The sequence below is a fragment of the Pelmatolapia mariae genome, linkage group LG10_11, assembly GCF_036321145.2.
Source record: "Pelmatolapia mariae isolate MD_Pm_ZW linkage group LG10_11, Pm_UMD_F_2, whole genome shotgun sequence".
Classification (NCBI taxonomy): Eukaryota; Metazoa; Chordata; class Actinopteri; order Cichliformes; family Cichlidae; genus Pelmatolapia; species Pelmatolapia mariae.
Window position 1 is genome coordinate 47,097,796 of NC_086236.1, and position 262,621 is coordinate 47,360,416.

Sequence of the window (262,621 nt, forward strand, 5' to 3'; positions counted from 1 at the left end):
GTGTCTGACTTCTCAGCATTATTTGGGAATATTGCATTAACTGGTGTTTTGGTCATTACAGTAGGCTGGGCATGGAGACAGATGCATTCTGACAATATCTCCACTCCTTAACTGATATTATACAGACTGATGCACATACATCAGTCTGTGTATCAGTCTGGAAAAGCATTTCTCATGTTTCCAGATAGTGCTGCAAAACTCTTAACATATGAGCCCTTACAAAAACGTTCAGCAGTAGGAACAATGGACACACAATTAAAAGTATGCTTTTAACTCTCTGCTGTCTTCCCATAAAAACCAAACAAATATGCTGCAATAAAAGCTTAGGTTCCCATTCGTCCATCAGCACTGTGTCAGAGAAATTAATGACTCATGTTTGTCACACAAATGACTCAGAGTTTTGTCTGTGAGAACGTTGGCATCACATGCAGCTATCAACAAATCCTTGATTGTTGATACAGCACTTAAGCCTTTGCTTTTCATAGCCTCCATTGTCCCATAATTTACTCCTATTAAATAACACCTGAATGTATAGTAAGTTCCACAGCAGATCCTCAGCCACACTGCAGTCTCTCTTATTGATCACATCAATTAGCATCCCAGCTCCAGCCCCCTCTTCTCACATTGTTCATACTCACAAATACTTGTATCTGTTTTAATCACCGGACGCAGGCAATGAGCAAGGAGCAGCTGTGTTTCGTAGGCTGGCTGCTTTGTTGCACTGGTGCGTTGGGAGTGGCAAAAACTGGAGTCCTGCATACATTGCTCCTCCCTGCACTGTGACTTATGTTGGGGTACGCCACTCCTGTTCTTGTGGGCCAGTCACTCTTGAGAGCACTCAGAGCACCTTCTCTCTCTCTCTCTGTTCCTCTCTCTCTTGATTTGCTGCAACCACATTTCCTGCTTTAGATCAACATCCCTTCTTTAGAACCATCTCTCTCTTATTCTCAACGAGGCTCTAAAGATCAGCTCTAGAAGGTAAGAAACAAAACATTTCCTCACATGCATTTATTTTTTAACCTTTGAACACAACAGCTATTTAGACATGATCAAAGGGTTAATCAACACTGGCAAGTTAGTTTTACTGTACCGAGTGTGACGAGACACATTTGCTTCTATCCACTCCTCACCACCATAAGAACCTGTCCTTACAAGCAAGGGAGATAGCTCAAGTTATTTGACTCCCAGCGACACATGGCTGATTTTTTACTGAGTGGTTGTTAACAGAGTTGATATGACTTGTTGATTCACCTGGCTGAATTTTAAGTAAACTGCAGAACCAGTAATATCACATTGAGTATTTTATAGATATTGTGTAGTTTTGCAACTGCCAACTCAAAATCCTATAGGGACCATGCATTTCTATTCAGGTGACAGTAAAAAAAAATTCAAGTAACTGCACAATTAAGTTTTAGAAAAGGGAAAACTATTGACATATAAAATAAGGTGCAAGTCAAGTGCAATTAATGTATTCAGTAAGTCTTTGTATTACAAACCCAAAAGGCGGTTCATTTACAATAACAAACAATAAGTAACCGTGCTCTTTGCCTAATCTTGTTGTTTCTCCACTGTGTGACACTTTACAGCCAGCAAATCTGAGATGCACTGCAGTGTAAATATGTAATATGTCAAGCTTATTAATGCTACTAAAAACCACAAATAACAACTGTGCATGTTAAAAAAAAAAAAAAAAAAAAAAAGGTGACAAAGCAGTGGGAAAGAACTGAAACCAAAATTTACTTTACAGGGAGGAAGTGTTTGTCTCAGTGGTACTAAAATCACCCACAACCTTAAATACAGTTTAGTTTTTAAGCCCGGCTCATTGCAATGATAGCCCGTAAAGCCAGAGATGAGTGAGCTCACATTACCAGTGGCTCAAAAGACATATTGTTCCTTAACTGCAAATTAGTAGTATTATGCACTTATACGCATCATTACTTTATAGAATTATTTGTTTTATATTCCATCCTCAGACACACAGTCACTCATGCCTCCTTATGTTTGTTTTCATTGTGAGCTGCTTGGAGTGTAAGAACTTGTACTGTGTTTGTCTTGGCAGGTTGATTGGATATAATTTCATGTAGTAACAGAAACATACCTTGTAGTGAATGCAACATAGACACAGCAAAAACAGATTGGTTGCTATTTCTCTTCATTTGCTGGCTGACACTTTACTTTCTTTGTGTTGGAAACAGCTCCGGGAAATGTTAAGCACACGGTTATAAAGAAGAGACATTCAAAAGTGAAAGTCTAGGAAGTGTATTGCACACATAGCTTCGAAATGTCAAGCACCTTGCGGGCAACATGTATCAGAAACATTAAACTCGCTTGTTGCCATGTCAGCCAGTTGTGATCGCACCTTGTCGAGCACCTTTAGCCTGCTTGTTTCTATAGAAGTTGCTGTGGTAACTTTAGAGTTATTTATAGATTAACAAACACTGGTCTTGTCATTGTTGTTATTGCTTATAAAAGAGGAGTCAGATAGCCAATTTTATTCCTGGATTTATGAAGCTTAAATGGACAATAAACAGGAGAGACACAGAACTAGGGTTCCACCTAATCCGCAAAGTGGTTGTCAGTCTGGTGAGGACAGTTTTGACAAGGCTGAGGGAGAATTACCTAACGGCTGTATACTGACAAATGGCTGCAATAACAGTGATGCAATCACATGTGAACTTAACATGAGCAGAATAGTGTGGTGTGGCAGGTTCAGCAAATCTAAATAACATGATTATAACTGATTATTGGTTGAATAACAAAGGGTATTCATATCCACTGGCATATTCATCTGTTAGTAAACTTCATGAATGAAATGATGTTTTTGAATTTAATGAGTCCTTGCAAAGTGATGAATATAGATTGCTGATATATATTGCACAATGTTTATGAGAGTAGCTTTAAAGGTTTAAATTGTATGTAGCCCATCTATGCGCACATGAAAAAAAGCTGCATTTCATGTTGCATGCTTGTGTATGATGTGTAATCGTAGCCAAAAAACAAACAAAAAAACAACAACAAACAGAAATGTTTTTGTTTTGTTTTTTTTGCGTTTTAGCACTTTCTCCCTAAAAGATTTCTTCTGATTGAACAACCTCCCTCTGATTTGGATTTGGTTAAGTATCCGTTTGGCTTGCGAGCACTTACTCATCTGTAGCAGTCCTGGTCACTGCTCATCATGACTTTTTTAAACATCTGCACATCTTCACCTTGAAAGATGCTTTTAGTGAGAACCACACATCTTCTTTAACCCTATTTCTTGCCAACAGGAAATGGCTTCCAAACACAAGATGGGCTACAAGTGTCGGATAGCAGGAGTGATGCTTCTCCTCTTGACCAGCATCGCTGCCCTCATTGCTGTTGCTGTTATCCAGGACACTTGGAGGTTTTTAGAATACAGCAAAGAGGTGAGCACATACACGCATCAGCGCAATACTCCAGGATGCAAATATAAATATGCATACTGTTATAAAGACAACACAAAAACTGCACCGAAGGATCAGAGACGGGGGATTCCTCATCAGTCTTCTTGCTGATGAGTGGCGGTTCTGATGAAACACGTTTAACTTTGCGTGTACTGTTAATGGCATTCAAAACAAACAGGCATGTTGGCCGTATTGCTATTTCCCCTTCTCCTTTTAATTAGAACTGAAAGCTTTTTGAAACAAGGGCTAAAAAAAAGAGGAAAAAAAAACTCATTGTGATGAGTTTCAGGTGCCGTTTTGCGTGTTTGTCAGTTCTCTTTTTGTGTATGTTTTTTTTCATCAGGAGTGTGCCAGTGGTTTTTCACTTTTGCAGTTCTCACACTTCTCTAATTTGAGACTTTCTTTTCTGCTAAGGATACCATTACCCCACTATATCTTCATAAAGAAAATAGGCTTTTACTGCTGTTATGCAACATCTTTCACACAGAGGCCTGATGAAAGTCACGGTGGCTACTCTGTGCTTAATAGACAGCAACCTGCTAGGCTGATTGGAAAATGCTTGTGCAATAACATTTTTTTTCTTCCTTCTTCCTGTTAGTACGGCATAGTGATAGACGCTGGCTCATCTCGTTCCAATGTGTACCTGTATGAATGGCCAGGAGCGAAGGAGAACGAAACAGGAATAGTGACCGAGACATTAAACTGTAAAGTTGATGGTGAGTCACATATAACAAAAAGAGGAAATAACATTTTGACTAAACTTGACTAAACTGAAGATGTTTTAAATTGGAGACATTCTAGATACTACACACACACACACACACACACAAGAACTTTAGCTTGGATTTGTGTCCTCAGGTAATGCCATCTCCGACATGAAGGTTAACCCTGAGCTCGATGATAAGACAATGGCAGGATTTAGGAAATGCATGGACATCGTCACTAAAACCATTCCTCCAACAAAACACAACAGTACACGCCTGTTTCTCGGAGCTACAGCTGGGATGAGACTACTGCAGTAAGAAGCTTTTGATTACTTATATTATTATTGAAGTGTCAAAAGTGTTTTTTTATATTAATTAATTTTAGGATTTTCTTGACTAAAGAACTGCAAGACATAATGAAAATAAATACATTCTTAAAAAGTATAATATTTAGATCTGTGACTTTATGTGTGTGTGGTGTGAATTTTTAATGGGTTTAATGTATGATTTTTAAAGATGAGAATATCAAGACAGACATGCAGAAATGTTCTTAAAGTGATGTATTTAATACTTTCAAATATGTGCTGTGGATTGAGTTTAAGAACGTCCATTCAACTTCATTGGTGCTGAATTATGAATGCCGATTTTGCTGTGCAAGCATTCAAGACAAAAAGGGATGCCTGCTTCACAGTAAAGCTTTGTGTCTTATATTGCCCCCCTTTTGCCTGATGGATAATCCCCCTCCCTCTGGATGCCTGGGGAAGCCCCAGCAATAAAAACACATTCTCATGTTTAAAACTTAGGAATTTCGATCACATGGGTCAAACTCTGGGCCTGGGATCAAATATGGCTTTTCATACTTTCCAGCCCAAGGAAAGATGATGACAAAAGCAGACCTTCTACGTAGAAGTAGGGGACAGAGTATATTGTTGTTAAAGTATAACAAACATACAAAAAAAGGTTGATTAGTTTGCATGAAATGATTTACAGTCATGTGAAAAACGACATCCTCTTTAGCATAATTTAAAAAACAAAACAAAACATCTGTTCCAGATTCTAACATTATTTAAATAGATGAACACTCCTCATTGCTTCCAGGCACTGCGAATCAAATGCATCTGATTAACTGCTCATCAGCAAGTGTGAGCACATCGATAAAAGAAGATGTTTTGGCAGTTTATTGGTTTAGAGCATTTAGTTTTGTGTCAGCACGATGCCAAGCAGGAAAGACATCTTATTATAAAATCCACAATTGTACAGTGAGAACGATTATTCACAAGTGAGAAATTATTAAGACAGTTGCGAATCTTCTCAGGGGTGGACTTTCCAGCAAATGCACCCCAAACTCAGAGCGTGCAACGCTCAAAGAAACAGCAGAAAGACAAAAACAAAACAACCAAAAATAAATAAAAACCACACATAAAACAGAGTTAATGACAGAAACATTAAAAAAAAAAAAAAAGTTGAAGAAGCTTGGCTTGTTTGAAAGGTTTCCAGGAGAAAGCCTCTGCTCCAAAATATGTGCACATCTTAATGTTTTTAAAATGACATACTGATCTCATTTTAAAAAACAGAGCCAAGCCTTCTAGGCTACCATCATGACTTCTGGCTTAGATGAGTTTAAAATAAAAATAATAGCAAATAACAGCATCTAAAATAGCAAATACGTGTATTTGGCAAAATCTTTACCTGCTTCTTTAATGATAGTGAATCCATTTTTCAACGTCTGTTTCTAGTGTGATGTCTAATAGTTCTGTTTTCTGCTGTGCTGTTAAGAATGAAAGATGAACAGAGAGCCAATAATGTCCTGGCAAAACTCAGACAATACCTGAGTTCCCTCCCCTTCATGTTTCAAAATGCTTCAGTCATCACTGGGCAGGAAGAAGGGCTTTATGGCTGGATCACTGTCAACTACCTAATGGGAAACTTGGTAGAGGTATGACACAGCCTTCACCTGTCTGATCGATTGCCCAAAAAACAAGATAATTGCAGCTTCATAAATCTGCTATTGTATGTTTCATCATATATTAATCTTTGTTGTTTTTGCAGAAAAACATGTGGAACGCATACGTACGGCCGCAGGGAGCAAAGACTGTGGGCTCCATGGATCTTGGAGGAGCATCAACACAGATTGCCTTTGCGGTCCAGGATGATCTCAAGGGACCCGACTACCTGCGTGTCAAACTGTATGGTTACCCTTACAATGTCTACACACACAGTTTCCTCTGCTATGGCAAAAATGAAGCTGGGAAGTTGGTTCTGGAGAAAGTAGTCCAGGTGAATGACTTTTTCCTCTGTTTCTTTTGCGAGTACGCACAGAAAAAAAAAATAGTGTCTTTCACTGAACTCTCATATTCCCAAGGTACTACAAGAGTGGTGGTTCTTTCCTTAGATTGTTATGCGTTACTGTGTTATGGTTTAAGTGCAGTGGGAATGTCTGGCTCTTTGCACGCATGTGCACTGCGAAATCCATTAATGGCCAATTTGTGGAATGATTAGTGAACGCTGCTGTCCCTGAGCTGCTAACAGCCAAAGGATCCAGGGATGCATTATGTCATTAAGAATATTGATCGAACCGTGATTGTCGTCAAGCTAGTCTGGGAGAAATGCATCGTTTCTGGTAATTCATAGCTTCATTCTTGAAACTAATAGTGATTCTACAAGAAATATGCTGAATGTGCATCAGAGTGATGGTATGACAGCTTATCCTTATAGTTTCTGTTTACTTCAGACTTTGTATGCGGTGTTGTATAATTTAAAGAAATAAGCCCTACAGTGTGGAGATAATGTGCCTGTAAAGGCATAACGAATATCCATCCATTCATTTTTTTCCTCTTATCCAGTTCAGGGTTGGGGTCATTTTCTGTCCTATTTATTTATAGATTTTGCCTTCTTCTTAACAAATCGTCATCTTTTGACATATTTTTTTTGAATTTTTATTTTCCAGCAATCATCTAACCCCAAAAACATAACAAACCCCTGCTATCCTAAAGGTTTCAATACTACCAAAAAGGCTTCATCAATTTTTGAGTCACAGTGTACAAAGAAACCGCAAAACTATGACCCCAATCAAGAGTTGACCTTCTTTGGTGGTGGCGACTCAGACAGCTGTGGGAAAGTAGTGAAATCCATATTTGATTTCAAGACCTGCTCCTCGTCTCAGTGTTCCTTCAACGGGGTGGAGCAGCCACCAGTCACCGGAGATTTCCTGGTAACACGCAGTGCAAATATAACACATGAAAGCAAATAGATCACGATGCAAAACAACCTAGTGTGTGTGTTTCTGCTGGTCCGACCAGGCATACGCTGGATTCTTCTGGACTGCCATGGCTCTGCAGTTGAATGGCACATCACACATTAATCACTTCAACAACTCAGTTAGGAACTTCTGCCACAAAAACTGGGCAACGGTAAGTTTTCATACAGGTAGAAAATCAAGAAATTAAGGTGAGGAAGAACAGAAATCATGTTTTAGGAAGGAGAGAATGACAGAATTAATATGAAGGTAATTACACAAAATACGTTGTCATTTTCATTCATCAAGATTAGAACAGAAGGCACCACAGAAAGTAAACTACTCACCAGCTCTGACAATGCTGTGTGTCTACATGTTTTACTAGTAATATACACTGACTGGACACTCTGTTAGGTACACCTTTAATGAGTTGCACCCCTTTCAACCTTCAAAACTGTGGCATTTAAAGGAGGATCAATTGGTACTAAGGGGCCCGAAATATGCCAAGAAAATATCCTCAACACAACGTTAAACCATTAATACAAAGCAGCACGCTTTCAGGCTTTTTGCACCAAAGTGTGGCCCTATCATCTGAATGTCACAGCAGAAATCTAGGGTCATTAGACCAGGCAACATTTTTCCGCTCTTCTCTTGTCCTTTAGTGAGCCTGTGCTTTTGTATACCCTGGTTGTCTGGCACCCAGCAACCATGCCACAAGTGGTTATTTGAGTTACTGTTCCCTTTCCTCTAAGCAGTCTGGCCATTCTCAGATGACCTCTGAAATCAACAAGGCATTTTTCCCCAGAGAAATACCACTCACTGGATATTTTCTCTTTTTCAGAGTATTCTCTGTAAACCCTCGAGATGGTTGTGCGGAGAAACTCCCAGTAGGTCTGCAGTTTCTAAAAAACTCAGAGCACCCTCTCTCGGCACCAACACCAACGGCATGTTTGAAATCATCTTCCTGACCCTCGATTTTGTTGCTCAGTTTGAACTTCAATGCACTGAGTAGCTGCCATGTGACCAGTTAGGTATTTGTGCTGACTAGTTGAGGTATACCTAATAAAGTGGACTGTGAGTGTCTGCCACATCAGTTATTAAAAAAATGATCAGTTAGGTAACAAAGGCAATGTCAGGCCAAGAAAGTGATTTAGAGAGACATGCTTGTGCTAACCACAGCTGTAGAGTGCAGCTGTGCAAAAGAAACAAAGTTACTTCAGGATAAAGTTAATGAAATAAACTGCACTCCGTCTTTGTTACACAATATTTTCATGATCTTGATTAAATAATCGTTATCATTTCTCGCTGAAATGGGATTAAACTGAAATTAATACAATTAGCTTGTGTCATTACAATCACAGGCTAAACTCTGATCTTTGTTTCACCTTCTTTCAGCTGAACGCACAAAAGAACGTCAAATTCATCGAGACCCACTGTTACGCAGGTCATTACGTCTTTACTTTGCTGGCAGATGGATACAAATTCGACACTAACACCTGGAAAAACATTAACTTTCAACAACAGGTTGGTTAAACAGCAGCAAATAAGACAAATAGTATTCTTTTTATTTGTAAGTTTCACTACTGCCTTCTATGAGGCTAGTACATTACAATCCTCCCATTGTTCAAAGTTTATGGATGGCTTGTGCTCTAATTCTTCTTGAAATATAACTGTAAGATGTACTAATTTGGTGAGAGTTGTTTTGGAAATACAGGAAGCCATTTAACTGCCTTTGGCAGTCGTATGTGAATGAGGCCACCCACTTGAAACTGTTGTTGATGTCGTAGGAATAGTCTGCAATGAAAAAGCTAAAGAGCGGAAGGCATGCCATCAATTTGTCACAAAGAAACTCCCTCAGCAGAAGGGGATTCCTGGTCTTTGACACTCGGTATATTACTCATGATTCATAAAGGACGAACGATTACAGCCAATGTTTCCACACTGCAAAGAGCGTTCGGCCTTTTGCACTCAAGACAAGACTTTTTCTTAACAGCTGGCAATTCTCCCAATTTCCAACAATAGCGTTAGTGTGCAGTTTAGGATGTCTGGTGCTTGATAGGTTCTTACAAGACTTTGAGTTACGAGACAGCCTGTTCTTTTTCTTCTTCTTTGGGTGCTATGACTCATCTTTTGCCCTACAGCTGTAATTATACAATTTCATGATTTTCATTCCGCTGACATGCAAGGTGGTGTACTGGTGTTGGAAGCATGTGGTTTTAACAAATATAAAACATTCAAATTACGTGTTGTTTTCTTTCTTTTTCCTGTAGGTAAAGAAAACTAATATAGGCTGGAGTTTGGGCTACATGCTGAGTATGTCCAACATGATTCCTTCCGAAGTGAAGAAAATCCCTCCTATGTCAAACCCCGTCTTTGCCGGCCTCATCTTTCTATTTTCGGCGCTAACAATTATGACTGTTGTCTTAGTTTTCATCATTTTCATTCGCACCTGCTACTGAGAGCGTAGGTTACAGAGGGAATCGCCGGCTATTGAAAGGCCTGGGAACTGCTGTAATTCTACAAGAGGTTCGGAGAATCCTACAGTTGCATGTGCCAAGATGCCTGGACTGGACGTTAACAATCAAATGTGTTATTATTCAGGTTGAGACAAACTAGCTTTTAGTTTAAAAAACAAACAAACTGAAGAGCCTCAAAATCAATGCAGTACGTTGTGCTGGCATCTTTGAGTGTTTTAGCTTCAGATAAAATATGTAAAAGCAGCTTTAAAAAGCATTAGACCACTCTTCATTCTCTACCTCAGGGAATCTTACAAAAATTAATGTACTTTTTTTAATTTAGTTGACTGTGCTCAACAAAATAGTGATAGTGTTTGTCTAAATGGCACAAAAATATAATAGCATCCATCAGTCTCCATGTGCTTGTTCTTGTTGTGCAATTCCCAAAATGAGTCGAACGCCCGCTTTAGACCAGAGCACGAGTTACTGTTTCTTTCCCTGCATTTTACATGTTATAGCACTGAAAATGGTAGCAAATTGTTGTACTGTAGCTTTAATGTATTGTTTTATATTGTGTATGGTCTTGCCAAACTTTAAGCGCACAACGATAGCTTTTTTGAATTAACATTTCCCTAATAAATGATGCCATTGTCTCATTATTTTCATATCAGTTTAAAATAGTTTATTTACATACAACCTACTTAACTAATTTTGGTCATCACAGAAAGTCATTCAGTGCTACAGCAGTTCTACGTGCTTCTCTTGTTTTAACTAAGTGCATCATAGTCGTATATTGCTGCAGTGAGTTATAAAAGGCTTGCATTCTGAGCAAAGTATTGTTGGATAGTCATACACAAGTGGTTCATTCAGTTCTATAAATGGAGCAGTTTGAGAAAAGAAAAATTAAGCCCTGTTAGCAATGACAATCCATTAGTGGTGAAGCACATGGATGGATGGATGGATGGACTTGAAGCAGAGACACTGTTTTTACATCCTGCTGATTCAGCTGGTAGATGAAACTGGCAACTGTTACAAAGTAATATTTTGGTACTTTCCTCGTTATTTATTATTTCTTTATAAAGAAAAAAATGATGAATAAAAATAAAGATTTCATGACAGTAATTTGTTCACAGGGACAGCAAGTATGATGTATGACTAAACTGCATGAATAAAACTGTCTCTTGACATTTTGTTGTCATTGCACTGGAGAAAATGATGCATGATTGTCATTTGATGCAGACTGCTTGCACTGTTTCTGCTTTGGCAATAATGAGCTCTCTTGTCAGTACTGTATGTAATAAACTTCTCAACTAACTGCATCTTTTGGAGCTGTAGTTTCATAATCTCGCTTGGTGAAACTAAACGCTTAAACGTTTTTAATCCTTGACAGCAGTTAAAACCATTTTGCGTGTGTGAACTTACCTTGGTCACTTACTAAAATTGCACACCTGCACACCAATGGACTTTCAGTCCTTTCCTTCTACAGAAAACAATAGCGCACTCCAGTGGTAGTGTGTTGTTCCTGCAGAATATCCAGGACGAATACGGATTTGACTTCGTTTTTGTTATTTTTTTATTGAAAGTTTTATCTAAAAAGAAAAAAAAACAAAGAAACAAACAAAAAGACACATCTGAAGCTACAGGAATACCCACTGGTTCTACAGACACTCAAAAAAAAATCACAATTTTAAAGACATGGGAGGCATGTGACCAAGCAAATAAAAAAATAGCTAAGTTACTTCTGTTGCATCTTCTTGTACACACCTGTACAAAAAAAAGATCTTATAAATATTACTTTTGATTTTGAGTTCTCTACTCTCTTTCACTCCCTACCCCTGTTTATTTTAGAGCTTTCTATCCATTTGATTTTGGTCAAACCAATTTTGTTTTCTCCTGTGTCCATTCGTTTCCGGTGTCTCTCCTTAGCTTCCTTTCATTGGTGGAAAATCAAGGCGTGTGAGTCTTCGAGGGCGTGACCTCAGAACCAGTGCGAGCCAGTTAAAGTTCATCTTAATTGTTCTTCTGTTCTCAACCAATATTCTCCAGGCACAATAATGCACGTTTGTGTTTCTTTCATCTTTATTCTGGCTTAAAATGATCAATTACAGTCACTCTGGAGGTGCAAATATTCCACGGAGACCCAACATAAGACAACCTCAATCCCCAATACTGAAAAGTGTTTAGCAGCTCACACATAATCATCAAAAAGAGAAAAAAAACCCAAAAAGTAAAGGCAACATAAAAGTAATTCTCCTCATTTTTTAGGAGAATATATATAAGCTGAAATCATTTCGTTCAACAGGAATGCCCTTTCCTCTCACAGAGATCGACCTGCTCATATTTTCAGTGGCTTGTGTTTGGCAAGAACGAGACAAAACAGTGAGTTGGACTTAGATTATGCAAAACAATTAAATCTGTCATATTTTGGGAAGCATTCATCGCAAGCTATGTTGTCTTGGCGTTGTTATCTAAGGTCAGTCGATGAGGCCTCGGCAGGATGTCGTTGGGTGTCTAATAAAAAGTAGCTTTTTCACCAGGATCCCACAGGGTTTTAGATGCGGTGGTAGTTTGATCACATGACGCACAAAATATCTCGTCCGATTGAGGCAAATGTGCTAAAGGACCAACTGCATGCTCTCATTCACTGATCATTTCACACAGCAACAGCTTGACAAAAACCAAAAAGCAGATTCAAAGTGGAAAAAATTAAGAAAAAGCAACAGGAAGATCTCTTTACAACCTAGTTTCTTCATCTTTGGTATAAAATCTGCCACCCGCGGGCTGTATTTTTGTTCAACAGTTAAGAAAGACTCAAGAAACTGTCAACAGTTTTACTAAAACTATTGCTTTTTGCACATTTAAAAATCCTAGCTTTTTTTCTCTGCTTTTTCTCAAAGTCAGAAATATTCCTTTTTCTTTTTGCAATGAGACAAGCAAGCAGGCAAAGGAAAAACTTTTAAAAGCACCGCAATGAAAAAAATAAAAATACAAAAAAAGTGGTGGAGAAACTGAATTTCTTTCCCATGATTGAACTAAACTGCATTTCCAGGAAGCGGTGGGCTGACCGCTCCCACAAGTTGTAAAAGGATTTTTTTCCCTAGTCAACCAACATCACCTGCACTGTACCACATAATTTAAAATCACCTTCATACAAATACAACCTTTTTTTGTCTTATACAGATAGCTTTGTAGATTTCATTTCTGAGGCTCTCATAAACTCAAAGAACCCTTTAAAAAAATCATTCAACAACTCAGTCCTTTTTTTAAATAATTCAACACTTGGAAACTTTTTTTCCCCAAAGTTTGAGAAAATTAAGGCAATAAAGATTTACGAAAACACTGATATTCTAGAAAACTACTCAAATAATAAAAAGAATGAAAATAATGTAGCTTAATATCAAAGGAAGACAGCCCGTTTTTGTTCAAGACTTGGCTTCCTTCTATTTTTAATAAAAAAGTCTGAAAATCTACCTGCACATTCAAATGTTCATTTTTTTCTGTACAGTTGGTTGACTTTAGATTTCTCTTTATGTCCTCTTATCTGTTTTTTTTTTCCTTTGGAGGCAAAGTCCAGTCTCATGGTGAAAAATGAAAACTCAAAGTTGGAGACCGCCATTGATTTCATTGTCTTTGAGTTTAGCAAACCATCATTTGCTTTTTCTTCTGTCTTTTTCTTAGTTCAACCAGGTAAGAAAGATATTTTTTTTTCTTCGTTTTGTCTTTTATTTGGTGCCCGTGCACAGTGGAAGCATTCTCCCGTCAGTGATGTCCATGTCACCTCTGTTTTTGTTTTTTGTTTTGTCCCGTTTCCTTTTGATACTCTGCGTCTCCAGCGCCTTCGTGCAGTCCTCCTAAAGGCAATGCAGCAATGATTCCTACCAATCCTGTTATCTAAAAGAGACAGAAAAGTCAGTGAGCGAGGACGTGACTGAGGGAACCGTGAACAATGTTACCGTTTTTTTTTTTGTAAGTAGGCACAACAGTCTTTGTACAATCACTATGTGTAAAGGAAACCACCCGTCGGTTATCTAGGAGGCAGAAAAACAAGATAAACACCAGGAAAAAGATAAAAAGCCAGAAGGAGAATTTTGCAAACAAAGGTTGCCATGCATCTGTGACCAAAACAGAAAAAGCGCGGCATAATCTGGGAATTGTACTGCAGTCCTTTATAGCTGATGCTGTTCATTTTTCCAGATACAGTTAATGTACCAGTTAGGATGCACCAGCTGTACAAGACAATGTGAAAAAAATTACAGACTTGCAATCATTACACTTACTTAGTCTGCTGGTAAGAGTAGGCTGTGGCGTGATCTCCTGTGTTCTCCACAGGTAAAGGCTGCTGCCCACTGGCGTCCTGTGAGGAGGGGGCAGCTGTCTGTGGAGAGGGGTCTGTCACCACACCCTGAATAGGGGGGAAAAAGCCAGATATTAAGGAACGAAACAAAGCCTTGAAACTTTGGGCAATTATATTAAAGTAGGGACTCCTTTATGGCACATAGCAAAGGAATCCAAAGAGAAAAATTCAATTAGCATTTTTTTAAGGGTGACAGGTTGATCTGGTGCAGTCAGTTTTCAGTCTGTGACTTTATCTACTTGTGAACTTGTAAAACAGCTCCTCTGATCTTTGGGGAGGGTTTCGGTGTAAATTATTTCTCTCACTGAATTATACAGATTGCCAAAGGCTAAGCAAGACTAATATATCACAAAATATATATGTTTAATCAGCAGTTTTCATTTCAAATGAAAGTTTGCAGTTTGTTTTTGTCCTTACGTCCACTGTGATGGCCGAGGCAGGCACTGCAGTGTACTGGGGAATGTAGGTTCCTTGCATAGGAGCAGCCGCTGCAGCAGGCATGTACTACAGATAAAAGGGGAAGAACACAGACTGTGTCATTTGTCTTATGGTCATTTCACATTTTACACTGAAAACAGAAGCACCGGGGCAGTTTTCCTCTGCTCTAGCGCTTCTACTCTGAGAAAAACACTGAAACTGCAAGTGTACAATTATATTACACATATAACTCAAAGGATAAAACAAACACATGCACACACAGCACGATGAGCTGACTGGCCAAAGGGGAGACTTACAGTGCCTGTTGGGCCCAGAGACAGGTGGTTCATCTGCTGGGTTAGAGGAGCCATTACACTGGAGGGGTGAATAGACAAACTGGGCTCAATGGCAGCAGCTGGAGTGATCACAGCACCCTGGAGTAGAAATGGAAGGATACAAATCCAGTCAGCTTATAGCTAATAACTGTTATTTGGAGTCAAAAACACTCAGTGATATTTAATTCAGATGCAGGAATCAATATATGATCAGATGGTGGAGAGAGGAAATTGAATCGGAAGAAATGTGGAGATTAAAAAAAGAAAAAAATATGCTGAGTAAAGAGACAACAGCTTTAAGCAATTTGCAGGCAAACATAACTCAAAGAAAAGGGGGGAAAAAAGATTCAGAACAACTTTGACATGTTGGTTTAAAAAAAAAAAAAAAAAAAATCAGTGCTGAGACCTTAATGGCAAAATTGCTATCGCTAATATAACTGCCCTATAAAAAGCTACTGCAAGGAGGTGATTTGTTAAGGACAGAGAATAGAAACAGCTTTTTTTGTTTGTTTTGTACATAGCTAAAGTATAAGAAAGTAATTTAAAAAAATCTATTTACAATGTAATTTCATTTGTTTATTTTTGGACAGCCATTTTTATCCTGTTGCTAAGCTAGCAGTGTTTGTATTAGCTTGTTTTTTTCTGTATTTAAACGACAGCATGCTTACAAATATGCATCAATTTATTGTGTTTATTCTTTGGTTTTTGCTAAAACTACTTATTCAACATTGACAGAAAATAGTCATGTAATTGAAATATATGCTATCATATGCACATTAATATTATCCATATTAAATATGTCATTTTTTCCCATTAACATTTAATTCCTCATAACTACATGCTGCAAACATATTTTAAAATAAAAACAAGTATTCAGCAACACTCATCTCATTTGCTTCAATTATGCAAAAGATGTATTTACAGCCAGTGTTGGGAAGGTTACTTTTAAAATGTATTCCACTACAGATTACAAAATACCTGCCCCAAAATGTATTTTGTAATGTATTCCGTTGCGTTACTCAATGAGTAATGTATTCTGAATACTTTGGATTACTTAATATATTGTCATGCTTTTTACAACTACAGGAATGTACTGTTGCTGTGTGATTTATTACTATTACTGAAGGACACTCGCCATACCAACAGCAACTAGATTTTTAAATCTTAATATAAAATGAGTAACAGTAGGGTGGACATTAGGTAAAACTGCAATTTTTGCAACGATCTCGTATAGAAAACTATTCCGCGCGTAAATAAAATAGGTCCGCGGCTCCAAACCATATAAAGGGACCTCTGGCTAATATGTCGGTTCCGTGTCGGGCTCGTAGCCGAAAACTAGCTTTACTTTGTTTGCTAGCGAGAGACAGAGAGAGGCGTTGAAAGGCTGCTCCAACGGAACTTATTGTTTCGGAGGAAAACACAAACAAAGTGTACAGTCGAGTCTTAATAGCTTACTTACAACTGGGCTCATCAGGCACTCTTTTTGGCTGCAGTGGTTATTATTATATTTACATGCTTCCATCTCCCGTTTCTGGTAGGTCATTTGTTGAATGATAATTTTTAAAAATATTTCTTCACGTCATTATGCGACCACAAGTAGGGGTGACATGGGCCGCGAGATTGAGAGACAGGCATTAGAGCCTCTTAATGCGCGTTCCGTTTGGGTTTCCACCGGCGTGGAATTACCAAAAATAGAGAGGGCATAGCCTAACATATGAAACAGGAAAAGACCGCCGTATAATCCATTTATTTCAACAAAGTAACCGTATTCTGAATACCACCCTTTTAAACAGTAACTGTAACGGAATGCAGTTACTCATATTTTGTATTTTCAATACGTAACGCCGGTACATGTATTCCATTACTCCCCAACACTGTTTACAGCTTAAACACACAATTAAGAAAACATCTATAAACTACTGTATAAAGTATAATCTACTAAAGGGTTCTGATCACTCATTAACCTATCACAGTAAGATAGTGTAGTGTACAACATGTTTTAAAGCAATTACACATTGTAGTTTTTTAAGCTGAAGTAAAAAAAAATTGCAGCTAGAAGAAGTAGTTACATTTGATGACTGCAAATTGTGCGAGTTTGTACATGAGCAATACAACCAGTCAGCAGGCTTGGCAGCAAGGCTTGACAGAACCTGCTTGTGAATGGAGCAGAGACGCTTTTACTGTAAATCTCTTGAGTGTGAAGGGCTTTGAAGCAGTCTAACACCTTGATGCGCTGAGATCTACTTTTCCAGTACAGCTCTGCTACAACTTCAACAGCTCTGTAAAGATTTAATAGGAGACTGTGTGCTCTGGTTATTTGTGATGGATGTTTAACTACACTTCCCATGAGCACAGACAGCATCAGTGGTTATGTATTGGTGCTGCTCTTGAGAGCAGTCAGCACCTCTACAGCTTCAAGTTGAGACATAATGTTAGAAGAACACAAGTATTAAATTTAGGTATTTTAGGCACACGCCTGGCTGTATGGCAGATGACTTAACAGCTTTGAATCTGTAGGGTTTCTCTGGGAGGCTCACAACAACAAAACCACACATAAGCACATACAGTACACGCACTTTCAAATCAAGGAAAGTTCTAGATATCTGAAAGTGTTTGCTTTGAATGCATATACAGTCTGTCAGAGTTGTTCTGTCAGAGTTAAGAATCTGTAAGGTAAGATCCTTATGACTGCAGGCTTTACAGGAAAAAACATGCACGCGTGCACACACTGTGCAAACAAAGACTGTCAGAGCTGTTAAGAAAGGTGCAATGCTCTTCTTCCTGACTGCTGTCTTCATAGAGAGATCTGTTTGCAGAACACAGCAGCGTGGTTATCAGAAATGCTCTGTAAACACTTTCCTCAGTATTACAAGTGAATGAGACGAAAGCCTACACACACACACACACACACACACACACACACGAACAGATGCATCAACAGATCTGCCCTCAAACCTGCACAAAAGCTTTGGCTCATGCAGGTAAATTTACCAGCCAGAATCGTATTAACACCCGAGCTTTTCAACCATCTAAATAATACGTTTTCTCTTCTAATGAATTCTCATCCTTCTTTTCTCTTTCTTTCACTTCATCCAATCTCACAGCAGGTTTCCAGGCAGAAACAAAAAAATGAAACCCACAATGAGTAGCTGTCTGCTCTGATTTATAGCTCTACAAGTGATAAACTCTCCATCTCTGTATGGGTCTGCACCCGGGCACTATGTATTAGTATGTAATGAGTGCAGTTGTATGTTATGGTGTGCGTGTTTTTAATGCATCAGACGATTTTCCTGGGGTATGCGATAAATGAGCCCACATGACAGTTATCGTTTCCCTGAGGACAGGACTTAAAAAAAGAACAAAAACCCCATACAGAATCTACTTCAACTTTGAACTTGCCCTCTCTCCCTCTCCCCTGTCATTTTCCCATTAAAGAAGAGAAGCAGACTGACTGCCGCAGGCAGTACTGAAAGCGTCAAATACACAGTATTAGTGATAATGATACTTGTTTATTGAGAAAACCCCTAAATGCTGTTTTTATGATGGGTGCTCCATGTGCGTGAGAATGCAAAGAGTTTTGAATTGGCATTATTTGTTCTTTCTAAGGTGGTGTGCTACGAAGTGCAGATGTTTCTATTATTCTATAAGCTGATTTCCTGAGACCACACCCTCTTTATCACTGCTTTATCAGCACACAAAGTACACGGGATTTTCGGCGTAAAACCAGACAAGTACTCCTTGGTTCCCGGCTTTATACATGCACCCGCAGGCATGCATCTGTGACAGTTCTGCACACACGGGATCTCGCGGTTAGGAAACAAAAAAAAACGTGAGGTATAGAGCTCTATTTGCAAGCCCTGATATGTGTTGAATATTGTACACTGCCTTTGTCTCTTGCAGAGCTGAAATCCCAGTTCTTTAGATGTCTCATTACAGCCCTCCTCAATAAGCAGCATTGATTGTGTGTGTGTGTGATTTTTTTTTTTTTTTGGCGTGGTTTGGGTAATGCATTCATTTCCTGTAGGGGGATTTGTGAGTAATTATGCACAAAGACATCCTCTCACTAATTAAGATGTAAAGACAGGCAGTTCAAGTAATCTGGGCATCCCACCAAGGCGCAGAAATGCACAATCCTTAAGGCAGTGTGTGTACAGGTGTGTTTAATGTGCGTGTACATTAATCAGGCAGTGTATAGCTACACTGGTGTCTGTCAGTAATCACAGTTGTATGAGCCCTTTACTGCTCCTTTTTTTTTAATAAAGTAAAGCACATTTGGTTTTTAATTGAAATAACGTCAACCTCATCAGTAATTTTACAAATGATCATTTACAAATGCAATTCTTAATCATAAATAATTTATTATTTTAAAGTAACATTATAAAACCCCTACAAAACATGTAACCTAATGCAAATTTATCATATAAAATTCAAATTCCCCTCCTAAAATCCAGTTTTTTAAATTATGTTAGCACAGCTGAAAATGATTGTACTGATTACATAAGCAATACATTTACTTCTGTGTCTGAAACATAAGGGTTCCTGGTTTTGATTACACTCAACATGACTAAAAGCATAACTCAGTTTTCTTGTTTTCAGAAGTAAATGCTATTGCACGAGGCAAACTGAACAATCTGAAATTTCCGTGTTTATTTCAGCATTGTGTAGTATTCTCTGGTGACAGTACAAACTGGTTAGCTTGAGAAAAAGATCGTTCATAGATCCTCAACTGGTCACTGCATTAAATGGTTCCTGTAAAACACCAGCCTGCAGGTGATTTTTAGATGCTGGCCTTCTAGGAAGAGTTGTCCAAACAGCCATAACTGTGATCGGTCAATAAAAGTAGAAAATAAAGACACGGGAAAAAAAAACCCAAAACACAACACACAAATATTGGGCAGACGTAAGCAGTTTTCAGACATGAAATGATGCTGGAATAGTGTTTGACAGCATCTGCCAAGTGTGGTGGAGGAAATTTGATGGTTTGAGGCTTTGGTCGTGTTAAAGTGGGAGATTTGTACAGCATATAAAAGATCTTGAACAAGAGAAAGGAAAGCTTTCACTCTATTTTGTAGTGCCATACCCTGTGGATACAGCAGGACTGGAGTTGATTTCCAAAACAGCTCCGACATTCATAGGAACTACTCAGAAAAAGCAGTCAGCTGGTGTTTTGCCTATAATGGAGTGGCCAGCGCAGTCACTGGCTCTTAACTACTGATCTGTTATGGGAACAGAAAAATGGCCAGAGTGCCAAAGGGCTGCAAGGCTGCAAAACTGAGAAAGTACACAGTACAAAATTGTTCCATCAATCAAAAATATTTTTATCTAATGTCATTAATGTCTATTCCTTTTCACTGCAAATCTGTTAGATTAAGTTTTCATGAATTAAAATATCCTGGTTGACCCCAAACCTATGAGCAATAGCGTATGTGCATTTTTAATCCTGAGCCATGAAAACAGCACACAGCATTGATGTTTGTTCTCTCGTTCTAACCTTTTAATTAGACTCATTAATTTCTTTAGCGACCAAGTGTCTCACATTCCAATTTTGGTGCCACAAGCGTTTAAAAATCTCAAAGTAGATGATGGACTGTTAACCAGAGGAGGTGTGCGCATGTTCATCTAGCTAAAAGTGTCAATGAGTGCATACCATTTATCAAAGTTACCAGTCATTAACTGCGGTACAGCAGTGAGGAAGCCTCTGCTACCATAGGAACAGACTTAAGCTGCTGTGTCTCTCAGTCTCCCTCCCTGATGCTGCTTTAATTTGTCAAGCTCTTCAGTATCCAGGAAATACAATAACTACCCCTCATCTTTGTTGTCTAACAGGGAATTTGACTATACATAGACAAGGGTGGGGAACAGATGTGCACAGCCCAAACATGCTTTTGCAGCGGTTGTTTTCGTTTCTTTGTTCTCAATATATTCATTGTAATCCCTTCTTTCCTCTTTCCCTGCGCCTCCTTCTCGCCCCTGTCCTCCTTGTCAAATCCACCGTGTTTATTTATTTATTTTCTCTTTCTCCAAACCATCAATCTCTGCTCAAGCTCACCCTGTCTTTTCCCAAGTCTTAGGAAGTCATATCAAGTGGCCTGCCAAATAATTAGATGGGACATTTGTTTGAAAACACATTTACAGAAGGGTATTATCCCCGCTCAGAGACATAATTTTAATCAGACAAGACAACAGAATGTGTTTAAGATTTGCCAGACAGACATAAAGAGGAAGACAGAAGACAGGGAGAGAGAACAACAGAGGGGGAGCAACAAATTCTGAACACTAAAGGCTTTTGCCAACCACGGCGGATACGATTGCAGAAATTTGCACCGCCTTACGTACCTGCCCCGATAAACTCCTTCACCCCATGAATGACAGAACAAAATCATACAACCTTTTTTAGGTGTACAGACAAACCCCCTGAATGTAAGCACATTCATCTCTTACAGGCTACTTTAACATTTCTCAGATACACTATATTGACGAAGGTACTGGGGCACCATTAGTGCTGCAGGAGCTGCTTAACCATGGAAACTCATGCCACGAAGCTGGTGCACAGTTTTAGTTCTGATGTTAATGCCACAGGCATCAGCACCATGCTCAAATTCAGTGAGCTCTTAAGAACGAGCCAGCATCGACGGGACTAAAAACACCAGAATTGAAACATGAATATTTTTGTCCATATAGTGTATGATATAGAACTTTAAACTATTTTTGAACAAATGTTTAAGAGGAGATAGAAGTTAAGTTTTATCTGAAAGACTTTCAAGGTTACTGTAATATGAATCTCTTCTGCCTGCAATTTCATAATGCATCTGTCCTGCTACACTGAGAAGTAATCACCTTGTAAGCAGGACTAAGCTTAGACTATTCCACAATTTATATGATATAGCTTTCTAATTCCACTAATTCAATGCAGTACTTGTCAGATGACAAGATGAAGGCGCAGAGATTTTATATTTTATGCTACAATAGTCAGTGAATGTCAGAGAGACTGAGGCTTTGGACTGTGCTTAGAGCGAAGCCTGTGGAGGCTTAATAACATACAGCGGCTGTATATAGTCCCTGTATCAAAGGAAGGAAAAGCCCACAGTTTGTGTTAAGGTTATGTTTGTGTTTGCCAAGAGAAGAGAGAATTTGTAGGTAAGTGTGGGTTTATAGAGTATGTTGACTGTACACCTACACTCAGTCGATTCATGACTCTTCATGTAAATATACAGAATGTGTGGGTGTGTTTTAAAACGTTTTTGCACGTCAATCAAAGCTATGTGTATAAGAGACAAAATGTGAGTGTACACGTGTTTGGATAGCCAAGGATGGAAAAGAGCTCTAAATCCTTTAGACTGCTAAACACCAAGGGTTGGATTTTACATGACTGCATTATGCATCATGTACACAAAGATGCACTGCTGCTTTTGATATGCAAATTTTATGCATCACTATATGAAACTGAGCAGCAGTTACACATGTACATTGACTTATAGATAAATAATGTGCTTTAAACTAGCCTTCTGGAAACCTGTTTTTGTACATGCAGTTTCATTCAAAACCAGCAGGGAGCAACCTTTTATTACAGATTCTAAAGTGAGTTTCGCCAAGCTCTCTGAGGTCCTTTGAGAAGGCTCTTCACAGGCTGATTCAGCAGAGTGGGGCTGGGATTCAGGGTTACAGTTATTTTCCTTCTCTGACCTGGGTTTGGCTCTCAAGCACTTATTGGAAGAATTTCCTTTTATTACTTGGCTTTTCACAGTTTTCGTGATTCATACCAACTTGTTGGTGACCTGTTGTTATTACTAACATTTTCATTCCTGAATTATTAAATACTCATTTGATGAAGAAAAAGGCAGGGCACATTAAATACTGTTATAAAAGCATTTGCAGGCAGTCCTCGAGACCAATACAGCCTATGCTTTAAAAGCTTTTGTAGTTTTTCTCTCATAAATCCTGCCACTGACATTCACATGAGTAATGAAGCTATTAAACACACACACACACTGAAAGTTTTAAGACAAAAATACAGAAAAATTGACATGTTGTACACTCAGAGATGACAGGTGTATATTTATATATATATAAATAAAGGAGTGAGTGAAAAGGGTTAGAAAATAGAGAACAAGACTTTACAGAGCGAGGTTTAAAAACAAAGGAAATGTTGGTTTAAAAACTTACTGTAGGTTGCATAACATATTGTTGATGTGGCATCCAAGATGTACTCTGAACCTGAAGAAAGAGAAGGGAAGGGAAGGGAGAAGGAGAGGATGGACATGAGTAGGATGATGCAGAGGGGAGGTCAGGAAGAGATGAGACAGAAGGAAAGATCAAAAGCAAGATTGTTGTAAGTGGGTAAAGAATTGAGGAAGAGAGAACATGAAGAATGACAATTGGAAGACAGAATGACAGGAAGCGAGTGAAAATGAGAAAACCAAAGAAGAGAAGAAAGAAAATTAATCATTATCTCAAACCTTTACAAGCCAATTTCAGAGCCTCAGTCCCAGCGGCAGCACGTCTTAAAGAATATTACAGCAGTAACTAAGGGTCCACTATACAGAAAGTTATGTCGTAATTATAAAAGGATATGAAGACCACAGAGAGCAAAACAGTCTAACAATTACTGCTTCACAGTGAGGGTTTCATCATCAAAGCTTAAGTTGGCCACAAATCATACTTTCATCTTGTTCTCCTTCCGACCGCTCAACTCTAACAAACTGAAGGCAGAAATGAAGTCTCCGAGGGTCCCTTTGTCTCATGCATTATTGTTGTATGCATGCATCCTGTACCTGCATCTGTATGATCTCTTACCTACGTCTGTCAATGATGAGTTAAAGCAATGAAAGGTAATGTTTTTTCTTTCCCTATAAAGCATGATGCTTTAAGTCATGAGTCTTTGAATTTGGCTTTCTTATAGAGCTCTAGAGCTCCATCTTGTTTTTGGGTACAGCAGCTGCACTGCCAGCCAGCTCTGACATAACTTGATATGGTTTGTGTGTGGAAGAGAACGGGTGCGACACATGAGAGCTGAGAGTTAAAAGCAGCATTTGTGCTCAAGAATGGGAGATGGATGGGAGGAGCTCTGCAACATAAGCCTGCATTTTATCATTGCAGTCTTGTTGAATCTCATATCTGGCCAGCTAGCTATTAAGCTGGGAACCTTGTACTTTGTAATAGTGACATGGACATAACATAACAAAAGCAATTAATATTATGAGCAATTAGAAAAAAAAATCAGTGAACTTGTCAAACACTTAAGGACATTCCTTTACTGTCACATATTTATACACATTTACATTATATATTTATATAAAAGTCAATGAAAACAGGTATTTGGAGGTGGTTAGTTTGGGATAGTACTCATTACTATCACCAGTTACTGTTCTGTAAGTTTGTTTCTCAGGGCAGGTGGATCTTAACACTTTACTAATGATTAGGTAGCATTAGCAATTTATAGCCAGCAGCATGTGTTGTTTATATTTATTTAATTACAATTTTCAAGGAAATGCATCACTTCCTCCTGTATTTTGATTAGAGTGAAGATTTAAGATTGGGTGACCCCATGGGATTTTCTGGTTTTAAGTAGGCCACGGCACTCATCAAACTTCTGAGAGGTTAAACTCACCTGATATGTGGGGACAGGAGAGGCAGCAATGAAGGGTGTGATCGATGTCTGAGCAATCATCCGATTCGTGGAGATGCTGTATGGAGAAGAGTAGAACCTATGAAAGCACAAGACATATACATTTTAATTTTGACTGTCCACATCATCTAACTTCTAATAATCACCTGGGAGGGAACCAAACTCGTGTATTAACAATCCAGAGGTTTCTCTGCAGTTTTAGCTCACCCTACATAACCACATGTAATGCTGAAAATGAGGCTTCTGTCTCAGTTTGTTTTGAACTACCCAGTACACTTCAAGACAACACTGACAAAATGCATCAGACATCATCAAGGCTGTCATGGAGACAATAAATATTGCAGCTTCACTCTATGTAGCACAATCAAAGACATCTTAGAATGAGACTTGACACCGCACCAGACTACACATCATGTTACAAAGGAGTCTGCGCCACTGCTATGCATAATAATGAATTATTACCTTAATGTGTGAGTGGGTGAAATACTTCAGTATTGCTCTTTATGTTTCCACCTACGCACGCCCTACTTCCCATCGGTTGCATCTGTAACATCTGCATTTTATAATCTATTCACTTCTCCTACCTATACCTCTATTTGCCCTTCTCATTTTGATCTCCCCCCCCCCACCCATTTCACCCCCTCAGCCCTGCAGCAGTAGAATGCTGTGGCTCGCAGTGCTTTATTTATCATTGTGTACCTAGAGAGGACATGTTTCATCCGCCAAGCCGTGTTGCTGTGCCCGATCGATCCCAAAGTGTCTGTTGACTGAATAATGGAGCCAGTGAGGGGAGGGGAAACAGAGGGCCAGAGACAGAAAGCGAAGCCCTACCCTATCCATCTCTAACACAGCCATGATTGTATAAAAAAGGTACTTGCCACATATCAAGTATTTCTCAATCAGGGAAGAAAATTACCCGAATAAAAAGACCAACTCATTTTTAATTTACTTTGAAAAGGCAACTTCAAACTACTGTTAGGTCGCTCCATATTATTTCTTAAAATCCGCAGTGAGCACAACATATAGTAATAACCCATGCACGGAGATGACAATGGGGCTCAGCCAAAGACAGAAAAACCTAGAGGGACTGTGGTGGTAGTCGCCTGCGACACATGCACACATCTCATTTCAAGGGTGAAATGGGTTCCTGAGGTACCCACCTGTTCTGTTATTGCACATTCTGTTTCACATTACATTTGTTCAGTCAGTGACGGCATGAGCAGTTTTGAACCTCAACTGCGAGATGTAAACCGTCAGATATTTTTAAACTATTGCGGCTCAAGGCTTGTGCATGCAGCCGGTTCCCAACTGCCTGCGATAAGCTGCAGAGCGTGATTGTGCTTCTCACAGACATTCAGTCTCCCTGTTGGATTTTTATGCCCTACTTGGTGTGCCGAGGCCTAAGTAGTAGCTGTACATATATAATAGAGACACGCCAGTTATTTGTTCATTTATTTCTTTTAATACAACATGGCTCACTTCTGTTGAACCAGAAAAAGAAACGTAATTCGTGGCAGGTTTGGTTCTAATTCATCTGCGGCTCGATTGCGTGTTTTGTCTACTTCTAACCATGTGCAACAAGCAAACATTAGTCGTGTTGTTGCAAAGTGAAAATCAGTACAGCTTCAGAAAGAGCAAAGATCTACAGAAATGGCTAGTATAGATTTCATAGAAAATATATGTGCAAAAGGAAAAAGACTGTTCTGTGAACCCCAGTATTTTGTTTTCAGAATTGTAGCTCTATGGTATCAGAGGTATAGCCTATAATTGGTTCCAGAGTTATTTATGAGAAAACAATATGTACAGTTTGAGTTGAACAGGGATCGATACTAGGTCCTGAACTTTTCATTTTAATCATGAATGGTAATCAGAATTCAGAAAAAAATCTATATGTACATTTTGCTTATGATATCACTGTCCTGCTAATAAGTTACATACATTGTTGTTATTGTCAATGAATCAGTCAAATTTAAACAATGGTTTAATGTCAATGGAATAACTTTGAACATAGACAAAACAAAATATTTAAGAGATAGCAGTAAAAATGTTTAATAGCAGTTTGGTGTTATTACCGATGGAACAAAGAAATGGTGGATGAAATCAAATTTCTTGGTGTGATAATAAGGTTTGCAAATAGTCATAGACTGATTTTAAACTAACTCCAATTTATTAATGTTTTATTGCCCTTTTAACAACAATGTATTCAGAGATCTAACCAAGTAGTTTTACAGTTTACTATTTAATAATGATGGCTATTCTAAGCTACAACTCACTTTCAAAAATTTGTCCAATTTTTTTGCCTGAGATCAACTGCATATTCCAACTTTAGACTTGACATTATATTGCAAGGTTTAAATAAATGTAGATAAGCTGGAGTACAAACTGGAACTTGTTTGTCATGAATGAGAATCAGGAGAAAAAAAACCAATAATGCGGTGCTATGGATCCATCTTTTACTGTACAGTTAATAAATGACTTGCATTACAGATACTGTATTACTGTCACTGATGAATACAAATGAGGTGACAGGGCCAGGTTATTCAATGTGGTTTTCTGATTGTGTTTATTGTATTTTCATTAGACTGATGTGTATTGAGAGAGAGAAGCAGAAGGCAGAGGACAGACCCAAGGTTATTGATGTAGGCTATTAGCCCTGAGCAGCCAACTGTCAATGGGGACCCCGGCACTGCTATTTAAACAATGCACTAAACATGTAATTGCAAACAGGACATTATTACAGGACTAAATTTTAAAACCTCTGTGGATCCCTAGTGTGATCTAATGCCCTGTCAGGCGTTTACACTGAAAAATTACTGAGTGATTTAGTGGTAACCCCAGTGACTTTTCCTATAGATGGAACAGGGAAGGAAAAAGGGCAAGGAAAAAAGACAGACATATGACAAACCAAAAGGACAGGAGAAACACCTAATGGGAGCTAGTGGATTCAGAATAAGCAAAAGTGGTATAAGAGAAGACAAACTATAAGCCAAAGCTTTCCAACAATATGTATCGGGCACTGGTTGCTAAAAAACAAAACAAAACAAAAACAGTTGTCCTCAAGCTCACAGTGAAAAGCAAACCTGTAATTGATTCATACCTTTCCCCTCTCTCCTTGGACTGACTTTATTTCTGCCTTTGCCCTCCTCTTGACCCTACTCGGCCCTCCATTTTTATTCAACCCACTTCCCTCCCTGCTTTTTGCCTCTCTAATTAGCTGCATTAGCATTTCACAGTCATTTAGTGCTTCGCCGGAAGGAGCTACGATGACCTCGGAAGAGAGGTCGGAGAGGGCTTACACACAGCAAGCACACAGATGCTTGCGTGAGAGTGCCCATTTATGCATGCACGAATGAGCACACTCGCACCGAAAGACACCAAAGACGACTGAAAGCAAAGCAGCTGTTTGAAAACAGAATGAATGAGAAGAATTGAGCAATACAAAACAATGTGGACAGGGCAAGAAACAAGTCAAAAACAGTGAAAAGAAAAAGGACTGTATAATTTCAGATGAACTAGAAAAAAAAAAAGAAAGAGTGGCTTTAAGGTATGAAGTGGCGGACCAATCTGACAAAAGGAGAAGGAGAACAAGAGTGCAGAGCTGCAGGGAAGCATCTCCAGGGATCACATCACCAGCAGCATTCCTACCAGACAACACCAATCTCCAATTTCCCCCTGAAACAGGCAGGCACTCTGCTCTCCTCAACCAACTTGGGAGCACTGCAGATAGCCTCGGCTGACGAAAGTCTTACAGCGGCACTGCAACAACGCCCATTTTCCTGTCTGCAATCAAAACCTACAAGTCTGACAGCTTGTATGCATAGGTGCATAAATAAATGCTCCATCTTAGGTGTAAGAATAAGAGCGAACGCCAGATAGTACAGTGGCTTGCAAAAGTATTCGTCCCCCTTGAACTTTTCCACATTTTGTCACATTGCAGCCACAAACATGAATCAATTTTATTGGAATTCCACGTGAAAGACCAATACAAAGTGGTGTACACGTGAGAAGTGGAACGAAAATCATACATGATTCCAAACATTTTTTACAAATAAATAACTGCAAAGTGGGGTGTGCGTAATTATTCAGCCCCCTGAGTCAATACTTTGTAGAACCACCTTTTGCTGCAATTACAGCTGCCAGTCTTTTAGGGTATGTCTCGACCAGCTTTGCACATCTAGAGACTGAAATTCTTGCCCATTCTTCTTTGCAAAACAGCTCCAGCTCAGTCAGATTAGATGGACAGCATTTGTGAACAGCAGTTTTCAGATCCTGCCACAGATTCTTGATTGGATTTAGATCTGGACTTTGACTGGGCCATTCTAACACATGGATATGTTTTGTTTTAAACCATTCCATTGTTGCCCTGGCTTTATGTTTAGGGTCGTTGTCCTGCTGGAAGGTGAACCTCCGCCCCAGTCTCAAGTCTTTTGCAGACTCCAAGAGGTTTTCTTCCAAGATTGCCCTGTGTTTGGCTCCATCCATCTCCCCATCAACTCTGACCAGCTTCCCTGTCCCTGCTGAAGAGAAGCACCCCCAGAGCATGATGCTGCCACCACCATATTTGACAGTGGGGATGGTGTGTTCAGAGTGATGTGCAGTGTTAGTTTTCCACCACACATAGCGTTTTGCATTTTGGCCAAAAAGTTCCATTTTGGTCTCATCTGACCAGAGCACCTTCTTCCACATGTTTGCTGTGTCCCCCACATGGCTTGGGCAAACTGCAAACAGGACTTCTTATGGTTTTCTGTTAACAATGGCTTTCTTCTTGCCACTCTTCCATAAAGGCCAACTTTGTGCAGTGCACGACTAATAGTTGTCCTATGGACAGATTCCCCCACCTGAGCTGTAGATCTCTGCAGCTCGTCCAGAGTCACCATGGGCCTCTTGGCTGCATTTCTGATCAGCGCTCTCCTTGTTCGGCCTGTGAGTTTAGGTGGACGGCCTTGTCTTGGTAGGTTTACAGTTGTGCCATACTCCTTCCATTTCTGAATGATTGCTTGAACAGTGCTCCGTGGGATGTTCAAGGCTTGGGAAATCTTTTTGTAGCCTAAGCCTGCTTTAAATTTCTCAATAACTTTATCCCTGACCTGTCCGGTGTCTAAATCCAATCGAGAATCTGTGGCAAGATCTGAAAACTGCTGTTCACAAACGCTGTCCATCTAATCTGACTGAGCTGGAGCTGTTTTGCAAAGAAGAATGGGCAAGAATTTCAGTCGCTAGATGTGCAAAGCTGGTCGAGACATACCCTAAAAGACTGGCAGCTGTAATTGCAGCAAAAGGTGGTTCTACAAAGTATTGACTCAGGGGGCTGAATAATTACGCACACCCCACTTTTCAGTTATTTATTTGTTCAAAATGTTTGGAATCATGTATGATTTTCGTTCCACTTCTCACGTGTACACCACTTTGTATTGGTCTTTCACGTGGAATTCCAATAAAATTGATTCATGTTTGTGGCTGTAATGTGACAAAATGTGGAAAAGTTCAAGGGGGCCGAATACTTTTGCAAGCCACTGTATCAGTTCAGGTATATGGGTTAATGTGTGTTATGTGTGACCCTCTCGTTTGCATGCAGGTGCTCTTGTGCATATTTCTGCAGGTTGTTGCCATGTTTCAGTGCACTGATCTTAGGAGGATTTTATACTGTCACTCTTGAACAGGCTGCGTGTAACAATGTAAGTAAAAAGTCAAGTTTGGAGACACTCTTTAGATTGAGGTTGTTCGTGCGAGAGGTAAAAGAAAAAAAACTTTCTACATACCCATTCTGCATCGCTGTGGGGTCATACGTCAATGCCATACCACTCTGGAGAAAGAGAAACACATACACCGAAATGTTAAATACATGGCTTGCCTTTTTAACCAATTTGTGTTTGTGGTCTTTATCACATATACAGCTATACTCTATACAACTAAATAAACAATAAAGTATGATATAGCTATTGTACGTTATGTGTAATGAACAGAGAAAGCAAACTATACAAGAGCGTTGTACAAAAAACAACACAAAATTCAAAAGTGACTGGGATATAAGGACCTACTGAATGAACAATAGATAAGTAGTCTAAAGACTCCAAAATAAGCCAGCTAAAAGCTCTTATGTACAATAAAATTATTTGGAATAATTGCCTTTGAGCAAAAGAGCCACTTATAAGTGCACTCATTTTATTTAACATGCTCAACAAAATTAAACACATGAAGGTCAGTGAGGGACGATTGTTGCATGTGCTATATTACTATATAAAATAGGTGGGAACAAAATAAGTTCCCAGTTCAAATTGACTAAATTTTAGCAGACTAAAGACAGAGGAATGTTTTAGATTTTCTTTACCGTTTCTCCTTAAAGGTTTTTAAAAGTCAACTTTTATGGTATGAGTTCAACTCCACTATCTGGCCGGGGCTTTTCTGGGTTTACGTGGGTTCTCTCCGGGTACTCTAGCTACCTTCCACAGTCCACAGATATGCAATTATTGGGGTTAGGTTAATTGGTAATCCTAAACTGCTTCTATGAGTGCGACCCCGATAAGGATAAGTGGAAGAGAATGGATGGATAGAAGTTTTATGGTAGTTTATTTTCTTTTATGAAAATCAGTTCACGCTATACCATGTTTGATTATCCTTAGGAGCATTCAAATAAATAAGTATCTAGATGACAATGACCTAACTAAAAAAAAAAGAACTAATAACTTAAACAAGACATTAAGAAGTTGCACTGCCACCGAAGTGAAAGATATACAAACAAATCCATGCTAGTTGGCAACAGCCCAACTTAGGAGAAAGTTAGAGATTACTCAAAAGTCCATAAGAAGGCTGTCGTTCAGGAGGTAAGTGACATCTGCTTAGAAGGCCAGTTGTTTGATCCCAACCTTCTCTAGTCCAAGTTTAAGTGTTTTTGGGAAGTGCTCCCCATGTTCCTAACACAGATTTTATCTGTGTGTGTGCCTGAGAGAGTAAGAGATTTTTTCTACACAAACTTTGTCACAAAGAGTACCAATGTGTGTGTACTGTATGGATGAATGTGACTCTTTCAGTGGTAAATAAGATAATGTTATATAATAGTAATAACACACACACACAGAGTCCATTGTCAAAAAGTGCCAAAAGCACCCAAACTACTCATTGAAACAGCCCAAACTTTTCTTTTTGATCTATTTTTTGAGTTCGATAAAGGTTTTTTTCCCCAAAGCATTATATTAGTATATTTCTATATTCCCACTGTCCCTTCTTCCCTTCACAAAGTTGTTATTAAATAGTAACTAAATATGCTTAGCCAAGCATGTATCAGTGACACTAGCCCCTTTGTGGTTTCTGTCTGTGTCTCATTCCTTCTACCATGTTCAAATGATTGAGGCTGGGCTTCTCTTTGAGGTTTGAATAAGATCTGCTTCCACTTGACTACCTCTTGGCAATTTTGGACCAGACTTAAAACAACTGTTTGCTCCTAATCTTTTTTTCACTCTGTCACCACCCCACCACCACCACCATCTATCGGCCCTACACAAGTCATTTGTACTTATTCTACATTCTACACAAGGCTCTTCTCTCCAAATTGGCACATGAGTTGAAAGGGTGCCCTGATGCTGAACCCAGCTCAGTGTTTGGTTTTTCCACAAACACTGTTTTAGCCAAGCCTAGGCTGGGTAGGTAGGTATAGACTCCAGAAGTAACAAAAAGCACTGCTAGACATCAAATAGAAAAACTGATCAACTCCAGGGATTTGCATTCGCGCCAGCTCATTAACAAACATTTACTTCAAACAGGTAAAAACTACATAATACATACAAGAATTGCACTTTTCTCCTTAAAAGCAATGGCTACTGAGTTCTGGTTTCCTGTCACTCTCTTAAACTATGAACTATCTTTATTGTTTGCATCTTCTCCTCCAAGTTTCCTTCATCTAACAGCAAATCTCTTTCTGCGCTGCTACACAGCTGCATGCGTATCCCTTATCCATTTTCCAAAACAAATTCTGTAAGTGTGTGATTGCATGTGTAACGCACGTATTCACGTCACTGTACCAAGGCCAGACTTGTATCAGAATGAGTTGACTGAGATAAGTAGGCAGTGAAGCACCTCAAAGCATCTCCCTGGCCAGATGTCTCCATTAGCAGAAGTATTAGTTTATATTACTCAGCCTGGACTCTGAGGCCTGGCTCTGACAAATGCATAAACCTCTGAAGAGATGCTTCAGGGCCGAGCGGGGCTTGTCAAGACATGTGCCACAGACAAATGTGTGAGGTGTCTCACTGAAAGCAGTCATCACTTATTTCAAGTTCACACAGACATTGACAAGAGCGAAGTGCGTTAACGGAAAATGTTGCCCCCCCCCTCATAATTTCCCCTAGGGATCAATAAAGTATTCTGATTTGTTCGCAACCGAAATAGTCCTAAATAATTAGGAACATTTATGATTTTATTGATGATTTTATTTTATTATTATATTTTATATTTTATTATTATACATTTAACATTATACAATTAACTGTTAGTTTGTACATGTTACACTGCCAGATGACATCACCCATCCTTGCTTTGTTTCGTGAATAGCAAGGTGAAATTACAACACGTTCTCATCCCAACACGTAACGTCGGTATGTTAGGCGTTCAGGGGCATGACAGCCGTTTTGAATGAATCTATACATGTAAATGTGTTTTATGTTGTGTTCATGAATCACTTTGGAAAACACTACCTGATAGGCTTAAGGTTAAGGTTATGGTTAGAGGTAGACAGCTGGAGCACGTGTTACCACCGCGAGTGCCATTCTATTGGATTCAATTGAGAATCTGGAGGAAGTGGAAGGGTACCTTTCAGGTTACTATGAGACGCATTGGGACGTGACAAATTGTATGTTACGCGTTGGGAATGAGAATGCTCTGGAAATTAAGACATACAAAACCGGCACAGCTCCATAGTATTTTTATCTAGCAAATGAATGCCTGTATTTAAGCGAAATCTGAATAAAATGACATATCCACTTGACCCATTTCTGCAAAGCTGTGTGGATGTTAACCTGCATTGAAAAAAGGCTGTATGCACTTTAACTGCTCATTTTGCTACACTCTCCAAGCAATGACACTGCGTATGTGAAATCCACTGTGCAAAATGCCACATTTAAGTGTGAATACATTTAAGTTGAGCTTTTTAATACTGTGATTAAGTATTTACTGTGGCGGTTAAAGGCAGATGCATTTTTTGCAGGGATAATGTTTAACCTTAGTCCCAATTTTGCTCATTTCTGACTGTTTTATGAGTTATGTTTTATACTATTCAGTTGGAGTTTTTTTTTTGTTTGTTTTTTTTAAACTCCCATTCCTAGTTGATGGCACATTACAAAAATACCACCAAAATTGATGGTGTGGTGGTGCAGTGGTTAGCACTGTGGCATCACATTAAGAAGGTCCTGGGTTTGGGTCTGGGAGCCTGTTCTCCCTGCATGTTGTCCCTGTGTCTGTGTGGGTACTCTCCAAATACTGTGGCTCACTTCCACAGTTGGTAAAATGAAGTGTGCATGGTTGTTTATCTCTTTGTGTTAGCCCTGTGACAGACTGGTGACCTGTTTAGGGTGTGCCCAGCCTTTCGGCCAATGATAAGCCAGGCTATGACACACACGTTTGCTCTTATACAAAAAGACTAAAGCTGCAATCTGTGCCTGCTCCACACAGCCATGAGCAAAGGTCAAACACTGCAACATCTTGTTTTCATTGCGGCGCCTCTTGTTACAGTGCATAGTTTCAGCCTGGTTCCATTTCATTTCACTCCACCACCCTGCTCTTTCCCAACCTTCGTGTAACGAGAACACTGGGAAACTGTTAAAAACTGCACCGGGGTGTGTGGGTGGCAGCATTATTATTCACTTCCCCTTGTTCTGTAAATTAAAGCTTTGGTATTGACACTAAAAACTTTTGAACTCTCTGCATTGTGAAACAGTCAATCTGCTTTCAATCCTTTGCACAAGGTTTCATTTCTTCTGAAGATGACGGACAGGAGGTGGGAGTTTCAACAAAAGCAAAAACAACTTTGCAGTTGGGATCTTACAGAAACCTTATACTTTAAATTTAACAACCTTTTTGTGTGGCAGCTTTCATACTGTCAGCAGCATCTCTAACTGAACCTACAGTGCCTTACTAGAAATGAAAGTGGATAATGACCCCACGGAGAGGAGGGGGATCTGTCAAGCTATGATTTTAAATTCTGTGGTATGTTGAAAAAAAAAAAAAAAAAAAAAAAAAAGAAGTCAAAGGGAGCATCAGCCGCATATTGAAGATTATTAGAATAGATGATTTACAACTGTAACGTTTCCTAAAACATAATATGGACACCGCTGTGCATAATCACTCATTTCTTTGACTATTATAATAAAAGAAATGTTATCCTTCAGCTATAAAACTTAATTGAAAGAAGTTTAAATGATTTTTTTTGATAACTGAAAAACCCCACTTGTTTTTGTTAACTGTAATTTCTCTTTTTAAAGTCCTCTCAGTAGACTTGTGTTTTTTGTTTTTTTTTCTTTCACCATTCTAATTGAGAAAAGCAAGAGACTATATTTGACAGCTGGCCAAGAGAATATTTTATGAAGTCTCCCAGGGAGCTTTTTTTTGATGATTAAATATATTTTTAAGCCTCACCTCTCCTTCCCGTGTCCACGATCGTCCATTCTGGGGATATTTGACCTGGGTCTGTCTCTTCTTCTGGCCTCCATCAGCAAACTTGCACAGCAAAGGCTCTGAGGGAGCTATAGAGTGAGACAAGGACAAACACATTTATAGATTAATCACCTTATAAGTAGGAGAAAGTAAAACTATATGTTTTAGGTTAAATTTAAAAGATTACACTTAAAGACCAAGTGTTTCATGCTACGGCTTAAATAAACTAAAAATTAGTTGGGCCTGAAAGCAGCACTTCAACTCTTAGATTTATCTCAGCCACCCGTAATCCAAACATTTACACAACACTAGTTATCACCCCATCTCTTTTCAGCCTCTCCAACCATGCTTTCAAAACAACGCTGACGTAGGAACAAAGCCACAGGCTAATCAACAGTGCATGGTGTGCGAGGTTCAAACAGCAAACCAAACAGGCATACTTAATACGCTAAATAACTCCACATAGTTTGACCCATGGGTAACAGACTGCAATTGTAAGTCCTCCAAAGAAAATACTGTCCCTCACTGGACGAGAGAAAGAAGAAATGTTTGATTACAAATAAGATTAACTTACAGTGACCTTCCATGTTTAAGTTCACCAAACTTAAACTCAATATACCGTTTTATATACCCTCAAGGTTTGTGGAACAAAAGGAAGTTGTCAGATTGTGAGAGCATTATCCAAAGAAAAACTACAAGTCTGTGTTTACTATGATTTACTTTAAAGGCGTGTCTTTAAAAAATGTTAGAAAGCAAGCGAGAGTGGACAGTTACTTCATTTTCTGGGAAATGCTTCAGAAGCCACATGTCTTAACATTAAAACATATTACCATAACATGAACCAGGGCACTCAAATAAGATATCTGATGCCTTGTCTATTTAGAGGATAAACAGACGCTAATCTGTTTTATGGCAACTGTGATGCTAGGGCATATTTCTTAGACTTTCCAGCTGCAGTTTAACCAACTGCAGCCAAAAACATGTACCCTTCACAACCAGCATTTTGCTTCACATATTTGACTGATTAAAGAAATTTTCATGACTATTTACATTGTAGATTCTCATAGAAGGTATCAAAACTATGAATGAACACATATGGAGTTACGTAGTAAAAAAAAAACCCAAAATTGATTTTAGATTCTTCAAAATATCCATCCTTTGCTTTGATCACTGCTTTGCACACTCTTGGACTGTTGTTTCTCTTTACTTGGCTGATTGGTTCTTGCTATAATATGAATTCTAACATTCAAATAGGACTGTCAGCTGTGTACCAAGCTGACTTCTGCACAACACAACTGATGGTGCCAACCCCATTAAGAAGGCAAGAAATTCCACAAGTGAACCCTGATAAGGCACATCTGAAGTGAAAACCATTTCAGGTGACTACATCAAAAAAGTCATTGAGAGAAGTCCGACAGTTTCTTTGAGGAATCTACAACATAAAACAAATTTAGAGTTCTTTATTAAATTTTTTTTTGCTACATAATTCCATATATCTTGCTTCGTGTATTTAATGTCTTTAGTAAGTATCTACAATGTAGAAAGTAGTAAAAATAAAGAAACAACATTAAATGAGAAGGTGTGTCCAAACTTTTGACTGGTAGTGTATATATTTAAAATATTCCATGATTTAAAAGCCATTAAGCTTGTATTTACCCTAAAGGAGACAAAGATCAAACAAGAAAGACCCGCCAACAAATACAACTGAAGTAAAGTCCTGGCAAAGGGGCAAACCCATTACTGCTGTTCACAGACTCCAAGTATTTTTTAACCTTCGTTTAACTAGGAAGTAAAATTGACATTAACGCCATCTTTTTGTGAGACTGTCCAGGACTGACATAGGCAGATTTAACCTGGCATGTTTTGTTTTTTTCTCTCCCCAGTGGTGACCGAAATGAGCTCACCCACAGAAAATGTATACAAGCACAGAGGGTTGAACCCAGAGCTCTGGCTCTGAGGCAACAGTGCCCAAGCATTCACTCGTGGCAATAGATTCAAAAGTCTTAAAAATTTGCATATTATTAACGATTATGTTAATTCATCCAACTAAATCTAGGTAACTGAATGTATTTTTTTCCGAACTCTTGAAATATAGCTTTAAATATGTCCTTCAGTTAAATCCATCCATACATCAATTTTCTGCTGTTTATACAGGTGCTGCAGAGGCAGAAATTTAAGCAGAGATGCACAGGCTTTCCTCTTCCCAGAAACCTCCCCCAACTCTCCTGGGGGGAAACTGGAGCATTCCCAAGCCAAAGAGATACAATCTCTCCAGCGTATCCTGGCTCAACCCCAGGGCTTCCTCCCAGCTGGACCAGGAGTGGGCACTCCAACCTTTCTGATTGAGTACCACAGCATCACACTTATGCTTATTCTCATGCTAAGCACTTCTTATTTGGCTGTGAAGTGCTCCAGTGCAGTGAGGTATTTGCTTCATAAAGCCAACAGAACCACAATAAAAAAAAAGCAGAAATGAGATCCTAAGACCACCTAACCCAATACAGTCTCCACTATTGGCTGTCCTTAGACAATCTTAAAAAAAAATTAATCCAGAAGCACCTTTGACGTGGGCAAGTACCTAAAGGCTAAGGCCAGCCATCCGGCCAGAGTCTTGTGGTACTCCCAAGACCTGGCTCCAGAATGGGTATCCCAGTACCCAGAGGTTTTCTTCTTTGTAGGGGTCTGGCTCATCACCTAGGACCAATATGCCTTAAGAGACTCTACCGAGGGGATATTGCTCTTGAAAGCACTAGGAACTATTCTTCGAGGTTGCATCTCAACTTTATATCTGTTGTGTTGGCATACAGAGCAATTTTGTCACTGTCCAAACATTTCCACATACAACTGTAAATCTGTCACACAGCCACCGAGGCATATGTACTTTCTTTCTAGGATGCAAAAACTCTGAAGAGCTATACTGCTTCAGCAGAGGCAAACTGTTGGGACAAGTCTTCTATTTAGCTTGTAAAGACTACTCTAAACCCTGAAACTGAATAAGTCACACTTTTTTATGCACTCTTAACCCTGAACAAGCCGCATACTTTTATGCAATGCCTCTGATTTGTTACTTTAATACATCCACAAAGTGAGGTTTTAACTCACTGATGCATCTTTGAAGAGGCTATAAGCTGGCACTCTGAAATTACTGCCAAATAGGATAAAATGGCAAAGAAAGTCAAATCATCATCACTGTGTGTAGTATAGAAATTCTTTAAAGAAAAGCAAAACAACAAAAAACCAACTGCAAATTGCAATATCTTGAAGCTGGTACTGACTCACACATTATGAATGCCAGAATAAACTATGCAATTATCTTGCCTACTTCAAGAAAAATATTTCTTCATCTAAGTAAAGTGAAAAATGAGAAGAGGTATTCTCAGTGGAGAAAACCATTTAGAGCTTAAAGACTGAGATGAGAGTTCTTTAGAATGCCTGGGGCCATGACGGGCACTCTAAGGGTAATGGATATAAAGACACATTTCCATTTGATTATAACACATTTACGAGTACTTTTTCATTCAACTATGTTAACTTGATTTGTGTCCAACAGGTCACATGGCGTGGGCTTCTGTTATCATCCTTTGCTTTTCATCTTTCTGAATCAATCCGCTCTGCTTCATGCATTAAATGACCTTTACTTTTACTAAAATCACAGATAGTCACACGGATGCAACAATGGATGGACTGAAGATATTTGGGAAAAAAAGAAAAGTGGAAGACGTCAGTTCACCTACCACAGAAAGTTATTTATAATCAATTATGATCAAAAATAGTTTAAAAATATCACATTTATATTTTTGATTAGACATAATAGCTAATCAAAAATACAATCACAAATTATAAGTTATTTCTTATTAGACATGTGTCCTGTGATTTCTATTTTTTAATGTGAAAAGCTATCTACCATTAACACTGGCACTCAGTCACAATTTAAAAATAAAAGCTGCATTTGTTGTTTTCCTGCTCACAGCTGTGACAGACAGAAGGACATGCTATTGATGGCAGATAATTTGTCAAGTTTATATTTGTGATACTTTGTCTGTGTTCTATAAAGACAAAAGCTTCAGTTGATTGAAAATAATTATACATTAATTATGTGTGTTTTGAATCTTTCTTTTTATTTTCCAGCTTTAGCACAGTTTGTTTTCTGACACAACAGATGAAAACGAATTTCTTTTATTGTTAGAATTAGTAATTAAAAAGATAAGTACCTAAACATGAGAATGGAGAATTGTAAAGCATAGATGTCTTCACCCATAGATGTGACAGCTGGCTGCTAAAGGATGAAAAACAATCTTTTAATCTCAGAGTTTTTCTGGATTGGTTTTTCTTCATTAACTTTCTTGATATTCCTAACAGCAACATCCAGTAAGCAAAGCAGCAACATGACAACAAGATATTCCTGTGAGGTAACTACAGGAGTTGCAGTGACCTTATTTAGTTGTGTTTATTTTAAGGCCCTGAAAGCAGCACACATTTTATTCACACAGACTTAAAAATGTAAAACATTTTTTGCTGTCAGCTGTTTATATACCTGATCTTATGAAATGACTCAAACATTAAACACAGACCAGCTGCTGTGGGCCACTGTTTGCAAATGCATATGCATCAGTAAAGTTAGACCGATTTGGCTGCATCACTGCTATGGAACTGCTGCAGGGGTTGAATATATTAATCTGGGGAAACAAACTGGACAGTTTCAGAAGCAATTGTTTTTGGTTTTATAGATTTTTGTTCACTTTTGCCATCTCATTGGATACCTGGAGTTTAACCCTATTAAACCCCAGGTATCAATGATTTCATAATTCTGCCAAACAAACAAACAAAAATAATAAAGAACAACACTACCATAAAACACAAATGAGATTTACTGGAACTGTGGAAACTAAGCAAATCAAATTATGTCAAAAGCCTGGATTTATACTTTTATATTTATATTTTGCATTGATTGAAACTGTATGTGCAGTATATACAGGGTGTTTCTGGTAAGAGTCGAGTTTTGCCAGGAGGTAGGTAACACTGTGCCTGGTTAATGTAGCACAATCCATTGCCATTTCCTGATTACCGGACAGAAAGAGAGAGGAACACCAGAAGCAGCACTCAAACTTGGACAAACTGCTTCACACATGAATATCTATAGATTGACATCTGCTAAACAACGTAACAATAAAAAGATCCTAGTTATTTTTTCCAACATGTTTTTTAATTAGAAAAAAAATATCCCCATTGCGTCCAGTGGAGAGTCGATTTATGCCAAGCTGCTTGGCTTGTAATTTGCCCAAGGAACTTTTTATGATTTTATGGCTGTGTCAGTGTGTGCCTGCTTGAGTGAAGGAGCACAGAGCCAATAGCGTTCGTATCATCCTGTAGACAACTGTTGACAATTTTTACATCTCATTTAATTAAGCAAATGCTCAATCCTCTTTGCAACAGTGTCTACAAAATAAGGTGACATGAAACAGAAATGCAGATTTTTACTTTCCTACTTGTTATTTTAATAGGGAACAGAACATATGAATGTCCATCAGCACGTAATGATGCTGGAAGTTGGGAAAACTGCCAAACTCGCTATGCATATAACAAAAACATTATGTGACAATAAGTACAGATGTAAACTGTTCAAAATGTCAAGTTAAGTGGTCAGCATTAAACCATAACTTGGGATAAAATTATTTTCTGATTCTAAAATTCGTATAATTACGGCCATAATTAGAACCTGCAAAACAAAGCAATCGCAAAACTGCGACATGGGTAACTTGCAACTGGTGGGTTGCACAAGAGGTATATAAGGCAAAAAGCATTTTGCTTCCCAATAAAAACAAATAAATAAAATAAACCCAAAGTTCACCAAAACGATTAGGTCCACACCAACTCGGGTCAGAAGAATAAAGGGTGAGTTGTCAACATGTGTGACGTAGGTCACTGCTTATTAGGAGAAAAACAGCAAGCATACTGTGAAGCATGTCTTTAGAAATGTTATAGTTTGGGGTTGCTTTGCTGCCCGAGGAACCGGATAAATTGCTGTCACTGATTCAATTTTGAACCATGCATATCAAAGAGTACTTGAAGATAATGTTAGACTATCTGTCTGACAATTGCAGTCGAACCTAAAGTGGCCCTTTCAATAGCATAATGATCCTACGAACAGCTCAAACAGATAAAACGTAAGGTTGTGAAAAGGCATACTCCAAGCATGGACTTTCAAAATAAGCAGTACGTACAAGAAAAATCTCAAATATTTCACAACTGAAGGAATTTCAGAAAGCTCCTGCCTGAGCAAATGGCTACAAGAAAATATTATTAATTATTAATCTTATAAAGGGGGCAATACTGGCTTATGAGGGCCAGGGGATACTTACTGTTCCACAAGAGAATATTTATTCATTTAGTGTAAGTTATTAAAAAAGGCTGTCCATGGATGTACTGATGTATTTTTTTATTTATTTTTTTTAAATACGGTAAGCACAAATTTGTAAAACTGGTCTTGCAAAGCAAAATTTCAATGGAGCACCAAGTTAAAGGATTGTCACTGGCTATCTATTTGGAGGCAAATCAATGTCTTACCTCCAAAATATTACATGGGTCTCTTATCATTTCTAATCTGTAAGTGACTGTGGTAAGACACATACAGCAAATATAGCAAAATGAATGACTTATTGCCCCTACCAGTACTCATGTGTAGCACTAGAATATACAATATAAAAAAGCCAAAGAAATGTAAAATCAATGTATTATCAACACACTGCATAAAAAAAATTAAGGAAAATATGAAATTGTAATATTATAATGTACTAGTTTCAGGAGACGCCTGAATGAGCAGAATTATGATATCATGCATTTCTCCTGGGGAGGAAAAAATATGCACAATACACTTTGCAAATCATTTTATATTCATTCACAAGCATAACGTGACATGTCATAAATAGCGAAGATGATAATGACAATAATGAATGTTATTTATTCCAGGGAGGTGAATCTAGCCGCCACTCAGTCAGGGGTCAACAAGTGCAATACATCAAGAGACAAGATTACCTGTAGGAAAAGCAAATAAAAGTGGTGCACAACATTAATTATTCAGCTTGCTTTCACAGCTTCGTTTCCACAATCTGTTGTATTTCACAAGGGTGCTTTAAAAGAAAGGAGGACACTTTTAATTGCTAGTTTGACCCCTAATGTTCGCACTCCTCGCTCTATAAGACACAATGTGATGAATTTATGATGAATTTGGGTACAGCTGTGTCAGATCCTTTTGGGCATATCAAATTACCCAACGCTGTCATAAACAAATGTTTGGATATTTGGTTTAGATTGTTATCTTATTTAATTTTTTTTAACAGGACATGGGGGTGATGCAATAAAATGCAATTCAAATCCATTGATCAAAAAAAAAAAAAAGTAGTAATTGCTGAATTCAGGAGTAACTTGAAGCCCCTTAACCAAAACAACATCATTCTTTTTTCTTAAGGCTTTTTTCCTTGTAAGCATAGAGCAGGCAGATAGGAGAAATATAGTTTTGTGTGAGAAATCTCAGCTCAATTTCTTAAGTTTCAGGGGGAGGCATGAATGACTCTAATTAGAATTGTGTAGGAGCAGTTACTTGCCCCAGCAATTTAAGAAGCCACCGAGAACAATCCCTTGTAGCTGGTTAGTAGAGCTATCATTTAAATAACTACATGGTCAAATCCCTCCCTTACACTGTTACTACTACTACTAACAACAATAGTAATCAATTCATTTTCTTATGTTTATAAATTCAGGATTGCAGTGTAGCTGAAGCTGAGCTGTGGGCCGAGAGAGGGCATACGCACCGGACAGGTCACCAGACTTTGGAAGTAATACACTTTTGAGAGACAATGGGTCATACACACACACACACACACACACACACACACACGGCCAGTTCACCTAACACAAATATCTTTGGACTGTAGGAGGGAGCCAGATAACCTGGAAGAAACCCAACCATGTAAACTCCATAAAGAAAGGTCACAGCTGGCTAGTGGATTTGATCCCAGTACTTTCTTGGTTGGAGGCATGTTTTCTATATTTTTACTGTCCATCTTACGGGTTAAACTACAAAGGACAGATTAAAAAGGACAGAACCACCTACAATACATATTACACCTACAGGAGCTGCTCGTCCATTGAAACTATGAAGCTCCCTGCACACACTGGAGTTTTTTTTGTTTGTTGCTAATCTTGATGGCAGCTGTGGTGGTTTGAAGCACTGGTGACTTTCACACACTAAGCACCTCAGCACTTGGTAAGCGTGTAACTCTACGTGGTGTGCCACTTTGTGGCTAAGCTGCTGTAGTTCCTAAACACTTTAACATAGCACTTACACCACTTAAAATTGATTATGCAATAAGAGAAGAAATGTCACAATTTTATTGCAACAGTGTCATCCTCTTTCAGTACCACACTTATATTCAGTGACCCATTCTTTCAAAAATGCTTGTAAAAGCAGACTGCACTGGTAGAGGTTTGAGTCTGTAACCATGTGAAAGCAACTGAATTAAGAGCTAAAGCCCATTACTTTTATCCATACAGTGTACTATCAGTGAAAAAGTCATAGATCTTTTTTTAAATTTAAAGATATTTTACTATGAGCAGCATATCTGAGCAAAGTCAGTCTGTGACTTGTGTATATATATTCTTTCTCTAAACTGCCCCCCTGAAGTTGCTTTTGGATGAAATCACATGTTCTTAAGGATTATTTTGTGAAACTATATGAGGCATTCACAGAGTGAAGCTGCACAGAATGTTAAAACTTTTTTTTTTTTTAATTCAAGTATTTCCAATTACTCTCTGCAAATAGGGTTATCATTTTAACTACATAATTACACTAGGCCTGATCCTTTTATTACAGAGAAGACCATAGGACCTCAGTCCTTTTACTAAAAAGCTTGAATTTCCAGTGTTACTATCTGGACTTGACTTTGAGTTGGTTTTTAACTGCAACTGGATATTTTGTATGTGCAAAAAAAAAAATCTTTTAAACTGCAAGACAAGACTCGTGTGTTATTTTGAACAAAATTAACAAATTATTTGATTTGTCAACTTTTAGGGTTTCACATTTATCCTCTGTTTTTGCTTTATTGTCATTCTGAGGTGATTCTCACCTTCATCCCTCTGAACAATGTGCAAACTAAACTACTCAACAACCAAAACTAAAAGGACCCAGCCACCCACACACTGAGCTACTATGATTTGCGTGTTGTTGTGTCAGTGCATGTTTGTTTTACTAGAACTCAGTGTTACTAAGCAAGTACCTGCCAAGAGCTACATGATAAGGGAAAGTAATTACAGGGGACAGAGAAACATTACAGTGGTCAGAAGATACAAGTGCATGTTCACACTCACACACCGGGGATTTATTTGTACTCATTAGTTAAGACTTTCAGCAGCAATCACCATGCAATTGTTTGACTAGTTTTCTTCTGTTAAATACAACCATTGCAACATGTTATCCATCCAATGCAAAAACACATGACTAAAGGAAAAAAAATGGCAACAATGTCAGAAACATATAGTGCATGAATAAAAATAATAAAAATTAAAGCTGCAAGCAGCGATACGAGGGCCCTCGCACCCCAGCACGTCGAGTCACGCCCAACACCTACAAAAAGCACGTCAGATCTGATGTCACATTGATGGAATTCATACGTAGAAGCACCAGTTAAAATTTCATCTCATTCAATCATGATTATAGTCGTCCCACTAGGTTGCGCTCTAATCATTACTGACAAATGGCATAACAAACATTTCCGAGCTTGATTCTCATCATAACTGCAACTTTTTGGAAAGATTGGACATTGTGTTTTTGAGTGACAACAGATTACTGCTTTTTGGCGAGTGATTGAAAGTCCACGTGCCGCCATGACCACCCCGTTTCCCTGAACATAAAGAGCTTCGCAATTTAACATCACAAAGGTCTTTAGATTCCACATACTGGAGATTGGGTCAATATGATGAAATCCCTTGGAGGAGTTCGTCAAAGAACGGTACCTTAAAAGAGGTGAAAATGTCGCCAAAATTACACATTAATTTCAAAATGGCTGACTTCCTGTTGGATTTGGAATATTGCTCCAAGAGACTTTTTTGTACATCATGATATCTTCCATAACCTTACCAAGTTTCAGACTCATACATAAAACACAGAGCAGGGGCTGTTGTTTTGAAATTTTGTAGGGGGCGCTGTGGAGCCATTTTGCGCTATTCACGGAAAGTGATCACATAACAAGAAAGCCCTCATCACATTGGAGGTGTACACCAAATTTCAAGACTTCTTAAACTTTCCAAGCCCCTCAAAATCCACTTCATCTTTCATGGTGAACTGCGTTGCCACCAGGGTGCGCCGTTCAGTTTAAAGTCACAATTTCCTCACTGAAGCATCACGAGGGACAGATCGTGATATTCACCGCTTTTGAGGTGGCTACGATGTACCTGTGAAAATCAGTACAACAAAATGTAAGACATGACATTTCCTCTTCCCACTAGGTGGCGCTCTACGTATTCCTGACAATAGGCACATCAATCTGTTCAGGGCGGGTCTGACATCATCCCTGTAAAGTCTGGTACTGATCAGACTGGATTTCATTGAGTTATACTAATTTGTTTCTTCATGGCGGGACATCAATGTTCGCCATTCTGCAGGGGTCACACCCTCTGATGAAAAGTCACAGTTTTCACGGTAACCCAAGACCAACTCCTTAAGGCTTTCCTGAAGAAATTTGAGGCCGCAGATGTCATCGATCACAATACTGTACCCCGAAGTGTAAAACATGACATTTCCTGTTCCCACTAGGTGGCGCTGTCCCTGGTGTCAAATATGGCACTTTAAATATGTTCAGGGGTGGAGCCTTATCATATGTGTGCTCTTTGGTCCAGGTCGGACCATGTATGAGGGAATGAGAGACAATAACATTTTCATGGCGAGTCATCGAAATTCGCCGTGGCGCCACGGCCTCACAGTATCGCGAAAACTCAAAAGCTCCGCAATTTAACATGGCCCAGGTGTGTAGTTGACACTGACCAAAGATGAAGCTTATACAACCAAATCCCAAGGAGGAGTTCGAAAAAGTTCGAGGCATGGAAATGGCAAAATTAGAGCCAAAATGTGACATTCAATCCAAAATGGCGGACTTCCTGTTGGGTTTGCATCAATGGTCCCACTGACTTTTTTGTTCGTCTTGGCATGATACACATGTGTGCCAGATTTCATACATGTAGCTCAAACGATGTGTTCGTAGGGCTGCATTTAACAAGGCATAGGTGGCGCTACAGAGCCATTTCCCAATGCTCATATGTAAAACCATTAAAATACAAAATTTTTCACCAGACCTGGCATGTGTGCAAAATTTCAAGAGTTTTCGAGCATGTTAAAGCCCTCAAAAAGGCAATTCATTTCAATGAAAAATAATAATAATAATAATAATAATAATAATAATAATAAACAGAGCAGATACAATAGGGCCTTCGCACTCTCGGTGCTCGGGCCCTAATAATTACCTCTTAAACCTAATAACATAAGTCTTTCACATCACTGTATAGGCCAACTCTTCTGTGCAGAATTGTTTGAATTCAGCCACAGTGAAAAGTTTGAGTATGAACCGCCTGTTTAAGTTCATGCCACAGCATCTCAGTAGGATTTAATTCCAGCCTTTGACTAGACCACTCTAAAACCTTTATTTTGCCCCTTTTTTTTGAAAATCCATTCAGAGGTGAGCTTGCTGGTGTGTTTTGGATCAGCGTCCCTCCTATATAAGGGACGCTGTGCATGAGTTTCAGGATACAAACCAGACATTTTCTGCCACTCAGGGGCAGGGTCCAAGGTTTCTCCATTTTGGGATAAACCAACTGTGGTTTGCTGAAAACTCAAAGCCTTAGAAATGGCTTTGTTACCCTTTCCAGACTGATAGAAGTCAACCATTGTTTCTCGGGGGTTCTTTTTGTTGCTTTTTGAGATCTTTTAGCCACTTTGCCACACAAATTCTTTTTATGTGGTTTCTTGATTTAGCATAATTCATGTTTTAAGGGGTTTGTTTGCTGATCTGACATGTTTAAGTTTAAAAAAATATACAAAAGTATAAGACATGAAGCGCTTTTTCACAGCGCTGAATGTGCATGTCTGATTGCATCTGTATTTAGGTGAATGCAGTGGGGTTGAAAAAAAAAAAAGTCTTTTATTGATCTGAAATAAAGTTTTCAATCTGTGGCATTTTATGTTCAGCCAACAGGACTTGTTCATAGGTAAAAAGGTGGGTGGCTTGTACTGTGAACAGTGAATCACATACTGTTACCAGTTGCTGAAGCTGTGGGATATTGCAAACTGCGGTAGGGCACTAAAGAAACTGTTCAAACTCCAGCAGGGCAAACATACATTTATTTCAGCTCTGGCTAGAGGGACACATGGGAAGAAAAAGGAGGGAAAGAAAAGTATGAGGGAGGATGAAAGGTTATTCTCGATATACCTGGTTAGGTGCAGAAAAAATTATATTGATCTTAGCTTTGATGCTTCTAAGCCACGCACCAGTCTTTAGGCAAGTAGAAAGACTTAGCTTATGAAGACAATAAGGGGTCTATTATATGAGTGGGAACAAATCCTTCAAATGGGAAAAAATTTATTTAAAATAAAATCCAATCCATTAGCAAATATAGGAAGTCACTCAGTTGGAAAATGGGATCCAATCCCCAAATGTGGCTAAATGAAGAATCCACGAGAGGCTGAAATAAGAAGTATGTATTTGTAACACTGTTACCAAATTGCAAAAACAGCCAGGTAGGTCAAACAAGGTAGGCAAAAAAGTAAAGGAGGGTTCAATAAATGTTCAATAACACAAACCACCAAATGGATTCAAAATGAAAAGAGAAAAAAAAATAGAATAATAAGGGATGTTACCTCCACTGTCATAAACATTAACAGACATAGGGAACAAAATGTGAATGTATTCAACTTACTAATATGAAACAGCCTTTTAGTAACATAAGAATAAAATGTATTGAGGCTGAGATGTATTTAATGAGGCATTATGCAAAGATGGAAGCAAATATTTTGCCTCTTTACAGAATTTTCAGAACCTGATGGCATCATTGTTATTTGGTCTCCGTTTCAAAAGCAGCAATTTTTACACCCATACTTGTGTCTGAGTGTTAAATAGTGCCTTGAAAAAAAAAACATATGTAAGATTACAAGTCTCACAGTGCAGTACTTCCACACAATCTTTTTCTCAGTAAAGCATCATTCAGTTTTTCCTCTATTATCAGCAACATCAAATAAAATTCAGTTTCCATTTATGAAAGCATTGAGCCGCTTCACCAGTGAATAGGGACTTAATGCCTCATGATCTTACGAGACATTTAAGGCTCCATGCATTTTTAAAGCTCTCTGATTATTATAAAAACTACTGAATGATAACATGCCAACTCTGAGATTTGGATTTGGTTCATTCTTGTCCCGTTTGTCTTATCATTAAAGGAAGGCAGGACAAATAGAGCTATTAAAACTACAACAGTATACGCCATATCAAATAGTGCAAGAGGAAGACACACAGTGAACGATGAGATAAGGAGGAAAAAAAAAAAAGGGGGGGGGGGGGTGACCACTGAGTGAATAAGAAATGTCACTGGACCAGTACAAATAGTGAGCGATTAGGATGTGAATAGTGTGTTGACAGAGAAAAGACTTCCGCCGCTGAAACCAAAGGAAACCGTGTGTTTGAAGTCAACATTCAAATGGTCTTCAGATTTCTTTACATTTATTTATTTTTGTTAAGCACTGATTTTAAATTTGTCAACAAGTATTAAAGTTTAATCATGTCAAGCTTTAATATAAAGGGATAAGGAAGAAGAAGAAGTAGAAACAGAATTATGTTTTCACCTCACAGTAAGGGGACATAACATTATCAAATGTTAACATACAGCAAACACTCCTACTGTCTGTACTTAAATAACACCTTAGATGAGAATATCAAATTTGTGGCTGATGATTAGGGGTAAAGATGTTTACAGCTCAAAAAATACCTAAGGAATCTAATCTGTGAAGTAGTGATATCATTTAAATATTTTTTAAAATTTCACCTGCAAGCCACTTTGCAAACCACATCCACCTTTCATGCCATGTCCGTCTTAATCAATGTCATATCAGATGCCTGCTGTGCTTCTGATATTCTGTGCTGTGTCTTAATGGTGTGGTTCCCTACTGCACAATAACTGGGAGAGATCCTTGAGATCAACCACAAGTTTCAAACCAAGGATCCTCTTCCTGTGAGGTGATAGTGCTAAACACTACATCCCTGTGTGTTCTCTGGTAAAATAACAATGAACATCTTTTTGATCTGCAAACCCAGACTCTTTAAAATTCTAGATGAAATGTAAATAGAGCGAGACCAAAGTATAAACAAAAAAAATAGGAGTCAAAAATCTATGAACTTTATGGTAAAACGGGCTAACAGAAGTCCTGGTCATGTGATCAATGTAAGCATTCATTCTGAAGCTTAAGAGTTAAATATTACTGTTGGCTGTCTGTACCTCAGTCTAAGAAGCAGAGACTGGTATGAATTAGAGAAATGCAGGCAAAACTCCACAAACATCTTCGTTCAGTGGCATGCATGCATATTGTTGACTACACTGCACCAGCATAGATGGTTTAAGCTTTGATAACATTTTTTAAGGCAACAAGTATAAGTAATAAGCAGACAAACAACAAAACAAAGTACAAAGGCCTGCCATAATGTCACAGCAGCATCTTTGGAAATGTTACAGACTGTCAGTGACACAGAGAACCAGTGACATAAATCTATAAAATCTGGCTCTGGAGAGACACTTTTGTTCTTAAGTATTAAACGAATAAGCACAGTATGTGTGTCAAAGTCTTTTGTGGATGAGTACACAGGCGGACGGGTTCTCCCAATTTCAGCGGTGTGGGAGTGCAGTAAAATTTAAGCAGTCTATACACATCCAAAGACATGCGCGCACACACAGACAACAGATGTATAAAATGAGTAAACAGAGTAGATAACCCTGGCAACAACAAGCAATACATCTCTTTCAGCGTAGAGGTCAGTGACTTGGTGGACTTAGCAACTGTATTTGAATGCAAGACTTACACTGTAAACTAAGAGCTGACTATGAACTCAAAGTGTACAGTCACCTTGTAAAAGCTGATACGTTCCACTGCAGTATTCACTTTCCTTCTTGTCTTGGTGCTTTACTGCTTAGGAATTACACTCATTTTATACATTGTCCAATTACTTTTGAGCCCCTGTAAACAGGACTATCTCACAATTTTAAATACTTTAAAAATATTATTTTTAATATTGGATAAAACTGTATGAATAATACTTTTTAAAAAGATTTGCTAAACTGACCTATGATTGTTGATCACAAATATTTCAAAAGAAATTGATTCAAAACGTTGACATGCAGTGAATCAAAAATTACAATATCACCTACGAGATATTGGCTAGTTTGTATTTGATGTGATTAGAGTGATAAGGTATACACCCACTTTCTTCTCCCTAAAGAACCTTTTTTTGACTCTTACAGATATGTTGTTGACTTACAGACCTATCTAGCAGTGGACCAAGACGTTATTACACGTTCACCAACAGGGGACTGCTGAGCAAACAGAGGACATCTTCTCCTTCCCTTCTTGCACATGCCATAAATCACGCTAAAAATCACGCTGAAACCCTCTGGTAACGTTTTAATTTTGGCCAGGAGGAGACCGGCAGGTGTGTGAATGTTAAAGAGTATGCACAGCAGTGCCTCTGCAGGCTGGAGAAGCTGGATTTTAATGACCCGCTCATACGCATTGTTTATTCATACATATTTTGTTTGAATGGGTATCTGCCCCAGGGAGGCTATGAGACCCCAGAGCTGATATTTAACAGGCTGCTTACTAAGGGGAGACAGAATTTTTGTGCACGGTTAGATATTATCTTTTTGCAACAAAATATAAAGGATCAACTTCAGTCTATGGCTCAACTAATATTAAAATAAATGAGCTACACAGAATACAGACAAAAAATGAAGTCTTAAAATAAAAAAAAATGACAAGGAAAAGAAACTCAGGAGCAAAAAAACAAAACAGACGTACTGGCAGAAAAATTCTAACATACATTCACAGCTCATCAAGGAAAGAACTTAAAAGAAGTCAATTCAATTCATCCAAAAATGGTTGTCTAAATTGAGGCTAAAAACTTGGTGAACTTTATAGTAACATTGCATAAGAGAGAGGAACATAGGCATAGTTCCTGATGAAGTTAGCAATGCACTTAAGTTCAGTCCCAACCAATCGACTTAAAATGTACACTGTTTAGCTTTTAGCTGCTTTAACAAAAAAAAAAAAAAAATCTTCTCAGAGTAAAACTAAGTTGTGCGCTGCACACGCACCTGAAAATATTACAGGTTTAAGAAGGACTACAGACTTGGGTGTTATACTGGATTATTAATATGAGCAGCTCCTTTCACTTTGTGCATGATAGTTTTATCCTTAGTTAGCATGAAAATGCTTCATGTTACTCAAATATGCATCAATACACACTGAAGTATCATTAAATATATTGTAATTTGTCACATTAACTGTGGGCAAAAGTTAATAAATGTATAAATTATTAACATAATAATCCGTTGTGGGATTCCTCTTTGCAGCTTTGATTAAACGGACCGAGGCAACAATCTATAACAGTGATTACTTTGACAGTATATAATCTGAAAAAAGTGTTCTCAGCTTCGCCATGGAAACCAACTTGCGAAGTCTTGTGATTTTCACTGTATTAATTATTCTTATATGAAGAGCTATGATGTTATTTTTCTGTCAAAGATGGACAGAGGCTGCAGACAAAAGGAGGAATGGATACATCTTTAATTTGCTACAAAATTACACAACTATACCGCACAATACACAGTGCATGTGTGTGCTGTACTGCCAGAGTACAAATCCCTGTCTTTGAATTCCCTTTAGTACACCATACCTTATCTTTCTGTATCTTAATCTTGTCTCTGAGCTTTTTTCCCTTCAAATGCTGTGACATCCTCAGTCAAATCCTGATCATTTTCTTTCTCCTCTTTTTTCATGTCACCTATCTATCTATCTAGTGATATCCCTCCACCCCACCCTTTTCAAATGTCTTCAGCTCAGAGTTAAAAAGGCATCAAGATTTTGCTGTTTATTAAGGGAAAATGTGGAGACAGATTGTTTGCCTTGGGAGATGCCTGTCTGATGTTTGTACATGTGCCTCAGTCTGCATCTTGTTCAGAGAAAGAATTAATCACTCACATCTTCCTGCTAAATAAGCTCAAGGAGGTTCAACGAGTGGGGGAGAAAAAACAGGAGAGAGAGAGGATAATTAGAGAAGATGCTTTATCAGTTGCATTGACCCTGGGTTGGATGTAGACTGACATTGTAATACCAAAAGGTGGATACAGCTATAGCATGACTGCAACTGATCAAACCTGCCACAAATTCATGAAAAACTGCTGAAAAATTCAAATTCCATAACGCTGACTTTGATTTAAAAAAGTGACCACACAACTTTGTCAGCTTTCTGACAGTTCTTTTCTCAACAATACACATTGAAATTTTATCAAAGATGGATAACGTTCAGAGTCTACGGGCAGGATTTGTAATTCTGATTAAGTCTCAGAGTGACACCTACCAGTCATGCCTGGAGGGGTTTTCAAAAATTTCCCATTGAAATTTTGAATCACCACATCACACTTCTCTGTTGACTCCATCCTGGGATAAAGAAAAATAAAAGGAGGAACTTCAGGACAATTGCTACAAGATACAGAAGCTACAATTCTGCTTAGTTCAACATGCACAAAAGGTACTGAGGTTCTTTAAAAGTAATCCATCCAGATATAAGTGCAGTCTTGTAAGTGCCTTCTGGTTTATGCATCTTGGTTATCTATGAATGCCTGAGAAAAAGGCCTTAGGTAGGACTGTGCATGTCTGTGTGTTTGTGTGTCTGTTTTCTATGGGGTTTCCTCTCCTTTGTCCCAGTTTAAAAGCTCCATTCAGTCTGATCTGTTGTGTGTCATGTCCTCTTTGTCTGCCCCTATTCAGCTCTGCTCACCCAATCACAGCTCAATGACTAATTGCCTGCTTGGCAAGCAAAAGCCAGTGTGTCAGTCTGTGTGTGTGTGGAGAACAGCAAAACGGTGACGGTGACTAAAGAGTTAGAGGCTGTGTGTGTGTTCGGGATGTGAACACGCATGACGGTGTGGGTCGTGGGTTTTGTTCATGTAGCCAGTGACCCTGAATGTAGCTGACTTCATTCTAATCACTGACACACTCTAGGATGCAACTGAGAAGGCCCCCCTCCGTATACACATACATTCAAAGTGGGCCAAAGGTGCAGGAAAATGGATTGGTATCTGTACAGCTAAAATACCTTCAGCTGCAAATGGAAATGAATCAGCTCAGGATCACATTGTAATTATCTTAAAGAATGTGGATTATAGTAATTACATTAACAATTTTTTTTATTATGTGCCCAATATGTAATTATAGCAATCGGAATAAACATATGGTCGATAATTCACAAGTGATTTTTTTCCCCTCAGTGACCTTTAAGGCAGTGCAGTAATATCTAATATTTAAAAAAATAAAATAAAATAAAATCAAAGCTAGTAGTGGAAAGCATAATCTCAGTAACTCAAGAATCCCAAGTATCCTGCGGTACCTGGCAAAGCCAACTCCTCTGCTAAGGCCATTGGCATCCCTCAGTATCCGCGTGGAAATGACGTGACCAAAAGGCTTCAGCATGTTCTCCAACTCCTGCTCATCCATCGACACAGGCAGGTTAGATATGTAAAGATTGGTGGGGTCCTGCTCCTGTTGCTGTGAAGAGAGAGGGGTAGAGGGTGAACAATCAGTGTCAATTCAAACCAGAAAAGAGCAGATGCATCTGTTTTACAGTAATGTGCAAAGGACTTGAGCCACCTCTCGTTTCGTCATATTTTGCTTCCAAGGAGGCAGATGTTATTGTCGTTTTTTAAAGTGGTTTTGAGCAACAGGGATTTCTTGAGGGTCTTTCAAAGTTTCAGAAGTGGACAGTGGCTGTTTTTTCACAAATTTTCAGTCCAGTCCTTGTACTTCACCTTTTCTTAGGAATGTTTTTTAAGCCACTTAAAAATGACATATGAATGTTCAAGGATAAAGGAATCAAACTAAACAAGTGAGCCAGTGTTGTGTCTTCTGTCTACATGTAACAGGCAACTTGGCAAACAACCACTTTTAAATTGTATGTTTAGGCACTTATCTGGTAGCAGCCTGCTGCAATAAACATGGTGGTACCCTCTGTTTAGTGAAGTATATGAAAAATTGTAACAGTTTGAAGGGCATAAAACTGTATTTTTGCACCAACAAGGTGATTCCCAAAGAGCTATTACATGCAAATTTATCATCTACTAGCATGGTGTGCAATGTGTGCTCCAAAAAAAAAAAAAAAAAAAAAGTATCTGAGGAAACTGGACAATTGGAGGAAGTCATGTCCTTAAGAAATAGAAACAAAATTCAGGACCTTCAGGTAATCCATCTACTGTTCACTGAGGACTCATCAGAAATGGTGTCAGTGCAAGGAGCCATTTTTAAAGAAGAGAAACGAAGAGAAAAATCTGAGGTGTGCCAAATCATCACTCCACTGGACAGAAAGTCAGTGACAGGCCTTATGTCGTCAGTATGTTCAGAGGTGAGAGGGGTACAACGGTGAGTGTCTCCATTCCAGCTAGTGGTGTCGAGGGCTTGTCGAAAGTAATGGAATTATGAACACAGAAAGGTACAGCCAGATTTTGATACAGTACCATCTGGAAATTGGCAGTGGCTTCATTTTTTAGCAAAAAAATGATCTCAAACTTACTGCCGGTGCAGCAAGTTCAGATTTAAACACACACACACACACACACACACACACACACACACACACACACTCACACACTATCAGTCATGGATTGGCCTCTGCAGAGCCATACCAAATATTGACTTTCAAGCTTGTCACAATTTTGTCTTCTGTTTACAGATTTCAGTAAATCCCTACACCTATTTCCTATTTTCCTCAGAAAATATGAAATGAGAGGTGACTCAGGACTTAACTCTTAATTCTCTCAAACTTAAGCCAGTAAAATGGCTGCTCATTGATAGAGAAAATGGGTAAAAATATTATGTTACAGGAAAATAACCATTTCATCTATTCATTCATAATAATTTAGCTTCTTAAAATATGTGTTACAAATATAAAGTGATGGCAATGGAAAATAGATGTTGACTTAACACTGTTTTTTGTGTAAAAAGTTCAGAAGCTGACTATTTTGCTTCCCCCAAATCTGGTTTTCCAGCAATAAATGCATTAAATGTTAAGCTGTTTATTTCCATATTTATAACTGAACACTCCACTGCAACATATCTGTGAATTTAACTCTAGAGGAAGCATATCTTTGCGAACGGGAATAAAAATTTCATTGAAAAGGCAGAACATTCACTTCATGCTCAGACCCCTGAAGCAATAAGGAAACCCCCTCCAGATTCATAAATGTTAACAGAGATGTATTAAATTTTTCCAGGGGAATGAAGGAACCTCCTTCTTATGTGCTTCTCAGTTAGTTATACTAGTATACTTCAATTATTTTTTGCTCTGCTTGGCAGCACTCCACTGAAATGATCCTCCGCAGGAGACCAAAGCCTGTGTGTGTGGTGCTTACAAATTAAAATAGCATTGAATCTAGAAAATGGTCTGACAGAGTGGTATTTCAGATTTATTATTATTTATTTTTTTAAAAAAAAACAAAGGATTAAGTACAATACATGCATGGTCCATAGCAACATGATTTCAATTACTTCAGTATTTCACGAACATTATTAGACATTCCCCAAGAGTTTCTGTTGATGCTGTAAATGGTTCTGTGATGTTTCATAACTTACAACTGCTGTAATGTAATGCTTATGCAATGCTTATGTACATATTCACTTTAAGCTTGGTAATATTTGACTCATGACCACTATAAAACCTACAATTTCTGTTCTTGGCTTTTTCTAAACTAAAATGCATTTTGACACAATCAGCGAGGATAAGTGCCTCTAGAGTCTACAAGACATTTCATAACATAAATAATGTCACTACTCATTTATATGTAACATAATTCTGCTGTTATAATGCAAAAATAATAGTGTGTAGCGTGTAATATGCTGTAATTCAACAATTTTATTTCTGAAGCAACAGTTCACAGCAATAATATTCATCTTAAGGTGCTTTATACTGTAAAGGTAAAGATCCTACAATATAAACACTGACATATACTGTAAACACATGGTGAGTAAACACAAAAGTCCAGCAAGTTCATCAAGTAAAGATGGAGTTTGTCTCCCAAACCCTAATAGCTGAATGTTAGGGTAAGTTCTAAGAACCACAATTAGGCCTGTGGTCCAACAGTGAACATGGTACTAGGAGGTCTTTGAGACAGGATGGGGCATAACCATTCAGGCCTTGTAGGTGAAAGTAAATATCTTAAATTCAATTCTGGATTTAAACAGGGAACCAGCCCCTAGCCCTGCGACCTGTCCAGTGGTGTGCCCTGCTTCTCGACCTATGATAGCTGGGATAGGCTCCACATCCATGATAGGCAGTCATGGATATGGTTAATGTTTGTGTTGAAGGACACAAGCTTGACAAAAATAATTAGGTAGAAAGTAGAAGCAGAAAATTAAACATGTACATGCCTGGAGTTTAACTGATATTTGTAATCTGGCTTTACACTCTAGAGCGATAACTATATCACCTGAACTGCAGTGTTTTCTAATCATTGTACATAAGGGAAGCATAAGGTGAAAAGCATCTGTCCCAGCTTTAACAAAAGTACAAATCAAAGCTTTGCATTTGCTTAAGTGGTGTGTTCTAGTATCTGTAGTGAAATACTGCAACTAACTATACTAAATGTTTCACTCAGCTCAAGCAGGACAAGGACAGCAAAAACACTGTCGGAGACCGGGACAAGATCATTAGTAACCTTCATTAGTGCCGTTTCTGTGTTACAGTGTACAACAAACCTGACTAAGATTCTTCAAAGTGACCATTCCTCTGCAAATTACTGAAAAATCTGGAGAGCAAGTTAATAATGGCTACGATTATAACCCATAAAGACCAATTACAAATAAAGCTTTATTGTACAGCAAAGAAAACCAACAAGGAGGCATTCATTGCTCTTTGCAAAAATAATTACTAGTTATTTTTCTTATTTGACTAAATAATTTTCATCTACTGAATCAAGCAGCCATTTAACATTTAAGTTCTGTCAGTCTGAAACTCCCTATGTCAAAGTCAAGTGGCTTTTATTGTCATTTCAACCATGTACAGTGGTACAGTAGAGTGTGAAACGAGACAACGTTCCTCCAAGACCCTGGCGCTACATATGACATAACAAACACAGGACTATGTAAAGTGCAATGTGCAAAATTGCCCAAATAACCAAGACAAGACAGTGCAACACTAGACATAACAGGATGATACAGACAGAAGACAGTTCAATGGAAACATGAAAAATACTGAGTATTGTGCAAAACGTAACTTACTGTCTGAAGGTGTGCGCAAGATACTGGTAGTGACGTGTATGAAGGTGTGCGTGTGTGTCCCTATGTGGGGTTATATGGACATTTATCCATATCTGAGCTGCTGTCAAGGGATAACAGCAAAAGAAAATACTGCATAGTCAGTAAAACTCAAAAATAACCATTTGATTTGACTACCTGAGATAATTGAAGCATCATATTAACTTCAGGTAAAAAAATTTTAAAATACTTGAGGGCAGTAGGTTTTGTCACTTTGACTCAGAGTACATCACCAAGTAGGGCTGTGCGATATGACCAAAATCTTATATCCCGATATAAGACATCTATCGTCCGATAACGATATAAATCACAAAAATTTAACATTGTTTTTGTAAATTCTGTGAATCTCGGGCAGCTCGACTTGCGTGAAGTGTTTCCAGCTGGGCGTCATGTACCTGGAGTCGAGTGTTTTAACCGATGCATGAAACTATAGATTTTTAGACATAAGTTGTAACGGCTGCCGTTTTCTTTGTGAGTATTTATTACACAGCGTGCTGCGGGGAAAAGCCTGTTCTAACGTTTGAGTCTAAGGTTTTATTTTTTAGCACCTGACGGCTCTTTTTTGCTTCTCATCCGAAAATACTCTGCATACTCTTTCACGTGATTCAGTTTATTTTGAATAGTCTCAACAGGATCTTGAGCTTTATTGTGAAAGGTTTATGTGGAAAATAAACAAGCGGACACGTGACGCGATGGTTTTACCATCGTTGTTGCTAACGACAACGCATAAATACAGGCGCTTGTCGGTCCGTAGTGTGGTTATATTAAATATAAGAGAAAGAGAACTTCAAAAAATTAATATAACCACTACAGTGACCATCAAAACGATGAAAAAACATTGCCGTAAACAGTTTATTTTGCGACACCACGAAACAAACGATAGCGTAAAATTAAACAATAGACGTTTTTATATCGTCATCCGATATATATCGTTATATCGAACAGCCCTATCACCAAGGGGTCCTCCTTGTTTGAAAGAGACCAATGAATATAGCCAAAAAAGTCTGTTTCTATGTCCATACGGCCACCTGACCGTAGTTTTAAGACAGACTTGAAACACTGTGATCTCATCATGAAAACATTTTAATAAGGTCTGTCTTGAAAAGCAGAGAAACTACAATTTACACAGGTCTGAAGCGAGCACAAGACTTTGATGATTTCAGTGATGTAACTCTTTCAGGGAGATGACTCTGAAAGCAATGACAGATACTACAGCTGTAAAATTCTGCAGCTTTGATGTTGCTTCTTTCGTCTGTCACTGCTTTTATAAATGGGAGCGCACAGAAACATGCAAGCAAATGTAAAGGAGTATGTCCAAAGTCAGAGGCTCTGTGTGGGAAGACAACTGTGTCATCTTACATTGGACACTCAGCCAAAGGAAAACCCTTGCTGATGGAGAGATATATTCAGATGTTAGAAAGAAAGGTAAAATATTTCAGACTTCTTCACTGAAGTCGTTCTGCTTATTCTGAGTCACTGATTACATAGATTGCTTCGGTCACAGTCTGCCAAGCTTGGGTCTCCCACTTTCCAAGCATCTCTGGGGCATGCAAAGAAAAGACTTCAGTGGATAAAGAAAACATTTAGATTTAAAGACAGGCTCATCAGGTAGCTCTTTTATTGCATAAACACAAAGGTATTCACACACAAACACATGTACACACACCCAAACTGCTGACCTCTAAACTTTGGGGAGCCAGTGGCTATGATGTGCTGTGAGCATGGTTTGGGTCTACTGCAGAGAAATACAAAACTATTCTGAGACAGAATTGTTCTGAGAAATCTTCTTTACTAAGGTCACCATGAAGGCATACAATTCACATAATTTTCACATAATTTTCATGCTGATTAAACCATTCAATGACCCTTTGAGCCCCATCCTAGAAGAGACTATTTCAGTCATGAAAGAAATCTAAAACATATGATAACGGTGGTCACTAAAGCAAGTTTGTAATGATTTGCATCTACCTTCCCCCCACCCTTTTCTTGATGATGGTGGTGGGACGGTTCCCAAACCATTCCAAAGAAATTCCTTCTATAGCATAACAAAGCCACTGGGTCTTGGTGGCACAGTTTCCATTTTTCTTTCCTGTAATTTGTCACAGACACTGGAAGCACAGTAAGGACAGGGGTTGATGTCTTCATGCCCATTATAAACAAAAAGAATGAGTATGTTAATGCAGGCACCTGAGAACAGTTTTAAAGCAGGTTAAAAATGTTATCGCCACACAAAGATGATCTCAAGGACCTTTTATTATGATTCAAACAAACAACCATGTGTCTGACAATACCGTGAGCTTACTAGTAATGAAAATAACACAGAAAAATACATTTATGCTTCAACACAGAGCTTTGATTTTGAAGAAATAATCTACCGATAATACTGGCAGGCCAATATTGTTGGGTGATATTAGCTATTAGTCAAAATATTGGTGTGTGAATTTATAACAGGCGATAGATGAAAATTTAATAAAGATCAAACAGACATGAAAAAAAGAAATCCTCAAACATTTTATGTTGATGTTGCATAGTTTGTCCACCAGAAGGCACTCTGCAACTTCCCTTTTGGAATGCCATTTAAACAATCAAAGCTGATCCAATCAGAGTTCGGCAGAGCATAAATCATTAAATAAATAACTACACATAACTGAGAAATCTGGTTATGTTTCCTTTGTCTGAAAGGAAAAAAAATATTGGCTAATATATCAGTTTTCCAGATTTTTAAATCACCTAATATCGGTATCACATCGATCTTAAAAATCCTACATCAGTCAGGCTTTATTATTATTTGTCAATCAAAGCCTTAATATAACATGTCCAGTGGATTTATATAGCTATGTGAAAAACTGTTACAATACACAACCAGTTTTAAGGCTCTCTAAACTGTAAAAACCCAAGAGAAGATTCAGCAGTGAAACACTCTCTAAAGCTAATAAGGGAGAAAGCTACAAAACGGTATCGCTGCACATCCAAGTTACAGGAATCCACTAGAGAAATCGCAGAGGAAACTAAAACACAGCAGTTGCCATGTTAGACAGTTGAAAGTCTGAATTTCTGTCATTCAAACAAATAAGCTGCAGACTCTATGCTGTGCATTACTCTCTTACTGTGGTACCACTGACAGAATCCCTCTCCTGCTGCTTGCAAACCACTAAAAGATTAAATGGTAAACCAGAACATTTCCTAACCCTGTGGTCAGTTTGGTCATCAAAAGACAATGCGTCTTATACAATAACTTTCAGCAGTTTGCCAATTTCAGAAGAAAAAACTGGGTCAGCTGTTGTTTAGGCACACATTTTCCATATAGTTTGCAATTTCTTTAACAAGGGGAATGAATGCAGAAAAAACAAGAGGGAAGCCATAACCTCACTACTATTCTTCTACATTTATGTCTTTCATGCCTAAAAATTTTAGGCTCTCTTTCCATCATTCTTATTGGCTCCATCGGGGGAAATCTTGTGGAAGATGAGCATGAAAATCAATGGGGGCAATGTAATGTTTTACTGTCACAATTTAAATTTTACTACAATACCTCCTTTCAAAACAGATTTCTGCACAATCTGTGCATTTGCACTGCAAGTGGGATATGAGCTAAGGTGCTCTGGAGCACCCACACGTGAATGAACTCTACTTGACTTTGCTTAAAGTTGCTGTTTGCACAAAGTTACTTCACAGTGATCTCTCACTCTGCATGTTGCAAATGACTCACTTCTCTCTTCCTCTGTCCCCACGTCATTCTCTCTGTCTCACTCACTCTCTCTCGTTGTAACATCTGTCGCAAGCTGGAAGCTGCTTCACACCAACTGTGCCTCTCTCTGACTGGGTAGCCTGCCTGCCAGCTAGTCAGCCAGTGTTTTCAGCCCCATTAAACCTCATTGCTGCATTATTATAACAGGTCTATGCCTCTAATGCTCCTTCCTGGTTACACTGCAAGGCAAAGGCACCTGCTGAGGAGCTGGAGGGTAAAGCGAGGGCAAAGCAACGGTTAAATATCTGTGAGAAATGCCAGCTCAGTCTGCGTGTCAGTCTGCATGAGCTGAGACGGTACTCGAGCATCACTTTTCTCCGCAATTCAGCTCATATCTGAAATGCCAACACTTCACATCAGAACTAACACTTTATTACCTCCCACGACCCTTAAAGAAATGAGGAATTGAACATGGATGGAAGGAAAGATGAAGAAAAACATAGTGTAGACAGAGAAACGCTTTGAAAACAGACAGCTGACCACTTTCAACCAGAAGCAGGCTGATTTGAGAAAGCATTATGTGTTGAGTTTTCCTTTTTACCTACCCCTCTTTATTTAATCACACTCGTTTCCTCTTTTAATCCATCCATTCTTACTTCTCCTTCACCCACCTCCTTCCAATGCTCTAACTTCCTCCAATCTGTTCACCCTCCCCCTTTTCTCTCCTTTTTCCCCTACTTGCTATTTGCTCCTCCTCTCTGCTCAGATTAAAACCTAATCTCCTATAATGGTAGCCTTGCTGTCTAAAACACTATCTGAATGCTTAATTAATATTTAAAGGGCAGAAATTTCCCTCCTCTCCCTTCTCATTCTTTTCCTGTCCTCCTTCCACTTTTCTCTGCTTCTGTGTCATTTTCCTTCATCTCTCATGGCCAGCTCTCGCCGTCTGCATTTCTAACTTCTTTCATCTTGCTCTTCCTTAAGTTCTAATCTTTCATAATGATTGTCTGAGTGTCTAAATGCTCTCTAACGGCTTAATCAATACTTAATGAACATACCATAAATACTTTATGAACCCTAAACCCTGAAATCCCCAGGGTTTCATTAGCCATGGAGATATACACTTTTCTACATCTTCGACATGACTGGAAGCTCACTGAAATCAACACTGGATACTGATTACATCATCATTTAGTCTCTGGTCAGTACATATTATCGTAGCAATGGCAGCTGCTTCTAAGATACGTGTGTTTATATGTCTGTAACAGACAGATCATTAAAAAATTGTCTATGCAAGATGCCATTTTATCCAGCTGTAGCGATACATGGGATGTATCTTTTGTAGTAATTCTAACGCTTTCGATACGCCACCCACACATATTAAACTGCTTTGCACTTCCAACTACATGTCAATTTATTACTAATGGATGTGTGAGTATTTTGAGGGAATTGGGTTTGATATGCAATGGGGCACATGCCTTGATGCATGTTTAATCATCCAGGTAAGAAAATCCCAAAAAGTTGATTCTGGTCATCTGGGCGTAGCGTTTTCAGAGGGAGAAACGTTTCATTGCTCATCCAAGTGACTTCTCCCACTGAAAACGCTACGCCCAGATGACCAGAATCAACTTTCTGGGAGTGGGGCACATGCTTTCAGCTTCCACACACACACATTTTTCAATCAAAAATAAATAAATAAGATAAAAACGAGACAAATCCATGCACTCTGTAAATTCCAGTTTTCTGCTCTGGTTAATTGGCTACAAAAGGTCAATTAGCTTAGCTAACCTTTAAAGGATTGCAGTAACGTTCCAGCATCATTAAAACTGTAGTTCAAGGTTTTTCGAGTGATGACATATGAGAATATATTCAGAAGTAGAAAAGCTGTTTTCCACTCTGTGACTCTCTAGTGGCTGTGAAGTGGCAAAGAAACCCTGATGACTCAAAGAAATGGCATCACTCTTGACTAAGTGAGAGACTGACTATGTTTCAATGTTTAATTCAATTACAGGACAGTTTTTTTCATCCACAGGCTTCTAACACTGCATCTTCACACTCTGTGTGACTCATTTCAAGCATTAGGAGATGCCTTTCTAGATAATTGGAGCTACACACACACAAAGATCTCACAGTTACACATAAAGCCATTAATCCGTTTACCCATCTATCCATTAATTTACATGTTTACTTGTTTCCTTTTCCCTCTTTTCTTGGACTTCTCCCCTGTCCTGGCATTGCAATTTCAATATGGCTTCTTCCACTCTTCTCATGTTTTACTCACTCTGTCTCTACTGTGTATTAAAAGGCCAGTAATTCGTCACAAAGTGCAGTTCCTGCTGCACATCAGTGTGCAGGCTGCTCATCTGCCAGCCGCCCAGAGCTGGAATCAATCACCCAATCCTGAGACACTGAAACCATCAGGGAGGGTCAGACATAGAGGAGAAAGAGACACACAAGTACATGGAGAGGAAGACAGAAAGAGTGTAGGTGGACATGCAGACAGAAAAGCCTTGTGTGGATTAAGTAAAAATTTCCTCAACTGGATACAGACAAAAAGGTTTCATAAGTTGAGCAATTTAATTTCCCTTGGGTGTGATTTGAAATAAGAAAAACAGAAATCATGAGATAGGCGGATACATCAATAGACTAAACAAAACGCTGGTCCAGATGTAACGTTCCATCTGTCATATTGCTTTTTTTTTGTTGCTGTTTATTCTTCAAAGTGACCACACAAATGTAACTTATGAGTGTGGGCCTGATTCCTAGCAGCTGAGTAGAAGTGGTGTCATTTCCTGTGGTTATGTGGCTGTTGTTGCTTTCTGGCACGGCGCTGAATCTTTTTCATCCCAAGTTTCTCATCTTATGCGAAGCCAGCAGAAACAGGTGAGTGATCCCTGTTGGGATTAAGACTATGCTTTTAGCTGACTGGTAAAAAGTTTGAGGATCCTCCTTGAGAAGTTTTTAAAGAAAATATATAACAAATGTTACATTAATTCCTTATAGCTGATTGCTAGAACGCAAGGTAATAAGCCAACGGAAGATAGTACTATAACACAAAAATCCAAGCACAAGGATGATACACACAAACACCTCCACAGCTCACCCTGTGTGCACATTGTACACACACTTCTCTCTCTATTTAGTTCTCCCTTTCTTTCTCTTCTGTAGTACTGAATGCTGTAATCAACACTAATGGGACTCAGCTGTTGGCCAGTCTAATTACCTGGAATGCAGACAGATGATCACTGAAGCAGGCCTACACACACACACACACACACACACACAGTCAGGTTTCCATCACTTCAGAGGACATTACATTAACTTCATTTCCTAAAGACCGACTCTAACCTAAATCACAACCAATATCTTCCTTCGAGTCCTTATCCTAACTCAAACCTAAAATTAAACCTTAAGTCTTCACCCTAAAATGTAATGATTTGCCTAATGGGGCTTTGAGTTTATCCCCAAACACATGTCTTCACAATGTGATTGTGTAATTTGTCCCCACAGTATAATTAATACCACTGCACACAGACAGACACACACTGCAGTATTTTACTTTCATGCACCTGCCACTTTTTGTGTGTGTGTCTCTCTGCAGTCTTGGTTTTATGTGGTGTTTTGGCGGCATGTGCTTTTAGAGATTGCGTGTGGATGCATTTGCAAAAAGTCAGTAAGAAGCAAATACATTTAGCTTCTAACTGTTTATGCTTCTTCTCCTACTCAGGAAGTCCAAGTAAAAAGCCTGGCAGAGAAAATCATGTCGTTAAATTTACACAAAACCTCTTCACTCTTTATGCCTCAGTTTTATATTAACCGAACGATTCCAGTGATTTTCCCTAACTATATTTTCCCATTAACTTCACTTGTGCCATTTACCTCTAACCAACGACTGGACAAAGACAAACTTCTTGAAGGAGGTGAGAAACAAGGAGAAACAAAACTAAAGTAAAATAACCTTGAGTTAAAAAAAATAAAAATAAAAAAATAAAAAAAAGCTTTAAGTTTTTTTTCTGCCACGGTTGTGACAGAGCATCACCTAGTACTCTGAAAGCCTCACATAATGCAATATACAATAAAAAGATCAAGAATTTGTACCTTTTACAGTAGAAATAGGGCACACTGAAATGCTGTCAAGGACAAAACATTTCACAACAACAACAGAGCTTCCAGTCTCACGAGATAGAACAACAAAGATATTGTTAAGACTTAAATGTTCATAAAAACAGAGATTTTGAAACAAATCTTTTGTATGTCTGATGAATGTGTCTGTGTCATCCGAGGCCTCATCAGCCTGATGTCATACTGTCTGCCTGAGGAAAGAATGGGCTCGGGGGAAATCCTCAATCTAAATGATTAATACAACCTGGAACCAAGGCGAGGACTTGTCTGTCACTCTGCAGGTACACAGAGTATGTAACACCTTTGAGTATGTGGGGTAGGGAACGATGTGTGTGTGGTGGGTTGGGGTCAGCATTTGAAGGGCTGTTTAAAGCTACTTCAGAGGGATTTGTTAATGATTACAACTACATAGACAAACACACACCCAGAGGTGTCACACTGACTGCAAATGATCAAGGCAGAACTTACGGAGAGGAAGTGATGGGTAAACAAAAGAGATGAGCAAAAGGAAATTTTAAATAGATGACAGAATGATTATCACGTGACTGCAGAATGCATGTGAAATATACATGTTACCAGTTCTGGGCTGGACCCCTTTAACCTTTAGAACTGGTTTGAGGCACAGGGGCAACAAGGAGCTGGACACCTCAGAGATTTTGGTCCATATTAACATAGCATCACACCTGCTGCAGATCTGGCAGCTGCACATCCATGATGCAAATATCCCATTCCACTACATGCCAAAGGTCCTCTGCTGGTGACTGTGGAGCCCATTAAAGTACAGCGAACTCATTGTCATGTTCAAGAAACTAGTTTGAGATGGTTTGAGCTTTGTGAGCCTTATCCTTCTGGAAGCAGCCATCAGGAAATGGGTACACTAAAGGCATGGACATGGTCAGCAACAACATGCCCAGTGCTACTAAGGGGCTCAAACTGTTTCAAAAAACAAACAACCCCCACCCCAAAACCCCAAAACAAATCCCCCAAACTATTATACCACCTGCCAGGTGGTGGTTTAAGGACAGAGCCACGCTTTCAACTTTTTTATGCCAAATTCAGACCTTACCATCCAAATCTTGCAGCAATCGAGACTCATCAGATCGGGCGATGTTTTCCAATATTTTGTTGTTCAAAATGTAGCCTCATTTTCCTATTAGCTAACAGAACGCTGTGGTCTTCTCCTGCTGTAGCAGATGCTCTTCTGCAGGTATTGTCTGTTGCATTCTTATCAGTTCAAAGCAGTCATCCCATTCTGGCATCAACAAGGCATTTTTACCCAGAGAACTGATGTCCACTGGATATCTTCTCATTTTCAGAAGATTATCTGTAAACCCTTGCCAATTCAAAGTCACTTAAATCATCTTTTGTCCTCATTTTGATGCTATTTCAGGTAATCTTTTAGGAAGGATCAGATCCTGAGTGCTTATATTAAGTATAGTAATTATCATTCTTGAAATTATCAAATATCTAAACTACAACACAATGCTGATTTATTAACTGTGCCCCTACATTCTCTAATGAGCAAAACAAGTGTTTTGTGTTAACAAGCAACAATAACTAATTATAGCTACTGGAGTTTTCATCAGTTTTTTTTTTTCCTCTTTTTTTTTAAAAATAAAGTCAGCACTTTGCACAGGAGTGTTTAAGCTTTATAACACCCTGCAGTGTGTCAGTAAAATGCAGGGAAAAGTCACAAAGACAATCAAAGATTCAAAGCCTGCAGTCCTGGATACATGGTCTGCATCCTTCACAGTAACTCTGCTACTCTTAATACTACTTTAACAGATTAAAACAAAGTGGAGTTCAGCTCCTAAATTCACTCACACATTACCTCTTCCACCCCCACTCTCTCTATCTCTTACTTTCACTGAATTGTTCCTTGATTGTCTGTCTGTATTGGAGCATTTCATTAGACAAATGCAATAAACCAGAAGGCCTGCTGGATAGCTGGATTATCATTGAGGAAGCACTTTCTCGGATAAGGAAAGCGAAAATTAATAAAGAAAGTTTTCAGACAAACTTATTAAATGCATTTTTTTTCCTTTGTTCCCCCCCCCTTTCTTAAATGGTATGTAGCTTGTCAGACAAAGCACTAGAAAAAGAAGTGAAGAGCCACAGCCAGAGAGAAAAATTAAAAAGGAAACTACAAATTTTTTTTTTTTTTATTTTATTTTTTTTTTTTTAAAAAGGTCCTGAAAAATTCAAGTGAAGAGAAGATTTGTGCTCTTGGCAGTGATTAAAACACTCAGAAGCACTGGCTAAGTGCTTCTGAGTTCTGAATCAAACTCTGAAAGAAGATGAGAGTTATCCAACGATGTATGTTCCCCCCCCCCATTATTTCATGTTACATGTAAAAATGCCAAGATACATAAGTGTAAAGAAAGCTGCCATTTGAAAACTGGTGCAGGAAAAATACCATCTAATTCGTTTCATCTTCATGAAAACATTTTTTGAGAAAATGCATGAAAAATCAAAGTATAAATGCAGGATTTTAAGGCAAGAGCTACAACCGTATTCTCAACTTCATTGAATTGCCGTAAAAGTCAAAAAAATGTGGCTGTCATACCAGGGTATATAACACTTGTAGTGCTTTATGAAAGCAGCAGAAATTTTGACGAGCTGGTAGATTTGCTGTATAACGGTTAAGCTGTCTGTGTCCGCCCACACCTTCCGCTGGCCTTGGCTATAAAGTTCAAGAGGAGAGAAATACTGGTTTACACTTCAATAAAAGACCTTTTTCATCAACTCTGCTCTTCTGACTACATCTGTCTCGCTGTAATCCAACCATCAAGGTCAAGTATGTGTATGTGCGTGAGAATGACTTTGTGTGCTGCAAGCAGGCAAGTTTAATCTCAGGGCAATCAAAATAAAGGAAAATAGCATTAGTGCAACTTTCCTCCACAACTTTAAATTTTTAATTTTCCTAACTGTGATTCAATCAGAGTGGCCTGAATGAAAAGTGTTATTTGGGTCAAAGCACTAGCATCTAATCTAATAGTTGTACTTCCATCATTTCACTCTTAAACATTCACACCTACTTTCCTGCACAGATCATTTTTCTGTAAGAGGCCACTGAGCAGCTCTAATGGAGTTCTGGGGTTTCATTTTCTCAAGGACACTGTGCAGTTTAAGTTAGCTTAGCTCTTCAGTGCCAAACACACGTTAAGCTAAAATGCATACTTCTGACCTTATTTTTAATTCTCAGCATGTCTATTAACTTTTTAAAAACAGAAATACACTTATTAGACAACTGTCACCAAATGCATACTTCATTTTCACACAGTCTACACGAGTGACTGAGCAGCCACTAGAGGATTTTTTTGCCCCAATACAAACACACAAACATGTGTACACATTTGCCAGTTGTGTGTTTTGTGCTTTCACATGACACTATTTCATCCTGATCAATGCCTTTGTCCTACAGACCCAAAGCTTGAAAGCTGTGGCCTGTTGCCATGGTTATCTCTATTTGAAACCAGAGGGATTAACCTCTGTTTGGCTTGGGAGAGAGACAGGAAGATAGAAAAAAATGAGACAGAGGAGCAAAACGAGAGGGAAAAGGTGTAGGAAAAACAAGGAGGAGTGAGAAATCCAATGAGTAACGAAATAAGCCAAACTGACAATAATAAACAGAGGGCCAGAGACACAGCAGTGTCCATTAACCCCCCCAAAATGTGACGTGTTTTGTTTTTTTCCCCCCAAAGTTTTCTGCACTACAGGGAGTATCAATCAACAATCACACTGCTGTTGGGTTGTTTTGATTAAGTAAAAATAACTGAACAAACACTGGTACCATGAATTGTTTTTTTCCCCATATTGTTTTTTAAAGCACATGATTCGAACTGTTTTTTTGTTTTGTTTTGTTAATAGAAAGGACTGGTGTACCTGCAATACCAGTAACATAATCAGCACTATAATGTTGCAAGCAACAAAACATAAAAACAAATCTGTGACTGACTTTATTTACATCTGTAATACTGCCAACTTGATCCCCTTCTTAAATTTTTCTTTTGGCCCAGCTCTGTTGATTTTGGGCTACACAGAAACCACTGTCACACAGCACATTTCAAAACTAAATATTGGGATTCTCTCACTGAGATGTTGCCTTTTCATTGTCAGTTGTTATGCTTTGTTGTGAAAAGCAACAAAAGCCATAGATGTTACACGCACAGAAAAACATAGTACAGCAAATGATCCTCTTTCTCAACTTCAAGAGTGAGAGCTTGAACCAAGGGCTCTGGTTGCAGAGTGTCTGTGTTACAGACACTCAAAGCACATGTAGAGAAATTTAATGGAACTAATGTAACATGGGAGCACAAAAAAGAATTTCAGCTGTACCCGTTTTGCATCAGGAGATGGGCTTTTGAAGATGCAACTTCATTTGCAGTATGTGTTTTCAGTGTGTGTTGCTGAGGAGCTAGGATGAGAGAGTAGAGATTTTCTCGCCATCTTTTGATGTCAGGACGAGGGCACAGTGGGGCCAGCTGACAGCTTGTTGGGCCAAGGTTATTTACTTTTAGAAAGAGAAAACCAGCCTGAGTCAGCAAACACTAAAGGGCAGTCACACATACGCACATTCACACACACTCATGCGAAGACACATGCACATACAGATGAACATGAGCATGCCTATGTACGCGCATCCCACCCTTGCCGAACTACACACGCAGCACCAAGAGTTTAAATAGACTCATCACACGAACACCATTGAGAAAACAGCAGTCTAATTACCATCATATCCTCTACCAAGGACACCTCATGATGGCAGGCTCACACTCATCTATTCATTTTACATGTACAGACCACATCCTCCCCTCTAACAAAGCCATTATGCTTTAACAAGGGTTCTTAAACCCTCCCAGTCCAAACTGAGCATGTTTAGGGTCCTCCTGAGACAGAACCTTGTTAAAGCTGCGTCATTAGGAGCAGCCGCAACAACCTGGCCTGTCTTCTATTTCAGGGGCATTACCCCAAATTGTGCATGTATAGGATCTGATAACCAGGAATAAGCAGTGAAATAATTAATAATAACCCCACTACCAACACTCACTCCACACACACACACACACACACAAAGGAAAAACCAGAAGCAATTACATATGATTTATTATAATAGTATGCATAGCAGCAGAGAGCCAACCACCCTTATATTTAACATTCATAGGATCAGCCAGGAATTTTTACCCTCATGCTGAACTTTGGTTGCTAATGTCCAATTTCCTTTCTCTAGTCAGAATGTGAACGTTCCTGAAAAAGGACAGCCAGTGGCTGTCATTAGGATTCTCAAAGTTCTTGACATTATCAATCATTTTCATTTTTAGTTGCACCCTCAAATTAAGCCAGCCAAAGGTCATAATGATGGAGTCTGGTCATATGGCTCTTTTTATACTGAGCAACATTATATATGTCCTTACCAAGCATTAACTCAACTTGGCACATTTACAGAACTGATTATATCAGCTCTAATATAAACAAATTCATTGACATTTAATATATCAGTTTATCTGTACTAAAGTTCCACCTCTACAATCTATTTGTATTTTGTTTGTATTTGCATCCAATATAAATCTGAAGCATTTGGTGTGTATCTAGAAAAAGATCTTGAAATGAAACCTGGGGGACATCCCATGTTAAATTGCTAACTTTTTCAATAAATCTGAAACTAAAACTAGAGATACAATCAAACAGATGACAAGGCTCATATACAAATATGTACAATTTTGTTTCTATAGGACCTCATCAAGATAAATATCAAAGTCCTTCAGACAAAAATATTAGAAAAAAAAGTTAGCCTAAAGTAAGTATAAAAATATGGTTTTAAAAAGAGATGCATGCTATCGAAACACATTTTTGTAATACAAAATCTATAAATCAGATCTCAAATTATGAGGATTTTACCATAAAAATACAAACCTCCTTAAGGAGTTACAAATAGACCCTCAATCAATCAATTTTCCTGTAGACTCCTTGTGGAGCATAGGGCCGCAACAACACCACGCCAACGGACTCTGTTCTGGGCCGTTCTCTTCAGCTGGGTCCGCGTCATTCCGGCGGCCTTCACTTCGCTCTCGACAGATCTTCTCCACGTCTGTTTGGGTCTCCCCACACAAATAGACCCTGGATAATTAAAACTTCTGACATCTTGATTCTGTTGTTTTTGTTGCTATAGAGGTATGTGGTATCACTACACCAAGATCTAAAGAGCTCTCTAAGGCCTTCAAAAATAAGCTCTGTCTAGCTTTGAGTCTGGCAAGTGACCCTCCACCGCCCCACTCTTCTCTGGAACAGACTGTTTGATGCCTAAAGAAGTCTACAAGAACAGAAAAAGTTGGTCACACTAAACTGCAAGTAACTCGCAGAGTGCAGATCAAAGAACTTTTCAGTACAAGAATGTCAAACCGGCTGTGAAGTATGGCGGCGGAAATGTTATGCTGTTTGGGGTTGCTTCACTGCATCAGTACACAATCTGTAGTCTGATTCCGTTACACAAAACAGCTTAACTATTAAGCTTAAGTGGAACTTGAGTTTTTACTTGAATAATAATAAGAACATTAGTGCATCCTCAAACACATGGCGAAAAGAAGAAATAGATAATCATGGAATGACCTATTGCAATGGAAGGGATTTAAGAAAATAATTCTACAAAACAACTCCAAGCAATCATTCTGCTAAGTGGGCAATACTCTTTATCAATGTTTTTTCTCCAGTCAAAACTGGAGAAGATGACAATTGCTAAACAGCTGAAGTTTGCCTGAGGGATATGCAACGAGAGACGGATGATGCAGATGAAGAACAGTTTATGCAACAGGAGCGAAAACAGACTGCACAATAATAAATGTTGACTACGATGCACTTACCCCACACACACACACACCCCACACGTTTCCATATATACATACATATAGATCATTTTTTATTTCTATGAATACACACAGAATTACAAGTGCATTCATTATTATTAAATTTAGCTAATTTTCACTGTAGTGTTGTTTAATACACAACTTTCATCTCACTTTCAAACATGATGTTTTTCTCAACTGTCCTAACCAATGGCTTGAAAAGAGATACTAGTATATATTTGGAAAACTCTTTCAAATTAAGTGTAGGTCATAAATCATACGTATTTATAACACTGTCAACAGAAAGATTAAGATTGTTTTAGGAACTTGTTATATAATTGTTGCTAACAACCCCACTCACACTACAATTAGCGCCATACAATTCACTGCAATTTATTATGTATAGTTTAATTGGAACCTTGTATTACAAATGTGGTGGAGTAGCTATAACATATCTAAACCCTCCATGTGTGAAATTGCACATAGTAAATAATCATTAGAAAAATACAACAGGACCAAGAGCTGAGGTAATTAACGCAATACATCTCTAGCATACAAGTGCCATTATTTTCTCTGAAACCACAAATCCTTCATCTGAGTAAATGTTACAAGGACACCCAACTCAAATGTTATCGTCCCACTGAGTGGTCATTATCAGCTGTAATCAGTCTCAAAGATATCGCCACCAGGCATCCAGGTGACAGCAACTGGTAAGCACTGCAGGTGTCCAACTCAACAATCACCACAACTCTCTGTGCACCACCCTCTAAATCAATAAGCACAAATGACTTCAAGGATTTCAGTGAAGAGATTTTTCTAAATGAAGAGGCAGAATGGAGATACGTAATTGAAATGAATAAATACATAAAAAATAGATAAGTGAAGAATAGTCAGACTGCATGGCAGAGCGAGAGGAAAAGGCTTCATTGGTTTTCAGTGGGCATGTACAGACTCAGACGTACTAAAAGGTTACAGCATTTGATTTGTGATATTCCACTCTAAAGGCTCTCTCTCTGTCTGGAGGAGCAGTTTGGCTACTGCTGTCCACAAAGTTTGATCGATGGCTGAATTATGCCATCGGATTGCGAACCTAGCCGACTATGCTGTCTGCCCAATGACAAACAACGAACGTGCCTGGCCACCAATAACAATGAGAGATGTGAGGACCGAACAGCCAATCAAAAAATAGAAGCAATAGTGTCCCCATAAAAAGGGACCTTTCACACAGCCTCTCTCACTGCCATTAATATACTTCACTCATATGTATTCCACTGAGTGTGTGGGGGGAAAAAAAGATTGTAAATGCAGCGCCACCCTTTTCTTCCTCACACCCTCCTTTTCTGCTAGCCTTTTATTTCCTTCTTATACTTCCTCCCTCTCAGAGTTCAGGCTACCCACTCCACATATACTCCATCTCTCTCCATCCTCCCTTGCTACAGTTTGGGCTTCCCACTCCCTCCCTCCATCAATCTCTGCACGCACCCTCCCTCGCTCCAGCAGCCCACTCAAAGGCTAATTCCACAGAGGGAGAGAATGTGAGGATAGGCATTTTATAGTGTTTTCCAGTTATCTCCGTCCTTATAGAGCTGTTCTCAACCCAGCTCCATCAAACCAAGCACCACCCCCACTCTCTAGCTGCCTACTCCATCCCTCCTCTGTTCATGGCAATACTTCCCTCATTCGTCTTTGTTTTCCGTTCTCTCGCGGGTAATGCTGGGGTGATACCAAATCTGAAGGGTTTTTCTTAATGAGCCATTCAGTAGTTGAAAAGCATCTTACTCTAACAAAATGACTGAAAATTGCTTGAAATGTATTATGTAATTCCTCTAAAATAATATAATTTCACATGTTATTGCTGTAGCTGATTGCGTTGCATTGCTGAAATATGAGGCTATGAAGATGTAATGCTTTCATTCACCACCAAACAAATCGTGCATTTGCTTGGGAATCCATCCTTTACTGACTGTCTTCTTAAACATGACAAACTTCAAATTCATCCCCAACCTGTACTGATGTTAGCAAACATGATTCATATGGGCCTGATTCCATTTCCATGACGCTCTCTCTCTATTTTAGTTCTCTTTCAGAGTGACTCAGATTTACTACAATGTACTGTCTGCGTTTGTAAATCAGATGGCAATTATTTGCAAATCATCAGAGTCAGATAGTGCTTGTTTAGAGACAAGTGGCCTCCCACCTGTGGAATCGCTTTGGTCCACAAATACTTGCAATTGGTCACCAAATGTGAAAAAAAAAAATCAGTGCAATCAGTGGCCAACCAACAATTTATCCCAGTCAAAAGCACCTTGCTATTCTTTTTCTTGGCCATTACACCAGCTTCATAGTGCAGTGGTTTGTACATTTACACAACAGGCGATAGATCCCAAGTTTGAGAACAGGAGGAAACAAATCCCTAAGAAGGCTGTGTCAGGAAGAGCATGTGTTGTATGGAGCCACATCAAACATGTGGCTCCATCTGCTGTGAGGAAGGTAAGATGTCTGGGAAAAACAAAACAAAAACTGTGATTGAGCCACCAGCAACCATCTACACTTCACTCGTGATGTCAGGGATGCAGGGATCTGTGGAATTCATGTGATAGCTACTGCTGCCCACAGAGACTACAAAACATATAGCAAATTAAGAGTTATGAAACTAATAACTTAAATTAATAACCAGGGACTTTGATCTATACACTAGAGATGGACCGATCCGATATTAAGTATCGGTATCGGTCCGATACTGACGTAAATTCCTGGATCGGATATCGGCGAGAAATTAAAAAATGTAATCCGATCCATTAAATATCAAAAAAGCACCTCACAAAACTTGCGACACGACGTAACTCGGCTTGTAACCGTAGCACATCGAAGCAGTGTGCTCACGTGATAGAGCGGCTGTGTTTATTTGTAGCCTCGCTAGCAATCCAGCATTTCATCTCCGAGGAAGTTATCCCAGAGAGAAGTAAAGCAAGTGTGTAAGTTCATCTCTGAATGTTTGTAAAGCGTACCTACGTTAAGCTTAACAACCGATATATGGAGCCTCTCTCTCTCTCCCTCTCTTGCTGCTACTTCAATCATGAAACTGCTTAATGATCAGCTGATCGGCTTTTCTGTCGCGAGTCCGTCTCTCTTCTTTGTTTTTGGCCCACTTTGCACCAGAAAGAGGAAACCAGCGGCTGAACAACAGCAGCACGTTTAAGCTTGATAAGCTGTTGTTAGAATGTATTTAATATTACTTTCTAGACCAGGATCCTTTTCTACGTAGCTGACGGCTGGTAACTGTGCAGGGGCGGATCTAGCAAAGTTTAGCCAGGGGGGCCGATAGGGCATGAACAGGGAAAAGGGGGCACAAAGACATACTTATCTTTCTTATTCTCATTTAAAATGTCTAGCTTTTAATAAATAATTATCTGAATCTTACACCCAAAGTTTTAATTTGATGTAAAATGTATAGAAGTCCATTACTGTATATAGTAACTGTTAAGTCTAATATACCCTAGTAAGCTATAGTACTTTTTCCTTTGGGAAAGTACCATCTGTGCAGTTTGCAATTCTGTTGAAGAAAGATGTTGAATATATTTAATTATTCTTGAAAAATAATTTATTTCTGTGCATTTTTTTCACACTGAATCAAATTAAAGTTAATTACGTCGATTAAGCATCATGAGGTGGAGGGTGGGGGTGGTTCCCTTTTTTTTTTTTTTGCTGGGAGTTTGCAACCCTATTAGTTAGCAGAAATATTAAGCAACCTAAGTACTCTTTAAAATACCAGAATAGGAAGGATGGAGTAGGTTTAAGTTTATTAGATTGATCAGTGTTGCTGAACTATGAAATATTTTGGGTGCAGTGTATTTTTTACATACAGGTATAACAGAATAGCTTTAGTGTTGTTGTTTATTTAAACTTGAGTATGAACTTATACAAAATGCAGCAAGATATTAAAAAAAAACAGTTTTATTGATTAAAAAAACACACTATATCGGATTAATATCGGTATCGGCAGATATCCAAATTTATGATATCGGTATCGGACATAAAAAAGTGGTATCGTGCCATCTCTACTATACACACACGTATACGTATATATACACACACACACACGTATATACACACACGTATATACACACACGTATATACACACACGTATATACACACACGTATACACACGTATATACACATATATATACACACGTATATATACATATATATATACGTATACATACATATATATATACACATACACACATATATATATACATACACACATATATATATACATACACACATATATACACACACATATATATACACACACACATATATACACACATATATATACACATATATATATATATATATATACACACACACACACACACACACACACACACATATACACATACATACTCATATATAATGCCTCTTTTGCTAAATTGCCTCATCAAAAGACCTATGGAGGACTCAGTACAGAACAACCCATGACAGCATTTGTATTATCTAAGCCGCAGCATTTGGTATAAGCAGCAACAAGTTTGCCAAAAAAGAAACTAAGTATCCTCTGTTTTTATTGCCTGCTCTGCCATCTCAAAAAAGGCAAGCATTTTACTGATATTACTTTTGTTAATGAAGTATTTATGAGCCAGGGCCTTTCGAAAGAATGCTTTTTGGCTGCATATCGCATAAGCTCAATAACCTCAGGTTCTCTATCCTTTAGTGGTACTGTACACTGAGGAGGGAGAAAAAAATGTCACGAACGGATAATGAGTCACTTATGTTTTATTAACATCTTCAGTGTTTACCACTTTTTGTTATTTAACTAGAACATTGACATTATACAGATTTATAAAGGTCTCTACCAAAAACAGTATACATGTTCTCGTGTACGCTTTATGCTCATATACTAAAAGACTTCAGTTCTGTTTTCAGTACTCTAACATTTACTGTTGTGCAAGTAATCTTTTTTGATGGCATAATACACAACTTAGTAAAGCAGTAAAATGAAGAAACTGTTATGTGTCACTAGGAATTATCATGATTACTGTAATGATGAGAAATATTTTTTCATTAGCAATGCAACAGCGGCGCATTAATCACCCAAACACCTATATTCATCTTCATTTTCCTCTCAGTCTCCCTGCCTCTCACGCTCTCTCCCCCATCCAGTCCATCTCTTTCTTTTGTTTTCTCACTTATCCACTTAACTCCTACATCTCTCTCTCTCCCATCACCCTCTACGCACACTAACATAAAAAGACACATGCACATACACGCGCACACACAAAGCCAAGGGATGGTAATGCAGGATTAATATGATTGGAAAGCAGCTGATGGTTGTGCACATTCAGGCCAGATTACATTTAATTCGATTGGGTTTCACTCACTAGGATCCCTCCCATTCCTATTTTCCTTTCTGTCCTCCTCCTGAATGTCCTCTTCCTGCTATTGTTTGGCTAGGGGCTGTCAGGTCTAACAAAAAGACAGTAAATTCAGCTTTATAACATCCTTAACCACTCAGATCTGAGCAACTTGCAATGCAAGTTGATGGCATGTTTTTTTTAAAGAATGTAGATGTAGAAATATTATAGTTGATATCTCTGAACACAAATAGAGAATCCAAATACATTTTGTTTAACTGTACAGAGACAACCTTCTTTGTCATAGCTGTGTATTCAAAAATAATCTACATAGTTTATAAAAACAAGCGTCCTCTAAAGAGATCGGTCACTTCAGATTTTACAACAGAAGAAAGGAACATTACCCCAACACCTAGCCCAGGGTTTTCAATTTAAAACTCGGCTTTTCAGTCACAGGCTGCTCTTTACAAAGCAGAATAACACCAACATTTACATTATATGTGCTGGCTGGTGAAGGTATTCAGGTGTAATTACTGTATATTTGGCTGACAAAATAAAAAATACACTCAAACAAATGGCTGAAAGAAGAAAAAGAGAAAAAAAAAACAAACAGGTTAAAAATAAGGTGACATGGTTTCCAGAAACAAACAGATAACAGAGTGATAGACAAGCAGGAAGCAGAGTGGGGAAAAAAGAAATGCTCTTGTCTTCCTGTGTATGTGTTTTTGTCTGCTTCATCTTTATTTTATGTCTCAGTTGGTCCTGCTGGCCACCTCTTCCCATCACTAACCTCAGCTGTCAGACACACACAGACAGGCATGTAAAAGCAGTACACATGCAAGAAAGCTTGCACACACCGTTTATATCAGTAAATAAAGTCCGTGGGAGCGAAGGAAGAAAGGTAAGAAAGAATGAAAGAAAAAAAGAGGAAAAAAAAAGAGGCAGATAAATGACAGTCAACCAGTGTCGTTAACTTTACGAGGGCCCGTTTTCTTTCTACCCTTCACACACTGTCCTTACTCAACCCTGTAACTAACGACTCTGGAGGAGGCATTGCAGCACCTGCTGCACACATACACACACGGTTTGGGGAAAACATACAACAGAGGAAATGGGGAGGGTGTGTGTGTGTGTGTGTGTACGCGGGGGGGGGGGGGGGGGGGGGCAACTAAACCAACCCCTGAAATAGGATTCAATGGTGGGATTGGGGGTTAAAAAAGAGAGAGAGAGAGAGAGAAGTGAAGACAAAGACAGGAGGTGCCAAGGACAAAGTGGAGGGGAGAAGAAAGAAGGGAGAGAATAAGGGAGGGAGGTGTGAAGTGTCACTGCCAGTAGTACCATCTCTCTAATTAGCATAGTGACCTTGGCCCTGTGTAACTGTTATTATATACCCACCCACCCACACACACAGGGGCTTAGGTGATTTTGTGTTTGCAAAATAAAATAATGCCCTGATATGAATTTTAATATTCAATACTTTCACATTGCTGAATGTTTTTACAGGGCTACACATGCTTTTCACGAAACATTTTGTAGTGTATAAAATGCAGAGAAGCACCGATTCACATGTTGGTTAAAAATCAGAGCTAGAATTTAAATCACTCTGTGTAATAGTGTTAGGGGGATTCAACCTACAGATACTCTTACAAAAAGAGAAAGCAAGAACGAGGCTGGGAGACAGAAAACTAACTGTGAGTGAGCTGGCGAGAGCGTGAGGGAGTACAGCTGTAGAAGTAATCATCTTTCAGGTCAACAGTAATTACCAAGAAGACTGAGGAAGTGAGTATAGGACACACGCACATACACACAGTTTCTTGTCTCTTCTCTCATCTTGGCTTGCTGTGTTTTCTTCTCGTCTCATTTATTTCACAACCAAAACATGCACCTGCTACAAAAGAAGATGTCAGTGCAAGCTGCAGGGTTTAATGGATAAAGGTTTCTCGCAGTAAATCCAGTTATATACACACTAGCAGTCTAATCTTGCTTCAACTGTGCTCTAATTAATTCATGAGTGATGTCAGGAAGTTACTGTAATCATGGCTAACACGGACTGCTTACACTGTGACATATACTGCTGCTTCCAGCTCTATTTTAAGCTATTTCCAGCGTCTTGCCCTAAATGCAACCTCTCAGCACAAACCCCCTACATCTCTTACATTATCTGTCATGCAGCATGATGGTTCCCGTGTTTGGTTTTCCTGCTGCCCATTGATTCGTTTCTGTCGTCTGTCATGTGTATAAACCTGTCTGACATTTCTGATTCGTTGTCTTGACAGACCAAACTGCTGGTTCGGCATTTAAACAAACACGCAGATAACACTAGGGATGGCTATAAGCATTATGTGGTGTAGTCCATTTCTCTTCTGAGCTCCTGTAGGCACAAATGCTTACATCTATGACATATTATCTTGTCTCCCGTGTAGATTTATTTGTCCAACAATGGCTCTTAAAAGTGTTTTTTTTATACAACACAACTTTTAACGATTTATACCGTTGCAGAGGAAGTTAAGCAAAACCTAGATCCTGGGATCTGTAGATTCACAATCATGTTTGCCTTTTCCTTTTTTAATATAAAGAAAGGAAAAGAGAAAAGACATTTTAAGCACCAGATCCACAGATAAGCAATTTCCATGCTATTCTTGTCTCTACAGATTCATTTTTTTATTCATCCTTCCAAACAAGGTCAATGATATAGTACTTCCTCTCAAAACCTATTCTATCGCCAGTTACTATGTTCAAGTCTCTTCCAATCAGTTTTAAAAGGCAGTAGATCTCATGCTTTTTACTGTATCAGAATATAGTAAGCCTCTGTGCTTCCTGGTAGCTGGGAGTAACTATAAAATAAGAATATAAAGTTGTGAGATATAATTTTTATACTGTATAGGCTGCATAGATCAACACTATGAGACTTTGATACAGGTAGGAAAAATGTACGTAAAGAGCTTCAGGGAGCATCATGAAATATCCCACACCATTTATGTTCTCAATATGGGATTATAACCCTGCCTTTATTTATCTGAACAAATGCTTTCAACACAGAGTATGTTTTCAGATATTTAAAAGTGATATGCATATGGCATGCTTGGCTAGATTTATCTTTGCAGATTGGATGCTATGACATTTAAGGCCAGCACTGGCTCAGTAGTGACGCTATCCAAACATCCCGAAACCCCAAAACAGGTAATATTTGTCTTAGATGTTTCATCCCTCTTTAAAACAAGCTGATAATCTCTCTCTCTGCCCTTCACTTTGGCTGAAAGACTCAACTATCTTGCAGATTAGACGCAACATCAAAGCTTACCGTCTCAGCTAGCCTACATAAAATCTCATTGTACTGCTATAAGTTTTCAATTGTCAGTCTCTCTAATTTTTTAAAAAAAGTGGTTAAACTCAAATCAAGTTGCTCAACTTACAAAATGTTCAAGGTTAGGCTTGAGATGGAACATCCTTCATCAGTGTTTTAAGACTGTAAGATTTATTTACTGCTCACTGATCTGGGAAAGTTATGTGGGACGTCAGCAGCTCTTCTGCATAATTAGTTCATGAAACTGTAAGAAGTCTGTAATTTCATTTGAAATGGACTCTTTGCCCTCCATTCCATCCCTCCAGAGAACTCAACCTCCAAGGAGTCGAGGGTTCTCCCCTCTATAACAGCTAAACACATCAACCCTGCTCCTCCCTATCCCAATACCCCCCCACCCACCACCCCTAAGCCGTTACGAACAAAATAAGAGATGGAAGTCTAATGAAAAGAGGTTTAATAGAAGAGCAAGGCAAAGGTGGCTCGGAGGCTTGCTGCTGTTTAATTCAATGGGATGCTCTTGGTGCCTGAAGACTGGCCCATTTTTAATTGCACTCCTCTCTCATTTAGAAAAGGAAGTATGCAGCAATACAGCTTTAATGAATCTGAAAACAAGACAGGCTATTCACTGTCTCTCTGTCTTTCTCTCAGGCAGGATAATGTGATTGTGCCGGTTAGGTCCACATGTTTCGTCACAGCATTGTTGTCCTCCAACACGCACACATGCGCACAATGCAGATTAACCTGCATGCTTTCCTTAAGAGAAAAGAAAGATAGGCGTGTTCCCTGCTACTATACAGTCTTATAAGATATACTAACGTATGCATATAAATTTAACAAACACCCACTTTCTCTAATCTCATCTGTCTTTCACACGCTTTTTTGAAAATAAAACAGCATTACTAAAGGGCCACATAAGACCAAAAAGTAAAGAAAGATTGTGGAAATGTAGGAAGGCAGTCAAGCCTTAATCTGCGTCATTTTGTTTGCTTGCCATGAAAAAATTAACTCCAGGGCTAATTCGATCAGTAATCTCAAACCGACTCAAGCAAACCTGCACCTGTCAGTCTCTCAAAAGCATTACTCACGTGTAAACCAAGCGGTCACGGCAAAAGTTTTGATCATCTCATTTATGTCATTGCAAGCTATTAAAAAAGTAATCTCACCATCTATTATAATCAGCTTTCTTCAGGAGTTACAACACCACCTCATCAACACCAACACCGCCAAGTTAATCAGACCACAGACTGGAGCGTGTGACGGAGCTTACCTTTGCCATCTGTGCCTGGACTCCGCTGGCTTTGAGCGAGGCCACAGCCTTCTGAGCTGCTGCAGGGCTGTCGAAGTCCACAAAACCATACCCTGTACACACAACAGAAGTAACAGATGCAGAAAGTGTCAGGAAGATGGAGGATGGTAAGGAGGAAAGAAAGAAAATGATAAAAATAATCAGGATTGGGTAAAGTTCTGAATAGTGCTGAGGAAGCTCACTGCTGATTTCTATCACAGACCTGAGGCTGTGTTCTGTTTTCGGCGCATTAATGCAATAAATATGTCGAAATATAGTCAGGTCACGTATTTAATGAAAGCTGCTAGTTCTCCCTTTGAATGCATTTTTGCACAGAACATTAAGAAAACTGGTGATACAACAATAACTACCATGTTTATGATCCATGTTTTTGTAATGATTTTTAGTGTATTTCAGTGCAACACAGCACTGCAAGAAACTACTAAAAGCTGCTCACTGTACAGTCTCTGTAGATTAGTTATGTGAAAAAGAAAACTTCGACAGGGCTCTGTGCAGTTCTGTGAAAAACCAAGTTCTTCAGTACCTTTTGCAGCAACAATTTGAAGCAATCAGTTTCTATATGACCATCAGTCTCTCACATCTCTGGAGGAATTTTGGCCCGGTGTTCTTTACAGTGTCTTTCATTTCACTGTGGTCCACAACTGTTTTAAGGTCCTGCCACAGCATTTCAACCAGGCTGAGGTCTGGACTTTGACCAGGCCATTGCATCACCTGGACTCTTTTCTTTTTCAGTCATTCTGTTGTACATTTGCTGCTGTCCTGTTATATGACCCAGTGTCACTTAGGTTTAGCTGATCCACCTCAAAGGCAGTACAGGAGGGAAGCACCAGGCATCTCACAATACCTTACTGCAATACTTCACTCACAATCCAATATTATTGTGATTTTTAACAGTTCTTGATATGCTGAGTATTATAGTATCATACATTTATCACAGTGCCCCAAAGTTGAACTTTGTCAGTATCTGTTTTATCCAAGAAGATAAAGATCTCATTTCAGTTTGTCTCATTTTAGATTGTCAAGCACTGTACCAGCACTGTTTTAAAAGCATGCCTTAAATGTTGCCATAAGACAGAAGTCTGCTACGGGTCTGATATCACTCTGTAATTGAATGGGGTCAAGTTGGCAATAAAATGCAATGGGTTTCTGATAATATATCAATTACCTGTGATAAACTGAGAATGAGAATCACATATCTGTTGCTGTCTATGTAGACAGAAATTCATATTTAACAGAAATTCATTTTGGTCTCCCGGTATTTACACTGTATTGCCATGCAAAATAGCTTGATACTTTGCTTAATAGATTTCCCCTGCCCCTAAAAGTCAATACTGAAACTCATAGAAAATAAATCAAAAGCAATGTGCAACAATGATTGTTACTGATTATGAAGTCGATTATAGATCACAGGTTATAAATGAAAAAGCTACCAAAAAGCTAATGTCCAGCAAATAACTGACATTTGTTATGTTACATAAATCTGTTGCATCTGATTTTGTTTGATAAGCTAAAATATGCCAAGTAACGTTGGGTGTACAGTTACTACATTTTCAGTTGAGAGAGGACCCTGTAACTTACTGCATTTTGGGAGAAATTGTCAGGTTTAATAATTTCTTTTATTATGAAAGTAAAATTCTGCATTGAGGAAAAGTGTATTGTATGTGTATGCTGTCAGTTACAGTTCTCAGAAAGGACATTTGAATATGCAAAAAAACCAACCAAAAACGGTATTGACAGGTCAAATTTAACATATAGAATAAGAAAGAAAGAACAGAATAAGAAATAAGAAAAGGTTAAGTAACCCCATGATTCAGAAATCAGAGCTGGTATTTCTAATTACTTCCATTGTATTGTATCTGACTTCTCAAACAAAACACTAGAGATACATACATATATTCTTAAGTAATGATCAGTATTGAATGTCTCTGCAGTATATATAAAAGACAAACTCTCATGCAACATACAATTACTGCAGCATTTGCAACAGCTAAAGTTACCTTTGCTCAAGTCAAATTAATAAGTCAAACAAAAGTAAAATGTACAATGATATCCATTTAATTTGAAGCTCTGTGAATCTAGATTGACTAACGGACTTCTGTCGGCAGTGTGTCAGACAGCTTGGATGCAATTGTGTGAGGCATATGTGAACAAAATTGTAAAATGCTTGTGTGAGTGATTTTGACTGTATATCTGTATGAAACATGCAAGAATCCCGAGAGGGGAAAAAAAAAAAAAAGCCAAAAAAAAAAAAAAAAAAAAGCACAAAAGCCTTGAAATTCCAGCTGTGGTATGGAGTGGGCTGCATGTTAACACAGTTAAATGATCCACATTTCAAAAGCCTCACTTACCGCAATCCTAAATGTAAACATGATAAGAACGCTGGAAACACGCATACGCCTCATTCCTAACATCTGTTGTTGTCTGTCTGTCTTTTCCAGGGTTTGGAAGTGCGCTCCATTTTGCTGATAAGCAGATGATATTTTATTGTTCAAAGGCAGCAAGCTGCTTTCACAGCAAGATCTGCACTGCACACACAAATATTTATACTGTTGCTAATGAGAAACTCATAATTTAGCCTAAATAGGGTTACACAAACATATTCAAGTTCTTCCTGTGGAACACACACATGTGATGTGCACACATTAGCCTCTGTGGCAAACACAGATGGATACACAATATATGCAAGCATGCAAATATCCACGCTACCTACACCAGTACTGACTGTTTTTGTTTTTTTTGTTTTTTTATCTATATTTATTTAATTAGTGCCACTCTGAAACAGTTCCACTAACTGAGATTGCACACACAGTATTTGTCAGCTGTGCGTTAGGGATGCTTTCATTTTATTCCAGGGAATGTTGAAAAGTTCCACATCAGTTCTCACACTAACTATAATGGGTGCTGCTTAATTTTGGAGTGTCCATATAATTAGTGGGGGGAGGAAACCCAAAGCAGATGTGAAACTGGTTAATTCAGTCACCACTAATCCAAATCTGAGACCCTTTGTTTGACAGCACATCTTCAGTGTCATCAGCATAGCACAGCTGTATTGATATAACCGGAGCTTCAAAGGGCAGAAATGACAACTACTTAAAAATAAATGCCAAAAATTTCTAAATCAGAGCTGTGTGTAAAATGATTTCTACTGGGTGAAAATGATTTCACTCACTAGTTTTCTAATTAACTTAGATCTTAGATTATTATACAACATCTTCACTTTCAGCCTTCACTGTGACGTTAACCGCACATCCATGACTGTGACGCTTTTGTGCTGACAAAATGTGTCCAGAAAGACAAACACCTGCCTGAACACTCACGCATATCGAGGCCTGATAAAATCATGGAAACACGACTCCTTCAAATTCAATTCATTTAGAGTAGCGCAGTTATCGAGATCTTTTTTTTAAATCTCATTTGTGTAATAATTAAAAATGAAATTCATTAGATTTGTCTATTATCACAGCAGCAGGTAGCTCCACAGTATACCAGATCTATATAAAAACCCACTATTAGTAAAGTGTGGTCTTAATAGCCTTATTTGGATCCATCTGCGATAATATATAAAAAAAATTGTTACTATTTGTGTCACATACTTTACAGAATTATTGCAGCAAATCCTGTGAAAAACTGAGAAAAAAAGAACAAGTTATCATACATAAGAAAAATTGTGTTTTTAGTGCCAATTAAGCTGGCGTTAATAATTACATCTAATTCCTGTTTCTCGCATTATTATGATGATTTACATTTGATTTCTTAACCTATATATTATGTTTTATATATAACCTATGTATTATGAACTAGTATATTATGTAACAGTAAATTAGTTATGGTAGTAACATTAAGCAGAGTTAAAAGAAAGCAGCTCGGGTGTAATCATATTTACAGCATTCAAATACCAGACTGATCTGTAATGTAACCAACAGTCACTCCTTGAAGCTGTTCTGTTTACAGTGACTTACTGATCAGCCGAGAGACTCATATCCAACACGTTCTTGTGCTAAAGTAGCACAAGAGTGTCTGTCTCAGGAGCCTTGTACACGCTCTGTAAATAAAATATTGAGCTGTAGTTGTTGGCGTGTAATCTTGCTCTGCCTTGCACATTTAAGTTGGTCCTTACATCTAAAGACATCAGGGAATTGGTGTGTATTTTATTCTCCTAGCACAGGTGTGTGTTGCTCAGCCACAAAAATGCATCACCAGGCACCATTCACTCTCCTATAAGCAAGAATGATGGAGACAGTTTTTTTTCCTCAAAGTGCTCATCTCACTGACTGGTTTGGTTTGACAAAACATCAGCCTTGAAGAGAATGTGCCATTTGTTTTGAATCTATTCATCGCTCAAGGAGAGTTCTCGGTTTTCTGAACATCTATTTGGCCTTCTCTCCAGCGAGGTCTGAGGTCAAGTATCAGTGACAGAGTGCACCCTAGAAGCTGGTAGGGATTCATTGTCTTCCTCAAGGACACTTCAGAAGAGTGGACGCTTGTTGAATTGACGAGCATATGCCTGCCTTTCAAGCTGATGGACAGTTCTGCTGGTGAATACACCAAACTTCTGTCCACTTTGTAATCTGTAAATCATACAATACAGTCATGGTAAAAAGAAAGTACCCCCCCCCCCCCCCCCAAAAAAAAGAGCATCTCAATTCTAAGGTTTTTACATAGCAGGTTTAACATATTAAACTGTGTCGTTACCTAAGTAATAACCTAAGTAAAAATGACTCTGGTAGAATAACAGTTACTTGTCTAACTTGAAGTAATCATTGTCTGTGCTAGTCTCTTGCATATTTCTGGAGTAATACTGTTTCAGGTTGAGGTCTGGACTTCCACTTCTCCACTGCAAAACCTTTTCTTTTTCAGATATTCTGTTGTAGATTTGTTGGTGTCCTTGGTATCATTGTCCTTTTGTATGACCCAATTTGGAACAAGCTTAAGCTGTTGGACATTTGACCTCACATTAATATCCTGAATATTTTGGTATACAAAAGTTTATGGTCGACACAGTGGCTGCAAGGTGCCCAGGTCCTGTGGCTGCAAAACAAACCCAAATCACCACCACCACTGTGCTTGACAGCTGGTATGAGGCGTTAGTGGTCATATGATGTTCTTGATTTTTGCCCAAACAAATTATTATGGCCAAAGGGCTCCACTTTGACTTTAACATTTAACATGCTAACTGAGGCCTGTAGACACTGAGATGCAGCTCTTTTTGCAGTTTCTATCAGAATTGCACAGTCTGAGGTGAATTGGGGTGAATTCGGCAGGTCCACTCTTAGGAAGACTGGTGACTCTCTTGAATTTTTCCACTTGTAAATTTTTGTCACTGAAGATTAATGGATGTCAAATTGTGTGGATAATTCCCAGATTGATAGGCATCAACAGTTGTTTCCTTGGCACTGCGTACACACACGCACAGATCTGAATTCTCCAGACCAGCAAACTACTTTTATAGGTGTGCTCTCACTTACTGATGATCACATGACAAATTCTAAATGATTATTTAGTCTTAGTTTCTCTTAATGAAAGCAGCAAGAAATGCTTATTCATTTTGGTTTAGGTTTTTGTTAAATAATTACATGGTGTAAGGACCATGTTATTTTTACTATGTCCTGAGATGCCAAATCTTAACTGAAAGAGGGTGTGCTTTCTATTCAAACAAAATGTGAATGTCATTGAACACATGTTATAAGTCTACATAACAAAAAATGAAAATCTAAAACATTTAATCATTCATGTTTGTGCACTTGACCCTCTCCTCTGTGGTCACTCCAACAAATATTCCACTTGTGATAATAAAAAAAGAAGTGTGATAAAGTGCACACAAACATGCACAAATGGATTCATAGACACAGATGGAAGGACAGATAAATATGAGCATGAACACACACACACACACACACACACACACACACACACACACACACACACACACACACACCCACCACTAGATTCAATCCAATCTCCTGAGCTCCCTGAGCTCCTGGCCTTGGTTAGCGTATTCTAATGGCCCAAGTACACAAGGAAACACAAGGAACTCAAAGAAAGAGACGACGCAATGGAGGAATTTGGGGGTTGCAGTGAGATGGGAAGAGAGGGCAAGCGAGAGGCACAGGCAGACTGAATTTTAAGGGGGGTGGGGGTGGGGGTTCTACTGGAGACACGGAGACAGCGAGAGGGAGGGTGCTTGCTTTAGGAAATGGAAGTCCTTTACAATCTAGTGGTTTCCTCTCCCTTCCTCTATCCTGTGCAGCATACACTCTCCCTCCCTCAGAGATCCCGCTAACAACAAAACTGCGAGTGTATTTAACACCGAGCTCCCAACAAAGCATAGGACTTTACAAACATAATACTTTTATTTCAGAGAATAAAGTAAAACTTTTAGTTTCTTTGTTTACTTAATTAAACAGTAATTCTAAAAACAGTGCATCTCATTTCATGGCATCAAACAATATATTTACATTGCCCTGAAGAGGAAACATCAATTTTTCAGGGATAAAGACCAAGAAAAACATCACAGAAACTGAGATCACATGGTTCCCGCATGACAGCAAAAGTATGCAAACCAATCGAACTGTGCGTCTCCTCGGACTGCAGGGGAAGATGGCTTTATTTATGTACCTGTCTCTTTGACTACATTTTTCATGCTTTCTGGCTCTCTTTCCCCTCTCTGCATAGTCTTCCTGAAAAGAAAAGGCTGTCTGCTAAATCATCAGTTTCAAAGGGTCTCCTTCCTTTTCTGTCAGCCCCAGTTTATTTTTACCCCCTCCCTCCACCTCTCTGTGCCTCCACCCATCCATCCCTCCCTTTCCAAGAGAACTCTCTGTGCCAATTTGTACTCTCTTAGTCACGCTAAGCACTTATCTTGTCCCTACTGAATGCCTTTGCAATCAAACCAACACTTATCCGGTTGTAAGGCACTCTAATGGCCGACTGATAATGAAACTCCTTCATTGTGAGTTAACAACTGGCTAAAAGATGTATGAAGTCTACATCACAAGCAGCGAAATTGCTGATGAGAGCCACAGCCTGTAATCGCCTATGCTGCTGCAGCTATTGCATTATGGTAGACTGTGCATTAAATATTGTGCATCAATTCATAGCTCGTTGTACAGGGATTGCATTCTGAAAAAAAGTTTCTCTCATGTTTAGTTTCCATAGTCATGTCTGCAATATAACTAGGACAGGGTGGCAAGTTTTCAAATGTAATTTTTATTTATTTATTTTTTACAAGGAACAAAGACACCTGCTTCGTGTATGCTCTTACCTCCCATGTTGACTATTACAGGCAATGAGCTGCGTGAACTTTTCTCTGGATTGATTAGTCAACAGTACCAAACAAAATGTGAGTGAATGTGATTAAAACAAGCTGTCAATTTGTCTTCTTTGGTCTGAAGCCATTAACTGACGTTGCAAAACATCTGACAGCTTGCAGACTGTTCAGTCACAGTCTGACTTTTATTCATATTAGAATAAAATTTTATTCACTAAACTTTTTATCTGACTTGAAATTGAACCCAGAAGAGAAATAAAAGTCTGTGCAGTTACAAATTCTGGACTCTAAATATAAAACCCACATAGAAATAGGGTCCAACCTCAGCCACTTCATTAGGTACACCTTATTAGTAGTGGGAAGGCCAGTTTGCCTTTATAAATGCCTCAATTCTTCACTGGGACAGATTCAACAATGTGCTGGAAATATTCTACAGAGATGTGATAGCCCCACACAGTTACTGCAGATTGGTTGGCTGCACATCCATGATACAAATCTCCCACTCCATCACATCCCAAAGCTGCTCTATTGGATTGAGATCTGGTGACTGTGGAGGCCATTTGAGCACAATGAAGTCATTGCCATCTTCAAGAAACCAGTTTGAGATGATTTGAGCTTTGTGACATATCACATTACCCAGCGGGAAGCATCCATCAGCAGATGGGTATATTGTGGTCATAAAGGAATGGGGCATGGTCAGCAACAATACTCAGGTAGACTGTGGCACTGAAATGACAGTCACTTGGTACTAAGGTGCCCAATGTGTGCCAAGAAAATATCTTCAACTCCATCACACCACCAACAACTAATCTGAACTGTTGATACAAGGCAGAATGGATCCATGCTTTCATGTTGTTTATGCCAAATTCTGACCACATCCCCTAAATGTCAAAGCAGAAATCGAGAGTATTCAGACCAGGCAACATCTTTCCAATCTTCTATTTGTTTAAAATGTAATCCGAGTTTCTGTTCCTTCCTGACAGGAGTGGTGCATGGTGTGGTCTTCTTGCACATCTGCTATAACATTCAATGTGTTGTTTTAGGTTTAGGCTGCCTGTCTATTAGCTCAATATCTGGCTATTTTCTCTCTTTTAGACCGCTCACTAGAAACCTTAACCTCCTAGGACCTGGCGTCCACATATGTGGACATCACATTTTGGGTTATTTAGACCAAAATACTCAATTTTGCTCCACAAGGGCCTGATATCCACTTACGAGGACATTATACTGCTACTGTTCTATCGAAATTTTAAACAAATATCCTCATATGTGGCTCTGATTTTTCTTAGAAACAAAAATCAGGTAAAAAAAAAATCTGGTCATTCTTTGTTTTTACATTCATCAGGCCCCAATAAGCCCAAATATCAAAGAGAAATCAAAAATGCATGCCGTGGAAGAGTTCGGGTCTTAGGAGGTTAAAGACAACTGAATGGAAATTCCTAGAAAACCTGTCTGAACAACAACACGCACGACACTTAAATCACCTTTTTCCCTTTTCTTTGCAAATCATCTTTGGGTCCAATTTCAGCAGATTGTTTTGACCACGTCTGCATGCATAAATGCATAGAGGTGCTGCCATGTGATTGACCGATTGGATATGAGTTGATTAGCAGCTGCACAGGTATATTTAATGAAGTGCCAATGAGTCAAAAGTGACACCATGTGGCATTAATCTTAGTCTTTTCTTTGCAATAAGTAAAATAAAAGTCAATAACTGTTCATTTAATCATTTTTTATCTTCCCATGTGGTTGTTTAAAACCCAAGTCACAAACATATTGTATTAGCAATATTGTATATAACAATATTTTTTATAATAGGTGTAAATCTATATTGTGGACTACTTTCTACCATGGATTGATACATAGCCGATGTATTTGAGCATCAGATGTGCACAGGTTGGAAACAGAGTGTCAGCATCCATTAGAGAGATTTCACCCAATATCGTGGCTCACTGACGTGCTCCTAACAGCATTTTTATACAAAAGTACAGCACTGGTAAACACTAATAAGCTTTAGACTTTCAAATAAACTTGTTTGCCTGGGATTGGTGAGCAATGAAACCATATCATCACCCATATCCTGGAAATATAATTGAAAGCAGAAATTACGTTTCGTTTTCCATTTAATTTGTAAGCACTCGTGCAGTACGATCAAAAATGATAACTTTTCCATACTATAAAGAAGCATGAACACGAAGACATAATTGGCAGACATCACAATTATGAACTGGAGGCCATACTGAAACAGGTTTTAAAAAACTCATTTCACAAAACACCAATGACAAAAATTAATGAGCCGAGAAAGAATAACTGATAACTATCACTGGACTTATAGAATTTTCTTCCCTTCCTTTGGCTGTGCTGTAAAGCAGTCAGGAAAGGCATTTTAATATGCGCTCAAGACTCCCAAGCCATATTTGATTATGTGATGGTGAAGCAGGTAGCAGCATGATGAAGTTTAAGATTTACATAACTAGCCAATTAGAAAGATTCAAGATAATGAGCGAAGTAAAAGACTTTCCAGAGGAGCCTTACTGAGATTTGGTTTTCCCATTATTATGTTAAGACAAGCAGGAGTGGAATCATTTCCTCCAAAAATATTTTATCCTAAGTAATCAGCACAGATGAAGACTTAAAATTCACATTAACATTTCTCCTATCAGAACCAATCAGACTGGGTTTTCCTTCACTCACACCGTCCAACCTGAAACGGTGATTACAGGACATTTGTGCTGTTGTCCTAAACCGTGTCAGGATACCTTTGAGTACAGCTCTGACAGATGAGCAGCAATCATTCTGAACACACGCTCTTGTGTGCCTCTTCAAAGGCAGACGACTACAATCATATTGATTAGTGCTTTGTTCAGACCACTCTAACAATCAAGCAGACCCTCATCAGAGGACACTTGAGTGAGCCCCGTTTACCGCAGAGACGATTTGAAACATATTGTGTCTATTGTCTGGTGTTCTCCATCCTGATTTTGCATACGACAACAATACCAACAGCTTGCTTTCAAAATGCGCTCAACTCTGAGTATCATTAGAGAGCAATCCTGAAATCATCATCACGGTGAAGTTAAGCAAAATAAAGATTCTCTAGAAGAGCATCATTATGATAGATTAAAGGATAACATGGCCTTTATAGTCAGCGGTGGTGTGTTCTCCAACACATGGACTTACACTGTCGGTGTTTAAGTAAAGGAAATGGTCTCTATAAATAAAAAGACTTAAATATCAAATCAAGATCTGAGGCTGTGAAGTAGAGTGTTTCTGCAAGGATGCAGATACTGCATCCTTGCAGAAACAAGTAGAATGAAACTCACTCACCTTTGCACTGATTGGTGTTTTTGTCCAAGATGGCCTTTGTAGAGACAATTTTCCCATATCTGCAAAACAAAAACAAAAACAACAATGTAATATTCTGATTTGCTGCTGGCCCATTTTTAACATCTGGAGCAATATTAGTTATTTGAGTCTTGGGTAAATATTTAGCTGTGCTGCAGGCAGAGCTGCAGGGTTATAATTCTGGTCTATCGTTGAGTCACAAGTTTGGTCCAGTCAAAGGAAACAACGCAGTGATGGACTACCACAAAATATGTACACGAAATGGTCACCACAGGATAACTTGCGTCAGAATTATTAACAAGATAGACACACAACCTCCATCCAGCAGATGGAGGAACAGAAAGTCCGTCCCTCCATCTGCTCCCTCTACCAACTTTTAATGTCTCCTGTCCGATTCACCACCTTACTCTCTTATGTTTGACACCTCTGCCTCTCTCTTTGTCTCCTTCTTTATTTTCCCCCCACATCCCACTTCTATTCTCGAGCTTTCTGTTCTTGGGTTCTCAGAAAGAAGTTAATAATGTTTCTTATCAGACCAGTCTTTTAGTGCTCAAGGAAAGAGAGGAGAAAGAAACAGACAAAACCAAGAAAGAGGCTGAGAAGGTATGAAGAGAGAGGATAACAGAGACAGAAAGGAAGGTAGAGTCAGAAAAAGACGAAGACGGAAAGCTTGGATTGTTGAGATCAGCCTGGATCACTGCCTGGCTTTGTGGATGAGACTTTTAATTAATGTTTTCACACTGCTGCACAATGACTGACTGGCTGGCTGAGTGACTATCAAACAGATTGACACTCTGCCCGACAAGCTCTCTGACTGGCTAGCAGACTGGCTGATAGCCCCAGGTAAAGGATCGAAGTATATTCCCTCTTCTGTTTGAGAGATGAAAAAAAAAAAAAAAAAAAAGGGAAACAATGAAGGTAGAGGCAAAAACAACTCAATGAGAAAACAATGCAGAAGCTTCCTAGCAAAGGAGGTGAGAAAAGCAGGGGAAGGGTTGGAGAGACTAAGGAATGTGAAATAGACAAGGAGAGGTAGAGCAGTCAGTCAAAAGATAAAAAGATACTAAAGGCGAGCAGGAAGTGAGGTAGTCCGGGGGAGATGGAGAGATAGTAAGAGGTGTTTAATAAAGAAGAGATCATTTAGTTGTCAGCATCAGGAGAGTCTCTGTCAGCCAACTGCTTCTGTCATTAAGAAGAAGAGAACAGAGTCTAGCTCGCCTGACAGCCTCATATCAAACTCTATTGGAACAGGAAAAAAGGCTTTAAAGGACTGCTATCACACCTAACATGACAGATGAGCAGCGTATGATCTCGCAATTGGCAGAGAGAAAAATCACTGTTTTTGTCAAAAATCAAACATTTGAACAACACTTTCACACATTTTTATTCCTGCAATTTAAATCTATATCTGAATGGTATTTACAAACCCGCTGATTGTGACAGGCTGAAATCAAATCTGTTTGGCTGATACTATTTCTTTCCCAAAAGTCATAGCTGGTGGTAAATTAAGGTCTTTGGCCTGTGGCTGGTGGAGCCAGCCAACGGCTGCAGACGTGGAAAACACTCTGAAGAAAACAAGGCTAATCGCCCACACATATACGCAACGGCAAGCACGCTCACAAAGAAAAGAAAAAACCTACACCAAAGCAGTAATCACACACACATTACACACACCATCTGGCAATAGCAAGACCAACTCTCAGTGACTTCTACATCGGCATGACTCAAGTGCATGTGACCGAACACTTGAGCATGCAAATACTTGTGTAGGTGTAATTACGTGTGTGACAGAGTATGTTTGTGGAAGTTTGAATGCATGTCAAAGATCTCATACATCATCCACGTGTTTTGCCAACTTGTTTTTCCCGGCAGAAAAGTGAAACATATCCAGACTCTGGACAGCGGGGGTGTGGGGGGATGGGGGTGCCTGGGTAGTTACACTATGAATCTTGAAGAGAAAAAAAAAAAATATGGTCGCACTGGTCTAATTTCAAAAAGAGGAAAACAAAAAACATGTTTCCATGTTTGGGTACATTATTGTCAGACTGTGTGTCCACCTGTTCCCTCTGTAGTTACACAGGTTAGCGAGAGGAGAGGAGAAGAGAGGATGACGCCATGGCCTTGGGGAAAAAATGTCCTATTACAACAACGCACCATCCAAATCGGTGATTCAATGGCAATATTTCATTTTATCCAAACAGCTACAACAATCTGCTATTGTGCAGAAGAAATGGAAAAAAGTATTGATAACAGATCAGATGGTTAAGTGAGGAAACTTTAGATCATGGAATAAGAGGAGAGGAAAGTGCAGAATGTCCTCTTCAAGTCCCAACTGGAACATTTTGGTTGATTCCAACAGAAACCTGGAGTGAGTTCAAATAACATCGGCCTACACTTCACTCAATGGCAATGACACGTAAGAGACCCATAAAAACTACTGAAATACTTAAAACACACCAATAAAAGACTACAAGGAGCCAGAAAGGAAAGGTCAGCACTTCCTTACCGATTACTTTCCTATTTTTTTTGTGCCTTAAAAATAGTGAAATTTGTTCTGAAAAATATCTGTAGATGTAATTTTACTTCTACTTTAAAGTAATTCTCCAGGAAGCAAAAAAAGTGGTATAACCTACGGCTTTAGTTACATGTGTAACTTTCATTAGAAGAAATTAGATTATTTTCTCTATTTCCTGAGCACCAAATGGAGGGTTACACCTATTATTTTCATTGTCAATTATTCTGTTCTTTCTGTATTTTAATTGTATTTTAAAGTAAATTTGTATTGACAGGTTACACGCTAGAATTTTGAGTTAAATCCCTGAAAAGTCATGGTGAGCCAAAAGAAAATACACACCCTTATTAATTCTATGGTTTCAGACAATCCTCAGATGAACACCACCACAAGGCTTATTACACAGAGTCCTTTAACAAAATACTTTGGAAAGAGAAACAAAAAACATTTTCTGTATGACTGTTTCAGTCTCTTCAGTTCATTGAGGTCTGTGGACATTTGTTTATGCACAGCTCTCTTAAGGTCCAACCAGAGAATTTCAGTCAGGATGAGGTCTGGACTGACTGGGCTATTGCAACATCTTAATTTTTTTCTTTGTTAACTGTTCTGTTGTAGATTTCCTACTGTGCACAGGATCATTGCCCTGTTGCATGAACTAATTTGGGCCAAGCTTTTGCTATTAGAAAGACGGCTTCAGATTTCACCCTAGAATACTTTGGTATACAGAGGACTCAGCTGCCCAGGTCCTGTGGCTGCAGAACAAGTCCAAATCATCACCCCTTCGCCACAGTGTTTGACAGTTGGTATGAGGTTTTTGTGCTGATTTGCCACAGATCTCTATATTGGTCTTGCTTGTCCAAAGGACAGAAGTCTTGTTCCAGAAATCTTGTGGATTCTTCAGATGCGACTTTGCAAATCTAAGCTGTCATTTTCTTTTTAGGGAGAAGAGGCTCTTTCTTAGAAACCCTTTCACACTAGTTCAGGCTTTTTCCTAATTGTATTGTCACAAATTTTAGCATTTAACACACTGAGGCCTGTGGAGTCAGATGTAGCTCTTAGTTGGGCTTTTTGGGGCAAGGGAGTTGCCATTTCTCTCACCATTGCACTGTCTGACCTCGCAGTGAATTTAATGAGAAATCCACTCGTGGGAACTGGCAATTGTTCTGAATGTTTTCCACTTGTGAATAATCTCTCACTGCAGAATGATGGACTTCAAAATGTTTGAAAATGGTCTTCTAACCTTTCCCAGATTGATCGGCAACAACAATTGCTTCTCTCAGATCATTCGTGATGCGTTTCCTCCTTAACATTCGCGTTAACACACACCTGAATACCCCAGGCCAGCAAACTGCCAAAGCTTCTGCTTTTATAAATGTCCTCACATGTCGAGATGATGTGATGATGTGCATTTTTAGCAGCACCTGGCTGCTACGTATCCTCTTAATTTGTCTTTTCATTTTACCATGACTGTACAAAGGGAATAATTAATAATGTTGTAGTATACTAACAATTGATGTTGAGTTTTCAGCTACTCTTCAGTCATCCAGAGGTACCTCTGTATCCACATCATGTTTTTGTATCATGGGGTATATATATAAAGTCAACAGACGTTGCTGGCTAACCTAAAATCTGTTTTCTTTGGCTTCATAGAAATGCTACAAAGCTGAATGACACTGTGCTAAGCCAGAGAAGAATGTCTTTCTGTAGCATCAGTCTGGGTTAGTTTGGTGGGGGGTAGAGCTGACTTTTAGAATGACAGTCTTTCAAGGATGAGCCATGTGTCCTCCTCAACACATGGAAACTCCTCCGAATCCTTGCCAAGACCACTGAAATCGACAGCATTTTCTAGACTGCCGAGATTTAAGGAGGGATGTCGATACGAAACTCAACGCACCCCGTTTTGGCAGGCTTGACAAAATCTGTGTGCAACCCTGTCTGTGTGTGTCTGTGTGTGAGTGAAGTGTTAATGACAGTCCTCAGAGGGCCCTCACAGCATCAGATCTGTGTTTTCATTCCCTTGTGGAACACAGTCAGCCTATGGATGCTCACCGTTTGATGTCTTCTGAACCACAGTTCCCACCCACACCAACGTGCATCATTTCTGCATCTCTCCAGGATATCTAAGAGTGTTTATATACATTATGTATATGCACGCGTCCTGTGTGTTTGCAAATTGTGCGAGTTCTGTCAGAACTTGTGCGTGTCTGCATGTGTGCATGCATTAGTGTACGTGCAGGTTGGTCTCTGTGTGTGGTAGTTCCTAATTGGGGATCCGATACAGCTGTCTTGTCTCTCGCATTTCCCTCATTTTCCTCCCTCTCTGCCAGTTAGACTCACACAGACAAACACAGAGGGAGGACCGAGAGTGCAATGCTTCAGAAGTCTTCAAATCCATTCCCCATATGTAGTTTAACATCTTTAGGCACTATGAAGAAATAAAGTCTTGGACTGTTTCCATGATGAAAAGCCAATGCGCTGTGAGTTTAGACGATGGCTTAATGTCACTGAAACATTAAGTTTGTCTGCCAAAAGAGCTTTCCATGAAGTTTAAATCATAAGCTCCCAGGCTCTCCAGTTAGGTGGCACATTCAAGAGTTGGCATTATAGCAGAAAAGCAATTTGTGTCCATGACAGAGTAAACAGCCACTAGTATAAACAACAAAAAAGAGCTGTCTTTTATCAATTTCTTTGTTTGCTTTTATTAGATAATGCTGTGTGGTGATCTATGTCAGACCAAACTCTAATCTGAGTTAAAAATAGTTTCATCTCCACTTCATCCTAACCACAGCGCTTCAGATCAGATAGTTCAATATTTCATTTAGGATCTTACAAGCAGAGGATTATTTTTAACATTTAAATAATTTCTATAAGACTTTAAGGCCTTGAGAGCATCAGATCCAACATTATTTGCCCAAAAAGAAGAAAAAGTTATCCAACAGACTTCTTTTGTCTTGAATAAAGCACTACGAGTTATTCTGTGGTGCCATTAAGTGGTTTTTTTTTTTTTGTTTTTTGTTTTTTTAAGTGGTTAAGAAAAAAAAGCCAGACTGCACAATAGCCTGGAAAAGGAATATAGTCATTTTTAATAACAATATTTTGCTGCTTTGACACGCCAATATGGAGGCTCGGCAAAAGAGCAGAAGATCTTACTGGACCAATGCTGGTGCATGATATATGTAATACAGCTGGTTATTAGTCATGCATATTTTATTTTATTTTTTACAGTTGCTTTGGTTTAATTCTTGAAATAAAAAAATTAAAATAAAAAAATTAAAACCTTCAAAATATAAGGAGGCTTTTCAATGCTCTGCAAGCATTTGCAAACATTTTAGGTAGAGCCTGATTAATTTATCTGTAGACTTGTAGCTGACATTTGCAGATGTACCACAAGAAGCACTTCCTCTTCCAGCTGCTAACTCTAAGGCAGGGGTGGGGGAACTCAAGGGCCGGTGTCCTGCAGGTTTTAGATATCACCCTGGGTCAACACACCTGAATCAAATGATTAGTTCATTACCAGGCCTCTGGAGAACTTGGAGACATGTTGAGGAGGTAATTTAGCCATTTAAATCAGCTGCGTTGGATCAAGGACACATCTAAAACCTGCAGGACACCAGCCCTTGAAGCCTGGAGTTCTCTCATCCCTGCTCTAAGGGATGGAACAGTGGATCATTTGCCTCCATCACCCGCTGTCCCAAGCGCACGATCTGATATCCTCATGTCGGTGTTGTTCCCACATCATCATAATAAATGTTGTTCCAGGTTCAGCATTGCAAGTGACCAATCACATTGATGCGACGTCATACTTTTGCGACTTCGGAAAAAACTGCCTTAAAAAAAAAAAAAAAATCTACTTAACTTGCGAGAAACCGCCTCTGTCCGCCAATCCAGCAATTTGAATTCGTTGCATTTCAGGATACTGTTCTTTAATAAAGAACAGTATCCTGGTCACTTGCAATGTCGAACCTGGAACAACATTTATTATGATGATGTGGGAACAACACCAACACGAGGATATCAGATCATCCGCCCCAAGCATCCTGTCATAAAACCCCCTGCATATCATTGTTCACTAAATCCATGAACTTTCTGTGGTCTTTCTTTTCCTCCAGCATTGCAGCTTCACAGCTTCACAAGCAGCCTTTGTCAAATAAATCCACTATCACTTCTCTAGCCTGCACATGTCCCATGTTCATCTCAGGCTTGCCTCTCTAACTTTATCTCCAAAGCTTTCAACCCGAGTTGTCCCTCTGATATACTCATTTCTGTCTATCATTTCTGTGTCGATACCTTGTCCATCCCAGTCACTCCCAGTAAAAGTCTTGGAGTCAGCTCTGCCTTTTCATTTTTTTAACATTTACAACTCATCATGTTTTAAAATCTGATAAATGCAAACAGGAGAAACACCCTTTGAAAAAAATGTTATAAGTGTTGACTCCAACTTCCCTGTTGGCAACACATGTTTGGAACTCTACAAACACAACCAGCTTCTTCAAGCAGGGTCAGGCAGGTTGTGGACTAGTAAATGACTAATTAGGCATAATGTTACATGTGTTTTGTGTATCTAAAAAGGAAAAAACACAAGAAAAAAGGGCCAACTTATCAGAATAGTAGATTTTAAATAGATAAATTGAATTTTAAATTCAACAAGGAGACAATAAAAAGAAGCCAATATAGGGGAACTCTGATCTCTTTCCAGATGCTGGTAGTACTCCGAGTTTGGATTAATTGTCACTTTCCAGGGAATTTTTAGAACAACGTGATAATACAGATATCAAGTAAAAATACTATATTCCTTAGGCTCTAGTTTAAACACATTAAAAAATGACTAGGTACAGGTGTTTACAATATGGTTACAGTTTGAATAATATGGTTCCCATAACAGATTTCTCTAGCAGCTGAACATTTTTGCTCCATGAGTTTCACTCTAATGTAATGAGTAATATGACGAAAACTGAAATTTAAGATGTAAACTCTGAAATGTGTGGACAAAAAGATATTTGTAAGGTTTAAGTTTCTTATCCACCAACCACAACAGGAGCACTTTTTTTTTTAAGATCATCATGAGCCACACTGCAGGTTTTAACCACAGATTAAGTTATAGATCGATATGCAGACAGACAGCTGGGAATCAAGTGTGAGAGAGAGACAGAAAGACAACAGGGGGAAGTGAAAGCAAGTGAGTGAAAGAGAGAAATTGCCCTTGTGCTCCACTTTAGATTCCGCTCACGTTCTGCTCTGTCCCCAGACGTTAAAAGTGTGTCCATAGTTTTGGCGACCGGGGGAGTGATTGGAAATGTCAGCTGACAACAGCACTTTTCACTGACACTCTGAGAACTGGCACGGAGACAGAGAGAGAGAGAGAGAGAGGGGGGAAACAGGGGTGAGGGAGTGAGGGAAGGGCGGACAGAGAGGAAAGGATGGAAGGAGGAAATGAGGAGGATGAAAGAATGGTAAGGGTGTGTGTGATGCTGATGGGAGGTTTGGTACAAACAAAAAAAAAAGCCATGGTTGGCGACCAATTATGGATGACACTGAATTGAAAGAGTGTGCATGTCTGTATGTGTGCATCAGTGTAAGTACTGTCCTCCTGTTATTCACTGTAACTGTGCATGAAAGAAAGGCCTGTTTGTGTGCGCATGCATGCATATCATGTAAGTGACTGACAGGAAACTGCCACTCAATCTATTTCCAAAAGCTGGAGCAAGTTAGAAACCCAACACTATGATGCTGCCCAACAGCACACGCACCCCTCCCCTCCTCCATGACCTTTCCTAAATGTTACTGGCCACTTGGCACACTGACTGGGCCTCTAATGAAACTTTTATTGGCCCCCATTTTTCACCCCGTTTTTCCAGAACTGCCTCCAGGGCTGAGCTGAAATACAACAGGCTTGAACTGCAGCTGACACACAGAAAGGAAAGATACAGTGTGTGCATATGTGAACGTGTCTTCGCATTTTATTTTTTATCTATCTTTTCTGTTTCACAAAATCTATACAATCAAATTGATTTTGAAAATATTTAAAGCCCATAGCTTCAAGACAAGCAATCACTATAATTATTAACATACAACTCACTAATTACATTTGATATTATCGACCAACATAAGCTGAAAGGCAAATAAGAAAAGCAGGTTTAAATTGTTTACAAAATTTAAATGGTAAATGGCAGCGGTACTAATATAGAGCTTTTTACTGTAACCAACCACCAAATCTCACACACATTCATATAAGCGCATTTTTTCCCCCTATACCAAAGCACCTTGTCTAACATTCACGCACACATCCTCACTCTGACGGATCCATCAGAGGCAACTTGGGGTTCAGTACCTCACCCAAGGATAACCTCGAGCCAGGGAGCGAACCACTGACTTCCCTATTTGTAGACAACCCACTCTACCACCTGAGCCACATTTGGGATATGTAGGGATTAAATGCGCAGGACCAACTTTTAACACAAAGAAACAATAGAAAGGGACAAAGCTAGATATTGAAATTAACGGAGTATGGCCCTATTACCTGTCAAGTGTTTCTGCTCTTGCAGCTTAAGTTACTGCATTCAGTGACTAATCAGGAAAAAGTACACTACAGTATTATCACAGCCGCTGTTGTGTAGTATTATTATTCCAATTACAGATAAATTGATATTTTTTAAATGTCTATAATAATTAGCTTTTAACAAATGTGACAGGACCCCCTTAAAAGAGGAAAAGAAGCTTAGATAAACAAAATCATGTTGAAAAGTCTCATCGTTTTTTCAAAACAGTAACTCTATGTATATTTCTGAACCTAGTCTAAATCTGATTAGGCACTATGATGAGAACCCTGATCTAAAATCTGATCAGGAAAGAGCTGCCTAATGGGTTAAAATAAACACTGGATCAGAGTTTGCTCAGACGTAACAAAGCTTCTAAAAATGAAAATATGCCTTCATCAGTTCCAATGGCAATCTTCTAAATCACTCTAGATATAGCCATTACTAAAATATTCAGATGTTTATCAAATATAGCTGCTGTATTATACTGCTCAAGTCATCAAATTTTAGATTGAACTGGTAATTTGATGCAATTACATTTCACACAGCTCATTTATATTACTATTAACATGGAATGTGGACTGATCCATCATATTGTCATCCATGCGAGAAGTAAATCTTCGTGTGACTGAGGAGTTTCAAACCTCCACCGATGGACAGGAGGATTATTTATCTATCCTTGTGTGTGTAGATGACGCAGGGCAGAAAGGAGCGGATGGGCTAGGCCCAGCTGGGTTGTGTTTTTTCCTCTGAGGAAGCAGAGAGGAGGAACACAGGGGTCAAGAGCAAACTGTTGATACCCATTATAAGCTCCTGTCACACTCACGCAACACTAATTACCACAAGCTGAACTAAACTGAACTGAGCGGGAATGAACTGAACTCAGCTGTTCTGAGGACGTTTAATGCATCTGCAGAGCGAAGGCAGGGACAGAGTAGAAGAAAAGAGAACTCACGGCTGGCAGAGTTTGATGAGGTCCTGGTCCGTGGTGGCAGGCGGCAGGCCTCTGATGTACAGGTTGGTCTTACTAAGTTGCTCCACTAGCCCTCCTCCCTGACCTCCACCTCCTCCTCCTCCTCCTGTGTTGCCAGGGCTGGGTGGAGCCATGGGTGGAGGGGGAGGGGCATAGGACTGCTGCAAAGACAGAAAAACATGCAGAAAGGCAAATGTCACATTAGGTCTTTACTGTTATGTTTGGTGTCACATGAATCACGTATTTGATAACACCACAAAAAAAAAAAAAAAAAAAAAAAAAAAAAGTACTTCACTCCAGATTCCGCTCCTCAGCTTTACCCCCCCCCCCCCCCCCCCAAATTCTATCTACCAATCTCACATCCACATCTTTTCCTGTCCCAATTATCTCTTTATTTTAGAGGAAGTACATAAAATTAGGAAAGCAGGAGATCTGAAATTAGCCCTTGATGTTCATGGTACCCAACCACTGGGGCTTGCCCAAATAACAATAGCATGCTGTGCTGAATCTTCGCATAAGGTTCTGCACTTAATGACAAGGCAGTAGGGACTTCCTTTCAGCGCTGACTGGAGTGTAAAGCTGCAGTGACTTCTACAGTGATATAGATAAGGAAATGCTTCAAACCATCAATCATTTTCTTGAAAAACAGGTTTGTTTATGTGTGTGTACAAATCAGCAAACATTAAAAGCAGCACAAATTGCTTTCTGGTTGTTTAACCTTAGTTACAATGCAAGCAAACGTAGACCAGAAAAATGAAAGATATTCAAAACACATCTCTTGTAATGCAAAGAGGTATCAAGCCACTGTCAGGCATTTCTAAGAAAGTCTTAAAGCAAACACCACTATAATTTGTATTAATAAATTTATGCCATGGGTGAACCGAGCAGGCTGTACAGCATTTAAATCAAGCAAGGCCCTTTTATCACCTTTAACTTACTCAAACATTTCCTATTGGCCTCCACTGTCCAATTACACAGCTCAATACTGACTAAATGGCTTAATAAGATGACCATTTCTGGCAGGGAGAAGAGCAGTGCAAGGATTAATGAGTGCCTGGCACTGAAGGCACACCCACCCCTGCCTGCCCGCCGCCTTAGGCAAACTATTAGGTTAAGTTTGGAGGAAGCAAACGAGCTTGATGGCTCATATGACAGCAGCACTCAAAACACTCCGTCTGCTGCCTTGGAGGAAAACAGCTACACCGCAAAGATGTGTAGTCCCAGCGTTGGTTCCACTGTTGGAAAGTGGATAGAACAAGTTCAAGAAGCTGCTGCAGCTTGAGATGATCACAGTGCAGCAGCATTGTGTGCCGTAATGACAAGAGAATGAGAGACAGGGAGAGAAAGAATAGAGACAGGTAAGGAAAGGAAGCGTGTACATACTTAAGGAGAATCCTGTATTTGGAGTTGTGTGTGGATATGTATGCACAATTGCAAGGAAGCTTGTGTGAGCTTGTGTGTGCGTGCACGAGTGTGATCCGGTGTTTGTGATAATGACAGGCTGTCACCACAGAGCAATGTGGAGCCTGAGCCAGCTCTGATATTAATCCATTACCTGTATTTTCTCTCAGCTGGTGCACAAATCCTAACACACACTCAGATGCATGCTAGCAGCTCAGACAGACAGCGCTAACAGGATTCAACACATGTATGGAAGACACGCAGGAGTAAAAGGAGAAGGCGCTTATGTCATTTACAGGCCAGCACCTCACACCAGCAGCCAACAACGAGCCTGTACACTTCAGCTCAAACACAAACAAAGTGCAGAGGTGAAGGAGAGGTTATGCTGGGTAATACTTCAGTTTAACAGCTGGGACAAATAATACTCTGTATTACCAGTGTCTCTCACATTTGCAGTTTGATGTTTTTTCCTGAATAACTTCAAATTAGGGCTGTGCCATACATTTTTCGCAATAACACCGACAAATTTTTACATGATAATGTCAAAAAGATGTCATATCGTTGCTGTAGCAATGCCACACATTTACATTTACCAGTGCAATGAATGAAACAATTCCAGGCATGTCTGAGAGAAAGAATCATTTTTGGCTACTAAAACAGAAGCCATTTCAATCACCTATAAAGCAGCATACTACTTTGCAAAATATGCAAGAAAATTGTTCCTGGTAACGTGGAAACAACAAACGAGTTTCACCATTTGAGGGAAAAACACATCGAGTACAACAAGGCTACAATGGAGTAGATACTGATATGCGACCCAAATGTTAAAAAAATGACCCAACCAATCATTGCAAGCTGAACTCCATATGACAGGATGGGCAAACAGTGAATGCAAATTACTGATACGGTTAAATGTTGGAAAAGCAAAACTTTACAGAGCTGGTTAAACAGCTTCCCAGGTATAAAGTATTTTATTGACCAGGTTCCTGAAGAGTTTATTGTTCAACTAAAGTAGCTGGGCTACTTTTGCTCTAATATTTGGCTCATGCTATGTCGCCCCTGTTGAATTAGAATGCTGCTGCTACCTGTCCTCATTTCAATAGTATCACACTTTGAATTAGGTAGTGTGTCATCAATGACAATAACTCACAGGAAGAGGATGGAAAATGCCCTTCATTTACTTACTGCTGCTCTCGTGCTCCAAACATAAAACATTGCTCACCATTTTTTCTATATCATCAGCATCGTTTTTGAAATATCACGTTATACACTTTGAGTCTATATCTCCAGCCTCTACTCGCATTCACTGAGAAAAATATTGATACTGGCTCAACTTCGTATCAGTCACTTCAGACACAAAAAACAGAACTATATAATATACTAAAATGTGCTAAATATAATCAATTCCTTAATTAGTCAGTCTAGTTGACGGGACATAATTGCCTTTATATTTCTGAGTCGTAGACAAACGGTTTCACAATTTCAAACTTTTTAAAATTCTGACTATGAAATTATGGTCATTTTACACCATTTTTGACAAACAAAGCTAAACAACCAATCATTAGAATCAACAATTCACGTGAGGTCTGTCATAAGTGTGCTTTCTCAGGTCATTTTATAAAAGTTCATTGTATAATGTGTCACTGTTAGAGGAAAGAAAAGAAGTGCATATCTTTTTTCCCTATGTGGTGTCTGCAATCATGATATTGGAAACCTCACCGCCTCAAAGCCTGAACTGTGCCGCGGACCGACTCGATATGAGCCTTTCAACAATGGGTTTGTTTACCAACCTCCTCGGAAAGATAACACGGACACATGGTTGATGGGGAGTGTCAGACACATAAAAGACACCGGGCTGAAATCTTAAGGAGAAATATCACAGGGGTAAAAGCTATACACGCTTAAGATAACACACTGCACATCACTGCATGGTAAACACAATATAAGCTCATGAACCAGACTGTTAGACTATTAACAAACATGCACACAGTTAGCCTTATCTTTGTACATTCATTTCATTACACTGTGATCTGGAGCAGAAAGAGTCTTTCTTCACTCCAGTACGCAGATGTCCAGGTATGCACAAATGTACAAAACCTCTCCCCTTCCCCTCGTGTTGCTGACACAACACACACACACAAACCTGATCAAAGGCCTTGCCCAGGGAACCTCTTTCAGCCAATTTGTGCAGCTGTCAGGGTTGGGCTGATAGTGAGCTGTGTATGTAATGTGTCAGAGACTGTGATAGGGAAATCCTTTGAAACATTAAAATCGTTCCGTCTCCCTCTCTCTAGCATTCACACTTCCTCCTCTCCTCTCTCCCTCTTTCACTGTCAAACTCAACTCCACCATCACTCCGTCTCTTGCTCTTATCATCTCCATCCTTCGACTTTCCCATATGCTTGCTCTATATTTCTACCTCTGTGCTTCCCTCCCTCCTTGCTTTCATCCAGTTTCTCTCTTTTAAGGATTAGTCTGCAGTTGCTGTGTGTGGACTGAAGGCTGCCTCTCAGCTGGTATTGTTGACACACTTAGTACAGTGGAGCAGTTCTCACACTGGGAAAAAGGCTCAGAGGCAGCGACACAAACTGTCACACAAGGCAAACACAGTCACTGGGATTTTTGCAGATTTCATGCACAACTGAGTCCTGAAACACAAACGTGCCGCGAAATATTACTTTGGTGTGACGCACATGCATGCTGCTGACTACCTGGTGGTGTACATTTCAGAGCAAAAGCAGAGGAATTATTATGAAGTAGTTACTTTTTTCAAGACACTGACCGTCCATCGGAAGTCCAAAACGTATGAGGCCATACGTTTTGGACTTAATTGTATTTTCACAAGTTTTACCTGAAAGTAATAAAATGACAGATTTCTGTAATTTAAGTCCCAAAGAGTCATGGTGACAGATCTCTTTAATTTACTATAGCGCCATTTCTTTATCATGTAGGAAAATGGACATCAAAGTGGGCTGCATGTGGCCCACAATGGAAAATGAGTCTGACATGCCATGTGCAGGAGATGCAGCTCTGTCACGTACCAGCTCAGATCGACCCCACTTTCAGCTCTGTTACTCTATTCCTTTCTACTGCAGACTTCAAGAATGAAGTTCTGCATCATTTACATTTCTAATGCACTTTAGAGTCACGTTGTCCATATTTGCATGGTTTTATTGAACACATTTGCTTGCTTTGTGAAGATGCAGGAGTATGATTACCATTGATCTTCATTTATGCTCATCATGACAATGACATTTCACACTAGTCCTTGCATGTAGCAAATAAATAGAGAAAAAGCAAATGAGAACAACTATAACAATAATCTGTTGCATTTCTTTTTAAAGTGTGATGAAAGGATGCCTCAATCAACCGCATCAAGGTTGAATTTTACTCAAAAAGGAAAAAAAAAGATCCAGGAATATTTACTTGCTCCAGCTACTGAACTCTGGTCATGGCAGTAATTCCTGCAAAACAATTTATTTCATTGTACTCTGTAGACTTTTCCCATCCACCCACCCAAATCTGCCAATCTCCACTTCCCCGCTACTGTTTTGCTTTAGGAATAATTTAAACAGAATACATTAAACTCAACAGTTCTTTAACTTCTAAACAATAAATAGCTACTGAAAAGTCTTGTATGTGCAGATGTGTCTTTGTGATGATCAAACTTATCTCCAAACTTATCTGCAACAACATTAGGGGAAAGGGGGAAAAAAACAAACTAAGTATAGATGTGGGTGAAGGTATTGCACAACATTGCATAGGGGTGAACTTTGGATAACATGAGGGAAGAAAGAAAAAAATAAGAAACTATAGAAGAGGAAAGGCTGATAAAGAGCGTTAAGTAAGAAAGGATATGGGTAAAGCTAAAGATACATGGGACAAAGGAAAGAGGCGGACATGGGAGAGAGAGAGAGAGGGTTGTTCTGACCTCTTCTGATGCTTCCTGAAACAGAGGAAAGAATGCGGGCTATTTTTGGGTCCAGTTCTAAGATTCTCTCTTACTCACTGTGCCTCTAAACACAGCAGCGGAAGGGTTTAAGGAAGCGCTTATGAATACAGTACATCCGAATGGAAACATGGTACCCAATATACTGTCCTTGTTTTGATATTACACAAGCAGCTAAATTAAGCCTCGGCCAGTGCTTCTGTCAGAATGCCTGAAAAGACAACAAATCATCTTTTCAGGAATTCATAAATGTAACTTGATTGTCAAACTATTGTATCCAGGTTTTGTTCCCTTGGAAGATGTGGCTTCAGGGTGCAGCCGAATATTAAAGCTCTACACAGAGTGCTTTACATTGTTTTTAATGAAGGAAAAGAAAAATAGCACATTTACTGTAAGTTAGGGGAAGCGGAGAAGACTGCAGAGAGTTCAGCTAATGCTGTGCACAGGTATAAATAGTCTTCTTGGAGACAAGCCTAATGATATCCAATACAAGATACTTGCTTGTTTCCCAGTGTCAAGCTCAGGAATGTGTAGGCAAGAGGTATAGCCTAGCCTGTGATTAGTCTGGAGAGTAAATGATACGCCTGGGTAAATCACACCGTAGGGTTATTTAATAAAACTATCTCCATTAGCAGCTGAGTTCCTAGAAAAAGAAGATCTGCAGTCCTTTGTCCCTACGTGAGGTGCAACCTTGATTCAACAGATTGTCTACATGCTTTATTAAGAAGAAAATATGCAGATAAATAGTCAAAGTGATAACTGGGGTCAAGATCAACACAGTACAAACAAGAAGCACTCCAAGAGCACAAACCCAAACCAAGGCAGCTCACCCTCTGGGCACTATTTACTTTTAAGGGAACAGTATTATACTGTTATCTTTATTCTACTAAATGTACTTTAGGAAGTGCATAGTACAGTTAAAAAAAAAAAAAAAACAAGTGCAGGCTTTTGTTATTTGCCCTTTTGAAACCCATTTTAATCTACTCCATAAATTTTTGAAGATTATTTTATGATTTTTATTATTGGGGCTACAGGACATGTGTAGCATTTATTTTAATGTTTAGTAAAATTATTTCCAATGTTTTATCATAAATATGAAATGCAAAAAGATTTTGATCACAAGTCTATTATATTGCAAATAAACCCATTCAAGAACAATGTAAATGTAACGTAATTAAACTGTTGACTTTGTATGACAAAGCCATACTAAAATACTCAAAGTATGCCACACCAAAATGATCTTGTCAGTCTGTAAACCTATTGTCATTTTAAACAGCTCTATATAGCATTGTCATCACGTGGACCTTCAGATCGTGGTTCAGAGGTCCAGGCTGTGGCACCCATACACATACAGTATTGTGCCAATGTCTGTCATATCAGACCAACCATTATATTTTATAATTGTAATACTAAACCTAACCATACCCTTTGAGCTACCATAGCATGGTTATTGTAATTGAAGGCTTCCTAAGTTCAAAGGCATGCTCAGGCCAAAATAACTGGTTATCAGGTTTTACCAGGGTGTCTGCAAGTTTCATCAGACTACATCTAAGATCACTGTGAGGTCAGTCACACCGAAGAGTTTCACTTTAATTAAAACAGAACGTGAGCCAATCAAAACAGTCTGACCTATTTAACTTGCTGCCAAAGCAAAAGTGCAACAGGAAACTGCAGCAAGGTGTTTAATATATAGACTGTTTACTTAATATATAGATGCAGGATATTAGACTTAAAAATTGTGCAAAACAAATTGCTCATATTTTCATCAAAATGTTTTCGTTGTCTAAATGATAAAAATCTCAGTACTTTGTTCATCTATCATTATATTTAATCTGCTGCCACTTAGTCTTCCTAGAATCTTTTTTTAGCTTTTCCCTTTCTCCAGTCTCCTCAGCCACCACCTTCCCATCTGAATCCTTCTCTACTTCTCTCAGCCTCCTTAGAAGATCAAGGTCGTCAAGGTTGCTTCCCAGTGGAACGGCATGTTCCAGCCTTTTACCTCTCCCTCTCTCGTTAACATCAGCAACAGCAGCATCAACAACACTTGGGCTGTCATAAACATGTTGCACAAACATCCCAGGAGGCATGCAGTTTGGACTTTGTGTTCACAGGCCTGGTGGGAGATAAAGAGATGATGGAGAGAGGCTGTGGTAGGTTGCTGAACTCTCAGCGAATTCCTGCGGCTGTGTTTTTGAGAAGGTCATGAGGAGGGTAGTGGGTGGGTGGGTCGAGGAGGGGTGGTTCAGGCTATCTGTGCATATACAGGCAAGCTGTGATTGATTCAAAGTTGTATTAGGCTGCCCACCTATTGTTCTGGAGACCAAGGCTGAGTCACCGTTGGTGTGTGGGGTTATGGGAAATGTTGAAAAACAAACATGGGGCACTTCATCTAAATGCATTTGCATCTCAAGTCAGACAGCAATTCACTTGGAAAAAGGTAACCTAAACACAGAGTAATGTGAAACACACAATGGTGGCATAGTGGCTGACCAATTTCGCACCATTACATTACAGCAAAGAAATTAGAGTTGAAAAGCATCTTTGAGCCTTCCCAAGTGTTTTCTATTAAACAGCCAGCATCCCTGCTATTCTTTGTCAATTGTGCACCTCACAGTTACCAGCTGTTAAGTAATACGTCCAATTGGTGGTAAAGCAAAACATAGCATGTGAATATCAGTGTGGACGATGGACTTTTTTGACCTGCATCTAGAGCAGGGCGATATGACCAAAAATATTGATCACGATATACATTTGAGAATTTGCGATACCGATATAACTGACGATATTATTGACTCTAGACAAAATACTTTACAACTCCACAACTTTATTAGTGCAAAAAAAACAAAACAAAAAAAAACCAATGTATTTTCCCTTAAACAAGCAGCTGTTTTTTATGTGCATTAAAGTTATATAAAAATTTTAGAGTGCAAATGCAAATTCCTCGCAGACAGTTTAACCAAAAGCCATTTCCAGTGGAAATTGACCGAAATATCCTCAGCATAACCATGTATAATATCCACAAAACTTAAAAGGTTATACACACATAATACGGTAATATTATGTTGAAGCACAGTACGTATCACTCCGCGAGGCTCCTGCCTACGATAGCCGTAATGCTCCGACAATCAATCAAGCGGTGCGGCTTCGTAGCTTAGCAAAGTCGTACTAAAACATTTGACAGATTTTCGAGTGCCGTGTACCACATAAAATCGTTTTGAGGTCAGTAAACACAACCAGAATTCATACATAAGACACACGGGATTATAAGGGGCACTGTCGATTTTCAGAAAAATCAAAGGATTGATTTTATGTGTGCCGTATTTTCAAAAAAAACAAAACAAACAAAAAAAACAAAACAAAAAAAAAAAAACACGGTAATAACGACGGTCCGCTAGCATGCGCTATCAAAATTGTGCTGTGGTGTGTATCTGACAGACGAAAGCTAAACCAGTTCCACACCACTGAAGTTGCACCATTTTTACAAACCAATTCTGGTTCATCTGTTTCATTCAACGATCCGCTTTCGCCCTTCTCATTCTCCATCGCCGCCATGCTTTTTCTGCCATATGCAGATACAAAGGCACTGCGCATGCGCGTTTAACCCGGACTCTATCGCGATATTTCATTTTCTTATCATTGCCTAACATTATACCGGTATTACCGTGAACGGTGTGATATGGCCCAGCCCTACCTGCATGTGATGTTTTTGGGTTTTGTTTTTTGTTTCTTTGACTGTAATCAGTGTCTTAACATTTTTAGCTGCCCATCTTAACCTATATTTATCAAGCTGTAGCCATAGCAACAAACCTGCTGTCATAACCACACCTTATGTACACAGGCACCTGAATTGTACATCAACAAGAATGCACTTGCACTGTAAATATGCTGGAAAGACATGCAATATGGCAGTTGTCTAAATAATGGAGTTATGTAACAGCGTATGCCTCAAAGAACAGAGGTTGGAACATTTTCCCAACCTGTGTGATCTTCTGCTTAAAATGAAGGTAGTTTATGAATTCTGTGTGTCAGAATATCCAAAAAATATATCTGGCCAAGCAGGTGCTTCCAAAAATGAACAAGGAATTTGTTGGTTGTTGGTTAATGGCTAGCATATAGTATGCTCAGATTTGGCAACACTGTCATTTTCCTTCAGTAGTTTTCATTTTAAGACAGGCTCCACCAGTGCAGGTACTGTATTTCCCACCAAATACATCCTGTAGGTGCGGTGCACACATTGGCTCAGATTCAAGTCCTTGATCAAGCCATATCCTTGCATATGTGCCATCTCTGCTGCCTGCTACAATCACAGCAACTTTCAAATCCAACTACAAAAAAGGTTGACCTTGTATGCTTTTTCTAAAGAAAACCCTTCCTGAGTGACACCCAAGAAAAACATTCCACTACATTATACTTCAAAACCCACCCAGATGATTTTATCTCCACCTCTCCGAGCATATTTCCCCTCCAAAAAAACAAATCTCATTCTACATTCTTCCTTCTAAATTGCATGACCTCTAGCATACAAGTTACAAAAAGAGGAAAAAAACATGCATATTGAAGAGGCGCATTGCACAAAGCTCTTTTATTATGTATATTTATGCAAATTCAACGTTAGTTTATTCAAGAAAGTCTCTCTCGCTCCTCCTCTCATTGCCCCCTGGTCAATGTGTTTCAATCCGGCAGTATGTATGAAAAGCGGTGGCAGACAGGGTTGGTGAATCATGAATGGTTTAAAACAGACTTCTACAAAAAGAAAAAGTGCAGAAGTTTCATTGATCTTCAATGACCCCCCTTGAAGTTTAAAATTAAGTAATATAAAATATTGCAGAGTTCCATCTGTAGTAGTACCTCTTTTTTGTGACCGCTAATAAACTCTGGATGTCTCCTGATAAGGTGAACTGTGTATTCCATCTGCAGCTTATCATCCTGCAGTGATTCTATCCGTCTTTATCTTATCGCCTACTTCTTGCATATTAATAACCTCATCCTGCCCTCCACCCCCGCCCCTCACCTCTTTACTGTTCTTGTCAAACATTTTCCTTCAATATCATCTTTTTTCTTTAAAAAAAATAAATAAAAAAATCTTTCCCTTTAAACTTTCTCCTCTCCATTCCTCAGTTTCCAACACCCTCTGCCCTGTCCTGTTTTCCTCATCCATCATCTCGTTCCCTTCCGTCTCATCTTTCTTCCTCATACCCACACTCTTCCTATCTGCTGCCCCCTCCCCTCCAGCACCATGCAGGAGATTAAAATATGAGGAAACAATCAAGCTCTGGCTCATTAGCATATGAACGGGAGGCCGACAGGCAACTGCAGACACGACGACAGAGCCCTGGAAATCCACCGCAGAGCTTTTTTTTTTTTTTTTTTTTTTTTTAATCCCAGGAATGACTTTTTACCGTATTTTGTTGAATGAGACAGAACAATCCTCTGCCAGTCTTTTCAGGCAGTCAAATTACCATCAGAATAAGAGGGCATAAGAATAAGACAGAATGCTTATATAGCGTCAGGTCAAAGAATGGAGACTATAGAATAAGTGTGCAGACAGAATAATGTCTCTCCACAGCAACAATGAGAAGCTGAAAAGATAGGATTTGGTGCAGGCCTGTGTGTATCTGCATGCGTCTGAGTGTACAGACTGGTGTGTGTTGGGTTCATCATCTTACAACAATAAGAAATAGTGCGATAAGAATTATCGTTCAGTAATTCCCCAACATACAAGCGTGTCTAGGCTTGGGTGTTGGGGGTGGTCTACTCTCATTAGTGAATCAATTAAAATGCCAAATGCAGCAACATCAGAGGTGGGGACATACAGTACATCGAAAAATGCAAGGCAACAGAATAGTAACTTGTTACATTATTAAAGCAAACATTTTTTTTTTTTTTTTTAAAAGGTTTGTGCGCATATTCAAGATTGTAAAGATGGATTTTAACAAAAAGGTTTAGATTCACTAGCCCAAATTGCTTAAATTAAGTTAAAACAGACATCCCGATTTACTGCATGCCACAATACATGGATACATGACATTTTTCCAGGTACTGCCATAATGCAAAAAAACAAAAAGCCTAAATACATCTGACAGTTCTATGTAATACACCGTGTACATTAATTCCATAGTCTGAATGCTTTACCGGGTTTTCTTTTCTCAAATGAGGAGCGTTGAGGTGTGCACTTACAGTAACGATCGCTACTGTAAGTAGAACACACTTTTAAAGGCCACACAATAATTTTTTCTACAGTGATGATGCCAACTTAATATGCATGAAGACCAAACAATATTTTATCAGTGCCTGATTAAAAAATAATAATAAGCAACTGTTTTCGAGCTGGCTACGATTAAAGTCACCATTGGCGCTGACAAATCTCACTCTCTGTCATAGTCTGCACTGGTCATCTGTCATTTTTCTGTAATACTAACATTTTCTGTTTCGAGGGGGATAGGGTGCAGGTCTCCATGTTCCTGCTCTTCGGCCTGCACACCTGTCCCCTATTATTCTGTCACCTGCTCCAACACAGAGCCTCTGCCAGATTGTTGTCCTACCGAGCGGTAATCCGACTTCTCTATGGCTCTAAGCAAAACCTCAGTATCTCCCATGCTAACCCCCTTGTGTTTCTCCTCCAGTGATTCCTCTGTGGCTGAATAGTAGTTACAAATCCAATTTCACTCACCTGTTTCTATTGAGCTGGCCTGCCTTCTCTGGGAAAACTTTGTCAAATACTAAGCCTCTGGACTTACCTGCCTCCTTACACTCAAACCCTGATTAGTGGCTCCTCCCACAGCTCACCTCACATCACTTCCAAGTAAGACCTCACAATTTAAATGTGAATCAGCCTTTTTGCTCACAGCTTTGGACTCACTCATACTTTGGACTGTGTCTAATGCTCATCTCCTCTATCTCAGGATTGCTGTCCCAAGTTGCCAGAGACTCCTTCCCATGCCCATCCTGTTTAACATTCCTTTTGTGAAGACACCTGTTGTGCCAGTAAAATCTGTGAACTTTGAGCTGTTGTCTCCTGGGTCCTGCTTAAGTGCCCGTTTTATGGTTAGTTCTTTCATGGTCACGACATTCTCCAGCTGGCTGAAAAGTGCTTTGAAGTCCCTCCCTGTCTGCTATGGCGCCAACATAGCGCCAACATCCAGGTACTTGTGGTGTACTACATGTAGTTTAAGTGCATCTATGCCCTTAAAATAGCAAAGTATGTGCTCCTAGAGACAGCATTGTACAGCTAGCTGCTCAGCCATACTTCAACACAATATGGTACCCTCCACCATCATCTAGCAAACATCCTAGAAGATGAGGTTATGTTTTACTACCTTCTGTTAAGGAATAAAAGTTTTAAAGGTAGCACAACCTAAGCAAGTGGCATCCATCTTCTTTACCGCGTATCCTATTTTGGGTCATTTTCCCACCCATCCTTCTCTAGTTTACCAAAAAACACAACATCTCTGAATGCACAACATGTAAAATCTTCAATTAGTAGAGCTACAGCTGCTCAATATGCACGAGAATCTCAGGAATTTCTTCAGCACCTTGTTGATTCTGTGCCATAAAGAATTAAGGCAGTTCTGAAAGTAAATAGGTGTCTAGCACTAGCCTGGTGTGACTAATAAAGTGGTTGGTGAATGTAAATCTTCAAGGGTGCTGCAGGATTTACCTGTAGGAGCAGTGATGCAGCATCAATGCACTACTAAATCTATGCAGTCTTGGCTATTGACATAACAAGGTTCAATAAGCTCCTCCACTTCAGATTCCCCAGGTCTGACTTAAATACACTTATCTTTACCTTTTGTTCTCTCTGGGTCACTGAACATTTATTAGCCGCTTCCTTCCTTCCTCCACTATGTCCCTCGCTCTAATTAAATTCCTTAATCAAATCTGAGAGGGGCAAATATTCAGGGAATGAGAGAAGACAGAGAGGTGGGAGGAATGGGAAAATTGGTGGGATAGAAGAAAGGATGAAGAAATCAGAGTGTGAGAAACGGGAACATATTTAGTGAAATCTGCCCTCTGTGAGATCAGATGATGACCTGACGATATCTAGAGGGAAAATTCTGATACCAGAACAAAGTTATAACTGAGTCAGAGCATTAATATTTTTATTTTGCAGGTGGATGATTGGCCAGGAACCCAAACCATGACTTAAAAGGAAATACATAACACAGCCGGCCAGGCAGAGAGGCAGAGTAAAAATCTGATGTACATGGAGTGAGTTAAGCTTAATAATTTTACACCAGGGACTTTAATTCAAAAATGCACTTTACTGTTGAAATGAAAATCACATTTTAGAGTCAACTGCCAAATCAAAACACATCTGGATAATGATGAGAAACTATGACAAGGGGATGTCGCAGAATTTTCCACAGGAAATTCCATTAGCTGGAATACTGAATGGCAACATGAAGTGGTGTTTAATACATTTATGCTTGTGAAGCATTTCAAGTCTCATGTCTTTTGTTATTGTGAGAGATGGTGCACAGCATCTCACGTCTGCAATTCAGAATCCAGGATTAAAGCATTCACAACAGAAAGACATGGTTCGTCCATTTATTTAGAAACACAGAAGCTCAACAGAAGTAGCAGTCGTGTATTCGCATTAAATCATAACCCCGACACAGTGTTTGGATTGATTTAAAGGACTGATCAAATTACCTGGAAAAGGTTAAAAGTATCCATTACCGGCTAACATGCTTTTGCTATTGAACACAGGGAGAAAAAGGAGAATGCAACAGAGCTGCATAGAGCAACAATCTTACCCAACTGTATCCCGAAGGCATCAATCTGCCTAAAGACTCAGTAAGGGGAATACACATATAATGTAAAATTGCAGCTTTAAGGACACTCAATCTCAGGACAAAAAAAAAAAGCTTGTCACAATCTTTTAGAGGTTGCACAAAGACTAAGTTTTAAGGACTGAAATGTAGCGAATAAGAACAAGAGCAAGGAAAGGCAAATACAAGAAAACGAAAGGGAAGCAAGTCTGATAAAAGTGTATGAATACTGGAGAGAAAAGGAGGAGGAAAAAAGACATGAGAATAGCAAAGGAGGAAAGAAAGGCCACCAGAGGGGTCACTTCTGCTGTTAATAATTTATCCTTTAAAAACCAGTGTGAGGCTTTAATTGGTGCCGTGGCTAATCCTGAAACACACACACACACACACACACACACACACACACCCCTACCTCGGGGAGCCTCTTAGCAGCTGTGCTCCAGCTAAATTGGCTACAGTGTAGCGGCGGCAGCAGCGAGTTCCCTCCAGGTATAACACAGTCAGCCAAAACAGCAATATCAGGCCTGCCAAGCCCGTCTCATAAATCTGGGCGTGACACTTCTCACTGTCTCACGCTCGCTGTCACGCTCTCAAAAGAAATCTTACGGCAAATCAAAGCGACAAGACGTTAGTCCCTTGGTATGGCTGTTAGCTAGATAAACACTCAGTTCACTTCAGCTGTAATCTGCATTTAGCTTAGGCAGAAGATGTTCTGTACAATGTTGGAGCCTTTCTGCATGACTTGGATTAAAGTCATTCATTTGATGATTTAAGGCTCGACTTAGTGTAGATCAAAATGACAACCTGTGAATCAAATTAGCCTTTTCAGACTGGAGGCTTCACTACAGTTTAAATAACTAAGTGATAATATAAACAATTATTATTATTATTATTATTTCTATTATTATTGTCATAACCAAATCAAAGGTTGTTTAAAGCTGTTTTATTTAAACTCTGAGAAGGTATAACTGAGGGAAAGTAAGTTGCTAATGCTGTTATTTATGGCACTTAAACTTCCTCTAAACAAAGAAGAAAACAATGAAATGTCATGTAAAGCATTTAACATCATCCCTTCCAACACTGCCTTTGCCTAGGCACTCGGTCTGAAGGGCGATGGGAAAAAATGGGAAAAGTCCTTATATCCAACCATCTCACATCAGCTCTGCAGGCATGATAAGAACTTTGGCCGTGAGCTCATCCAAAGGGGAAACCCTGCTGCCTGTATCATGTGAAATCGCATACGCCAAGATTCTTCCTTAAAATTTAGACATTCTGTCTCAATTCAGCAAAAAAGCACAGGAAACGGAAGACTTTTGTCCTGTCCTGCACTCTAATCGTTCTTCTTTTACTGTTTGCAGTTGGCACTTTTCTTTACTGTCCATATAAAGAAGCCCAAAACTCTCACAGAGCAAAGATTTAAATGTGGTTGACTTTACAGATGTGGTCTATGACATGATGTCACGTAACACAACTTGCTTCAAGTAAAAGTCAAAGACCAATGCCAGCTCACCATGGACTACTCACTTGATTTTCCTCTAAGTTGAGCTGTATCTCACATGCCTCTTCAGGTGACAGCGATAGCTGGCACCATGTTTTCAAATTCAATAAAAGTGGCAGCAGAGAACAGGCCCTCCTTCCTTGGTTATGATTACATGTTCTACTTCATGTCCCTCAGCAAAACATGGAAATTCTCAACCATTTCATCTCATCCCTAACGTTCCAGGAAACAACCTAGAATACAATATTTTTACACTGTCTAATATTAAATGCTTTTCTCAAAGGCAAGTGGCTCCAATACCACACGGTACGTATCCAGCATGCACCACTCCATAAGTATAAAGATTTCACTGGCTGTCACCTGCACTGCCGCTCAGCAAAACGTTAATCTGTCACAGCAGCTGATGCCACATTAAATCTATGAATCAGATGTTACTAACAGTGAATTTGTGAATTTGAGATGATGCATGACAGCATGCAGTTACTGTGGTTTTACAATAACCCCTGGTGCGTCACCTCACAGTCTGTGTTACTGTGAATTGCATTTCTACCTTGAGAATTAGATTTCCAAAGTGAGATAAAAGCTACCACAAGAGTTGCTGGAGTCCAAAATCACCCAGACAGCAAGGTTATCAGCCAGACCCCAGCACCATGAGAATACATAGTGTCTCCCAAATCCTATTGTACCATGAAATGTCACAGCACATTAACTACAAGAGGGATTACCCTTCCTTGAAAGTAAAAGAGGGAGGGAGCCATTGAAAGGAGATAGAGAAACAGAAGGTGCCTGGGAATGTGTATGTGAACACATGCTGTTGCATTCAGGTAAGTATGGGGTTAATATATATATATATATATATATATATATATATATATATATATATATATATATATATATATATATATATATATATATATATATATATATATATATATATATATATATATATATATATATATATATATATATATATATATATATATATACACCCTATAAATGATTTTGTACTATAAATCTTGCAGTTTTCCCCTTATAAACACTTTTCCGTCCATACACCAGTCCATCTATAGTTTTCTCTCTTTGCTCTACTTCTGTGCCACTGGACATGATAATCTCTAGATCATGATTTGGCTTTGCTTATGAATTATGTACACACACTCACAGACACATGCGCTTGCACACGAAGCTTATCTATGGCTGGGAAGTTGTGCTAGGTTGGCAGACTGAGCCCAACAGCTTGTGGCAATACTTTGGAAGAAAGCAAAAGTCTGTCTCCACTGCTTTGTCTCTGTTTTGCCACTCCTCTTTTGTCAGCCCCATTTTCCTTCTGTCTGAGTGTGTCACTCAATCTGTAATTCAGCTAGACTTTACAACAGTCAACCAGAGACATAAAGTCCAGATTGTATGTTTTGAACTCTCTAGGACTGTCTTTCAGCTTTCCGCCTGACATGCCTCAGAAGGGGGAAAAAAAAGAAGAAGAAAAAAAAAAAAAGCACCATATACCACTCCATTGCACTGGCAATACAGAGAGATGCACAATGAGATTCCTATACCAGAGTGACAGTAGATCTTTAAACCAAACAACTCTCTTCATACAAGATTATCTTATAGGCTCTACATATTTTACATCCCCCCCTTTCTTTCCCTGACTGCGTTATTTTTGCCTTTGCACTCCTCCTTACTCTAATCCGATTATTTGCTTCACTTTTCCTCAGCTGTTTTGCTTTAACTTTTTTTTTTTGACCCAGAATTCTCTGCGGACGTTTAAACTACCACACGCTTCCAGGCTAACTAACAACTCTTTTTCACTTTAGCGTCTTAGTGTCTTTTAGTGTCTTTAAAAGAAAAGGAGGGGAAAAAAAGGAACCGGTAAAGAGATTTCAGTTGTTTTCAATAAACAGGATGACGAAGACCTGATTTTCACAACATGTGTTGGAGGAAGTAATTCACTGTAAGATTTCCAAGAAAGACTTCTTTGAGTTTGAAACTCCCAAATTCCTCAGACAGATTGATTACAAATGAAGAAAATTCAAGGCTATTGTTGTCCTCGCTAGGACTCGCTGACTAAAGTGTGTAATAGTCTGAGGGGTGAGAACACTTATTACGATAGGGTGGGATGGCGGGACGGCAGGACCTTCACGCAGAAAGCAGCTGCCCAGCCAGAATGCTGTTGGAACAATATTTTTGTTTCATTTAAAAGGAGAGGCATTCTGTTTGAAGAAAGAAAAAAAAATCTAAGCATAATAACATCATTCTATCTTTAAACTGAATCAAAATGTCAGGACATCTGTCCACTAGCTAAATCCCAAAAGACAGAGTGCCAAGCAGAAGGACAACTTCAGCACTCAAGTTATTCTACCAAAAGAAATGTCCAGGAAGAATAATGTGCTATTGGACAAGTCAAAGACCTTATTCCAACTTATGTGTTGTGGAAAACCCTAAAATTCATAGCAGGACACCCACCAACTGTATCACTGCAGTATGTTCCTAAGGTCTTAACTTAACCCACCCACCCTTATAAGCAGATCTGTTCCTTAGTATGCAGTCACAGTCACTGTGCCGTGTAAAAAGAAATATCCATGACTGGAATACAGTGACTTTTTGAAAATAATCTTTTGGATGAACTTACTGCAGTGCAAGAGGATTGGTAGCAGTTTCACCTCTGTATGCTTCGTATTTAATCCACTTTGGTCCTAATGAGATTAAAAAAATAAAAACCCTAAGTGCATGAATTCATCAGTGTGATTTTTTATTATTATTTTTTTTATAATAGGAAGCACTCTAAACTATCTTTAAAAAGAAAAACATTCTGCTTGTTAAATCTTTCAGACTGAAAACAATATCACCAGCTTACAACTGTATTATCTTTTTATTCTGTACCAAGACTAATCTGGAGTTATTGTATGCCTTGCATGCAGGTGGGTCCCCCACCATACTGCCTGAGTGTCCCACACATCATTGATTTCTTCTTGAGAGAGACAGAGAGGACTCGGAGACCTCCGCTGAGAGGATAATTCTAGGGTTGGTATTGGTAAGAGTGCCACAGTTAGTATTATCTGCAGTGCACTAAAAGCTCCTCCTGATGTACGCAGAGTCTCCACTGCATCTAATCTAGCGGCTGACACTTTGTGTGTGTCTGTGTGTAACTGAGGTGTGTGAGATTGTACATTAAACTACTTGCTATCAGTCTCATTTAATCCTACAAGTGTGCACGCATAGGCCTTTGATTTTAATCATAATGGTAGTTGGGGGTTTGATGGCTATAATTTTACAAAAATGGGTTGCAAGGACTAAATAAGTAGAAGGTTATTTATGTGCTATTAATGTTGCTGTGGGAAAAAAAACTTGAATAAAAACCATAACAACGGTTCCTAAACTAAAATAGTAATTGTTTCTATATACAGTGTCCTGTATAATCTTTAGGATAAAGACGTAGTTTTGCCTCAGATTTACAATCCACTGTGGTTGTGTACAAACAATGAATGTGTGACTCAAGTGCAGACTGTAATCTTTAATTCAAGAGGTTTCACAAAATTTTTGATGGACTGTTTAGGAATTAAAGTCATTTTTATACGCAGTTCCCCTTTCAAAGGCTCAAAATGAAAATAAAATAAATGTAAAGATTTTAATACTTGGATGAAACTCCTTTGCAGCCAATGTCTGCCTGAAGCCTGCAATCCATGGACACCAATAAATGCTGCCTTTGCTCTCAAGCTTCACTTTACTGCAGCCACTTTCAGTTTCTGCTTGTTTGTTGGTCTTTTTGCATTCAGTTTTGTATTTAAAACATCCTTTATTGAATTGAGATCAGGCGAATGACTAGGCCATAGAAGAATCTCTCATGTCTTTGCCTTGCTTCACAGTGTAAATGACCCACTGTCCAGTCAGTTTTGTGGCATTAGGCTAAATCTGAGGAGAGAGTATAGCCTTAAAGCTTTATCCTGCTATTTCTATTAGCAATCACATCTTTAATAAACACTAGTGACTGGCAGGCATTATACCCATACCCATGTTACGTCCACCATGTTTAGCAGATAATGTGGCATTGCTTTGGATCGTAAGCAGTTTCAAGTTAATCTTTGTTTCATCTTTCCACAGATTTTTTCTGTACTTTGCAGGCGTTTTAGATGTTTTGTGGCCAAATCTAGTGTGACCTTCCGGTTCTTGAGTATATTCAGTGTTTTGCAACTTTTTGTATATACTTTCCGTTTCCATTCAAAAAGCTGTCTCGACTTTGACAGTGATACACCTGCCTCCTCCCATTTCTCTGTGATAGGTTTGTTTGGGTTTAGAGATTCTCTCACTTTCACTGCCATCTCTTTGGGTCTCATATTTAACATAACAGTGAAAGCTATAAAAATACAAATTCACTACTTTGACTCAACTTCAGATATTGTGTCTGCTTCATTTCACATGAAACAGCAAGGGAGCGGGCCTCACCTTGCTGTAAAACTGTTTGTCAGTCAATTGTCGAATTAATTTTGAACCTCTGGAAATGTGGGACTGAAGAAAAATGGCTGTAATTCTTAAGCAGTTTGTACAAAAAAAATTTGAAACCCATTGAAGTAACGCTAAAAGTCTGCACTTTGATCATATATTGATTTACATTTTGCTGTGGTAATGTACAAAAGCAAAAGTACAAAATGGCAAAACTACAGAAACTGTTTGTCCCAATCATTATGGTGGGCACTATACCAGGACAATGAACCTTCTCTTGATGTCTAAAGTCAATAATGTTACAGTACTTATTAATTAAAATGAATACACACCATAAAGTTCAATATTAGCATGGTTTTGGAAATTTGGTAAAGTTCTGTGAAATTCAGCATCGGGAGACTGAGTCAGTCCTAAGTCACAGGTCAGTTCAAAGTCAGCATGAGTCCAACAACAATGTCAAGCTCTGATAAGAGAATTCTCCTAATGATGTTCAGCAGTATGTATTGCATGCCAAACATCCTAAATGCACAAAGTACATTTTAATGAATGTCAAAATGGGCTCCATAGAATTAGACGCATGTTCATACTAACCCTGTAAAAGCACCCATCAACCATGCACTTTCTACTTAGCCAGACAAATTGATTGCGCACATATAAAGATGAAAATGTACAGTACATGAAGATACTGCCTCTCAGGCTCTTAATTATTTATGCAGGAAGTTAAATCAATGAAAAATGCAGATTGCTCTTGTACCACATGTAGCAGACAAATGTCTCTGTCTCCTCCAATGGTTCAGCACAAATGACAGCATGCTTGTGGAATTCACAAATTTTTCCCCCCTTTTTCTTGCCTCTGACAGTTCACTGTTTACTTACTGTGAACAGAAGCAATAACTACATTTGTATAAACCCTTATTAGCAGCATCTTCAATTTACGCTCAAGTTGCTGCTGCCAAATGTGACAACCCATAGACAGGTACTCATTCAAGTGTTTTGTGAGCATCTATTTGTTAATGTCTCAATAGCTGAAACTGCACTGCACAAGTAACACCTATAAGCGACCCTTACATCTTGCCTAAACAGCTGCAGAATGTAACAAAAAATGTTAAAAACAAAGAAAGAATCATAAAAGGCAGATGAATTTAAAAAAAGCAGCGTTTTGAAGCGGCTATGTTGTCTGTTCAAGTTAAAATAACTTCACCTCAAGCATTTGAAACCACTTTAAAAGTTATTTTTAACCCTCAGACATCACTCTCCCACTCTCAGAGAGACAGTTCTGCAAGCCTTACCCAAAGAACTATTATGGTTGGATACTTTTTAAGGGCTGCCTGGATAGGGGAGCTTGAATATGTAGTAATTTGGCCTCAGTACTGGCAGGAACTGAAAGGTTGTAAGTACTTTTAAAGAAATAAACAGCTGCATTAGCTGTAATCTACCTCCCATCTTCACTGAGATAAAGAATCTGGTACACACTGTGGCTGACACTGTAAAACCTCCATACCTCGCCTTCACAATGCCACTTCTCCGTGGTAACAAACACAATGTACAGCACAGAATATTGCTGAGATGCCAGAACAATGATTAGTGTTCTCAGTGCTGTTCTAGCGGCTCTGGTGGCTCGGCTAATCTGCTGCTTTATTGTACAGCAGCACCGATATCAGCACCAGAGCAAGTGCGTCCAACAGTCGCACGCACAAACCCGATTCCAACACTGTCACACAAGAACTCGTCTCTCAGGCGTGCATGCACGCGCTCAGAGTGCGCTGAAAGGCCAGGCAGTACAACACGCCTCAGTAGTGTGTGCCAGCCTAATCTAGTCAGGCCTTTTATCCCATCTCCTCCCTCCACTTCCACTTAAATCAACACTTCACTGAGAGCTACAAAGCTAGTTTGCATCCTCGACACATCCACTACCCATGTGCACGTGCACACAGGCGCACACTTTACTTCTCCTCCTTCATCGTTAGTCTGTTTATCTTTCACTTTGGCACACTCGCCTCATCTCTCTGTGTCTCATGCACAAGCAGGAAAACACATCACACAAATGCACACTCCTGTGCATGCGCATGCTCACACACTCTTCAAGTCACACACCAAAACATACTTACAGCAGACTCTAGCACAACTTTGAAAAAGGCTGGTAGTCTCCGAGGAGATGCTGCAGTGTGAATGAATAAAAGCTGAATGTAGCCTAACAATCTGTGCTCAGCCGAGTGAGCTGGCCATTGCCCAGGCAGTAAGTTGGTACCCCTGTAAACAAAAGGATGACTATATGCTGACTGCTATTATATCGTTTCCAAAAGCCTACTGGATTTAGGGCTTTAGCCGTGTTCTTCATATCAATGCCTGCTATTTGTAAATGTCAAATTCATTTTTCATAAACCTCAACCCAGCTTTCCAGCAGGCAACACAACTTGGTGATTTGCTCTTTTTATCTTTAGAAAATGACTGGCATATAGGCAACACAGAATTTCTAACACACACAAATGCTGTGAAATATAAACTTTCAAGTGTCATTAGTGGGCATTCACTTGGACTAACCCTGCAATCAGCATCAGCCTATATTTGGACTGCATTCACATGTATACCACTCCTCCACCCACACAGACAGCTCTGATAAAAGCACAAGAGGTCCAAAAAGTAATTTGACTGGGGTCCAACAAAAGAAGTGTTTTCACAGGATAATCCCTGACTGGGAGTGTGGCTATAGGGGTTCAGTACATGGTTTTATGTGTGAAAGTGTACCAGAACTGTAGATAGAGGGTGTCTCTATTTGTACTTGTGCAATTGTGTGTGTGTACATGGGGGTGGGGGGGTATTTGGGGCAAGCTGAGGAGGGAGAATTTTATTCAGGATTTCATTAACAGGGAATAGGAGATGTTTGTTCTGGCCAGCCACCTCTGGCTCAGGGACAAGAGTGTGTCTGTAACCCAGCTAAACTGTCTGCAAGGGCAAACACTGTGGCAGTTTTATGGAGTTAAACTCAGTTTCTTTAAAAAATTCCTCTCAAACGGAGAAAGAAAATGTACAGAGGTTGAGCACCAGACTTTGTTCTCACTTGGAGACAATCCATTTTGCTTCTGGATACAAAAAAAAATGTTTTGTGTGTCTTTGCAAGCACTCTAAAAGTGACCAGGACTGAAATGGTATCAGTGGGTAGCAGCCATTATGAAGAGAATGACTGCACATTGAAAGCGCACTTTAATGCAGTGAAAAGTGAAGCTTTCATTCCATACGCACATTACTTTCCAGCATACACAAACGAAAGTTTTCAAACAGAAATACACACTCAAAATCCCATCAGTCTGCAGTTATCTGACCCAGAAAAGACTTGTGAGAAATCTATAAATACTGAGGTCTTATGTTGTGGGGTATAACCTTAATGTGTGTTTTAAAGTTTACCATACGTGTTAGCAAAGAAAATTTGCGGGATATACTGAGCTCTAGGATTTTCCACCCCCCACCCCAACCTGTGCACATCTTAAGCTGGATTTCTAGTTAATGCACAGTTTTTGCAGGGGTCTCATTCCTGGCACCTATTTAGTTGGTTTTGACTCACCACAACTCTGGAGGGATTTATCGTACATGATTGGACAGCATTGCCAGTCAGTCATACTCCAGTAACCTCTACGCAACACTGGAAAGCTTTGATCTTTTTAAAATATGAGACAGAAGCAGGTAAAGTGGGTGGGGAGAAGATTTTCAGTAGAAATTGACATCAAGGTCATAGTTCTACAACTTACGGTTTTAATTATTAGCTATAATTAAAATGTCAAGAGGTTCTTCCATGATATTGTATGCAGATTTTTCGCATTTTTCCTCATTGGGGAAAAAAAAAAAAAAAAAAAGTACAACAGCTATGACTACTCTAGCACAACTGCTGATTTCATGTATTCAAGACAAGGAAAGGGAAATACCACTGCTACATCTTTAACAAAATGCAATGACTCATAACTATGTATGGAATTTTACAGGGGGAAATTTTCCTCTGAACGGCCTGCAACCGCATGAGATGGAAAGAGATGAGGGACAATTGGGGGGGGGGGAGACAAAAAAGGGAGATATAAAGAAGGAAGTGCTAAAGAACACTACATGGGGAAAATCCCTTAGGCCAGTCTTTCAATTATCTATCTGGTCCCTGGTGTAGGGATCACACATCCACCAATGCACAAACCCACCCCGCTGCATTTCCATCGGGGAGTACACACAGTAAATGGAAAACATGATTAAGAAAACCAAACCCCGATGTTGATAATAAGATTATATGCACACCATACATGCAAATAATGTCTGTTTGTTATAGAGTTATATTCTTAACTACAGTCCTGACCACAAATGCACTTTTTCATACAAAGCATTTTAATGAAATCTGAATGTGTTTATCAACAAAAACAGCACAATGATCACAACTGAATGTTTTGCTTCATAGATTCAATGTGTATTTCGTAGTATATTTTGTGGTTCTACTGGCAAACAAGAAGTGGCAACTAAAAAACTATTTTCTTAGCCGAATATACAAATAATTAGAGGAAAAGTTTTACATGTGCAGCGATATATAGAGAGAGCTCAAGATGAGCAACGCAGACTGGAGTTCTGCACAAACCTGAAAGTTTATCATAAAAAAAAAAAAAAAAAAACATTGTTGGTCATTACATTTATTATATTTATCTATGATTCCAACAATTTTGGCCAGTTTTCCAAAAATGCTTTTCTCTCACACACACAGCTGTTAAGTTGAAGGCCTCTGCCAACTTACATAAAATCCTAGATATCTAATCAGTTGTACTGAGAATCACAGGAAGCTTCTAGATCAGAAGACAGACTGATTAAACAATATCACAAGGGAGTGCTCTTGTACTGAATGTACAGCTGTGATTTGATCATAGGCAGGAGGATGTAGGTTGAATGCCAAAGATAACCACAACTGTGCTGTAAGTTTCATAATAATTTGTGAAATACAAAAAAATGATAATTTGAATGATTTTCTTGCTTGGACATGAAAACAGGAAGACTAACCAATTTCAGATAGCTAGAAAAATCTTTTAATGTATTATTTGTCAGCTGTTCCTGCATGCGACTTTTAAGGACACTGAATATGTTGCAATGTTTTTAAGCTTTTCCCATTCCTTTTATGCCAAGGCAAACAGATGATCTTGAATTAGCAAACTAGCAGCACCCTAATATCTTAGTTGTGGCTAAAGTACTAGTACCACGTCCTTCTCCCTCCGACAGCACCTCTGAAGCATTAGATCCACATATAAATTTTGTCGAGGTTGCAGATCTCTCTCTCGTTTTCCAGATGAAGCAATGATGCCACAACACTGTACTTTACTTGGTCTTCAAAATAAAAGTTAACATTTCTACTTCTGAGACTAAGCCAAGTTAGTTTGCAGTTCAAAGTCGTGCTGTTATTGCTCTCCTCTGATTTGTGCAGGTTGGCTGATGTCACGTGAGCACAGCTGGAGGTTTTCACCAAAGTGTCCAGGATTCTTTCATAACTGCTGACCTTTTTTTTTTTTTATATATATTAACAGTTTTTAAGGTCTTAAACTTTTCACCTCAGAAATGATGGTCATCATATTTCCACCAAATGTACTTTAGGGGCACTGATGCAATGCCTCTTGACCAGTCAACTAAATGCTCTACAAGAATCTTTAAAACACAACACATGGTATTATTTTAGCTCTGACTGAAACACTTGGCATTTGACTGACCACTGCAAAAACTGAAATTCCTTCTATAAAAAAAAAATTTTTTGTTGACCAATGTATTTAAAAGTTTTCCTTTTTACACATCATATTTCTCAGCCTTCCATCTGTTCACAAACCGTTAAGGATTATTAACATTCTGTATTTACAGTAGGTTTCTAGGCCACAAGCCATAAAATGCAAATCTGGAGCTATCCCACTGTAATTTGTGAAGACCTGAACAGTATCTTCCATCTCTACAAACTAGATCAGGCTCATGGCCAGGGGCCATAGTCTGTACACTGAATCACACACGCACACGCACACACACACACACACACACACTTGCGCACACACACACACACACACACACACACTTAAAATAGCTAACAGCTAGAGGTTGTGCTCTGTGTCTCTCCCTTTTCACCACACCAATAAAGTCTTTGTCAGGCACTTAGCGGTGTTCTAAAGGAAGCACAGTGACGGCCAGAGCTGTTCGTCTCAAAGAGTTGTGATATCAGTGCGGGTCTTGGACATTTCTTAAGCCCTCAGTGTTTTCGTTTCTGCTTCCTGCAAGTAAATTTAACTCTGAACATATTTTTCAAAAAAAAAAAAAATCTGTGGACTGGAATTATGTTTGATGCCAGACAATATTATTCTATCAGGAAGTGTTGGGGACTGTTGGAGCCTTCAGTAATTTCTGTTGTGTAACTGTTAGAGGTAGAGGGCTCTGACAGGAGCTTTTAAGAGGCAGTGAATCCATTAGACAAGGGTCGCTACAAAGTGGCCAACTATTAAAAATGCAGCAGCACCATTATTTCCTGACTGAGCCTACAACTCCTGTCTCCTTCACAGCGTCGCTCTTTATTTCCCTTTGGATCGTTATCTCTTCTTTTTCTTCTTTTGAATTCTTTTTGCTACAGCCATCTGTTCTCTTTTTGATATGTCTCCTTCACATCCCTTTTTCGCCTCTATCCTGCCTTCTCCTTCCCTCCTGCACATATTTTTCTATTACAAAACTGGCAGGGGTGAGCTTCTCTCACCCCTCTGTGCATGAGCTGACCCGCTGAAGCTTTTTCATTCCTATTTAACATAGTAAGGCAATGGTCAGCAACCGCTACTGTACCGGGACAAGAATAGAACAGCCCACGGAGAATAATAAATGGACATATATGGGTGGTTAGGAGAGTCCCTTTTAAGCAGTAAAAACTACCCAGGCCCAGCAAACTGAACAGATGGTAGGAGAGAGGGAAGGGGAGAGAGAGAGCCCAGAACACAGTGGGATAGGGGCTGGAAAAGCGAGAGAGAAAAAGAAAAAAAAAAGGAGGGAGAGTGTAGGGTAGGGCAGTAGAAGAAGGCAACATAAGGCCATTCTCTCTTCTCTTCATTGGCATGCGATGCTATGAAGATCAGAGTTGAAATCTAAACAGAATAGCTGGGTCTTTAAACAACATGCACATAATAATACTGCCGGTTGTAAAACTACAACTGATGCAGGCAGGCAGATGTGTGAGAAGAAACAGGGCATGAGCAGAATGCATGCAAGGCTATAAAGCTTATACCCTCTGTTTACTTTGCACACTAAACACACACTTTTCAGCGTCTCTGTGTGTGTGAGATGTGTGCTGCATAATTTATGGCGGCTGTTTCTGCTAAGACGAAGTACTTTATATTTGACAAGAGGAGGAACAGAAGCTCGGGAGGAGACGAGGAAAGAAAGGGGAAGGTTATGTGAAATGGATGATGGGTGAATGAGTTAATCAAATTTTTAATGTTCTCTTTGTGTTTACACAATGCAGGGTGTTTTAATGACAGCGAGCTAAGCCGAAAAGAGGTCAGGCATGTTTTGTGTGCTCCGTTTCCCTCCTTCCTTTATGAGGTTTACTCATCACAACAAAGCCAACTACTGACCACATTTATCTAACGCATAATGGGGAGTAATTGAATGTGAAAAGCTCATTTTTGAAGGGACAAAATATTCTATTTAGATGTCCAGGCATGTCCGCATGTGTCATTACTTTGATATCAACTAAATGCTGTTTCTCATTATCCTAATTAAAGCTCCTTGTGTGCCGCTGAGCATATTAGCACACTGATCTGCAGCAAACTAATGATTAGCTGGTTGATAATATGACTTTTTTTTTTTCCTGTTAGCCTCTCTTATCTCCCTCTTAGTGATTATCATCAAAGATTCACATCCTCAGTCAATCATCATCACAAGCTGCAAAGATTAAAAAAAAAATAAAAAAAAAAAAAAAAAAATGAGTAGCTGCTATAGTTAGAGAGGCATCATGGATAAAGATCAAAGTTCACTAGCAAATTCATGCATACGGAGACAAAAATCATTTGCGTGGTCAAACAGCTATACACGAAAAAGATGAGCGAAATGAAAGCATTGGGGAGCTGAGAAAGACTCGAAAGTTTCTGCATTTAAACTGAAGACAAGCCAGAGTGCTGGTTTATATTTGGAAGTGTCCAGGAATTACCTTAGGTAAAAAGTTAGGTCCATAAATTGTTGGAATGCACAATTATTTTGTGGTTTTGCTTCTGCACACCACCAAAGACTCATATTTAACTGAACAATGAATGACAATCAGTTTCGTGGGCAGAAGAAGCCTGCCATTTAACAATTATCATAGGTAGCTGGCCAATGCATTCAATCTTAAGGACTGGAGACTTCTAAAAAAAAAACCAAAAAAAAACCAAAACCCTAAAATCTAAATTTACTTGCAACACGAGAAGCGAATGATGGGAAGACTGATATGGACAAGGACAAAAACAGAATGATATGCTTTGGATCATGAACTGTCAAAGACGGTGGAGACAGTGTTATGGGGCATTGACATGTATAGCTGCCAGTTGAACCAGGCCACTAACTGTATACTGGTAACTGATGATAGCAAACAGGGCTGCACTCTCGTGTTCAGCCAAATATTGCAAAAATAATAGAACAACACTGTAAATACAAATGGACTGGTTGTTATATAGCACTTTCCTACTCTACTGCATACAAGCCTCAGTCACCCATTCATACAAGCACTTTTTTCTATGCCTAAGTGTTTTCTATCCAATATTTAGACTCTGATGAAGGCATCAGGATGAACTTGTTCAGTCTTGCCTAAGGATACCAGACATTAAACCACCAACCTCCCGATTAATAGACGACCTTCTCTACCTCCTGAGCCAGACCGAGCAGTGCAAATAAATAATGCCCCAAAGCATTCTGCAAAAGCAACCCAAGAGTTTACTCAAGGTAAAGGAAATGGGATATTGTTCAATGGCCAAGTCAGTCGCCTGATCTCAACCCAACGGGGCATGCTTTTCTAGTATTAAATCCAAAACTGAAGGGGAAAAAGACGAGCAGCAACTGCAGGTGGATGCATTAAAAGGCCTTGCAGCATCTTAAGGGAGGAAACAGACAATTTGGTGATGTCTGTGGGTTCTAGACTTCAGGCAGTCATTGTCTGGAAAGGATTTTCATCCAAGTATTAGAAAGAATCTTACTTTTAAAATTATATTACTTTGTCAAGTTTCTTTTGAGCGTCTAAAATTGGGGCCTGTGTGTAAAAATGGGTGTAATTCCTCAAAGGTTGACGTAAACCATTTGAATTAAAGCTGAAAGCCTGCACTTCATCTTGATTGATTTAAAAAATCCTTATCTTTCTCCATCAGGTTATGGAGCTAATTTAATATTGTTACACTGTAACAGATTAAAGGTATGTAACACGAAGTTAAGAAAATCTGCCTTGTCAAAACTAAAAGTCGTGTGTCATGAATGCCATGTTTCCTCTTCTCAAACAGGAGAGATATCAGTTTTTGTTGTTTTTGCAAAATTTGCTGTGACACCACCACAACCTCAGGAAAACACTCAGGAAATTACAGCAATAACAACAAGCTAAAATACTTTGCACATTTTGTTAGGGATTTTTGCAGTCTTCATTTCTTAAAAAAAAAAAAAAAATCCTTTCATTAAATAATTGTAACTATTAAGCAATACAACAAGCATAAAAAATAAAGCAAATGAAACCAACTCACAAGCGCAATCAGAAAAATCTGAAACATTGCTTATATTCAAGAATTGCAGATTTGAGCTTTAGTCCCTCCAGCAACAACACACACTATGGTTAAATTTTAACAAATCACACAGAATCTAACAGTGCAGCTGCACTTGTGCATTAACCCTCACCCTGATCCCCTCACACCCTCTTACAGCCATGATTAAGGGCCACTGGGCTCACATAAGAGGCCATGCTATCACTCCCCACACCCTGCTAATGTACACCAACTGTACCTATAGCCCATTATGGAGGCAGAGCAAGAGTAAATTTCCGTTTAACAGCCGCGCATTTACACGCACTCCGTCATCTGCCCCGTTGTTAGTTTAAGCCAGCCATTTCATAACTGCCTCTGTGTGAAGGTGGTGCATGTGTGTCAATGACAGTGAGGAAGTGTGTCGGTTTAAAGACTAGTACTGCTGGGCAGCGAAGGCAAACTACATGTGTACACACACACGCAATTGATTTTCAGAAAGGGAGAAGCTCCTCTTGCTGGAATCAAGATTAATAAGAGGCCCATCAGATCAGTAAGCAAAAGTAGGAGGAGAAAAAGAAAAAAAAAAAAAAAAAAAAAGAGGGGAAGAGATGGAAAAAGATATCTGTAAATTAGGAGAAAGTAACGAAGAGAGCACACAATACATACTACCAGTTTACTCTCTGCTTTTGTCCTCTGTACACAAAGGAAAGAAGCCAGAAAAATACCTGCACAGCTACATTTACACCCAACAATCCTCTACCCCTGCCCGATATAAGTCAGAGTAGAAGAGCCGATCCAACACAAGGCTGTTGTCAAGGTCCATATAGACGTATAACTAAGCCTGAACTTCTATGGAGAGTTAGACGTGCGGGTGCACGCACTCTAACAGGACTGTTCTTCTGGGACATGGGGGGCTTTAATGACAGCAAGCTGCACTGAAAAGGGGTCAGGCACGGGGGGGGGGGGACTCATTGTTCAGAGGCCACACACGCGTGCGCGCACACACAGAGTCACTTTACCTCACACAGGATAACACGCCCACACTTATCCACACAAAAGTGAGCAAATAAATTCAGTTCACGCTCATACATGAATTGACAAAGTTGCAGGCTCATGTACAGTCACGGATACTGGTTTTATTTGTCTATGAATGCATACGTGAACACACACCCTTTCAGCTGTGCTTGCAGTGTGAGTGTACTCTGGGGTAGGTAGGATCCAATTTGATATGACCTTGACAGCAGAGAGAGGTCTGGTGGAAGAGAGGGATGGAGCGTGAGGAATGAAGTGATGGTTTCAGTCAGATGCCTGTTGCAAATACTTGTGAGAAATGAGATGACCTTGAACTGACTGAGATAAATTATAGAACAAGCCACAGCAGTGTGACACAGTGACATCTGTACACGTAAAACAGGCATGCATCAAGTGTTGAAGTTAATCTAACCTACGTGTTCATGCAGCATAGTACGGTGGAATGAAGCAACAAATCACAGTCCATTTTATTAGATGGCTCCAGATTTACAGATATGCTAGATATCGGCACAGAATTTAAAAAGTAATCTTTTAAGTTCAACGTGAATTTGCTTCAATCATAACAACAAGCGTAAATGCACAACAGTTTAAGCACAAAATGAACAAAAACAAAAACTCATTCTGACAAAAAGGTTTGTTAAGATGATAAATTCAATAATTTGTTTCCCCCCCCCATTTGAATTCATCCGGTTTAAGAAAAAAAATAAACAAGAGTGCCAAGAGACAATCACCATCTATAGCCTTTAAGTTTCTTTCATTAAAAGGAAAATTAAAAACAACATGTTTCATATTCTCTACTAGCAGACGTGAATTTTCTGGTGCAAATTAGCAAACAGAAAGGCGCGCTTATCATTGAAGACGTTTATTACAAGCAAATCACAGATGTGCATTAACAAACAGTTCTCAGCTTCTGTTTGTTCGTCTTGAGCACGCTCTTAAAAACATCAGACAGATCCCAGATGTGAATGTGTGCAGCACTGAGATCAGCAGATAAGTGGGTAATGTCGACACGCTGCAAATACAATCTGCATGTGTCATCTGTAAACGCATCCCTCAATTAAATAGGAAAAAAATCTTAGACTTCATATGGTGAAGCCAAATAGCTGCTAAACTGGAAGTATTGAAGCCTTGGACTACAATACCTTTTAGTCATTGTGAGATGACCCTTTTCTTAAAGTGCCCAACATGTGAACATGAACAAAATCTACCCATCCCTGCATTAGTATACTGATCAACCAGATACTTCAAAGTTGATACTTTGGCTAGTTAAGACATGTTTTGGTTGATCAGTATCAGTTATACAGAGCCTCAAAAAGTTTAAGTAATTGTTTAGTGGACTCCACCAGCTTTGATCTGTATAGTAATTGTCCACAACTTGTTGCAGTGAGGCATGCAATATAAAAAGTTAACGAGCAGTGAAAAAAGTCTTCCATGTGGAACCATTTCAATTTACAAAATGAAAGCAGACCAACATGCACTTGTGATCTTTGAGAAGCAAGAGAAACACTAGAAAATTTGTAAAGTCTCTCTTCTTTGTGGTCAATATTTTGTGCTCAAATGGACACTTGCACTTTTGCTTTTAATTTTGTTAGTAAGAGAGTCATTTGGGTATTTTACGGTAAATCCTCTATAACCTGCATCAAGACTTCTCTAGATGCTTACTGAGAATGAGCGCAGGAAAGCGGTAATTGGGAGGGTAATTCGACCAACAGTGTCTGGAACTCCACATAAACGTGTTGCTGTTGGCCTGCAAACGCACCGTGCGGTTTTTGCTTGGCTCACAGTTCAACATATTTTTAACAGCCGAGCAATAATTTTCTTACCTGTTCTTCCCACACTCTGTCCACCAGTAGCATGATCTCTCTATTCTCATAGCATTCTACTCCCACACTTTTTCATTGCCTCTCTCACCATCGCTCTTGCCCACTGACATGTACATATTTACTAAATATTGCAGCAAACCTGCCAACTCCTCATATTTACTATCATGACAAAAGAAAAAAAAAAAAAGACAGTCGCGCGCGCGCACACACACACGAATCAGAGCAGACAGAGGGAATGGCGGGTGATATGATGCAGGAGCTATCGATCAGGCCCTTCGTAACCCATTTTCTGCCTTCTCGGTGGTAGAAGAACCAGTACATGTCAGTGCGTGCATGTGTGAAATGAATTTATCAAGATGCTCTGTGTATGCATTCTATGTGAGCGTGAGAATACTGGGATCAAACTGACAGAGCGGAGGGAAAAAAGAAAAACTGAGCTTGTTTTTCTGCATTCTAGGTAATCTGAGAAGTAAATCAGGTTCTATCAATCATTTCTACAACATATAATGGGTGAGTTGCATGGACTAGGGACTGCCAGAGAAGGGAGGGGTACAGGGTGGAGTTCTCAGGGTGGTGGGGGTTGGGGGACAAAGTAGGAGGAAATATAAGGAGTGAGGGAAGGATGGGCCTCCTGCCCTGAACTTGAACTTGGAGCTGGTGGGGTCAGAGAAGGGAGGAAAGGGTCAAGCACTCAGCGCAGCTGGAAAAGGAAAAAAAATCCAGTTGAGTGACATCAATATCTCCCTGCTTAAAGGCAGATGGGGGACAAGGGACACGGTGCTATTTAGCAAGCTCTGTTCCAAGACAATCCCAGCATATATACGGATGCTCGTTTTACCGTCATTCAGTGTTTGCTGGTTTTGTAAAACACAGGCAAGAATGATCGCCTGAGATATGCCACAATCACTCTTTGGATCCTGATGCAAAGACTAAGGAACGTGACCCAACAAAGGTTTGGGGAAAAAAAAAAAAAAAAAAGCTACAACAACTTCAACACTCGGGTCTGATTCGCACTGCTTAGGAAAGATTTAAAGAGATACAAGACATGGAAGGCGAAACTTTAAAAGGGGAGTTGAAGAGTGGAATTTTGCAACAGTTTTAAGATGAAGCGCTGATCTACATTTGCAACACAGAAACACAATAAGTCAAACCTTGCTGACCATCTTACCTTGGTCTGGAGATAGTGGGGGTAGTAGTAGGTGTAGTGGGGGTACATTGGCTGCTGTTCCAAACGTTTTCCCATGTAGCTGGAATCCAGTTGAAGGTCCTGGAGGCTGATCACTTCCGAGGGGATGGCCTGAATTCTTTAAATGACTGCTTCCAAGAGTGGGGGATGAAGAGAGAACGCTCTCCTCTCACTGGTGAAGGTGATACACGCGCAGAAGGAGGAATGGATAGAAGAACAGATAGTGCTTGAGATTTTAGTCCGTCTACTTGTCTGAGAGCTCAAAGGGAATCTCACAGAACCATTCCTTGCGTGGGTCTGGAAAGAGATTCCGGAGTGGCAGCAGAAAGAGGTTTGGGGAGAAGGAGGTGTGGAGTGAGGAAAGGAAGATATGAAAGGATAGCAGAAATACGGGAAACAATAGAGGGAATTGAAAAGCCTGACTGAGAGGGGGGTAAAGCAGAGGGAAGAAGAAGAGGATGATAAGTAGGAGGAGGGATGAACGGCTGGGTTTCGGTTGCCGGTTCCCTGCACACTCCGCTCTAAAAATTAGACTCACTCTTCTTCTGTGCTGCCCTGAACATGCCCCTCAATTTGCTTTCCAGTGTCTTTCTCTTGTCTCTCTCCAGCTCTCTCTCTCTCTTCCTGTGTATCCGTTTCCCTGTCTCGTTCTTCCTCCCCCTCTCTTGTGTACCAGACGAGACCCTGATCCCTCTGGGAGCTCGGCTGTATCCTGGAGAACACACGCTGTCCTCTTCTCTATCCTTAAAAGACAGTGAAATCAGCGATGAACTCACACATGGATGTGGAGCTGGGGAGAAAAGAGGAGGAGGAGGAAGAGGAGGAGGAGGCGGAGGAGGAGAGAGGGTGGTCTAGAGCTGAAGCTGTGACTGCCTTTTTTTCCCTCACTCCCTCCCTCTTTTGTTAAGCTCCGGGGATAGATAGGTAGATACTGCTGAAGCCCGGCGTGGAGGATGAGCAAAAAGAAAAAGCCGTGGTAAAAACTCCTCTAGCTGAGGAAGAAGCAGACGGCGTTATCCAGACGTGCACTCACACAGAGGAAAATCCCTTCTGATCCACAAGGTGCCCCCTCCAACTCTCTTCTCTTCCCCTCTCTTTCTTCTCAAGCTCACTCCCTGACGGCTTGCTTCCCACTGCGCCTGGCAGCCGTCACTGTGTGTGTGGTGGAAGTGGTGGCGGCAACAGCGGTGGTGGAGGTGGTGGTGTGTGCGTGCATGCGGTATGTGTGTGACTGTGCATGTAACTGAGAGGGGAGTGTGTTTGTGTGGCTGTTGGCGTCTGCTCCGCTGTGCGTGCTGAGGCATAGAGGGGCTCGGCTCAGCGCAGCAATGCTCCTCCCTCGCTCTCTCTCTTCCTCTCGCTGTCTGGCTCTCTCGCCCTCTGTGTTTATGATGGAACTATAGAACAGTGGGAGTGGCTGGTCCTGCCCTCTTCCAAGCCCTTGTGAGTGTGTTTGTGCTAAACAGAATATGAAAAAAAAAAAGAAAGACCGATAAGGGCTGCTCAGTTTGAAAGGTGGAGGTGGGTGGCGGTGTGAGCTGGGGTGAAGAGTGCAAAGAGGATACATAAGGAATATTATTTGGAAAACAGAGAGGACCCCCTGCTGGCACCCTACAGGCGCAGCAACAATTGAGCAGCAAAATGGTCATTTTTCACTACATGTATGTGATTAATTAATGCCATCCTGGTTTAAACAGACTGTTGTGATTATCTAATATAACCGGCAGAGATAAATTAATACATAGAAGCTTATAAGCTTAAAACAGTCCCAAACTGTGCACAGGATGCCTTGCTGCACACAGCAATGCTACTTTCACACATGTCAGCAAAAGGGCCCGACATGGAGGGTGTATGTAGTTCAGTGGTTGTATGGCACAGTGACCCACTGACACAGTGCTGCCTGTTATGTGATGTAACCAGGTTTAAGTAGTGCTCTTACATAAGCAAAGTGAGCCATGCATGAAAAGGCTGCTCTGCCCTCTGACTACAGCTCTCTGTGAGAAAGAAAGATACAAGGGTTGGCAGACAATAGAAGTTCACTGCAGTGGAAAGAGGGGCACAAGAACAGAAAGCATACATGAAAACTCTTAGATAAGAGCTTCATTTCTTGTGGGCAATTAAACTACTTTACAGCCTGTGATGCAAAAACACATTAATATTGTGGGCTCCTCTAAGAGCCATTTGTCACTATGATGTATACTACATATACATCAATTTTTTCATACCACTCTCCACAGGTTTGAGTGAGTTGTGCAAGTTATAAGCAAGTCGGGCTAATCTGGTGAGTAGAGAAGTCATTGCACTGGTCAGTTAACTCAAATAACATTCGGCCGGTCTGCCTTAGTTTACACTCACTGTAGTCATAAAAAAAAAAAAGTCACATTTTATTTTCAGCAAAAACCAAACTGTAACAACTATACTGAGTTTTGCTCTGAAATACTAATATAGCTTTAGTCTTTGAACATCTTTTGAAGATGAAACCGTTTTCCTACATAACAGCTTCTGACCATATAAGGTTTTCATAATAGCAGCAATACTGGTCAGGACAAACCAGTTTAGCAAAACTGGATAACCAAAATTATATTTTTCACCTTAAATATATACTGTAGCATCTCCCTCTCTGGTTTAAAAGGAAACTTCAAGTACTTTACTAAAACTGACTGTTGAACAGAGTATTTTTTGGCAGTAGTGGTAAAGACAGCAACCCTTGTCTCTACTACTACTAACATACACTAACAATGTTTGAGAAACATGGCTCTCGACCAAAGACTATGAAAGTGAATTGGTCCTTGAAATTACTGAATAAATATTATTGACCAAACCAATCCCTTTTTCGTTGTTTTCCCCATAGTTCACAAAAGTGGAAAACCCAAGAGGAGAAAATGATGTTTATGCTCCTGCTTTTCTTCACCTTAAGAATACCCGCAGCCTTAAATGCTCAATATTTACAAGTAGAATGGGTGGTAGAGCCTTCAGATTTCAGGGATCTCTTCTGTGGAACCAGCTCCCAGTTTGGATTTGGGAGACAGACACCATCTCTACTTTTAAGTATCTTGAGGTAACTGGCTGAGATGTGGTGCTGTAAGTCACCCTGAAACAAACTGTTGTGTTGGGCATGTTTAAGGTCAAAATTGTGAAGACACGTGCATTCATGCGGTTTTCCCCTGCAACAGACTGGTGATAGAGTGGCTAAAGGCTGGTGCACCATGCTTCTTGCCTAAATAAGGACATGCTACAAAAAGAAATGGACAAACAAGGACTGTTTTTTCTACGCCTAACATTCAGACACACTCATTGTGACGTATGCATCAGGAGTAATTGAGTTCAGCATCTTGCTCTAGGATACTTCGACATGCAGAGTAAAGATGCCAAGAATCTACCCACCGCCCTTAGTAGCAGACCTGCAACATGTATGTACAGACATCTTCAGAGGATGAACATAAATACTGCTCCATATATGAGAGATGGGTAAAGAATTCTATACCACTGATAACGATAATCTTTACAGCCTTTTGTGGACAAAGCACACTCAGGTCAGAGTTTATGCACTTCTGAACCGGGAGAACTTTTTATAGTTCTGACTTTTGGATGAACTATTCTCTTTTGTCCCGTGTCCAAAATGCAGGAATTAGAGACCACTGTAGTGTTAGAACTCAGTTTTTATTGTCTTCTTTTAGCTCTTACTACAGAGAAGGTACAAAATAGGAGTTCTTCCTGACATAGGCGTACTGTAATTGGCATAGATTTAAGTGTAGGGTGACTGGTTGAACACACTGATGCAGCTCCAGCAGCCACTGCCAACATATTACCCATGTTAACAAAAGCTCTTAACACAGTTCTTAAAAAATGGAAGAAAAGCACAATGAATTTAATGTCCAAGGTTTGTGGAGTGTGTATACAATAAATGAAATGAAGAGCAACTTTGACCCAGTATGAAATATTCTAAATCTTCACTACCAATTCCACTGAACTCCCCTATAGTCATCCACCACACAGGGAAGCAATGTAGAAAGAAAACAGAGGATGAAACTGGATAACGAGGAAATAAAAGAGGTTATGCTGCATCACCAACTGCTGGCCAGCTATAACATATAACAGCGCTGATGTGTGAATGCAGGTCTGAGTCAAAGCCTGCAACACAGTTCTAACCTTTCATCGTGCCTGTAGGCAAGCCTGAATTCAGCACTGTAAATCACTTTCATTTTCATCTGCCTTGTTAACCATTTGACAAATTGAGCTTGTTTATTCTGCTTTTGAAACAAATGTGTCATCAGGAGTGAATACATTTATTTCAATACAATAAGAGTGTTAGGTAAGCAAAATAACTTGATCTTTACAATTGTGTTTTTGTGCAAATGTAGGTGATGTTTAAGAATTGTTTTTGCATGGTTTAGTCTTCAAATTTGCTTATATACTGTCAATCACTTAGTTTTAGACTATATTTCTTCTAAAGAACCTGTGATTATTCATTACAGTAAATTATTACTAACCATAAAATCAAATCCTTTTCAACCCAAAGTAATCCTGGAAGGTACTAAGTCATCAGATAAATGGTTGCTCATCTTACAGTGTGTATGATGTACTTGAAATGGGAGACAAGTGACTCAGATTGAAGTCATTAGCTGACAAGCAATTAAGCACAAGTACAAACCATCAAGATTCCTATTTTGCGTGAAGAAAACAGGTTCCTGCTTTGACACACAGTCTTCAATTAAAAAGAAAAAAAGTTAAGTTAAAATATGATGCCACATATTTTTATAACCATACAAGCTGCTCTATGAGGCTTAGAAACAATGTTACTCTGAGCTGAAGGCTAACATTGACATTCCTCTACTGTTATAGCATGCTAGCACCTGTTAATTTTAGGCTCAAAAAGTCATTTTTACTATAGTTGCTTTAAACTTTAACAGTGCTGGACTTTGCTACATTACATTTGTAGCATTAACCATGGCAACTATTCTGGCAACCAGGACATCAAATTATCCTAGCTAAAGCAGCATCACCAACTCTCACACTTCTTTTTTCCTCACACTCAAAGGAAGAGGCCTCAAAGTCTTTTTTAATGTGTGAATGGCAACTTTCATATTTTAATAACACCACTTGTCCATAAACAACAAGGCATCGGAGACAGTTTAAACACTTAAACTTTCCGAAGGATAATAAAGAAGCTCTAGATGATTCATGTAATCCAGGTTTAACAAAATGTTAATGGGGCTTGAAGGGTAGTTTATTGCTGTGTGTGTAGGAGTCTCTAGACATGATCCATTTTAACATCCCCAAATCGAGAGACTTGCATACATTTCTGCTCCAGAATCAACTGTCAGGAGCAAACAGTAACTCCTGAACACTTTTCTATACCAGACAGGTGAGTCTGTAGTATAAAAAAAGCATTTGCATTAATGATTATTGTATAATTATAATGTGCCTGATCTGTTTTAGTCTAATCATTTAAAAAAAAAAAAAAAAATTGCAACAGGCATTCAACAATTTCACAAGTTTAGGAAACTAAACTGGCTCAACAGTTTTATTAAAAGGAAAGCTGATTTGAGCAGATAATTTTGGGTAGTTTTCACAGAATTCTACTCCAGGATCATGTCCAATCTTGAACCATTTCAAATGATCAAATCACTATTTTTATTATGTTGGGGAAATAAAACAAGCGATTTGTGAGAAACTGCCAGCAGCAGAAATTATATAAATATACCTTTAAAGAGCATCTATTCCCTGTCAGACTCTCACACACACAGTGTTTGATCGAGTAAGGTTGCACATTCATTCAACACCATGTGCAGAATGCCAAAAAACAATGCATACAAGGAGCCAAGGGATGTGTATGTGTGTACCATCAGTAGCATACCAACCGAATGTTTCATGAATTCTTAAGATTCTGCTGACACTGAAGTTTACGAAAGAGAGGGAATTGATTCCTCCAACTGCATAGTTCTATTATGAGCAGCACAATCTTTACATCTCACTCCATACGCTGCCAGAATAAAGCTTCCTAATTACCTTATCCAGTGACAGGACAGCCTTAATTACTATAGTAAGTTCACGCCAGTTAATTGTCTTAATTTTAATATCAAACAGACTTATGAGCACAATCTAATTCTCAGCCGGTTTTTTACAGACTAAATGTGTCCCTGCTGCATCTGCATTTCTTAACAAAAAGGACATTGTTCTAAGGATTTTTCCAAGTCCAATGTTTAACAAATAACAGACAAAAAATTTACAGCTGGAGCAAAATATCAAAGTGTGTTCACTGACACTGTGTCTTCTCAAAGCTCACAGTCATCAAAGCAGTTTGTAAATGGAGCAGGAAAGGCCATGCTGTGTCTCAGGGATGCGTTTCTCTCATCACTGACCACCAGATGTATAACAAACACTGAGCCACAAAAGAGAGAGAGGAAAAAAAAAAGAAAAGAAAAAACAAGAGTCAAATCCTTACATGTTAGTTCAGATACAGCTGGAAAAATACAAGAGGTCATATGATGATGATAGTCCTCTACAGAAGCTGCACTGGTAGGATTCAGGAAAAACACTTGCCAGGATATCACCACGCACGCGCACACACACAGTGGTATTTGCACACAGCAGATTTACAGTGGTAAATGGACTATTACATCCAATTGCCACACACAGCATGAGGAAATTTGTCTCATTGTGAGTCTCCTGAGATACAAACACGGGGACTACACAGAATGCAGAATAAATGGTTTCCTCAATCCAGGAACTCAAAAGGGAAGAAATTAGACCTAAAGAAATGATATCATTGGCATTGTGTGTTTAGATCTACGCCACATTCTGTCAACTGTTTTTTGCACATTGTCAGTACTGCAGATGATTTTAAAGAAAGTGAATATCTTCCTGAATTGGCAACAGTAACACAGGTAAGGCTGGTGGTTTAATAACCTGCTCTTCCTCCCCCCGATACCTCAGATTGCTCCTGCTGTGTGATGATGTAGGACACAAAGACTGATTCAAGCCTCTAATGTAGCAGCCAGGAAAGGCCAAAAGTTACACATCTCACCTGCAATTCAAAACTTCCCTGCTGAGTTATTGCATTGATTTAATTTGCCACTCATCTATTTCAACTGGGTCTCTTTTACATACTAATTTATTTTTATTTTTTTTAAATACAATTGTAAATAATGTGAATATACAAATAGATATTAACTTTAAGACATTTTAAGTCTTGAAATTTAGTGAATCTTTACATCTTCCCACATTCTCAAAGACTTCTTTAATAGCAGAGGTAAGTAAAGCCACACACTGCCTCAAAGTATTGATAAGAAGTAAGATTAAGTGCTGAACCCAGTCAATGGGCTACCAACGTATATTGTAAGTATTGTAAGTATTACTGTAAGTTGGAATGAAATAATTCCAGAAATTTATCAGTCAATACCAATACCAGTATAATTACACAATTTTTCATACCCAATTTGATACATAAAATTATTATTCCATGTACCTAAACATAAAATCCTCGATTAAAAAAATCAATTAAAATTTTTTTAAATGAATGGCATGGTTATAGCACACCATTTAAATGCTAAGATTCTGCTCACAGGACACAAGTTATTTACATTAAATTATCTTAAACATTTATATAACATGAGCCATTACAAATATTATAGCCTATGTGATGTAGCTGACTTTACAACAGCAATGCCAGCTTTCCCAACCTAAATGGAAATGCATACTTCGCAGTAACATAAGGAGGATGATCATTTGGATGTTGCTGGATATTGACCGAAACTCATTCACCTTGAAATCTGTGAATAAATCAGGTAGTTGGGTTTTTAGGTGTTTTACTAAACCTAATGTTTATTGCATATTTCCTTTTAGGGATCAGTTATTCCCCTTTGCATTTTGAGGTGGATGACCAAAGTATTTCCATACCCAACTCTTACTGCCTTCATCAACAAGTCAGGTTGGCACCATCTTGGCAGCTGCAGTAGTCACCATTGTCCATTGTAGTTTTTACTGTGTTTATGGTCATCCTTCTTCAGCATGTGTAGAGGCTAGAACACTTGTATGCTGCCCCATTAATTTAAGTTTTTTAAAACTAATTTCAAGGGTCCCCATTATGTAGCTATTATACTGTTGTTCTGTTGCCAAGGAAAGTTCTTTTGTGTCCGGTGTAATGTCAGGTAATGTGGAGAAAGCTTGCAGCAAAAAGAAAATAAATGCAATTTTCAATAATTATTTCCTACACTAATATTGAATGTATTGACAGTCATTTTGGCTTTGATTATGTTGTCTGGGTTTATACTGAGAAATGTTACAGGATGATACTAGCCAACACTTGTCTTTCATCAGTAAAAATGCCTGTAGGCTTACTGGGGCAGTGTCAGCTCAGATTCTAGTCTTTCTTATAACAGATACTAGTTGTTAGATTTCACAGCGGTTTAAAGAAATTGTACGTGGGAAGCAGAAAGCAGTAGCAGCGGTTCAAAGATTTTACTGGTCCAAATACATGGAATTTTAAGTAATGTAAGATCTTATCTAAAGTATTCTGACGCTTTGGAGAAGTACTGACAGACAGAATGCATGACTCTGTTAGTGCAGTAGCTGTACTGTGCTGTAGGTAGTCTAATCGTAATGTAATGTTCAACCTGAAACTAATCACATACAGCACCTCTAAATAAAATCAGGAAATCATCTTCAGTTCTACGACACAAATAATGGGATGGCTGTAGCTCAGTTGGTAGAGCGGGACACCTACTCACCGCAAGGTTGGTGGTTCAATCCCAGTCTGCTCTAGTCTGCATGCCAAATATCCTTGGGCAAGATACTAACCCCATGTTGCCCTCCAATGCATCCATCAGAGCGTGAATGTGAGTGAATGTTAGATAGAAGCACTAAAAACCTTAGATAAAGTGCTTGTGTGAATGCACATGATTGGGTGAATGCACAAGTTGTGCAAAGCGCATTGAGTGCTTAGTGAGAGTAGAAAAGCGCTATACAAGAACCAGTCCATTTACCATTTACCAAATTTAAGTATTTGTACTTAAGCATCTATGATATCAAGTGACACTAGCAAAAATATTCTGAAATATGAGGCACAGAATTTTTAAATGGACAACAGCAAGAAGCAGATTAAGAACAGAGGACACACGTTAATGTTTCAGGCAATGAGACAGGCAGACAAGCTAGTGGAGAGATTGTGTTACAGTATATGAGAAAAATTCCAAACTATCTCCACTGCCATAAGGCCATATGAAATATCACTTCAAACCAATAACCCCTTGTACAACAGTGTATGCTTCATTACATGACTGAATCAAAACTGTGACAAATCACCTTAGGCCCCTTTGCAAATCCCACTCCTCCCATGCTCTTTTCTTCTCCCTCCCTCTCCCCTCCCATCTCAACAGTAAAGGATGGCTCACTTTAACACAGATCATCATTTTATTAAAAATGAAAAAAAGAGCAGCGCGTCAGTGGATTCATTTTAACAATTATGCAAATCAGACAGGAGATGAAGCTTTTATTAATGTTAGAGAAGTGTTGCATCAGATACTGCAGAAGTTCATTAAGTTACTCCTGCTGAAGATGAACACATTCTGATTAGTTTCACGTCACTGTGGTCTGTATCACATTATCTTCCTGGGCTGCGTCAGCGCAAAACTCCCCATGGATCTTTTGCTCCAGTAATATATGCACACGGGGTGGTACTTCACAATTAAAAGTGCACAAGTTGGATTAATACCAAGATGTCTTCTGTGTTTTGTTGTGGGATCAATAGGGGGTCGATTTTGTACCTCCACTTCTTCCACTTTATGGAATAATATATCACTCATAATTCATTCCCAGTTTTAATCATCCCCGTCCTTCAGTCACTGCACTCTTGCAAAAAATGATGCCAGTCTACCTGGCTCTCTCCAGCCCTCTCTTTCTCTGTCTTTCTGTGCAGGTACAGGGCATGTGAGGTGGTGGACCGTGACTGACTGACTAGAGCCCATGCTTGCTGTGGCTTCGAGGGGTAATTAATTTCAGCAAACGACCGCCACGTCTGTCGACTTTTATAAACGACCGTTTACGCGCTATGGACAATTTAACCACTCCACTGAGCCCGCCTTGACAGAGATGAGTAGAGAGATGTAGGAGAGGAAAGGATAGACGGGGGGAGAGAGAGGGGATGGGGACCACGCTGCTAGGTGACTGATGGGAGATTTAATCAATAGAGTAAGCACATTTACTCTCATGATGCTCACCCAACATCCATATTCATAGTGTTAATTCTCTTGACGCCTACGCTGTTGCACACCACACAAATTATAATGCATGAAGGATTTCACTACATCTCATCCGGCCTCATCAAAGGCCAGTATCATCACTGCTAATTACGTGTACCACAGTGGAATAAACATCATTGTGGTACTCTAGTCAAATGACACTACTCTAGATCTAAGCTTAATTTGATAACCAAAATGACTGTCTTCATCTGTATCCTGGCACAAACACCTGAACAGACCAATTTTCTACTTATTAATGTCACTGCCCATATTTGGAATCATTGGAGAAGAGGGAGGGGGGGAAAGGCAGCTATGTCACAATAATGTCCTCCTTTTCAACAAAATGATGACATTTTGTTGAAAATGTGTGTTAGAGAAAATGTTTGAATTGGCTGTGACTCGGCTGTGATAGTATACTGAACAATGTCTGGTTACTGTTTGCTGTAATTACTTAAATCCAGACATCTCTTAAGTCCGAAGAATAACTGCTCGGGCAACCTCCACCCAACTATTCACCCTTGCATCCTTGAAATATAGGCTGCACCACTCGGAAAATACAGCTGAATCTACAAAAGAACTCTAGCCCTTTATTAAAGGAGATACAAACTACATTAATCACCATAAGAAATTAGATGAACAGATAACGTATTGTGATTTTTGTCTGAATTATCCTCTCTGTAGCTAATTAAATATACAGCATTTTTTCTGACTGACTCGACCTATAAACATATCCCAGGAGTGCTTAACTACTACAAGGAAATACCAATTTCAGAAAGATGCCATTTTGCATGTTGCAGTAACTAGAAAGACAATGAATCACAAAAGGACAACTAAAATCATTCTCATTTCTTTCATTTGGATTTTCTTTTCAGCCATGTAGGAAATTGCTCCTGGTTTTTATAGACAGCAGAGATGGAAGCTGTCAGGGTCTATATTCTATATTCACCTGCTTTACATTTCTACTCCAAATATGACCCGCTTACAATTTTCTGCACCCTCCTAAAAGGTCAATAACACTAAAACAGCTTGGTTTTCTCAGTGCAAGACTGTTTTTATAACTTAGCAGCATGTAACACTGCTTTCTTCCCCCCTCTGAATTTCCAGAGACCAAGACGTGCAGAGCCACACCGCAGTCATTCGGCACTCTGTCAGCTGAGTCCTGTGAAAACCGTTGTGTTTGCCTCTAACACTATCGGGTTGCCAGACTATTAGCACTGCAGCCCCACTCTGCTTTGTTCCCCTTGCCAAAGCAAGTTACATGGCTCGCCTCGATGTCAGTGTTTTCACAGCTAGACATACATTACTGTGTGACATCAAGCCCAGGGGCTTATTGATCTGCTGGATTGTATGACAGGACCCTTTATGGCATTTGCTGGAATGTATGACAGCAGTATGCCTGCCTCAATACTTGGCAGGGATAACTATAGTATACCAGTGTAGAACAGACTAGTGGAGCCATATGAGGGGCCTGCGGCAGCTAGTGTTTCCATAGCTACAGTGGGCGGGGGATTGTTTACTGTCCGAGAATGAGAGAATAAGTGAAGATCTTTATGCTGAGTAACAATTTCTGTTCCCGTGTGTGTATCCCTTTTGGACGGGAGCTTTTTGTAAGACTGTGAAGGTGCCCAAGTGTATACCCCACAGCACTGCCTCTTAATAGGAGCCCCCCACCCCTGTCTAGTTTGTCCATACACACAAGTACATATGCACTAGCTGTCATGCACACGCAAAGCCTACACGCACATTCCATTGTACGCTTCGCCAAGCTAGTGTAATCAGGGCAGCATAATGTGTTTACCTCTCTAAGGTACGAGAGTTTGATTAAGGAGCAGCCATCTGGCAGAGGAGAGGAGAGGAGAAAAGAGGAGGAGAGGAGGCGAGGAGAGACTGTAACCTCTACTTTAATAAATAAAATCAATCCTGCCATTGTAGTCATTATGCCCACGCAGACATGTCTGTACTATAATCAATCAGTAGAATTGCAGTTCAGCCTCTAGAACAAACTATACGAGACATAAAACTGACCATTAACAACTGCAACACCTGCCTGATATCACCATCACGCAGACATAAACCACCGGTGTCTGTAGCCAACATCTAGTTGACATTAGCATATTATGAAAGCCAAATGTCATCATTTGCTACTTCTTTTTCCAAGCTGCTGTTAATTAGCCAACCAAGCAATCACTTAAGACATTAATATCAACAAGTAATGATGGGTAAGAACAGGTGGCCTTATCTAAAGCCATGTCAGTTTAACGCAGGGGTCTCAAAGTCACGGCCTGGGGGCCACTTGCAGCCCACGTCACCCCTACTTGTGGCCACGAAGAAATAATAAAATTTGGCCCTTGAAGTTACTTTTTTGTTAGGGAGGAGATGTTTGTTGTTGAGTGCAATGTTAAAATCATTTCTTTAAAAAGCAAAAAATGATTTAACATGAAGGCAATATGAGCAGAGAGTACAAACATGTTGAGGGATTGGCCGTGTTAGTTCAGTGAGAGCTATTTGTAGAGAAAACAATTTTCACTAGCAGTCAAAAACTAATGTGTACACTTACATCTGTATTTTTATTTTGTTAAATACAAACAAAATTATAGCAGAAGTGCTGTCACGTGTCTGGCCAGAAAGAGTACCAATTTGTTTATTTGGTAGTTCAATGAATGGTCAATGAAAGGCTTCAGTTAGTTAAGAGTGAGGAAAAAAAGTTGTCTTGTTATACAACATTTGAAAATTGGGGGGGGGAAGACCCACTACATTTTCTGAAATATTTGTGGGTGTTTTCTTGTTTGTTTTTTGTACTACTTGAACACTAAAGTGGCCCTCCAATGAGATGACAGTGCCAGCAGTGGCCCACAGCTCATTTAAGTTTGAGACCCCTGGTTTAAAGCATAAAGGCAACTGAGAGGTACCAAGTACCTCCACCAAGAAGGCTTCTTCTTCATTGCCGTTTGTCTTTTAGTTGCCTGTTTGTCATTGTAAAAATAATTCTTAAAGTTGTTTTTGAATTAAGTATAGAGAAGGAAAAAAGCAAAAGAAGAACCCATTAGCCCATTTGGTTGTATCAAATGAGGGACTGCTAGATTATTTTGATCAAGGTAAGTTAAAAGCATCTACAAAAATCTAAGGTTTTGTAAGGACACTTCCTTCAACCCATGCTCACCAAAATTATTACTAATGATCTTCCAAATCAAGCCTCACCAAAGTTATCGCAGGGATGTTTGCTTTTTAACAGCATCATGGCTAGGGATGGGTATCATTTAGGTTTTATCCGATACCGGTGCCAAACCGGTACTTTTGAAACGGTGCCGGTGCTTAAACCGGTGCTTAAAGAATGGAGAACACAAAATTGGTCCAAAAACCTCTCATGTTCAGCTGTTTTTTTTTTGTAAAAAGATAACAATGTTAGCCTTTTCTGCAGCTATAGGGCATATATGGTATCACTCTTGGCTGGAAGCAGTGCTTAATCAATGGAAAAAACACAAACTTTGTCCAAAAATCTCTCATGTTTAACTGTTTTCCACTTTTTCTTTGGTCATTTTAGCCTTTTTGGCCAGGGTGAAGGGAGTATCTGCCGTCAAACAAGAAGACAGCCGCATGTAACTACGACGGTGTTTGCTAGTTCACCTTACATGCATTAATGTAATAATGTGGTTAGCGTACTCAACGTAAATTACACACGAACAACATTAAGCTACTCACGCAGAGAAGAACGGCTGCTGCTGCCATCATCATCCTCATCATTTCTGCTACACTGACAGGGCTAGGGGCCAGGACTCTACTCTTCGGGTTTTTGGGGGATGTTGCTAACTCCGGGTCCGATAACAGGCACCACACCCGCAGCAGATGTGCATGGTGTGAGGTCTCGCAGCAAGCTATCAAACACGGCGCATTTCTCGGCTTTAAAAAAAAAACGCTATGCGTCGCCAGGTGTTTCATCGGATTTGAGGTGTTACCTCCTTTGACAGTATCACAGTATCAGCTTAAAGTACTTGTTGCAGGCTGCTGAGTTTGCATCTTTTGCTGTGAAGTACAGCCAGACTTTTGACCGCTTCGTCTTGGGCATTTTTAATCTGTAGCTCTGCTCTAAAAGAACGTACGTACCTGGACCCGCCTACTATCCTCGGAAACGTAAAATGATTGGCTAGAATTGGCTCAGGAAAAAAAAGCACCGAAATGTGCGCTGCTTTTCGGTCTGGTTACTACCATTTATGTTAGAACTGGTGCCATCATGGCACCGGACACCTGTACCCATCCCTAATCATGGTTGATCAAGAAGTCGCAAAGTATACAAAGGAAGTACAATAAGAGTAAAGCTTCACCAATAGTGGATACTGCAAAAGCCAAAACACATTAAAACAATCTGTTAGCTTTGCAAAGATACAACGGTATCGCTTTTAAGTTGCACATCACAGAAGAGTGGACTAATAGCCAATTTACAATTTAACAGAAATTTTACACAAAACAGTGTCCACTTCTTGTTGCCTTAACTAATCAAGTTCTCTAGCTGCAACAGCACAAAACTATATATGGTTACCTAAAGCCAAAACAAAGAAAATACAGTATTTAATTTAAAAAATGAAGGGATGTCAGGGGTAAATAATAGCAGGATCTTGCAGGATATAGCCTTCCTCTGCTCTCCCTGTGGTACCTGACAGGCCTGCAGCTAAGCTCACCCTCAGCCATTACTTCTACTATAGCCTTCCTGCTCCATTAAACTCAACAAGCTTAACTCAATGGCTTTCATTCCTCACAGCAACGGCTTCTGCTTCATACCCTGGTGGCTTTTAACGGGAGAGGGGCAATTTGAGTGGGGGGACAGCATTTCCCTTGTTAACACAAAATATGTCACGCATTGCCCTTGTTAACTTTGAAAGAAAAATCAGTGAAAACAATATTTTTACCTTCTCTGGTCTCCCTGTTGCTGAATATGAAGATCTCGTTCACTGAGCGCTACGGCAACGACCTAAAAAAACTACAATAAAAAAAGGAGTCATTAAGTTATACTGCCCTTGCCCTGCTGTAGCATTTAATCTAGCAGTTTTAATACAGAGAAAGTCAACTACACCCTACTTTAAGTCTAGCATCAAGCAGGATTCCAGTTTGAATCAACGATTACTGATTATGAGAAAACAGGAAAAAGAAAACTCTCTTTTAATGATAGCTCCCCGAGTTTTTATTCTTCAAAGGAACAATCTTTAGAGTTAATATCTGCCCTGTCCGATGATTTGTAGCAGTATAACTTTCTGGCATTAATTTGAAACATGTTTAGAGATGAGTTAAGCATGTTGGCTCCCAAGGAGGACACCAGTCTCACCAGTTTGTGTGCCTGCATAGGATATTTGAATTTTGATTCCCCTCTCCCGTGTCTTCTATTGATAATACAGTCAAGAATAGTAACATTTTTATACATCAACAAAAGAAATGTATTGCAGTTTATACCGCCAGGAGATTTAACCTCCTAAGACCCGAACTCTTCCACGGCATGCATTTTTAATTTCTCTTTGATATTTGGGCATATTGGGGCCCGATGAATGTAAAAACAAAGAATTACTAGATTTTTTTTTTTACCTTATTTTTGTTTTTAAGAAAAATAAGAGCCACATATGAGGATATTCGTTTAAAATTTCCATAGAACAGTAGCAGTATAATGTCCTCATAAGTGGATATCAGGCCCTTGTAGAGCAAAATTGAGTATTTTGGTCTAAATGACCCAAAATGTGATGTCCACATATGTGGACGCCAGGTCCTAGGAGGTTAAGTTTATTTTAGTGCTGCTGCATTCATGGATTACAGCTAGCACTAGACTACATGGGCACGACTGTTTGATAGAAACCTTTACACCTCCTATGAAGCTCATTTTGATTACACAAGAGATGCTAAGGGACTCTCCTGAGCTGAGCTAGAGTTACTGCTCTTGGGTTATGGACGAATTGTGTTGGCTTATTGGGGCCTAGTTTGGTCGCCTAGCTTACCTTCTGTATTGTGGTTGCTGCTGTTTATCGATGACCGCAGGTAGCAGTGTGACTGGCTCTTCCGGACACTGCTGCCAACACACATCTGCTGGTTTTTTTTAATTAACATGTCTCTCTCTGGACCATCTGGACTCAACTGGGTGACTGGATCTTTACCCCCTCACCAAGTTTTAGAACTTCTATGGAAAAAGACTCATTTAATCTTTAAGCAAAACCTTTATATCCCATGTGATTGGATCTCTCTCTCTCTCTCCAATCACAATTGATGCCGCTGCTGTATTTACAATCTCAAAGCTCTGAATTGCATCCTCACTGTGCAAAAAGTACTCTTAACGCTCTACTGCCAGAGGCTAAAACACATTCTAGGATACTGAATGGTTTTATTTTGCTGCCATTTTAACTGGGAATGTGCAACCAAACCTTGGCTCTATGAAAAATATTACCACACCAGCAGATGTTAAAAATATAGTAGAGCTTGGCTTTGTGTATGTTAATGTTAGAAGAACTCTCCATAAAATGGACTTGATCAAAATCTGGGATGCCCCAATTAATATGGATATTATGGTGTTATCATAAACTCAGCCAAAAGAGTCAGTACCTGATAATCTGACAAGATTTTCTTCCTAGCGTGTTCGCAGCACTGATCATAACGGTGGTAGAGTTGCAATGTATGTTAAATCAGTTTTGTACCTCCTTAACAAAATCTAACAAAACTAAAGCCAGACAGTTTGAGCTGCTTCCTGTTAAAATATGCGTAGGATGATATAAAAGAAGCCATTTCCTCTCTGCCATCTTACAAAGTCTGAGAGATTCAAAATTAATTGTCCTGGGTGACTTAAAATGGGATTTGGTCATGTTCTGCATCCAATTGCCTGCAGGAATCTTTAAACCTAATGCACTTTATTAATGTTCCTATAAGGGTTAACTCAAAAGATCCAAGACCCTACAAATCCACCCAACAACTATTCATCCACTGCAGTAGTTTTAATGACTTACGTGAACATTGTGGTAACACTTCTGTAAGACATACTAGTTCAGTGTTTTTAAAAGATATTTTAAAGAATCTGATGAATAAGCATTTTTAAATTACCTGTACAATAGTGATATTAGCAGAGTTAATGTAATACATTATGTTGAGTTTGCATGGGAACATTTTTACAATAGGCAATGAATATGCTCCTATAAAGAAATTTAGATTATCTGCGAAAGACATGGTTCACAGTAAAAGTACTTAGGGAAATGAATGCCAATGCTAGGTCAACAAATTCCCCTGCAGACTGAACTTCCTACAGAGGGGTAAGAAATAGACCTCAGATGGAAGTTTGACCATCACAAAACTACATAAGTTCTATATAGGAAAACTCAGTTAAAATTAAAAGTAAAACTGATATTCAGCATTTTGATGAACAATTTATATCAACTAGTTCTGTTTTTCATCCAAATGTAGCAAAGTCTCAGTTTTCTAATTTGAATTCTCTCTGGATCCATTTCTTTTGGGACAATCAAACCTTTGAAATCCACTGAGCCAAAAAAACAGTCATCTGAATCCCCATCTTCTAAAGCTTACAGCGGATTTTTTTACTCACATTTTCAATCTGAGTCAGACTAATATAATCCTTAAAAAAACAAAACAAAACTGTAAAGCATCCCATGCTCTGCCCTTATTTAGGGTTGGGCATCATTCAGATTTACGAAATTAGCATCATATATCTACAGCTTCTCATATTAAGATTCTACACTTTGTAATAAACTCATTTGAAAAAAACTTGACAATAATACAATAATTCAAACACTGCAGATAGGAAGCAGTGCATTTGTACATCTGAATACAAGTCAAATTGTCTCAGGATTTTAAAAGAGTTAAACTTTAGGCCCCATTTCTATTAATATTAAGAATAATATGTCTACAGCTAAAGTGTGCCTTTATGCAAATTATACTGCACTTTACTCAGTAGGCTCTAATTTAGGCTGTTCACAAACTTCAAACTGCCTTTCAGCAACTACAGGCATCACTGCAAGGTTTACAGTTGGTTCTCAGTGCTTAAATAAAACAACAACAAAAAAACATTCATGTTTTCCAGAAATGAATCCAAATCTTAGACAATGTTGGCAGTCATACCCTAGGAGCAGACTTGTATCATCCTACAAGTATTTAGTGTGCAAAATGAGCACTTAGTGAAAAAGATGAAGGTTAAAATTTTTGTTTGTTTTATTGCTGAAATAAGGCCGGTCTGAATTTATTAAGTGGGAAAATCCTTGTACAAGTTGCATTGGGTTTCTTAAATATTCTTAATTATGATGACATTAATTGCATGCATGCTTCCTCCTCTGCACTTTGTCTAGACTATCACAGTTCTTTTGATTTTATATCAACTTTATTGTCTAGTGCACATCACTGTCTAATTTATATGATTTACTGGCACAGTTTTATGTACAAAGCCTGTATGAACTTCCAACACCTTCAGACAGTTGGTATGATTACTTTGTTCATTTTTAGGGTAGCCAGCTGTCGTTTTATTTAATTATACATAGGTCCACTGTAGTGATTTGTAAACAACTTTTTATTGGGTCACTCTTACTCTGTCCAACATAACATCCCATTTTCATTTCACACCCGCCGGTCTCGCCCCCTAATGGCCATCCTAACTAATTACACTGACCGGCTCTGTTAACATCCTACTATGCAATGCAATTACACCACACCAACATTTTTTTCCAGAATTTAATCTGATCTGATCTCATTACATGACCTAGATGTAGGGCTGTGCGATATGACCAAAATCTTATATCCCAATATAAGACATTTATCGTCCGATAACAATATAAATCACAAAAATTTAACATTTTCTGTAAATTCTGTGAATCTCGGGCAGCTCGACGCGTGTGAAGTGTTTCCAGTTAGGTGTCATATACCTGGAGTCGAGTGTTTTAACCGATGCATGAAACAATACATTTTTAGACATAAGTTGTAACGGCCGCCGTTTTCTTTGTGAATATTTATTACACAGAGTGCTGCGGGGAAAAGCCTGTTCTAACGTTTGAGTCTAAGGTTTATTTTTTTTAGCACACTGCATGCTCTTTCACGTGATTCAGTTTATTTTGAAAAGTCTCAACAGGATCTTGAGTTTTATTGTGAAAGGTTTATGTGGAAAATAAACAAGCGGACACGCGATGGTTTTACCGTCGTTGTTGCTAACGACAATGCATAAAAACAGGCGCTTGTCGGTCCGTAGTGTGGTTATATTAAATATAAGAGAAAGAGAACTTTAAGAAATTAATATAGCCACTACAGTGACCATCAAAACGATGAAAAAATATTGCCGTAAACAGTTTATTTAGCGACACCACGAAACAAACGATAGCGTAAAATGAAACTATAGACGTTTTTATATCGTCATCCGATATATATCGGCCCTACCTAGATGCAAATTAACCTTCAGAGCACATTAAAGCTGCCCATTTGATTTTCTTGATTTATATTTATATAATTTACATAATGGTGTATCCTCTTGATCAGATCTCTGGTCATGCTAGAATAGATATAAACATAACACAAAACACAACAGCTGGTTATCTCACACACACACACACACACACACACTTCAGGTGTGGGGTTAACTTGTGATAAGGCCGATTTAACTTTAGCAAAGCTTTGTAAACCTGTATGCATCTATGTGCACTGGTTTCGTTTCAGCTTAAGTGTGGAGTTTTTGTTGATTCTTTCCTTTGCTGTTTAAATGTGTGAATCTGTGCCAGTGTATTTCTGACTGCTACTCTGCTCCCTCCATTTGTTACGGTCAATCAAACACAAGAGAGACAGTTGAAGGATTCATTTATTTAAATGGTATGATTGTGATATGCTTCAAGAATGACAGTTTGTTGTATTTTAATGTGTTTTGTGACATTTCCTACTCCTGACTAAGTTTCCACTTAATAAGATTTTGATTGTTTGATTTTAAACTAGCAGATTTAAAACCTCTGTACTGAGGCAAGATTACAAGGATTATGTCATCGTCTAAATAGCTGTGGAACTAAACCTAATGCATTAGATCTGAATATTCTTAACTTAGCGATGCGGCTGTGCCAACTCTCATGCACGATGATACAGGCATACATTTTTACATAAAATATCAGTCATATAGCAACACCATGAATTTTAGCTCCCTGGTGCACACAACAACAAGACTTGTCTGAGACTGACAGCCATGTCAGTGTCTGATGATTTAATAAGACTAGAGCTACTTCAACAACCTGCAAAGCAACACAATGCTTTAAAAATAAGCAAGAAAACTGACCAAGATAAAGGTAAAAACAACAAACTTGTTTCACCACTTAAGGCAAAAACACCACTGACTACAACCACGCTATGAAGCAGGATATAATACCAACTAGAGCTGGGCCACGTGACCGCAAAAATCATTGGTTCAAAATTTTACCTCAACTTGGATTGATGAAAAATAATTTTCAGCAACACAAATATACACACGCACAAACACTCTCTCTCTTCATTTGCTCAACTAAAACCTGGGATTTTCTTTTTTTTTTTTTTTTTTTTTTTTTTTTTTAAATATGACGGTGCTTCAAATGCTGTAATAGATTGGTGATATTACTTTTGGCCACCGGACCAATTTTCACTCTGATTTTCTCTTTTGTTTGATGTTGTCTTTACTTAAGTCAAAAACGTGTTGAAAGAATGTAAATGAAAATGCTGTGTCCAAATTGCTCGAGTTGTGCAGTCAGCTCAGCATTTGAGTTTTCCTCCATCATGTTTCCATGTTGCAGATTGTTGTTATGAGTCTACCCAGCCACAAAGTATATAATAGGGGAGAGTCTAAACACAATTTAAAAAAAAAAAATGACATGGACAAGCTTACATTGATCAGAGGTTCTGAATGTCAGTTTTAATTCATTTTTGATCAAACCCCTAGCCCTATTAGCAACTGGTGATGTGTGACCCAGAAGTAAACACATGACTCAACCATGTTAGTTGCACTCCATTTAACAGGAAAATGTGATTACACAATGATAAAGGAGGGCTTTAAGGAGCTGGTTTAAAAAGCTCACCCCAAGATACAACGTCCTACAGAGAAAATATTTTCTGTTTTACTATGCGACAATACTGCACAGCTCCCGAGGGGGTACAAGGTTAAATTATTTTAGTCACTGTTAAGGTATTAAGCAGTTATGCTATACTTAAACTTTCCAGAAAAAACACCTCCTAGGATACTTTTGTAATTACATTTGACTTATGCTGTGTCACTGGACATTATGCTGATAGTGGCTCAATGGAAAATGAAGACTGAAAATGTTCATTTTGTTTATGCTAACAAACAAAAATATAATTGACATTGATAAAGATATTTCAAGTGTTCCTTGAAATATTGTGATATAATTTCGTCAGCATATCGCCCACACCTACTTAGCAGCTATATATTCAGAGTTGTTTTGATAATTAGAGGCCAAATCCGACAAGTGATTATAGAAACGCATATATAAAAACACTTTATAACTGTCTGATTAATCTACTAAACTGTGACTCTCGAGGACAGCTCATCATTTCCTTTAATATCCTGATCAATCCTGTCCTCATGTCAGGGAGAATTTATTATGTAATGTTAATGTTATTGTGTTAGCTTATAGGTATGACACAGTTAAAAAAAAATAAAATCATGACAGGTTTGTGCTGCTATTTGATACCTCAGGTATATATCAAACTGGAAATAGGGTTGGGCGGTATGTAAACATTTTCCAATCGGCAATCGTCAGACCAACAACTGCCGATGGGCGATATATTTGCACATGCGCAGACTTTTTGATGGGCGGGGCAATGTAATCATGCACGGACTGATTTGCACGTTTACAACACAGAAGAAGTCCAAACATGGACAAACTAGTTTCCAAAAAACAAACATACAAACAAACAAACAAACAAAACAAAAAAAATGCTGTCAGCGTTAATGCAGCGTTAACGCAGCTTAAACGCGGTCATCACGATAAAAAATGTTAACGCTCAACCCATCTGGAGCGCAGAATGAACAAAATTTGGACAAACTGCCAAAATGCGTTGACAGAGACATTTCAGGGAATTTGACTTCCCAAAAACTGCTTACATTCATTGTGTAACTAGAACCCCAAATTTAAAATAAATTTAGAAATTCCTCCACAAATGCAGAAAAGCATTTTAACTGCAAAATGACATAGGTACTTGGCAAAAAGGTGGTAATCATTTGAGTTGAGTCGCCCCATTGCATCGCAGATGCAGACCAACTTCCAGCTATTGCAACATGTTGGCAGTCTTTTTGCATTCATAAATTAGACAGTGATTATTTGCAAATCTTCGCCAGTTTGAGTGTCAATCTGAATCCCATCAGCCAATACGTCAAATCACCTTGCATTCAAAAGTGGTTCCAGCATTTGCTTGCAATTGGATAATGAACCTGAAAAAAAAAATTCAATGAAGCTACCAGACATTTTTTTCTAGTTGCAATGAGGTTCTGTCCTGTTTTACTCTAGGAAAATTGAGTCTTTTTCTTTGAAAAGAATTAAAGGATGAGCTGTGCTATTAGGCTCACGTGTCATATTTACTAACAGCTATAGATTGTCAGATACCTAAATCTATATTATTTTGAAACATCAAACATTAGCCATAATGTGACTGATGGCATTCAGACTTGTGTTGTATTAAAAGTGATGCTTAATCAGATCAGATCCGTTACTAAAACTCCTATTGTGGCGTTTAAGAGAGACCAGGGCACATATTCAGACATAAATTCAAACGCCAGATTACCTGAAACAAGTGGATAAATTGGAAGGGACTTTATGCATTGTGGCTATTAAATTTGCAGAGAAATATAATAACAATAATAACAATATCATTATCATTATCAAGCTGATCTGTGATCCTAGGACAGGCAACTAAAACAAAGGCTTTCCTAAGATTTCTCAAACGCAAAATGAAATTTGAAGACTGCGTATCTGTGACATTTAATAAATAATTCATAGGATATTATGAATAGCTTCTTTGTATAATTAGACTTGGAGAGTTGTCCCCTTCAGCCACTTCTGTCATGTAAGCCTGGGGGGGAAAAAAAACAAACAAAAAAAAAACAACAACAAAAAAATACCCTTTCCACTCTAATTATAAAAGTTCTTCAGGCCAATAAGCTACGTTATAATTCACCTATCAGTTTTTATGTTTATAGAAACTATGAAGTCTGTCAGAGAGGAGGCTGTTTGTTTACTTGATTTAGATAGGATACTTTGTTTTTCTTTAGTAATCACTCAAATTGCATTTAACACATGCTGTAATTATTTTATGCCGTTTAACTGTAAAAAGCAATTCCCGAGATACCAGAAAACAATTAGATCACAATTAGATTTCTATTAAAGCAGTATCAGCAAAACTACAATGTTGGATTACCATTTTATGTTCCCACTGTGTGTATTAAACCCGTGTTATAATAATATTTACCTCAATTAATTTTAACAGTCAAATCTTGTTTTAACTTAATTAAATCTATTTCAAGCCAGGCAGCTCATTAGATTGTATGCTTACAACTAAGCCAGCCAAAGAAACACATGCACACACACGTTTTTGGCAGATATGACAAATATGACATAGGATATGCAACACTGTAAATGTATGTTTATAACCCTATACACACATTTTTATCTTTTTTTTTTTTTTTTTTTTTATTTCCTGGATTTGACGGAAAGTATGTGTTTTGCTTTTTTAGTTTGCTCTGCACTGGAACCTTCCCGACCTGGCTGCACTCATCTGAGGCTTTCACTCTGATGTTGCTGTTAAAGAGAGCTTATGAAACTCCTTTCTGGTTCTCTCTTTCTTTTCAGAGATCTCATTGTTAAAGCCTGCAGAGCTAGAGTGAACACACCAGGGAGGAAATACTGGACACAGTTCTAATGCCTTTCATCTTTGCAGACTGGGAACAGCTTCCTGTTATTCAATGGACACACTAATTAGCATGAATACAAACATTTACTTAGCCTAGACAAAGATGTGAACACACGCACGCATACACGCACAAAACCACAGTACAGTGAAAACACAGCGACTCGATCGTCTTAATTCATTTTCACCAAGCCAGGTCTTTTGCGCAGTTCTTCCCAGAGCAGCGTGCCACCCCGTCCAACAACGATTTTACGTAATATTTCCTTTTCTTTGAAGTGGCACAGCTAAATGAGTTTTCAAATCTCCGTAGGTTTCACTACCAGAGAGAAACAACCACAACTTGATAGGCACCACTTACATTCAATTATTTTTCACACACACACACACACACTTTCTTTTCAATAAAGCATTGTGACTCATTACCAGTCCATTCTGAATACTGAGGCACTGCTTCAGAGCCCTCTATTCTAAAATTATGCAGATACAGTGCTCTGCTGCACTTCACATACATCAAGTAAAAAGATACAGTGAAATCCTGTGTGGGAGCAGAAACAATGATGGAAATGAAATGCTTCATTAAGCAACAGCTATGGCTTTTGTTTTGACAGACTGATGAATTCGGAAGTTCCTTTACGTACACAGACTTACACTGCCTCAGAGCTCTTCTTTGTGTACAGAGGTCTTTATCATTTTATTGGTATGAGTACAATAATGAAATTATCAGCAGAAAACAAATGGATCAGTGTTTAGTGATTTTACACGGTTTATGTTGGTGACCTTATGAGCCTACATCTCAACCACATAAATAACACATTTTAGCTCTCCGTTGCTCCGTCTGAAAAGTGACAAAGGAAGAGATGCTGTACTTTTGAGACCTTTTCCCTCATCTCACTGACGAGATAGTTCTCAATTATAAAATGCTTTACAAATCCAAACATCACAGGTAACAGGTGGACTTTGCCCAGCTGCACTGGGAAACAATGAGAAATCACTGACTGCTTAAGAGAGAGTGAATGTGGACAGTGTATCCTTGGGTTCTTAACATAAAACTCATTGATGTTAGACCGATTTTTAGTTTTAGTGTCCTTATTTTCCACTGAGTTACTGGTTCTGTTACTAGAAGCCTATTAGCAACAACCAACCAACCCAGTGACGCCATGTTCTGTACTGACAAAAGATAGCACTAAACATCGTCTACAACCTTTAAACACTTCTTAAATGCAGCTGCTCAGACAGTCTTAACCTCTTTAGCCCCAAGGGTATTTGTTAGGTGCCTGCTCAAAAATGACATGCCCAAAAATGAATAGCGTATTTCTCTGCAATTACAAAAGCTGTGTTGACAATCTCCTGAGGCATTGTGGGAGATTGAGTTATTCAGGAAATAAGCCATAGTCTCGAAAGGATGTTTGGTTTGGAAGTGACTGGAAAGGTAAAACTGATTTCATGTTATTATTGATCAAGCGTGAAAACATTTATGATCTTCTGTTGTGGTTGGTTCAGTGAACTTTGGTCAGAACGTGACAAAACTTTTATCTCCGCATTTAGAAAATGTGTCGTTTGCCTGGTTAGACACAGTGAAGTTAACACAGGGTTTGGTTGTTTGTGTTTATGCAAATTATGCAAAAATGGCGCAATTGTGCTTTCAATTGTTGTTTTTGCTGTGTTTGATGGTTGTAGAAATGGTTTATATGACCTTTAGCTGAGATTGGGAGGTTTCTGTGGATACCACAGATGCCCATATTTACATAACCAACCTCATGTCATAGCCGATGAAACGGAAGTGTGGGATCATCTTAATCGAGACGATAGAGACAGTCAAAGTGTTGGACGTACTTCAAGAAGCCTGGAGAACTATTCCTGAAGACTGTTTAAAGAAATTACAAGAAAGTTCAGGTTGTGTTGAAGAACAAAGATGGCCATGCCAGATATTGACCTTCAAGCTTGTTAGAACTGTACAAACACTGTTTTTGCCTTATACACCATTTTTATGTGTTTCAATAAATCAACGCACTTTCCCATTTCAAAGCAAATGTGGAGTGGCTCGAGACTTTTGCACAGTGATTTGTATTTGTAATTATGGAGTAGAACTCCTTTATGAGCAGTTTGCCTTTTCAGTAATGTTGGGTCATAGACAAATACATGACTACATCTACCGCAGACCTGTGTATATACAAAAAAGAAAAAAAAATACACGTTTTGGATTCAATCCATAACCCAACCTCATCTCTTTACCCACCCAGATGATGAGCATGTGGACATTTCCCTCCACAGCTGTTAAATTGAATTTAGTTCACAGCAACTCCAGAAGTTTCATCCGCTTCCACCATCCCCACCCAAATTCACGTGGCTCTTGGCACAGACTGGGAACTTAACTGTAGCTGTTGGATTCTGGACAGTGCTTCATCACATCTGTGCTGCCCAAACTCCTGTGGCAGCCCAGAGGGGGACACATCTATAAATCTAACCATCACATTACCCTGACACTAAGTTGGCAGCAAGATGCACAAGAACAGTGAAGATGTTAAGAACAAACAACATGGCCAGTAATGATCTAAACGACTCCACGTGGTGGAGGATATTTTGCCACTCTAAATCCATCTTTCTCATCAGTTTCTTTCACTCACTTTCCATCCAACTCATTTCTCCCATTTGCCTTCCTGCCTGTCTTTCTGCCCATGGTATCTCTTTTCACTTTAGTTTGTTCTACAACTTCCAAAGAAATAATTCCAATCCAAATGTGGTCATTGAGTCATTAAGTGCAATTACCATCTCTGAAGTGAGGAGTGACTCATCTGGGTTTTTTGCAATACATCTGCGCACTTTGCACAACTGCCAGTTAATGTCAACTCACTGACTCATTCTGCACTCTACCCACTCACAGGGAAAAGAAAAAAAATTTAACTGCTGTATCCAGTTCCATGTTATATGACAACTCTCATGGGTAGCTTTCACATGTTTGCCCACTGACTGAGTAAGTTCATTGCATACAAGATAATGTAGCTGAATGACTTAGAAGTTACCGTTTTATTTTTATGTGCAAAGACGGCACCAATTCTAAATGTGCATGCATGAACGAGGTGTCAAACATGTAAGCCAACTGATGCACAGTACCTTCATATTATGTGTCTAAAAGCTACATGCTTAGATGTGTATATTCACACTTTACCCAACAGTCAAGATGTGCAAATGTCAAGAACTTTTCTTCTCCCAGTTGTGATCATACCAAACAATCTTTCACTTTTAGATCCTGCCTAATCCTGTCATCACGTCACAGATGTTATATAATTTTAAATTATTAATGAAAGGACCACAAGCACAACTTTCTTGTGGGTAATGCTGGTGCTTAATAAACTTGGAAGGAAGACCATTAGGCAGCAGAAAGCAACAAACAAAACCTCAGCTCTGTTGACATTTTGTCAAAACCTAGATTTGGTTACACGCTTTGAGATTCTCTCTTATTTGTAGATAAACAGCACGTTCTGGGAACGTTTTCTGTAGCACAAAAACACCCTGAGATATCCATCAAAAAATATGGTGCATTGTGTTGATGTGGCGTATTATTTCAGATTATACCTAAATGAAATGATGATTGCTACAGCAGCACTGTTTCTACAATGCCTGTGTGTTCATGGTCTATGCAAATGGTTGGCATTCATTCAAAGGTTTGATTGTTAGGCATTCTTAGTAGGTAGTAGTGAAGCATTTACTAAAGACTATGCTTTGTTCTGACCCAAGGCAGGGGTCAGTTGTAGGGTATTAAAGGCCTGGAGGCAATCACTGAGCAGAACTGTGTACAGATCTTGATACCATTATTTTCAAAACTACTGGGCTACCACTGCTGAAGTATGTACGGATGTGCATTTCACACACATGCACGATCAACACTGAGTGAGCCAATCAATAGTTTGCAATTCTGAGTTTATTAACAGCCACCATTCATGGCGAGCCTTGTTTTACATCTTAGCTCCAGCACATCACAGGGCTAATATAATCAAGAGTGTTCCAGCATGTACTTAGATTACAGACCAGTGTGTGTTCTCCACAGTGTCCATTTTTCACCGATGATTTTTTCGCCTTCTCTTTTTGCAACCATCTCAGGGAGTTCAGGCAAAGACAAATAAGAGAAGATAAATTGGAGAGAAAGAGCAGAAACCGAGGGAGGGAGAAACCATGATAGACCCACAGGAAGAAAGAGAAAGGTTATGATAGAGAAGAGAGACAACAGAAGAGAGAGGGCAGAAAGTTAAAGATAGAGAGAGAAAGGTGTGTGTAGGGTGTGATGGATGAAGCTGAAACAGATGAGGAGAGGAGGGAGGTAAGTACGTTCTCCACCAGCTACCTCACTGTCAGACACTCAGCTGTGCGGCACGAGTAGGTGGCTGGTGAGAGGTGTGTGTGTTCTGCATAGCATGTGTGTGTGTGTATGCCACATGTACCGTGAGTCTGGGGACCAGTGGGGGGTTGACAGATTATCTGTCGACAAGCAAGCTGGAGGGTTCCCTCTCTCTTTTCCACTCCTCATTTTCCTGAGTTACTCACAGGCTCTGTTTTCTGCAGCGCTCAAGGTCACTGCAACACAGTGAAAGTTTGGAAGGCACACGATACCAAGAGCTCAATGGTGAGTCAGCACTTTTCCACTCGTCTGCTTATTTTAAATTGCCAGATTGGCACAAGAGCAAGTGTAAAAGCTGTTAATTATCAAATTGTATCTCCATTGCATGACACTGCTGGTGGCATTATGCGTAAAAACTACTCTTTGTTAATAAAATGTCAAATCTGCTGTTGCACCACAGCTTTACAGATGTTTTGGCCATGTTACTTCATGCTCTTTTGTTCACATCCAGTTTTTACACAAACTGCCTCTAATTCAAGAAGGATTTCTGCTTTCAATAAAAATAAATCTGTGCCGTACTGTCACAAATTATAGTTTTACTATCCGCACTTACAATAAGTCTTTACTCACAATTTGAGTCTCTCTTAGCTTTCCTCTCTGCATTTTAGAAAGCTTTTATATTGAGAAAATGGGCTGGCAGAAAACAGATCTGCTTTTACAGATCGCTTTATCACCATTAATGAGAATCAACTGACAAATTCACAAAACTAGTCTGCGGGTAGGCATGCAGCCACAAACAAAGCTTGAAACCCAATTCACCTGGACATTTCAACTTCCATTTGTGTCTGTTCAACAAACGGAGCGTTTACAGCATATTGGACTTGAGCTGATCCCAGGCCTGCCTCTAGTTCAGCTTGGCAGGATAACAGATAAAAGCCACAATGTCAGCTCCAATCACAGCACAGAGTCAAAGGCAAAAAAAGACAAGACTTACATGTTGGACATTTAACATTTAAGCCATCATTCTCAAATTAGTTGCGGTCTTGTTGCACAATGACCTTAAGTCCTCGCTAGAGAAGACCATAATGTCTAAATTACGCTGTAAATGTTGCTGGTGTTCCAAAACATTAAAACCACATCCCCCACAAGTCTTTGGCTTATTAAGAAAGTAATGGTATCTCCTTCCACAACTAGGAATTGCTCATTTTACTATCACTAACTGAAAGAAAGCCAGATATGCACTGGAATAGCTGCAGCCTTTTCCTTCTTTGTGCTAGAAACCAAACCAAAGAGCACAGCTGAACATGACAAAACTTACAAACACATTGTTCTTTAGGTTACCAAATAATGAATAAAGTCAGAGACGTAAGGGTGTTTTCACTCCCGTGCTGTTTAGTCCATTTAGCCAAAGTTGTTCAGTTGCAGGTGTAAACATGGTAACTGCACTAGGGTGACCCCCCACCCAAACCCCAAGCTCCTTTAGAGGAGGGCGCCTGAATCTGGTTTGTTTATGGTGAGAACATGATGCAACATCAATCCTACCCAAACACCAGGCATAAGCTGCAGGTGTGAGATAAATGCCTTCACCTAGCCAGGTATGCTTTGTGTATTTCACAGCATCCCAGAATACAAACTGTGACAACTAGCTGTAACATGAACGTTATTCACTAGTCCAGAACATGGCCCCCTCTTCATGCATTTATTTTTGTTGCTCCTGCTCCTGACAGAGTTTTGGTTTGCTTGGAGTTCACTTGGGGTTTTCTCTGTGTCAATGGAAACCAAACCACAGGAAAAAGCAAAAAATGTCAAACTCATCAACTGATTCAGACCCGAGTAAACAAACTATAGTTATGAAAACACCCAAAATGATGCATCTAGAACCTAGCAAACACCTCATCTCTGGAATAATTCTGGGTTGTGCACTGTTATAGTCAGTCATGAAAGGTCATAAATTATTCACTGATGCTAATGTTACATTTGGTAGCCTTTACATTACAGTAACTTTGCGGAAAAAAGCAGCAGAAAGCACATGCTTAAATGAAGGCGTCCGTACTTCCTCAGTGATATAGATCTGACACGTTATTATTGAACATTAATATCTAATGCACACAAATACGTGAAACATTTAAGTACTTATTTTAATGGACTGCTAAACTGTACTAAAGGAAAGTCACATTAATAACAGCCAAAAACAAAAATGACAACTCCAATGACACATTCCCATGACTCCCTTTCTCCTTTACTTCTCCTTGGCTTTTATACTTCTCTCACTCTCTCTCTCACTCTCTCTCTCTCACACACACACACACACACTTCCTCTGCCTCCCTCTGTTTCACTGTCTCTCTCTGTCTATGTACTCCAGCCAACCACTGTGGGTTTTCTGGGATTCCTGTGGCTGAGTCATCTTCCACTCCGTATCATCCATAATATCATCTTCCCAAAAGTCTCCCCAGTGCTGGATGCAACTGGCCGAACATGAAAGGAGTTTGTGCATGTGCATGTATGCGTTTGTGAGTGAGGGGAGGGAGGGCATCAGGGAAAGAGAGACCCTCTTCTTATCCAGCCGTTACTGAATCTGGGAACAGCCAAAATAGCATCCAATGACCCTCACCCAACCCTCCACTAACCCTCCAGACCAATTTCCCAGCTGGAAAGCCAACAGCACTCACACATGCTCCAACTCCATCCGAAATCTTTGTATTCCAACTAATGTGTAATCCATCCATTCATGTGCTACAGCTTTAGCTATAGCAGACACTTTTCAACATTAGCCTCCCTTTGCAGTCCTAAGAAAAAAAGAAAAAAAAAGAAAAGCAAAAAACAGAAAAACACCCAATTCCCTGCCCACAAACCTCAATTCATGGACCTTAAACCAGCTCCAGAGTTATGCTTCACCACAGTTTCCACATCACAGAAACACAAGCCTCTTCCTTAACCATGTAGGCGACCTAATTCTTAGTGTCTCTCTTACACAAAATCCCTTAGTAAAAACATTGACTTAGCATTATAGTAATTTATTCTGTTCAGTATTTGAAGTGATTAAGTAAACGTCTATTTGGCATATTTATTGCCATTTTTAAAAACACTGTACAGCTACAAAATTAACATCCCCTTGTCTTTCCAACAGCGTTTGTCCCAGCCTTAACCCCAGTTTCTCAAAATTCACCACACCCTTCCCCCTATCCAGGCTACCCCAATACACTCCATCCTCTCATCACCTAATGCCAAACTCTCAAATCCAGTCCCCCATAAATTCTTAGCTCTCCAAATTTCCCAGCCCAACACCCTTACCCCTCACCTCACAATCCTAGTTCATAACCCCAAGCCAAGTTCCCCATTACCCCACCCCAGAGATTGCATATTAGATCCTAAATCCCAGTCTCTGCAGCCTCTTATTCCCAGCCAAGACCACAGATGTTTCAGCCGGCCGCTCTCACAGTTTGGGGTATGAAGGCCAAACTTTTGACAGGGTGGTTTCTTTAAAAAGGCAGACTAAGGCTGCCAGACAAAACTACATGTGAAAGCTTACTTTAAAGCTTAGCTCACAAATGCCTATACGTGATGAACTGTATAAATAAATACACCAGACAGATGTATATGGTAAAAATTTAATACCTTAGCATGAGAACTGCCACACATGAAGTCAGCACAACAGAAACTATGAAGAAGGCCTCAGGAAGGCAGGCAAATTAAGATTATTAGTCAGAGGAGGAAAAAAAAAAAAAACCTTAGCCGTAACTGGCCCATTTGTGATCCAAACTGCTATCCACACTGCCAGCACACGAACCTGCCAGTCAGTGGAAAAGGCCAGAGGCTCATTAAAAACAACAGGTCCTCCTCTTCTTTTTTCCGTGGAACCTGTCACCGCATTCCTTTTTCTATGACTTGGCTCTTGACTCATGGAGAGGTCAGGTTATAGGAAGTTAGTCATAACAACACAGACAGAGGACTTCAGATGGCCTCCTAACCATAGCTCAGTCTCAACACAGCTGCAGACTATTTAGCACTACTTAATCGCAAACAAAAGAGATTTACCACAGGCTCGCTAAAAGGAATTCAGTTTTACTCAAGAACCCATGTCTTGAAAGCTCCATGAGCACTTCAGACCCATGTTTTCCTGAGGTGCTAAAGGGAAAAGAAAGGGTCAAATAGGGGGTTCAGTGGGTGTATTTGTCTCAAACCATTCAGCTGGGTGGGAAATTTTGCCCAGTTCGGTATAGAATAACAGCCAAAAGATCATTGTCATATATCAAACTTGCACTTTTAACATAAAAACTAGAGCACCAAATTCCATCAGAAGCATTACACTGCAGCAGTTTGTCCATCAGTTATTCCATACTGACAACATTTACCTTGAAAAGTCAGACATTTATTTATACAGCTAATCCTAGTGAGACTGTTCTAATTGTATTAAATGTAAAACTCAAAATCTGCATTGAGTTTAAATTTGCCAAATTCAAGGACTTTGTTGTGTGTGAGATGGTTTTCTTGGCCACCGCTGATACTATCAAGTTTGGAAATGTTGGATTTTAAGGTTGGAGAGATTATTGGAAATCTCTCGGCTGCATGTCTAGCTAGATTATTTGGAAAACCTAAGAACGTATCAAAACCTCCACAGGCAGGGTAAACAATGATTTGAAATCCCAAAGAGTATGAGTGCCAGTAAGTGACTCAGTGCGAGTGTGGTCCACAGAGCTCTTGTGCGAGAAGGAAAACAAACAACTAGTGATTTACAGTGATGCAGCCATGTGTATAAGACAAAAAAAGTGTTGTAATCTACACCAACACATAATATAAAACACGTATAAGAACAATTTATGACTCAATATTAATCTTGTTACTTTTTTTAAGCTATATATTGTCCTGTCATAAGTTCTAACATAGCTCTAAGAGCACAGAGAGAAAATTAAATCAGTGTATCAACACAAACAATGATAATTAAATTTTGATCTCTGTATCTGGATCTCTGTATGTGGTAAATAAATGAATTACAGATGTCACTGAATGCATGTTTTGACCCTGTAAGAACTAAGCAACACTGGCAACCTCAAAAGCCAAACATTAGTGGGATCAGTAGAAAAAAAAAGAAAAAAGAAATCAAATACTGTATTAAACTCAAAAAAAATGTGTTTTATTTTACTTTTTTTTTTAGTTTTATAAATGACAAGTCGCTGCTTTTAGACGAAAGTTGACTGCGAAGAAGCAGGGAAGAATAAGAGGCATAGAGAACGAGGGAGAGCCCTGCTGAGAAGAAAGAGATATGGAGTAAATGTGAATGCGAGAGGGAGGAGAAGTGAGGAGAAATGAAATCAATAATGAACGGCTCCATAACAGGAACTTAATCAGAACAGCAGGTCCCTATATTGCTCCTGACTAGCACACGCATCACCGCCGTCGATTCAATTTACTCCCCAAACCCTGAAAAAATAAATAAAACATGGAAAATAAATTGAGACGCTCATTCAAATTCATTAGAACTCGTCCCTGTGTGCCTACAGTACATAATATTCCTTGAAGAAGCAGAAGAAGTAAAATGGAAGAAATGAAAATATGCCAACAGCTCGGTATTGGTTTCTAGGTGAGAATGAAAGTGAGGGTACAAAGTCATAACAGCCTCCTCAAACACCACCGCCTTATTCTTCCTCTTGTACCCACACATTATTACTGTATATAAATACACATACTGTATTTACACACAATAATAAGATATGAGCGCACACACTGGGATTAAGTACACAAATTTGCAGACTAATATCAATGCTTACGCCTACATTTAACTGTGCAAACAATTTGGGTGCTGAAGTTGATTTGAAAAATGTACAATTTCTAGCTACTTGGCAGGTAGGTTATTGCAAACATATTGGAACCATATTGGAGTGTCATCTGTCTCTAGTAATCCCACACAGACTCAGTGATGTTAAGATCAGGACTACAGGTATATGGGGGGGCCGTGCCCATCTGTTACATGGTGCAAAAACTGTAACATCTTTTAGAGAACAAACATACTAGAGCAGACAGTGTAAGACTATTCAGTCAGTGTCTTCAAACACCATCTATGACAACTTAGAATTTCTGTTTTTTTATAAACACAATGAAACTAACAATGCTGTATTTAGTTAAAACATGCACAATGTTTCTGAAACTCAAACCTAAGAGCGTTTAGACCAAACCAACAATGCTGAAAGATTGATTTAAAACTGTGTTGCACAAAGCCAATACAATTTAAAAAAATTTTTAAGTCCAACCTGAATGACAAAGTGCTTTGTAGAACCATGTGCACACAATTTAAGCTCCTGTAATTTCTTATCAATAATGGAGCAGTCACAGCAGATTGAAGTGCATATTTGATCTGGCAGATTTTTAACAGCAGATGCAATTCCTTTACGCAACCCTCTCAGAGATTTGTGGCTCCTCCTGGTCTCAATCCAAGGATCTTTTGAGTATTACACATGTATGTTAACCACTATACTATAGAACCAATACGAAGACAATTTAATATCTTTAAATAACTAATCTGGTGATTAATCTGGGTGTGTTTCCCCCCCCCAAAAAACATCTGTAGTGAGCGGCTGGATTTATACAAAATGAAATGGGTGGTAATGGACAGATGCAAAGTTATTGATGGTTACACCCTCGGGCAATAAAGAGGATGTATGTTGTAGCACAAGAGGGCTGATCAATTTGCTTCATTAAGTCATCTACAAAAAGCATTTTGTAGAGAGGATGGCAGCATCCTAGAATGGTGTCAAGATAGTTTCCTTGGCAAATTTTGGGCCGTTTTGGTTTGGTACTTGAGTGCTGCTCAATGTACGGCTGGCCTGCTTACAGGAGGATAACATGTCAGAAAGCTCAAATCATCTCCAACTGATTTCTTGAACATGAATTCACAATACTCAAATGATCTCCACTGTGGCCAAATCTGAACTTAATAGGCACCTTTGGGATGTGGTGGAACAGTAGAGTCACACCACAAATGTGCAACTGACAAATTTGCATCAACTATGTGATGCCAATCATGTCAATATGGACCAAAATCAAGTTGAAATGTTTTCAGCAGCTTGCTTAATCTGTGCCATAAAGAACTCAAGCAGTTCTGAATACAAAAGTGGTTTCAACCTTGTACTAGCAACATGTACTTAATGTGGTTTTGGAGTGCATACTGCCTAGAGCAAAAAAACCCCAAAACAAAACACCTGGGCAACAGGGCTGTACAGTGCAACACGTGATGAAAAACAAAACAAAACTGTGAGATCAATTATTTTGCATACATAGGACTCATGCGACAGCTTTGCAAGCCATTTAGTACAAAAGTGAGTGGGAAAAGGACTTTCTGTGGCTGATTTACGATGCTAAGGGACAACTTTTATTTTGTCATTACTGCTCAGAAGTAGCTAAAAAGAGTAAATCAGACAATATTTACGTCATGGAGACAAGTTATTAAAAAAAATTAAAATGGCAACAAAAAAAAAAAGAAAAAAAAACAAACCACACAGGCATGTTCCATGATGACAAAACCAGGATTCATCAGGCTTAAACTATGAAGACAATGAGACATTCTCACACATGGACTGGCCACATTTGGGATACACTGGAGGAGAAGACTACCCTATCAATGCAAGAAAAAACAAAATGGCAATTTTAGATGGAAATAAATGTTCTACCATTACATAAGCTTATTAAAACATGATCAAAGCTAAAGTTATTTGGCTGGGCAGTCTATCACCAAATTAAGAATGGACCATTGAATAGAGAACTCAACTCAAGAGCTACTTTTGTACTCATTTGACTCAAGTTGTTTTACTACTTTTTCAAAAAAGGTTTTAGCATTTAAATAGCTTAGGAAGTTTTAATGTGATAGATAACAATCTAAACATCTAAAGTGGGGGGGGGAATCAAAAAACAAAAACAAAACACACACACACACAAAACAGAGTCATAAGAAATAAAGGGGACAAAAAAAAAAAAAAATCAGTGAAATCCAAAGTTGTGTAAAAGTGCAAACCACGGTGGGGATGATGGAAGGAGGCAGGCTTTGGATAGTCAGCCAGGCATGGGAGTTCTAATCTGATTGATGTTTTAATAGTTGGATGTGCTCCCTCAACCAATGCATTTCTTCCCCCACGTACACAGAACTCTTATTTTGTGCTCACTTTTTTCCCCACTCAGTCTTTTACAAACACCTATCTCTGTCCCTCACACCAATGCCATAACTCACTCTCACCCTTTTCTCCCCCTCCCTTCTTCTCTCCATCACTACCTTAGTCCCAGTCTTCCAGACAGCTTCATAATGCCTGGCACCTCCTCAACACTGGCTCTAATTGAAAGATGAACGAGTTTATTTGGGATTAATCCATCACTCTGTCACCTGAGGAGAGAAAGAAAGACCTAGAAGGAGAGGAGAAGAGAGACCCAAGCTGCGGGAACTCATGATCTAAACAACATTTTAAATCTCATATTGCACCACAAAGTCTTAATGACCTTGTTTCATTATAAAGATACATATATATATATATTGTGCTTGTATTCCTGAATTGGACAAGGTTTGAAGCTGTAATAAAATAGAAAAATGCTATACACATATGTTTGTGGAATGAACAAGTACTGAGAGACAGAAGGGCAGATGGGATGTAGGAAAACTGACAGAGGACCCCTCTCCTGACAGAACAGACAAAAAGTAGCATCAATATGATCAAATAACTGACAACTACACTGTAATTGGACCATAGACACACATAGGCAAACTCGCTACCTTTTAATGATTTTAAAATACTACAAAAGTAAAATGGGACAGGTGAAGAGTTAACTCTGAATAAAAAAGCAGCTGTGCGCATGGGTATTAAGACACCTCGGGCAAATACAACAAACCTTTTTTGCTGTTTGCCTCAGCCAAACTGTGTTCTTGTGTTTAATACTAGTGGCTCCAATGGGAGCATAACTCTGAACCCTGACAGAGGCAGGGGTATTCCTCAACTACTTACTTATAAACAAAGTGCTCTTTCATGCTAAGGGAACCACAGAATCTGCCTACTGTGCACACTTGCTGCATCATTACTACAAAAGCCGATGCAGGTAATCGTTTACACAATGCTGTAAGTCAGTACTGAGCGGGCATATTGCAGCAATTTGTGTCTCAGATGGCACGAGATATTCTTTGCATGCCTTGCAGATATTCTGCCCTTATGGGATTTGAGGGGAAAATAAAATTTTAATTACTTAGCAGATCATTTCCAAAAAAGGTAAATTATAGGAAGGAGGCTGCTTTCAGTCAGCATGGGAGGCTGAAAACTACTCATCTGACATCAAGTCCAGTTCCTTTGTTCACCAAAGGCTCCCAGATCACCCCACATACTGCCATCAGCTATTACAGTACATAAGCTATTGTGTAAATGAATTAGGCTAGAAACTGCAATATCTACTTTTGTTTTGACGAGCTGGATGAATGTGTGCTATCCACGAAAGCATCCAAATCTTTTTTTTTTTGGTCTCTTGATAAATTGTCATCAAAAACAGCAAAGTCAAGCTTGAATGATTTTGTAACAGCAAGTCTGAACTTATTTTTGTCATTTTCCAGTCTCATCAAAAAGACAGGTATTACACTGCTTCACTGCAAGACTAAGGAGACTAACATGACTTGAAGTGGTTCCCTTTTTTTCTTCAGGCGTATCTCATAAACAAACATTCTCCAATTGTCATGTGACCATAAAAGGCCCCCTGACACTGGGTGAGTCATTTAGAGCTGAAAATAGAGGTCAATTCAAGTACTTTATATCCTGCTGAAAATTGTCTCAGTGACCATCTTTGTTACTCTCTGTTGATGTGCCTGGAGCCAATTCTCCTGTGTCATGTGACCTGCTGAATGCAGTTTGTGTCACATGGATGGACTGAATTTCATTTTTACAGCCCAGCAGGCTCTCTGAGAAGACTGAACACACCCTAGGTTAATATCCATACAGCAAGTCAGAAAGGGAGAGAAAAACAAGACTGGAGGATTTATTTTTGTTCTTGTACAACAAAAAATAAAGTTTACAATTTGGCAGTTACCAACAACCAGACAAACAGAATAGGGGCGCTGCAGCCCCAGCTAGGAGCTGATTGTATCAGGGTGATAAAACATGTACAATTAGCTAGAAAATAATTAATCAAACAATATGCTCAGCTTATCACACACACCCCGTCAAAAAACCTTCTGAGAGCATTAATGTATACCACAACACAGCACTTGTACAAGTGGAAAAAAACAGCAACATGTCCTTATCTCTATATTTTAACTGTTATCACATCACCTTTTCATTCTGTGTCAAAGTGTGGTCACTTAAATGGCTTTAAACTCATGTTATACCAGCACAGGATTTTCAATTACTGAGGTCCAGATTTGTTTCCTTTTAATGCATCATATGTAAGGTACAACACCTGTGCTCCAGTGACCTGTAGAAACGGCTACACTTCTGAAAAGATTAGGTCCCAGAGTTGCAGCACAATCAATATCAGAAATTTTAAAGATGGGAAAGGACTTTTGTATAGCTTTGTGCTGTGGTTTGTTCAGATGAGACTTTGCAAGCCTCATGTAATGCTATGTTCTTTTTGGTAAGCAGAGGCTTTCTCTGGTTGCCACTTTAGCTTAGTGGGTGAGGAGGCGATCATATGCCATATGGCTGGAGAGCAGTAGGCCGGGTTCGAGTCCAAACCCGTCCCCCTCTCTACCCCCGCTTTCTTGTCTATCTTCACTGTCCCTATCCAATAAAGGCTAAAAAAAGGCCAAAAAAAATAATTAGAAAAGGCTTTCTCCTGACAACTCATTCAAACAAGCCATATTTGTTCAGTCTTTTTCCAGTTTTAATGTTATAAACATTTCAAAAGCCAACCAAAGTCTGTAGAGTTTGAGATGTAGCTCTTGTTTTTGTATTTTATTTCTCTAATTATTGTATGGTCTGACCTTGGTGTCAATTTGCTGAGATATGTCCACTCTTGGGAAAACTGGCATTGTGTTGACTCACACCCAAATGCTCCACACCAGCAAATTCCCAAAACATCTGCTTTAATAGAGGTGATCACACTCGCTGATGCTCTGTCAAGTGCATTTGATTAACAGCATCTGATTGCTACCCTCTTAATTCTTATGGAAGTAGTAAAGCTGTAAAAATGCTCTTTTTCACATGCCTGTACACAAAAGATGGATGTAACCACTATGCTAAGTCAGCATTTGGTTTGTGCTCTTTCGAAGTCTTGGGTTTTGCATTTTAGCCAACATGGCTTTAAGTTCTAAAGTTGTGACAAGCAAGGAGTGGATCTGACTAAGAATGAGAGGAACCCACACCCATACAGCAGTGACTTGTCAACCACAAGGTAGCCACGTCCTAAAGCATATCCTGCTGTATCATCAAGTTTACTGGGACCAAAACTTTCAAAATACACATTATGACGTTGTGAAAAAAAAAGACTGTGAGAAACGGACTTCTTTTCTCTTCTTTGCATTGCTTCAATTGTTTTCAAATAAAGAACATGGTGTCAGCATCACTCATTCTCTCAAGAGTTAACAGGTACTCATGAAAGGATGCTGCAAAACAGAAATACAGCCTGTCAGCATGGCAAGCTCTAGTATGATTGTTTTGCTGTATTTATGTATAGATAAAGGTTTTGCACAGACTTGCCCACTTCCTAGAGGAGAGTTCAACATATGAAACTTTAAAAGGCACATCTTAAAGAATGGCTTATGTCAAACCAAGTCTGTTATCACTTTCAACTTATTTTAGTATGGTAAATTGTTCATATTTGTTTACTTTATCTCCACTAACGTGGACTGTTCTTGTTGAATGGAAAGGAAGAAAGAGGTGAAAGGTTTTAGACAATGCAGCTCCCAAAGGAACTGCTGAAGTCAGTCCTTATGTACATTTAAAGGAAGCCATCAGTACAGATCCTCAGATTGTGACCCAAAAAAAAAAAAATAAATCTCACATTTTCAAAAGTCAGAACATCAGCAACCAATTTTAAACGCAACACCGAGTTGGAGCATCTGGCTAGTGATTGATGATAAGAAGTAATCACTACCAAAGGATAAGATCATGCAAACAACTAACAGCTGTAGACATTCTTATAGAGCTGAATTACATTTGTAGGCTGGCCTGCTTTCAGTTGTTCTGGTTTATGCAACATTGTTTAAATGCTAAAAGACAAAAACACTTAAAGTCCCCTGTCTGTGAAGCAAGGGCTCACACGGAACAATAAAGAATAATAATAATAATAATAATAATTGGAACTAGTCAGTCTTTGAAAACTTAGTTCACTGTTTTTAAACTAAGTGAACTGAACTTTAAGTGTTTTCCAAGTGTGAACTTAAATGGCCATAAAGGTGATGATAATCCATTCTAAGTAAAGCATGGAGATGGGGCCACAGTACACAGGCATGTGCTCAGTGTTAACTACATGTCCAGGTGTGCCCCAAGAGTAATGGGTATCCTGCTGCTAATGGCTGAAATGACCATGTGTGTCTCCTCAAGAGCTACGGCTGCAGACAAAGTGGCGCTGCTCCCAAAAATTACTTTTTAGAGGTAGACAGTGAGATTCTTCAGTGCAGAGGCTTTGAGTCTACAACCTCAATCACAGCCCACCTGTGTCAAAGAGGGCAAAAAAGCCACTATCCTAACACTGGTTGCTTCACTTCACAAAGATTTCACAAAACTGTGCTTTTAGCCCTGTTTCACCAAAGGAGGACAACCACGCATTCTTCTAGGGATGTTCTGGTGACTATTTCCTTAGTTGCATAAATGAGAAGGATTCAAATCAGGTTACGTAAGGAAAACTTTTAAACAGTCCAAAATAAGAACAATTTATAGTTAGAAAACAGTTATCCAAACAAATACTGCAGGAGAATTTAGGAGCCAAATGAAAATACACTGTCTTCAACATTTCAAACAACACTGCATGCACACACTGCTGCTGTCACGTTATTGAAAACACACTATCATAGTGTGTTGTTGTGTTGTAGTGCAGTTTGCACACTGAGCTATTCACTATAAACGACATGGAAATGCCACGGTGAGATACTGCGTTTTGAAATCTCAATGTTACCATTTTAGCCGTCACCATGTTTTATTTGTTAATAATATTTGAAGTAATATGAATATGAAGTAATAATATTTGAATGAGAGTGTGAAGTGCTAAGTTTAGCTAAGGCTATAGTGTTGTTAGCGAGCAGCACCTGCTACGCATGGTCGCATATACCGGCTAATTAGTGCAACATAACAGCTACTAAAATACTAGAATTTCACTCACCAAAACCGAAGCACAAACTTCTTGGACAAGCTGTTGAAGATGACAAGCCATATTATTTTTCAGATAATTCCAAAAGAATGCACCAAAGCTGCAGCAGCACCACAAAGGTAAGACACGGGTCCGCTTCAGTGACTTCAATCAGCCCAGGTGTGGCGGCAAACCTGTCTGTGAGAGAAGCCACGCCCCTAAAACCTTTATCGAATCTAAATGGATGAAAATTGAAAATTGTAAATTAGGACTAATCTAATGACTAATCTGGTAGGCTTAGACCCCTGCTAAATAAAGCTTTCAAGAAATTAAAAAGTGATCATTTGGATGTATAGAAAATAAAAACGTGGCTTGGCCTACAAGCAGAAAACCAGAAAACTTCCAGTACCAAAAATCTTTATCCCTGCCTACAGCGAAAAACTATGCAAAATCTGTTCCCAGAAAAAAAAAAGAAAACATTGATTTTTAATCCCAATACAGCAATCAAACGTGTTTATGTACAGGACTGTGTAAAGGTCTTGAGCCACCCCTCATTTCTGTATATTTTGCTTCTAAGGAGGGGCTTTTTTAAAATCATTTTCCGAACTAGTTTTGGATATTAGCTGTTTTTTCATTCGATTTTAGTTGAGTCCTTGAAGCTGATCATTTTCAGAGAAGTGTTCTCTTTCTTTGTTAAGCCACTTAACACTGACCTTTGAATCACACAGCCACCTTGGTTCCCTACTTTAGTCCTGAAAAGTAATTTTAGATGTTAACCTGTAGGCCTAACACTGACATACTGTACTCCTTCTTTCATTACATTTCTTTATACTTCAATGAAGCCAAACTTCCTTGAATTTTTTGTTTACTCAAGGGAAGTGTGTCTTTTTTTTTTGTTAAGTCTATGATCAATGCCAAAGATACCAAATTTGATAGGAATAAAATAGTATTTTTGGACTAACAAGGTGATTCCAATAGAGCCATTAGCCCCAAAAACTGGCATATCATGGCATGGTATGTGATGTGGGTTTAAAAACATTTGACTACAAGTGGAGGACAAAGGAAGGAGGACAAAGGAAGAAGTGACAGGCCAACCTTCAAATGAATACTAACTTAAGATCGTCATTTGATGTGCATAGTATTCATAAACTGGATTATTCGATAATATGAGCTTTTTTGTTACAGATTTCCTAACTCAACTTTCAAATAAATGTTAAAATAATAAATATAAAGCTGTCTGGATTCTTTTTAATTATACATAAATAGAGATGTTCTTGAATTACTTCTTTTCATGCGCTTTATAGAGATAGACTGAGATTACATTTTGGGAGTCAATGCTGATAACATATTTATTGTCCAATAATTGCCAGGATAAAGACTTTCCAGTATATCCTCGTAGCCATTTATCTGTGATGGGCCAGTCTTGTCTGATAATACTGGCTGACCCATAAATCAGACCGTTGACCCACAACAACGGTGCGTGCATAGCCATAAAGAAGACCATTTTGTCAAAACCTCAGCTAGTGTTTTGTTTTATGCTGATTGTGAATATTTCTATGCAAAACACAGAGTTTACCTTGTGCCTGTGCTAATGCCCTGTCTTTGTTGATGTCAAGTTGATAGTTCAAAGTCTTGGGGGCGTGCGTGCCCTTACCTTGTGCGTGAACATCTTTGCCTGTTTGTTTTGGCTGCAAGGTGTTTTTCTGAATTTTTTTCCCTTTGAAAAAAATCTGACTAACTAACACAAATTCATATTCATGTAGCATTGAGTTAGTATTCAGAAGTGGTTGATGTGAACTTTGCTGAACTCCATCCTATTGTGTATTCAGCAGCTCAAGAGCAAGTTGGAAATCTCTTGTGTCTCAGTTAAAGGCTTTATCTCATCCCTTGCCTAGCAACCAGTTATAAAACACACACACCCAAACAGCAATGCAAGCATAAGCACACAAACTGAATTAGACATGCACCTGCAGCCTCTCACACACACACACACACACACACACCATTCATGTGCATCCACTCCCCCAGATGTGTAATTGCATACTAAACATGCACGTACAACTGCATCCCCCTAACCCTTAGTATTTAATTAAGCTCTCAGGCTTGGACTTAATCAAATGTTGCTTTAATTGAATTAGCCAAGCCAGTTGGATGTAAGGGTGTCTTCTCCACTTTGAGTATGGCCTTTTTTCGAAAGAGATTGACAAAACCCACTAATGTAGCAGTAACAGAAATTATGTCTTTTTCTCAAGTATCACTTGAGCATCAACAGTACCTTGTAGCCAGTACCAGTGTGAACTTTAAAACCGAACTTTTCCCCAAGCTTCCCCAGAGCATTATCCATAAGTCCTTTAGGCGTTCTTGTTCCTCATCATGAAAAGACAGTGGGTAGAGGGAGGCTGCTGCTTCTGAGTATCAGCAAATCTCTTGTATCAGTAAGAAAGTGCAGAATTGTGGCAGGAAAACAAAACATCTGAAAGCTGAAAGAATTTTAGAGTCTCATGCCAAATAGTTCCTTGATCTGTATGTCATGAGGAAGTGACATTCAAACACAATTTTCTACATAATACCCTCACAGTTACTGATGACAACAAACAATTTAAAGCAAATTTAATTAGCAAGAATGATTTTTTTTTCCAGGATGATTTTTTCGGTTTGCTTTTTGCTTTTATAGTTAGCAAGCATTTTGGTCACACCTGGCCTATTCGTTCACTTGCTTGTTCCTTTTGTTACATGCTTGTTCGATTAAGATTTATGAGTTTAGTTATTAAGCTACCAATGAAAAACACAAATTACTGCATGGCACCCTCCTAGGCTTTTATTCAGGTGAATTAATTAATATCAATAAAATACCAATTAACTATTTTAAAAAACAAACACCCCTTATGACTTCTAAAAGCATTATTGTATCTTTTTTGACTTTGCAGAAAAAGTTATCAAATACTCTATGTAACACTTGCTAAAAGTTAGATTGATTGATATTCCTTTTATGGAGTCATGTTGATCTTATATACAGTATATCTTGAGACAACAACAAAAACAAAGCTGTTCCCCTTTAAATGGCTCCTTTCCATTTTTTTGTTTTATTTTAAAAAACCTAATATTGCTGTGTGAAAAATTTGGAAGTCTTCCTTACAGACATTTTCTACTCTCCTTAGATAGCTGTGGGACTTCTTAACACCTCTGCAGGATTCTGTCTGATCCAGCGCCACACTGCATAGAGCACCTGCCAGCAAGAAGGACCGTGTCTGCTGTTTGAGTTTGTTAAGCCTTTTTTATGTGCCTTTGTTATGTAAAGGCACATAAAAAAGGATTCTTCTTTTTTTAAACTGTAATATGTGTTACAATAAAGCACCAGATTATAAAACAAAAGGCTTCCTTTATTGTTTTTTTAATGATGTTAGCTGCAGCATAACGTTTCATAATGGAACATCAAACAGGACATCACTGACATCACTTTGATATATAAGGATATTTTGATACATAAGGTCTGTCTAAGGTCATCAAGACTAAATGACATTAGACAGGTGAAAAATTTGAAACCAAAATGCTGGTCAAAACTCAGATTCTTAGCAGGTCATTTGATATTGGTGGCATGAAAGCTGATGTAATGATGAACCTTCTTGGAAAAGCTGTCAGAGCTGAAAACAGGAACCCCTGTTTTGCCAGGGTTAAGACGGAGGAAATTTAAAGACATCCAATTAGTAATAGCAGTGAAGTTGTCGATGAGGTAAGAAAGGCTGTTGAGGTTGTCTTGCTTAACAGAAAAGTACAGTCGCACATCATCATAGTAGTGGTAAGAAATACCATTAAAGCTGTTAAGTAGATGACAATATAAAGAAAACAGAATTGGCTCAAAAATATATTGTCTAAACTCCTTTGTTAAGGAAACAACACGCAATTGGTCCACTGGCCCATTTTGCCAAGTTCTAGCCAGTGTTACTGGCAAAGCGGCAATTGTGTTCCAGCAAATGGGATAATGTACAGCAAAACGATCAGTTGGCTCCAAACACTGTTTACCTAATCCCCTTTTTTTTAAAAGGGGGGGGAGTGTTGTTCACAGACCATAAATCCACTGGTCCACAGTCTGTGGCTTTGTGCATCAGTAAATGAGAAGGGACAGTGCACACAGTCTCTCTCTCTCTCTCTCTCTCTCTCTGTGTGTGTGTGTGCGTGTAAAAGCACCAGGGGAACTTTTATGTGGTGCACAGCAGCCGCCATGACGGAAACCCCACAGTTGGCCTGGTTGCATCAGCCCTAATTCCAGAAGAAGGACTATAAAAATGACACTGCTGTCATAATTTCATGTTATGCACCAGGCGACTAGCAATGCAGCCTGTGGAACATATGAGTGTGTCTCATCTGGAAAGTGGGGGTCAGTGGTGGCCTCGTTGTGGCCCATTTGTGCTTAGTCAAGGTATGTATTTGACACCACAGGGAGCCAAAGCCAGATATGTGACCCATGTATTTCCAGGCTAGTGGAGTGCACACATCCTAGTTAGGCCAGTGATATACTACATTCTTTCTGCTATACTAGTTATCTTTCATTTTACTGCATTAATTTAAAAAAAGCCCACGATAACCTCTTTTTAATAAAGTGACCGTGCGACAGTACTTAAGCAAATGTAATAGCCTATAATAATATTTTATACATTACGATTCAGTTGAGCTATATGCTGCACAATGGATAAAAAACAATAACTGTACTTTGAATGGATCAATGGTGGTCCATGCGAGAGTTAAACACACGCTGTTTATTTACTAGCGAATTTATTTCACCCTCCTGCAATGATGCACAGCTGTGAAAGTATATGGTACATCAAAACAGCTTTAAAAAAAGAGAGAGAGAGACAGAGAGAGACCACATTTAAAAGTTTTTAATACCCTGATAAATCTCTCTGACAAGCTTTAAATGGAGTTTCGCCCACATGTCAAGTGACATTTATATAGCTATGTAACTGCGGCAAAATCATTTAATAAATGGAGGGGGGCATCCCTGCAGACTTGAATACCTCCTCAGGGTTCTAGAGACTGAGTGGTGCTTCAGGACGAGCTTTGTCTGCAATTTATCTAGTCAGGACTTCAACTAATGCAGTCTCCAACTGTGGCAGTTCTTTTGTCTCACTTAAAATCCACACTTCCACTGATGGCCATTTCCACAGTTGTATTTCTTGTGCTGATCTATAAGCATATGGTATGGGTTGGAAATCCAAACCTTAACTTAGTGGAAGCAATTTGCTAATTCACACAATTCTCCACTAAAGCCTTGCAAGAACTCTGGTCCTTGGAATCAATGAAAATATTTGAAAATACTAATTGACATTATATAAATGTACTAGAGAGACTACCAGTATGGTCTTCAAGAAATTTACTAGAACACCACCCAATATAAGGTTTACATCACAGCTGCCCTGGATTAACAGTGACGGTAATTACAAAAATATGTAATTTAATGTAATCTGTAATAGCTAATTTACTAGTATGTGCAAAATATTTACTTGAAATTATACATTTAATGCTAAAATATAAATAATGTTATCCAAAATTTTTCAAATGTACTATTTTACCCCCCAAAAAGCTGAAAAAATGTTAAAACATATTATTATATTTGTGATTAAGATGTCAAATTACAGTTGTTTACTTACATTCCTGAACAGAAAAATGTGTTTTACTTGATTTGAGTTGACTCATTTCTGACTTTGTCTGAGAATGTGCTGGCTCAAATTTAGGCAAAAAAATGTGAATTAATTTTGTTATTTGCCAAGTAAACAGCAATTTTTAGTCTTAAACAAGTTTCCGACAGATTTCTAAAATCTTTGTGTATCTTGTTATTACTAGCTGCTCTAATCAGTTTGTTTATTATTGTAATTTAATTTGTACTATATATATTAAAGGGACCCGTAAGAGTCTAAATTAAAATGACAATGAAAATTTTATTCAAAAAAGCTCCATCTTAAAATGCAGTTTTATTTTTTGAAATCTGACATTAAAAAATGGAAAAGACATTTCTTATTCAATTTTCAAAAACTTGCTCTTCAGTGGAATACATTCAGTCGAAATAGACAAAAACACTCCTCCAGTTTAATACATTTACATGTCAGTAGAATCCAAAAGAAAAAGCAGGTTTTAACAGTTGAACAAGTGAAAATGGTATTTGACATTTTACTTAACCTTTTCTGTACTTGACAGTAATCAGTAAGTGAAACAGTGCTCCCCTTGCATTTACATGTCACCACATTCTTTTCACGTCAGTCCTCCCATCAAGGTGCATTTTCATTCTTTCTTTAGAGACTCGGTTCATTAAGGTTTACAAGTTCTGCCTGGTTAAAGTACCAGCCATGCCAGCTTCTTTTCTGTCACTGAGGCTGATGGCAACAACTTTGGATGATCAGTTTGTTACTCAGGCTTGTACTCTTAAAACTACTATCTCAGGACTACAACTGCATACAGCAGTTCATTTTTTAAGTTTGCAAATACAACTTCATACCATGGTCCCTCCTGTCCTCCAGCACCTCATTTTCTATCTTTCCTTCTCCATCTCTCTTTGTCTTTCACTTTCAGTGAAGGTGTGTCTTTCTCCAGGTCTCCGCACTCTGCTTGCTCCCACACTTGCAGCCAGTCTCTCCTCACCTCCTGTTTATAAGCGTCAGCTCTTCCAGGGCTGTACCGTGGAGCGAGTTCAACCGACCTCAGGAATCTTTATGTTATCTGGATTTACTTACGCCACTAATAAGGTTATCAACTCACCAAATTAAACCAGGGTTTCCCTTGTGTATTCACATGAAAGGTGTGTTGTTGGCAAATCAACTCAACTGCTGGAGACAAATCAGTGTGTGTGAAAGATCACTGTACAGTGAGTTAGTAGGAGGACTTGATCAATTCTAATGGAGTATTTCATTAAATTGATGTTTAAATCTGCGTGAGACAGTTGTATTTTTCATTACGTCAGCTGCAGGTCCACTGGTGTTTAATGGTCTGAGAATAAAGAATAAACATAAAAACAGAATTCAAACATAGCAAGTTTGATGTAAGGTCAACAAGTACAAACTGATCCTCTGTTTTCATGATATATTAATGCATATACAACAATATTGTTGTAAAGTAGTTTGTAACCAATGGGGGGGAATCAAGTGTAATAATAATGATTATACAAACGCATTAGACACTACTGAAAAATTTTAGACCCTCATACTCTCCCTGCAGAGGTCTGTGGGATCTTCCAGGGTTGGCAACGCTATTTTCTGGAGAACTGATCTGTCAGTAGGCAGTGATTTCATACTTATATTATGCAAATAACCCACTCCAGAGCAGGTTAGGTTTGCATTTAGTTACCATGGTGGTTTACCTTTGTAGTACAGAAAACTGAGGGTTAACCCTGAAGTTACCTGGATAAGATGAAATCCTGCTTTGTAGTTCAGACGTCTGTTCCTTACCAGATAGTTTGATCCACTTGAATGGTGTTGAGGCGCTCCTTGTTAATCGAGGTTCTTGTTGATGTTTCTGTCTAAGACTTAGGCTCCTTCATCACAGATTCTTCCTTCCTTTGTCCGGTATGAGTTCATTATGTTTTTACCTTATCCAGTTTGAACCCCGTCAGGGTTTTTTTTTTTTTTTTACATTTTTTATTATGTGCTGTCTTTTTTGCTTTAGCCTGCTCTTAATCAATTTTGTTGTGTTTGATTGTTGTCATGTTTTATTTATATGTGGTTTTATTTCATTTTGATTTTTCTGAACTAACTTTTAAAAAACCTTGGTCACCCTTGTAGCTTTTAAATCCGCCATTGAAGTAAGTAAAAAATTATGATTGTAGAAGCAGCCAGCTCTTGCTAAACATAGCCGGATGTATTTATACGTTAGCATTAAAAATCCATTAAACTAAAACAATTCTCAGATTTCACTTTTATTCCTAAGCAAATACATCCCAGGCCAAATCCCAAATCAAAGCTTCATTCTTTGTTACAGATTACTCATCTGCCTTTTTCTTCTATTTGTTCACATTCTTCTGTGTTCCATCTCTTTATGCCCAAAAAAACACTCCATTTAAAGCACTGCTGAAGTTGAAGGGGAACAGCATTTCTGGCGTATGCTGCTATTCTATGTAATTACTCCTGTCTGGAACTTGAAGTGTCTTTAGTTGATGTTTAAATGATAAAAAGTCTGTAATTTCACTTAATTAAAGACAAAGCAAGCATTAAGAGGATCATTTATCTCTCACTGTCTCATTTTCCAAAAATGACACAGGACAGTCAACAGCCAAGATTAAGTACCAACTCATTTTTATTTTATTTATTTTTTTCTTTGTCTGATGATTCTTTCTTAATCATGCCTCCTGGCACCAGTGAGCAGGGGAAAAGCTTTACCGTTCATTATCCTTGTCAGAACCCTGACACAAAGTCTGACGACTCTTTCTTAACTTTTCTCTTTTCTTTCATTTTAACTTTTTAGAAAAGGACCTGATCTCATCTCTGATGTGTGGTCTTTGCTTTCATTAGCTGACTGAATCCAATAACGACAACAACAGACAAGGCCAAAATAACTCTGCAATTAAGTTCTTGAACAGCGAGGGGAACGAGTGGGAGGATCGAATGATGATTTGGCTACAAATCCCGTCTGTACTGGAAGTGAATTGGAGTATATGTATTCCAAGTGAGAATTTGCAGCCCACAAATTCTCCTTCATCCTCCGCTTCATTATTCTTTTTCTTCAAATCTTGCGTTTTTACCCCATTGTCTTATTTCTTTTTTTATCCCCTTCTTTTGTACCTCCTATTGTTTCCCCGCTCTCCACACTCCTTCTCTTTGTTAGTCGTCGAGCGCACACTTTCCCTCCCTCTTTGCCACAGGCTGTATTACTGTTGCGCCATGCACTCTTTTACCTCTCTCCCATGCGTGTCATTCCATCTCCTCTGTTACCAGCCAGCAACTCTGTCCAGATTTCAGTGAAGCAGCAGGTTCCAAAATACAGTATTTACCAGGACAAACACAAAATCAATACCCACCCAACGCAAACACAGCACACAGGCAGTTCTGCAGATCTGCCAATGACACTCACTCATGCTGTGCAACTGAGCTTAGTGATTAGAAAGCTGAAAAAAACCCACCCTTTGTTTCTGTCAGAGCCATCAGAAATGCTTCACTCGTTGTACTCTAAACACAGTGTTTTCTTTTTAATACAAAGCTACATGACTGGTGATATTTGTTTTATGGGGTTCTTGTTATTCAGTGCATTCAGAGTCCAAGGGAAGCTGGCCGTGTAGTGCATAAATTGATCACTGATATTAACATATTAGAAGAGAGTAAAACTTTAGTGTCTCTGCAGGGCAATTTGATTTACATTTTTGTAATACAATATAAGAGTTGTTGTGAGATTATAGGTTAAAGTTTGTTTTAAGAGATGGGAGTATCTATTCGTTGCACCTACAGAAAGAAATGACTGAAGCACCCAGAATATCAGGGATTTCAACATGTAAAGGATGTTGAGGGTCCAGAGCAATCCGTGACCCTCAGTTGTTATGACAGCTTGAACATTTCCAGTTTGGTTCTGTTTTTCGAGAGCAAGTCTGTCAGAGCAAGAAACCTGAACAGATGCACTCAATAAGAGACGAAAGCAAAAAAAGCATTCATTATAATATTATTAAAAGTGTACTAACAGTGATAGCATTCAAGTAATTAAAACAAAATGAAATAAAGCTAGATGAAAGACTGAGTTTCCCCGATATACTGTCATGGTCATATCTAAGGTTTTGCATATCAGGACGTAATGCCAAATATGGCACTGTGCATTATAGCAAACATCCCCACTTTGGTCTTATCTGTCCAAAAGACAATGTTTCGGAGGTTTTGAGGATTGTTAAACTTTGCAAACCTAAGCTTTTCTGTCATGTTCTTTAAAGAGAAAGAGGCTTTCTCTGGCGATCCTTCAAAAGAAACCGTCACAGTTTAACATTTAACATGCAAACTGAGGCCTGAAGAGCCGAGACATAGCTCTTGGGTGTTTTGCAGTTTCTCTCAGCCTTGCACGGTCTGACCTTGGGGTTACTTTGCTGGGCAAGTGTTCTGAATATTTTCCACTTCTAAATAATCATCCTCACTGCAGAATGATGGACTTCAAATTGTTTGGAAACGGTCTTATAACCCTTCCCAGATTGGCGGGTAGCAACAATTGCTTCTCTAAAATCAGTGCTGATGTCTTTCCTCTGTTGTATTGTTTTAACAAACACTTGAATGCTCTGAGACCAGCAAACTGCCAAAGGTTCTGCTTTTATAGAAGTGCCCACACTTACTGACGATCGGTTAACCACGTGCTTTTGATTAAGGTAAGAAGCAGCACCTAGCTGCTTCTTACCCTCATATTTCCTATGGAAGCAGTAATGATGTACTTTCTGTATTTTGGCTTATATTTTGTTAAATAAATATTTCACAGTGTGACATGCCATGTTTTGTAGTTGATCTGAGGTCATATTAACCTCATTTTAGATTATTTTTATGATGTTCTGAAAGGTAAAACCCTAAAACTGAAAGATTATTAGATCAAATAAAGAACAAGACGACATAAAAAGTGCATATTTGCAAAATATGAATACCCACGACTGCAAGTCTAATGAGTCTTTAATGAGATTTATGCTGTTTTACTTATTTAATCCAAATTCGCGAGTTTAAAAACTTCCCTAGTCTTCTAAAAGTCTTCTGCTGTCTTCAACCAAACATTTTTTCCCCTGTAAAATTTAACTCAGGTCCCCTTGCTACCCTCACTGTTCCCTTCTCTGCATGCAACAGTCAATACTTCATTGATACTTCAGCTCCAGCATTGTGAAGCCAGAACATCCGTGGGGGCCCAGAGCGAATAAAATGTGCCTGTTTAGTGTTTCTCCAGCTGGGCTGATCTGAAGCGACAGAAATTTAACCAACAGCCAGAGTGTCTCTCAGGAGACAAGAGGCTACAGATGTCGGCAGCACCGCCATCGCTGCAGCTGTTGAAATTATCTGGATGAAAATGGCACTAATCTGCTACCCTTCATGGGGACTTCACACCGATTTGGGGACATAAAAGGAAATAACATGCATTCCTCTTCTCACAGAAGGAGGAATGATAGAAGAACGCAACACAGAGGAAGGTGAAAAGGGTAAAAATTGAGGGAGGCAGAGGAGGAGGGAGAACAGACATAAAAGCATGATCTCGCCTGCCGCTCCCAAAAAGGCAAACTGATTTCCCAAAATTGCTATATTGTTAGTTTTCCACCTGACGTGTGCTTGCACATACTGGCAAATGCAGCTACACAAACCCACACACACCTCTCAGCATAAAAAACGAGAAGCTTTCAGACACACTCTCGTGGGAAAGCATGTCAACTAAATCATTTTTCTCATCACCTAAAACTGATTTTCCAGGCTGGTGTGCAAGCTGATGTAGCAAAATTTTCTACTGTAAGTAGGACACAAAGCTAAAGCCTGAACTCGATTCTTGGTGTTCTGTTACCTCAACGATCACATGGTTTGCTTGCACAACACGCACGATAGCTCATTTTTCATAATTATGCTTGAGGTGTATTATAAATCTTTCCATATTATCCTCTGCAACTCTTTACGTTCCTTTGGCTAAACAATCTGGTTGGATAGCTGATTATAACAGCTCACTGTCATGGTTCATCATCTTGACTAGACGCGGTATATTTCCTCACGTATAAAGCTGAAACTGCGAGCTGACACAGAAAATGATTTGACAGAAAATCTGGCCGCAAACATCAATAAATGCCAGGCATCACATATTTATGAATAATATTTAATCTCCCTAAACTCTGGAGCTATATGGTGTATTATTGCAAAATGTCATCTTGCTTTTCAATAGCTCATCAGACTGAATGGAGGAAGTGTGTCATCATGTATGCTTTCAATGGCTTTTTCCCAGAAGACCGCAGCTCTCCCTCTTTCTTTCTCTGTCTCTCTCGCTCTCAGGCTGGCTGACATTTAGACTGGAGTAAAGGCAGAAGAGGGAGAGGAAGTTAAAGAAAGGATTCTCCCCTGAAAAGGGACAGAAGGAGCCTTCTCTACCCTCGAAGGGCTCAACCCGGTCAACCCCATCTTAAATCAAAACGGCCAAAGCTCCTCTGTCATTCACAGGAGGGGCAATTTAAATCACAGGAGAAGCAGTGGGTCTTTGTTATGTATGCAAGAAACATTCAAAATAAATGGCAGCTTATGGGAAATTTTACGCACTTGAAATATAAAGTACTCTGCATGACTGCGGCTTATCAAGATAAGAGACAGAGTGTTGTGTGATGTATTTTCACACTAATTAATAAGTGGTGTCGTTTGGCAGTCCAGGCAGGCTGAAGCTCTCATCTTTTCAGCGTTTCCTGTTGTTTCGATAAATCACAGGAAAAAGTAAACAGCACATAACTATCATTCTACTGCTTTTCTTGGACCAAAACAGAGAAAAGTAAAGTAAAATCAAGAGGATCTTAATTAGATCCCAGTCATGCAGGCCTAGAGATCAGGAGGGAATTGCCTGGCAACCACTGGTTGCTAGGGAAAATGTGCATTCCCCAACCAGTTTCAAGTGGTTGCTGAAGGCCGCTAGCAGTCGGCTGAAATCTACGCTGAGCCACAGTCACACATGCCTGTGTATGTATGTGTGATGGTAACCAGTTGCTAGGGAAAAATATGTATTCCCTGACTGATTTGTAGATGGCTGCAGGAGGTTGTTTACAGTTTCTAGGTAAAGCATTTTGCAAAAAGGCATATCGGGCTGTGCTGAAAACCTCCTTGTGATCTGTTTTGGTCACTAGCAGACTCCTATAGCCACCCACAGGTTTTTGGGGCAGCACCACATACATCTTTGTGACCAATCACACCTAGTAGCAACCAACAACTACTCACCAACCAGTCAGGGAACACACATTTTTCTCAAGTAACCAGAGGTTCCTGGGGGTTGCTAGTTGGTCTTTAGGCCTGTGTGTGTGGTTTTAGGTGGCTCAGGTTCTGACACAGTTACTGTTAACATCCACAACACGGTGTTTCTAGCTATAAAGGCACATCTTCATTTTTTTGTTAGATGTTTTTCTATTCTGCCTACTAAGATGGCTAACTAAGGCCTCACATACTTATCTTCACATGAGCTTGCTTATCTTAGCCGCTTCAGCCTCAGAAAACCAAATACCTGTGTTAGCCCTTGTCTTACCAACTAGCATAAAAACTAAAAAAAAAGAAAGAAAAAAAGATCTGTGTGCATTGCAAGATAAAGTAATAGACTCTTAGTCAAGGTACTCCCTTTTGCCAGTTTGTTACCATTTGGTTTTTATCAAAATGTGATAAACAAAACCTGAAGACAACACTTTGATTACCGCACAAGAAAATAAAGGGGCACATTGTGAAAACAGACTGAATAAATCCTGAGATTTGCTTTTTAAATGTTTCAGATGTTCCTGAAAAAGCCCGCAGTGGGTCTGCATGAAAACAAGATGCTTGGCACAAAAGTGTAAGCAAGAAGAAAAGAGACCGGGAGAGAGCTTAGAACTCTGAAAAATTACACATGTAATCACCGTACAAGCTCATATTTTTCAGACAAGTAGAGAAGAATAGCTTCAACAGAGTGGCTTTAGAGGAGGTGGATTTTCTCTAATTGCACTTCTGCAGCATGCCTATGGATAGAAATATGCTTTGTGAGAGCTTGAGGGTGACACATGAGCCTGAATGAGGATATCTCACATACGTACTCCAAAATACAGAAAAATAGGAAGCTTAAAATACGTACATTCTCATCAGAAAACACCAACAATCTTCCCATTTAAGTAAAAGATTTCAATAAGTTGATTCAGCACTTTTCCAAAGACATCAAGTCCCCTATAGGCACATTACACTGCATATACAGTGTGTGTAATGTACACGTGAAGGAAAGCCAGAAAGTTTTAACAGGCTTTTGGTTTGCACAGCCTTCAACCAGTATTGAGTCTCTCTCGCACAGCCACTCCTGCTAGCTTTCCTTCCATCCATCCATCTTTCTGTCTCACTGCATGCTCTCTCCCTCCTTCTTCTCATGCTTCACTCCTCACCCTTTTCTGCTTCACTCCCATCTTCCATCTTTCAGTGTCCTCCCTACATCCCTCCCTCCACAGCCAAGAGACATCCAGCTTCTCATAAGTCTTCATTAGAGCATTCCCAGGCATCCACGGCTGCATCGTGTAACAGTGCAAAGTCCGACAGCAACCAGAGAGAGAGAGAGAGAACTGAGCCCCAGAGACAATTAGCTCAGCCTGGAAAATAACATCATACTCCAGTCCAAAGTCTCTGTGTGTGTGCTGGGTTCCGGCAGAAGGGCTGAAGCTGGCTTTGATTAGAGCCTCATATAGAAAACATGAAGAACTGACGCGCCCGAGCACTTAATGACATACAATCAGCACAAGAATGTGCCGATATTTCTGTGTTCACAATAGGACTCTTTTGAACACAGCAGAGGCAACACTACTACAAAAGTTTCTTTCTCTAACTTATTAAGACTGATGTGCATTTGGGTCCATAGGTTTTTGGAGAACTACACATTTTTTTGTAGTTTTGCCTCTGCACACCACGATAGTGGATTTTAAATCAAATAATTAAAATGTGACTGAAGTGCAGACTTTTAGATTTAATTCAAGATATTTAACAAAGTACTGCATTTACTTTTTTAGATAACAGAGCATTTTATATCTATAGCATGCTGTTTTCAGGAGCGCAAAAGTTATTGGACAAACTAACACAATTTTTTAAATATTTGAATATTTTAAATATTGTTTTTTGTAATTGGATGAACATTTTTTGGACATCACCTTTACTGCAAACATCTTCAGTTGCTGTTTGTTTGTGAGTCTCTTTGTCTTCAGTAACTGTAAAACATGCTGTATTGGGGTGAGATCAGGTGATTGACTTGGATATTGAAGAATATCCCATTTCACATTTTGCTGTGGGTCATTACCAATTTGCTTTATGAAGTGTCATCTAATCAGTTTTCAGCATTTGGCTGGATCTGAGCAGAGAGTATAGCCCTGTACAGTTCAAAATCCAGCACCTTGGTTAGGGATGGGTACCGGTGTCCGGTGCCATTATGGCACCGGTTCTGACATAAACGGTAGTAACCAGACCGAAAAGCAGCGTGCATTTCGGTGCTTTATTTCCTGAGATGTCATACACTTTGGATTCTAGCCAATCATTTTACCTTTCCAAGGATAGTAGGCGGGCCCAGGTACGTACGTTCTTTTAGAGCAGAGCTACAGATTAAAAATGCCCAAAGCGAAGCGGTCAAAAGTCTGGCTGTACTTCACAGCAAAAGATGCAAACTCAGCCGCCTGCAACAAGTGCTTTAAGGTGATACTGTGCAAAGGAGGTAACACCTCGAATCCGATGAAACACCTGGCGACGCATAGTGGTTTTTTTAAAAGCCGAGAAATGCACCGTATTTGATAGCTTGCTGCAAGACCGAGCACATCTACTGCGGGTGTGGTGCCTGTTATCAGACCCGGAGTTAGCAACATCCCCCAAAAACCCGAAGAGTAGAGTCCTGGCCCCTAGCCCTGCCAGTGTAGCAGAAATGATGAGGATGATGATGGCAGCAGCCGCCGTTCTTCTCTGCGTGAGTAGCTTAATGTTGTTCGTGTGTAATTTACGTTGAGTAGGCTAACCATGTTATTATTAAATTAATGCATGTAAGGTGAACTAGCAAACACCGTCGTAGTTATGCGGCTGTTTTCTTGTTTGATGGCAGATACTCCCTTCACCCTGGCCAAAAAGGCTAAAATGACCAAAGAAAAAGTAAAAGTGGAAAACAGCTAAACATGAGAGATTTTTGGACAAAGTTTGTGTTTTTTCAATTGTTTAAGCACTGCTTCCAGCCAAGAGTGATACCATATATGCCCTATAGCTGCAGAAAAGGCTAACATTGTTATCTTTTTACAAAAAAAAAAAACCAGCTAAAAATGAGAGGTTTTTGGACAAAGTTTGTGTTCTCCATTCTTTAAGCACCGGTTCCAGCACCGTTTAAGCACCGGCACCGATTCAAAAGTACCGGTTTGGCACCGGAATCGGATAAAACCTAAATGATACCCATCCCTAACCTTGGTTGAAACACTCTGTATTTTTACATTCATGAAGACAATTTTTTTGATAGTAGAAAATTGTACATTTACCTCCTTGAGAGTTTTCTTGACTTTGTTAGATTTGTTGAAGGGTTTTTGTTAACACTGGAAAGAATTCTGCGATCATCCACTTCAGTTGTCTGACGAAGCTTCTCGGATGAGAGGTGAAACGTCTTCAAGAAACTTAAAGAAGTCCAGACGCTTTTCTTTCCAAGCTCCTTAGACATCCTCTTCAGTTGTCTTCTGTGGACCTTCAGGTCTTTTGGTTGAGCTCATTAGTGCATTCACTCTTTTAAAATAATGTACTAGATTGTTGATTTGGCCATAAAGCCTATTTTGAAGCCTAATGATGCACTCCATCCTTTGCATCTCCTTGGACCTTATTTGGTATCTGCTGCCAATTTACCAGATTTTCAGAAAACCTCAAACTCTAACTCACTGAGGTTGAAGCTCGTCCGAGATTTTGAATAGATGCACCTGTGATATCATTTTGAAAATACTACATCACTTCATTTTCAAGTTATCGCAATCACAAACATGGGCCTATGACACGCGCCCGCCCAGGGTGACAACAATATCGGATGAAGGGTAAAGATGGATGTTAATGCAATCAATTTGTCAAAGTTCAATTTGATTTTGTTAAAGTCACTTCAATCACATCTTGAATGTTTCATTTAAAACCCTCCATGATGTTGTATTAAGGCAAAAAATTACAAAAAAGTGGTGCCATGCTAAAAACTACTACTTTTAGAGGTAGTGTAAGTCTATTTACAGGATTACCATTATAATGGTTTTTTTTCCCCTCACCTGCATGATCTAAAAGAAATCAGAACACTTCTTATAAGAAGAGTAGAGCTGGGCGATAGAACGATAACGATATGTATTGCGAAATAACTTTTTCTCGATAGAAAAATTTAACTATTGCGATAGACCTCATCTCTCTTGTCCTCTTAAAAAAAAAAAAAAAGAACAGCCAATCCAAATTAAGTAGCGCAGAGCCTAACCAATCACAGCCGCAGCGTCACGTCACGTGACTTGTTACGTACAGCACAAGTGCCAAGGCGCACATGTGTATTTGTTTTTGCAGCCGGGCCGCCCGGGTAATGAAGGAAATGAGTTTGCCGACTAGAGAAAAATCAACCGAGAGCGTGAGCGAAGGTTACCGAAGAAAAAAACAATGATGGTTCCAATGCCGGAGAGATTGTTGAACGGAAGGGCCATAGAAGTTCCGTAGTGTGGCTATTTCAAGTCTGACAAAAAACAGAGTAGCGCACTGTAAATTGTGCTGAAAGCAAGTCTGGAAATACAATAAACCGGTGCATGCTCAGTCTCTGACTGAAAGCGCTAATTCGTCATTCGGCTTTTGTCAGACTAAAGTAACTGTTAAAACTGTTTGAAAAGCTAAGCTATACAACAAGGAGAGATTGAGAATTTCCTTTTAGTTCTCAGTTTATTTGATATTGACAAAAGTTAGTCAACTTTGTCTGTTCTTCTGTAAAATGAACTAAGATTTATTTTTAGAATTAAAATTTTGTTTCTAAGTGGAATTGACAATTTAGTAGTTTGTTTTGTTTGTTCTGTTTTGAAACTTAAAGGCTTTAGCAGCTGCGTTTTGTGTAGTTTGCAATATTTGCCTTTATTTATTAAGTACATCTACCCTGTTGAACTTATTATGGGAAATAAATATTTAAATTAAAACAAGCTGCTAATTATTTCACATTTTACTTGTGAGCAACGGCACATTTAAATCTTACAAATATAGTTATTTGGCTTATATCGTGATATATATCGTTATTGCCTGAAATGAAAAAAACATATCGTGATATGAAAAAATCTTATATCGCCCAGCTCTAAAGAAGAGCTTAAAGCCAGTAGACTAACAGCAGGTTCTCCCATCTATATTGCTTCATATTAGTGCAATATGTCATATAGGTATGACACATGAGAGAACGGCAGTGACCTATCAACACCCAAAGAGACCAAAGAGACACCAGACAAATAATTTCCTGTCACTTTGACAAGGCCTGCTGAGTGTGTGACTGTTAGACATGTTAGGAAGCATCAGGTGTCCTGAGGGGTAATTCCATAGACAGGAATAGAAGGAATGGGGAAATTCCATTGCAGACTCCATCACGGACAAGAAAAAAAACCCCACATACACAATAAAACTGATTAGTTTTTCATTTTCAGAATGCCAACATCACCCACGTAGGAGTTCCCCACCCTGCAGCAATGAAGGCCTCTTTTGTCATCAAAGATTATATGTGACCAAATCTGTCATTAATACTATGCTAATGTCATGGTTTTCACTCTTATCTGTGACCACCCTCTCATTCCACTGGGTTCATGTGCCTCGGCGTGTCTTTCTGCCAGCTGCTTTATTTCAGCATTTCACACTGAAATCTTGTTGTTTCTTTTGCAAACGTATCCACTTGACATCATCGTAGCTTTGTGCCTGCCTGCAATAACTACAATTACAGTAACTCCTCACAGTTGAATGCTCTGAATACCAGTCGAGATGCAGCTCACATCCATGTCTGTCCAGATTCATTTATGTGGAGAAGATTCTGAACCAATAATAAAAGGCATTTATGTAAGTATATGTTTGCTTATAACGGGTCACAAAGTGGAAAACATGTACACAAATGTTTTGCATGGTAAATGGACTGGTATTTATATATTACTATTCTACTCTAACTGAGCATTCAAAGGAATACAAGCGCTTTCACCTAATCAAACACATTCATACTACTGCTTTTTTTTTCCAAATACAGAGGGAACTTGTCTAATAATCACACACTTAGATGAATACACGTGTTCAACTCAGGGTTCAGTATTTAGCCCAAGGATACTTTCCTTTCCACACTCCTCCAGCCTTTCATGCAGACTGGAGGAGACAGGAAGCAAACCTCCGACCTTCCAATTAGTAGACGACCCACTTTACCTCCTGAGCCCCAGCAGCTCCAGCTTAGCTTTTTAGCACAAGCCATCACAGTGGATGCCTAAAATTCAGTATTTGAAAGCAAATTGTGGTCACTGTCTTCCTCTTTGTCCTGGGTTCAGAACATTGTGATTAGTCAAGGTAACCTTTGACCTTTTGGATATAAAATATCCACCACTTTACAAGTTTATCCTACAAGAAATTTGATCGTAATTACCATATCCCACTAAAAAAAAAAAAAAAAAAATTTTTTATCAGGTCACACCTTATTCATTTATGTGTTAAAATGAAGTTTGAAGCACATTTTTAAAAAATGACTTAAAACTACTGAGAATGGAGATGGACAGACTGACAGCTCAGAAAACGAATGCCTTCTGTTATGGGCGCTGCCAGTAAGGTGGCATAAAAAAGATCCAAAAAGTGCAACTTTGTTGTTCTGTTTTACTTTTATGTGTCAAATAAAACTGATTTAAGGGTGTATTTGAAACCCATCTCCTGTAAATCCAGTAGTGGAACAGCTGAGCATAAACAAAGCACTGTAAAATATAAGCTACGGTTGGCTAACTAATAAACATAACCTTAATAAAACAAACACAAAAAATCTAAGAAAAAAAGAAAAAATACGACCTGCCGTTTAACACCGTAAAGCTACTCTGAAAATACAACATTTCTTCAACACAGTTTCCTGACCTCTTGGCAAGTCACTATTTAAGGTATACCCACAGGAGCCAAGAGCATTGTTTATTGTGTTTGCTTTTTGGTGCTAGTGATTACAATATCTAAAGGGGATTTTAAAAGGAGGCTTGGACAAAGAGAAGATTTTAGAAGACTCTAAAGTCCTAAATATATAAGTCTCTGAATAAACATCAGTCCATAGATGCATACTCCATAACAATGAGAGGCAGAGCACAAATAGCAGGAGTTTATACTTTGATACCTATAATCTGCCCACATTATTTCATGCAAACAGTCTGTCAACTAAAAGAGAAAAGCTGTAATTGCATTTCAGAGAACTAAAAACAGAGACTTTAACGTCTGAATAAAAGAGACAAGACTGTCATGTAGTTTATTAGGCCTTCTTTCATAACATCTATCCTAACAAATCCACTGTGGAATGCACAGCAATGAGATTTTACAAACTGTCAAAAGACACTACTTTCCTCCTTATTTCTACCAGTCCTGCTGGGTTTTAAAATGCATATAAGATCATATTACCTGCAAATGTGAGAAGAAGGATGAAAGCAAGAAACCACACAATAAGCAATTATATAGATTTTTTTTTTGTGAGTAGCCAAGCTGAGTTAAGAAGCTCTCAAGTAATTAACTAGAATTATTGTTTTCTTGACGAATAATGCCATAATTCTAATGTGGTCTTCCAGTAATAGTAAATTATTGTCAATCATTTATACCATATATCATGGCATCTATGTGGCTGACATTCCGAAAAAGTCTCAATTGCTGTTGTGTCAGGCAGTTTAGCTTGTCTCAGACTTGAAGCATCTTCAACATCATTGGCATCATAGAGGAAGGTGCTCCAACCTAGACGAACCTCTGCCTGACAACTTTAACCTCAATTAAAGACAACGAAACTCCCTCCTTTCATGTTTTTGGTACTGTCATATACACTCACCAGAAACTTTATTCAACTGCTTGTTAATGCAAATATCTAATGAGTTAATGAAGTTGTAGCAACTTCATGCCTGTAGACATGGTGAAGATGAGCATCAGAATGAGGACGTTACTTTGAACATGATATGGTTGTTGGTGCAAGATTGAAAATTCCAGTAGACCAGCCAAACACAACGATCACTCTGGTGTACAGGGAATGGTCCAAATAAAAGAAGAAAGAAAATATCCAGTGAGCAGCAGTTCTCTGGAAGAAAATACCCTTTTGATGTCAGAGGTCAGAGGAGAATGGTAGCTCAAATAATCACTTGCTACAACAACATGCGGGAGAAAATCTCTGAATGCACAAACCGTTAAGCCTTGAATACTCGGGTACACTAGCAGAAGAGCACACTTGTCACTCCTGTCAGCTAAGAACAGGAAAGTGAGCCTCAAAACATTTCAGACTGGTTTCTTGAACATGACAGTGAGTTCACTGCATTCAAGTGGCCTCCACAGTCACCAACTTTGGATGTGATGTTGGGATGTGTGGAATGGGAGCGTCACATGATGGATGCGTAGCTGACAAATCTCCTGCAACTGTGCGACGCTGTCACATCAATGCAGACAGATATTTCTGATTGTTTCCAGCACCTCGTTAAATCTATACTACAAAGAATTAAGACAGTTACGAAGGAAAAAGGCAATCCAACCTGGTACTAGCAAGTAATAAGGTGTACCTAATAAAGTGACCAGTGAGTGTACAATTACACACTGAAACCAGCTTATGCGGAGTACTACGTCATAACAAGTACTTATCCATCTCCCAAAGAGATAAATTACTGGAGACTGTCAATACCCAAACTCTCATAAACAAAAGTGAGTATGCACCAGAACATATTTCATACACAACACATAAGCACACCTCCGGTATCCACAAGCAAGTGTCTAAATCACACAACCACTGACACACACCCACACACTGAGCAATCAGTGGTGCCAAGACAGACATCTCTCTCCTGCTGACATCCCCACACAAGACTGAAGATGAACCGCTGTCACACTGTCAAACCATCAAGAAGAGACAGAGGAAGACAGACAGGCAGGATAAGAGAAAAATCAAGAGTGCACTACAGAGAAGGGGAGAAATGCAAAGACTTCTTCCTGAGATAAAAATGACAAGCACAACAACAGTCTGTGATCTTCTGAGGGCAGTTAAGTCATGCTTGCTGTTTGATGTTTTGATGCTTAACGGGGACGCGCTAAAACAACAGCTGGCCTCACAGTCCCTACACATGCTGCAGCAAGTGAAATAGTCCTGCTGTTTTAGGATGAATCACCTACTTGGTATCTGGAGAAAATGGTGTAGAATACATACTAATGAATAACAGTGAGATGCACACTGGACCCCTCAAAATTGTGCATAACTAACACAAAAGCACACATAAACTTCCATTTACAGGAATCAGGAAGATTATCTTTCCTTCTTACAGTGCTCAGACCTACTCCCCTAGTATATTTTATACTTTTTCCCTCATTTATCTCCAGCTACTTTAAAGGAGGAGTGACTCATTTCGATCAATCGGATTTTGGCCCAACTATGAATAACCTTGGTTCTGTCAAAAAAAAAAAAATCTAACTTACCTCCGCCCGTTCAGTTCAATTTTCACCACAGCCAGCTATCAAATGGGTCCATTCAATGAGATCACAAATCCCTCTCCATTTCATCCATGCAGATCTTTAGCCAGGCTTAGCGCAGGCTGTGTCTAGACCAGATCAGGATTTTTCTGCAATGCTGAGATGATTTTTCCTTTTTTTTTTCTTTCTTTCTTTTATAAATTCTAACAAAATTACTGCAATCAAAATATGAAACTGAAAGATGATGTATGCATTGGAAAAATATCACTTCATATGCTGCACTGAGTGAAGAGAAAGTAAAACAAAACAGAACAAATCCCCCACACACAGGTAATTATTTCACACTGTCACACTTAGCTCAGGAAACAAGACTCATATGTTAATCAGAGTGTTATGTGTGCTGATGCAGGAGAGCGTTTCTTAATACATCATGTGAGAAATGTACACTTTCCTTTTCTTTTATGTAACAATGAATGATGCATTTCTTACACAGGAAACTGAAAGCATAAACATTACAGGCCCAAAGAAATGTGCAGTTTCGCAATTATTTTTGACCAACATGTTTGCTGTTGTTTGTTTGCAAAAGTGTTGAGCCACCTCTCATTTCTTTATTTTGCTTCTAAGAAGCCAGATTGTGTATTTTTTCAAAATAGTCTAGAGCAGTAGTTTACTGGGCTTTCTGAAGGCCTTTCATGGACATTGGCTACTTATTTCCAGTCCAGTCCTTGTATCTGACCATTCTGAGAGGAATAAGGGTTTTTCTGTGTGTTTGTTTTTTGTGTTAAGTCTTTTAACATTGACTTATGAATCATTCATGCATAAAAAAGGCACCCACCTTAAGGGATGAACCAGCGTTGTGTCTACACATGACAGACCTCTTAGCAAAGAACCAATTTTAAGTTGTATCTTCAGGCGCTTCGTTACTAACAGCCTGTTGCAAAAAGTGGTAATTTGTTCCAATTTCTTTAGCTGAATCTATGAAAAATTACAAAGATAACACAGTTTGACAGCCATAACATAATATTTTTGTACTAACAGGTTATTTCTGAATAAAAAAGCTATTAGCTGAATGTTTGGCATAACAGTATCTGAAAGTCATGTTCTGGAGAAATAGGGGGGGAAAAGATCGTAGACCTGGCACAGGAACTGAAAGATGTATCTGGCCCTGCAGTTGATCCATCTAGTGTTCACTGAAGCCAGTGAACAGAAATGGTCTCAGTGGGAGGGTGGCTATCAAGAAGCCATTCTTAGGGTAGGGAGAAAAGGTTGAGATATGCAAAATTACACAAGAACTTGACTGCAAATCAGTGGCAACAGGTCTTACGAAGTGATGAATCGAAATTTGAAATTTTTAGGTTAAATTGTCATCAATTTGTACAGAAGAGGTCAGGGGAGAGATAAAACAGTGAGAGTCTGGAATCATCTGTAAAACATAGTGTGGGCTCTCTCGTGGTTTGGGGCAGCATTTCAGCCAGTGCTATTGGAAATCTTGTCCAGATTGACGGAATTATGAACAAAAAGTACCATCAGATTTTGAGCCACCATGCAATACCACTAGGAAAGCATCTGTCTGACAATGGCTTCATTTTTCACCATGTCCCTAAACACACTGTCAATGCAGGAAAAGCATACATGCATTAAAAAAAACACACACACAAAGGAACACCATTAGTCATGGATTGGTCTCCCCAGAGGTTCAAGAAGCCTGCAGAACTATTCCTAAAGATTACTTTAAGACAAGAAATCTTGCCTAAGAGAGCTCAGGCTGTGCCTGATCATACCAAATATTGACTTTCAAGCTCATAACATACTCCTGTGTTAAACTGTCCACAAATGTTCGGTTGTTGTTGCATCCTTCGACGTTTGAGCACAATAAAATTGTGTATTTAGATTATTTATTTTTATATTGATGCAGCCCTTTAATGAGCCCTCTCCTCTGATGGATAAACAGCTTGCTTGTAATGGAAAAAAATCTTAAGTTAAAAGGGGTTGGACATTTCATTTTACGGCATTCACATCCAAAATTAGAGTGGACTGCGGTCAATTGTCCACAGCATTGCAGAGGTGAGGCAGGTGAGGCTGAGGCACCCAGCAGTGCTTCTGCACCCAGCAAGGGCAGTCTTAATGAATAGCGAGATAAATGATAAATGTGACCATATGGTGGAGCCGGCTGGCCAAGACAGGGGTGCTAGCAAGCTAAACACGCACACACTCACACATCCTCAAATATCTCGCTTGTTAATCCTTACCTAGAATTGAAGAGCCATCAAACTGCATAACTCAAGATAGCAGCACGTAGGGGTTAAGGACCTCTAGGCTCTTTGGATAGATGGGGGTGTTACGGCCGACTGTGAAATCATCACCGCACTTCCTGTCAAAAAGTTTTACAGAAATTCGAGCGAGGACACAAACTGACTGCGCATGAGGCAGACTGTCACTCAGCAGCAGTGACTTTTTAATTATAAGCATTGTATGTGCCTCACTCATAAATGCAGGAAGTCTTCTCAATTTATATGTGCTTCTCTGGTGATTTGGTGTGTGTTTGTGTGTGTGTGTGTGTGTGTTTGTGTGTGTGTGTTAACTGAATCAAAGCAGATGAAGCCATATGCTGTCTGTCATACTTTGTAGGCAGTCACTTTCTTGTTTCCTCTCGTCTGCTGTATACAATACTCCTCTCTCATTACTATTCAGCACGCCACATGCTCATATAGTGTAGCTACACAAACACACACACGCACTAACTAGCCTACAGATACACCCACACAAACTTTATTCACACACATAAACTCAAACACAGTGAACAAGCCATTGTTCTCCTTTCACAGCAGATGCTATCTCTCTCTAATTGGCTCAGCAAAAACAAAGGAAGGGCCTTGGATGCCCCGCTGCAGCTATGCTCTTCCAGTCTACAGGGATGTCCTCTGCTGGACCAACACACATACAGGGTCCTTGGATATGGCTGACCTCTGCGCTGTGTAAAGAAGGCCAGTTTCTGATTACATGGCACAGTTTCAGGGTCTGTGATGAATCAGTAAGCAGGCAAGTACACTTCAGTTCAGTGCACTTTTGAAACACAATATGAAAACACCCTGTGGGTTGCCAAGAATGCTCCAAACAATCGAGGTCCCCTGAACGCTACATGCAAATGGCGATTTGGAGGCTGAGCATCACATCACAGAATACGCAATGTTTGGTCAAGCCATTTTCTCATCAAGTGTGTTTGTCAAAATCCAGAACTCCTGCTCAGATCTCACCCCAATAAAGTTTACACCAGTTCTGCCAGTGCAGCTTCACACATAGCTGATGGGCGATAAGCCTTCACTGCATGCAATCCACAGCTGTCAAACTTCCTCAGTGTTGTGAAACACAGACAGAGACAGAGAGAGAAAAGAATAAGCGGGGTAAGTGTAATTTGTGTTGGTGCAGTTTAGTTCAGCACTGTGAAATATGACTGTACTGCTGGTATCATAGATCTTAACTTTAACTGCACTAGTGCAGTGGTACTTGATGGGGTGTTATATAGCAGAGAAAAAGATCAGAGAGAGTCTACTGTGACCTACCATCCACACACGTTTCACTGGTGATTAATAATAGGTGAAATTGTTCTTTTTTTGCCAAGAGACAAAGATGAATGTATTCTGCATGCCTTACTCTCTACTATTTCTATATCAGGCATAAAGACTGTAAAAGACAACTGATTAAGGGCCCAGCCTTCAGGCACATTACCTCCACAGATGCTGCCATTCGCTGTAATCACTCGAGTGCCTAACGCACAGGGACAAATGACAGAATAAAATCACAAGAAACGGCATCCCCTTCTGGCAGAAAGTGCGCATAGCAAGCAACTGCTGTTGCTTCAGACCTCGTGGTTTCATCAGTGCAGATTTATTGAGAGCAGATGTTTATATGAAAAACAGACATGAGAAGATCAGCCGACAACAAACCGCAACTGCAAACAAAAAACACGGAGCAATAAAGCACCATGGCTCCTTTACAAGACGTTTTAAAGAGGGGGCTGCAGCAGCTGCAGCAACAGTTTGAAGAGGTTCAAAGTCTTGAGAGTTAGAAAAAATTATTAAGGACCACACAACTGATTAATACTTGTGTTCTCCTGGTCTGGTATGTTTTTTCACTCTTTTTTTTGTTGTTGTTGTTGTTGTTTGTTTTCCCACCAATTACGTGGGCTGAAACATAAATAATTCATGCAGCACTTAAGGATGAAAACACAAGACTGATAAACAACAAAGCAACTTCAGTCATCACTAATTCAGCATCTGCTAAATGCTTTTTCACCACTTCTTATGCCACTCAGTCTGATTACAGGATGCGTTCGTTAGCATGTCTGCACATCGCATGTCCAAACAATCCACGATTAGATCCTGTCTTCTATTCCTCTTCCTAGCTTCAGTTGCTAATTTTAATTCAAGCTTTCTTCGTGTTCCAGTGACTAATACAGCTTACAATCAAATGTAGAGCTAATTAGATTTTTCAAGTGACCATTATTTCTATAACATGTTGTCATAGAGCTGGTGCTTGCAAACATATCCCGAGTGCTCCAAACGAGGACTTAATTTGGGCACTGAACTAGCACATGCATAATAATGACCTTATTTGCATATATTATGTCAGTCTGTTTAGTATGTTAATGCTTGGTAAACTTCTGGGCTTAATCGTTCATCTGACATTCTAATTGGGAGTTTGTGAATTGGTTACATTGATGCTCTGACACTTTTTATTCTTCTGCCAGGTCTTGTTGGTTCGCGTCGCAGCCAAACAGCCTCTAGTCCTTCTCGACCACGCACAGAGCAATGGTTTCACCAGCTTCAGAATATATTTGACAAACTGCAGATTTTCATGTTTAATTCAATGTCAGCAAAGTGATGGTGCTTCTTTTGAAAGAAGTTACGAGGCCGGACTGCAATCCTAAAGCCCTCGACATTTTAGGGGATTTGACAAGATAATAAATAACTGAAGCGTATTGTTCTGCAGGACACTGTGCTCTGGTTTGTCCGACGCAGTACGGTCAAACAATATATAATGACCTGAGCTGTAACCTCATTTGCTTCTGCAAGAATACTAAGGCAACTGTAAGGTAAAACATAGATAACACAAATATTTAAGAATAACCAAGTGAATAAACTAATTTTAACAATTATCTTTACAGCCCTTTCCCTTTTGAAATGAATACAATGATGTTAATATATATTTTAATTTATTACAGACAAAAAGTAGTAAGTAGTGAAAGTAGTAAAACAAGTTTATAAACTCATCATAAATGTTTGTAAATGCTAGTTTCACCATGGATTAAAAACACACAAAAATATGACTCTTAGATGTCCAAGAAAGGCAATGTAATATTTTATTTTTAATACAGTACTTTGTTAAGCCAGCTGTACTAGTAAGCACAGTGAGCTATGAAACGTCACTATAATAAAAGCACTCACAAGCTACACTACAGTATAAACAGGAAAGACACTGGACAGCCTAAAAGCTCCGTGTAATCAGAGAGCAGACCATGTCCTCCCCTCAGCTCTCATTCACAGCGTGTTGTTGCATACCGGGGAATATGTCCAGCACTATAATTAAATGCACCACAGTTGAATACAACAAGCAGAGGAACTACTAATAAAAGATATATATTTTTTAAACCAACAATAAATGGAAATTTATAAAGTCTTACAGAAAATATTTAGAAACACTTTTCCTTAAAATAATAAGTATTCTTTATACCAGATCATATATATGGCTTCAGAGATATATATAAGAGTAAACATGTGTTATGTTGTTTTTTTCCTCTACCGCTGTCAGTCATGCGACCTTGATCAGCCTGCATAATGGACTCACAAAGTTGGAAGTCAGTCACGTGTCACCCTGGCATCCTTCTGCAGCAGCCTGTGAACTCAGCCTCTTCAGCTCCTGCCTGCTTGCTGCACTCTCAAACCTGAAGCCCTCTATGACCAAGGTCTCTCCGTCCTCCTCTATGCTGGCCTGACACTCCTGCTGATTCTGTCACAACAACAACAACATGCACACTAGGCCGTGCTGTGCGCACTATGCCTCAGCACATAAAATAATAACAAGGTCATTTGTGCATCCCTTGTCCTTTGTTAACAGCTGCAATAGACAGAAGCGGTGCATTCATTTATGTGTTTTCTAGTGTGTGTGTGCATTCGCACACTATTATATCTGTCCTATGAGAAAAAATATTTATAGGGAGTCCTCACTCCTGCTAGTCAGGTTCTAGAGGTAAAAACCTGGAGCTCAAATTTTATTTTGTGAGACTGAACAGTGTCTCATGGATCGCTGGTCGTCTTGTTTCCTGAAACGATTGGGCCAATCGTTACATTTGTAGGTGGGGCTGAGGCTGGCAACACGTGCGGATGAAATTGATGCAGCTGTCAAGGCTGCTGTAAATCTACTCACTGAAATAACAGCTCCTAAATCAGAACGACATGCATTAAAGATATTATGGTTTAGCAAATAGAATTCTTTTTCTGATTCTGCCCAGTGGTTCTGGCAAAAAGTTTTATTTATCTGTCACCCCTTGTGGCACTTTGGGAAAGAGGTCAGGAGGGTCTAGTGCTTAGAGTGCATTGTTCATCCATGCTCATGATGGAAGACAATGTAAGAGATGTCCAGAGGCTAAGCCTAAAGTGAAACTAAATGGACTGAAACGGTTAACGTCTGTGTCAAATATATTTTATATTAATGGCAATTCAGATTCACTTTGCATATCCTTTTCTTGCAGCTAAGAAGGGAAATTAACTGGGTTGCTATGCAACTGTAGGGAACTCATAACCTGACCACTTCTGACCTTGTTATAGCAGAAGTATAGTATCAGCTTCATTAAGTACAATAGAGACAGGATTAAATTAATTAAACAAATAAACCCATTTAAAAAAGAAAGACAGTGGGTTAGAAACAAAGAAGACAAACATTATGTAAACTCAGCTGGGTAAGTTCCCTCAAAGGAGTATGGTTGAGATTTGACAAATAAAAATACTTGATTCTGGGCTGACTGTGGTCTGCACCACAGTCACATGGTTCATTCACTGTAAACATACCATTCTTTGCTGTCTCTGGTTGGAGAGGTCTAACGATGCACACCAATTCATCATCTCTTCAATGTCTCTCATAAGTAACTGAGCTTCTGACAACACTGTAATGACATTGATGCAAATACTCAATAATAGATACCACTACTAATACCCACAATGCTTTTACTAGTTGATTTTTAACAATTTCACTTCGGAAGTCTTTCTAGTCTTACTGACCACTCAGAGCACTTTAGACTACGAGCCACATTTAATCATACAATCATGCAATGCTCTCTGTTCTGTACACTTTAATCATATTATCTGCCATTCATCTCTGTCTAATTTAGGCTCATCAATTAACCTGACACACAAGTCTTTGAACTGTGGGAGCAAGTTGGAGTGTGTGAGGAAACCCACCCAGGAATAGGGATAACATTCAAATGCCACAAAGAAAAAAATATGTAACTGTGTTAGCCTCAAATAAATCCTGATCTCATGGACAGCAAAGAAATCTTTATTTAAATCTAGTGGCCTGTAATAAAGAGAACTCTAATTGTGAGATGTATTTATGATACCACCACCACTGACGCGGTTACAAACAGCACTTGTGTTGCATTATGACAGTTAAATGAATCTTGAGAACATTTTCTTCTCTGAATCACAAAAAAACAAATCTAAACTGATGTTTTTTTGAAAGCGAGTAAAAAATACTGCTAATATATGCAATTGCTGGGCTTACGCTGACGTGTCTTTGCCATGGAGATCTCAGATTTCTCTTCACATGTCATGTCAGTGATCTTTGCAGCTTCTCTTACACTGCAAAAGACAACAAAGCACTTTTAGGACATCTGTGATACAACTGAGCTGATACAGTGAACAGAGAAAAATATACACCTTAATAGTCAATAGGATAATGCACAGTAAGTATGCCCAACATCAGAAATCATGAAAACAAACTATCAGTTAGAAATAAATAAATGGACTGGTACTTAAAAAGCACCTTTCTACTCAGTTGAACACTTCAAGTACTACTGCAAGTGTCATCCACCTAATCACTCACACATTCGCACAGCAATTTTATATATGCCTAAGCACTTTATAACATTCACAAACACACTCTGATCGATGAATCAGAGGTAACTTGGGGTTCAGTATCTTGCCCAAAGACACTTCAGCATGTGGGCTACAGAAATCAGGAATTGAGCAATCAGCTTTCCAACTGATAGATGGTGCGCTCTACCATCTGAGCCACAGCTGCCCATACAATATGTTGATGAAATTCTTATTTTAATCAAACACGCACGTTTCCATATTGCAGCCTACACATATACTGCTACTAGCTTTAGATAAAACTCATGAGGGCTAAAACCAATGCTTCTCTCACTTTCCATAAAGCAATTTCAATGTTTACTATGGACCTATTTAAGATTAAAACCTCTTGATCAGCTTAGCTTAGTCTTTCGGTATGCAGACTGACTAGATCTACTGCTTTAAAAGTATCATGTGAAGGGATTATGAATAGCAACCTGTTAAGGCTTATTATGTAAAACTTTTAATTAGCTGCACTAAACCTATAGAGAATGACTAAGATTTAAGATACCTTCAGGACTACACTGGCAGAAAATGTAGGACAATTTACAAATTCAATATCACTGAGTTGTCCTCTTTTATTTCTAAGTTACCATCAACTGCACTGACAAAATACAAACATCATTAAGGACGGGCTGCTAGGCATTAGGGAATTGCTTTTTACTAGGTTAACTGCTTGTAAAGGCATCACTTTATAAAGAAGTAAATATCGCTATAATTAAAAGAAACACCCACATATAAAAAACATGATGTATTTCACAAACGAAAACTTAACAAAAAGTTATCAAGAAGCTGAGCAATAAGCTAATGGTAAGTGCTACATTAGCGCTAGCAGCTAATCAGTTTTAGGTACTGTGACAAAAAATGAACTAAACCTGTGTTTTTGTTAACATTAAATATTTATTATTAGTATTATAACTATTTGATTTTCTTGCTTACCCGTTATATTTGGGAATTGTCACTGGAAGATAATCCTAATTTAGGCAAGTGGCAACTAAGGGATGCCACAGTATAATGCGCAAAACTGGTTTCTATACTGTCATTGGTTTGTCCCTTACTCGACCTTAAATGCCCCGTATATTGACTGTTACCTGCAATGTCACTTTCTGACCAACAGATGGCACTCTTACAAATACCAAATCTGATTTGACCGTAATCGTACTTCGCGTTCCATACAGTGACGGCCTGTCCCACATACAAGTGTGGAGTAATACCTGATTAGTGAAAATAAGGGGCCGTTTGTTTGGTCTGCGTAGTAGAATAAGCTGGGTAAATGAAGTCTGTATTTACAGTATTTGTTTCCTTTTTGCTTATTTTTCAAAGGAAATGCCCTTGTGACTTCTGTTATCATTTACTGTATTTGTCTTTATTGTTTTACATGAGGTATTGATTAAACTGAAAACCAACATTTTACAGTATTTTTGTTATAAGTTTATGGATGAACAGTGCATATTTACGCTATGCCCAGCTGACTGTGCATTGTGCTATTTGATAGTTAAAGATTCGGCAACCCTAGCTATAACACTCGTGCTACTCGTGAAATAATTGCCTGGTCACTACTACCTTTAAACATGGTTCAGGGCATTACTTGTTTTCTTGCCTGTTTCTTAAGTCATTCTTTAGCTTAACAAGTAGTGCCTGTACTCTTTTGTCCTTTTAACACAAAAACACACACACAATAGAGAGCTAATTTTTACAGAAGAGGATTAGAGCCACTGGGGAAAAAAGGTGGGCAGGTCTTTTTTTTCCTTCTTTTCCAGAATTCTGAGAAAAAAAGTCAGAATTCTAAAAAAAAAAAAAGGTTAGAATTCTGACTTAAATCTCAGAATTCTGAGTCGGAATTCTGATAAAAAAAAAAAAGTCAAATTTTTCATGTGTGTACATGCACAGACCACATGTGCATACTGTTGTGCACATAAACTCACAGATGTATATGACAACTCAAGTTTGTGGCATTAAATTTGTATTCAATTTTTAAACACGTAATACATTTGTACTTGAGCATCAGCACATGAACTGATGGCCAGACATTCTTCTTCGGGATTTTCTGGTAGAGAACAGAATTCATGCTTCCGTTAATTACAGCAAGATGCTCAGGTCCTGAAGCAGCAAAGCACCTCTAGACCAAGCCCTAAATCTCAGTTTTTCAGATACTTGCAGCAAATACTTCATCATTTGCTGCTGGAGATTTTAGGACGGGAGAGGAAGTGCCTTCAGCCCTCGAGTGTGCTTGTGACATGTGACATGTTTAGAGTTGCAGCATTTGGGGGGAAAAAAGTCATATGAGAAACCTGCAAGGTTGGAAATATAGAACATGGAGCAAATATTTATATTTTTATGGCAGAATTCATGAAGCGTGTGCTATGCATATATTGAGAAAAGGATTATGGGAGCTATGGTGATCGTAACAGTGTGTGAGAAAGTGCACGCGCTTTTTAAGACTGTGCTTTTACTTTGAAAGGACTTAAGCAGCGGAGTGACTCCCGGAAGTTTTTGTTTTTCTCACCTGTCAGTTCGGTCGAGACACGGCACCAGTGCCGAGCCTTGTCTCTTTGTTTTCTCCTTGAAACAGCTCTTGTTTTTTCCAAATTAAATGACAGTCCTATGTGGTCAGTCGATGCCTAACTGAGGACAGCGTTTAACACGGTAACTGAAAGTCGAGAGTAAAAAATAATCGTCTCCTTTTTCTGCACCTAGCCAGAAGACGTTAGCCAAGCATAGCTAGCCGTTATCATCATAATAGATCAATCATTTTGATGCGCGTAGCTGTCGATATGTATTTATGTTTCTCTAAAGACCGTTGCTTAATTGTTGTGTTATTCTTATTGTAGGCTGTTTCATAACCGGACGTCAGGGTTGTTTGGTGTTTGTCAGCACTGTTCGCGGAAGCTAACGGCGTAACGTTAGCTTTGTATATAGGCGAAATTCATTGATTGTTTTCAGAACGATTATAGATGTTTGTTGCTGTCGCTTTGTGTGGAAGATTGTGTTTTTTCAGCTGAGATAAGCTTTTTAGCTGTTAGCTTTCCTGTTTTACATGGAGAAGTCTTAACGGAATTACGTCGCTCTTCTTGCCTTGTTTTGGATTCACGTCCACTTTCGTTTTTAAGTACTTGTTGTGGGTCGCTTTCGCTTTCATGCCGACTGTCGTCAAAGTCAGCAGTTTTCCTTTGTCTCTCTCTCTATTTCTCCGTTTCTATTCATCTCCGCGGGTTTATCAAACTGTTCGGTAACTCTCCTTAAACTTATTTTTCTAAAGGCTTAGGCCTTTAGTGATAAAAACTTGGCTCCTGTGTGTTTGCTGCATCATTGCATGCTGACATCATCAAGAAGCTGCACCGTCTCTGAAACCGAGCTACTCCGAGCAGAAATTATCAAGGAGGGTGTGGGGGATATGTCAAGTAGCTTTACCGAAACACTCATATCGTTCCTGGAAGTCAGCTCTGCTGGCACTTCCTTTAACAAAGGCATTCAAGTCAGTGTGAGATATTTCTTTGTAAATGTGCAGAATTAAAGTTTCTTTTTGATAAATTCTTTTTCATCCTCGCAGTCAAAGCCATAGGCCAGGAACTTAGTGTACACAATGTTATGTACATGTTATGGAAATCACACATTGCAAATTGCATTTTTGGGGGGGTAGATCTTTTGTAGACTATTACAGATCTGACTCCTTCTTTATTGTTCAGTGTTGGTAATTGAAGAGGACCTACCTTCCAAGTACATTCATCCCTGGTGTTAAATCAAAATCATGTAATTCCAGTGTCAAGTGCCCAAGGGTAATAGGAAGCACCAGCACAAAAATTGCATGCGATATGTGAACAAACTGATTTTGCATGGCAAAATAAACTGAAATGTTTTGCTAATGCTGCTAAAAACCACACGTTGTCTTTAGGGGTTTTCTGATGTCAACCTCTGACGGGGCTTTCTTCTTTTGTGAAACTGTGGTTTAAAAAGACCATCGACTGTTAGGAGAATTCTACTTACAGACGTTAAATGCCTTATGAATGAATAGAACAAGTTGGCAGTGTTGACTGTTTGATAGACAACATAGAAAGTATTTATTTCTTAATATGATAATAAATCTAATATAGTTTGACTTTGTTTTTCTTCACACAAATATAGGATATTTAAAGAAGTTCTTCATGTATCCCCCAGGTCTTCTATCTGCCTCAGAATATGGCCTGTGTAGGTATGGATTCCCAAGCAGTGGATGATGACATTTGCATCCTTAAACATGAGACAGCCTACACCACTGCTGCTGAGAGTCCTGTGTCGGTGTGTGCCGGTGACGAATCGGTCGCCTCCCACTTTGCCCTGGTCACGGCATACGAGGACATCAAAAAGAGGCTGAGAGAGACAGAGCGAGAGAATGCCCTGCTGAAGAAGAGAGTGAAGCAGCTTGAAGACAAGGTATAGATGGAAGAGTAGAGTAGGAAAGAGTAGGAGGATAGCACAACAAAGGGAAGATGGGGATAGAAGAGAGAGAGAGAAAATTTAAGAACATAGAGCTTATCATGCTGTCTAAACAACCAGAGAGCAATGTTTACAAAGGGTGACCTATGAACAAAGATGAATGATTTTTCTATTGTGCATGACTTCAGAATGATGGACAAACACAAAATACTAGCACCTCACTGCAAAAAAAATAATAAAATAAATTAAAAAATAACCTCTTGGAGTTTATGCATGTCAGCATCATTAATATTGTTGGTCTGTTTTCAAAACAGAAAAAAAAAACCAACAATGAGAAATAAATGTGCTCTGTTTAAAAAAGAAAGGAGGTCTGGAGAAGTGTGTCTTTGGCAAACACTGTGCTCATATTCAGCAGAGAAGAAGGATCTTGAAATTGGAATTAAGAACAAAGGATCCAGTAAACGGATATAGTGAGAGTGAGAGTTATTTGAACAGCAAAGGTCTTAATACCGATTGCAGACCGAAGCGAAAGTTGGGCACAACATGTGGGCAGAGCACGAGCTTGTTTGTTTAATATCTGTCAGTTTTAGTTTTATGTGCTGCAGCACTTGGTCCATCAAGATAGGATGTGGTGGGAGGAAAGTGACTTCCTACCACAAAATTTTAAATTGAACAGTTTTTTTTTTCTCCTCTACTTTGTTCTCTGTTATTTCTTCTTTCACCACTGTAGCTTTTCAGGCCAGATGCTCATTCATCAGAGGGGCCCCAGTACGTGAACAAGGCCTTCAGTGCTTACCGAGGTATCTATATAGAGAAGGAGGACCTGCAGATGGAGCTTAACAAACTGGTGCGTTTTACTGATTAATCTGAACATCTCATAAACTAACAGTGCAGCCAAGCTTAAAGGCTGAATGTGTTCCAAACCTGACAGTAGCTGATTTTCAAGTATAAGGATAATAAAGAGAGTTTGGTTTTTTTTGCCCACCTGGGACTGCAAAAGTAAGAGTTTGAAACATTGTTTTAAATACACTGGCTCTACCTTCATGCTCTTTGGCTCACTGTCTGTTTTGTTTTTTTGTTTTTTTTCCTCTGTCAGAAAAGGGAGACGAGTGAGAGAGAAAGGATTCTGATGGAGCAGCTTCACACCAAAGAGGTGGAGCTGCTTCAGCTGAGGACAGAAATGGACACCAGCCAAGGTACAGGTAGAGTACACAGGCCTGCTGTCTCTGAATTGTTCAGTGGAAATGGTTCTGTCCTCTGATGAAACAGATAGTGGACATTTAGAGCACATGAGATTTGGATGAAATACAAGGAAAAGAATCCTGTTCCTGAATTTTAATTATATTAAATTCAAGGACTGAAATTGTTTGATAATTAGCTATGTCGGACAATCGAAGTAATAATCTACTCTTTAAAATATCTCCATCCATCTATTTTCATGAGTTAAGCTATGGTAGCAGTAGAGTATTTGAGCTAGTTCAGACGTCCCTCTCTCCCACATGTTTTCAGACCATAGAAGCTATATAATCTCTTCTATGAGCTCTTGGTCTACCTTGGGATCACCTACTAGTTGGGTGTGCCCATTATACCTCCAAGCGACAACCTGATGAGAAGTTTGAAAAATCTCAGCTGGCACCTGTTTGAAGTGGAGTTGCAGATACTCTAGTCCAGGGGTGGGCAATCTCAGTCCACGAGGGCCGGTGTCCCTGCAGGTTTTAGATGTGTCCTCGATCCAACACAGCTGATTTAAATGGCTAAATTAGCTCCTCAACATGTCCTGAAGTTCTCCAGAGGCCTGGTAACGAACTAATCATGTGATTCAGGTGTGTTGACCCAAGGTGAGATCTAAAACCTGCAGGGACACCGGCCCTCGTGGACTGAGATTGCCCACCCCTGCTCTAGTCTGTTCTCGATCTGGATGTCTCACCTGCTTAACCAGCCACCCTTCAGAGGAAAGTAACTTCTCTTATTCTGTAATGGAAGCTTGCGGCCATTAAAGCACGTTAACAGTCATTCATGTTCCAGCATCCCCTGCATTACATCTGACACAGCACCAGTCCTTCTGTCAATCCACTTTATGCTCAGTCATGAACATGGCACGGTTCTCAGATTCTTTACTCAAACACCAGTTGTTTTGGTAGCCTCTTATCCTACCCACTTCACACTGAAAACCATTGCAGGCAATGTTGAAGGTCTGACGAAACCAGCAAAATCGTATCATTTTCAAATAACGAGAACTAATTGTAATATCCCAAAGGGTACACTTACATCCTCCTAGAGCTGAGAGGGCCCCTTGACATCCAGAATGTGATTAGTAACAGAGTAACAATTACATTTATTTCAACACTTTTATCTAATACAGTACTGGAAGAATAAATAGTGTCATATAGTCAGTAGGGGAAAAAATCCAGCAACCTGATGATAACATTTTTGTGTTGCAATACTCTAAGTACATTTGGCTTTTTTGTGGTTATATATAACATATATGTTGATTCAAGTACAATTTAAATACAGGACAGGCTCGAGTATTTTGACTCATGTGTCATTCTCCTTTACTTCCATACTACCTAATTCCTTGACTTCAGAATCAGGTTTTTCTAAAATATTTCCGTTAGGCTTTTCTATTAAAATGTAAATGTAAAATGTTGCTCTATGATTAAACTGATGTTGAAATATTTGGTTGGTAAAAGTGTAAAAGTCAGTGTCTTAAATTAATTATGCCTTTTGTACCATTTGTAACACAAATTCCATCTGTTTTTCTGCGTGCTTGTCCACAGTGATGAAGAGCCTGAACAGCTCTCAGGACTCCTGGCAGGTGGAAAGGATCAACACTGAGCTAAAGATTCACAAACTGCAGGAAGAGCTGGAGAGGGTGACACTGGAGAACAATCGGCTACTAGAGAGAAGTGCGGTGAGTGAAACGGGAAGAAGGAGTTTCAGAGAACAGGATAGAGGGGGGGCTTGAGATGAGAGACGCCCTTGTCGCATAACAAAAGGAGGAGAAATCGGTAGAGGTGTTAGGGCAGAGGGAGACAGGATGACACAGTAGTGAACACGAAGCCAGGGTGGGTATGCTACATCTTTAACAGTTGGGAGATGAACTCTTAAAAGACAGACGGACATAAGTGTGAGTTGTTGTGGAGTGGAGGATGCAGATTTGTTTGGGGTTTTTTGGGGGGGAGGGTTGTCAGAAACAACCAAGAGACTGCACCTCCACTCTATGTTTTGCATAACTTAACTCTGTTTTAGGGGGAGCCGCATGGCCTTAACGGACCAGACTTGGACCAGACCTGTGATGCAAAGTATAATGCAAGGTATAGTGTTTTATGAATATCATTAAAAAGTGCCCAACCATAATTTCTGTAACGTGTAGTTATAAAGCAACTGTCAATAGATGGGAAGTCTTGCCTAAAGCACAGTCTTATGCAAAAAATCAGTTTGAAATGATCCGCCCTGATGAAACTACAGAGAATCAGGTAGGAACACTGTTTACACAAAACTACAGAATATACTGTTTTTATGTCTTTGCTTTGAAAGCTAAAGCTTGTGAATGCAGTGCTCTGTACGGCCACAGTTTCAATTGTACTTGTCCTGTTTGGCCACTAGAGGAGGGTGCAGCGTTATGAATCTGCTCATCATAGACTGCATGCATGTCTGCAGTATGATGTGTAGGTAACCTCAAAAGTATATGAAGAGCTAGACCCTAAACTTGGGTGCTCAACACAAGTCAAATTTAAGTCCAGAATTTTGACATGCATAACGTCTGTATGGAATTTATTTATTAACATTTATTAAAAAAGAAAATGTTATAATTTATCTACCTTTTTAATTATTTTAAGCACCACAAAAACCTAGTTTTTCCGCCATAGGCTTTCTGTTCATGTTTTTTGCTGTGTGAGGCGGGTGTTAGGACTCAAAACAAGTGCTGATAGATTTTGCATTTTTATAAGAGTGTTTTGTAGGTGTTGCCATCCTTAAATACATCACTGTTTTTATTTATTTTTTCTTCTTGTTTGTAATACAGATAAGGTTATTGGCTGATTAAGCATTAAATCGACCAGTACTTTCTGAAGCAGTTTTGTTGTTGTTTTTCCTCTTAAGTATTGTCTGACTGTAGTCACTGATATTAATTGTGTCAGCAAAGAAGCACATGATCACCTTGGTATGTCTATAATTTATTTAATAGATTAATCTTATATGTACATTTAATCCACTAATTTTGACTAAAATTGACATAATGGGTGGCATTTTGACATTGTGAAATTTCAGTGAACAGGTGAATTTGACTTCAGAATAAGATTCTTCTAAAATATTTCCTTTTCCTGAGCATACTCTATAGCTGCTCATGATATTTACCACAAGATCCTGTCTGACAGTTGGGTGTTTCTAACACCAGCTTTGAGGAAACTTGCATTTAAGTGAAATGCTTTGTTTATTGTGTAGGGAGAAGAGCATGCAGCAGACATACAAAGCTCTGTGTTCTGAGGTCGGCCGTCTCCATTCAGAGCTGAAGCACCAAACAGGCCTGATTAGGAAACTCAGGCCACTGATCAGTGAGACGCGACAAGGTGAGGCACATCTGCAGAAATGTGAGTGAGCTCAGGATTGCGCCACATTTGGTGTCTGAATACAAATCATCCCATGCTTAATGTTTGTTTCAGTGCATGTGATAATCAGCTGTGCTCCACTGCGTCCTTTTCACACCACCTCAGCTCCTGTACAGTGAGGAGTCTCCTTTATAGCATTAATGCATTGTTGTGTAGGTCACCACCTAAATTAACCTCCTAAAAGCAACCATACAAAAGGTATTCAGTCTCTTCATGTCTTTACCGTAAAAATAATTGACATTTATATCATTCCCTTTAGAAACCAGGTAATATTTTTTGTTTGTTTTATTTGACATTTTCTTGAATATTTATCCTGTTCTTATCATATTTCATTTTTTCCCAATATTTATATATTTTATTTAAGCTTTTGCATTTGATCTGCTTTACATCTGATTCAACCTCAGTGTGTTTTTCATTCTTTTCCCCATGCCATTATATTAGCAAAGCAGAGTCCACCTCCCATAGAGGGCTCAAACCCTACGTTGTTGTTGTTGTACGTCACATCTGCACACACATGCAGTTCTTACCCAAGCCCCTTAAAAAAGCTTGCAACTTATTAAAGAAGCAAGGACAAATGATGAAAGATTAAGAAAACAAATTGAAACAATTGTATGTAGATGTAACTACAGAGTTAATTAATAGAGAGACAAACACATTTAGCTGATCTAACACTGTTAATGAGCACTTGAAGTAATTACAAAGGGGAAACTAATGAACTGCTTCTGTTCAGTAACAGCAGTGTTTTCTTTTTTCCCCCTCCCAAGAAGTTTTCTCCTCCTGCTTCTTTTTGCAGTTTGTATAAGAGTGTGATAAGACTGTGGATATTATCAAAGTCCTCCAACACTTTGATAAAGGACATCATGAAATGGTCTATCCTTCCATTCCCCTCCCTCTGTGATGATGTATGCTACCTTAGGAGGGATTACCTCTGTTGTCGATTCCCTCGGAGTGTCAGAAGAGGAGACCAGGAGGTGAAAATTAGAACGAAATATGGCAAGAAAATAAATCTTGCCCTATTTATTCCACTGAATAAGAGGGTAATCCTGTAACTTAGATGAAGCAGATGGAGTGAAATGAGGAAAGCAGGAGCGGCAAAAGAAATGGAGCGGGGTAGAGGGAGGAGGGGGGTGTGCTATGTATTTATTCAGTCATACTGTGTATCTGTATTCTTCTAATGTTCCTCCTTTGGAATCACTTTTATTCAAATCCTAGACTCAGGAGACCATCTCTTGGAAGCATAGCAGGGAGGGATGGATGGATAGATGTGTGGATGGAGAGAGGTATGGAAAAAAAAAAAAGCAGGAGCAGATACTCTCATTTAAACTTTATTATTCGCTCAAGATGATGATTTGAAAGCAAAGCAATGATGTGTCTGTGTGAGATTAGGACATGTGATTTGTGTAAGGATATGCTTTGTATGAAATGAAAGAAAATGTGTTTGTGTGTTCAGGTCTGATTAGGTTTTGTTCTCGAGGACAAAATCTAATTATTGCTTTTGTTATTTACTGATTCCCAAGCGGTGACTTTTACATGGTGCAAAGGTTTCATTGTGGAACTCGCCGCCCGCTGCACAGGGTGCGATTTTTACTCCGGTTCTGTTTTTACACTGAGGTCTATTATACAGTTAGAGATCAGAGCTTAGATTTTTTTTTAACCGCTTTAGAAACCAAAGTTTAATCCACTTGTTAAAAAAAAAAGAAAAGAAATACAGAGTTGTTATCTCAGTGCTAAATAAAAAAAAAAAAAAAAAAGACGTTTTTAGCTGGGTGAGGAAAGAGCATTTCATTTGTGCTGCCGACATCATTTAGTTAAAATGACAGAAAACACGCTATTTTTATTTGCTAAAGAAATTCATTAAAACAAACACCTTTACTGTCTAGTTAAACACTGCTAATAAGCGCAATAAAAAAAATTTTTTTTTTAAGTTTCCAGATTTACTAAAAGAAACCATCTTGGAGCCATGCAAGGTTTTGCAAATTTATAGCATTCAGCCAAAAATCACCACTTAAGATCTGTCAGATTGATCAGTCTTTATTTAATATTTCCAACGTCATGAAAGGCTTGCCATTCTAAATATTAAGAACCATTGGTTGAGTGACATATCGCATGTAAACATGTCTAATGTGAAGGCAGGCAGCATTTGTTTATTCATTATGTAAGGATTTCAGTACTTGGCGGTGATGACTGAAAGCTAGTAGTGTCACTAAATCACCAGTGAAATTTGTTACTGAAGTATCACCAAAATGATAGAAAAGGTAATTGAACAATTGCCTCTAATATTTGTGCTTCTTTTATGGACATTGCCACAATCCATGCAGTGATTGTCTGTGCAGGTCTCACTAGAAAAATGCAGTTTTGTGCAACCACATCTAACGTTTGATTGTCTTTTACCCTCGTTTTTCCTCATCCTTTTTTTTCTTGCACCCACCCTCCTCTCTTCCTGCAGCTGCCTCAACAGTTCCCGTCCAGTGTCTGGACGACGTGGAAAAGAACAACCACCCCCCAGTTCCTCGGCCATCAGTGCCTCGTCCCCCCAGCGCCCCCCCACTGCCCTCATGCTCTGGCCGCCCCTGCCCCCCCACCGGCTGCCCGTCAGGCACCCTGCTGCCAGATAGTCTGAGGGAGGACTGCTGGTACAACGGCCCCTGGCCCCCCCAGAGTTGTTCGGGAGAGGGTCTGGTTGGGAGCGACGCCTGCTCCGTTGTACTGCCGCCGCCTCCCCTGAACCAGGCCTCTCTGGATGACAGTTCACGATCCTTCCCCAGTCCCCCAAAGCCCAGTGACGCCATGTTCTGGGAGGGACACTCCGCTGCGTCCAACTCCTCGTCCTCAATGGGTAACTGCAGCCCCAGGAGCCCTCCCCATACAGATTGGGCCAAGCCTTATTAAGAAGTACAGTGGGAGAACAGATGATTAATAATTTATTGGAAGATAAATAAATGTTAGAAATTTGATGGAACGTAAACAAATGGAACAATGAATAAACTCTCCAACCCTGCCACATAGCTACCACCTTACCTGCCTTAACGTGATAAGACCACTTTTGTGGGGCGGATGAGACTGGACCTCCTGGTTGTGGGAACTAAACGAGGCCAGATGAGGCCTTTTTCTTTTTTTTGAGGTAAAGACTTTAAACTCATTAATCTGCCATCTCTGCTCACCGCATCGGTGAACATTTCTGACTTTGCAGAGAAAAAGTTGATGAGAAATCCTCAACAGAATAGTTTGTCCATGTTTGTGTCCTTGTATGCGCATGCATAACTGTGTGCAAGTATGCATACAAGCAGTTTAATTTGTGTGTGAGCACATGCGCGTGTGTGCGTGCGTGCATGTGTGTGTGTATATTCACATCCAACAGTGTGCCTGTATCTGTATTTCATCATAGGGCCTCTTCCACCATAAACTGTGGCTGTTGATCACTGGAGCCACAGCATAGTGCTAGAATTTGTATAACTGTACTTCCTCCAATGCAAGTCTTTTTACATTTGATCACTGTAAATTACAGAAGGTATGTAGTTCCATGTTTGTCTAATGGTCATGTGAAGGAGATGTGTTGGTAGGAGGAGTTGATGTGTTTGTTTTTGTATGGTGAAGACAGACATACATACACTGACTGTAGGATAATTACAGGTTTTGGCTCCAAATTTGAAATGCTAATTAAGTTTTCTTTTTACTGAAGCCCTTGTGGATTAATATCAAAGTAATCTACCCATGCTTACTGAATCCTCTTTTCCTTTTTTTGTTTCTTTTGGAATTTGCCTACTTAGAAATTTCTAAACATATAAAATCTTAATCTAATAAAAGGTATTGCTTTCTTAACTATGACCCCATCATAGGTGGCAGAGAAGGTTCAATGATTTCTTATAACCTTCACAACTCAAGTCTGTCTGGTATCTGACAACACCATCTATTGTGTTGCTTTCTTTTTTCACCTCTGAAGTGGCATGTAGATGTAAGGCTGTGAATTGCTGGTTTCTTAGCACGCCATTTATTTTGAAGGACTTGCGGAATGCGCCGCATACACTAGGCACATCATTTTGAACATTAGAAAATGTGAACTATGCACTGTGCTGATTGTTAATCCTGCTGTTTAGGACTGAGGGTAGTCTCTCACTGGTCTCCCAAGAGTGAAAAAGTATAAACTAAGGGCACTGAAGAATTTTAGACCAAATAAACAGAAGAAACTGAGAGAAAAATGTGCATATCTGTATAAATGTATATGGTGGGCTTCAGTACTCTGCCAAACATGGTTATACACTCCAAAACATAGCTTTTGCTTTTTCTCCCCCAAGATGCCTGATATGTCTAAGAGCTACCTGTGCTGGGGGCAACACAATAATATAATAACCTGATTAAATATGAGATGTGACTTAACAAATAGGTGCACAAAGCACAAAGGCCCATGGGTAAGTTTCTTTGTTTTAGTTTTTTCTTATCTGTATCATGATTGTGGTCTTTTGTTCTTAATTTCTAAGAAATGTTATTTTACAGCAGTAGTTTCATACTTCTGTAAACAATTTGCAAACCAAAATGCAATGTACAGTAGATATGGATTATATTTTAGATTTACTGCACTTCCGACTGTTTGTAAATATGATCGAATAAATGAATGAAAGGAATCGACACCGTGAGGTTGCGCTGTTTTCACTTCAAGCATGACGTTATGTGGTTTATTAAAACTGAACACAAAGCCACAATGATTAAATCATTTTTTTAAAGCTAAATATCTGCAAAGGGGACAGCAAGCCCTTCTCTTTACCACAAAGCCTAAATGATGAATTGACACATCCATGTTAAAAAAAAGTTTTGTTTTTCCTAAATTATCTTAAATTTGAAATCCTGTTTCACAATTTCAAACAAAATTTTAGTTTCTAGAAACAAAATTGTAGAGGGGGAAAAATGTTTAAAAAAATAATAGAATTTTACACTATCAACCTTAATCCCAGGCTATTGTCATGTTAAACATGCTAATGTTTGTAACGATCTATTTTTATAATTTGTAATTTTGTAGCTTATTATTTAAAGCAGTAGTAATATAGGACAGCAACTCTTTCCATCTGTGCCATTAGTACATAAGTAGTTCTACATCATACACAATACATACTTATGCTGGTTGCTAATGGTAAATTGGTTCTTATTATAACCATAAGAAAAAAAATTATTAATGGAAAAAAAAGTATGCATTTAGCTTAATTTAGCCACTGGAGGTAAAAGTCCTGAACATGTAAAAGAACAAACTGAGTCAGCTGTAGCTTTTTTTTCTTTTTACAATTTTACAGTTAGTCTGGTTGTCCTGTTGGTCCTGCTTTCGAATACACTAAATAAACAGAAATGAAATTCTCACTGTGCAACTCTTTAGTCCCACTGTTGAAAAATGCAAACCATCATAAAAACACATCTTTTAAGTCTGATGGAGTTAAGCAGATATTAAACCTTTATTCAGAAACATTTCATGTTGACTGTCCTTCACACATAAAATACACCTTTTTTCTTTCAAAATTTTAATATTTGCAACAATCACATGATCACACAGGGTTTTATTATTACCTCCAAGTTATAGTGTACAAATCTCCATCTCTGATTTCCATTACTTTTTTTTTTTTTTAAATCAAATCCTTTGTACGTTAATACACAACAACTTCTGCAGGTGAATTTCAAAGCTGTGGGTCCAGCCAAAGGCAACTGAGCAGATTCGTCACTTGTGCCGTCACTGCAGGAGCAACAGACACATGTTCAAGTGGTTCAACAGGTGCAAAGCATCCCTCAGTTTACAGCTGCGCACCATGTGCTGCCCTGCACTGAAACTTCCAGGTGGCTGCTATATCATGGTACAATCACATATTTGTGACATTCTGATCACTCTTTATAATCCAAATAATTTCACTCACCTTTTCCCCACGCATAAGCATGTAGCTTTACAAGAAATACAACCACTTGTCCATAGCACTGCCACGTAATCCTGCAGTTCTGGGCAGAGTGTAAGTCTGTGTACACTTTAAAAATAAAGCTTGTTGTGTTGTTTCTTTACATGCTAGTCGGAAGTTTTTGTTTCCTGTTCTTGGCTGGAATCCCCGTCCTCTCAAATTCCAGCTTCTCTCGAATATACTCCTGCTTGCACTCTTCGAAAAACGCGGGGTCCTGGTAGCTGGTGGAACACAAAAGGTAGACCTTCATCACTCTGATAGCGACCGGAAGGTTTTGAGATTACTAAGACTTTACAGGCGGCAATTCAGAGAGTCAACAGGAGTGGGAGAGACTAGGCAAGCGTGTGTAAAAGCTACTGGCGTGATTCTGTTATAACACATGGGGAGCCACCTTTCTATATGAGTGTTGTTGCACAATACTCACTGTCGTGTCAGACATTCCTTCAGGGCTGCGTTCTCCTCTCGACACTTAAACACCATGAAGATACCAGATTCTTTACAGCAGTGGCTGAAGGCTGGAGGGAGGGGGAGAGGAGTGTAGAAGTCAGAAAGGACAAATGAACAAAAAAAAAAAGAAAAAGGGAAACTGGCTCAATGCGTACAGTAACCTCAAAACAAAAATCACAATTAAGAGCCTACCTTTTTACCGCAAACAAGAAAACGAATAGCTACGAGCAAACCAAGACGGGTGCCATCTCCACGAGAAGGAACCCAGTCAGAAGTCACCCTGCCAAGCCTCTTATCAAACCGAAACCCATGTTTCCTTGTTTATACGAGGACTGAACTTAACCGTACCATCCACAGAGTGGTTATATCTGTGGTCGCACTGTTCCCACATTAGCCCTGTAACAGTCATCCCACCATCCTCAAATATACACACGTCTATGCCCCCAAGAATTAAATATAGGTAATGCTACACTGAACACGGTGCCCAGTGAGGCCTGGAGATAGACGAGGTTATTTACAATAACCGAACAAGTAAATGGAGCTTTTCCAGAAATCATAGACTAGATATTATCAGAAATGCTAAACTTAAGAATTGCTGCTAATGGTTGCAGTTTTACTAGATACGTTCAACCTTTACTGCCTTCCTTCTTCTCTGGCCAACATCAATTGCTGGTGCCTGTGCCCGAAAAATAAAACTGGAGCCCAAAACGAGAAGCCCTTCTTCTATAAAGATTCAACAGTGACTTCATGCCCCTGTTAGTGGTATTTTCCACATTAAAGGCACTGAACAAGGTGTCGACGAGTGAGTCTTCACCTTGTTAGCAAGCTCTTTCTCGAGGCTTTAATTAAAACCACTGCCCCTGTGTCCCCTTCAAACAGCTGACATCGTAATTACCTTCATCGGCGGCATCAGTATGGTTATCACACACTCTTTCACGAGGATGCAGACTAACTGCAAAACCAATTTAGAGAAGCAGAACTGTGCGACTAATCTAATCAAAGAGCACCTCATCCCTGTCCCACGGCACTAATAGAGGCTGCGTTTCTGATCGCACATGAATAGTTAGGATAAGGAGACGAATCTACGAGACTGGTTTCATGCGAAAAGAGGCCCTTCTGAAGAAAAGTGTGATGCCACCTTCGCTTTGAGGTCGTTCGGTTTGCCATTTTTACCGACGCAGAAGTGGCAGTTAGTGGAAAGCAGAAGCATGAGGCTTGAACATTTCAGGAGATTTGGTACTTAAGAGGAAGATGTGGTGTAAAAAGACCTTATACATAATTAGTTATGGTAGAAAATAAATGTTAGGATCTCGAGCAGAATTTATTCATTTCTAACCGACAAAATGAAAAATCCATTCATTCATTCATTCATTTTTGTTTCCCCTCCTTTCGTCCACATTTTTGATTTTGGGCTTTAAATTTAAGGAATTCAATTAGCAGCCAATCGATTTTCTGCAAAAACACAACAGTAATCAAAATGAATGTGTGGGGGTTGTTCAAAAAGTTAAGACTCTGAAAGGCATGTGAGTCCTGACATGAATCATCAGCGTAGTAGGAAAACTCATCAGGTGAAACTACAAAAGGAGTTCTGTACAGGTCAGTGCTACATATCTGCGTGAACAACAAAGCCTACAATACACAACTGTGGGGTATGCAGAGGCATATATGCAGATACCAATAACACAGGAAAACATACTTGTAGATTGTGTTGGGTCTTTTTTTTTTGGCACTGTCTTTGTAAAACACAATCACAGACGCACACACACACAGGAGCCCAGTAGTGCAGACACAAACAGACAGAATAGATGATTGAGGGCGGAGGATGAAGGTGTGAAAATGAGTGGGACGAGAAACTTGTAATGTGAGGGGGGTTTCCACTACCCACAGCCCAGCCATGTATGTCCCATCACCTCTGTCTGCCTCCTCGTGTGAGCAGTACACCCTAGCTCATAGAAGCTGTCATCAGATTTCTAAAAACCACATAAAACCGTGACTGTCGGGCTGATGTGTTGCTGCAGTAAACGGGGCACACTGGAGCAGAGGTGCAGCCAAGTGCATGCGTGCGTCTGTGTAGATAAAGAGGCAACTGCTGTAATGCCAATTAGCCTGCTACTCAATACTGGAAAGAAGAAGAAGGGTCTGATTCAAGAAGGTCAAGAGTAAAGTAAATTCCTGAGGAAGGAAAGATGCAGTGTTGCAATATGACACAAAAATGGGGGCAGCAACATGCAACGCCACATGCAGTCCCCATTTTGAAGACGTTTTAATAACGCTCTAAGTTTATGCTTCCATTCCCGAAGCCTCTCTTAGACTCTTTTCTATCAGTCTGATGGCGTCTAAATGTTTTGCTGTCATGTTTCAATGAGCTCCCCGAGGCCTCAAATACAAAGCAAGATACCTCTCTCATCTGGCTTTACTTAACATAAGCAACAAGGCTAAGTGGTCACGCGAAGGTGATTATTCTCCAAAAGTTGATTCTGTTCATTGGGACGTAGCGTTTTCAGTGCGAGAAACGTTTTGTTACTCATCCAAGTGACTTCTTCAGTCTCAGCTGACTGCAGGTTTCCCCAATCTTCTAAAAAGCACATTTGCATAATGACTGAAACCAGCCCACTGAAGGAACAATGCGCTGGGAAGTCAGCGAAACGTTTCTCCCACTGAAAACGCTAAGTCCAGATGAACAGAATAAACTTTCGGAGATTTACTTACCTGGATGATTGAGCATCCATCAAGACGAAGGTGATTATTGATATTAAGTCAGGGAAGAAAGCCAGGGTTCAACAATCTAGCTACGAGCGCATTCACACTAAAGGTGTGGCGCTGACAGCATCTGACCAATAAAAATGGAGAGCCTGACTAGCAGCTGAATAGCTGACTTTACAAAAGAAAGGTTGTGTGGCTGTAGAAGAATTTTGACCCACTCTTCTTTGCAGAAATTTGAATTGAACTTAAGAGCCAATCTTGACTAGACCACTCTAAAACTTTTGTTTTTTGGATGTGCTGGTGTGTTTCAGATCTTTGTCCAAGTGTGCTTGAGCTTCAGGGCACAAACTGAAGGCCTGGACAATCTCCTTTAAGATTTGTTAGAGAACACAATTCATGACTCCATCAATCGCAGCAACTCATCCAGGTGCTAAAACAGCAGCAGGCGCAGACCATGTTCGATGGCTGGTACTTTTTTATGAAACGATGTGTTCATTTTTACACCAAATATAACAGGACTCAAAAAATTAAAAGTTTAATTATGTTTCGCACAGGGCCAGGTAGGTTTGGATAGATTTCCTAACCATGTTACCACGGTGATGCACCCAAGTAAGGAATGATCGCCTTCATAAAACAGAAAACCCAATGTTAACCTTGAAGTTACTTGAACCAGCCCAAATCATCCTTCATACAGATCAATTCTGTGTAAACAATGAAACACCAATGTCCCGGCATGTCTCCTGTGCATACTGCTGAGTTGCTAAGCTAACCACTGTATAACATGAACAGCATTAACACGTATGCTACAACATTTTACCTCACCCTCAGTGTTTGCAATGACATCAAGTCATTTCTCTAAAAGATTGATAGATTGTGTTCACGTTAAAGCAGGGGTGTCAAACTCATTTTACACGAGGGCCACATACAGCTCACTTTGATCTTAAGTGGACTGGACAGGTGAAACTCCCTTTTCTGTCAGTGCAAAGAAGCTACATATTTAAATGTTTTTCTACATGATAAAGAAAAGGCTGCTGTGACATGCTGTCAGCATGAGTCTTTGGACTTAAATTGTAAGAAATAAATGTGCAAATTACATAAACATTTCTGTTTTTCAAAAGGTTATAATTTGTGAATAGCAGGAGTTGGGCTTTCTTGTCAGGGGTCATTTTTGAGGGGGAAAAACCCCCCAAAACAGTGGCTAACAACGCTGTACGCAATTGCAGACTGGTGCCTTATTAGCAAGGAAATAAAGCAGAAAGTAGAGACTTCTGATGGGAAACTAGTCTTGAAGCACACAGAGAGATAGAGCTGTGCAGGAAGTGCGATTTTATCGTGGTGGAAGCAAGACGGCAAAAGTAAGTGAGGATTCATTATAATGTTTCTTTAAACATGATGCAGGGTTTTGGTCTGTTTTGCTGCTGGTCAGGTGAATTTTGTTTGGAGAGTGATGAAACCTGCGGGTTCTGGAATCTGGGAGATGTTGGCTTTCAGCACCTGACGGCATGTCCATGTACATGTCGTCGGGTGAACGGGGGGATTCACCCTTTGGTTTTACATCTTTTTGCGGAATCTGTTTACCTGCTGTTTAATCGTTTACTATTTTAGCTGTTTGGTGATTGTTGAAATTGTTTTGTAAGCTTTTAGCTGAGATTCTGTCATTTCTGTGCATACCACACGGGTCTATATTAAAATAACAGATCTGGTGGCAAATCCCATTAAAGCAGATGCTCTCCTTCTTGCCTCTGTTACTGGGAGCATTGCGGTTTAAGAGGTTAATTGTTTATTGCCTATTACTTTGTATAGTATGAATGGCCATAAGGGAGGTTTTTATCAGTATGAAAAGCTGTAAAACTTTTGAAAATACAGTTAAAAGTCCAAAATTCCTGCTTGTGCTTGATTGTGGTGAGCAGCAGATCAAACAAGTTAAGAATTATAAATGGCTTCAAGCGCACATTCAGGCCTGTGAGACACTCAGAAACCCAAGATCATTGAAATGCAGCCAGATGCTGCTCACTTCACGTTTTCACTCCTTTCTTCACTTTTTCCTGACATGCTTGCATTTAAATCCAGCTTCCCTGTGTCTCTGTGTACACGGCCTGAACCACTACACTTGCTGTCTTCAGAACTTGCCCTCCTTCTTTCTTTCATATAACGGTATGATCCCAATCTGCCTTTGTGTGTGACTGGCTGCATGGTTTGTCCAACAAAATAAAGTCTCTCTTGACATATAAAATTGTGTTGTGGGCCACATGTTTGACAACCCTGCATTAAAAGACAAATTAAGAACAGCCATGTTACACCCTTCCCTCTTTCCAGGTATTGTAAATGTGCCATTGGTGTGAATGTATCTCTCTGTGCTAACCCTCTAAAAGACTGGTGACCTACACATGGTATAACTGGGCTCTCACGCAGTGACAGCTGGGATATGCTCCAGCCTTAAAAAAAAAGAAAGAAGAAAAAACAGAAAAAGTTTGTTGAAGTGATGGATGTACAGGACACTAAGCTAATTAGCCTGTCAATGGCATATACTCAAGTCAGTGGTCAGTTATCATTGTGTTTTGTTTTTTTTCTTTGGTTTTGATAGAACTTGAGATATTTTAGGTAACAATGATCACTGTACAACTGAATCACTGTAGTATCACCATGAACCAGGATATACCCAGGGCCGGAAGATAAAGCAGCTACCAGTACATCCATTGGTTACAATACATTTTTATTTTTAACCTATACCTTTCCAACTGTGGCAAATCAAAATAATTTAGAAAAAAAAAACAAGGTAGACAAGTTAGACTGAATTACTTACATTTCCATCTTACTGCCAATTGTGAAATTAGGCAAATGTTGATGTTCGCCCTCGTTTTGTTGACTAGCATCACAGTGTTATAGTCAGCAACTTGAATTTTCAAACTTTTCTAGTCAATCCCAATCAAAGCTCCGGGTACTCTGGTTCTTACTGAAGACCAAAGAAAAGTCTCTTTGAGGCACAGATTTAACCAAGATCTCTGCTTTTCTAAACTAAAAACAGTTTGACATAAAGCAGTGGACAAACACACGTTTTAATGATGGCTGCTTTCCATTTGGGTTCAGAGTTGTATGCTGGTTCACTCTAATGGCTTACTGGAACACTTAGGTGAACCGGCATATGTTTCTTGACTGTGACAGTTCAAAACGGCCTCCTTAAAAAGGGACCCTGCTGTGTAAAGTCGATTCCTGAGCGACACTTTAGTGTGGACAGTAGAAAATCCCACCTTCAACCTTGTCAGCACAGAGCTCCTTGGCTTTCTCCCTCATCTTCTTGGGGATCAGCACATCCTTCTCCACATGCCTCAGATGGGCTTCCTCTGACACGGCAGAGCAAAGCAAATATGAGTATCACAAGTAAGCATCACAATGAGCATCAACCGCATCAAGCCTACTGAATATGCTTTCTGTTAATTATCACAGGTGTACGTGGGAGACTTGCGTGCTTGTGCTCAACTGTCGTTAAACGCGGATTACCGCACGCAGCTAAAGGCGAGGCATGTTTAGGACCATTAACTGAGACGCTGGACACAGAAGTTCTCATTTATGAGTAATTAACTCAGCATTTTCCTTTAGAGTGGCGACAGCCTCTTTCAGTGCATTTAGCTAACATTATTATAGCGTCTCAGGTCCATTACAGTTCAATAAAGAACGAGCTAACTCGGACAGCTTATATTAAAATTATGCCACGAAAAGCATTTGAGAGCATTACGGACTTTAATACCTGTATTTGTTGCCTCCATTGTGATGATTTTTCTTAAAACATTACCCCCACTGAATCAATGTGACCTAGCTCGCGAACGCTCAAAACACTTCCGCTGACGTAGTATGGTGGCCTGAAAAACTGCAATTCCCAGAGTCACTCTCGGCGTCGGAGAGCGAGCGGAGAAGCAGGAGGCTACAGGTGACCGAGCGATGCTTACTGTCAGAGCTGGTGGTTTAGCTCCACGCTCATTTCTGTGGAAGACTGAGGAAAGGGATTTCTTATGTTTTATCATATTAAAGAGACAGTCTCAGTTACAGTCTTTATTATTAGAAATATCTCTTATTCACTAATGCGATTCAGGGAATACTACTAATGCTAATAATATTAACTGTGATTAATTGTGATTGCACCAGCCACAGTAAGCTGCCGGTCTAGATGGGAGGTGGAATCAAAACCCTTAAACAAGAAGAAAACAGAACTATATACATTTAGAGCTTCAAAACACTTCTTTTTCTGTTTTTTTCTTTCTTTTCGTTATAAATGAAGTGACAGTTTTTACGTTCTGTTTTTTCACAAATTGAAGTTATTGGGAGTGTGAAGCTCCCTGTAAGTGCTCTTTGTGAACAACGGTGTGCAAGTTATATCATGCAGAAAAAATATTTCTTTATGTAATGTGCTGATTTTTAGGAATTAATCATATGATGATATTAAATGTTTACATTTTACAACTAATTACATAATTAACATTTTGCACTGTAAAAACAAATTTCACTTTCTTTTAGACCCTAATGCAACCACAGATCATAAACATTAAAACTCCATAAGCCTGTCAAAAAGCCATATACAGTCATGGTAAAAATACAGTAAGTTTTTACATTTCTAAACATATTAAATATAATTCGGTCCTTAACAGGTCTTAAATGAGGTAAATACAACCCCAGATGAACTACAACACGTAGCATATTACACTGTGTCATGATTTATTTAACAAAAGTTGAAACAAAATTAAGATGCAGTCGCTTCTTTTTTCCTGTGAAACCCTTACTGCCTCCATGGAGGGTAATTAAATGCACTTCACTGACTGATCATAAGCAAGTGCAAGCACCTCTTCTAACAGCAGAAGTTTTGGCAGTTTTTTTTCGCCAGGTGTTTTTTCACACATTAGAAAGGAGAAAAGATATCGGTAATGATTTTAGTAACAGTTATTGCTCATAAATCTGGGAAGGGTTATAAGGCTGTTTCTAATCATCTGTCCATCACTCTGCAGTGAGAAAGATTACTCACAAATGGAAAACACTATCTTCTCAGATATAGATGTCCCAGCAAATTCATCCCAAGATCACACAATGCAATCCTGAGAGAAACTGCAAAAAAACCCCAAAAACCCAAGAGCTATATCTCAGACTCTATAGTCCTCAGTCAGCATGCTAAATGTTAAAATTCATGACAGCACAATTAAAAAAGACTGAACAAGTGTGGTTTGTTTTGAAGGCTTGCCAGGAGAAAGCCTCTTCTCTCTAAAAATAACATGGCAGCGCAGCTTGGCGTTTCAAAATTGCATCTGAACAAACCACAACAATGCCCTTTGGACAGAAAAAGTGGAGTTGTTTGACCGTAATGCACAGTACCATGTTTGGTGAAAACCAAATACAGCACAACAGCACTAACACCTCATACCAACTGTCAGCACGGTGGTGGAGGGTGATGATTTAAGCTTGTTTTGTAGTCACAGGACCCGGGCACCTTGCAGTCACTGAGTCAAGCAGGAACTCCTCTGCATATCAAAGTATACCAAAAACTCAAATCTGAGGTCATCTGCCTGACAGTGAAAACTTAGCCAAAATTAATTCATGCAACAGAAAAATGATTGCAAGCACATCAGCAAATCTATAACAGACTAGTTGAAAAAGAAAAGAATAAAGATGTTGCCAGATTGAAATGCTGTGCATAAGCAAATGCTGGCAAACTTCAGTGAACCGCAGCAAGGTTGTAAAGAAAAACGGACCAAAATTTCCCTGCAGTGAAGTGAGAGACAGAGAAAGTCATATAGAAAACTAATATTTCCAGTTATTCCTGCTGAAGGTGTTACTATGAGAATTTGAATCATGGAGTGTATTTAGTTTTTTTACACACTGATTTTATAGTTTGGCTTACTTTTTGTTGACTAAGCAATGACACTGTGCAATATGTATAAAAAGGGCCTAGTTTCTTTTAACCTGCCTGTATACTGGTGTCTTTTTTTCATGTGTCTAATCTCCTTTTTTGGATTACACAAACAAAAGACTTTTACAGGGATGTCATTGCAATGACCATTTTCAGAGTAACACCTGTACTTCCCCTTGTTGGCAGTCCAACGTGTCAACTTTGAAAAGGGCGGATGCAGTTTTAATAAATGATTATGAAATAACTGTAGAAACACCTTCAGATAAACGTCCCAGTTTGTCTGATGACTGTCTTCCAAGTAAAGTAGGTTAAGAGGCTGAAGCTGTAAAAATCGTACTATTATGTAAGCTATGTTGCATCAAATACAATTGCATTGTGCTGTTAGTTTTGTGTGTTTTAACTGCCAGGGCTTTTTTCTGTACTCTCAAACTATGTACGGTGGCTACACATTTTTAATGCAAGCAGTAAGACTTGTTTTTAAAACAATATTTGTACTATGTGGCAATTGTGAAATAAAATCATAGCAAAATCATTGAAAAACGACTCCTGAAAGTCAGCATCCAACCACAGTGTATCTGTACCTGAACCACAGCCTGTGTGTTGTGCACAGTAAGCCTGACCACAGTCAGCTGTGTGGCGGATCGGCTGTCTGGATCCCATGCAAAGAAGGCCCACCTGTTCAATCAAAGAAACAGGTACCCAGCTCACAGACATATACACACCTTTAAGTAAAAGACAGTCTTCACACATACAGACTACGATAAGAAACAGGTGTGAACTACCCACCTCCACATCCAAACCACACAGACACACACCCAGTGCACCTTTACAGCTCACACTCACCCACACACCACCACCGCCAGAGGCGATATAGTGAATCTCTAGCCCGTCTGCCTGTAGTTCTCACGACTCTCTGACCTTACACCGGTAAAGCTGTCGCTTTCCTCTGTGGAGAAAAACAGCCTTTTCATCTAAAAATCAAAGACCAGAAAGAGCAAATCTATGATTTCTACAAGCACAAAAAACCCACTCCTTTATCAAAAAGAGACCACAGGCCATCACCTGTATGCACACGTGTACATGCTTTTTATTTCATTTTTTTGAACCTTGAACTTAAATGAACAGATGGATATACACACCTCCAAGTCCAGACAGCACACTCTTCTGTTTCTACCCCTTCTGACACCAGGTGGGCATCTGCAGATTTTAATATCAGCAGAGCTCTCCAATATGCAACATTCGCCAAATTTCCACAGCAGGGCCAAATGGGCCTCATACGAATGATTGCACAACCACTGAAGCAAATATGATAAAAATGATATTTTAATATCGCTTGAATTCTTGACAAATACAAGAGCTTTATGTGGTGCGTGTCATCCTGCAAAACTGTTTTGAAAAAAAAAAATGTAATGTAAGTCTACAATATACAAATATTTGATATTTATGAGCACTCAACAGGTTTCTGGCCAAAATCTTTTTTTTCCCATGATAAATCAGATATCTCTATGAAAGCTTGATTTTCACTGTAGAAACAAATATAAAACAATGTTTGTTTTTCATCTCTATACAGTGTGTGGCTGTTTTACTATGAGCCTAGTGCTGGCTGTACTTAAACGAGCCAAGACCACATATGGTGCATACTTTTAATATTTCAGGTTGAGTGGTTTCCTTCTGACTCCATGTTTTTTTTTTTTTTTTAATGTTACCAATAGTGGTTTGGCTGCATTCACTATTTAATACAAGGAAGGAAAAAGACAGCTAATGCACAGGTGCTTAACGGTATTTCTTTTTCTTATAGGCTGTATTTAAAAAAAGAAAAGAAAAGAAAAGTGGTATTGTGCCAAAAGTACCTACATACTTTTACAAATCTACTTCCTAATTTACTTTGTGAAAGAGTCCCTGGTTCCCCTTTTCTATCAATGGGTTTTATTTTTTTTCTTGTGAGTCCACTTACCGCAGTACATTGTCAAAAGCGGTTGTGGTAATGTACATGTACAAAGTACATATAATGTACTGTTTGTGGACTGGTTATACACTGGAACATTAACTTTAAGAGAACTCCAAATTACATGAAAAATATTTGTTGTCCTAGCCTCTAATTAACTCACTGCTATGGGCCCACATGTTTTTGTTCTGTTATGTGAGAGAGTATTTGTTGCCAGAGATGTCAACAAATCTTTCTTGATGTGGCTTGAACGTATATGAAATTCTACGTTTGAGGAATTTCAAAAATATGAAATATAAAAAAAACATAGAAATTGAATCCTGAACAAGTCCAGTTGGCTCCATAGAGGAAAGCGCTACTACCCCAGGTAGCGTGCTGACTGATATGGCAGGGACATGGCCTCCCAACACTGATCCAATATTACCCAAACAGCAGGGCCCCATGAACCTGGCAGAAGGAGGTTAGCAAAGTTAAACCCTCTTACGACATGCCTCACTGCTCAGGGCCAACCACCAGCTCCTCCAACTGTCCACTGACGGCCACAAAACAAGGCCCCTGTCAGAGAATGTTAAAGGGTCATTGATCTGTAGAAAAGCAATTATTGATGTGTGTTTGAACTTTTTTTTATTTGTGAAATGGAGCCATTTAACACACGGATATTAATGGAGGAGTGTAATTGGCAACAAAGTATTTAATACTTTGACAGCAACAACAATCAGGAACGGTTACAAATTCATTTAAGGGAGAATATAAATAATAACAATATAAATGTGAATAAAATCACAAACCTATAACTAACTGTTATAGGAATTTTGATGTGCATATTTAAAAATCTGTATTGTACATATATAGCGTGTTTTCCTAAAGTCTGCTCTTCTCTGCGGTGCAGAGCCACAGCAAGGAGTAGGAGGCGTGTTCTCATTTCCTCCGTCTGCTCGCCTGCTCCCATCTCCACTCCTTCGACTTCCAAGACATCGCTCAGCCGGCAGATGGGGTGTGGAGATGAGATTTTAGAGAGTGTTTAAGCCCAAGCCGTGGGGAGCCTCTTCAGGGTCGATAGAGAGCACATAATCCAACGGCTCGGGTGAGGGGATTACAAACCTACAGGCAGACTTCTGCTGTTGAGTCCTGCTGTGGGGCACCTTCCACAGGTCACCCCTGTGACATTTGGCTCCAGCAATTATTGTCAATGTCAACTAAACATCATTATATTAGGAGGACTCCCTCCAGGATAGCTTCACCTTTCCTGACTGCTAGTCATTGCTGCTAATATATTGGACTCAGTATTTTTATATATGTATGTATATTATATATATATTTCTGCAGAAATAAAGACTGAGAAACAAATTGATTAACTGAATAATTAAGTAATTTGTAAACTGTCCATGCCTTTTATCCAGACTATATGTATGTATGTACGCCTGGATAACAGTTTAATACATATCAGGCCTACAGGTATGGAGAATTACTAGCATATTGTGTGTAAATGAACACTCACATAACTTACACAATCCAATACAGTGCGCAATCAAATTGAAACAAATAAGTAAAAGAAAAGATCCACGATTCTTTTCCTGCAGCATAAGCGTATACAATATTTAAGTAAAACAGAAAGCCTTTTTATTTTACCTTGGCTCTAGTTGTGTTGGCACCACCCGAGCAATGTCAGGATGCATTTCCTCTCAAGCAAGTGAAGGGGTCTGCCACTGTGCCACAATCTGCACCCGCTTCTCAGGCAGGCTAAACCCTTTGACACCACAGTTTTTAATTAAAATTACATTAGGAGTAATCAGCCAGAAGAGTTGGGGATGGAGGTCAGAGGGGCTGAGGGAGGGGCAGGTGAGCGGAGGAAGGGCTACGGATGGATGGTGAAGGAGGAGAGTGTCATCCTAAACCAGCGATCTCTGCCGCCAGGTCAGCAAAGGCGTCGCTGTTGCCCTGTCTGCTTCATCTCTCTTATACTTCTAATAAACACTTTAAACAAAAGAGGTGACAACGGGAGAAAAAAAGACCCGTCGGCCCTTGTTTTGCATAACAGTGCTGTAGTGAAGCACATCACATGTGGTGAATACAACATTTGATAGCTGATACTTCAGTCCTGTCCAGTGAAAATTTGTAAAGTGAAATTGTTGAAAGTTTTTTTCCCCCCTTTCTTTTCCATTACAGGAGACACATCTGGCTTTTTCACTGCATCTGTAAAAGGGGAAGACCGAATGTTAATATGGCTTCCAGGAGAGGGCTGAAGAGAGAAGGGTACAAAGACCCCATTCGTTCTCGCTTGAGGACCTCTCACCAAGATAATTATAAGCTTTATAAAAGTACACAGCAAAAAATAGAAGAAACTCACCAAAAGAATGGATAGACGGGAAAAAGAAAATTACTTTTCCCCTCTGCCTTCGCTTTATGCCCCTTTTAACAAGAGACGAGACGGCAATGGATGAAGGAGGCCTTCTTCAGGAGGCATCCTGTGGCTTTTTGCGGTGAAGCAAAGAGGAACGAGGGAAAGCCCTTCTCTTGTTTCTTCCATTCATTAAGGCAGCACACCTTTGACCATTCTACAATGACCAAAGTTTTCCCTCATCTCACGGTCCATCTTGATAAAAAAGACGAAGAGGACAGACACGAGGACGAGGAGGGGAGCAGAAAAGCAGACCACACTATTTGAATAGGAGTTTGGTATAGAATCCACTAGCACTAAACAACACCAAAGAGAACATCTTGTCTTTTGATGAAGTTTTTTTTTCTTTTTTCCTCCATCTCCCTTTCCTTTCTCTGTTCCTTTTTTTCCCCTCAAATATGATCCTCTCTGGGCTTCGGCACCCACATTGCCTACACTGCGCTGAGTGTCTGAATGCAGTTAATTATCTAAAAGGAAAAGTTTGTACCTGTTGAAAAGCTATCCTTGGCTGCTCGGCTTGTTAATGCCAACAAAAAGCAGCCATAACGGACGGTCAGAGGACACCACATGCTGCGGAGAGCCTTTCAGACATGTCCCTAATAAGAATGCAGTGGTGAGAGCTCCTCTGAATGCACGCAGGGGAGAGAAAGATAGGCAAGAAGGAGAAAAGAAAAGAGAGGGGGGAGGAAAAAAAACATCTTTTACCTCTCCATCTATAATTACTCCAAATGAAGAATAGGCTGAAGAAATGGCCAGGGAGACTTTCCATTATGATGGGGGAAAAAAACCCATCAAGTAGAGAAGCCAAAGCAAAAGATCGATAGTTTTTTAATGGAGAGAAGAAAGAGAAGTTTTTGTAACATCTCATAAGTAAGCATGTATGTGCGCTAGCGTGTGTGCGTGCGTGCAAGCAAGTGTGTTTGTGTGTACGCTCGAGGTAAAAAAGAAAAAGAAAAAAGAAAAATCCCATTTGTGACTTCTAAATGCACAAAAGCACCGTCTGGACTCTTAAAAAGAGAAGCATTATGTCATCACACTATCAGCCCCATAGTTAATATTCCTCAGTATCCTGCAGATCCAGTCTTAATCTTTGTATGCATGCATGGACTAAAAACTTACGGAAATGAATACTTGAGTCGTCAACATCAGAGAGAGATGATGCCTGTCGGGGCTGACAGCTGCCTTTGATCTGCTGACCTGGGAGGAAGTATCATCTTGTGCTGTTAATGGCCTCTAAATGTTTTCACACTTTCACAGGGAGAGTCGACTAGTGGTGAAAATGGGGCCACAGTATTCGTCCCGTCATCGGGACCTCATCTTTGCACTTTATATTAATACACAAATATGCACAGTGGTGACACAATGAAGCGGACATGGTGTTGCATAAAGCAGAAGTATGTAGGGAAAAAGGGGGGGTTAAAACATGGACCAGGTTTTAGAAGTATTGGCGATTTTGGATCCGGGTCCAAATTACTGCGATTCAAATTTTTTAAAAGACACCTTTTTTTTTTTTTTTTTAACTTTTGACTGTTTTGACTTGACTGGTTAGTCAGTGACAGCTAAAACTTGCTTAATCCTCAGAAGATCCAAATGCACTGCCTCTCTGGTAGCCTAATTTTCTCAGCTGCTTTGCCACCAGCAGAGTATGAGTGGGCTATTTTTGGGATTTTTATTTGTCGATGATCTGCTGTAAGAGGGTGACTAGCACTAAAGGTTTGGGAGCAATTGACAGTGCTTTTATAGGATCAGAAGGTGTGTGTAAGTCTGTAATAAATTACACTAAAATTGGTGAAAAACACACTTCGCAAAGGATGATGCAAATTAGGAACCTATCTAAAAGCAGTATGTTTATTCAATATAGGCTCGTTGTTTCCACGCCGTGTGTGCGCGCATTAGAAGGGGACGAGAGTGGGGGTATAGAAGCACACAGGCCTCACGCGGGGTAGGTGCTAAAATATACAGTGAGAAAAACTCAGAAATTGTGACAGCTGAACAGCAGAGAGGAAAGGGGAGGGCGGACAAAACCAATCTAGTTTTACTTTCAGTATTGATACGTAGAATATTATCATTGGGGAAACAAATATATGTACTGAGATAAAGAAAATGTGAAAAGTTCTTTGCTGATTTTTTATTTCACCCGGTGTTTTTCATCATTGAGTCCTGACATTTTTACTTCTGAAATAATCAGAGCAAAAATATAAGGATGTGGCAAAATATGTACAGCAAGTGTTTGTCTTTTATGGTGCCGTGAAAAATTTTACTGACATCACCAACGGGAAGCTTTTTCCTCTAAATAGAGCTGAAGTAAGCACACACACACACACACACACACAGCACGGGGAGCAAGGAAGCAGCCTCTCAATTATCAACCTCTCCTTGACGCTCTCGACACCTCATGTTTCTCTGTTAATGACTGGATTAAAGCTCTGATTAAGATGCACTTAACCCATAAACAGCAGCTCCCATTCACAAATCATTAAAAAGCCAATTAAAGCAAGCCCAAACCTCAATTAAGACTGACAAAGGCCAGATAATATTAGAGGGGTAAGCCCCTTTCCACTGTATTGAAAAGGGGCTAGGAATGTGTGTTACTTTAGGTCGTGGTAAAAATTTGGTTTAGAACATAACTCCATTATGTGATCCTGGGTTTATAATGCTTCTGTTCAGCTAAGAGGAGCAATGCTTGCTGCTTCCCCCCCGCTCTTGTGGACAGAGAAGGCTGATTAAAGTGAAGAATATTGCTCTAGAAGTAAGAACATGCTGTACAAATGCCGCTTTCTGCAAATATTTGAACATAGTTTGTGAATTTCAGTGCTTTCAATTTTGAATTGTGTTTCAATTTCATGAATAATTTACACTGATTTGTCATTAAACTGTCTAGTGCTAGTGATTCTTTATTGTGTGGTAAAGTCCGTAACAAGTGGTTTTAATTACAAATCTGGAGATTTCCGAGATATGGCAAATTTCCAACTTTGGATTTGTCAAGTTAAAAAAAAAAACAACAGGGTAAAGAGGGCTGAAGGTAAATGCAAAAGATCTACAAATCACCCCAATCTAATTATGTCTGTTTACCTTCTTAGTTTTGATCCTTTGTGGTGGTAAACAAGGAATTCTAAGTCACACATACAGTTTTGTTCCTAGCTGTTACCAATTCCGAGGTTCATTTCTACTTCCAAACTTCTAAACAAAGCCGATTAATTAACTCTCAGGATTATACCTCTGAACCATAAAGAGCTCACAAATTACCTTGGGGGAAGTGATTACAACCATGGAAAACAATAAATCAATCAATGAATCTAATGAAGCCTGCGTGCCGTCGCTGGCATTTCGCCCTTACTCCCAGTCATCTGTGGAATAACAATGGGAAAGACGGGGATCATAGTTAAATTGTTAATCATAATGTGATACCACAGTCAGCAGATTCCCCATATGAGAAAAAGCACGCTCTGGGTCCTGTTCGTCTGTTATGAGAGGGGACATAATGCAGAAAATATTCTTTCCACCTCGCTGGAGAAGGGGACACTTTTCTAAAAAATACAGAGGTTTTTATTTATTTATTTATTTATGTTAACTGTTATTATGTTGATAAATATGGAGATCTCGATGTGCACTCTGTGTACAGATCAAGTTTGATGAGAGAATTTGTACATAACAGCTGATCGTTAAACCCAATCTTTTTTACAGCGCTGCTACGCTCAGTTCGACCTACCTGTCTTAATGACACAGATGAGAGATCTGCTACCTTTAAGTGGTTAGTGTGCAATCTTTCGTTCAGCAGCACCCAAGCAGCAAGAACAGTTGTCGCTTTAATATGTGCGGTAAAGACTTAGTCATTCTAACCACTTTCCCCCAAAAACGAAACAAAGAGTGCACTCAAAGTCATCAGTATTTGATTCTCCAGCTTCTTCTAGCCTTATAGGCAAACGTGTTAAAGGCTTCTTTGAGGCCGTTTTAATTTCCCATGTTACTTTTGCTTATGATCTTAAATGTATCAGTCTCTCTGAGGATTTAGCTCTCGACTGTGACCCAGGACCAAATGTGGTTATCTTTTGGGGCTGCTGACACTGGCAGATTGGTGGGCAGAAATTCTTAACAGTACAGATTGGGTGATAATAACGTTGTGCTCTAAACGGGGATTAATTGCTTTTGGCCTGCGACTTTAAGAACTTCCCATCAGATAGGTGATTTTGGAAGTCATGGGTCTTGGCTGATGAAAGCTTCTGGGAAGACGAAGCACGCGTGGGAAGTTGTGAATAGGGCGGACTGGCAAGGGCAGAGACCTCTTATTCTCTGCTGTTGTAAATGCCAGCGATAAAAGTCAAGAAATAACAGGTGTTTAACTTTTGGTTTGGACACATTTCACAGACTAGGATAGCTTAGCACTACATGTTCACGGAGACATAACCTTTGTTGACAGACAGCACAAAAGCATTAATAGTATCACCGTGAAGCTGTTACAACCGTTACTTCACTGACTCAAAGTGAAGGTGATAGATTACAACATGGTTCCTGAGAAACACCCGCTTTTAGAAACCAAAAGTAAAAGAACGTCCACTTACATATTAAGATGATGCAATTTGTCAAATAATTTGTCTCCACAACTTTACCATGCCGGTGTTTTGCCCCCCAAAAAAGACTTCCCAATGGGACTAATTGGTAAGTAAAGGTTAAATAAACAGGACTTCATCCACCTCCTGTATTTGTAAAGAGATATTCAGAGAGATAGCCTCCCAGTATAAAGTCATGCAAACGGGATCTCATTAGCAAATGCAAATGAGAACCCACCAAATCTTCACAGAGAGGCAGAAGTGCATCTCCGTGGGATAGCTGGAACATGACAGTTCCCCCAACTGCCCCCACGCTGAGCACCAAATGTGATGGTCCACTCCTGCTGCTGCTCTTAACAGGATGTAGGACCAAACCATAAACGCAAGCAAAGGGGAGGCAAGAGGAAACGTGTCGCTAGATGCCCATTTAAACCCTGCTATAACAATCCTTACTGGTGACTGTATTAGAGAGGACTATCCTCTAGGAAATAGTTACATCAGCCATCTATCTAGTCATCATTGTGCTCAATATAGCTGTGTCTGCAATATCTACTGTTAAGATATATAAATATTTTCGTTACAGATGGATTTAGATATGTTTGTAAAAGTTTACTTTGGATCTGGTGAAAAAAACTTTTCATGCAGTACTAACTCCCCCCCATATGCAAATTACACCCCATATGTGCACAGAGAACATATTTCTGGTTTTCTGGATGATCTGGGAATGCAGCTGATCAGCTATAGAGGACAGAAAGCTGAGATTACATTCAATTAAAGTGATAATTAATTTGATTTCTATGTCTGTGAAGTGCCGAGAGGGTAGTTCCCAGAAAGTGAGAAATACAAACCCTCTGAGCCAATCAGAGCTTTTGTCTGAGACAGAGTCTGTCGTGACATCACAAGCCATGGTGGGCAGGGTTCCTGGCATGGCCTCAGACCAGCAGACGTTCTGCTGCCAGCAGGGTGGCAGTGGCCTAGGGCAAGGCAGCAATGGCCAGGTCACCAGCTTTTTTCCTCCCGCATGCACGAGCGCTGCAGGGAGGGGGAACCAGCAGAATGGCAAGATGTCAGAAACAGCCCTTTAGACGTGTCAAAAAGGAGGCACAGCTAGGGGAAGGTGTTCACTGAGCGTGACAGAGAGAGTGAGGCTATTCCACAGACGATCGGCCCAGTGACACAGAACAACTAAGGTAGCTGCATGGTGTAATAAAATCATTGAAGTATGTTTTTGCGATGAGATAAACTCATTTGATTAAAAATACATAAGTAATCTACTTTGAACAACATTTTTAGTCAGTATTTTAACAGCTCTTTAAAAATATTCAGAATTTCACTTTATGCTCACTGGCTCGAAATTCATGATGCTACAAAACTGCAATTTTAATTATTAGATTTTTTAAAAGTGCGTTATGTTGAACTGATGGTTAATCTGAATGCTGACATGTGTTCCTCCTTCAGCGCATGAGTGTGAAAACACCCTCTGAGTATCAAACACTGCACATACACATCGCCCTCCATAAGTAAAGGTTAAACATCCAACTATATAAAATACATAGAGGCGCATTTTTCTTGCCAGAAGGAGAAGATTTTAAAGGCAGGTAATGCCTTTTTTTTCTCTTCTTTTACTGTTCCTCACACGTCAATGTGCAAGTCCCTGCACTCCTGGGAAAAATAGAAGTATATTTAGAAACTTTTCGAGAATCTGCTTTCTCACTTGTGACTCATAGATTTTACCATCAAAACAGGTGACCACATGTGTTGCTGTGTCAGATGGATAGTATACTAAATTGAGAAAGAGAAAGTAAATGGGAAGAAAGTTCAATTAAGTTTTCTTTTAATTTTAAATCACTACAAAGCGGCACTACAAAGATAGTGGCCTCTTTAAAAAATACCTTAGAAAATGATCTATTTGGGGAGTAATATATACTAACAATTATAAAAATCACAAGTTAAATCAAGCCTGTTGTATGGCTGGTGAAGATGGAAACAGTTAGCCGGGTGGAAATACTTTAAGTTCAGAGGAAGTTTAGTGCCACAGAAACCTAAGACCAAAAAAACTGTGAATTCTACCTCCATATTCATCGGTTCCGTGAAACAATCAAAACAAATCAATCCGTTTATCAGCACAAACAACAGAAGCGTATTCCACTGTTTGCAGTTAAGATAGTTTTGATTTGTCCTGTTTGATGTGTGGTGAGTTCAGCCGCTTCACTAATCCTCTCACTTTGTCTTTGTCATGTTAACTTCCAGCCAAGTGTTGTCTACTGAGGAGAAACGAGTGGGCATTTAAGACGTTGAAAAGGTGTGCCATTGAAAGGGTAACTCAGCATGAGTCAAGGTCTGGATTGGATTTTTTCCTTTGAACTTAAAAGTGGAAAGACAAAAAAAAAAGTCAAAGAGAGGAAACAATCTTACACGAGCCTCCTCTGAGTTTTATGGCCTTTTACTTTTACAAAGGAGACAGTCAAGAGGTAGATTTGTATGTGAATTCCACGGTAAACATCTCCTTCTGCAGATATGTGGAATAAAATTACCTTTGGCTCCAGCGTCACTTAGGTTGAAAGACATGAATGTCTTTCTATCTCATATATTTATTTATTTATTTATTTTAGCTCAGTTATGACTAAATCTCAAAGCAGCAATATGACCCTCTTCACTTAGTTGCTCTTATAGGTGGGGCTCCTCACTCTCCATCCTCACTAGCACATTAGCGCTGAGCAAATAGAGTATCTGTAACCTCCGCAGAAGTGCTTTTCATACATGCTGTTATTCAGGAGAAAAAAAACCAAACCAAAACAAAAACATTTATCATGTTCATAGTGGTAAACAGCTTCTTTATACTCTGACATGTTTCATATACCATTGCTGGTTAAAACGTGGACTGCCTGGTTATCTGAGTTTACTTTTACTCACTTTTCTTGGGTGTTGCTAATTTCATGCATCTCTCATCTAAAACTTCAGTGTGGTGTGTTGACAATTCCAAGTAGATCATGATCTCAAAGCAGACTCCAAAGCCCTCATCTCTTTTCTTCATAGACAACAACTTTCACAATCAGTCACCTTATTACCTATATGACTGTCTAACACACTCAGGTTGCCATAAGCCCAGCACAACTGACTTTGCCCTGTTATTTTATTCTGCTGATGTCTTTGTTTAAGATTAGAAGATGGGAGCAATTCACGGCTGGATTTGGAAGCAGCTTCGCTTTTACACACCTTGGCTGTGATGCTGAGGATCCCCTGCCCCTCCCCTGGTGATCGGAGGGAGATCTGATAAAAGAGGCTGCTGTCTGCGCGTCATGGCCACAAGGAGAGAGCAGCGGTGAAAGCGGGACTGTGTCTCTGCGCTCCGATCAGTCCGCCTCCGCATGGCTCCGGTTTTATTATAAACTCTGCTGCTTTATTATTATTATTTTTCCGGACACAAACGCAGCAGGATGCCGTTTGCTGTTTACAGCTTCACCGGTTATCTGTGCTGATTTTGTCTTAAGTTTTTAATACTTTCTTGTCTTGAAGCTTTTTAATTAGGAACACCGGAGGACCCTGGAGGCTTGGTAAGTTTGCAAATACAATTATATATATTTTCAAATGCAACTAATACATTTGCAGAATGTATTATTAGTATTATTATCTATTGTGATGATAAAGCTTTATTTTACATTTAAAGGTGCAATAAATGTAACAAACAGCTTATTTATTCAGCCTGCAACGAATTAATTCACAGTAAATAAGTTTCTAGTGCCTATTTTATTTGCATTTCTTCTTCCTCTCCCCCTCTGTATTAATATCGTTTAATTCCGGTTCTTCTGGTTTCTCACATCTGACTGTCTGATCCAAGAAGCATCACAGGTTTCTTCAAACGGAAAAATAATTGGCTATTTTTCTTTTTCACGTCGGCCATCCCGTTGGGACACAACCTCATTCGAACTAAATGCATGCAAATCCATTACCTCTGAATACTGATAGGATTATTTATTTACACGTAAAAAGAATCTTCACGATTTAACTGCTATTATTAGTATTATTACTCCTCGGAGAAGTAGGCCTACATTAAAATAAAATAAAATAAACATGCATACATTTTTGTTCAAATTATTTATTTGTGTTGGACAGCATTAAATTGAATAAATATTCGTTTCCATCGGAATATATTTAGGTCGGACAAATCTGCAATTTTATTTAGTTTTGATACTGAAAACGCTACGACTTTCAAAACTCGTGGGCGAGTTTCACGTCTACCCCCGTAAATCTGTGCATTGCTTCACGTTTGTCATATGATTTACAAGAAATTGGCTCTTACCTCGAAGCGAGTCCCAGCGAGCTTGTTAATATCGCTCCAGTATTTCCAATAACAGTAAATCCTGAGCCACTCAGTTGCACTTATATCATTTTCTTTTAATTATTATACCCGAACTATTGAACTTGTGAATGTAGTATATCATCAAAGAGCAAATAAAATCTAATAAAACGTGTAGTATATGAGCCGCACTGGAACGCATTTAGGCCTAATTGATTAGCTAATCGTGTTTTTAAAACAGCGGAGGAAAACGTAAGAGGGGGGAAAATGGCAACAAAAAAGAGCCTTGTTTTCAGTAAAGTTACTATTTTTGGAGAGACCACGACAACTGAAATCCAGCACTTTAAGACTGACTTCACATACTTCACAACCACACCCTGGTACGCCCACAAATATCTCCGGTGATATGGAGGTCATTTCCTGCAACCGTCTCACTGTGTATGCGACTTGACAGCTTGAGATGTGTATTAGGGACGACTTCAGGTCTTTTTTGGAACTACTGTTTGCTTCTGTCTGTCTCAGTCATTCAGAATCCAGTGGATGTTTGCAGGGGAGCCTGTTTTTAGGAGCAGACACCTGAAAGGAAAAGAAGGGAAGGTGACATCCCTGATAGAGAGCAACATCAGCTGAGCCCAAACCAAGAGAAAAGCAAAGATGCTCGGGGGTGAAGGAGAGAGCAGTTCATATTCTTCTTCCAAAGACACAGCAGATGAGAGGCGCAAGTCTCCAGCTGTGGAGGGGGATGATCCGGTTGTTAGCAACAGGTATACGGAGCACGGGATGAGTGCTGACCGGTACTATATCCCATCCGCTATTTCTAAGCAAAGTCCCGAAGCAGCCAGTCATTGCTCTTTTATCCCCTACACCCCCAGCGGGGCGGTTTACACCCCGTCCAGTGCTGGAAGGTATCCCTCATCACTGCACCTGGGCTCCGTGTTGCCCCCGGCCGGATTCCCCCCCTCAGCCCCCGGGCGCAGTCACATTAGTCCCACTTACCAGCTCGGACAGAGTCCCGGCTGCATCTACCCTCCATACACCGGCTCGGGCTCCGCTCTCGGTAACATGGCTCTTCCCCCCGCCACCGCCGGCCCGGGGGTGAGGGCCCAGGTTTATCTCTGCAACCGACCTCTATGGCTCAAGTTCCACCGACACCAGACAGAGATGATCATCACCAAGCAGGGCAGGTGAGATGGCAGGAAAAGTGTGCAAAGTTAAAGCCGAAACTTTTCCCTTTCATTTCCTTTAACTGTCTGTCAGTGTCTCTTATGTTCTTTTTCTTCTTCTTTATTAGCAAAATATTTTTTATTTTAATGTTCTGTTTCTTTGAATCCTCCCTCCCTGTTTTTTGCAGACGGATGTTCCCTTTCCTCAGCTTTAACATAGCTGGTCTCAGTGTGACAGCGCACTATAACGTGTTTGTGGAAGTGGTGCTTGCGGATCCAAACCACTGGAGATTTCAGGGGGGAAAGTGGGTCACCTGTGGGAAAGCGGACAACAGCAGCCAAGGTACCGAAAAGGGTACATAGTGCCAATTTTCTTTCTTTCTTTTTTTTTTTAAAGAAATATATTTTAAACTGAGTTGAATTAAACATTTCCCCTGCGATTTAAAAGCAAAATTCACCCGGATTTAAGACAATGTCATCCCCCAAAAGACATTTTTTTCTGTTTAAAAAAAGAAAAACAAAGAAAAAGAAATTCGCTTATTAACGAGGCCGTGGAGCAAAGCATGGGTCCCCCAGCTTTTCCTAATGAAAAGTCCCATGTTTTCAGTAGAATATTGTGTAATTTGTTTTGGAAATCTTGAGTTTAAATATTGGAAAATGTATTTCTCTTTATTTAAGGAAACAAAATCTATATCCACCCGGAGTCCCCAAACACAGGGGCTCACTGGATGAGACAAGAAATCTCCTTCAGCAAACTGAAACTCACAAACAACAAAGGGACGAGCCACAATACTTCACAGGTACTAAACTCAAAACTGAAAATAACTAAAGCCCTGTAACCCTCAAGATAGGTTGCAAATGGCAAAACATTTTCCATTACACCAAACCTTCATTCAGTTGTTGTTTTCAATATAGATTAGTCTGTTTAATATATACTGTAGTGATGTACTTTTACTATATTTTGTTTATTGGCACCTTGATAATTAATGTGGCACAATGAAAGAGTTTTGTATTGGACTAATTCAGACTTGAAGAGCTAACTACATTGTTTGTTTTATTTTTTTAATTTGTGCTAGGAAGGAAATTAGTTTAGATATTTTTGTGTCTATGCAAAGATGATGTGATAAAATTAAACTACAGTAGTGCAAAAATAATGCTTAAATCATATAATTGCAGGACACAAAGTTATACACTGAAGCTTTTATAGATTTTTATTTTTTGAATAGCGGTGACATTGAAAATTATTGAGTGCTTTATTTTATTTATTTATTTATTTATTTAATTTATTTTTTTTTTTTACGCAATAGATGATTGTTCTGCAATCCCTGCATAAGTACCAGCCAAGGCTGCACATTGTGGAGGTGACAGAGGATGGAGTGGAAGACCTTAACAGTGACCTTAAGACCCAGTGCTTTACTTTTCCAGAGACTCAGTTTATAGCAGTCACTGCCTACCAGAACACGGATGTAAGTGTGGAAAAACTCCGGCCTCCCTTGGTTGTTGTTTTTTTTTTTTTTTTTTTTTTATTTCATTTTATTTTAGATATAAGCTCCCATTAATAGGGCCTCAGAGCCGTATGCATGCATTATATTTAGATATTTACATACTGCATATTATAGATTTTTAATCAGTTTAGAATTCCCATTTATTAAAACTTGTTCAGTTGGCATGGGAAGCCATTTCTAACTTTAATCAGCCACAGTTTTCCAATGCAAGCCAAACATGAGGTCTATAGATACACAAGCATGATGCTCCTTTATTCTTTGCTTTTCCAAATCTAAAATGTAGCCTAACCTTCGGCTGTGCCTTGTTTTAGATCACGCAGCTGAAAATTGATCACAACCCTTTTGCCAAAGGATTCAGAGACAATTATGATTCGTGAGTATTTTGTATGCGCTTACATTGCTGTGCATCTCTTTCAAAGCAAACAAATATATCATACTGTGGCTACACCAACTAATTGTGAAAGAACTTTAACATTGAACTGTCTTGACCTCATGTCTCATAAGTACATTTATTTATTTTTTAGGATGTACACAGCTCCAGAGAACGACCGCCTTACGCCGTCTCCTACGGACTCTCCCCGTGCCCACCAGATTGTCCCTGGCACCCGCTACGCGATGCAGCCCCTCTTCCAGGATCAGTTTGTCAACAACCTTCCTCAGAATCGCTTCTACAACAGTGAGAGAGCTGTACCGCAGACTAACAGCCTCCTCTCGCCTCAGTCAGAAGACGCAGCTTCGCAGAGGTGGTTTGTCACCTCAGTGCAGCAAGGGGGAAGTAGCAGTGGCACCACCAACAAGCTAGATCTGACACCCTATGAGGGAGAATATTCAAGTTCCCTGCTTCCTTATGGTATCAAATCACTGCCCATGCCTACATCTCACGCTCTTAGCTACTACCCAGACTCCCCGTTCACTACAATGTCTGCTGGGTGGGGGTCTAGAGCAGCATACCAAAGAAAAGTCACATCCAGTCTGCCTTGGTCCCCCAGACCCAGCCCCACTGCCAGTTTCCCAGAAGACTCAGAAAAGGTTAAAGCACAGATGGAAGAGGAGGTGAATGGTAGTGGAGCCCTGATCAGCTCCTGGACAGAGCCACAACCATCAGCTCTTTCCTTAGACAAGACCAATTCCTATTCTCTGGCCTGCAAAAGAAGGCGTGTGTCTCTCAATGGTCCAAGCACGGAGGACTCCTCCAGCAACACCAAGTGTGAGGACTTGGTCTCTGTTCCCACCAACAATGGCTACAGCAAGGAAGCCCCCCCATCCAAAAGCATGGCAGCTTACTATCCATTTTACACAAACCCTTAAACGTTTGTTTGGTCTTCATCTGCTACCATGAATGAGAAATATTGTTTTAGCTTTTTTTTTGTTGTTTTTTGTTATATGAAGACCATTATTTTGTGTTGGCAGTGATAAATGTCTTTTTGTTTCTTTTGTGGCAAGACAGAAAATGATGAAGAAAAATAATAGCATTATAAGAGATGCACGTGGTACAATGAGCGTCTCCATCTTAAGGCTTTTTGTTTGTTCCCAAACCGTATATATATATATATATTTTTAACTCCTCTTTTATTGAACTGAAATTTACAAAGTGCCAAAGCATTCGTTTAAGGTGCCCCGGTTTTTTAAAAAAGTGTGTTACGTTTCATTGTTGCATACATTTATGTATCTACCCTTACACTGAGATTAAGCTATGTGTTTACAGATTATATATTGAAGGCCTGTTCATATGAAATGTGTGCATTCTTAAATATATGAGAACAATATGCTGTATATACCTTAAATGCAAAGTTCAACTATTTGATAATAAAAGGCACACATGTTATGTTGAGTTTCGATGTGGTTATTTCAAGTGAGTGGAGACGGCTAAGCCCCTGCTTAAATACAGTGTACTGTGCATTTAGTATTTGTTTGGTGTAGGTTGTGAATGCAACTGAGAAATACTTTCTGCAATTACTCACGAGGCGTGTGTAGGAGATGAAAATGAAGAACGGCGCCACTCAGCAGTGTGATTTTTCTGCGGACTTTGGCGCACTCTAGTGGTCTTTTTCTGTAATGGCGGCTATTACAAATGATTAGCCTGTTGAGTTGAACGTCTACTCCTTCCCATGTTCACTCCAGAGAAGCCTAAAGCAGAAACGTTTATAGATTTACCCGTTTTAGAAAGATTTTAGGTATTTTTTCCGTTAGTGTAAGCGCGTACGCCGTACTTATCTTACCTATTTCCGCTTCAGATATGATGCCCGGCTTTATGAAGGTGTAAATAGCTGTGGTTTCTAAGGGTAAAAAACAAACAAAACAAACTAAACTAAAAAACATGCACTTGGTTGAAATTAATGTTCAAGCAAAGCTTAGGCTTTGAAAAATAAGCCGGCCACGTCTTTCTCGCCTGTTTTAGAGGGTTGTTTTGAAACCTGGCAACCCGACTAGTAGCCAGCAGGAGCCACCAGAGTCAACGGAGAGTTGACTGGGGCAACAGCACAGCTCATAGCTCACATTGTTTATACAGGTTTGCCCCACATAACGAGAAAAATCTTTGTTTTACCCTTTGCGACTGACAATTCACTCACAAGGCTAGGTGTACAACAGCAAGATGTACAATCAGTGTAAGTCGAAATACTTGTTATTCATTGTTTACGGAGTTTTTCAACTGTACTTGCTAACGTCAAGTTGGCTAGCATCGAGATTAGCACGCTAGCTCAGCCAGCTTCTAGCGTGTACACTGACGTTGGTCAACGCAGATGCTAGCGTCATGATGTTTTTTGTTTTTGAATATTATTTAGCTAGCAAAGCAGCAGAGTGTTTTGTCAGTACCAGTGGCATTGTCGACAAAAGGAATGGTTTGCAGCTGACGTTTTCTAAGGTTGGTTGTCGGCAGATTGGTTTTATTTTTAACCAGCAGTGGAACAAAGCGTTATCGGGGTCTGTTCATTAACACAACATGACACGCTGTCGTCGATTTTCTGCTAGCGAAAATGGTAAACACCCTACGACGTGGGTACAGGCCTGCATTAAGTAGTTTAGTGACAAGTGGCAGCTACGTGGAATAACGTTTTTATTTTTCTCATGTTAACGCTAGCTGTTGCTGTGAGCTTTAGTTAGATGTGGTTGGTTGAAGCTGTAACGGGGGAGTGTCGTTGACTGGTGTAAGATAGGTTAATGCTGTAGTTATTCATTTAGAGAGCAAGCTCGTTGAGTAATATGTGTTACAAACTATGAGATTATATAACTGTTCAAAGATCAGGAGTTTTTCTTTCTTGCTTTTTTTTTGTATGCCAAGGTGGCATGCTGTTTGTCTTGCCTTGTGATGGTGTCTGGTCACTGGGGTAATCACATGGCACACGCCTGATCTAAGGTGGTGTTCACTTCCACTGGCTGGTCTGTTTACATGATGCATAGCGTTATTTAAATGTGCGACTATGATGGCAGGGGATGATTTCATATTTTAAAATGGTCGATATTAGCACACGAAAATGTACACAGTATTTACCAAGTGAATAAATAATAAATCATTCATATATGTAATACTTGTTTCTTTTCCACCTATCTCCATTCTACCAATCTTACTAAAGAGTGAAAACACGTCTGTGCCATATTGCTATTCTAATTGATGAATAGATAACCACGTCATAACTTTGGTATTCGTTGTGTTACAGTGAATAACACACTTTCCCAGAAGACTACCAAAGGTCTCACTCTTATCTTCCTTACTTAGTTTAAAGATTGACTGATTAGAACAGTGTGTCAGACCTGTCCACGGTCTTGACTCTGTTTATGTAACTGCGCAAGTAGTTAGCTGTTTTCAGTTACTTTCTAACTTATGGAATGCTTGGTATTAATGGGAGATGGGGGTTTTCGGTGAGCATTCATTCCTTCCATTGCACACATAACTTGTCTCCACCAGTGAGAATTTTGTTATTGGGAAATTGAATGCCTGTTATTATAAAACAAATTATGCTGTGTCCTGTGTTCGGTGTGCTGCCGCTTACTAAAAATACATAAAGGTATCACATTGCCCTGACGGTCGTGACCATATGGTGCCCTGGTGGAAGCGGAAAGCGGACTTGCTGTGTGCTATTCTTCAGTTGAGGATATCTTGCTTCATAATGAGCCCTGGCCTCAGTGGGATGAGTAGCTTTGGCACAGTGAAGCGGAAACTCCTGGTGATGCCAGAGGAAGCCTTGTCCATCTCTGTGTGGGCTTTGTCCTCACTATGTTTAGGTATTCAAAAAAATATATATATAAATAAATAAAAAAAATCAAAAGAGAAACAGAGAGCTGGTTTACAGTGCAGTGGTGATGCTGACACAGGAGCTTGTGGCAGAGCAGCCTGAGCACCCTTGAAGACTGAATTCTTGTTTTGTGACCAGAGGGAGTGGAAGTCAACTGTACAAAACGAGGCAAAGTTGCTTTTCCTGAAACTGGTGAAAATATTTTTGATTTATTGGGAGGATGTGGAGACTTGTATGACTGACAAACCCGTTGACCATTTTCTCGCTTGAAGAGCCTTATTAGGCTCAGGCATAAAGACATTTTACTCCAATTTTTTGTCTTTTTATTAGGACATGCAGTATGCTGGCTTATTGGACTTGAACAGGTGGAAGACGACTTAAGAGGCTGCTGTCCCAGTCAGACCTTTGGACCCACGGTAGGGGACGAAATGGGGAACACAGCGACCAAGTTCCGTAAGGCTCTCATCAATGGAGATGAACTGCTGGCTTGCCAACTGTATGAGAGCAACCCACAGTTCAAGGAGGCTCTTGATCCCAACTCTACATATGGAGAGTCCTATCAGCACAACACTCCACTGCACTATGCTGCCCGGCACGCCATGACACGCCTACTCAGGTTAGGATATGGCCCAAATAAAAACAAATACTCAAGCAGACAGAATGTATACTTCATATTTTTGAGTGTTGTCAGTGAGGAAAAATTGTTATTCTGACAGGACCTGATAATGATTGGGTCATAGATGGTTCTCAAGCTTTATGTCTAGTAACCCTTAACCTGACTTCTTCTCTTTTTGTTATCACTCAGTGGTAGCTTATTCCATCTTTTCACTTTTGCTGTATTTTAAAATTCAGTTTTTCTTTTTTCATGTTTTTTTCTCTATATGTCTCTGTCCCATCTGTGTCTCTACATAGCCATCTGTTAGCAGCTCTCAGGAATGCAACATGCTGAGCTGGAATAGAATGACGTTCCAAGAGCTTCCTATCTGACAAGCTAACAGCGCAGAATGTGCTTGTTTTTATCCCACTCTGGCCTTACTCTTAAAAAAACAAGAACAGTAGTTTAAGTCATATAACTGGTTGTATAGCTATAATTCTAGTTTATGGTTTTCACAAAAGCAATGAAATGTTGAAATCTAAACTATTTTGGAAAGTAATTGACCTGCGTTGCAGTATACAGCTCTCCTTTTTTTAGAATATTCTGCAGTTTCTTAAGTTAAAATGCTGTAAAATATTCAGTTACACTAAAAGCTACATGCACTATGCGTAACTCATCTTTTTTATCTTAAAAAAAAATCATGTTTACGTTCTGAATCAGCACTGATGTCATAAGAATTTTCAGTCTGTTGACAGTATCCCACAAAAGACAACACATTACAATTTAACCATATTGTCATGTCGTTATTCTCTTTTAGGTCTTTTCTCCTTAGCAAAGATGGCAATCCTAACAAGCGCAACGTGCACAATGAGACATCTCTGCACCTTCTCTGCATGGGGCCTCAGATCCTGACTTCAGAGGGAGCTTTGCATCCCCGCATCTCAAGGCCATATGAAGACGCACAGCGACGAGGGGAATGCCTTCAGATCGTGCTAGCATGGACAGGAGCTAAGCTGGATCATGGAGAGTATGAGAGGGCTGATGTCAATGCGACTGACAACAAGAAAAACACTTGCCTACACTATGCTGCTGCCTCAGGCATGAAGACTTGTGTTGAGGTGAGATTATAAAAAAAAATCTGCAGATGTTTTCTCTGGGCTAGTGTAAAATATTCTTAAGTGTGAAATTTTTGGGGGGTTATGATCAAAGCCTCTGTAGCTGTAAACTGACCAGTTTCACTAAGACAAGGGCAGAGAGTATATGAGGGGAAGGATAATAAATGAGGCCAGAGTAACTCTGATGCTCACACACATCATTCAGCGTCTGCTCTTTTGTGTAATGAATATTTGTAGAATAGATCCTCACGTGTGGCCTTGTCCTAGAGTCAATCTTGACCTTTGGTAGGGAACTGTAATTTGCATCTTCTCATTCGCCCTCGCTGGTGAGTTTTTGGAAGATGCTGTGCAACACGGTACAACTTAATTAATCTCCTGGACAGCTCACACCAGATATAACAGTCAAATAGATTACACGTAACTTTATTGTTATTGCATGTAATAGAACAAAATTACAAATGCTGCTCTTAAAATGTGCTTCAGGAAAGGCAAGCAGCCACTAGTTGTGAAATCCCCAGAAAGAACTGCTGTACAGCTGGTACTAATTTTAAATGATCGCATTTCTGCACACTGTCATTTATTTAGATGACTCTTCATTATATAAATATTATTGTTGTCTTCACTCTAATTTCCCCCCAGAATCCATGCAGTTTATTACAAAATGCAATTTGCACCATGTGCACAACATAATGTCGAGGCTGGAGATGCAGACAGGTATGTTGTGACAGAAAAAGAGACACCCTACTTCCAGGGTGTCAAGAAATGCCATTCACAGACAGTTTAAAAAAGTAGACTCAAGCACAGAAATGACAGTTACCAACAGAAGCCACCACCCCCCGAAAAGACACATTATTAACGTGTGTGTTTTTCTTGTACCGCTCTCAATATTACCTGAGCTCCTTTAATTGGCACTTGATCATCAAGACTTAGTGTCCCATACTCTACAAAGAACTTTGAAAACTAGAGAGTGAAGTAAAGTGGATATAAGTGAACTCTTTTTCAGTTTTCTCGAGGTGGGTAAGTTGTTGCTATTTTTGTTTTGTTTTTTTGTTTGTTTTTACTGAAGTCATAATTGCAGTCTATATCAAAATAACTGCAATTACTGTTTCATGCCTTAATTGTGGATACTTTCCTCCGATTACTGTTACAGGGTGAGTGGTACTCCACTGTGCAAGTAATCACAGGTGTTTGGGACTACATATATAGTCAGTGAGCTTTAATATCTGTTCTTGAATGCACAATGTGTTCCATTGTTCAATGCCAGATATTCCTCTTGTTTCTTCGTGCTCAGATGCTGGTGCAGAGAGAAGCGGACTTGTTTGCGGAGAATGAAAACCGCGAGACTCCATGTGACTCTGCAGAGAAGCAGCACCACAAGGAGTTGGCCCTGCGCCTGGAGTCGCAGATGGTCTTCTCTCTTGCCCCTGAGGCAGAGGGTATTGAGGCAGAATATGCAGCCCTAGATCGAAGAGAGGTACAGTATAACACACCAACAAGGAGTGGGTGTATAGCTTTCAGTTTATCACCCTCAGCTGGGTGACTTAAAATGTTCTTAGAACCAAACTTTAGTCCACAGCATGCTGTTTTAAAAAAATCCCCCCCAAAAAGTAATTTCACTGTTGTTGCTGAATTAGGTCAAACTGTTTTAAATGAGCTACCCTGGTCATCCTAGCCTGGCTGATCCCACACAGTTTCTGTATTGTTACGCTTGCTTCGTCCTTTAGCTACATAAGTAAGGAATAGAAGCAACATATGATGGTAACTTTGTTCTTGGAAAAATCCACTAGTTGACTGTATTTCAGTGTTTACATTTTTGCAGGAGTTAGTCACATTCTTCACTTGAACTTGTTTTGGTTGGACACAAACAGACTGGCACAAATTACTCACACAAAACAGTCTAGCTTAAAACGTGATCATCATCATAAGTTTTAGTTCACTGGGTCTGGCTTGTCATGTGTCAGCAATCATTTATGTTTCAGGTGGTTGTAGTACTTATTTTCTCTTTATTTTCTCTTCCCCTTTTTTCACAATCTTTCTTTCCTACCATTATTTCACCCATCACCCTTTTCCCCGATCTCACCCACTGTTGTCCTCTTGTCTCTTTCTTTACCTTTCTCTGACAACCTGTCTTTTTTTTCTTTTACTTCTTATCTTTGTCCTTACATTTCTTCTCTTATTATGTTCTTGTCAACCCTTTACTCTAGTTGTACGAGGGCCTGCGGCCACAGGATCTTCGGAAGCTGAAGGACATGCTGATAGTGGAGACAGCTGACATGCTACAAGCCCCTCTTTTCACTGCAGAAGCACTGCTACGTGCCCATGGTACTATTAAACAAACACAGTACTGGTTGTCCTTTCAATTATTTGGACTAGTAATATCCTGACAGCTTAATGCGTAAACATAGTAACATAGTAGTTAAACAAATGACATATATAGTTAAAGTATATGGAGAAGGAAGCATTTGATACAGTGGTTAGATTTAATTTAACACCACATAAAACACTTTTCAATATATATATATATATATATATATATATATATACACACACATACATACATACATACATACATACATACATACACTTTAGTGGACGAGGTAAGTATACCCTTGGCCATGATTTGCATAATTGTTCACCTGTCTCAGATATTGGCTTATTAAAGTCTTTGACCGCTCTTCCATACAAATCCTGTCAGTTACAGAATGTTTTAATTTAAGGTTCCTCTTACACACTGCCTGTTTTAAAGCCCACACGACATTTCAGACCAATAAGCAGGATCCTCTCAATAAGCAAGGCACGTCTGCATTGCAGTTCAGATTTTCCCTGCATCTTATTGTAAATGAACGCCTTTTGACACCAGTAGTAAGAAATGGCTGAAGACCCTTTGATGAAATGTTGTGGTATTTTTATTATACTTTTTATGTTGTTCTGTTTGGGTTTAATTTGCTGGAGCAAGGAGTCTGGTACAAATTGGCAGCTGTTTAATACAGAGGAATGACCGATCTTGAGAATAACTTTAAGACTTTTTTTATGTCTTAACAGACTTAGATATCTCCAGCCTTTTGCTGCAGACCTCAGACCTAAACATGACACCACACAATTTAATAGCTTGTAAGACCAAACCAAACAAGCTTAAAATAAGAAAAGCTTCTCCTGGTCACTCTCTAGGGAGGTTCTGTGTATCGGCACCTAATGTGAAACCCTGATTCTAATCTTGTGGCTGTGATGCTGTGAAACTGTGTAAAGGTGCATTTTACATGGGGTTACCATGCTTTTTAAATGTAGAAATGACTACAAAATAGAAAATACAGAAAGCGTTTTTTGTATTTGGATAAGGGATTTATCTTCTATAAATATGCAGTACGCTGAAAGAATTGGACTTGTTCTGTTGTCACTGGAGAGAGCTTTTACATGATCTAAATGTAGTTTTAGTGAGCGTATTCATTTCAACAAACAATTTGAGAACAAACACTGCTTAATTAGGTTACTTAGGCTCGCGCCTGATTTACTGTAAATAAGATTAAATAATACGCAGCGTGAACCATGGATTTTTATGTAAAATCCTTGGCATGTCTAATTTATTTTTATTACATTCTGTTATGTTTTTCCTCGAAATAGTAGTGTGCTGCAGAGAAAATATGCTTTCCTGAATTTGTCTCAATTACTTCACTCTTAACTTAGGCCTGGCCAAGTACTGAGTAAATATATCAGATTTTATTAGACTTGCAGTCTTAACCCACCAGTTTTCAAACTTGCTTCATTTATAGCTGGACACAAGATAGTGTGTCCAAGTGTTTCTGAAGGTTTTACTGATTTGAGGCTTTTGTAAATCGTTACTTCAGACAACTTGGCAAAAATGTTTGTGTATGACTTCACCACCTCATTTTTTAATTAAATGGGCTTAAGGGCTGTCTGTTGAGCTGTGTGCTACATATGAGACACACTTTTAAGAGCTCAGAGGCGGGAGATTGACCCCAGAATGGTGCTATATTTATTCAGTTTTATCATGGGACTGCTGAAACATTTCAGGATTTTTCATGTCCTGGAGAAGGGTTTTTGCACTCGCATGTCATTTCATTTCTTGTGAAAAGCGTCATTTCCACAATTTGTAACAATCTCTTATCTTCTCCTCATTGCTCGTCTGCTGAACTGCTTGCTTTTCCATCTTTCTTTGTTCCTGACAATTTGTATTTCCCAACTAATTTTTGATATTTAAGACTAAATGTGAAGACTTCACTTTCAGACTCTATATAATGGCTAAAGGCTTACACATTGATTAGTTTTAATTGAATGGAGCTAGATTGGGATGGGGGTTGTTGCGACATTCATTATCTAAAGGAGGCCATTTAGAGCGTTAGTCATTTGATTGGTGGCAAAACCTGTCTTGAGGCTGATAATGGCCTAATTGCACAGTTGACCTGGTCGTGTTCCTTATTTTAGGAGGGTAGACTATTTGGACTCGGGCACAGTCCACAAGTCATCCAATATTTATACTGAGAGCCTCTCAAATCTGTCCGTGTCCTGATGCGAGATTAAACAGCTATTCTAAAACAGAAAACCAGATGGCAGCAGGTCTTTGTTGTTGGCAGTTTAAAAGGCTTAAATGCTAGTGGCTGCTGGACTATTTTTATTGAGAATCCACACAAATTTAAAACGAGATTCACTGAAATGCATTTTTTGTCCATGAAATTCAAACTTAGTTGAGTCTTGTTTTGACAGGTTAAATGGGAATTCATATATTCAGTATGTTATGTCTGTTTTAGGCCTAATCATAAAGTATTGTAAAAAATGTAACCTTCAAACAGTCAGAAAATGTTTTTAATTGGCCCTGCTGCATTGCGTACTTCTTATTTGTGTCTTGACAATAACTTACGAGTTTATAGTTGCTAGTGAAAGGAAAAAAAGACTTTTCTTTATCTTCCATTTTGTGCTTCACGGAAAGTAGGTTCTGTGAATTGATATTGGACTCTGCGCTGTAGCTGGCAGGCTTTGAGCTCTTCAGAGCAGATCACCACATTTTTGGCAAGAGGAAAGGTTGTAGAATCTGTTTTCACACTAACAACAGCCGGTGCGATGATTAAACATCACTGTTCTCCTGATCTGGAATCGTTCTTCCCATTCTGTAAACCCATCTATTTCCACCGTGAGTTTGCCTCATATTTTCTTGGGTGGTTTTTTAAAATTGTCAGCATTCATATTTCACTGCCACCAGCAACTGTGCAGGAGACACAACAACGCTGTGTATGGAGTGGAAAAACCTGAATTCTGCTGTTTATGTCCTTAGTAACTTAAATAAAGATAGTAAACTAACTGCCTTCCCAAAGGGCAGGACATTCTGGATCACTATTATACTATAGTGAGCAATTCCTGTCCCATCACCACTTGTGCTTTCAGTTGTTACTCTGATCATGACACACCTGATTCCTGCATAAAGAAATAGACTTTCTGAAGCTTTTTTTTCCTTAGATCGTCATTTTGTCTCTTTTACATCAACTTTCTTTTATTCAAACATCCCATCAGCACTTACTAAACGAACCAATATGTGCTATACTGGAAATTAGACATTACATAAAGTGACGTATAATGCACTGGCAGTCAGTTATCGTAACTTTCTAAATTGTAGGTTATAAGCTGTGAGCCTGCGGGACATCTCACCTTTCTGAAAAGAAATGCACAATGTAATTTGCTCTTAGACCCTGAGCTATCCTGTGTCAGTGTCAGGAATAATTTATTACAAGTAATTAAGTTATCTCTGTTGTGTCACATGCATAAATGCACACAGCTTTTAGGAAGCTTGTGCATTGATTCTGCTGCTGTCTGATGCTTCAGTTATTTAAATAAACTCATGAAAAAAACTTTAAGAAATACGGCAGCAACCAATTAACTTCAGCACCTTGTTACAATTTTTTTTAAGACACACACAAGGATCATCGTAAACTTGTTGTTAGACAGCAGGTATCAAGTTATCTTATAAAAATGTGTGTCTGACTCCCAGTCCATCAGCACCTATTGCACAGAAGCCTGCGTTGTTTCCCCTTTAAAAATTCTCTGCATACCTACATCTGCACCTCCAGTCACTGGTGTGATCATTCGGATCAAAACATCATGCCACAAGCAGAGTTTCATCCTCTAGGTAGTATATACTAAAATAATTCACTTCAAAGGTGCTTTAATAAATGTTTTTTTTGTGTCAGATTGGGACCGAGAGAAGCTCTTAGAGGCCTGGATGGCCAATGCGGCGGAGTGCTGCCAACGCTCAGGTGTGCAAATGCCCAACCCACCCCCAAGTGGTTGCAATGCTTGGGACACCTTACCTTCTCCCCGGACGCCTAGGACCACCCGCTCCTCCATCACTTCACCAGACCAAATCAGCCTCATGCCTGCTGATGAGGAGTCTTCTCTGGTAAGATAAGATGGCTCTCACCAAGGAAAATATGGAACTATTTGCATTCAAGCTGATACATTAGGCACGTAATGTTTGAGATGAGCCTGCTGTTTAGCACAAAGTGTTATCCAGACTCACATTGCTCCTGTTGTTGTCCATCAGCTATACAATTCAAAGAGTCCTGGAAAACTGGGCACGCTTTCTAATAAAATTTACCAAAGTAAAGTAAAATATCTCTTACTAAATTTTGTTTACTGCTACATCCTGAACTGATAAAGCTAGACAAATTAATTTATAAGGTGGACGTAATGTAACTAAATACGCTTTTTAAATCACTACATTAGGGTTGAAATCCACTTGCCATTTTTTTTTCTTTTTTTGCTGAAAACACTGTGACAGCTCTAGATTGATAAATGTAGATCAGTAAATCAGAAAAAAGTTTTAGCCATTGTTTAACTGTACTTATTGATAAAGAACGATCAAATGAAAAAGGATCACAGTCGGCCACAGCATGTTTTTCTGACAAAGAAGCTCCTATAGCAGCAGGGGATAGCTTTAGGCACGGAGGTGCATAGATTAACTGGCAGCATTCCCATAAAATGTGTATAGCAGTGCATATTTAAATAAAATTCATGGAGTCCCAAGATTTTCTGAAGTGTTTCAGCTGAATTCTTTAACATTTTATGATCACAGATGTCTTTCTGCATAATGATTCACTCTTTCCCAGTAAATATATGTTGCTAGCAGTCATTAGTATTCATGCCAGTGGTCTACCTTGCAAACATAAACAGAAGCAGGGCTTCCTTTTCTCATATGTCAACCAGTGTTTTGTCAGTTATCATGTAGGCAAGTCCTGAACAGTGTTGAGTTTTGTTATGTTATATAAAATATGCTAATTTAAGATACGACATCCTTCATGTTGCGCTCTCCTTCTTTATCAAACATGATTGACTGCTGCACATGTCGTATGTTATATTATGTTATATTACTGCTGTATGTTTGGGCACGTGTCACTAAAGATGTCATGTTATTGTTTTCACAGTTTTAACATTGTTACACGTAAGGGAGAGTGTTGACCCTCGTGTGACTGTTTTGTGGGGGTGGGTAGTCCGCAGTGATGCCACCACCAGGGGTTAGTTTTAAACTAATTACAAATACTGGAAAGTTTTTTAAGCACTTACAGAAGGTGAGTGAATTGTGATCACCTGTAGCTGCTAGACACTTACAGTCTGCACTGAAATATAATGGGGGTGCGTACATTTCGTAAATAAAATAGTTTTGGTTTTCCCTCCTTTGGCCTTTTGGGTGAAGGGTTGAGGGAGGTAGGGGGACAGTGGTAGTTGAGTCACTGTAGATAATTATTTTTTCAGCTTTCAACAACTACACCTCCCACAGCATTAAAGTGTGCTCTCTAAGCTTCATGAAAGGTGTATTTTCCACCACTGTGTTTACAAAGCCTGCAGTGAGGGAGAGGAACCTTATTGACCTCTTGCTGTGAGAGGA

The 262,621-nt window shown here is 39.2% G+C and overlaps 6 protein-coding genes across 10 annotated transcripts in view; 4 read left to right on the forward strand and 2 right to left on the reverse strand.

The window, feature by feature from the left end:
* Positions 1–853: 853 nt before the first annotated feature.
* On the forward strand, positions 854–10,443 carry entpd3 (ectonucleoside triphosphate diphosphohydrolase 3). Its single transcript, XM_063487633.1, has 10 exons — positions 854–978; positions 3,267–3,404; positions 4,021–4,138; positions 4,281–4,440; positions 5,903–6,062; positions 6,176–6,403; positions 7,074–7,337; positions 7,426–7,536; positions 8,757–8,885; positions 9,632–10,443. Exons 2-10 carry the CDS (start codon positions 3,270–3,272, stop codon positions 9,818–9,820), a joined length of 1,494 nt encoding a protein of 497 aa, XP_063343703.1. The 5' UTR covers positions 854–978; positions 3,267–3,269; the 3' UTR covers positions 9,821–10,443.
* Positions 10,444–11,451: 1,008 nt separating this feature from the next.
* LOC134637222 (RNA-binding motif, single-stranded-interacting protein 3) lies at positions 11,452–138,110 on the reverse strand. Of its 2 annotated transcripts, none has more exons than XM_063487590.1 (14): positions 136,834–138,110; positions 103,018–103,196; positions 93,000–93,058; positions 82,367–82,458; positions 53,879–54,036; positions 52,850–52,929; positions 35,172–35,278; positions 30,308–30,351; positions 24,531–24,606; positions 23,087–23,137; positions 14,906–15,022; positions 14,589–14,675; positions 14,095–14,219; positions 11,452–13,708 (listed from the first exon to the last, which is right to left on the reverse strand). In XM_063487590.1, the coding sequence occupies exons 1-14, from the start codon at positions 136,906–136,908 to the stop codon at positions 13,705–13,707; spliced, it is 1,254 nt and encodes a 417-aa protein (XP_063343660.1). In that variant the 5' UTR covers positions 136,909–138,110; the 3' UTR covers positions 11,452–13,704. The 2 variants fall into 2 exon arrangements, with proteins under 2 accessions (XP_063343660.1, XP_063343659.1); XM_063487589.1 differs by having other exon boundaries at positions 24,531–24,627.
* A 73,354-nt stretch (positions 138,111–211,464) lies between these two features.
* Positions 211,465–222,589, forward strand: azi2 (5-azacytidine induced 2). Of its 2 annotated transcripts, none has more exons than XM_063485097.1 (8): positions 211,465–211,598; positions 213,108–213,362; positions 214,096–214,212; positions 214,462–214,567; positions 216,143–216,276; positions 216,615–216,679; positions 217,809–217,933; positions 220,419–222,589. In XM_063485097.1, exons 2-8 carry the CDS (start codon positions 213,129–213,131, stop codon positions 220,859–220,861), a joined length of 1,224 nt encoding a protein of 407 aa, XP_063341167.1. In that variant the 5' UTR covers positions 211,465–211,598; positions 213,108–213,128; the 3' UTR covers positions 220,862–222,589. The 2 variants fall into 2 exon arrangements, with proteins under 2 accessions (XP_063341167.1, XP_063341169.1); XM_063485099.1 differs by having other exon boundaries at positions 214,462–214,561.
* A 784-nt stretch (positions 222,590–223,373) lies between these two features.
* Positions 223,374–230,896, reverse strand: cmc1 (C-x(9)-C motif containing 1). Its single transcript, XM_063485100.1, has 4 exons — positions 230,792–230,896; positions 230,295–230,387; positions 224,321–224,411; positions 223,374–224,117 (listed from the first exon to the last, which is right to left on the reverse strand). The coding sequence occupies exons 1-4, from the start codon at positions 230,808–230,810 to the stop codon at positions 223,997–223,999; spliced, it is 324 nt and encodes a 107-aa protein (XP_063341170.1). The 5' UTR covers positions 230,811–230,896; the 3' UTR covers positions 223,374–223,996.
* Positions 230,897–246,694: 15,798 nt separating this feature from the next.
* eomesb (eomesodermin homolog b) lies at positions 246,695–250,099 on the forward strand. Its single transcript, XM_063487466.1, has 6 exons — positions 246,695–247,307; positions 247,475–247,629; positions 247,965–248,086; positions 248,594–248,752; positions 249,103–249,164; positions 249,316–250,099. Exons 1-6 carry the CDS (start codon positions 246,778–246,780, stop codon positions 250,097–250,099), a joined length of 1,812 nt encoding a protein of 603 aa, XP_063343536.1. The 5' UTR covers positions 246,695–246,777.
* Positions 250,100–251,253: 1,154 nt separating this feature from the next.
* The window catches only part of LOC134636156 (ankyrin repeat and IBR domain-containing protein 1-like), a 32,074-nt gene continuing 20,706 nt past the window's right edge, over positions 251,254–262,621 (forward strand). The window contains exons 1-6 of one of the 3 annotated variants that reach the window (XM_063486003.1): positions 251,254–251,397; positions 253,354–253,639; positions 254,436–254,736; positions 256,025–256,207; positions 256,938–257,055; positions 260,928–261,136. In XM_063486003.1, the coding sequence (XP_063342073.1) occupies positions 253,452–253,639; positions 254,436–254,736; positions 256,025–256,207; positions 256,938–257,055; positions 260,928–261,136 (999 nt within the window). In that variant the 5' untranslated portion in view covers positions 251,254–251,397; positions 253,354–253,451. Of the gene's footprint in view, positions 251,398–251,530; positions 251,655–253,353; positions 253,640–254,435; positions 254,737–255,383; positions 255,448–256,024; positions 256,208–256,937; positions 257,056–260,927; positions 261,137–262,621 lie in introns of those variants that run through there. The other 2 variants (XM_063486004.1, XM_063486005.1) reach the window with 2 other exon arrangements.

Coding starts and splice junctions, on each gene's coding strand:
- entpd3 (XM_063487633.1), top strand. CDS start 3,270: ATGGCTTCCAAACACAAGATGGGCTACAAGTGTCGGATAGCAGGAGTG. Junction 4,139..4,280: donor ATTAAACTGTAAAGTTGATG/GTGAGTCACATA, acceptor TTGTGTCCTCAG/GTAATGCCATCTCCGACATG. Junction 4,441..5,902: donor GCTGGGATGAGACTACTGCA/GTAAGAAGCTTT, acceptor TGTGCTGTTAAG/AATGAAAGATGAACAGAGAG.
- LOC134637222 (XM_063487589.1), bottom strand. CDS start 136,908: ATGGGAAAACGTTTGGAACAGCAGCCAATGTACCCCCACTACACCTAC. Junction 93,059..103,017: donor CTCATCAAACTCTGCCAGCC/GTGAGTTCTCTT, acceptor TTTGTTTTGCAG/ATATGGGAAAATTGTCTCTA. Junction 82,459..92,999: donor AAACACCAATCAGTGCAAAG/GTGAGTGAGTTT, acceptor TTGTGTGTACAG/GGTATGGTTTTGTGGACTTC.
- azi2 (XM_063485097.1), top strand. CDS start 213,129: ATGGCCTGTGTAGGTATGGATTCCCAAGCAGTGGATGATGACATTTGC. Junction 216,680..217,808: donor GATGCAAAGTATAATGCAAG/GTATAGTGTTTT, acceptor TTTATTGTGTAG/GGAGAAGAGCATGCAGCAGA. Junction 217,934..220,418: donor GATCAGTGAGACGCGACAAG/GTGAGGCACATC, acceptor CTCTTCCTGCAG/CTGCCTCAACAGTTCCCGTC.
- cmc1 (XM_063485100.1), bottom strand. Junction 224,412..230,294: donor CTGTGCTGACAAGGTTGAAG/GTGGGATTTTCT, acceptor CCCTCCCTCCAG/CCTTCAGCCACTGCTGTAAA. Junction 224,118..224,320: donor AAGGAATGTCTGACACGACA/GTGAGTATTGTG, acceptor GTGTTCCACCAG/CTACCAGGACCCCGCGTTTT.
- eomesb (XM_063487466.1), top strand. CDS start 246,778: ATGCTCGGGGGTGAAGGAGAGAGCAGTTCATATTCTTCTTCCAAAGAC. Junction 248,087..248,593: donor CGAGCCACAATACTTCACAG/GTACTAAACTCA, acceptor TTTACGCAATAG/ATGATTGTTCTGCAATCCCT. Junction 249,165..249,315: donor TTCAGAGACAATTATGATTC/GTGAGTATTTTG, acceptor TTTATTTTTTAG/GATGTACACAGCTCCAGAGA.